Source organism: Tenrec ecaudatus, chromosome 6, assembly GCF_050624435.1.
Source record: "Tenrec ecaudatus isolate mTenEca1 chromosome 6, mTenEca1.hap1, whole genome shotgun sequence".
Taxonomy (NCBI): Eukaryota; Metazoa; Chordata; class Mammalia; order Afrosoricida; family Tenrecidae; genus Tenrec; species Tenrec ecaudatus.
Genome location: NC_134535.1, coordinates 74,910,298 through 75,194,487, shown reverse-complemented (window position 1 = coordinate 75,194,487; position 284,190 = coordinate 74,910,298). Strand labels below are relative to the sequence as shown.

The following is a 284,190-nucleotide window of genomic DNA, read 5'->3' as shown; positions in this document are numbered from 1 at the left end:
CCACTGCGCCACCAGGGCCCCTTAGAATAGCTCAAGCCCACCCCCCACCCCTCACCCCCGTGTTCCCTTTTCTCAGAGGGCCAGCCTCCCGTTGATAAGTGGGCTCTACTCCATTACCCTCCCCCAACCTTGGTGGTCCAGTTGCATCTTGATCTGGGGCTACCACCCTGAGCTCTACCCGCACGCCCACCTCCATGAGCAACCCCGCCTCAGTGCAGAAAAATATCTCCCCAAGTCTTGAACTGCCTGCCCCTTCACTTCTGTCCCTGGGCCTTCTGGGAGGGGAGGCCTCCAGCTTCCCTGGTCCCTTAGAAATCCAGAGCCATACCAGTGATCGGCAATGGGATAAAAGTCAACCACTTGGGGCTGGCTCCCTGTGCTTACCCTGTGGGTTAGAAGCGACATAGGACACAGGACGATACTTCTTTCCCAAGACACCACCACACACCCACCTTCCTGTGTCTGCTGCACCATCATGCTCACACAGTGACGGGAGGTGGGCGGGAAGTCTGCACCAACCAGCTCATGAATGCAACTTGAAAGATTTCACACAGCAAAAGGGGCCAGGGAGGGGGGGAACATACATAAATTAAAACAGAAAGAAGTACGTGCCCCTCCCTCCATTCTCTTTCTTCAGCTAAGGGCTGGTTCAGCCCCTCCACAGAAACCCAGCCGCTTCCCTCGCTTCCTTCTCTACAGGGCTTGGGTCTTCAGTTCGGTGGCTTCCCCTGGGCCCTCTGGTTGTCCACTGGGGTCGCTGGGCCTGGCTCCCTTGAGGATAGAGAGCCTCTCAGAAACACTCTTGAGCCGAGGGAAGAGGAGGAAGTCATAGATGAGGGTGCCCAGGCCTGCTCCAATGATTGGGCCCACCCAGTACACCTGGAGGAGGAGGAAAGGAAGGGGACAAAGGCTGGGGAAGGGCCAAAGGCAAGGCCACCCTTTTCCAGCCTCTCAGTGAACAACAGATCTCCTGGCCTTGGCATGTAAAACTGGGCACGGTGTGAATAAAAATTAGTGCATCTTATTTTGCGTGTGTGTTTGCTTTTTGCAGTGCTAGGCTCTTACTGCCTCTACCTCAAAAACTCATCCATTTTTTTTCTGATTCATCCGATCATTCCTTTACCCCGGACCTTCTTAGCACATGGATAGCCTGCCTGTTATTCCCAATTTGTACTCATTTATATATTGCTTTGAAATTTTTTGGAATTCTTTTTCTTTTAAAATTATTTCCAAATGTTCAGTTTGCATACAGGGCCCATGTGTATTATGGAAGACTTACTGCACACCAGAGTCTATGCAGAGTGTTTCACACACACACAAGGTCCAGATGAAACTCTCATAAGACTCCACTGGATGTGAAAGAAGCTTAAGGCTCAGAGTAGGTGAGTTACTTGCCCCGGGTCACACAGCAGGCTAGCAAAGTGCTAGAACTGGCCTGAGACTCAGAGCCAGGTGCGCTCTCAACACACGCTCTTCTCCGAGGTGAGATGTGTTTGTCATCACGTTCGGTTGTGTGCCTGCCCAGTCCTAGCTTCAGCGCCCAATAGGGACCGCTGAGTGAAAACCCCTGAGTAACCCGAGAAGGAGAAACATGAGCAAGAGCTGCTCTCTGGCAAACGAAGGGATCCTGCTCACAAAGGCACGCCAAGCTCTGAGAGCCCCGTTGGCTGAGAGGCTCGTGGAGCAGCAAACCTGGGACCTGCAGCCCCCCCCCCCACCAGGCTTCAGGGTGCCCCAGCCCCTCACTCACCCAGTGGTTGGTGAAGTTGCGGGTGAGAATGGCAGGAGCAAAGGAGCGGGCAGGGTTCATGCCTGCACCAGTATAATACATCTGCAAAACACACAGTAGGAACTGAGACCTACCCCCACCCCACCCCATCCCATCCCATCCCGTCCCGGTTCCTCTCCCCACAGCCCACACTGCCCCGGAGAACTGGCAGTCGCCAGCAGCCGACGGGGAGGACAACCTGCCTGCCTGGCTCTCCAAGAGCCCTTGTGGCAAGGAGAGGGCATTGATACCTCATCTGAGGATACGGTGAACCGCAGGCAAAGGCCACCACTGCCTGTGGCTTCAACCTTGGAGTCGAAAAGGACTACAGAGAATAGTCACAGATAGCCGACGAGGGCAGGGTGGATTGCTCTGGGCCAATTAATACACAGGCCGGTGGTTAAGGTTCATGGTTGATGGTGGGGGAGGCAAGCAGCACTCTGAAAACTCAGCAAAGCTTTAGGGACCTTGGAATCCTTGAACTGTCTTCTGCTTACCCCGAAGAGGTGGCCCAAAGTGAGGGAGAAGCCGATGGGCAGGGCGGCCGAGCCCTGACGGCCATTCTGCCTGTCGTCGTACGTGGCCAGGATGCAGAGCACGAACTGCAGTGTCAGGAAGGTCTCCACGACAGCGGCCTGGCCCACACTCACTCCAGGATGCAGCTGGGGAAGGATGGGGAAGGGAGGTCATTGGGGGGCCTCAGCCTTCCTCCTCAAGGTCCCCTGCAGGGGGCCCCTCAGGACATCCATTCCTGGAGAGCAAGGATAACCCAATTCCTTTCACAGCGCTGCATCTGGAGCTTCAGGTACCAGAACAGTCCTTCATCCGAGTGGGATCCGCCTGTACCAGCGTACAAGGCTGAAGACATGGAACCCCTCAGGATAAAGTAAGAGAGTCCCCAAGACCCTGCGAGGAGCCCCAAGGAAGGAAAGCTGTCACTGCATTGAGTGTTTTGGTTCTTACTCTGGACGCTGCCCCGCTTCCCTCCTATGTACCATCCCTTGACCCTCCTCACTCCGACACACACACACACACACACACACACACACACCCTAGATGCCCAGGGCAGCAACTGATCTACCCAGCAAACCCCTTCCTTCCCCCCCACCCGCAAGAAGCCAGGGCGCGACGGTTCCCCATCCGCTTGGTGCCGAGTACCGTGGTGAGCGCTAGGTTTCCTCTGACGGCAGGCGGGGTGATGCTGTACAACATGGCAGCCCCGGTCACGGCTCCCAGGAGCTGGGCTACCATATAGCAGAAGGCACGGAGTAGCGACAGCTGAGAGCCCACAAGAAAGGCGAAAGTGACCGCAGGATTGACGTGGGCTCCACTGAGGTGGCCCACAGCCTGCACCAGGGTGGCCAGGGCCAGGCCAAAGGCGATCGCCACCTGCAAGACATGCAGGGGACCCGGGGACCAACGCAGTGAGGCCCCCAAACCAAAGAAGACGTAGAAAAGGGTAGCAAAGAACTCCGCGAAGATGGCCCTCCAGAAGGAGGCTGACCGGAGCTCCCACATGGCGGGGCGTTGGGCACAATGCCTGGGTCTTGACGCTGCCTGGCCCAGCCGGGTGGATAGGCCCCTTTATAGGGACTGCTCAGTCCCTGGGAGGGGCAGGCTGAGGTGGCCGGCCCAGCCTCTTAACCCCTTCACGGATGTGGAGAGCTGGGCCAATCCCACGTCTCTGATAAAGCTGGGGGATTTTCCCTGGCCTCGTTCCGGGCCGGCGCAGGGTGTTAGCAGACCTGAAGAGCCTCGGAAACAGGGGGACCCAGCCAAGGAGATGGACGTTTGCTCTTCAAGAAAAAGTTGGGTCCAAGGTCCTGACTGGCATCTCTGTAAGAACATTCTTCGGCTTTGCTTGGGGGACAGTCCAGCTGAGTTCACTACTGGGGTATGGGACTGCCCTCCTGGGGGGCCTCCAGGCTCCTATGAGTACCAAGGTAAAGGTGGGGGTGGGGGGAAGACGTGGGGTGCACCAGGGAAGTTGCAGAACTGAAGAGCATGCTTTAGTTTCTCTGGGATTAGAGGGCCTTTTCCCATTGGCTAGTTTGGGCTGCAATTTGTAGATCCTGCAGCTCTGGGGCAGAATAGTTCTGCTGTGTCTGCTTTCTCTGTGCACAGGGCTCCCCACCCCCAGGCCGTGCCAATCCCTCCCTTTCCAAGCCCTCTGCCCTGTCTGCTAGATCATAGAGAGAAAGACGGGGGAGAAGCTACCTTCCCTGGATGCACTGAGGGTAGGGTGGGTATACCAGGGAAGGGCAAAGGGGTCAGTAGTTAAACCTCAGAACCAGCTTAGATCTTATCTTTCCTCTCAAGGCCATAGCAGGGCGCAGGGAAAGGAAGGAAACCAAGTCATGGCTGCGGAACGATGAACTGGGAGAGACAACCCACCCAGGCGAGCAGTCGGAAACCCACCAGCTGCTCTGCGGGAGAAAGAGGAGGCTGTCTACTCCCATAAAGATTCAAAGCCTCAGTATCCTATATGAAGTCACCAAGAGTTGGAATACACTCAGCGAGAGAGAGTGGGTTTGTTTGAGTCCTATAGGAGTGTGGTATAAGTCAGAATCAACTCAGTGGTAGTAGGTTTAAAAAAAAAAAAAAAAGCACCTCACTGTCACTGAATCAATTCTGACTCACAAAGTAGAACTGGCCCTTTGGGTTTCTAAGGTTTCTAAATTGTTATGGGAGTAGAAAGCCTCATCTTTCTCCTGCAGAGCGGTGGCTGGGTTCGAACTGCTAACCTTGTGATTAGGAGTACAACATGTAAGCCACTACCTTGTGGTTAGCTGCCCAATATGTAAGCCACAGGGCTCCTTTGCGGTAGATTCAATGTCCCTTAAAGGAGCCCTTATGGTAGACAGTAGAACCCCGGTACCCAACTGCCTCAGAACTCAACATAATTAATTGGCTTTCGACGTGAAAATGTCGAGAAATTTTTGCATCGGAGCTTGACCAAAACATCAGAATCCGACCCAATGCATGTGATTTTTGTAAACAAAAGCAGTAAGTGTTTAGGTCACTCGGTGTTAGTAAAATGTCACTGAAGGCTTAACTTTGAGAGAGAGAGAGAGGAGAGGAGAGGAGAGGAGAGGGGAGGAGAGGGGAGGGGAGTGGAGGGGAGGGGAGGAGAGGGGAGGAGTGAGTCACCTGGAGAGAGATGAGCCTTCAGGGTAATTCCAACTTATAAGCCAGTAAATTTTACCATAACTGTGTTAACTCTCCCCATATTATTTTACAAGTTCTTCACATCTATAGTTCTTAGGAAACAAATCTTCAGAATGTTTTGTATGCTTTCTTAAGGCCATCAGGAGAGAAAATTAGAGAATCTATAGGAAATGGCTTTTTTGGTAATTTCTGAAAAGAATCTCAAATATAAGGATGAACTAGAGGAAATAGCAAAAAGGAAAGGAAGAGGGACAAACTAAACTGCTAACAAACAAACATGAGTCGGGATATGTTCTGGGTACTCCTAGGAATGATGGGCGGGAGGAATGCCCTGCACTTGGAGCAGTTCCTCAAAGGCACCTTCTGTTTCAGAATCTAATTGCCCGATTGTCTGCCCAGCACTGGTCACTTCTCCCTGGCTGACTGTGGTTCTAGTAAGGCCTAGAGGTGACCTTTTCTGGCCTATTTTTGGAGATTTTTCCTATTGTCTTCTCCACTGTCACTGACTTTCCTCTTTCCCTCCCTGACTCTTGAAATGCAAGTTCATGGAGATGACTAGGGAGTAGAAGGATGTGCCTGCTTCTGTGTCAGCCTCTCTGGTTGATAGAAGCTCCAGTGAAGCGGAAGCAGAATAGCTAAAGAAGAGAAGAGAGCTTGGTAGGAGACGCCAGGAAACCAAGACGGGGAGACTAGAGACCCAGGGGTGAGCTGGTGGTCTCAGTACAAGTGCCCTTGGGGAGGCGCTGGTCGGGAGTGCTCTCTGCTGGCACTTGGCTGGTCCAAGATCAAGGAAGCAGACAGTGGAGTCTGCCCGTAGCCTGCATGAGTTGAAGGACCTGCAGTATTATTAACTGTTCCACGCAAGTGAGTTGAACTGAGCCCTTTGTACTGAGCTGGGTGGACTAATTAGCCATAGATTCCTTCTCGCTGTATAAATCTATCCTTTTATATATAATCAAAAGTGTCTTGGCTTTGTTTCTCTAGAGAACCCTGCCTAACACATCTCAATATGTGTATTTCATAAAAGTGGGATCATCTAGTATTTGTACTTTTTAATTTTATTTATTGTTTTTATTAATAAATCATTTTATTGGGGGCTCTTACAGTTCTTATAACAATCCATACATCAATTGTATCAAACACATTTGTACATATGTTGCCATCATCATTTTAAAAACGTTTTCTTGCTGCTTGAGCCTTTGGTATCAGCTCTTTTTTCCCTCCCTCTCCCACCCATCCAGCCTCGTGGACCCCCCGATAAATTACAAGTTATTTTATATCTTGCACTATTCGCAGTCTCCTTTGCCCCCACTGCTGTTGTTCATTCCCCTGGTGGGTGGGGTGGGGGATTCAAACATTTATATCTAATTTCACCCAGCATAGTATTTTTTTAAAACATTTAATTAGGGGCTCATACAACTCTTATCACAATCCATACATATACATACATCAATTGTATAAAGCACATCTGTCCATTCTTTGCCCTAATCATTTTCTTTCTTTTTTTTACATTTTATCAGGGGCCAGCATAGTATTTTTAGGATTCATCCACTCATATCACAGCATGTATCAGAATTTCATTTCTCTTTAGGTCTGAATAGCATCCCACTGCATATGCATGCCACATTTGTTTCAGCAGTGGATGGAGGCTTGAGTTGTTTCCACTTTTTGGTTGTTGTGAATAATGCTGCAATGAACGTTGATATGTGTGTGTGTGTGTGTATTCCATACTTTTAAGTCTCTTGGGTGTATACTGGGAGTGGAATTGCTGGATCATATGCTACATCAAAAATTGAAATATGCATTCATTTGAATTATGGTGTTGGCAAAGAGTGCTGAAAACACCACGCATTGCCAAAAGAAAAAACCAATCTGTCTTGGACGAAGAACAGCCAGCAGGCGCCTTAGAATCTAGGATGCTGAGACCCTGTCTCATGAACTTCTTAGAACTAAGACTGCTGACACCTGCCTCATGAACTCCTTAGAACTGACGACGCTGAGACCCTGCCTTATGAACTCCTCAGAACTGAGGACGCTGAAACCCTGTCTCATGCACTCCTTAGAACTGAGGAGGCTGAGACCCTGTCTCATGAACTCCTTAGAACCAAGGCCGCTGAGACTCTGTCTCATGAACTCCTTAGAACTGAGGAAGGATGCTGAGACCCTGCCTTATGAACTCCTTAGAACTGAGGAAGGATGCTGAGACCCTGTCTCATGAACTCCTTAGGACTGAGGATGCTGAGACCCTGCCTTATGAACTCCTTAGAACTGAGGAAGGACGCTGAGACCCTGTCTCATGAACTCCTTAGAACTAAGGAAGGATGCTGAGACCCTGTCTCATGAACTTTGGACATGTTATCAGGAGACCAGTCCTTTGGAAGGGACATGGTGCTTGGTAAAGTAGATGGAGTGACAGGGGACGACCTTGGACAAGATGAGACTGACGCAGTGGCTGCCCCGGTGGCTCAAACATAAGAACGACGGTGAGGACGGCACGGGAGTGGGCAGTTTTCCCCCCCTTGTACATGGGGTCGCTGGGAATCGGAGGCCATTCGAGGGCACCTGACAACAATATGTTAAAATCCTTATTTTTAGTTATTTAATTTCTTGTTGCGGTTGAGGAATACACAGCAGAACATGCACCAATTCAATCGTTTGCACGTGTCCAGTGCAGTGACGTTGATGAGTCTTCAGGCGCTGCAGCCCTCCTCGCCCTCTTCTTCAGAACTGCCCCTCGCTCTTTAACAGAAACACACTGCTCCTCAAGCTTAGCTTCCCAAGGTACTGATGTCAACTTACTCCGATAGAGACAGACCGTTCTTTAAGAGAGTACAATGTACAAGGAAGACAGTCTTTCCATTTTAAAAATACATAGAGATATTTGGGGTCTAATTTTTAAAGATTACCTCGGGGCAATAATTTCAGGGATTTGTCCAACCACAATGGCTCCCGAAAGTCTGGAGTTCATTTGAATTTGAACTTTTGTTCCTTTTGATCCCAGGTGACAGAGTGGTTATATGTTGGGTTATACTGCAAGTCAGCAGTTCAAAACCACCAGGAGCTCCCTGAAAGAAAGATGAGGCTTTCTACTCCCATGAAGAGTTCAGCCTCAGAAAATCAGGGGCAGTTCTGCCCTGTCCTACAGGGTTGCTATGAATCAGCCTTGACTCTATGGCAGTGAACCAGGGGGGGGGGGAGGGAAGAGTTCTTCCTTTTGGTCAGGATCCCAGGACTACTCCATAGAATCTTTGAGCAAAACATTCAACAGCTATGGACTACTGGGACTTTAGATTCTGTCTTGTTGAGATGCACAACATCCTTCAGAGGCCACACCAGAGGACTCGATGTGGAAGCCCCACTAAGTGAATGAGCTTTATCTCAAATTCGCCTGTAGGAGTTAAGACATTTTAAGAAGATTTGAGACGTATAGATGACTGCTATTCCAAGGTTATGGAATTGTCGCTCATTGGACTTTGGTTCCATCTCTTATTCTGAGGGTGCCCAGTGAACGGTGGCCTAGAACTACCATGTATTCACTATTGTAATGCCCTCCTTGCTTTCTTATGGCGTGTATTAGTCTGGTAGGCATGGTTAGAATGTGCGTTATTGAAAACTTTGCTCTATCACTAACCCCCATGGTTTGTGTAAATAGTGTCTAGTCACTTAAGCATTTAATCTGTATAAGTCGACATTTCATGCATCGTGTACTGCAGCCTGAAGCCAGCTATACTTGTATAATTTCCTTTTCTCAACAGTGTTTTAAATTCTATAGCACTGGATAAATGACTGCCAATAGAATTACCTTATGCCCTAGGAGGATGATGTTTAATGTTCTCATTATAAAATGATAATGTGTATAAACATAAACTAGAATCTCAACTAATAAAAAAAATAATGCAGGCTGACTTCAACCAACTTGAAGTAAAAACTTTGAAAACAAAACAAAAAGTGAACTAGGGAGGGACATATATAAAGCATTGGATTTTGGGCTCACACTTAATTCTAGCCCCAATCTAAGAAAAATTAATTCTTATGCCATGGTCCTGCTTAATGCTTACCCTCATGAAGAGATCACTAAAGATTATCTCAGTCTGTAGCAAAGCATGGTGAAGAAATCAGATGGTGCCCGGCTATGAGGGAAAAACCCATCTGGGATCTTAAAGGCTTGTCTTCAAACCAGCAGCCAACTAAGTGAGGAAGAAGCACACCAGCCTGTGTGACCCAAGGATTGTAAATAATTAAATACACATGAAGTGGTGTCAGAGCTAAAACTGTGAACACCCAGTTTTCAGAAAGCTACGGATGACAGTGGAAGTCCGCTGACCTCAGCCCGGGGGTGTGGACAGCCTTGCTGTCAGAGAGAGCACGTGGTCGATTATGGCTGATGCAGTTGGATTAAAATGTAATGCCTTATCACTTGATCTCCCCTTTGGCCCATGTGGAGGAGCCCTGGTGGTGTAATGGTTACATGCGGGGCTGCCATCCCCATGGTCGGCAGTTCCAAACCACCAGCAGCTCCTTAGGAGAAAGACCGGCTTTTTACTCCTGTGAACAGTTGCAGTCTGGGAAACCCACGGGCCGACATGAGTCAGCAAGCACTCCAAGGCGAAGAGGTTTTTATGTTGTTTCGTTTTACCCATTTTAAAGTTGTTCCAGTCGTGACTACTTTGTTTTCTTTTTGAGTCTTTTCTATGTGGGTCTACCCATTGTTGTTAGCTTGCTTGCTCCTGTTTGTTTGTTTTTTAATTTTCTGTATATGAAATCCAGGGTAGGTGGATTGATCGAGAGTAAGTGGATTGTTAAGGGAATGGCGGGGAAGTTAGGGGAAATGGGGAGCTAAGAGCAACGCATATGAGAAGAAAATGTTCTGAAACATTGTGGTGATGACTTTCAACCTTATGAATGTGACTGAACAATTAAATGTCATTATATGGGAAGTGTATGCCAATTAAATGATTGTGAAAACAACCAACCAAATAAGCAAATTCTTCCGACTGGAGGCAATTAATCATGCATTCTACTTCCTCTGACTCCTGACTCTCTCCTTCATCTCCTTAGTTGCTCCAGCGGCTAACATTGGTACCTTGGATGGTTGTTAGCCTGGAAGACCGCAGCACTGTGCAGTGAACCGGGAGGTGGGAAGAAACAATGAATGACCAGAGGTAAATTAAGTGGGGTGTCCCATAAGACCATGGCCCTAAACCTACAAACCAAGTTGTTGTAATTATTGCACGGCAGTTGCCCAGTCAACCTTAGAGAGGATGCAACTTATTGGCATCGATTACATTGATTGGCTGTGCAATCTTCAGCCTTAATCAATGTAAATTTTCCATCACCGCAAACAAACTCAGTGTCCCACAGTAACTAATGGGCCTCCCAACCCTTTCTCTCCTCCTCTGGGCCCTGGGAGCCACTGAGGCACATCAGTCTCGGTACACCTGCCTGTCCTTTTGACGGACCAGGGCTGATCAGCCTTGGAGCTGTGTTCCTGGGACCCAGTGGTCCTGAATGTATTCTGCCATTTGATAGAGAGGGTCTCTTCTTCACTCCCAGAGACGCTGCTCCTAGAGAGGGTAACCCACAGTCAGTCTACAAAGCTCAGGAACCCTCCAGGCAGAGGCATGTCTTCTTTCAATTCTCCACAGCAGGCCCCACGAGACCACCACAGCCACCTTTGGGGGTGTCCACAACCAACTCCCCACCTTCCCAAAGCGGCTCCTCAGCCAGCTCAGCTCGCCAGGACCTAAGGGACCACCCAGGTTGGAGTTCCATCAAAATACCTGCTCGGCTAATTTTACAGGGTTGTGTGAGGCTCAAGTAAGATATGTCCAAGCAATGCAAGCATTGAGTTAGCCACCTTAAGTCAAAATATAAATGGATTGATGCATGAATCGGTCAGAAACACACATCATGTATTATTATTAAGTATTGAATAGCCTCTCCAGCAATTCCAATGTGGGTGAACGGAGACATGGTCCTGAGGGGCTGGGTGACCCTTTCTCTCTGCTTCCACCATCTGGCATCTCTATTCTTGCCCCACACTCAGAATGCCTGGTCAGCATGGAGCTCAGCGACATTGTGGGCAGTTTCAGCAAGACAAAGGCTCCAAGGGATCACAAGCCAGCCCAGCAGTCCCTGCCCCCCCCCCGCCCCCCTCTCTCCCGCCCTGTTAATGCTTTGCTGACTCCTGACAAAATGCCCAACAATCACTGAGCTCTGAGTGCCTCACCCCTTGCCCAGGCCTAGTTAAGGACTCCAGCTAGCCCTGGGGCAGAGCAGGGTCCTCCCACATTAGAAACTGGACACTCCGAAACATCAAGTAACAAAGGGGCTGGCTCATCCTGCTCTAGCTGTCATCTCATGTCCTGATATTCCCCAAGCTTCACCTGCAGTGAATTCCGACTTCCTCTAGTCTAGACCCTCTCCTTGGATGACCTCATGTATGTCCTCCTCCCCCTTGAACTTCAGAGACATTTACACCTGGTTACAATGACCTCATTCAGTTAGCAACCTACAAGTGGGCTTCGGCTCCTGCCCCTCTCCTCTGTCTCCCATTTTGTCAGTCACCATTGTCCCACCAATTCCAACCCTTGGATCCCTACGACCACACACTGTCTGACGGAGTGGCTTCTCCTCATGTCTGTCTTTGTTTTTAGTCTCACTCCCTCTGGAGCACTCTCTCTATCCAAGTATCTATTACTGGTCATGTCCCTGTTTAAGAGCCTTCACGGGCTCCTGAATCCCTGAAAGACTAAGCTCCCCACCCCGCATCCTTCCTCATCTAGTCTCAACTCCTCCTTGTCTGCTCTCTTTACTCAACGCGAGACTAATAGGACACTTCCTGCGGTACCTCAAACATCCCGTTCAGTTTAATTATCCAGCGATTCCGCCTCAGCGGTTCCCTCTGCCTACAATGTCATTTCCCCCCTCTTGCCTTAATAGATTAAAAGTCTATGAAGAATGGTTTATGGGCATAGTCAGAGTTGACTTGGTTTGTAGCAACGACAGGTAAATAATCTGAATGAACAGAGTGAGTTAATGCGATGGACAGTCTGTGAGCATGAAATAATACAAGCGATGACAGGCAAGTCGTACATGTGACAAGGGACCCCAAGCAAGTCAACCAAGTAACCGGGTGAGAGATGTATGCTTGCTGCAAGCCCCACAGGCAGGATGGCATGGAGAAATCCTGCAGAAACAATTCTGGAACCTTCTCATTATTACCAAAATATTAAGTCCTGACAGCAGGACCTTTCTAAAGGAAATCTCCAGGCACTATGCTCCCAAGCTTCAAAGGCCTAGAAACCAAGCTTCCCAGCGTTCGATGGGACGGAAAGGCTTGGCCAGGCTGACCCCTGGTGGAATGATTGTGCCACTGCACAGCAAGCAGGTAGACAGAAGGTAGGCAAAAACCCAAGTATATTCTGTATGCAAAGGGGGATACAGGGGGGTGGGGGGACATAGGATAGAAAATAATCCCTTTTATTAAGAATTCACAACCTAATGGAGAGATGCATAGCTGTTGATGCTTCCTATTTAAACGTTCCCTCGGAGACTCCTTAGAAGGCTGATGCAGTAGTCCAAGAGGGAAATAAGGTGCTGGGACTGCGTTACAATCAGATGTGGGAGATGAACGAGACAGAGTCAAGAGTCAGGTTTCTGGCCTGGACAACTGGCTGGACCCGGGTTACAGCTCACCAGGTCAGGGAATATAGGAGGAAGTGTGTGGAGGAAGACGAAGAAGTTAGCTTCGGGAATGTTGGGTTTGAGGTGACTAGGGGATAGCTAAGTAGAATGTCTAATAAGCTGTTGGACATACAGATCGACCTGGAACCCAGGAGAGAAATATGACCTCAGAGGATTAGAGTTCTTCTCCAACAGGTGATGGTGGTTTCACCAGAGTAGAGAAGGTACTTTTCAAGCAAAATGAATACCATTTCACGCAGAGGAATACTGCTTCTCAGGCAGAGTTAAGAAAGAGCATGGTTCACAGGTGATTAGAAGTCAGGCGGCAAGGTAAGGGAGGCAGATGAGACCTCCTTTCTCTCACCTGAAGGTTTCAGTACACACAGTTCCCTCACCTGCTTAATCACCTCTGCTTTTATGCCACGAGCAATTCCGGGAACTCTCTCCCCAACACTCCCCCATAGGCTGCATTAGGGGCGTCTCCTCTGCTTCCTACGCATCCTGTAATCCCTCCCATCATCTCTCTTATTGGAACCGCCAAGATTCTCATCCATCCCGCAGCTACACCTCATACGCAGGAATTGTTTTATGAGAAAGAACAAACAAGGTAGGCAGCAGCCAAATCACGTAAACCCTACTGGCCGTGACTTCATCCTGGAAGACACGCAGGCACATTAACTGTATAATCAGATTTACTATTTAGAAAACTCACTGGTGGGATTAGAATAAAAAACCACTAGCATGGGATTCAAAATTGGCAGATGGAAGTTAGACCAGTTTAGAAGCCACATTACAAGAAAAACCCAAAGAAGGCCACATCCAATTGGAATGGTGGCTAGGACTTTGAGAGGGGGAAATAATTTTGTTCTATTTTTTTTAGGAGGGTAAACATTACAGCTACCCCATCCCCCAGAAGTCTACGCAACTTTCCAAGACTTCTGGGAGAGTTGTCTGATTTTTTAACAGCTTTATCTAATAAGGTATTTAATGATTAGACATCTAGGCTTGGTAAAGTGGAGGGGCAGCAAAGAGGAAGGCCATCGACTGCGACGAGGAACTCCAACATTGCAAAGATAGAGAGCACAGTGCAGGACAGAGGGCAGAGCGGTGTTTCCGTGGGTTGTGCACTGGGTGGCTATGAATCAGAACCGACTTGATCACACCGAAGAACAGACACCCAAGTCCTGAAAAGTTCTCTGTACTTCTGGGCGTCCTAGAGATATACCCGCAAACCAACTCCTTTAGTACCTCAGGAATGCCCCCTTGTTTCTGAAGGACCTTACTTACTCTGAAAGAGCATACAGGTCCACCAGCTAGAGTTATACACTGCCGTGTTATAAACTCTGAAACCCAAGGGGGCAGTTCTATCTTGTCCTATTCCACTCTGGCAGTGGGCTTGGTTTGTACTTACTTTAAAGCAACCTGTGGTGGAAGTTTAAACTTGCTTCCCCTTCTCCAACACCTGTATCTCTAAAGTTTTGTATATTCCATGGTACTTGTTCTGTATTGCTGTATAATCTTCAAAGACGTAGCAGTACATTCTCCCATCACAGGGAGTATAAACAATAAACAAAAATTTTGCTCTGTAATAGTGGCAGTCATTTCTCTATAGCACTGCCCACTGACAATCGACAGCAAAATCGACATTTACTGCACTTATTATAAACAACTGCCACTTACCCAGTAGCTCTACTTGTCAAATTGTAAACTAGAGAATTCTCATCGCACTTTGACTAAGGCCTGGACATTCTAGTGGACCTGAAAGTGGTTTGTCCGAAGTCGTACGATGGAGCTAAACTCTAATTCGGCAATCTAATCCCAAACCCAATACTTCCGCTTCCGCGCAGACGCTGGACGCGCGGCTCAGCTCCGGGGGCGGGGCTGAGCTCCGGGGGCGGGGCTGAGCTCCCGGGGCGGGGCTGAGCTCCCGGGGCGGGGCTGAGCTCCCGGGGCGGGGCTGAGCTCCCGGGGCGGGGCTGAGCTCCCGGGGCGGGGCTGAGCTCCCGGGGCGGGGCTGAGCTCCCGGGGCGGGGCTGAGCTCGTGCGTCATCACGCTGCGCGGCCGCCGCCGCGACCACGTGCGCGCGCTCGGGCCGAGCCGATGGCGGGGTCTAGGGGCAGGGGGCGTGCCCGGCTCAGCCTCGGTGCAAGATGGCGCTGCCCTTCGCACGTCCATTGCTGCTCCGCCGCTGGGGGGCCAGCCGGCTGCGGACCGCCGCGGACGCCCCGAGAGGTACGGTGATCCCTCTGCGTCCTCTTGCTCCGGAGCGCGCGGGGTCCGCCTGGTGCTTCCTGAGCAGGCCCGGGAAGCAGTGTCGGCCGCCGGCTCCACGCCCCTTCCCGTCGCCGTCGGTCCCGCTAATCCCACTGGGAAGCCATTCAGTTCCATGAACTAGCGGCCCTTCCTCAATGGGAGCCTCAGCCTTTGAGGCTGCGGGCGCACGCGCACATTCACGCTCCCCCCACCCCTCCCGCAAGCAGCACCCCCGCTGCGACGCTCGCTTATTCTAACCCCGCTTCTCTGGAGACCGGCTGCTTCACGTCGTTGTGTACCGACAACTTGAGGACTGGGGCTCCTGTCACCATGCAGTCTCTCTGCTCTGCCCACAGGCATCCATTTCAAAATGGAAGAGAAAACCGCCCACAGCAGCCTCGCACTCTTCAAAGGCGATACGGGTGTCAAGTATGGTCTGGTGGGATTGGAGCCCACCAAGGTGGCCCTGAATATGGAGCGCTTCCGAGAGTGGGCAGTGGTGCTGGCGGACACTGCGGTCACCAGCGGCAGGCACTACTGGGAAGTGACGGTGAAGCGCTCCCAGCAATTCCGGATAGGCGTGGCAGACGTGGACATCTCCCGCGACAGCTGCATCGGTGTTGACGATCATTCCTGGGTGTTCACCTATGCCCAGCGCAAGTGGCACAGCATGTGGGTCAAGGAGAAAACCCCGATTGAGGGCATCGGCCAGCCAGAGGTGGTGGGGCTGCTGCTGGACTACGAAGCCCAGAAGCTGAGCCTGGTTGATGTCAGCCGAGTTGCCGTGGTTCACACGCTGCAGTCGGCCTTCCGCGGTCCTGTAGTACCTGCCTTTGCCCTCTGGGATGGAGAGCTGCTGACCCACTCAGGGCTGGAGGTGCCTGAGGGGCTTTAGTCTGTGTGCTACTGACGCCCCTAATCATGTTCTCGGCCAGTCTTGTGTTGAGGTGTCTAAGCTTTGCCCCCCAAAGCCTTTACTTTCCAATTCACATTGGGTCCTGTGCAATGTCTTGGCCACCTTTCTACCCGGCCCTGAACGTGAGGCCTAAGCCACACTCGTCCCCCTGCTGCCCCCTAGTTACACCAGTGTCCTGGGTCAGCATGTCGAGCCTTCTCTGAAGACTTGCTGTCCCTGTACACAGACCTGACTGAATGGATTCTGTTCTGGGCAAGTCTTTAAGCTTTATTTGAATTTAATCCCTTTGATGCCTCTCCCTCTCTTGCCTGTGTGTAACTTCAGCTTGATCTTGGAGCGCTACCGACTGGCTCCAGAGTAAAGCCTTCCTACCTCTGGCTGGAGGAGTGGTTCGTCGATTTGGCCTTTCTCTTCAGCCCATGCAGAATCTGGGCTCTGCTCCCTCAGTAAATGCTGGAGAACTCAGCCCTCACCCAATACCTCAGTGCCACAGCCTCTCAGTCCCTCTCAGCTGCAGCTCCCCACCCTGAGTGCATTCGCCTGAATCTGCACGCCTGTGACACTTGGCCAGCCCCTTCTAGTCTTTGTGCCAGTTACAATCATGACCAGAGAGGAAGAAGAGAACGCTTGGGAAAGATCTAGAGGGGTCGTGCTGGACAGCGTTGGTTCCTGAGGTGGTCTCTCTCCCTTTCTGCCACCGTTGGAACTTCTCTGGAGGGTGGCCTGAGGTTTCGAACAACCCATGGCTGGGCCTGCTCAAACCCAAGCCTCACTTGGTTACCAGATTGCACTTAACCTATAGCAGTGTCTGGGGTCAGGGAAAAAAAAACAAGTGGGGTGAATGAATGTTTATAGGAACTGTGTATTGTTGGGGCCCTGTCTGACCTGGAGGCGCTTTTTTTTTTTTTTACCCGAGAATGGTGATCAAGTTGGATACCCTTTGGGGAGGTGGTCTGGGCTTAACAAAACGAGTGATTTGTGTAATTAAAGTTTATTTGAGCACAAAATACTTTCTCTGTCTATAAAATTGTTGTTAGCGGTAGCAGCATATCCTGGCTAATGGGGTACAGAGGCCCTCCCCTCCCTTCCCCACTGGGGACAGATGCATGTGGCACGGTTCGAGCCCTCCCACGGGGTGTCTCTCGGGCTTGGTACCTTCTGAGAGGGCACGGGGACCCAGGGGAAGCTGGGAGGGTTTTAAGTGGGCCAAGTCATACAGCTGGGTCTCCCAGCAGACCTTGTGGGTGGGTGGCCCTCTTGCCACTGTCCACTGAGGCCCCTTTTCTGCACACTGTCTGCCAAGGGGATGGGGTAATTTGACTCTCACAGAAAGCACTGGCTTAAGTCACCAAATTGACTGTCTTGGTTTCCACAGAAGCAGTGGTTGTGGTTATGGGTTTAAGCAAGTAGCGCCCGGGCTCACACCATGCTCTCCAAGTTCTCTTTGGACAGGGCCTCCGCTGCCGCCTCGGACCGCGTCTCGGATGGTGTGTAGGAGTCCTGGTAATCCTGAAGCATCTTGACCACCTCCAGGTGGTGGAACTGCACAGCGTCATCCAGGGGGATATTGCCCCACCTGAGCGGAACGAAGACCACCATCAGTCAGAGAAGACACTGGGAGTGCAAGGGTTGGGGACAGGTGAGGTGGCTGGCGGACAGTGTCAAGCTGTCCCCTTCAGTGTACGCCTACTCACCTGTCCTTGACAAAAGGATTCACTTTACAGGCCTCAATCAAGAACTTCACCACTTCGATGTGACCTGGGAATGCAGACGGGACATGAGAGGGCACGGCTCGGGCACTCTGGAGTTGACACGTGTGCAGACCTAGAAGCTGGGGACTGTCTCACGGGGGAGGAAGAGGCCTCTGCTCATCTTGCTCCTGCACCACGCAGCAGCAGTGTGGCTGTGAGCTAATGGGCATCGGGACAGAACTCGTTGCTGCCTCTCCGTGAGGACGTGGAACGTGAGTGCCGGTGGTAGAAGAGGAGGCCGTGTAGCTAAAGGCGCCTAGACGACGACGTAGTCCTCTGGGGAGCGTGGTGGCACACTTGCTAGAAGCCCAGCTGCTCACCGAGACAGCAGCCTGCGGCGGCTGCTGCTGCAGAAACTTGCAGTTTTTGACGCCCTAATGGCCCCATTCTACCCGGTCCCGTAGGCTCGTAGAATCTACTTGTTAGGGTCTTACTAGCGGGCATCCCTCCCATTTACCCCCTTGGTTACCTTCAGCTGCAGCCACGTGCAGGGCTGTGCGGGAGTCATAATCTTTCTGCTCCATGTCCATGGCTGACAGGGCAAACCTAAGGGCAGTGGAAACAGTTGGTGGGATGCAGATCAGCCCAGCTGGGGTGCAGTCTGGCATGGGTTCCAGAACAAGTAAAACAGTTAAGTTCAGGCAAAGAGCTGCAGGCCCTTGTTGCCCCTTCCCTAGAATGGCGAGGGTCGTAACTCTGGAAACAAACGTTGCTGTCATCCCACGGTAGGCGCCCAGTACGCATTTGTGGGTGTTGGGTCATTTCAGGTAGGGACCCTACCTGCTACGTCTCAGCTGTTCGAGCCTAGGTTAATAATGACTGGCTGACAGTAAGTTCTAACACAGCAAAGAATCCCTGATGGTACAGTGGTTACTCATTGGGCTGGAGTTCCCGTGGTCGGCAGTTTGACACCACAGGAGAAGGACTGGGCTCTCCACTCCTGTAAGCCCTTACAGTCTTGGAAACCCACACGGTGTCACTGTGAGCCAGCGTGGACTCGATGGCAGTGAGTTTGGTTTTTTTCCTTGACCACACATGGCAAGACACTGTCCTTTAAAAGAATTTCACATGAAATGCAAGCTCCATGCATCTGGCTGATGTCCAAGCTAAAGACAACTACGGCCCTCGGGCGCGACTAGTCAGCTGCTGAGACGACTCCTCCCTGCCCTGGGCCGTGGGCATTTGCCCTTGTCAACCCCAACTCAACAAATCCTTCTTCACCACCACCTTCATTTGTTGCATGCAACTCTGAAGTCCGTGAACAGGCACCGAGCTTGGTTTTGCACTCACTAAGGCTAAATCAGGACCACAGGCACCGGCTGCAACTTACCCCACGAACTCTTAAAGACCCAATTAGAACGGATCTCATTTGTAACCCGGGGACTAGGTTTTGCTGTCTGCCTCCTAATGAGCTCCGTGGCCAGGGCTGTTTTACTGTTAGTTTGGTCACAGCAGAAGTACCTTCGCAGAGCCGAGACATCTCCACTATAGGCCGCAAATAGCAGGTTCACCACCGTCTTGTTCTGAAACAGACCATGCGCACCTGAGAGCACCTGCCACTTGGATCCCAGCTCTGCCTGACCCTCCCCCCTCCCCCCGCCCCTCCCCGCTGCTCAGCCAGGACAGTTCTCATCGCAAGCCCTCCCAGGGCTCTCCTACCCGGACTTCCCCTCCCTCGCGCCGCGGGTCTAGCTTGCGAGCGCAGTGCCTCAGGTTGTCGTAGTTGTGGAAGTTGAAGAGCGACACCAGCCTCTAGAATTGTAAGCCAGACGTCTCGCTCAGTTACCCTGGCACTCAGCCCCCGAGTGTACTCAATCCCTCCTCTCTGCAAATCACCTGACCTGGCAGAAGCTGATGCCTCTCTGGCTGTTCCCCAGCTTGTCCAGCGGTGGTGACAGGCACATCATTCCCATGACGTTGGGTACCACCAGCAGGATGGCCCCTGACACAGCTGATTTGGCTGGCAGACCCACCTGCGGGGCAGGGGAGGCTGAGGGGGCACTCGGAATCTGGGTGGCCCAAATGATTGCATGGGGAAGGCCGCCATCTCTCTCCCTTGACCTTTTGGCTGGTCACCGCCTGCTCTCCTGTCTCCTACCCCTAGTCGTGGCCCGTGTAACGCAGTGACTCAGTCTGGAAATCGTACTAGCTGGCCTGGAAGCCCTGCTTTAGCTCGTAGTCTGGCAGGAGGAGATACGCTACAGACGAGAGTAATTACAGCTGGTAGTAAAAGCACGGGAAGAAAAGGGGCGCTGGGATGCAGACAGGCCTCATGTGAACAGGGTGGTGCTGGGCTCTGAAAGAGGGCAACGCAAGAGTGGTCCCAGGGTCGAAACACCCGTTAATTCAGGTTTGAGGAATGGGACATGTGACAAACTCCCCGAGGGATTCGAGTCTAATTGCCTGGCTCAAACGTGCTTCAGAGATTGAGTGTCCTCGCTTCTTGGCCCTGGGCTTGTGGGAATGGGGGACAGGGCCAGAAACACTCACATGGAAGGCAAACTGGCCAGAGAAGTCGTACATGCCGCAGGAGTGCATGAGGCTGAGGGTGTTGCGCACCGCTTCCGCGCTCAGCACACTCTCCCCGGTGATGGGGCAGATCCCTCCGTTGGCCAGGGTGGCTGCCATGACACTGCCGGACTCACAGGTCACCTCCACGGCGCACAGCTGCGGAGATGAGAGCGAGGCAGCAGTGTCACCTGACCTCCACACTCTCAGGGTGTGTGTGTGTGTACGCGCTGTCACTTGACGCTGCTATTGCAAAGGGCACCCGTGCCATAGGGAGCTGCAGGGTCTGCTTACCTGGAAGTAGAGGTCCAGGGCAGCCATCATGTCCTCCCCCTTAGGAAAGCACTGCCAAGTGGGAAGGACAGAGCATTGCTCCCCTGAGCTCGGCCCCTTTCACACGGCCTGCGTTGTTTCTGCTCCGTCCCCACCACCACCTGCAGCCCCTTACCTTCTTTTCTTTGAGATAATAGCCGATGGCGTAGTTCCGGTCCCCTGTCTCCTTCTCCGACTGGAATCTGAAGCAAGCACCCAACTTAGTACTTGAAATTTTGGGGGATGGGGAATGAGGAGAAGGGGGAAAACACCTTTCCTAAGGGGGAGAGGTCACTATCCCAGGGCCAGGCTAACACAGGCCCTTTCTGCATTCTGATAGGCAGCCGGGAGGAATCTTCCAAGCTGGGCAAACACTGGGCATAGTGAAGCAAAGAGGCCAAACGACCCAGGGAAACTTATGGGCTTGGAGACTCTTGGCCCAGAAGGGGCTGCCTTTTAAGGGACACGGCGTGACTATCATGTAATGAAAGGGCCTAGAGGAACCCTGGGATTGATTAGGTTCTCCCTCTCAGCAGCTTCCCCGCTCCCCTCTCAAACTGCACACAGGCCTTCAAGCCCACTCTGATCAGAGCCTCACGTGGCATTGCTGAAGCCCATGTGTTCATAGCCAGCCATCTTGTTCAGATACTGCAACACCTGGAAACGACAAAGCGGCACAGGGGCTCCCACATGCTCGACGCCCCCGACCTGCACATACCCGGTTAACCGACCGGCCCTCTGATAGTCTCTGTCCTTGTCCCAGAGGGCAGGGCATGAGGAGGCTGCCCTCAGGCCACTAGATTCCCCCCCTTCCCCACCCACTAAGCTTCCAGGATGGGCTGGTATTGGTGGGGTCAGAGGCAGCAGCCGCTGGACAGAGCAGTCCCCCAGGAAGAAGCACACCCAGGCACTGAGGACAACAAGGGGACTTACAAAGTCAAACTTCTCCGCCTTGTTACTGTCCATCTGCAGAGAGACACACAGGAGAAGGGCGTGAGGACCTGGCCGGGAGGATGACCAGAGGGGAGGGCAGCAGGACTTCTGAGAGACCAGGTTGCTACTGCTACAGTCCCTGTTTTTGCAAGATGCCTTTTTTTTTTGCATATGACAATTTATTTTTGTTTTTTATTTTACTTATTATTTTTAATCATTTCATTGGGGGCTCTTATAGCTCATATAATATTCCCTATATCAATTGTATCAAGCACAGTTGTACTTATGTTGCCAGCATCATTTTCTAAACATTTACTTTCTAGTTGAAGCCTGGATATCAGCTCCTCTTCCCCCACCCTACCCCTACCCTTGTGACCCCTTGATAAATTATTATTTTCATATCTTACACTGGGGTCTCCCTTCAACCACGTTTCTGCTGCTCATCCCAGGGGTGTGTGTGTGTGTTATATTATGATCATTGCGATCAGTTCCCCCTTCCTCTTCTCCCCTCACCTTACCCCTATCCTCCTGATCTCTGCAACTTCCATTTCTGCTCCTGAGGGGTGGATCTGACCTGGAGTCTGTGTGTCGTGAGCTCTTATCTGTAGTGTACATGCTCTGGTCTAGCCAGAATCGAAAGGCAAGACTGGGGTCATGACGGGGTGGTGAGGAAGCTTCAAAGAACTAGGGGAATATTGTGTTTCGTCAGTGCTTTACTGCGCCCTGGTTGACTCATCCGTTCCCTGTGACCCTTCTGTGAGGGGTTGTCCTATTGTCTACAGATGGGTTTTGATTCTCTGCTCTGACCCCCTTTGTTCTGAACAATATGCTTTTAGTTTGTTTGTTTTGGGTCTTCTGGCGCCTGTTACCTGATCCTGTTGACGCCTCATGATCGCACAGGCTGGTGTGCTTCTTCCATGTGGGCTTTGTTGCTTCTCAGCTAGATGACTGCTTGTTCACCTTCAAGTCTTTAAGACCCCAGACGCTATATCTTTTGATAGCTGGGCACCATCAGCTTTCTTCACCACATTTGCTTATGCGCCCATTTGTCTTCGGCGATCGTGTTGGGAAGGTGAGCACCACAGAATGCCAGGTCATTAGAACAAAGTGTTCTTGCATTGAGGGACAGTTTGAGCAGAGGCCCAAAGTCCGTCCACTACCTCAATGTAGTGCCATACACGGAGATTTTTTTATTCATACCTATCTGGTTACTTTCTAACCCAAACCTTTTAAATTTATTGTCAAGTAACGAGGGTGCAGATACGAGCCTCCCTGGCACCACCCAGCCTTTTCATCAACATTTGTTTGCTTTGTGAAATAATTTGTTCCATTTCCATTTCATACGCAACAAAATGTGCACAGGCCCTTCTCTGCCACGACTCTCAAGGCCAAAACACTTGTGAGGTTTACCTTCACTTTCTTTTCTTTCTTTTTTATTAAAAGAGCATTTTATTAGGCGCTCTAACAACAATCCACACATCAATTGTATCCAGCGTATCTGTACATACGGTGCCATCATCATCTTCTAAACATTTACTTTCTATTTGAGCCCTGGGTATCAGCTCCTCTTTCTTCCCTCCCTCCCCCATCCTCACTTTCATGCTCAATTCCAATCCTCCCTCTCCATTTTCCTCGGGTCCCAGACCAGTTCCCACCTTATCCATGACCCTCACCAAGTGCCATCCCATTCTGTATGCTGCGCTAGGGTTTTCCTCTATATCCCAGACTCCCAACCCCAAGGCTAGAGTAGGTGTCAAAATGGAATGAAGTTGTGTCAAAATACTCTAATTACACTCACAACGGAAACAGCTAAAGAGGAAAGTCCAGTAACAGGCCTGCTTAGGTGGGGAGGGGATGAGGCAGGTCCCAGAGACAGGGCTGAAGATAGAGCCGCCACAGAGCAAAAGGGAGTCAGTCTCAGTGTGATCTCCCCCACCTCACCCAGCCCCGCCCCCCAGCCCAGCCTCCTCGCTGCCTGCCTGCCTGCGTCAACAAGAGTCAACACCACAGGGACTCAGACACAACCAGACACCTGAGTCTGGGGGAGGTTCCTGACACCACCTTCCCCAGAAGGGGCTGTGATTGGTGACAGTGCTACTGCCCACGCTGGCTGCTCGCTGGCTCTTGCTCAACCCCGGAGACCCACAGCTGATGAGCCAGCCCCACACTCTCGCTCAAGGCCACTCACAGTTCCAGGTGACGTGAATAGCTGCCCTGGCCTGGCCATTCACCCTTCTCTGCATGTGTCCCTCACCCAGAGGTGGCCAATCAGCACCTGGCAGTGCTGTCCTCCCCCAGTATCGGACATTTGGCACTGGGTCCTAGGCAGGGGTCAAGATCTGCTGACTTCTCTCTCTAAGGCCAGGAGGCTCTGGGCTCCTGACTGATGGGCGGAGAGGCAGGGAAGTGTGTGTGTGTGTGTGTGTGTGTGTGTGTGTGTGTGTGTGTGTGTGTGTTGGCAGGTGGGGGCGTATGTATGGTATGGTGTGGTGTGTGTGATGTGGTGTGGTTGATGTGGTGGTGTGTTGTGTAAGGCATAGGGTGGGGTGGGGTGGATAGAATGATGCTCCTTCTACCAACTCTCTCAGTGTAATACTTAGGACCCTGTCATGTTCTCCCACAACTCCCGTGACCCCCAAAGAAACCTTGGCCCACACCCGTCTCCCTGCAGAGCTGAGCAGATATGGCACAGGGGCAAGGGAGCTTAGAGAACAGTGCCTTTCAGAAGGCTAGGGTAGCACTGACCTTGATCAGGGAGCTCACCACAATGGCACCGGCATTGACCATGGGGTTATGGGGGATTCCTGGGGAAATACAAACACCCAACTTTATCGACCACTTGGCAAAATCTCCTGGTTAGCCTGTCCACTCTGCAGGTTCAACAAGAAAGACTTCCATGCTCAGGAAGAAAGACTGACCATAAAGGGGAAACAAGGCCCCAAAGCAAAGGGGCAAGCTAAGCCAGGCATGCGGGGTGGGGGCGGGGGAAGGGGTTTGAGCTCGGGGTGGGGGGTGGGGGCGCTCACCTTCCTCATTGAGGGAGAGCTTGTTGTAGCGCAGGCCACTGGGCTCCTTGCCCACGAACTTGTGCACGTAGTCGGTGCCCAGGGTGCTTACGGAAATGGCGTAGGTGAGGGGCTTCACACAGGACTGCAGGCAGAAGGGAATCTTGGTGTGGCCCACGGAGTGCCTATGGGCAGACAAGTACCAGGGAAGGGGTCAGCCTTTGGCGGGCTCCTGTGCCCGGCCTCCCCCTCCTCTCACCAGCAGCTCACCGCTGACCGTCCACAGTACACAGGGAGGCACCCCAAAGCTCTGGGTTCGACTTGGCCAGCTGAGGGATGTAGGCAGCCACCTGGGCAGGAGCAGGAGAGAGAAGAGACTGAACGGAGAGATGGATGTGGAGAGGGAAAACAAGACTGAGGCTCAGCATTGGTTCAAGGAAAAAAGTGACCTTCTGGCTCCTGTAGGGCAGTGAGTCCCCCTCCGGCCTGTGGATCACTGGGGCCCCCTAAGCCTCACATTCTAGAAGGCATGTTCTTCTGTGGCCACAATCCTTTAGGGCAGTGGTTCTTAACCTTCCTAATGCTGCGACCCTTTCATACAGTTCCTCAGGTGTGACCCCCCCAACCATAACATTATTTTCTGTGCTACTTCATCACTGTCATTTTGCTACTGTTATGAATTGGTGACCCCTGTGAAAGGGTCGTTCAACCCCCAAAGGGGTCACGGCCCACAGGTTTGAGAACTGCTGCTCTAGGGGTGGTGGTCAGGCCCTGACAAAAGGCTAATAATGCAGGAGTGAGCTCCCTCCTTTCTGTTCTTAGGCTTAATCACCCAAGAGGTCTCTGTTAATTCTATTGATTACCTGTATCAGTTGTCCCCATAAAACCCCTAGTCCCTTGTGTGCTCTAGAAGTCAGACAGGGCCCCAGAAATACCTAAAGCCCTTGTCCCTATTTTCAGAGGTTCTGCTTTCTGTCCCCCTTTGGAATACCAGCCCCAGGACAAGTCTGTGAAGCAAGGCAAGTCTGGCCCAGAGCCCTTGCCCCACTCCCCTGCCCCCAAGTCCCCTGGCCCTCACTTTGCCTCCAGTGAGCTCTTTGGCATCTTCAAAGATGCGATCCACATGGCCCGTGAAGTCCTCAAAATCAGGAATGACAAACTTCTTTCGGAATGCCTGGGTCAGGAGCACAATGTTGCTGCTCACACACCTGGATCCCAGACATGATTGGGTTAGGGGGTGCCGGACTCGCTCTGGAGCCAGGGCAGTTGGGAATCAAGAAGGTTGTGGGTGGTCATCAGGTTTGGGGCCAGTCACTGTGACCTTCAATAAGTCACTCTCTCTCTGGGTCTTAGTTGCCTCATCTCTGAAATGTAGGCTGGTAGTGACAGGACAAAACAACCTGTGGTCAAGTATTAAGAGAAAAATAGCAGCCTATTTATATTCTAGCACATCACATTTATATGGAAGAAAAATCTTACATTGTATGCACATCTGTAGATAGATAGATTTATTTATATCTATTCATGTTTGTATATCAAGACACAGGACTTTCTCTGGAAGATGCCCACTGCTCTGTTAACGTTTACATACAGGGAAGTGAACTGAGAGGAGGTCAGGAGGGCAACAGGACATATAGGTCTCGATGCACATTCCTGCATGACTTACGTAGTGGAAAGTAATACAGTAACCCCCGGGGCCCCTCCCTGCTCTTAGACTGAGTGCACAGCACAGTGTTGAGAGCAGGGCCCCTCATCCTGGGGCCCTCACTTTCGGAAGAGGTCTCGGTCCAAGAGGCCACCGCTGCTGGACTCGCGCACCATGCGGCGCATCTGGCTCATGCAGTCCCGGAGTCGGGGGTCTGAGGTCTGCAGGCCAGTGGCCTTCAGTGCCTGAGGGAAAAGAAGAGGCCCAGTAAGACCACCTCCAAGCACGGTCATCGTTGCCCAATCATCTTTCCGAGTGGTACCCAGTTTGCTCAACTCAACCTACTATCAGGAAGAGCACGTGGTGGAACAAATAGCGAGTGGGATCAATGGGCTTAGAGACGAAGAAAGCAGGGAATGGAGCAGCTTTGAAAGCTAACAAGGGATTCCTGTCCTTTCTCAGTCTGACCGGGAACCCCTTTGAGTCACAGCCCTAAGTCAGAAAGACAGGTTGAGGTCAGAAGGTTCAGTCTTCCCACTGTGGGACAGGGCTGGCACTGTCTCAGAGGCAGAGGCAGAGATTGATTCTCACCTCTTGTTCCCTGTTCTCACTGAGCAACCCGTCACGGAGACCCCCAAGGAACAGAGTGGGTGGAGAGTGACTTACAGTAGTGAACTTGTGGATAGGGATCCGCTCTTGTCCCTCAGCAATCGTGTAGAAGAGCAGGTCACCCAGGCGGGACAGCATGCCACTCTCTGCCGCATCGCTATTAGGGGGCAGAGATAGGAGAGAGGGCAGAAGCCTGAGGACTGCTCCCTGCACTTCTTCCTGGGACGCGGGCAATTTTGGGTTAGGGGGGGTGTCCTCGCTGTACATTTCCTTCCTGAACCACCTGATTCGTCCCTATAATTCCACCTTTCCATCGCTCCTGATAAGTCTTAAACCTTACTGTCCAACATTCGTGGACTTTTATTTTCAGCTGCCTTCTAGACCTCACTGCTCCAGTTGTCCTCCAGTCACCTCCAAGCCAATATATCCAAACCTGAGGTCATCTTGTCTCCGCTCCTCCTCTTGTACATCTGTGGGACCAGCATCACCACCTACCTGGGTGCTGGGCTGGAAGCACGGCACCATTTCCACAGCCCGTGTTCAGCTGGCTGCCAAGATTGGGCAAATCTTATCTCGACAAGGTCCCGCAAATGCACCTGCTGGTCTCCTTTCACCCCGCCAGCACCGTGGAGAGGAAAGAGTCAGTGGTCTTTCAATACAAGAAAATTTAAAAACCAAACTCACTGCCGTCCACAGGGACCCTATATAGGACGGAGCGGAACTGCCCCTGTGTGTTTCTGAGACTAACTCTTCACAGGAGCGGAAAGCCCGTCTTTCTCCTGAGCAGCTGGTGGTTTCAAACTGCCGACCTTGGGAAGCGCGGCGCAGTGAGGAGCCCCTACCCAGCCAGGACTCCTCTGAAGGGCGGGTCAATGAATGTTGCTGAACCTGCTTTGATACAGAATCATATAGATCTGCTTCATATGGACGATGTGAGGCTTCACAGAGTTACCAACCTGTGTCCGTCTGAAGGCCTGGTGCACAGTAGGTACTCAGGAAATTGTGTTGCTTTGACGCCAGCTCCTCGTCATTGGTTAACGAACTGTTACTACACCTCAGTCCATTTTCCATCAGGTTCCCATTGTCTTCCTAACTCCCAAACATGACTTCCCAACTAAAGGCTCTTCAGGCCTCCAGGGTAAAGTAAGAACTTTTCCTGGATATGGTTTCAAGGCTCCTTGAAGCCTGGCACCAGCATTCCGTCCCTAGTTCTCCCTGGGTCCCTACCTCCAATTGTGCCAAGAAGAGATGGCTCCCCATCTAACCCAGGCCCTTTCGGGATTGCTGGTCCTGGCTTGACCGACAGACCTTCTTCTCCCTCAGACGACAAAGTCCTCTTCGTCCATCTTTCAAGGTCTCCGGATGAAAGACCTCCGACTCCGTGACAGCATCTCGACCTCCAGGTTTTGCTTACAGTACTGGTAAAGCGCAGCATCTTGCCACAAGTATCCTCCCCGCTCCACTGTTAGGGTCTTTGTATTTACACACACCAGTATTTGTCTTCCTATCATCCAGCAAAGTTCTCAGTACGCCTACAACTGCAGCTGCTAAAGATCGCTTTGTCTTCAGAAGTTCTATGAAGACAGTAATTGATTTCCATTCCCCACCAAAAAATGACCGAATCCGCTGCCACTACGTGGGAGTGGCTTCTGACCCTACATCGGGCTTCCAGACTGTGACTCTTTATAGGAGCAGATAAGCCTCCTCTTTCTCCCATGGGACGGCTGATGGGTTTGAACCTCCAGCCGTGTGGGTCGCAGCTCAGGGCTTGCCCACAATGTCACTAGGGCTCATTAGGAATAGGTGTTGAAGGGTTATTTGTCAGATAATTTCCAAACATGACAGCTGGTTGAAACACTTGAAGGCCTTTTGACCCGGAAATGTCACATCCAGGAATCTATCCTAGGTATAGTCTCACCTGTAACAAAGTAGCATATTTATAGTTACTATTGCATTGTTTGTAGTTGCAAAGGGCTGGAAATAATGTGAATGTGCATCAATATGGAAATGATTGGGTAAATTACAGAATAGTCACTTAATGGGAAATTATGCAATGTAAAACAAGAATGAACCTGCTTCCTCAATTACAGAATAATTGAGGAAGCTCGCTAATGTAATATTAATTAATTGATATAAATAATTACTTATTAGTTTAAAATCAGAAAAGGTGTGAGTCAGAGGCACAGCCTTTCACCAGGCTTATTCAGTGTGCATGAGCACATCGTCTGAGAAGCTGGGTTGTGCGAAGGAGCATGAGCATCAGGCTCATAAACAACACCGTCCGGAAAGCCAGGAGGATTTGAAGCACTTCTTGATGAAGATCAAAGACTACAGCCATCAGTGTGGATCACAACCCAATGTAAAAAAACAAAACAAAACAAAAGAGGACGGCCCTGAATCTGCAGCTCAGGGAGAGGAGCATGTCTGACCAGAGCACACAGGAGCAAATGAAAGGGGAGGGGGAGAGAGTGGAGCACATCTTGGCCCACCAGTTGACAGGAAAACACTCCTAAAGGTCAACAAAGAGACTGTGAACTATGTACAGGCTTTTCTTTCTTTCTATTTTTTTGGTCATTGGTGGTTTTTGTTGTTGTCGTTGTTTTGTTTTCTTTTGTCACTTTGTCTTGCTCCGTCTTGGTTTTGGGTGCATATTATTATCTCTGCAGCTCTATCTAGATGGGATAGGTGGGATAAACAATCTGGAGGAGAAAACAACTGGACGATGGTTCTGGGACATGGGAGAGGGGGAGGTGGGGGAAAGGAAATGGTGTTAACCAACCCAGGGACAAGGGAACAACAAGTGATCCAAAATCAGTGGTGAGGAGGGGTAAGAGTTCTGGTAGGGCATGATCAAGGGCAATGTAACCAAGAGTAATTACTGAAATCCAAATGAAGGCTGAGCATGATAGTGGGACAAGAGGAAAGTAAAAGGAAATAGAGGAAAGAACTAGGAGGCAAAGGGCATTTATAGAGGTCTAAATACAGGCAAATATAGTTATATATGAGGATGGGGAAATATATTTATAGGTTTAGTATTAAGGTAGCAGATGGATATTGGGCCTCCACTCAAGTACTCCCTCGATGCAAGAATACTTCGTTCTATTAAACTGTCATTTCATGATGCTCACCTTCCTGACATGATCTCTGAATACAAAGGGGGTGCACAAGCAAATGTGATGAAGAAAGCTGATGGTGCCCGGCTATCAAAAGATATACCGTCTGGGGTCTTAAAAGCTTGAAAGTAAATAAGCGGCCATCTAGCTCAGAAGCAACAAAGCCCACATGGAAGAAGCACACCAGCCTGTGTGATCACGAGGTGTTGATAGGATCAGGTACCAGGCATCAAAGAACAAAATATCATATCATTGTGAATGATGGGGAGTACAGATTGGGGACCCAAGGCCCATCTGTAGGCAACTGTACATCCACTTACAGAAGGGTCAAGGGGAGGAGGTGACCCAGTCAGGGTGCAATGTACCAATGATGAATCATACAACTTTCCTCTAGTTCTTAAATGCTTCCTCCCCATGCCCCCAATATCATGATCCCAATTCTACCTTAGAAATCTGGCTAGACCAGAGGATGTACATTGGTACAGATGGGAACTGGAAACACAGGGAATCCAGGACAGATTAAACCCCTCCGGACCAGTGGTGAGAGTAGTGTTACTGAGAGGGTGGAAGATAGGTAGGGTAGAAAGGGGAAACTGATTACACGGATCTATATATAACCTCCTCCCTGGGGGATGGACAACAGAAAAGTGGGTGAAGGGAGGCATCAGACAGTGTAAGACATGACAAACTAATAATAATTTATAAATTATTAAGGATTCATGAGGGAGGGGGAGGGAAAGGAAAAAATGAGGAGCTGATACCAAGGGCTCAAGTAGAAAGCAAATGTTTTAAGACTGATGAGGGCAACAACTGTACAAATGTACGTGACATACAATAGATGTATATATGGATTGTGATGCAAGTTGTAAGAGCCCCCAATAAAATGATTTTTTAAAAAAAGAAAAGAAAAATCCTCACAACTGGACCATCATGATAAATGGAGAAAAGCTCTAAGTGGTCAAGGATTTCACTTTACTTGGATCCACAATCAACACCAATGGACACAGCAGTCCGGAAATCAAATGACAGATCGCATTAGACAACGCTGCTGCCCAAACCTCTTTAAAGTGTTAAAGAGCGCAGATGTCACGTTGAGGTCTGAGGTTTCCCAGCCCTCCCAGCACGTGCCGGCTGGACCTTGCATAAGGAAGGCTGCAGAGGAGTCGATGCACTTGAACTGTGCGTGGTGGTGAAAACGACTGGAAGTACCATGGACTTCCAGAACAACCAACTCCATCTCGAAAGCAGTCGAGTCCGAATGGTCCTTAGAAGCAAGGACATTATACTTGGTAAAGTGGAGGGTTAGTGGAGAAGAGGAAGACCATCGATTATGTGGGTTGACACCGTGGCTGAAGCAAGGGGCTGAAACAGAATAACCACGCAAGGATGGCAGCGGACCAAGCAGTGTTTGGTTGGAGTATCCACAGGGTCACTAGGAGTCAGATCTGACTCGACAGCACTTCACAAAATTATGTTTAAAAGGGGAAAAATGTGTGTTTGCTAATTCAAACATACCAAAAAAATATTTCTGGAAGGCTATATACGAAAATAATATGGTCACACTGAGACTAGTTGCCGATGGGGAGGAGAGGAGCCATGTATGACAGGAAAGGGGGAGAGGAGAGAAATCTCTCTGAGGGAAACCTGGAGAAGGAAAGTTCTCAGGCACATTTTGAAGACAGGTTTTGTACCTGAGAGATGAAGCAATATAAAGAAAACAAAGCTAGCTCACTGACTGTCTCACATGCCTTAAAAAACTTACACACCCGTTGACCCTGAGATCTAGATTGATTTATGATTGATATATAATGTTAAGGGGGATGGGGGAGCAAGGCATAGGACCTAGGCAAAGGATGGGGCAAGGCTCCCTGAAAACACCACCACTTGACTTCACTGGAGGAGGTGTGTGCATGGGAACCAGAGACATAGCTGGCTCATCCCCTGGAAGTGGGTGAGGGAGTCTGTCTTAGTTATCCAGAGTTGTTATGACAGAAATACCACAAGTGGTAACTTAAAAAAGAAAAACAGAAAAATTTGCTTTCAATGTTTTATCTTAGATAAGTTTTATTTACTTTTGATCATACATTTTAAATTGGTGAGAGCTTATATTACAGATCATCAACCTTGTATTCACAGTTTAAATCATCAATCAAATCCTCTAATAGTTTATCTTTCACCCATTCCTCGACTTCTTTTCTCCCTCTGTGGACTTCCCCTGTTTCACCCTAGGTAACACTAACACTCATTGTGTTACCTTTCTTCCCTTACCTACCCTTCTCTCCCCGCCCCCACCTCCCGGCCAGGGCAGACTCTTCCTGGACAGCTATCTTCTCCTTTTGTCTGCTGTTAGGGAAGTTTTCATTCAGGATTTCTTATACATTTTCTCTGTGGGGTTGTGTTTGCTTCTTCCTGTTCTGCAGTCCTCAAGAAACATAAGCTGTTCCTCATGATAGTGTCCCGCAAAATCCTTAGGCTTTCTTCCTTTGCTCTTTTTGTGGATTGTTCCTCTTGAAGGGTGGAGTCAGAGTTTTGCCTTTAAGCTCACTATATCCATTTCTTCAATTCTATTACTTTGTTCTTTTATTAGTTATTGTTTTCTATTCTGTTCTTTTAAAGTGTTGTGTGCTTCTAGCATCTTAGTAGTCATCTCCTGGATCTCTGATGCAATATTTGTAGTTTTTCTGTCCCATCCATGGTTATCTTAAACTCTTTTTCTACCATTGACAGTAGCTGAATAGCAATCTTCTGAGTTATTTTTAGGGTCATTTCAGAGCCTTTTCTTCAGAAAATTTCTTTGGATCTGGGTGCTTTTCACTTGCGGGTGCCCGTCTGTGTGTCGATGGAAAGTGACTGTCTCCGAGGCACTGTCCTGCAACTCTCAGGGTTGGAAGGGTGGCTGGTCAGGGTGGGGGGTCGTCTCTGTGCTTGAGTGCCAGAAAGGAGCAACAGGGACCACTACATTGAAGGAGGCAGAAGGGAGAATGAAGTGGAAAGGGAGTGGGTGGGGTGGAATCATGATGTGGAAAGGGAGGGGGGGTTGAAAAAAAAGAAATTTGAAGGAGGAAAAAAAAAAAGCACAGGGCCTGGGTTGGACAAGTGGCTAACTTTAACAAAGAGAAGTTTGAAAAAAAAAACAAAGAGAAGTTTGTTATCTGGTAGTTTAGGAGGGAGTTCAAATTCAGAAAAAGCTTTCTCTTTCTGTTCAATCTGGGGGAAGGTTCTTGTGTCCATTCAATTTGGGTGAACCTGGTGTCCCTTGGAGATCTATCTCATCAGCATCAATCTGCCCCTTCGGTCTCGGAGGGTCTCAGTGCAGGGACCATGGGTCCAAGGACACGCTTCTCCCCTGGCTCTTCTTTCTGGGTGGCACTGAGGTCTCTGTCTTCTTTTATCTTCCAGGATAAGCAGTGCTGCAGACCACACCCCAGGGAAACCCCTCTTACAGCAGCGTTGCATCCCACCCTAATTCCCAACCAGCTGATAGGCTGATGATGCATATCTCATCATGAAGGAGGGTGACTGCAATGGAGTCACTGAGACACGCTGCCCAACCGCGCCCAGGACTGTGTATGGGTGTGTAGGTGTGCCCACAATTCAATCTGACAGATGAAACGTTTGCTCTATCCCACCACTATTTCTAGCGCCCATGGGGATGAATTCTGAGGAAGTCCGGGTAGATGTAGAACAGGAAGCAGAGGGCTTATCTTTTAAAGCGTTATCTCCCGGGGAGAATTGTTCATGATCAGTCATAGCTCCTTGGTCTGTCAGGGCAGGGACTACAGTGGGGGTGAGGGAGTACTCGTGACTCTCTGGCTATTGTAATTAGGAAGCGCATGTCTTTCAGAGTGTCTGTCTGATAGATGTTGATAACATGGAGACGGCCCAGGTCCAGTTCCCGCTATCCTGGGTCAAGGGCTATTGGGCAGTGTGTGTTGGCGTTCTGGGGAGGACAAGATTCTTTGCTCAGTCTGTGCGCATCTGAGAAAAGGTTCCGCCATCCGGAGTCGTGAGAGAGGTCTGGCCTCTCAAGAAAGATGCGCCCAAGAGAAACGCAGCGTTTAAATGAGAACCACCGGCGCAGACAACGGTTCTGATCGGCTCTGGCTGGGGAAGTTTGCTTCTGAAGATTTTTACCCCCGACCTCGGATAGCCTCCCAATTCAACAACCAATGGGAAGACCCTGCTCTGCAGACTGGGGAGTCGTGACTACGCACACACCCAACACATACGCAAAGGACACACGCACGTACCCGCGCACCAGTAACACGCGCGTCACACAGGACACGCCGGGGACACGCAGAAACACAGACATACCAACCCGTCCCAAAGTACACTTGGACCGGAGGCGGCTCTAGGCACACCCATTCTCTAAAATGCACACGGGGACCCAGGGCGAAGCGGAGCGTGAGGATGGGGGCGCGGGGCGGGGGGTGTCACAGCCCCCCGCCGCGCCGACAAGTGCACCCAGCACCGTGCCGCGCGCCCTGCGTCCCGGTGAAGTACGCACCTCGGACAGGCACCCAGCCGGGCATCCGCCTGCCCAAACGCCCTCCCGGGCGCACGGCGCGTCACCGCCGGAGCGCGGCGGACCCAGAGCCCCAAATCTACGGGAAGAGGCATCGCAGGCTAGCGAGCGAGGAGCGGTGAGAGAGCAACGGGGCGTCCTGGGCGGCGGGCGCCACGGAGAGCCACCGCGGGAGCGGGAGTGGGAGCGAGCCTGGCCCCGGCCCCTCGTCCCCAGCCTTACGGATCCGGCTGCTGCGGCTGGTGGCCGTGCGGCGTCTCCCTGCCCTGCGCTGCGGCCTCGTGGAGGTGGTGCCGGGCGCCCCCGCCGAGAAGGGGACTTCGGCTCGGGTGCCGCCAGCCTCCCCGCGGGCAGTGAGTGCCAGCCCGGCTCTGGGCATTCAGCAGAGCCTTCAGAGCGCGCATCCCGCGCCGCGCGCCGCCCGCTCGGCCCGAGTGCCCAGCGCGTCCGAGCGCCGCGCAGGAGGCGGAGCGGGCGGGGCCAGGCAGGTGGGGGGAGCTTCGCGACGGGAAACCGAGCGTGGGAGACGGAGGGAGGGCCCCGGGGTGCGGGCAGGAGGAGGGGCCGGGGCCTTTAAAGCTGGGGCCCCGGCTAGGCGCCACACTCCCCTCCGACTGGGGCCCGGCTGGGGGCGTGTGCCAGCGATGGAACTGTGCTGCAGGGGGCTGGCGGGCGGGGAGAGGTGTCGGAGCCAGGATGGGCAAGGTCCAAGTCCAATCAATGAGGAGGCCAAAAACCTTGGGGGCGGGGAAAGGGCGGGCTATGCAATCCGCGCAACGCGCTGGCCAGGGGCTCCGTGCGGGCTCTGCCTCCCCGCGCGCAGCCCCCTGAGCTGCCTGCACCAGGAGGGAAAGGCCAGGCCGAGCTGCTGCGAGGCTCCGGGAGCCGAGCGCGAGGGCTGGGGAAGACGCAGCGGAGGAGAGGAATGGCTCCAGCATTGGACGGGCAGAACCGACCCTCGGTAAGCTACCGAAAGGCAGGACTCGACATTGGTGGACGGTCCTGGTCCGCGAGGAGTCCAGATACTGGGAAATGCCCTACCAGAGATCACACACCACACACACACACACACACACACACACACACACACACACACACACACACACACACACACCAAGCACTTTAGTTGGCCTAGATGGTTACTGTGCTTAGGGTCTAGTGCACGAGAATATTGTGAAGTGCGCCCCAAATTTCTGGTGTACATTTTTACTGTTGACCCTGAGTTCCTTGGAAGCAGAAAAGAGGTGGTGTCCCAAAAGGCTTTTGAAAACCAAGCGTATGAAGGAAATTTTATGATTTGCAATTAGGAGAGCATTTGTATTTCCACAGCATTGAGCACAGCATCTGTATTTAGTAGGGATTCCTTATATAAAAATAGCTATTCTTGAATGTCCACCTTATGCCAAATGCTGAGGTTCTCTTTCCCACGTACCAGAGTCCAACAAAGTACTCATAATTCCCATTTCGAAGTGAAAAAAACTAAGACTTAGAAATGAGAAATTTAAAAAATTTTATTGGCATGTAATTCAATAGTTCGATCACATCAAGAATAATTGTGAAATCATCACCACAGTCCGTTTTAGAACATTCTCTTCATTCTTGCCCTCATGGTTACTAGCTCCCCATTTCCTCCCAGCTTCCCCTGCCATTCCTCCAAGGAACTATTAATCCAGTTACTGTCTCTACAGATTGATAGATCCTGGATTGCATTGACAGAAAAACACTAAATAAAAACTAACAATAACAAAGTGCAACAAATTAAAAACTTCAATGGGTATCAGAAAATATTAAAACCTAGAACAAATGGGAATGGATTATAAGGGAGAGCAAATGACAGGGTGCTAAATTTTAACCTGACTGTATCTGCAACAATCCACTTCCCAGGGCATTCTGTATGATAGCGATGTTATTCACATTATTGGCTCATGGTCAGAGGGGTTTAATCCACACGTATTTACCTGACCCAACTTCAAAATGGGTCAAAGGGGAGATCAAGTAATAAGATACTACATTTTTACCTAACTGCAGCTGCCTTAATTAACTTTACAATACTCTCTGATAACAGGGCTGTTCATATCTCTCAGCTATGATCAGACTTAATCCATGTGACACCCTCCAAATGGATTTTGGGCTTCCATTGTCATCCATAGTCTTCTACAAATCAGGTGCTCACAATCTTAACTCTCATACCATTCCCTCCTTTAGATTTGGATGATAATATTCACAATCCTTGGATCATATAGGCTGATGTGCAATTTTGGTACTACTACACATTATCACTTTGTTTCTTTTCCCTTTTTAGATAAAAATAAGCATAAAGAGTGTGTAAGTCTGGGTATGTTAGAGAAACAAATCCACAGAAACTCATATGTATAAGAGAGAGTTTTATATAAAGGGTAAGTGTACATGAAGAAAGCATCCTAACCCAGTGCTGCCCAAGCCCATCGGTCCAACATTAGCCCATATGCCCTACACCAATCTAAAAAGTCCTCCTCCATCTCACAAAACACATGCAATGATGCCGACTGCAGGAGGAAAGCCAAATCAGTGAACATGTAAACATCTCAGCGCTGGCAGGGGTCTCCACACAGCTGCTCCAGCATTCAGGACTGCATCCAGGTAGGTCCATGTGCCTTCTCCTCCAGGTTGTCTTGCAGGAAGTGAACCTTGCCACCTGAAGCAGGGAGGTGGCTAAGGCAGCTGCACCCTGCATCAGAAAGCAAGAGACCCAAGAACTGGAAAGGTGAGAGACTCACTGAGCCACTTATCTCTCCACCCTTCAATTGATCCCACATGTGTTTATTGGTCAGGTTGGCACAATAAACCTTAACTATCTCAAAGGATAATTGTGGGGAAATAAATATCATATTAAAACCTTACTCTGGAGTGTTCTGTAGAAAGGTAATTTTCCTTTATTTTGGTTAGGGCTGGAAGGTTTATTTGGCTTGGAACTCAATGGAGTGAACTCTTTTTTGTTTTTTCCAGGAGATTTCAATCTGTGTTAGTCCGGGTAGACTATAGAAACAAATCTAGGGAGACTCATATGTGTATAAGAAAGAGCTTTATATATAAGAGCAATTGAATATTGAGAAATCATCCCAGCCCAGTCCAGATCAAGTCCATAAGTCTGATATTTGTCCATATGTCCAATACCAATCTATAAAGTTCTCTTCAGACTCACAAAACAAATGCAATGACACCAAATGTAGGGAGATCACAGGCCAGTGGGTGGGAGTCTTGTGGATCCAGTGGCGGTGTGAGCATCTCAACGTTGGCATAGGTCACCATGTGGCTCCAGGGCTCTAACATAGCACCATGCATCTTGTCCACAGGAATGTCTTGCAGGGAGTGAGCATGTGTACCTGCCTCCAGTGAGCTATTTATCTCCATAGTGCCTCCAAATGAGGTCATCAAGCTGTGACCTGATTGACAGGCTAAACTCCACCCCTTCACTTTTTTTTGTTTTAATCATTTTATTGGGGGCTCGTATAAAGCTTACTACAATCCATACATCCATCCATTGTGTCAAGCACATTTGTACATTTGTTGCCATCATCATTCTCAAAACATTTGCTTTCTACTTGAGCCCTAGGCATCATTTCAACACCCCTTCATGCTTAAGGGACAACAGATTATGTAACCAAACAACAGATTATGTAAATACCACCCAACCAGTTGAGATTTACCCCCTGTTATTGAGAATTGACATTTTCACCCCAGAATCTACATTTTACCCAGGGACCCATAGGAATTGTCAGAGCATTTGGTTCAGTATAACTGGAATGGAAATCCAAATTCTCAGCAAGGAGTCCAACCAGATGAACCAATTGGGAACCCTATGAAAGAAAGATAAAATTAGGCTGTTACCTATGGACCTAATCTAATTCTAGGACTACAGTTTGCCTAAAGGAGATGGTGGCTGGTGGGCTACCTAGTATTAAACTGCTAACCACAAAGTCATTGGTTCCAATCTACCTGCCCCTCCTCAGGAGAAAGATGAGGCTGTATGCTCATGTCAAGATTTACAACCTTGGAAACCCACAGAGACAGTCTACTCCGCCCTAAAGGATCTCTATGAGACTCAATTGACTTGATGACTGAGTGACTTCTAAGAAAATTCTGGGCCTTAATATTTAGTATAAACTCAATCCAGCTTTAGGTTTTATATGTCACAGGCTAATCTGAAATGTTTCACAGGGATGTTATAATTTCTCTGAAACTTTTTGAGTTGTTTAAGAGAAAGATACCAATGTGCTGGGGAATTTCTAAACCGTATTGAGTCGGTGGATTCCCATCCTGGTGGTACAAAATTTATACACATTCAGCTGCTAACAAACTATAGTTGGTTTTGGACCCTACAATAACTTATTTTTTAACCCCGAAACTAATTACTTCCTAATTTCTCACCCTCTGTCCCTTGAATTCTCTTTAATCAAAGTAAAAAATAAGTCCCTCTTGGAGAGCAAATGCCTTGAGAATGATTGGGGCAGGGAATGTATGGATGTGCTTTATACAATTGATGTATGTATATGTATGGATTGTGGTAAGAGTTGTATGAGTCCCTAATAAAATGTAAAAGAAGAAAAAAAAATAAGTCCCTCATTCTTTTTCCCTGTACTTAATCTGCTAATAAGAACAAGTTGGGCAGTCAGGACAATCTACATGTTAAAGCTGAAGTTCTTTGCAAAGAGAACCAACCCCATTTGCACTTTGACCTTTGGCTGATTCTGCTTCCAGGATAAGATTGTTGTCCTTGCATGGAGATGGAGCATGAAGTAGTGACTTCGGAGGCTCACAGGTTTGTGTATAGTATAGCCAAGAATGGGGAGCTTGTCACCGCAGGTGCTCAAAGTTTGTAAGGTCAGGTCCTTTTTGTTTGTTTCTGGTTTTAAAAAGACCCATCTGGTTACATCTGTGCTAAACTATTTCCAACAATAGACAGCTAGAAATAGTTTTCTTTCCCTTAATAAAAATGTTTTGTTAGGGAAAGAAAGCTCTGCCACGTATCCCTAACAGTGGATTTTTAGGTGAGTCTCTGAATTAGTGATTGCAAATGTCTTTTTTTCCAACAACATAAATGGTTGACTAAATATATAAATCTTGCGGGATGGAATTCACATGAATCAAATCTACCACATTGGTGGAAAGAGATGGTGGAGAGACTTAATATCATCAGGCAGAACACGACCAGGGCTAACTGAAATAGACCTTCAATTGCTCATTTGCAAGTTCACATTGAAGCTGAATAAAATTGAAACAAATCCATGACAACCAAAATATGATCTTGAGTATATGCCGCCTGAATTCAGAGACCATATCAAGAACAGATTTGATGCACTGAGCACTAACAAAGACCAGAGGAGTTGTGGAATGGCATGAAAGACATCACACACGAAAAAACAAAAAGTTCATTGAGCAAAAGGAATAATGAGATGATGAGGGGACGTCTTCTGACCTGCTCCAGCTACACAAGAGGGAAGGAAAATCAGACTCAACAGCATTGCCCAAGGCTGACTCCTGTGAGGTTAAGGTCAACCCTGCAGCCAAACTCCAACCTTCCTTACCGGTCTGACACCAACTCTCCCACAGCACTCTACTTTTCATCTGGGTTCTATAACTCACTCTAATGGCCACCCAAAGCTCACAGAGTAAATTCTTGATTGCAGAGTTTATAGAGAATCAAATAGCAAGGTTACGATCCAGGTGAGAAATGCTCAGGAAATAATTGTTCAGTCAGGATAGTTTCTTTTTTTCTGTTCCTGCAGGCAGGCCTCTGCCTAAACCTCAGCCTCTGACCTGGTCTCTGCCCTCATGGACAATATTACAAACCTTTTTTAGAACTGCCAATAAATGCCCAAGGGGCATGCTATTCTATAAATCTCAATCCCAGCCCCATGGTCAACAAACACAGCCTTCCCAATTAAGTGCCCAGAGGCACCCTTACCCCACATGCCAGTCTCCTGCCCCAAAGCACTCAGCTCTACTTGCTTGATGGGCCGGGAAGTCCACTGCTCTGTTCTTGCTTCTGCTCTTTCTGCTCTGTTGCTCCTCTGGTGTGAAAACTATATTCGGGATCAAAGAGGTTCCCCCCCAGCGACCAAAAGACACGCTTCATGCTGGGCTCTTGTCTCTCACCGGTAGTGAAATCCCTCACTTCCTACTTCTGAGATGTCTTGTTTCATACCCAGCAATTACAATGAACTCTGTTAACAGTTATCTACAGTTGAATCCTATCAGTGTCTTCCCCCATTTTCTCTTCTCTATGAAGGGGTACCCCCCAAAATCAAACAAATGAACCAGAAAAGCTCAGCTGATGTGAAAGGGATAGTGGATTTGGAGTTTTCCACCAGGTCAAACTATTAATCAAGCTTTCTATTTAGAAGTTATGAAAAGAAAAAGGCCTGACTAGTGGCAGTTGGGGGACTGGTTTTGCCACCACTACAATGCACCTGCTCATACAGTCATCTCATAGGCAGTTTGGGGCTAAAAAACAGCATGCTGAGCACATCCTGGCCCACCAAGCCTTGATGATGAGATTCCCGCTCAGAGCAGCCAATTCATGGAGGGGACCATGTGGCCGGCTCCACTATGAGACACGCCATCCCTCACTGACCCATGGCCCTACAGGGGATGGCACTGGAGACACTGTGGGAATTGCACCATCCACCACACGGAGGCAAAACATTAAGGACGTGGAACAGAACAGCAAGGGGAACAGAGCAAGGGAATACCAAAAATAGACTTTGGGGCCGGGGCTGCGCACCCTCATCAGACTCAACCGGAAAACACTCCTAAAGGCCAACAAACAGTCCTTGAACTAACTACAAGCTTTCTTCTTTGTTGTTGTGTTGTTGTTGTTTTTGTCATTGGCTTTTTGTTGTTGCTGTTGTTGTTTTCTTTTGTTGCTTGGTTTTGCTCTGTCTTGTCTTTGTGCATGTTATTATTTCCGCAGGTCTGTCTAAATAAATAGGCTGGATGAATAATCTGGAGGAGAAAGCAATGGGACCAACAGTTCCGGGGAGACACGGGAGAGGAGGAGGTGTGGGGAAAGGAAGTGGTGTTAACAAACCCAGGGACAAAGGAACAACGAGTGATCCAAATCAGTGGTGAGGAGAGTGTCAGAGGCTTGGTAGGGTGTGATCATGGGTAATGTTACCAAGAGGAATAACTGTAACCCAAATGAAGACTGCACATGATAACAGGACGAGAGGAAAGTCAAAGGAAAAGAGCTGGGAGGCAAAGGGCATTTATAGAGGTGTAAATAAAGGCATGTACATAGGTAAATATATATAAAAGGATGAGGAAATAGGTTATGTGCATATATTTATAGGTTTAAGTATTAAAGTATCAGGTTTAGTATTAAGGTAGCAGATGGACTTGGGCCTCCACTCAAGTACTCTCAATGCAAGAATATTTTGTTCTATTAAATTGGCATTTCATGATGCTCACCTTCCCAACACAATAGCTGAAGACAAAGCGGGTGCATAAGCAAATGTGGTGAAGAAAGCTGATGGAGCCCAGCTATCAAAATATATAAGGTTTTAAAGACTTGAAAGTAAACAAGCGGCCATCTAGCTCAGAAGCAAGAAAAAGCCACGTGGAAGAAGCACACCAGTCTGTGATCACAAGGTGCTGAAGGAATCAGTTATCAGGCATCAGAGAACAAAAAATCATATCATTGTGTGCTTGCCTACCAGATATGATCACTGAAGACAAATGGGTGCATAAGCAAATGTGGTGAAGAAAGCTGATGATGCCCAGCTATCAAAAGATATAGTCTGGGGTCTTAAAGACTTGAAGGTAAACAAGCGGCCATCTAGCTCAGAAGCAACAAAGCCCACATGGAAGAAGCACACCAGCCCGTGTGATCACGAGGTGTCAAAAGGATGAGGTATCAGGCATCAAAGAACAAAAAATTATATCATTGTGAATTAGGGGGAGTGGGGAGTGGGGACCCAAAGCCCATCTGTAAGCAACTTATAGAAGGGTCTCAGGGAGAAAAGTCGCAAGGAGGAGACAAGCTATTCAGGATGTGATGTAGCAATGATGAAACATGGAACTTTCCTCTAGTTCCTAAATGCTTCTTCCCCACCCACTATCATGATCCCAATTCTACCTTACAAATCTGGCTAGACCAGAGGATGGACACTGATACAGATAGGAATGGGAAACACAGGGAATCCAGGGCAGATGATCCCTTTAGAACCAGTGGTGTGCATGGCGATACTGGGAGGGTGGATTGGAAAGGGGGAACAGATTACAAGGATGTACATATTATCTCCTCCCTGGGGCACATACAACAAAACAGTGGGTGAAGGGAGACATCAGACAGTGCAAGATATGACAAAGTAATTATTTATAAATTATCAAGGGTTCATGGGGGGGATGGGGAGGGAGGGGAAAATGAGCTGATGCCAGGGGCTTAGGTGGAGAGCAAATGTTTTGAGAATGATGAGGGGAATGAATGTACAAATGTGCTTGACACAATTGATGTATGTATGGATTGTGATAAGAGTTATATGAGCCCCCATGTACCTTACTCACCTGACCTTGCTCCATATGACTTATTTTTGTTTCCTCAAATGAAGAGGGACATGAAAGGACAGAGATTTGATGACCATAGATGAGGTAAAGAAAAACAACAAGAGAGGTGCTGTCAGCCATCCAAACAGATGGGTTTGAAAACTGTTTCCAAGAATGGAACCGCAGACTTGACAAATGTACTATTAAGTGTCCTGGAGAGTACTTTGAAGGTGGTAGGTTGTTTTGTTAAAAACAAAAAACACAGCTTTGGAAAAGAAATAACTGTTTTTTGCCGGGAGACCCCTCGTAACGCATCAGGAAAATGTTGTTTGGTGGGAATAGCAAAGGCTACAACTAGAGGAGTCATATTAAATAATTCACTGTGTTGCGGTCATTAAAGAAAGAAAATGTTGGAATGGATGGCAAGCGAACCTCTGAAACTCACTCCAGATTGCAGAGCTGCTAAAGCAGAAGGAAGAAATGATGACGTGAAAGAACTAAACAGAAGATTTCAAGGAGTGGCTTGAAAAGACAGTATTATAACAAAATGTGCAAAGACTTGCAGTTGGAATAGAAAAAGGGAAGACCATGCTCAGTATTCCTTCAGCTGAAAAGGACTGAGGGAAAAATTCCAGTCATGAGTTGTAATATTAATGAGCAAATTATTGTCAGGAAACATCAAAGGAATACAGAAGAAATATATAGAGCGTCACGATATCAAAAAGAACTAGCTGACATCCAACCATTTCGGTAGGTAGACTATGCTCAAGAGCTGGTGGTACTGAAGAAAGTTCACGCTCCACCGAACATGAAATTCAAGGCTCCAAGAATTGATGCACTATCAGTTGAGTTATCTTAACAAACAGATGCATCACTTGTCTATGCCAAGAAATTTGGAGGACAGCGACCTGGACAACTCACTGTAAGAGGTCCATATTTGTGCCCATTCAAAAGAAAGGTGATCCAACGGAATATGGAAACGATCCCATGATATCATTAATATCACACACAAGATCTGCTTAAGATGATTTTTAAAATGGTGGCAGAAGTATCTCAGAAAAGGCACCGCCAGAAATTCAAACCAAATTCAGAAAAGTACGTGGGATTGTGATAAGAATTGTATGAACCCCCAATAAAATGATTTAAAAAGAAAAGTACATGGATTGAGAGATGCTTGCTAATGTCAGATAGAGTTTGGCTGAAAGCACAGAATGCCAGAAAGATGGCTACTTCTGTCCTATTGACTGTGTCAAGGCATTTGACTGTGTGAGTCATAATAACTGATGGGCAACACAGGGAAGAAAAGGAATTCCAGGGCATGAATTGTGCTCATGTAGAACTTGCACATTAAAAAAAAAAGAACATAAGCCAAAAGGCAGGTATTTGAACAGAGCAATACGATACTGTGTGGTTTAAAATCAGAAAAGGTGTACATCAGGGATATATATATCATATGTTTTAACAGTTTTATTGGCACATAATTTGCATAGCGTACACTTCAATCATTCACTAATATCAAGGAGAATTGTGCAATCACGACCATATAACTTTTAGAACATTCCCTGCCCTGACCCTGCCAGCCAGGGTTATATATTCCACCACACTTATTCAATCTATGTGCTGAGAAAATAAGCTGAGAGGCGGAGCTATGTGAAGGAGAATGGCATCAGGATTGGAGGAAAACTTATTAACTATCTGTGATGTGTGCCTTGCTTACTGAGAGCCAAGAGGACTTGAAGCACTTAGTAGTGAAGATCAAAGACTACAGCCTTCAATAGAGGTAACAAAAGCCTTTACAGCTATGTCAGTTACCAATAGCAGGATAAGTGAGGAAAGGACAGAAGTTGTCAAAGACTTCATTTTACTTGGCTCCACAGCCAACGCTGATGGAGGCTGCAGACAAGAACTCAAACACTGTCGTGCTCCCCTGGGCAGCACAGATACTCACATTGGAACGGCACAGAGAAGAGGCCCCTGCGCAAGAACTCAAACCCTGTCGGGTTGCACTGGGCAGACCCACTGCAAAAGATCTCTCAAAGTGTTCCAAAGCAAAGAGGTCCCTTTTGAAGACTAAGGTTGCCCCTGACTCCGTCCAGAGTATTTTCAATGGCCTCAGACCCATTGTTCAGCTGGCGAAAACTGGACCACGAATAAGGGAGACCAAAGAAGAGTCAGTGCCTCTGACATATTGTTTTGGTAAATGTGCAGTCTGCCTTGGCTTGGCAGAAGAATGCAGTCTGTGCTGTAAGAACAGTCAGAATGTTCCTTAGAAATGGGGATGGTGAGTCTGTCCCACATTCTTTGGGCATGTTCTCAGGAGGGATCAGCCCAGGGGAAGGACAACCTGCTTTGTTAAAGGCTTAGTGAGGAAGAGGAAAGGCCTTCGCGGAGATGGATTGGCATAGTGACTGCAGCAATATGCTCAAACAGCAACGATTGGGAGGTGAAACCAGACTAGAAGTGTTTCCTTCGGTTGCACATCGGGCCACTGTGAGCTGAAACCAACTCGCTAGCCCCTCACAACCAGCTGGCTGTGCCAGAGGGTTTTGGTTTCTGCGGTGGGGCTAGAGAGGGAGGGGGTGGTGGTGTTTGATTTTAATTATTTTGAGTCCTTAACTAAGAAAAGATGCCTCTTCTGTGGGATGAAATTGGAACGTTGATGTTTGTGTTTAGAGACTGTTCATTTGTTAAGACTCACTGGTTCCATTGATTCCAATCTTTAATTGTGACAGTTACAGTTAATTAATCCAAGTGAGAGGTTATTTCACCTAAAAAGTTATTTCCCTCCACTGTTTTTGCTTTTTGTAACTAATGAATAGTAACAATGTTAAAATCTTGTGGGGTTTGAGGAGGTGGGGATTCTCTTAAAGACAACAGGAAGAGCATAATCAATGACACTGAACTGTACATGTAGACGTTGTCGAATCGGAGAACGTTGTGTTGTGTATACTTTTCCATAATTAAATAATCACATGAATGACAATGAGTTCGAGGAAGAAAACAACGTTCTAGAATTGGTTGTGATGTTGATTGGACTTTTCTTGATATAATTGAATCGTGTGACGTGGATGAAGTGTAAATAAAACTGTTAAAAAATAAAAGACTAGAAACAATTATTTTAAAGACATATTTACTGAATTGAAACACCCCATAAGCTATACTCTCTCACCGTCTTACCTGACTTGAAATGTTTTTCATCCCCTTCGGTATTAGAAACTGTTGATGGTCTGAGGCCGCCACTTTAGGTTCTGGACGTCACCTCCGAAGCGGGAGCTGTCATACCCCCTTGTCTCACCATTGCCATCAATAAAGACTTCGAGCCATGCTAAAAAAAAAACAAACTGTTGGAGTTCTCTAAACTTTTATACACAGTTTTTAAAAATTTATTAAACATTTTTTTCTTTTTATATATACAGTTTTAGACAAAATAATTTTAACTACTAATTAGATTTGAGATTTTCAGGGCTAAGTAAACTTACTGTTATTTTTAAAATTTCAATCAAGTTCATTTAATTAGATGGAAAATTGAAGTAAAAAGCATAAAGATATGCAAATTTGTGATCTATGACAATTATTAATTCAATTCTTGCTTTGTAAAATTTATTAAATATAGAAAATGGGAAAGGGTAATATTACATATACATTTTCTGTGAGAGTTATTAAGAATCATTGTGTTAAACAGGGTTCTCTAGAGAGACAAAACCAGATTGCTAATAATTTTATATATATATTTATACAGATAGCTATATAACACAAGAAATGAACAGTTAAATTATATACAGATAGATATATAATACAAGAAATGAACAGCTAAATTATAAAGCAGTACAACTGGCTCAGTGCAACTCACTCCCATGAGAGAGTTGTGAGACACTGGCAGTCCTTCAAGTCTTGAGAGCCATCAGATAGTCATCTATAGAGAGATTCAGGCTATACGGGCACAGGCAGCAAACAGCAAGGCAGGTCACCAGCAGTCAATCCCTAGCTCAAGAGATGTACATTCCAATTGTGTGGCGAAGCAGGTCTTGAAGGAATCTCAAATTACAGCGACACAGTCCACAGCCTAGGTGTCCCACAGGTAGTGCGCCCTGTAAATTGAGGCACAGAACAAGCAAGGCAGCCGCACACTGGTCCAATGATTAAAGAGTGAGAGACAAGAAAGGCAAAGCTCACTGAGGCATTTATCTTTCCGCCCTTCAATTAATCTCACAGAAACACACAACTTTCCTCTAGTTCTCTAATGTTTCCTCCCCACCACTATCAGGACCCCAATTCTATCTTGCAAATCTGGCTAGACCAGAGCATGTACATGGGTACAGGTAAGAGCTGGAAACACAGGGAACCCAGGACAGATAAACCTCTCAGGACCAATATTGAGAGTAGCGATTCCAGGAGGGTAAGGGAAAGATGGGGTGGAGAAAGAGGGAACCGATCACAATGATCTACATTAACCTCCCAGGGGGATAGAAAACAGAAAAGTGAGTGAAGGGAGATATCAATCAGTGTAAGACATGAAAAAAATTTAAATTATCAAGGGTTCATGAGGGAAGGAGGGTTAGAGCTCAAGGAGAAAGAAAATGTTTTGAAAATGATGATGGCAACAAATGTACAAAGGTGCTTGACACGATGGATGGATGTATGGATTGTGATAAGAGATGTACGAGCCCCCAATAAAATAATTTTAAAAAAAGAATTATTTAGCATAGAAACTCAGGCAGGGGGAAATAGGCCATAAAAATCAGCTCTAAAACCATTTTCTTTTACAATTTTACTTATTTTCACAATTAAGAAGAAACAAAAGAGCTATGATAGTAGTGAATTTACTTTCCTGCTCCTGTCTCCCAATTATCCAGTGTCCCTCCCCAGAGATAAGAAGTGCTACTGGTTTTATATTCTTCCAAATATATTTTATTTGGCTAAGCAATTATATTTCTTTTCCTGTTTTTTACAAATGGTAAAAGTACTGCTTTGTACTTTGCTTTTAAAAAATTATATATCTTAGAGAATCTTCCAAATTAGTACATGGAAGGTACTTCCTTTTATGGCTATGTAGCATTTCGTTGTCTCCGTGTATCAGTATTATTTTAAAAGCCCCTTACTGGTTTCCATCTTTTGCTGTTACTAGCATGACCACATTTCCTGGTTTGCCTGGGACATTCTCAGTTTACGCCAATTGTTCTGGATTAAGCATTAATAGTGCCTTCTTGTTCCAAAACGATCCCAATTTGGATAGTACATTTTACAGTTACTTTAGTTATTATAAAGGATCCCTGGTGGCATAGTGGTTACTTGTTGGGCTGCTAACTGCAAGATCAGTAATTCAAAAACACCAGCTGCAAGGGACCAGACTTCATCCTGGTGCTCCAAGATGTGACTGCAACATATTGGCATGAAGCAGGGAACCAATAGAGAGGTCTGAGAGGCCGGCCCCAATCCCAACTATGTTTACAGAACCCCTCCCTGCATAAGAATTCCCTTCAGAGGAGAGCACTGAAGCTAGAGCTCAGGGAGAGGGACATGTCTGATCAGAGCACACAGGAGCAAATGAAGGGAGAGGAAGAGAAAAAAGAGAGAGAGGAACACATCCTGGCCCACCAAGTCCTGAAGATGATATTCCCGCTCAGAGTAGCCAAAGCACAGTGAATCGACATCCCTTGCTGACCCATAGAGTTACTGGGGACAACACTGGAGACACAGTGCGGAATTGCACCTGATCTGACCCAAACACACTGAGGCGAACCCCTCAGGGGAACAGAGCAAGGAAGTCCTGAGGGAATACCAAAAATAGACTTTGGGGCCAGGGCGTGGCACCCCATCAGATTCAACCGAAAAATACTCCTAAAGGTCAACAAACAGATCCTTGAACCATGTACAGGTTTTTCTTTGTTTGTTGTTGCTATTGTTTTGTTGCTTTGTTTTATCTGTCTTATTTTTTGTGCACATTATTATCTCTGCAGGTCTATTTGGATAAGATAGGTGGGATAAACAAGCTGGAGGAGAAAACAACAGGACTGATGGTTCAGGGGGACATGAGAGGGGGGAGGAAGTGGGCATTAACAACCCCAGGGACATGAGAATAATAAGTGATCCAAAATCGATGGTGAGGAGGGTGTAGGAAGCCTGGTAAGGCTTGATTAAGGGCAATGTAACTGAAGGGAATTACTGAAACCCAAATAAAGGCTGAACATGATAGTGGGACAAGAAGAAAGTAAAAGGAAATAGAGGAAAGAACTAGGAGGCAAAGGACATTTATACAGGGCTAAATATAGGCATGTGCATATGTAAATCTATATATGATGATGGGGAAATAGATCTATGTGCATATATTTATAGGTTTAGTATTAAGGTAGCAGATGGACATTGGGCTTCCACTCAAGTACTCCCTCAATGCAAGAACACTTTGTTCTATGAAACTGGCATTCCATGATGCTCACCTTCCCAACATGGTCACTGAAGACAAAGCGGGTGCATAAGTAAATGTGGTAAAGAAAGCTAATGGTGCCTGACTATCAAAAGATATAGCATTTGGGGTCTTAAAGGCTTGAAGGTAAACAAGTGGCCAGTGAGCTGAGAAGCAACAAAGCCCACATGGAAGTAGCACACCAGCCTGTGTGATCATGACGTGTGGAAGGGATGAGGTATCAGGCATCAAAGAACAAAAAATCATATCATTGTGAATGAGGGGGAGTGTGGACCCAAAGTCCATCTGTAGGCAACTGGACATCGCTTTACAGAAGGTTCTTGGGGAGGAGGCAAGAGAGTCAGGGTGCAGTGTAGCAACGATGAAAAACACAACTTTCCTCTAGTTCCTTTTTTGGTGCCATCTCTGTTTTGTTTGTTTTTAATCATTTTATTGGGGACTCATACAACTCTTATCACAATCTATACATCAATTGTATAAAGTACATTCGTTACCCTCATCATTCTCAAAACATTTGCTCTCTACCTAAGCCCCTGGCATCAGCTCATTTTTTCCCCTCCCTCCCCACTCACCTCTCCCTCAAGAACCCTTGATAATTTATAAATTATTATTTTGTCATCTCTTACACTGTCCAACGTCTCCCTTCACCCACTTTTCTGTTGTCCGCCCTCCAGGGAGGAGGTTGTATGTAGATTCTGGTAATCGGTTCCCCCTTTCCACCCCACCCTTCCTCCACTCCTCTAGTTCTTCAGTGCTTCCTCCCCCCAACTCTCATGATCCCAATTCTACCTTACAAATCTGGCCAGACCAGAGCATGTACACTGGTACAGATAATAACTGGAAACATAGGAAATCCAGGACAGATAAACCCCTCCGAACCAATAATGAGATTAGCCATACAAGGAGGGGAAGGGGAAGGTGGGGAAGAAAGGGGGAACCAACTATAGGGATCTACATGTGACCTCCTCCCTGGGGGACGGACAACAGAAGAGTGGGTGAGGGGAGAAGTCGGACAGGGCAAGATATGACAAAATAATAATGTATAAATTATCAAGGGTTCATGAGGGAGAGAATAGCGGGGAGGGAGGGGAAAAATGAGCTGATGCCAGGGGCTTAGGTGGAGAGCAAATGCTTTGAGAATGATGAGGATAACGAATGTACAGATGTCCTCGACACAATTGATGTCTGTATGGATTGTGAGAAGAGTTATATGAGCCCCTAATAAAATGATAAAAAAAATCTTACCTTTGTTCTGTTAAATTTTTCCTGAGTATTAATTTTTTGTCCTGTTATGAGATGCTATCATTTCAGACTTTGTTAGTAGTGTATAGGAATATAATTTTTTTTCGAAACCATTTTATTGGGAGTTAATGCAGATAAGTCATCCATAGCTCACTCACATCGAGCAGGTTGGCGCAATCGCTGGCACGGTCAGTTTCAAAACACTCTCTTCCTTCCTTTTCCCCCTCTTTCCTTCCGAACTCCACGACCCCCTCCCTTGTACCCGCCCCACCACCCACTGGACTCCCCACCCCACCCCTAGCCCCTATTCTACTTGCTGTCTTTATAGGCTCATCCATCCTGGGGTAATTGATTTTTAAAAACATTTTATTAGGGACTCTTACAACTCTTATCATAATCCATACATATATACATACATCAATTGTGTAAAGCACATCTGTACATTCTTTGCCCTCATCATTCTCAAAGCATTTGCTCTCCACTGAAGCCCTTTGCATCAGGTCCTCTTTTTCCCGGTTAATTGGTTTTTATAGGTTGATTTGCACTCTGTGACCTTGCTAAGCTCATGATTAAGTTCTAGTAGTTGTATTGTGAGTTCCTTAGGGTTTTCTAAACTGACACATCACCCTACTTGTAAATAAACACAGCTCTACTTCTTCCTTTCCAACTTTTTATTGTGAATTAGGTGAAGATTTACAGAGTATACCATAGCCGAACATTCAACATTTCATGCGGGTTCTGATTCAACTCATCTACCACCACCCCCTCACTGTGCCGTGGCTTATCCCACCTCCTCCCTCTGGCTTTCTTCCTTCCAACCCTCTGAACGTGGTGTCCTTGGCTAAATACTTCCCTTTTGATTTTAAATATCTGATTATTCTAACATCGCGGGGGATTCAGTTCCAGACCATAGTGGACACAGGCCATCGTCCCGGGAGCTGACCAGAAAACCTCGCCTCTTCAATGCCTACTTGGAGGCGTCTAAGTGCTCTGGCTTGTTTTCCTTTAGAGCACACCCTACAACCTCCAGCACAAAGCTGCATAGAATGGTGAGAGGGGCCTCTGTCTTCTTCCTGACTTTTGGGTGAGAGAATTCAGTGTTTCACCATTAAGTAAGATGCGAGTGCACACGCCCTTTATAGAGTTGTGGAAATTCTCTTCTATTGCTAGTTGAGAAATGTTTATCTTGAATGAGTTTTCGATTTTGTCAAATGCTTGTTCTGCATCTGTTAGGATAACGATGTGGATTTTATCCCTTGTTCTATTAACACTGCATGTTGTATTACTTGATTTTCCATTACTTGTGTTTTTCGAATAATTCTTACTTGGTCATGATATATAAACGTTTATATGCTACTGAATTCAGTTGCTAATATTTTGTTATGGATTTTTACAACTAAATTCATTAGGGATATTAGTATATAGTTTTCTTGTGATGCTCAATCATTTCTTAACCGAGTTATTTTAGCAACTTTTGTAATCACTTTCTAAATCAACTATTTAATTAAATATTATAAAGTTATACTATTTTATTCTTTATTTCTTAGATTCTTCTGTGAAAGAATTAATTAATGAAAGAAATTAGTTATCTTTCATCAATTATTTGGTTATTATGAAATATATTTCACAAAGAAAAGGCAGATTAGGTCTTTGATTTGTTTCCTTTATTTGTTAGTTTTCTGAACAATAAATTGGCCGCCTAATCCCCTGAAATGTGATGAATTAGGGTCTTTAAAAACTGAGTATTGATAAGAGTTGTATGAGCCCCAATAAATTGTTTTTAAAAAAATTGAGTATTAATTTTATGTGTTCCCATTCTTTGCAATGATTATTCTTTTGGATACTCAAATTATCCCACCTTTGGACAGAGCGTGCCCTCCACTTGACTCTTGAATCCTTTTACATTTTTCTATAATTTATGATATATTTTGACATTTTTAATACTATTGCACAACTCAATGTTGAAATCCTTAGGATGCCCTGGACACTGCAACAGCTGCCTTCTTGGGGTCAGGGTTACTCCTTCACGGAATCCACGCCTGCTTCTGCGGGAGACAAGGTTTAGGTGCCTCATTCGACCAGTACGGAGGAGGTCAGCTGAGAAAGGTACATGGGCAACAAAGGCATGCTGTTTTTTGTTTCAAACTGGCACCCTGAGATGGCTGCATGAGCGGGTGCATAGTCATGGTGGCAAAACTGTTCCCCGACTGCCAAAAATCAGGTCTTTTTTGTTGCGCACAGTTGCGCAATCTTTTCAGAACCTCTAAATAGAAAGCTTGTTTAACAGTCTGACCTGGAAGAACAAACTCCAAATGCACTATCACCCTCACATCACAAAAACAACTGAGCATCGCTTTTTAGAGGGGTACCCCCTTGTATAATTTACATAGCATATAGTTCAATATTTCAATCATAGTAGAAAAGAGTTATGCGATTCTCACCCCAATAAATGTTAGGACACTTTCTTCTTTTTTGCACTCATTGTTGTTCGTTTCCCCTTTCTCTCCCCTGCCATGCCCTTCAAGACCCCACTGCCATCAAGTCCCTACTGGCTCAAAGCAACGCTGTAAGACGGGGTAGAACTGTTTGTGTAGTTTCCAAGACTTTTTATGGGAGTAGAAAGCCTCATCTTAGTTCCTCAGAGCAGCTAGTGCTGAGTTTGTGGTTAGCAGCCCTATGCATAAAACCACTCCACCACCAGGGCTGCGTTGCACTGAGTAGTATTTATATATTCACTGGTGGTAGCGATACCACAGCTGCATTCTTCGGGCACCAGATCACATGATGTTGACTTGTCCCATCACTCGCAGTATCTCAGGCCACTCATCTTTCTCCTGCAGAGGAGCTGGTGGCTCTGAACTGCTGACCTTGTGGTTGGCAGCCCAGCATGTAACCACTACCCCACTGCCATGCTCCAGGAAACTATTCATGCAGTGCCTGTCTCTGTAGAGCTACTTACCCTGCATAAGAGACTTATACAGCAAAACAGAAGAAGTCAAACCAACCAAACAACTACAATGGCAAAATAAAAGAGGAAAAATTCCATTTTAAAGAAAGCAGCAAGCTACGAGAGACAGGAACAAATAGAAAAGGGTCATAAGGAAGATCCAGTGACAAGGTGTCACATTTTAACCCCGCTACATCTGCAGTAAAGGAGCCGACCATTCACATCCCAGTCCTTAATCCGAGGGGTTTCACTGGCGGCTCAATCGTGGGGACCCTGCAAATGGACTTTAGGCGGGCAATGCTCTTTTATAGTCGGTATCCAATTTGTCATGATAATCCCTGAGAGACAGGTCAGATTCTGTGCTCTTTTTGTAGGAGAGGAAACGGATGCTTTAAAAGGATGTGAGCTTCCCAATTTAACACAGCAATTAAGTGCAGTACTGAATTTAAGTTTTTAAGTTTCTGACCTACTTATATACAAAATTCTATGCTGTTTCCCCAGGACTTGGCCAAGGGGGCAAGCCCTGTTTTATCCAGGGGATGGCAGTATTTCCCTTAATACTCATTGGGAATTCCCATTCCTAAGGGCTACTGGGACCATCTCTGAGGTTAGGAAGCGATCATTTCCTAAGTGTGTCTAGTTTAAGTTGAACTTGTAGGTAAATTGGCACAAGCTTGTTAAGCCTTGCTTTAATACATGAAAAGGCTTTGAGTTTTCCAATGATTTTAAAACTGCACTTGTAGCAAGGGAGGGTGATTGATATGACTTGATTGTGAGAAAGGTTGATTCAAGGATTTGACCTGCTAACTACAAGGTCGGTGGCTATTCCAAACCCAACAGCTGCTCTGCAGGAGAAAGGTGAAGCTGTCTGTTCTTACAAAGATGTTCAGTATCAATACTCTTGGCCACTCCAAGACTGTGGAAGGGCGGTCACTGCATCTTGGTTGGGACCCCTGGCATAGGGGGTGTCCAATGAAAGGGGACCCAGAACCACCATCTACTTAGCACCCCAATGCTCCCTTTGCTTTAATATAATAGGTTTTAATCTGATAGGCAGGATCTGCCCTTGTAAGAATTGATACAGGGAAATTTCCCCCAGCTCCTTGCTCAGTGTAAACAGCTCCATCAATTAAGAAATCAATCTGAACAAAGCAACGACTCATGGATTGTAGCTCCCAGTTGGACTACACTCGGATGAACTCCTCCTGTCAACAATATCTTAAATTCTATGTCACTGGTTAAATTACTGAGATGTTGTCAATGCAACCTCCATATACCCCAGGGGGGTGATTGACAATGTTCTTTATTGTTTCTTTGTCTGTGTTTTGTTGTTGTTGTTTTTGCCAAAATAAACCAGAGTCGTTCATAACCCACGGACAAGCAGGTGGACTCTTGGCTCCACTTGACTCTAGCCCTAACCCAAGAACAGCTTGTTCTTATAACATGACCCTACTCAGTACTCACCTCCATGAAATGACCACTAAAGATAAAGATGCTACAGCAAAGTGTGATGAAGAAAGCAGATGGTGCCCAGCTATCAACAGAATAGTGTCTGGGATCTTAAAGGCTTGTATTCAAACAAGCAGCCATCTAAGTCCACATCAAAGAAGCACACCAGCCTGTGGGATCCAATGACAATAAGAAAATCCAAATAGGAGGAAGGGAAAAGTACCAGAGCTTAAATTGTGAGCATCCACCTTGTAGAAGGCTGTGGAGGACAGTGGGAGGCCAACATCCATCTGCAGAGTAGCTAGTCGGATCAAGCCTCTGGCAGATCCCTCTGGATGGCGCTACTATGAGACAGAGAGTGCTGTAAACTTGATCATGGCGGGCTGAACCCTGGTGTACCATGATACCTGGTCAGTTGACCACCCTCCTGACTCCACCTGAATTTGCTCTAGGCTCAAATATTTCTAGCTGGTTGCATGACAGAAATTTCTTCTCTGGCTTTTAAAATACTGATGGTGGTCTTTTCTTTATTAAGCTGTATTTGTATTTTTATCATTTTATATCGTGATTTCCTTTGTGCTGTTTAGTTTTGCTCTGATTGTGTCTGCTGGGTTTCCCAGTTTATGAAGCGTGGTAGGAGTGCATGCATAGAGACAATGACTGTTGATCGGGATGTGGAGGAGGGATAGCAAGTGGGGAGGAGAGAGGATTTAGGGAGCAAACAATGAATGCGGGTGGGGGAGGGAGCACCTTAACTGATTGTAATGATGTCTACATGCTTTTAGAAAGTGATTTAACTTTTAAAGTAGACGATATGTGACTATTATATTGAGAAATTTACTTTACAACAAGAAAGCAAACTTGACTAGTGGTCACCCTGGGTGAAGGAGAGCGTTGCAGCTTAGGGGCAGTGAGCTTATGTTAATGGTGGGGGAAGAGTCTGAAAGGGGAGATCAATAATGGCTTGTGCAACATGAAGAGTACAACCAGTGGCTCTAAATTGTACATGCAGGGGTTGAATTGGAGAATGTTTTGTTGTGTATATTTTGCCACAATTAAAAAAAATACAGGAATAAGTGAGCACAAAGAAGAGAAATGCTCTAAAATTGATTATACAATCAGTACAATTGTACACTCATTATAACTCTTAGTGATATAATTGAATTATTAAATTGTGTGATGGATGAGGTGCCAATAAAACTGTTAATATATGAAAAAAGAGAGAGTCAGTCTCAAACCCTATAGAGCAGTCTGACTTTCTTTATCCGCAAGGTTGGAGCGGACTTACTGGCTGGCAAGTGCCTTTGGTTAGTGTTGGTTCAGTAGTTTCAAAAAGAGGGAAATTTTACATCTTATTAAAGGGCAAGTAGGAATTGTCATAAGTGGATGTTTATGTCTGGGGATTTACTGTAATTAAAACAAGTGATAAAAGTTTTACTCTAAAAAAAAAAAATTTTACTCTCTCTGGCAACAGATGGACATTGGGCCTCTCCTCAAGTCCTCAACGCAAGAACACTTTGTTCTAATAACCTGGCATTCTGTGATACTCACCTTCCCAACATGATCACTGAAACCAAAATGGGTGCATTATGCACATTTGCATAAGCAAATATGGTGAAGAAAGCTGATGGTACCCAGCTATTAGAAGATATAGCGTCGGGGGGGAAAAAAGAGGACCTGATGCAAGGGGCTTAAGTGGAGAGCAAATGCCTTGAGAATGATTGGGGCAGGGAATGTATGGATGTGCATTATACAATTGATGTATGTATATGTATGGATTGTGGTAAGAGTTGTTTGAGTCCCTAATAAAATGTAAAAGAAGAAAAGGGAAAAAAATGATTAGGGCAAAGACTGTACAGATGTGCTTTATACAATTGATGTATGTATATGTATGAACTGTGAAAAGAATTGTATCAACCCCAATAAATTGTTAAAAAAAAAAAAAAAGAAGATATAGTGTCTAAGGCAGTGGTTCTCAACCTGTGGGTCGAGACCCCTTTGGGGGTCAAACGACCCTTTCACAGGGGTTGTCCGAATCATAACAGTAGCAAAATGACAGTTATGGAGTAGCAACAAAAATAATTTTATGGTTCGGGGGGTCACCACAATGTGAGGTACTATATTAAAGGGTCGGAGCATTTGGAAGGTTGAGAACCACTGGTCTAGGGTCTTAAAGGCTTGAAGTTAAACAAGCGGCCATCTCTAGCAGGGAAGCAACAAAGTCCACATGGAGGAAGCACACCAGCCTGTGTGATCATGAGGTGTCCAAGGTATCAGGCATCAGAAAACCCAAAAGAAACAATCATATCCATGCGAACAATGGGAATCGGAGTGGAGACCCAAAACCCATCTGTAGACAATTGGACATCGCCTCACAGAAGGTTCACAAGGAAGGGACAAGCCGGCCAGGGTGCAGAGTAGCACCAATGAAACACACAACATTCCTCTAGTTCTCTATCCCCACTATCATGACCCCAGTTCTACGGTCCAAATCTGGCTAGACCGGGGCATATACACTGGTATAGATAAGAGCTCTCGAAGGTGGGGAGAGTGGGGGTGGGTGGGCAGGGAAACTGAGGGGAAGGGAGACAGTGGCTGGTGTAAGCTATTAAAATAATAATTTATAATTAAAAAAAAGAGCTCTCAACACATGGAATCCAGGGCAGATAACCCCTCAGGAACAGTAATGGGAGTACTGAGACCATGAGGGGAGGGGAAGGTGGATGGAGAAGTGGCCCGGTGAGGAACTGATCGCAATGATTGAGGAACAACAGCAATGAACAACAGAAATATGGTTGAAGGGAAACAGTGGAAGGTGCAAGATATGAAAATAATTTGTAATTTATCAAGGGGTCACAAGGGTGGGAGGGTTGGGAGGGAGAGAAAAATGAGGAGTTGATACCAAAGGCTCAAGTAGAAAGAAAATGCTTTGAAAATAATGACGGCAGCACATGTGCAAATGTGCTTGATACAATTGATGTATGGATTTGTTATAAGAGCCCCCAATAAAATGATTTATTTTTAAAAATATTTGATTATATCAGCAAATATTTCACTCCACAGGGAAAGAGGGACCAGACTTCAAGCCAGTGCCCCCAGGTGTGAATGCAACATCCCAGCGTGGAGTAGTGAACCAATGGAGAGGTCTGGGAGGCTGGCCCCAGTACCAAATATTAAGTGGATGCCTGCCCCTCCCCCTAGAAGAATTTGTTTCAAAGGATGACATTGATTCTGCAGCTCCGGGAGAAGGACATATCTGATCAGAGCACACGGGAGCAGATGAAGGGGGAGTAGGAGAGAGTGGAGCACATCCTTGCCCACCAGGCCCTGAGGACGATGACCCCAATTAGAGCAACCAGTCCACAGAGAGGACTGCCCCACTATGAGACATGACGCCCCTCACTGACCCATGGCCCTGCGGGGGACAGCACCGGAGACACAGTGTGGGAATTGCACCAGACCTGATCCCACCACACCGAGGCAAAGCACTGGGGGAGTGCATCAGAACAGCAAGGGAATGGAGCAGCAAGATCCCCAGGGAATGCTGAAGGTGGACTTTGGGGCCAGGGCATGGTGCCCCAACAGATTGGACTGGAAAATACTCCTAAAGGCCAACAAATGATACTTGAACTAACTACAAGTTTTTCTTTCTTGTTGTGTTTTGTTCTTTGTCAGTGGTTTGTTGTTGTTGTTTTGCTGTATATTGTTGTTTGGTTTTGCTCTGTCTTGTTACTGTGCATGTTATTATCTCCGCAGGTCTGTTTAAATAAAATAGGCTGGATGAACAAGCTGGAGGAAAACAATGGGATCCACAGTTCCGGGGTAGGGTGGGGAATGGGATAGGGGGAGGTGGGGGGTAAGGAAGTGGTGTTAAACCCAGGGACAAGGCAATACCAAATTGGTGGTGAGGTGGGTGTAGCAGGCCTGGTAGGGCATGATCAAGGGTAATGTAGAGGAGAGGTATTGCTGAAACCCAGGTGGGGATGGAGCATGATAGTGAGACAGGAGGAAAGTCAAGGGAAATAGAGGAAAGAGCTGGGAGGCAAAGGGCATTTATAGAGGTCTAGACAAAGACATGTACATATGCAAATATATACATGAGGATGGGGAAATATATCTACATGCCTATATTTATAGGTTTAGTATTAAGGTGGCGGAAGGACATTGGGCCTCTACTCAAGCACTCCCTCAATGCAAGAATACTTTCTTCTATTAAATTGGCATTCTGTGATGTTCACCCTCCCGACACAACCGCTGAAGACAAAGCAGGTGAATAAGCAAAGGTGGTGAAGAAAGCTGATGGTGCCCGGCTATCAAAAGATAGAGCGTCTGGGGTCTTAAAGGCTTGAAGATAAACAAGTAGCCATCTAGCTCAGAAGCACCAAAGCCCACATGGAAGAAGCACACCAGCCTGTGGGATCATGAGGTGTTGAGGGGATCAGGTATCAGGCATCATCAGAACAAAAAAATCTTACCATAATGAATGAAGGGTGAAGTGCAGAGTGGAGACCCAAAGCCCATTTGTCAGTCACTGGAGATCCCCTTGCAGAGGGGTCTAGGGGAGGAGATGAGTCGGTTGGGGTGCGATGCAGTGCCGACGAAGAGCACAGCTTTCCTCCAGTTCCTAAATGCTTCCTTCACCACCACCCACCCCCCGCCCACTATCATGATCCAAATTCTAGCTTGCAAGTCTGGATAGAGCAGAGGATGTACACTAGTGGAGATGGGAGCTGGAGGCACAGGGAATCCAGGGCGGATGATCTCTTCAGGACCAGGGGTTTGAGGGGCGATACTGGGAGGGTAGAGGGAGAGTGGGTTGGAAAGGGGGAACTAATTACAAGGATCTACATGTGACCTCCTCCCTGGGGGACGGACAACAGAAAAGGGGGTGAAGGGAGACGTCATCAGACAGGGCAAGATATGACAAAATAATAATTTATAAATTATCAAGGGTTCATGAAGGAGGGGGGAGCGGGGAGGGAGGGAAAAAAAAGAGGACCTGATGCCAGGGGCTTAAGTGGAGAGCAAATGCTTTGAAAATGATGAGGGCAATGAATGTACAGATGTGCTTTACACAATTGCTGTATGTATGGATTGTGATAAGAGTTGTATGAGCCCCTAATAAAGCATTACAAAAATAAATTAAAAGGAAAACAACAAACAAAAAACAGTGCCAGTAAGGCTTATTTGAAGATGAAGAGAATTCCCTAATTAAAAATAAATAAATTAAAAATAGGTTCGATGATCGAAGCCAACTGATTTTTTAAAATTAATGCAAAATATCTTAACCACTACAAGGAAACATAGAGGCAGTCATTGACTGCATAGTATAAGAAGATTTGCATGTGTCATCGTTCTTTCTTAATCTGAGCTTGGATCTCATGAAAGATTCTCGGCTAATTTTTTTTAACTGTATATAGTTTGTTTCTTGATCATCTAAGTTAAATTTGCTCTGAAGAAACAACTGGAAAATTAAATAAAATGGAGGGCTACGTAATTTTATATGTCAACTTGACTAGGCTTTGATATCTAGTTTGTTCAAATACTAGTTCAAATGTCATGAAGAAATAGCTACATGTGAATCAGTCAGTTGGTTCTATGTAATTCGCAATGTGTGCACACCTCATGTAAGCAGTGGAGTCCTTAAGAGTAAAGGGGGCATTCCCTAGGATTACTTGCCTCCAGACAATAAATAGACATTTTTTTCCAGAAAAAAAGGTGAAAACATTATTCTCTTAGTGACGCTCCTATATTATATTTAACTCTTCCACATAGATTATGTGGAAGTGTTCAATAAAATTTCCTAAAGTTGGCACTTACTTCCCATGAGGTCACCGTCGGGAATCAAGAGGTGGGAATTTCAAGCCGAATTAGATAATAAGATAAAGCTCTATGCAAATGACGAATGACGTGCTATGGGAATGTGCACTCACTACAAGGACAGGAGTGTGACATTGTCTAGCACTCTGGGAGCGGTTTCACTCTCCTGTGGGGAGACCCGGGCACATTCCAGATCTCTGGCCTCTTTGGGTCCTCAAATAAGCAATAAAAAGAAACGAAGACATATTTTTAAAGCAGAAGCGCCTAGACATCTGATAGTCCATCACTGTCAACAATACTGCGGAGTGTTCTTTAACGGGCAGCGGCTTCTCAGGGGTACATTTAGCGCTGGAGATAGTCCCTTCACTCATCTGACAAATGCTGTACAATTTCAAACGAGGCAGGTAGCGAGCAATGCTATGTATAAGGTTTTGGCACAGTAAGGCAGAGGGGCACCGCACAGAGGAAGGCCCTGGAGGAGATGGATGGACGTAGTGGCTGCCTGCATGGGCTCAGACACAGGAACGGTGAGGACAGTGCAGGCCTGGGCGGGGTTTGCTTCTGCGGGACATAAAGGTCGCTATGAACTGGAACCAACCTCATGGCACGTGACAACAGCGAATGGTATGGGGGATAGTGCACAATCCTCGTGGTCCTGTCCTGATCAAGCTTGTGATTCTGGCTTTGTACATAATACATGGCTATTTTCAATATATTGCTCACAGTCCAATCTCATATTGAATTAATTAAATCTGAGAATTTCAGGACATGGTACAAATTATCCCCAGAAGACACTGAAGAAATAGAAGAACCAGTTTATCCGGATTCAAGTAAACTGTCTTCCAAATAGCTAGTCAATCTGGTAGGTTCTTGAAGGTCGAATTCGCAGCAGTCATTGGCAACTGTAGTTTTTGTACAAATCCTTCTGCTACTTGCATTGTAAGTGTGTCCCTAGAAATATTGTCCAATGTGCGATTTAACCACGGGAAAGTATTGGGGGTTACTGCAACTTATGATAAAAAAATACTTTGAGGGAAATATTTGAACTTTTACCTCTGGAATTTGCCAATATTTGATGATGTAAACAGATTAACTTGATTAACCTCAAAAGCAAACAAACAAACAGCTCACTGCTACTGAGTCGATTCCGGCTCCTGGTGATCATATTGGCAGAATTGCACCTGTGGCTTCCCAGGGCCGCACCTCTTTCTGGGAGCAGAAAGCCTCCTCGTTCCCGCTCAGAGCAGCTGGTGGCTCAAACTGCTGACAGGATGCTTAGCAGCCCACCATGTCACCATCACGCCACCATGGCTCCATTGACTCAAGAGAAACAGCCGTTTCACTTGGTTCAACCAAATACTTGAATTCACTTGTGGGCCCTACTGGGTCTTTTTCCGTGGGTAGCTGAGGCCCAACACAAATTGAAGTCTCCGGTGCGATGGAGCACGCATCCTGTGGACATAGTTGCTGTTACTGCGTAATCATGCAGCTCATTCTGGTTGTGACTGAATCCAAACCGGTGCTCTCCTTCTACGTTGTCCCAACTTCCTGACCCAGTGAGCTAGACGACGTGGTCCTTGCCTTCCTTCGGTGTCCAGCAAAGGAAAAGTCCCTGACCCTTTCGTTGGGTTAGTCTCTATGCTAATTCTTGGCCCCGCGTGGCGGCTGCTAGAGTATGGGATGACGCCTTCAGGGCTGCCTGTCTTTTCTGTCTCCATTTTCCAATGAAGAAAGTCAAGGAATTGAAAAGGTCAGATCTTCCCCTTCTCCAGGTGTTTCACTAGGAGCCCCACTGTCTTCGTGGGCTGCCCCATGGGAGAGACAGGAGGCGAGGCGCCTGCTCCTGTCAAGATGTGCAGCCTCGGACACCCCCAGGGCAGTTGTCCTCTGTCCTATAGGGTCCACATGAGTCTGTGAGTCGGAATCAACTCAGTGACAGGGAGTTTGGGTTGGTGGGGGTGGGGTGGGGGTGGGGTGGTGTCTTACATCAATTTTGTCATTCCATCATGCATCAGAAGGGGGCAGGGCTAAGCTTGTTCCTTGGTTGATGCAGCTATTTGGTTTCTTGCCTAAGGAAGCTGATTTGCTAAGTGACCTTTTCTCCCACTTCTTCCCGAAGCATAAACTCTTCTCTTTAGCAGCAAATAAATCCAACGTTTTGGAGAGTTTCCATTAACCCATCTTTGGGGCAGAAAGGTAATCAGTGGGAGGAGAGGTAATCCACAGTAAGTATCTAAAGATGGGGGGAAACGGCGTTGTTGACCCTTGTATTTCTTGGTCAGCAATTTTGTACGACATTTCAGAACTTATCTGGCAAACTCGTCAGTGTCCTGGGCGCTCTCAGCATGTGCTGAAACAGCCGGCCTCCAGAGAGGCTCTTGGTCTGGCTGGGGCCCAGCGCCTCTGCAGATAGTCCTGGATTCGGAAGAGCCTCCGGTGGCATCTTGAACATCCAGTTAGTTCATTGTTGGCTAGCCCCCGATCCAGACATTTCTTTAAATATGCTGCTGTTGATTGTGTTTGTCTGTTTCTGGAAGAAATCATAAGTCAGTCTACACTGAATCAGAGGTACAAATGTTTCTTTTCCAAAACTCTCATTTTTGCCCTTCGAAGGAATCTGGTGTGCCGGGTCTGTGAGGGCAAGGTTTGGAGGAGCATGCATGCACGACCTCCCTGATAAATGTAGGCAAGACAGTGAGAAGGATGGACAAAAGAAACCTCCTGGAGGAAAAACGACTCTTCCTTCTCCCATATGCATCCTCCCATCAAGCCTGGAGTTCTAGCAGCTTCCCTGTCTCTCCCACAAAACCCGGTCCCCTTTAAAAGGGCACCCGGCAGAATGAAAGACAGGACTTCCAGTCTTGCTGCCATTCTCTGACGGGATTTCCTTTGGCAAGTTAACTTGCACCTCTGGGTCATTTTATTGGTATGACCCTGAACTTATTAGTCAGACCGCAGAGCCTAGGTTTATTTAATTGGCTTCTTCTTTATCTTTCTCCTATTTAATACTATCTCCGGGAAGAGTGGGGAGACCGCTACATCTCCGGATGTCTGGAAGCTCTGCTTGTCTTTGTAGATCCCGTTCTAGTTCTTAGGACCTGCAGAGAAGTGGGAGGTGGTGCCGGCTGTATCTACTGCTCTTAGGTCCCGTCCCATTTTGTTTTCCCCTTGGAGATGGGATGTTTCATCAATTTCTAGGGCATGGAGAATTATAAAAATATATTTTTATACAAATATTTCCTAAGCAACCAGTTTGTTTGCTTATGGCAGAGGGCAGTGGGGGTGGGGAAGAATGCAATGGGGGTGATCTCTAAAAGTTATCATCCAGTATTTCCCGGCTTTGTCCTTAAACTTGCCTATCCCTGTCTAGTCCCAGTAAAAATCTTTTGACTACAACTAAGATACCAGGCTCTGGAAAACGTCACAGAGTTCTGCGAATCTGGGATACGTGACAGTAAGGTCATACTTGAGATAACATCTGTTTATGGAGTGGTTAGTGTTTTCATCAAATGGCAGCCCCCTCCTGAGGACTTCATAGGCATTGCCTTATTTCACTCTCTGTGCTTTCAGGAAGTACATTCTATCCATGTCTTCCATTTTACACCTGGGCAAAGTAAGGCACAACCTCGGGAAGTCATTTCTCCAGGGTGAATCAGCCTGGGAGTGACAGCACTGGGTCCCATTCCGATTCCAAAGGCTGATGAGCAGGTTTTACTGCCTTCTGCAAAGGTGTGGATCAGAAATGGTGTGTGTGTGTGTGGGGGGGTGAGGGGTGTCGACCTACAGTCACACACATCCGACAGCGGTGTCAAGGCTTGAACTGGATTCTCTCTAAAGCCCAGGGCTTCAACGATTTTCAATTCGGAGAGATCACCGAGCAGCAAGAAGTGCAGCAGGAGAACCCAAGACATTAGGATTTTTAACAAAATTAACGTCGACTGGGAAGCAGGCCTTGCAGAGTAAGGCTTCTGTGCCATCTTGTTTAGACTAAGGGAGGGGACAGCATGCAAGGCCCTGGCACAAAGGACAACTTGGCAGATAAAGAATGCGGTTCTCTGAGAGAACCTTGGTGGTGTGGTGGTTACACTTTGAGCTACTAGCCAGAAGAATGCGGTTCTCTGAGGGCAGAAAAGGACCATTTTTCATAGGTGCAGTATTGCTGAGAGATGTCTGTCTTCTTTTCGCTCTCTGTCTCTGAAATCGCATGGGGCTGCCCTGGTGTTTCCATTCTCAGTTGCAATTCCCACAACGAGAGAGGCTGCTCCCACCCTTCCTGTGTCCCTTGAGCTGACCAGGCACTTCCGGTCCCACTGGAAAGGAAAGTTGGAGATTGGGGGTGGGGTGCCTGTGCATATTTACTCCGCAGAATGTTAGAGCTGTCTGTTCCATGATCCCGGCAAAAAAAAAAAAAAAAAGGCGCCAGGAAAACTGGACCGGAGATGCGGCCTCCATTCTGTGGAGAGTTTGCTGTGGCAAAGTCCACGGGGCTCCTCTAGGTCTCAAGAGATTAGCTGTGGGGGCAGCACGATGGCCTTGTGAGGGGATTCAAAGGCTTCCGGTTCTACAGCGCCTCTCTCCTTGGATGGGTAAGAGGTTACTGGGTACCATTTTTACATTCCCGGTTTCCGGCGCGCTCCTTTTCTTGTCGAGGCTGCTTCCACAAGGACCTTCCTTGAAGCTATTGCAGGTGAGGCCTGTGATTTGTGTTTGGCCCTGGACTCTCCTGACTTGCTGGCTTCTCTAAGAATCTTTCTTTTGCTTTCTCCGGAATCACACACTCTTTAAATGGTCGCTCTCCTTACAGCTCGGAGCCAACTTGAAGCAGAAGGACTTGTGTGGGCATCGGCGTCGGGCACTGGTGAGTTCTTGACATTTTTTCAGCTTCATGGACCTAGAAGACTAGACAATAGTGGAGTAAAAAGTCAGGGTCACTTCACACTGGTAAAACAACAAAGCCAAACCAAAATAAGCCAATACACACACACACACAACCCTATTTGGAACCAAGTTTCATGATTAAGCCCCATCTGGTCATATTTCCCTTACATACGAGGCCATCCCGGAGAGAATCCTAAACAGGAGGGAGACTAGCTCTTTCCAGGCTGCTTTGCTTCTCTCTGCTCTCTGGCACGCTCCTCTGTTCCCCGGGCCTTTAGAGCCCAGTGAAGCCGACTACCCCTTCACACACACACTGCCCCACTAAGGTTTGGGGCGCAGTCCTCCTGGTCCCTTGGAAATCCTGCTGTAGCTGAGCTCTGAGAGAATGTCATCCAACCTTCACGTTCTCTTTCCACGGAAACCAGACTTTGGTGGTCGAGGAAAGGGGGTAGATTTGAAAAGCCAGGTTAGGCTTAGCCCCCAAGACACCTTTCCTGTCCCTCCTCTCATAAACTGCTAAGCTGTCCGAAACAAACCAGACGATATCCTGGGCATTAGGACCCAGTGGAAGTGCCTCGTTCAGACTCCGTGAACTTCTCTCAGTGACGTAAACTAGCAGCCCCGGCTCGGTTTCCAAACCCCCCCCCCCCCACCGTCTCCCCCCTTCCTCCTCCCCCTCCCTGCTCCCTCTCCCCTCTCCCTCTCTTTCTCTTCCCCCTCCCTCTCCCTCTCCCTCGCTCCCGCCCGCTCCCTCCCTCGCTCCGCTCCCGCACATTAAGGAGAAAATGCTGCTGTCGGTGGCTCCCAGGCCCGGGATCCCGACTTTCGGCTGTAACAAGAACAACAAGAAGGTAGGGAAAAGCGCTTTTCGGAATCCGGCGGCTTCCTCTCGGGGATCTGGGAGTGCCCTTGGCTGCAGCGTTCGCCCCTCCGAGGGGCGCCGGGACGCCGCGTCCCGCTCCGCGCCTCTCGCGCTCCGCTCACCTCTTCTGCATCGCCGCTCACCTGGTTTCGGGGTGCCCGGAATTTCCAGCCCGGTCCAGCGAGGCCCCAGGCGGCGAAGGCATGGAGAACAGACCCAGCTTGCCAAGTTCGTACCGCGGTGAAACGAAGTTAGTTGGACTTCCTGCTGATGTGCCGAGGGAGAGGGTGTCATCCCGGCCCCCCTCCAAGGTTATTTGGTTCTTTCGATGAACTGTTTCCATTCTTCCCCACCCCCACCCTCCTTCCTCCCCCAGCCCCCCCACCCCTGTTCCCCACAGCGTTATGGGGTAGCCGACATCTAGTCCGGGAAATCACAACACCCTCAGCTGGTAGACCTCACCCCGCCCCGCCCTCGGGGAAGCCAAGTCTGCTGAGAGGAAGCACCTTGGGGTTCAGCCGGAGCCGGGCTGGTGCCCCAGCTCTGCAGCCGGCCAGGCTCAGCCGGAATGCCCGGAGTCTCGACGACCGACCCAGAGCTGCCAGCGCTGTGCCCCGCGCGCGGGCACCTGGGCGTTCCGGGCAGAGGTGGAGATCATGCCCACATCTGCCAGGGGAAGAGCTTTGGCAGTGCCTTGGCACCTGGGGGCACACAGGGCCAACTAGGGGGAACTTTCTGCGGTAGCAGGAAGACCTTTCACCCCCTCTTTGGACACTGTAGCTGCTCTTTGAAGAAAAGGGGTGCTATGCGCAGATAGTGATGTTTCTGCTCTTCTGATGGGGCGCTGGAGAGGGGAAGGATCCCCGCAGCTTGCTCTGGTCCGGTTTACAGTTTCTTTTAAGCACAGACTCTGGATCAAGGCAGTGGGTAAATGTTCAGACCTCGGCCACTTAACATGTTACTCTTCATTCTGTTCCTGCTTAAGAAATAGGAGTCCATCAGTGTATATATATATAGGCTTCAAAAAGTTCATGAAAAAATTCCCATTTAAAAAAAAAAAATTTCCATTATCTTGCCATTCCGTTTTCCATCAACTTTGGAAGCCCCTCCTTATGTGTGTGTGTGAGTATACACACACGTGTGTATATATGCGTATTTAAGATGGAATATTTCATCTCTTTATTCTCTTCAAATCTTATAGAGCACTGTGTGAAAGTTTTCTTCTTGACGCCCACTCCAACTCTCTCAGGTTACCCAGAACCAAGTAACATTAACTTTTGTATTTCATTATGTCTTTGAAGCTATCAGAAATCTTCTCTCAAAAAAAAAAAAGAAAGAAAATAATCTTCTCTCTTCTCAATTCTTCAGACTCCTTGGAATGGAAGAAATGTTTGACCAGCTTCTAAGTCTATGGGGGACAAGACAAATGGCTGTAGAATTGGAATCAAATCTCCTATCTCTTGACAATAATTTGTAAAGTTAGGGAAGCGATTCAGGAAGCAGTCAGCCAAGGGGTGGGGCGTGCAGTGGATACATAATTGCTAATGCATGTGTCCCGGAGGCTCTGGGTTCTTCCAGGCTAACCTGATGAGTACCGATGCTGTGTAGGTGCGTGCATCACTGTTTGTTGATGTGCCTCCTGCGCATGCAGTATTGATAGACGCATGCAGTATTGATAGACATAGAGCACAACCGCATTGCTCTATGGCGTTTGTTTTTTTACTAAGAGTTACATTGGCATATAATTCACATACTATACCATTCAATGGTTTTAATACATGGTATTAAAAGAGTTGTGCCGTCATTACCAATCATTTTTAGAATATTTCCCTCCTCCTAATACCATTATTATTAGGCCCCCATCGCCCCCCCCAAAACCCCCTCCCATAACTTTAAGGAACTATTAATCCAGCTGCTATCTGCTGGGTTTACCTGCTCTGGGTAGGTCTTCATGAGTTCATTTCTCTGATTTGGGAAGAGTGTCTGAATGCATTTGCTCATGTAAGGCAATCCCAAGGTTACATGAAAGCAACAGCAAGACCAACTTCATTCGTTTTTAATAATAAATGGAAGGCATGCCCACTTAAGAAAAATTGCGCATGACGAAGTATATCCAAGGAGGATGAAGCTAGCCTTCTTTTATGTCCTGTGGCTTCTCACTCCTCAAGAAAAATTACAGGTAGCAGTCTGGTACATGTGTTCTTCCAGACTTTCTTCTGTACCAAGGGCAGTGGCTTCTCTGCTGTCTCTAAGAACTGTTTCTCAGCTAGCACAAGTCTACGGAATAAAATTCCTGCATCTAGCCGAAACATTTTAAAATCTGAAAATAATGGTACAATTAAATTCTCAATTTCCGAGCCAGTACAAATTATAAACCTGCGGTTGGAGATCAGGCATTTTGTACATCATTAGCTTGCTGTTAGTGGTCCTCATCAACTAGCGCTTAAGGTATAAAAAAATTAATTGTTACTGCCCTCTGTTTGAAAAGCTATTTGTATACCAGTCGCGCTTACCACTTGCTTATTCAAAAGCTTATTTGACTTGATTTATTTGACCTTAAAAATAAGCATGGTTTTATTTGGAAACCTATTTGTAGGCGTTGCTGTTCCAGAAAGGTGTTTCCAGGGAACTCAGGCTCGTTGTTCCTTAGTCTTGTTGACTGGTGTTGAAGATAAGCATCCATGCCACACGCAAAATACCTCTCTCAAGAGGTGCTACTGAATCCTCATTCCTTTCTTTGGAATTAAAGAGTCACACAAGGGTGGAAACAAGGGTTTCCAAGGAGTCTGCAAAATAATGGTAGGCTTTTAAAAACCTGCTTCAATGGCTTTCCAATGACTCTTCCCCTTTAAAAAGACTGAAGTAAAAAGATCAAAGTGCTGGAGACCCAACACTTTTTAAAAAAATATCTGAAGGAGTTAAGGCAGTAGAGAGATCAGCATGTATGTGCGATTGAATGAGGAAATGTTTGGGACTGAAGGAATTTCTGACTTGTAAGCGATTAACCACACCCTCGCTGACATCACCACCCTGGCACGTGCTATTATAAGTTAACTCCCTCAGCGTCAACAGCCATTTCCTTTGGACCGAAGGAAAAGGACTCTATGGGGATAACTGGCTTTCTGCTGTGCAGTTTGCACGCATTTCTATTTCCTCAAGATGTTAACATATTAAAGACCCGTGTGGCAGCCGTGAGAGGGGCCATGGAGAAAATCAGACAGGCTGGTGAGTGCTGCCGGATCCTCTCTGGAGAAGCTTGTGTTAACCTGGAGTTTGTAAGGGTTTGCTTTGTGAGAGAGAGGAAAGTGAGAAGCATTACCCTCATTGTTTAGCATCCCAACCGGGGAGAGAGAATTTATTCGTGTGTGTGTGTGTGTGCGCGCGCGCGCGCGCTTACTATATTGCCCTCTAGTTTCTATCAGGTCAAATGTAATAGAACTTTCCAGTCTAACCCCTATTGACCAGCTCTTACTTCTGTCATCAGTAATACAATTAAGTTAGTTGCTTAAGGTTTCCTGGTAATGGCTTTTCGGTTGATCGTGCCTCTTAAATTTCTAGCATGACTACCTTAATTTCAAGTCCTCTGAGCCCTCCCTGCTAACCGAAGGTGGGTGCTTAGAACCAACTCCATAGGGAAAGGCCTACTGATTTGTTTCCATCAAGATGATGGCCTGGAAAACCTGATAAGGCAATTTTACTCTTGCCACATGAGGTGGCTAGGAGTCTCAAATAGACTCCAGGACCACTACCAAGAACACTTCCTTATGCCCTGCCTGCCTTTACTACTATACTACACTTCCCACAAGACCTCCTTGCCTTCTGTCTCTCCAGCCCTTACCCCTTGCCCCAAGTCATGGTACACCTGCTGCGAGAACAAGCTTCCAACAGCAACTTGTACTGAGCACTCCCGCATAAAGACGTCTAATGGCTCTCTAATGGCTCCAGATTTACCTACTGAGCAAAGTCCAAATCCTTAGTCTAATGGCCACGATCTATTTTTCTATCCAACCCTTGTGGGCCTTCCCTCCCTCAACCCTTCCCCGTGATTCACATCCATTCACTCTGCAGTAATGGGGCTGTGTTCCCGTCGTCCCCAGGACATGTCCTTATGTGAATTGTTTACATTTCCTATTCCGTAGGAAACTGCAGCCACACAGGCACAATATAGACAAAGCAGGATGAGGGCGATATATGGATCAGAAGAAGAGAGCAGTGGGAGTTATGGAGTGGGTGTGCAAACCCAAGAGTTGGGTGCTGGGAGAGAGAGGGTGCATGAGAGGGAGAGTGGTGGAGGGAGGGGAAAATGGATGGCTGATGGGCAGATCTATATATATAGAGAGGTAGTCAAAGTTGTGCAGCCATCCTATAATCGATTTTAGAGCATTTTCATCAGCCCAAAGGGAGGGCTTGAAACCACTAACCCTTTCTTCCCATGGACTCTCAAATCCCGCCCTCCCCACCACTGATTGCACAGCTGTGGCAGTTGTAGAAACCACCGTCTTTACGACACTTTCCAGGTGGTGGAGTGCACAATACACGTTGGACTGTCAAACTCAAGTCAGAAGTTTGAAACCACCGGCCGCCCCAACATCCACCCATCCAGTGGGTCAAGCACATGTGTACACTTGTTGCCATCCCCATTCTCAAAACATTTGCTTTCTGCTTGAGCCCTTGGTATCAGCTCCTCATTTTCCCCCTCCCACCCTCCCTGTCTCACGCGCCCTTGATAATTTATCAATTTTTTCCCATGTCTTACACTGACCCATGTCTCCCTTCATCCTCTTCTCTGTTGTTTGTCCCCCAAGGAGGGGGTTATATGTAGATCATTGTAATCAGTTCCTGCTTTATCCCCTACCTTCCCTTCTCATGGTATCACTACTCTCATTATTGGCCCTGAGGGGTTTATCTGTCCTGGATTCCCTGTGTTTCCAGCTCTTATCTGTACCAGTGTACACACTCTGGTCTAGCCAGATTTGTAAGGTAGAATTGGGATCATGATAGTGGGGGGGGAGGAAGCATTAAAGAACTATACTGCACCCTGACTGGCTTGTCTCCTCCCCATGACCATTCTGTAAGAGGATGTCCAGTTGCCTATAGATGGGCTTTGCGTCCCCAATCTGCACTCCCCCTCATTCACAATGATATGATTTTTTGTTCTTTGATGCCTGATCCCTTCTACACCTCGTGATCGCACAGGCTGGTGTACTTCTTCCTTGTGGGCTTTGTTGCTTCTGAGCTAGATGGCAGCTTGTTTATCTTCAAGCCTTTAAGACCCCAGATATTATATCTTTTGATAGCCGGGAACCATCAGCTTTCTTCACCACATTTGCTATGCACACACTTTGTCGTCAGCGGTTGTGTCACGAAGGTGAGCATCCTCCATAGGGTTTTTATTATTTTATTTTTTCCCATAGGGTTTTAATGACTGGGATCACCAGTCCTTTCTTTTGAGGTGCCTCTGGGTACATCTGGTTAATCAATCCCTTAGTCATTTGAGCCATCTAGGGATTTCGTGTGTGTGCGTCATGTACACACCCATACACACACATATTCATGTTTCTCCCGCGCCAGTCCTTTTGGCTGTTGTGCCTCTGTTCCTTTGGAGTGGCTTTCACCCACATTGATGTGACAGCCCAGCATGCGAGGCTCTGGCACTTAGTGTGATTGTGACTTGGAAAAGCTCCTGACCTTTGCCTTTCAAAACTCTACCATTCCTTCAAGTTTAGCTGCAGTGTTACTTCTATAAGGTTTCTCCTAAATCTCTAGCTCTCAGACCCCCAAGTGACCTTTTGATTTTCCCCCTCAAGTCGCCAGGATTTAATACCGGCAGTCCACCACTTACAATGGGGTTCTGTTCCGATAACTCCATCGTAAGTCGGATCTGACACAAGTCGAATACTTCTTTGACAATAGCCTTCTATTAACAGTATTTTTTTAAAGAGGGGGCTTCCAAAAGCTTGTGGGGAATTTCCCTTATTTTTAACTATTTTTTTCAATCGTTTTATTGGGGGCTCGTACAATTCTAATCACAATCCATACATGCATCCATTGTGTCAAGCACATTTGTACATTTGTTGCCATCATCATTCTCTAAACATTTGCTCTCCACATAAGCCCCTGGCATCAGCTCCTCATTTTCCCCCCTCTCTCCCCACTCCCCCTTCCCTCATGAACCTTTGCTAATTTATAAATTATTATTTTTTCATGTCTTACACTATCTGACGTCTCCCTTCACCCACTTTTCTGTTGTCCATACCGTAGGGAGGAGGTTATATGTGGATCCTGGTAATTGGTTCCCTTTACTACTATTTTTAAAACTTTCTTATAGATCCAATTCTTATACATCTTTGGCATTTGAAAACATTACATATAAACTTACAACTATCTTTTAATCCATTCATTAGAATATATATAAATCAAAGCTTTGCTCCTGTGATAAAGAAAAGTCGGACTATGTTGTGAATTGTGATACTTCCGCATGAGGAAGGTTCTGGATTCAGGGGTCCTCAAACTCTTTAAACAGGGAGCCAGTTCACTGTCCCTCAGACCCGTTGGAGGGCTGGACTATAATTAAAAAAAAACTATGAACAAATTCCTATGCACTCTGCACATATCTTATTTTAGAGTAAAAAAACCAACGGAACAAAAACACCTCGCGGGCTAGATAAATGTCCTCGGTGGGCCGCATGTGGCCCGCGGGCCGTAGTTTGAGGACGCCTGATAGACTATCCTCAAGCCTGAGGAGAGTGTTTCCAGCCAGACAGTTTTTCAGAGTTGTGTCCCAATGATCCCTTTCTTTCTTTTGTTCTTCTTTATCTATTGGCCAGCACCATCTCAGCTTTCTGAAATCTCCCATCAATTTTAACAGCACAGTTGGCCTCAGGGCCATCTTTTCAAGCAACTGAAGCATTTGTTTAGAAAAAACAAACATCAGCTAATCCTCTTACTGTAAAACTTTTGGACAACTTCTTCCTCTTCCTCATTTTCCCTTTCTCCTTCAGGATTGCTTTCCTCTTCCAAACGTGCATGGCCCGGACTGCGAGTTCTCCTTCCTGTTGTCCTCGGAGCTGCTCCGCAGCAGCCGGGTCCATTTCTCACGCCGGTGTTCTTGCCCCTGGCTCTTCAATCATGCTGATCAGATGCGGGAGTGTTTTCACATCTTTCAGCCCAGTGTTCCCTATCCCCTGCGTGCGTTTTCCTGTAGCAGCCCCCAGGAGGATGCAATGTTCCCAAAATCCTGGAATATGTTACCACATCTCCATCTGCTGCAGCTCTTGCCTGAGCAAACAGCCTAGGAGCCATATCCCTTGAAGGTAGATCCGTAGACGGAATTTCAGCCGCCCTGTTGGGAGGTAGACACTGATTTTTATATCTTTGATTGAGCTCATCTATCAAAAGATGGTCAAAGGAACTCGTACAGTTATTGTACCAAAGTGAAATAGTCGACATACAACCATGTCCAGAGGTAGCGCGTGACCTGGAACCAACAGCGGAGCTGGAGGAGCAGTGCAGGCTGCACTGCAGGCCTTTGCTGAAAGCAAGGCTCCAGGAATTGACGGAGTCCTGAAATGCGTCAACAAGCTGCTAATGCACTGGAAACATTTACCTGTCTATGCCAAGAAGTTTGGGGGTCAGCTACCTGGCCAACTGACTGGACGAGATCTATTCTCTGGGCCCATTCCAAAAAATGGTAATCCAACAAGAGTATGGACATTCAATGTCGTTAATATTGTTTGCAGTAAAATTTTGCTGAAGGTAAGTCAACAGGGGTTGTAGCAATCCATTGAAAGGGAGATGTCCGAAATCCAAGGCAGCTCCAGACGAGGCCAGTGGCCCAAGAGCGCTCAGAGCCGGCGCAGAGAATACCAGAAACTCAATACCGGTTGGTGCAGAGAATACCAGAAAGGTGTTTACTTGTGTTTTATTATGACCGTGTGTTTCATAACAAACTATGGATAACACTAAAGAGAGTGGGAATTCCAGAACACTTTGTTGTATTCCTGCGGAATCTATATACATGGACCAAGAGGCAGCCGCTCAAAAAGAACAAGAGAATACGATGTTTGTAAAAACCAGAAAGGGTGCGCATCAGGGCTGAATACATTCACTGTACTTGTTCTTTGTATAAACTAAGCAAACCATCCAGGAAACTGGACTATATGAGGAAGATTGAGCATGAGGACTGGAGGAAGGCGGATGTCAGCGGGTCCCATGCAGATGACACGGGTGCGCTCGCTAGTCAAGATCAAGGCTGCAGCCGTCAGTACAGGGGATGCCTCACCAGCAGAGCAGAAGCCTCCCGACGGAATCAGTAAGCAACCCCAGGAGAAGCAGAGAAAAGACTCACGTGGTGAAGGTTTCATTGCGCTTGCAACCCAAGCTCCGGGAAGCAGCAGCCCCTGAATCAAAGGTGTACTGCATTGGGCAACGCTGCGTCAGACCTTTTCAAAGTATTGAAGAGTCATGATGTGTCGTTTTGAGGGCTAATGTTCATCGGACCCTATTTTCAGTTGCCGCCGATGCCTGTGAACGTTGGACAGTGGATATAGGCCCGGGAAGAATACAGGCATTTGAATCCTGGGGCTGGCGAAAAACTGAATGATGGACTGTCAGTAGAACAAGCAAATCTGTCTTGGAAGAAGTACAGCCAGTATGCTCTTAATTTTATGTTATTTTTTTCAGTATGCTCTTTAGAAGTGAGATCTGCGATCCTTATCTCGCATACTCTGGCCCTGTTACCAGGAGACAGGAAAGCCCAGTTCATGGAAAGGACAGCTCGCTGGGTAAAATAGAAGGTCAGCGAAAAAGAGGAAGACTTCACAATGGCCCTGGCAGACCGGTGGTGAGGATAGCACAGGACTGGGCAAAGACTGGGCAGCACCTCCTTCTGTTTATCAGGTTGCCGTGAATTGAATTAGAACCAACCCGCTAACAACAGTGACAGCATCTGAGGACAATGTCCTGGGGCGTTATCAAGTGGCAGCAGAATCTAGATAGGGATTCTCTTTTCAAAGCAGTGGACTTGCACAGCTGGGATGAAACAATTAAAAATTTTTAAATCATTTTATTGGGGTTTCATACCACTCTTATCTCAATCTCTCTCTCTCTCTCTCTCTCTCTCTCTCTCTCTCTCTCTCTCTATATATATATATATATATATATATATATATATATATATATATCCATTGTGTCAAGCACATTTGTTGCCCTCATCATTCTCAAAACATTTGCTTTCCACTTGAGCCCTTGATATGAGCTCCTCATTTTTCCCTCCCTCCCCGTTTCCCCCTCCCTGGGATAAAACAATTTAAAGACCAGTCTTTGACGAATTCTATCATCATCCTCCAGGCCTTGGTAGTATGCATTTTTTCAAATGCCCACTTAGTCGTTGGGTGTGAGGGGAAAACTGTAAAACTTGCACACACATTAGATGAAACTGAGGCACAAGATGTTTGCATAGTTTGTGTGCAAAACTATAAAAGTTGCTCGGCATTTATGTAAAAATTCCCTGTTACGTCTGTCTTAGATCAGTGGGTTAGTCTGGGTGGACTAGAGAACCAAATCCAGGGAGATGCATGTGTGGAAGAGAGAGCTGTAAAAAGAAGGCTTTATGTAAAGGAGCAATTGTACATTAAGAAAACACCCTGTTTGAGAATGATGAGAGGAGTGAATGTGCAAATGTGCTTTACACAATTGATGGATGTATGGATTGTGATAGGAGTTGTATGAGCCCCTAATAAAATAATTTAAAAAAATAAAAAAGAAAACATCCTGGCCCAGTCCAGATCAAGTCCATAAGTCTGATATTAGCCCACACGTCTGCTACCAGTCTATAAACTCCTCTCCAGATTCACGCAGTGCATGCAGGAAGAAAGATCACAGGCCAGTGGGTGGCGAGTCTTGTGGATCCAGTGGTGGTAGAAGCCTCTCAGTGTTGGTAAGGGTCTCCATGTTCCAGGGCTCTAGCGTAGCTCCATGTGTCTTGTCAGCAGAAAGGTGAAGCAGAGAGTCTGTGTGTATCTGGCTGCCAGTGAGCTCTTTATCGCTGTGGTGCCTCCAGATGAGGTCATCAAGCTGTGACCTGATTGACAGGCGAGACCCCACCCCTTTGCAAGTTGACACCAGATTATGTAACTGCCACAACCAACATCTTGTTTTTGCCAATGTGTTTAACACGTGGGGATTTTCAGAATGGTAGTTAAGAAAATTTAGATTTAAAAAAAAAAAGAAAATTTAGATTTAATTTAAATCCAGCAGTATTTCCTTCAGGCAGCAGCGTTGTTCTGCCTTTAAATGCCGGGAGGTCAGGCGTCATTGTCTTTGTAGAGACAGATGGTCTTCGTGAGTTCATTATAACTTGAATGTATCATAAGTCAGAGACCTGTGCTTCATATGCGGCTTTACATAGTTTTTCACTGTATTAAAATCATTTAAGTTATTGCTTTTACTGCTGGAGTATACACTTTAGAGGTAGAGACAGTGTTATTTAGTTTATCCAAAACACCCAATAGATCACCTTAAGCTTACCTAGTAGATACTAGAAAGAAAAATCCTTAATAAATGTCTGATTGAGCTAATGTTAGATGGTAAATCAAGCTTGCACACAGGCAGGTAGCATGGCGCTGTGTACACGGGAACTTCACAAAGTTTGTGGTTCAGTAGAATTAAGAGATAATGGAATTCCCCCACAAGCTTTCTGAAGTTTCATCTTGAAATATCAAGTGAGGTAAGTCTGAATTTAATTCAGCTGAATTGTGGGACTGAGTTAGCTCTCTGACCTTGCATTTTCCTCTCAAAGTAATGATACATGTATTGGATTATTTTAAAGATGACATATGTTTATCAGGTATCAGCATACAAACAGACTGCTATTTCTTTTATTTAAGACAAATGAAAAACTTTCTTGACACCACTTCTCTCTTCAGCTTTTTTTTTTTTCTCTCTTCAGCTTTTTTTTAAACCTTTTTATTGGGGCACTTACAGCTCTTATCACAATCCATACATTGATTGTGTCAAGCACATTTGTACGTATGTTGCCATCATCCTTTTCAAAACATTTTCTTTCTACCTGAGCCCTTGGTATAAGCTCCTCATTTTTTTTCTTTTCCCCTTCACCCTCCCATCCTCAAGAACCTTGATAATTTATAAATTATTATTAATTTGAAAATTATTATTATTTTCATATCTCACACCAACCGCTGTCTCCCTCCCTTCACCCACATTTCTGTTATCCTTCCCCCTACCTTCCCCCTACCCTATGATATCGTTCCTGAGGGATTTATCTGTCCTGGATTCTGTGTGTCGAGAGTTCTTATCTGTACCAGTGTACATGCTGTGGTCTAGCTGGGTTTGTAAGGTAAAATTGGGGTCATGATAGTGTCGGGGGAGGAAGCATTAAAAATAGAGGAATGTTAGATGTTTCATCTTTGCTACACTGCACCCTGACTGGCTTGTCCCTTCCTTGTGCCCCTTCTGTCAGGGGATGTCCAGTTGTTTACACACGAGCTTTGAGTCTCTACTACCCCTCACCCCCCACCCCTGTTTCATTGTTTCATTCACATTGATATGATGGTTTGTTCTGTGTCTTTTGATGCCTGACACCTGATCCTATTGACACCTCATGATCACACAGGCTCCTGTGTTTCTTCCATGTGGGCTTTGTTGCTTCTGAGCTAGATGGCTGCTTGTTTATATTCAAGCCTTTAAGACCCCAGACGCTCTATCTTTTGATAGCTGGGAACTATCAGCTTTCTTCACCACATTCGCTTATGCACCCGTTTTGTCATCAGCAATCGTGTAGGGAAGGTGAGCATCTCAGATTGCCAGGGAAGCTTTCCTTTTCAGAGTAAAATACCTAGAAAGCTTTTTATGTGCTTGCTGTCTCTAATTGCTTTCCTCACGTTCTCATTTCCCTTTATCATCTTTTATATATCATTTAATAATACAAGAGATCACATTTGTTGGTGAAGCATGATAAGCAGAACAACTTTGCAACCACTCAAGAACTAGACTTGTGGTCTATAATGTGCACATACTCATGAGTTTCTCCCTAATTCTAGTCTGGCTTCCTCTTAGAGGTAACCATTATCCTAAGTTTTGTGTTTATCTGTCAGGGGAAGCCAGCCCCTAACACATCATTACGGGTCCGGTAGGCGCAATTGTACAGCGATAATAAGAAAAGATGATAGTAAAGTTATAGAGAGCATGAGAGATAGAAGAGAAATATTGAAATAAATGGAGTCAGACACAATTCATGGTAGTATGCTCACCTCAGCCCCGCTTGGTGGTCCACGAGGAGGGAGAGAGTGATCTTTAATGATAGCCCAGGCTTTTTATATTTTCTGGGGACATGCAAGCCCCCTAATTACAGGTGAGGACATACGTCACAGGAAGGGGCTGTGTTATAGGTTATGCAGCAATGAGAGGGGGTGGTCTAGGGACACACATGCAATGGGCAGAGGAGGGACTGGGGTACACATGTGACGAGATGGGCGGATCCTAGATTTAGGATGGCAACTTAACTTTGGATGTCACAGAGCCAGTTTGGCCTGTTCCCTGGCTCAACTGATAGAGGCCATTACTGGTAGGGTGAGAACGCCTGGTGACAGGCCTCAGGGAGAAATAGTTCATTGTCCCCAGCAGCAGGGAGGAGGCCTACCCTGTAGGCTGGTGACTGACTGCCCTCGGGAGGATGTCTGTAAGCTCTGACCTCCCCCATTTATCATTCTTGCTTTCTTTTAAAACTAGTTTTAAAATTAAACTGAACCGAAAATGTCAAAGAGCAGCTTGAGAAGACAACTATTACAATGAAGTGAGCAAAGGCGTAGAACCAGAAAGGAAGAACACTCTCCCCACAGCTCCAACTGAACGAACTGAAGAAGAGATTCAAGCTTCGAGTTGCAGTCCTGAAAGATTCTACGGGCAAAGTATTGAATGATGCGGGAAGCATCCACACAAGATGGAAGAAGAATACTTAGAGCCACTGTCCCGAACAGTGCTCTCAGAGGCCGTGCCGAGTCTTCCCGTCTCCGCACCTGCCGCGTCGGGATCAGCCAAATGCAGTGAGGTGGAAGTGCTGCCAACCAGATGAGGTTGGACAGCCCAGCACCTGAAGAATTTTTGTTCCTGAAAGTAACGCTGCGGTATTAGTGCCCATAGCACTGAAGCACACGTTCTCCCCCAGCAGATACGCTCGTCGACGCTCCGCCGTTTCGAGAGTAGCCTGTGATCAGGAACGAGTGGTGCTCAAGGAAGAAAGGCAGCGAAGGCACTAGCTGGAAACAAGCTGACGAAAGCTTTCAACCACCTGCGGGAGCACTGGAAGCTCTCTCTGGTCTGTGCCAGGAAACTTGGAAGACAGATACCTGCCTAACCGACCGACAGAGGTCTCTATTTGTACCCCTTCCTAAGAAGGGGATCCAACAGAATGCTCAGATTCTAGAACAGTTCACTGATAACGCATGCAAACTGAAAAGTACATAGAAGAAAATTTTGTCATTTTAACCATTTTTAAAAGCGACGTTCATTCTGTTGACCCTGTTGTACAACCGCTGCCACTGTGTACCTCCACAAGGTTGTCACTGCCCAAGCAGAAACTTAGAGCCGTGTAAGCCATCCTCCCTTCCCCCCAGCCCTTGTTAACAAGCTTTTGACTCTCCGGATTTCACTCAAAACCAAAGCCAAACTCACGGCTGTGCAATGGATACAGACTCATAGTGACCCTAAAAGACAGGGCAGAAGTGTCTCTGTGGGTTTCTGAAACTGTAGCGCTCTCTCTCTCTCATATATATATATATATATATCTGTAACTCTTTACGGAAGGTTCATCTTTCTTCTGAGGAGCAGCTGTGGTTTCCAAGTGCGGATCCCGTGCTGAGTAGCCAGCCCACGGTAACCGCTGCCCGGCCAGGGCTCCTAATCTGGATAAAGTCTAGAAGTGGAGTCACTCCATATGTGTCCTTGTGCGTGCGTAGCTTATTTCATTCTGCACGACGGTCTCAGGCTGCAGCAGAACTAAGGTCATGCTCTTAGGCGAGTCGCCGGTCTCATCCTACCAGGAGCCGCTCGCCCATTCTTCTCTCCTGCAAGCAACTGGGGTGAAGTCCTTGGAGTTGAGAAGCTAGCCTTTCCCCGGAGGAGGGTGCTGCTTCTCCATCGCAGCACCCCGGCTCCTTACGTTAATTGTGACACAGATAAATAAACGTCCTCCTGGAAAAGATGGTCCCGTCCTCTGCCTTTCTAGCTTAACAACAACAACAACAACAACACACTTGCTTCCTTGTCCCCTTACAGTTGCGGCCTTTTCTCCCTTGTGTAATCAATCTCACTTGGAAGAGTCTCTGTTCCTTAACTCCCAGTCTCTTTCTCTTAGTCCTATTGTTCATTTTAAAATCTCATGCATGTTTTTATCAAGGAGGCATGGACCCAATATTTTTTTTCCAAGGTGAATGGACCTAATTTTTTAATCCAACAATTTGACAAGACTTGTAAGCAAAAGGCATAGTGTCCGTGCTTCCTCTGAGGCACATTTGTTGGTTGATCAGGGCCAAGGGTGGCCAGACTTTGTCTCACGTGCTTTGGACGTGTTCTCAGGAGAGACCAGTCCCTGGAGAAGGACAAGCTGCTTGGTAAAGCAGAGGGGCAGCCGGGCTGCAACCGCGGGCTCCCGCCAGGCCGATGGCGAGGCTGGCGCACGCAGCACCGGCAGTGTGCGGTTCGGTTGTACCAGGTCTCTGAGTCAGAACCGAGTCCACGCAGCCTAACCACCACCCCAGCACAAGGAGCCTCCCGGCCCCGGCCCCACCCCTCCCATTTCCACCTCCATTGCCCGGATCAATCACTTCCCATTGTTTCAGATTTTTAAACATCGTATTTACTGATGTATTTCTAATTAACGTGGTTAGATTGTTCTTTCTTGGCTTTCCAATATTAGAAATACACTGACTTTCTTGCATGGAAGATAAGGCTTGCTTTCTCTAATGTCCTGTCTCTCTATGCCCCCTCCGCACCCCAATCCGACCCCCCATTCCTGGTCTAAGGTGCGTCACAATGCTTAGTCAGACCCCGTGGTGGTTTTCTAAATGTGACTCCTAGCTGAGCTGTGTCATGTACTAGGATTATAACTCGTTTCTTCTCCTTTGTTTATTTCCCCTGGAGTTGGTAATGACCTTGTTTTCCCGTTTGGTTTCACACACCCTACAGTTCCAAGCACTTTGCAAAGTTGAGCTTGCGTAAGCTTCCTGCTCACCCTCTGAGGTCAGAGTAATGGCTGTCCTTGCCGGTCAGAGGGCTAAGTCCCATCTCCTGCGTCCCAGCCAGCGCCTCCCAGGGGTCTCCCGCCACCACTTCATGCTCTCCCGCCACCACTTCATGCTGCCTTCCGGCCATCTCACACCCCTCAGACTTGCTGACATGTTTAACTCTTTCAGCACACCCTTGTCGAGAGGCTTACATCTTCTCATGGCTTCATCGTCACTGTGGGGGACGCTGCACAAGTCCAGCCGCCCAGCAGCTGATGGCCACCGCCTGCTCACAGGGACTGGACATTCTCAAACTTAGTTTCTGTGACTAAGTCTTTGGACGCCAAGGGACAGGCCTTTCTGCCTGATCTGAAAACCCTGCTGAAACCGGTTCCGCAGGCCTCGGGCTGGCCACTGGGTCTCCCTTCCAGGAAAGGGAGCATTGCCCCCACTGAAACCTCCTACTCCGTTCTTCGGTTCCCTCTCACTGGGATTCTCCTGTCCCCACCCGCTCTATGAAAACAGCTTAGCATCGTCATCAGGTTCCTTCTAAGCGGACAAATCCAACCAGCAGTTTTTGTTTGCTTTTTGTTTTAAATACTTGTCATCATATGAAACATGTCCGCGGCATTTGCTAGAGTTGACCAGGCCCATTTCTTGAAATGCTGTCTGTCCTTGGCTACTGTGACCCCCCCCCCCCCCCCCGTGCCGCTTACAGGTCCGTGCTGCTTGCTGAGTACTTACAAATTACATAAACCAGACCAAACGGAATCATTTGAGCCTCAGTTTTCTCATCTATGAAAACCAAAATGGAAACCTTGTCTCTCTCATTTCTTGTGTCCTCCAGGGCCTGGAAGGGGACAGATACCCAGTACAGGAAGGTTCCCTTCCCTCCCATGGCCCGAGAAAAGATCAAACAATCGGTCAATTGCTGCTTTCCTGCGTTGACTTTTTCCGTTTTGTTTTCTGAAGTTTAACCTCAATAGTCACTTTGGAGAGGTGAAGCACGGGACATTTCTATGACACGTGTTTGATTTGGGTGTGTTTTCACGTCCTTGTTCTTTTGGGGACATTGTAGGCTGTGCCTTGGCAAGGGCACCCTTTTCTCTTTTCCAGTCTCTTCATGGTATCTCGGGAGCCCCATAGGACAGCCTTACTGTTGAATAGGCTGATAGCTATACTGCTCTCTCACCAAATCAACCGGAAGGGTTAAACCAACCAACACAAGAGCGAGAGATGGACAAGACTATTGATAAAAAGAAATCCCAGAAACGACAACCACTCACAATGTGCACACCTTATCCTGGTTTCAACAAAACAAAGCGACCAAATTGATGGTATCTATGAGGAAATTAGACATTTTCATTCTGCTATCAGTTTGTAAAATCCAGGATATTTTGCGTGTGTTTTGTAGTTCTTTCTGAGTCATAGACCGCAGCATCTCAGGATAAACCTATGTATCTGAGATCTGCTTTGAGTTGCTGGCAGAGTTGGGGAAGAGGGTGGAGCTGCGGGTGACAAGGCTGTCAAAGTGCTAGGAACTCATTTTAGTCTTTGATTGACTCTGGTGTGTGTGTTATTCCATAAAAATCATGAAATGTTTAGAAATCATTCTTATTTAGCATTGCTGGCCTTCTGTGAAGCAGCATTAGATAACGTGTATGTGTTGCCTTTTGAAAAGAGATCAGCAACCTCTGTAGGGCTAGTGATTGCCTCCAGCGACCACCGCATGGGCGGTGGGTGGGTGGACCTGGCAGTGTGCTCCCGGCAAGAGCGCCGTCTGGGCGGCCCTGAGGCGCAGGCCTGCTCCGTCATGAATTGGAGTCCCTCATTGGCACAGGGCGACCACTTCCCACACCCGCCAAGGGTGAGCCTAAGCATGGCAGAGAGGAAGGGCAAGAACGAAGGAAGGAAGGAGAGGACCAGATGGAAAGGTTGGAAGGAAGATGAGCGAAGGCAGGAGAGGAGGCGTGGCAGAGGGCTTACGCCAAGCTCTTACCCCCATGGGAAACATGCTCCCAAGTCTCCCTCCCGAAGCAGGCCTTGATAAGGTGGAGAGGAACTGGAGATGAAGTGCTGTCACCACTATTTCGGAGGAAAGGATCAGAAAAACATGGAGTCAGACCAGCCGACACCAAAGCCTGAGCAAGGTAGAGACCTGGAGAGCGAGACGCAAGTGTGCGTCCACGAACAGAGAGCGGTGGAAGGGGGTCAGCTGCGTCTGTCAAAGGTGGAAAACTTGGGGATGGGGAAGAAGCAGGTGTCCTGTGGCGTCCCAGCTCACACAGCATTCACTGCATGGTGTCGTGCCGTGGTCATACCAGCCTTCGAGGATGAGGGAGCGCCTGTGTGTGGAAGTACTATCATCTTATTAGCCTAGCGCACGAGGGAGGCGTGGGTGAAGTGTATTGGCCAGAAATCAAACTCCCATCCCTCTGGGTGGAAAGCGAGACTTCTCCCACTGGGCTGCCAATGCTGGCTTTTCTTCATGTAGTTCCAGCATGCTGTAGCTCATCTCTAAAGAGCGTGTCTCTGTGGAACTGGGTACTCCGGTCCACACCATCCTCCAGGAGCGGGCTAGAACGTGCCCCTCCTTTTCTGAAGCGCCCCAACCTTGATTTTGATTTAGTGTTTGGCCTTCAGTCCTCTGACAAGTACGCCTCACTTGAGCCCCTTCTCCCAACCTCCTCCTCACCCAAACTTAATTTAGTGACTTTGATGAACTAGACTAACAGCTTCCCAAGGACTTGTTCTGTTCAGGTCTCTGTCTTTTTGAGATTCATGGTATGTTAGACATGAAAAGAGCAGGGCTCCAAAAGGACTTTTCTTTTTAAATAGATAGGAGATGTGTACACTTGGGACAAAACGCAAAAGGCTCAAACAGGTAAAAGTATAACCAGGGGAAGGTGCAGCTCTGTCTTCCAGATTCCTGCCCCCTCCTAGTAACCGTGTCTCATATGCCTTTCCATGCGGATCGATGTCACAGAATTATATATGTGACCTTTCTTGTGATTTGTAAAATGCAGGATAGAATAAGGATTGAACTTTATCTCACACATGGCTGGGTGGTTGCATATATACATACATCTTAGGTTGATCCGGAGGTAGACGGAGCACACATCGTTTATGTATTTAGATTAGGCCCCTTCAGGTGCATAGTGTGGCCAATGCTATTGTTGGGTGAATCAAAGCATTTCCATAATAACCCCAAAGTAAATCTAACCCACCAAACAATGCTGACTCAGAGGGACATCCTGTGGGTTTCTGAGATTCTAACTGTTCATGGGAGTGGAAAGCTCAGTCTTTCTCCCACGGAGCTGCTGCTGCTTCAGAACTGCCAACCATGGTGACCATTACACCGCCAGAACTTCAGTAATGATCGGAGGACCAGTCTGTCTGTGCCTCTGGCCCTTGAGCAAGCCAGGTTCCTGTGTGACCAGTCCGGGCACCCGGAGGAAGAGGGATGTCGCTGTTTCCTGCCTCCCTGTGAGTGTGCGATCTCTTTATTTCTGACCAAAGAGAAATGGCCACATGAAGAGAAATGGGGTCGACGGCTGGGTCGGGTCAAATATACTGTCAATGGGCATTATCCTCTCCGAGGCAGCTGTGCTGTGGAAGAGAGAGAAATGTGCTTCCCGGTCAGTCCCTCTCTAAGCCATGAAGCTCTGCAGGTGCTGCAAGTCTGTTTTGCTTTGCAGTGCCACCCTGGGCCATCCGAAGGGACTGCACACGTTGATGGGGAATGCAACGAGCTGGTAATTCCATTCCCTCCCCGAGCTTTTTGAAGTCTCTGTAGAATCTCCTTATCACCCGGCTGAATGGTGGGAAGGTTTGATAACTGAGAGTAAGACTTTAGTTCTGCCCCACCCACATTCTCCTCCCCAGCTGGCTGTCACGTCAGACTGCCACGCTTGACCTGCAAAGATCAGCGATCCTTTTGCTGTCCTAAGAGGAACTGATCACAATGATCTACATTTAACCCCTTCCGAACGGACAACAGAAAAGTGGGTGAACGGAGACAGTGGTCGGTGTAAGATATGAAAAAATATATATATTAATTGCTGAGGGTTATGAGGGAAGGAGAGTGGGGGAGGGAGGGGAAATGAGGTGATAGCAAGGGCTCAAGTAGAAAGAAAACTTTTGAGAATGACAGTGGCAACATCTATACAAATGCGCTGACACATGGATGGATGGATGGATTGTGATAAGAGCTGTACGAGCCCCAATAACATGATTTTTAAGAAGAAGAAAGACGAGCTGGCGGTAGAACATATCCTTTGGACCCAGGAAGGCTGTGCTGAGAACACCCTAGGCCCAGGACACAGGACTGGCGCTGTGAGAGACCAGCTGCAGAGGCAGGCGCACCGGGAGGCGCAGCACAGCACGTGGGCTGAGCATTCCATGAGTGAGGAAGCCGAAGCCGATACCTGCAGGCAGGATGCTTCCTAGTGGACAGGGGTGTTTCTTGGTACTTACCAGTAATACTGGGGGGAAAAGTTGTGGAAGAATAGAATGAAAAAATAATGGAATTTCTCCGTGAAGTTTTGGAAAGCCCCTTGGATTGATGCTTTTCGAAAGTTTTGTGTTTTATTTTTTTGATAGAGAGTAATAATTGCCAGTTTTATTCCTCTGGAAATGAGATCCAGAGGTAATTTGACATTTACATTTTTAATAGTTTGATCATGATTAAGCGCCCCCAGTACCATTGTAAGCTAGTTGCAAATTATTTGATCAAATCTTATTTTAAAAACTTTAATTATTTTTGTATGACAAAAGTAATGTGTTCCTTAAAAAATACAAATAAGAAGCAGAAAACAAGCGCTCACACCACACAAATAAGCACAGGTAAATTTTTGATGTATGTATGTATGTACACACACACATACAAAGTTTGGGGATTTTAGCCTACGTATGGGAGCTGAGACTAAGTACGCTACTTTGTAATCTGTAGTGTTTTACTTTAAAGTATGAAACGAACATCTTCCCATGCCTATGTCTGACAACTTACCAACTGAAACGCAGACCCGGGAAACATTAAAATACAAACGCCAACGATATGCTGGCAACAAGGTCAACGGACTAAAACAAAATACCACCGGATCATGAAAAGTGAAAATGAAGGTCAAAGATACATCAGAAAAAAATGCTAAGAAAAAGAAAGCAGGGGCCAGATCTTAATTATCAGGTAAAGAAATCAGGGCCTAAAGCGCGTGGGATAAGGGCGGCTTCGCGAATGTTTGTTTCCACTGCATCATCACAACCTTGTTCCTGACTCTTCTTATCGCCTCCCTAGGCCTTTCCATCTCCTCGACTCCTCTTATCATTTCTTCAGGGTGCAAGCACCTGACAGGAGCGTCCTCTGGGAAACTCGGGCCAGGCGGGTGGGCGTCTCCTTGTGCTTCCTGGCTGACACCTTCTTCGCCAGAGGGCTCGGCTCCCCTCCTGCCTCCAGAGGCCCGCCTATGATGGGTGACCTTCCTCGGCCTTTGGCATGTTCTGTGGCTTTCCTTCATTTTCGTCACAAGATGTTTGCATGTTGAGTGTTTTACTACTAACGTCTTTTGGAATCAATTACTCCTGCAAGGAGCCGCAGGATCTTTCTCCCCCTTTCCTCACGATGGTTTGGGCCGCGCCCCAAAGACAACCTGCAGGGGTCCGGGCCACGTCACTGCCGATTTTAGAAAGTCTTCATCTTTCAGTAATTCATTGGGACATGAGGCGTTTTAGTTGTGGGAAGTAGTCTCAGGGCTAGCTAGGACCTTTGGCTTTGGGTCTGCCAGTGAAACGCAGCTTTGTAGAGGCCTGTGGACAATAGTTGACCAAGGCAGGATGGGACGCCTGGATGGGTCATTCCAGGTACCGGGCAGGTGCTCAGGAACAGCACGTTCAGGGTTGGCTGCAGCACTTTGTGGTTCGGCTCTGTGGTGTCATGTGTGGCTCATAGTGACGCCGGGGAACAGTGACAGAGCAAAACTATTGCATTGGCTCAAATCGTGGTCACACGTATCTTTGCCCTTTAGGTTAGCATCCAAGCACTATTTGCTCTCTCAGGGCTCCTTGGTCTGAGGACAAGAATGTGATGCCCGAGTGTGTGTGAGAGGACACCATTGTGGGGAGGCCTTTGACTTCGCAGAAAGCCGCTCGCCTTCTGAACAGCCTCTTTGCAACAGACTCAGAGAACTTGCGCAAAGGAGAGAATGGATGTAATGTTGGAATTGGCCTGATGTTTGGAACTCTCCGACAGGGAGCTGTCAGGTGCCTGCCGGAGCTCGGGCTTTCTCTCAGCATCTCTGAAGGCTCCAGAACTCTGGAGAGGTGCTTTTATGGAAAGTGCAGAGGGACATTTGAGCCTGAGAGGAAGGCAGTAAAATACCGAGCTGCCCTCTCAGGGCCCGGCACCCCAACACCTTCAGGCCTGTTACTCTCGGGCGCCCTCGGAGGCGGACTTCTGTCTCCATCACAGAGCCCGACTTTCTTATTTCGCTCTTCCATCGTTCGAGACCGGAGCCTTCACGAGGGCGTCACCTCTAAGGAGCTGGGACACAGTGTGAACTCGGGCAGAGGGGAGGCGTGGGTCATACGAGGGAGGACAGCAAACAGGACAGAGCGCGGAGGCCCTGGGAGGACGCGACTGACAGGCACAGAGGTAGACGTTCTGTACACAGCCCCACGCTGACGGGTCCACAAGCAGACGCTTAGGTTGGCACACAGGCTAAATGGGTGTGTAGTGGACCCATAAATATATGTATATATAAGTCTCACAAAGAATATTTCGACAGATGCAGTTCCCAATGCTGCAACGGTCTCCAAGAGTAGAGAAGGCCCAACAGAGGCTTCACAGACAGACAGACGCAGGGAAACCAATCACTGGGCCTGCAGGCTCCGCACCAGTACCGTGGTCTGGGCAGCCCCCGGTCCATTGGCAGAACGTCGCCCAGGAAGCCAGTGCTCTGGGCCCACTGCGGTGCGCAGCCGCCCGGTCTTCTCAGCGCATGAGCGTCTGTGGTCTTCCCCGTCCGGAGCAATGGAGCGTGCAGAAAACCAGAGATGCGTGAAAACTGTCCAGGGAACCCGACATGCATCAGCTTCCACGAGGCGAGACCAGAGCTAGATGGTGCCCAGACGTCGCAGCCGACGACTGCTCCCCAAGAGGTCAGGTTAGAAGGTGGGAGAAAAGGGTGGAACAAAAGAGACAAGGCTGGCTGGTCACATAGGGTCTATGACCCGCAACCACCCTTCAGATGTGGAGCTCACCCCGGGGCGCGGTTTTCAGCTAAACGACGGAGAGGCCTGTGAGGGGAACCGTTCTACTAGGCAGGTGCACTTCTTAGGATAATGAACCAGGGCGGTCACCAGGGCAGCACTGGCCCCGGACAAAGCTCCCACGGGGCAGGAAAGGAAGACGGCTGCACGTGGGCAAACGTGGGAAGGAGGAGGGTAAGCGATGGTACATTGTGGGACTGTGGTGGAGGAAATGAAACCACACTGACAAATTATCAGGTAGAAATGGATTGGCTCGGTAAACCTTCACCCAATTCACTATTAAACAAAAACTGAAAATGAAATAGACTTAAGTTCTCCAAAGATTGACGGGACAGTGTTTAAAGGATGGACAGTGAGTCCTGCTGTGCTACCTCATCGGATCCTGTGGGACTCGCCTGACTTAGGCTGTTTCATCACCACCGCCATGTCTTAGGCTAATCATCACTCCTTGTTTTTCAGCTTTAAGGTGTCTGCTGAGTACCAATCCTTTGAGGGATCAAGTTTAAGATTCAGTGTCCCTGCTAGCCCTTCTGAACCCTGCTTAGGCCCCAAATAAACTGAAAGTAGCACAGAGGTGAGCCTGACCCTGGATGTCCCCCATGGTCTGTGCATGCAGAGTTGAGTGGGCTTGGTTGTTTATTCTTCAGGAAATAGTTATTGGATGCCTGCTGTGGGCCAGCCACTATGGACACAAAGAGGAGCAAATTGGACAATTTTCGGCTCTTGTGGGTCTTGGTGTTTTGTTCTGTGCCCATCAACGTGGCTCGGGCCAGTGGGGATCCTTGCACCACAGAAGAAAACACTGCCTGGTCCTCCGGCGTCCTGTCATTCGTCCCTGTGCCTGAGCCCATTGCTGCGGCCACGGTGCCAGTCCATCTCATCAAGGGCCTTCCTCTCCTGCGGCTGCCCTGTACTTTACCAAGCAGGAAGGACACCGCACCAGGGTCTGCTCTCTCCTGGTAACATGTCCCACGTAGAGGAGCACTCTAGCCGTACTTCTTCCAAGACAGATCGGTTGTCCTTTAGCCAGTCCAGGGGATTTTCGGCATTCTTCTTCAGCACCATAATCCAGGTGCATCTACGCTGTCTTCTGTCTTCCCTTTTCAATGTCCAGCTTCCCCAGGTGGATGCAGCTCGGGGCACCGTAGTCCTCACAGGGGCCTCCTTGATTTTTACACGCTCAAGAGGCTTTGTGCTGCAGATTTACCCAGTGGAGTGCGTTGGTTTGTTTGTTTTGTTTTGTTTTTACAATGCATCTTTTGATCTCTCGGCTACTGCTTCCACGAGCATTGATTCTGGATCCAAGCAAGAAGACTTAGCCTCAGCAAAACCACTCTGGGGGTTTATAATCCGCACAGCCGCTCAGAGGGATTTCCCTTCTGATCAGAGAGATCATTCATTTAGGTCCTTTGCTAGGGAGTGTGATTGTATTAACATCCCTCTTTCAACTGTGATATTAACACATTTTTTAATAAATCATTTTATTGGGGCTCATACAACTCTCATCACAATCCATACATACATCAATTGAGTAAAGCACCCTTACACATTCGTTGCCCTCATCATTCTCAAAATTCACCTTCCACTTGGGATCCTGGAATCAGCTCATTTTCCTTTTTTCCCTCCCCCTGATATTAATACATTTCATGGTGCTCACTCACTAAAGACTCCCCTTCCCTGGTGGTGTAGTCAATTACGAGTTAGGGCTAGTGGCCTGAAGGTCAGTAGTTCAAACCCACCAGCTGCCCCACAGGAGAAAAATGAGGCTTTCTGGTCCAGTCAGGATGTATTTACACCTTCAGAAACCCACAGGGCAGGTCTCCTCGGTCCTGTGGGATGGCTGTGAGCTGCTCTTGGCTTTCTAATTAAGGAGTTAGAACGTCCACAGCTGGAGAAACATACAGAGGAATGCAAATGGAGGACCTTGGAGAAACCAGGGTCTTTTAAAAAATGCTTTCATCCTCCAGTAAGACTAGCTCAGTCCCTTGGCCCTCTTTGAAAGCCTAGCAGCATGACAAAACTGACCAGTCACCTCATTAGGGTACCATATACCTTATTTGCATTACTAGCAAACTGTCCAAAGCTCTCCGTAGGCCCTGAGCACTTGGCGTTGAAATTCCGTCCAATTATTAAGGAGCGCTGAAGGAGTAGCGAGTCACGTGTTAGGTAATGCTGCTAACTGTAAGGCCGGCGGTTTGAACCCACCAGGTACTCCACAAGAGACAAGTGAGACTCAGTTCCTGCCAAGATTGCCCGCCTCGGAAGCCCTGTCCTGCTGCTGCCCTTTGGGGTCACAATGAGTAAGAATCGACTCAGAAAGTAAGCAAGAGACCCATTCGTCGGTGGGAGTCACAGGGACCTCGCTACAGAAGGGCCTTCTGACGAGATCCATTGCTTCGCATGCATAATTCCTCCAGGAGGAATATGTGAGTGTTCAGGCCCTTTGCAGCTGACTAGCAGAGCCAGCCCTTTAGCGTTGTGCCTTTGTTTTGTTTTCGTCTTTCTTCTGTTCTGTTTGTTGCAGTTCGAGGTTGGACTCCTTCCTTCCAGGGACCCGGATCTTCCTGACTCTCCAACATCCATGCGCCCGAGGCCTCTGACCCTCTGCTCTTTGTCTCCCCGCAGCCCTATGTGTCACTGGCTCAGCAGATGGCACCGCCTAGTCCAAGCAGCAGTACCCCTAGCTGCAGCAGTGGGAGCAATGGAAATGACCAGCTAAGCCAAACCAACCTGTACATCCGGGGATTGCAACCAGGCACTACTGACCAGGACCTTGTTAAGCTGTGTCAGCCGTAAGTTAGAGGACACCTCGGGAGGCTTCCAGGCGTGGGGCAGAGTCGGCGGCGCTTGCTGCTCGGCAGGGGCGCTTCGTGGGAAATGCGGCCATGCTTTGCTTCGACCTCACTGTGCCAGTAGTCTGAGTTAAAGAAATCCCACCTGCGTGTTAGATTCCTCCAAGGACAGCCTTTGAAAGCAGCCCCCTGGGCGGGTGGCTTTCACGGAAGGTGCGCTCCTCGGTCTTGCATAGAAATACTCAGTTCCACTATGGAGATTTCTTGAGGGTCCCAGGAGCTTGCAAGGGGCACAGAAGAGTGGGACTAGCCAGCTGAATGATCCTGTTTGAGTGTCTCTCTCTCTGGAGATACTCCTGGTAAAGCTGAGGCAGCTGAGGAGAGAATGGAGGAAGGTGAAAGAGGAGAAGAGTAAAGGCAAAAGCAAGAGGCAGGAAAGGAGCCCTTTGCCGAGTGGCTTGCGGAGGCTGTGGGCTGCTGACCGCAAGGTCAGCAGTTCAAAAGCACCCGCTGCTCCGAGGAGAGTGATGAGGCTTTCTACTCCCGTGAAGAGCCACAGCCTGGGAAGGCCAGGGACAGTTCTGCCCTGTCCTACAAGGTCACGGTCAATCGGAATCGACTCGATGGCAGAGCTTTCTGAAAAGGGCAAAGGAGGCCGCCACTCTGAAGCCTTGGGTTCTTCCGGGTGGTTTTAGGTCCAGGTTGTGGCAGAAACCACCCAGTTAGGATCGTTGAAACGGAGCGCGGGAAGGCCCTGCCCCATTTCATTTGGCAAAAAGGCCTGCGTGGTAGGCTCCCTATTTTGGATGATGGTTTAGAGAGGCGTGGGGGTGGTTTGAGGAGACGCAGGAGTTGCGGGAAGAACTGAGTTTGGTCAGTGGCCGGTGGGAGAGCTGGAAAAAGACTGTCGAGGCTCCAGCTTTTCAAACTTTCTGTGGAGGTGTCGCCGCTACACCGAAAACTACCCTTGTGAACACACGCTCACAAGTGCACCTCGCTCTGCGGAAGCTCACCTCCTCCCTCCTCCTCCTCACACAGGTGTCATCAGTGGGTGCGGCCTGGGCGGCACAGAAATAGCATCAGATAGTTCGTAGCCTTCTGTCTGACGGCTCGGCTCGTGTTGCTTGTGGGAGTCGTCCACGTTGGGGACGCGGCCGAAGTGGGTTCGTTCTCATGGTTGTACAGAGTCTCATCACAGGGAAATGCTACAACTGGACAGATGGGCTGTCTCGGGCCTGTGTCTGTTATGAATAAGCGGTGCTGCTCTAGGCTTATTTACTCATTTATCCATCCTGCACATGTTCGTTTCAGGACATACTATAAAACCCTTTGGAGATGGTGTCTTAGAGGTGAGCAATGAAGGAGAAAGTAATGAGGGGGAGGAGGCAGGTCTTGTACGGACCATGTGCTAAGAATTCAGATGAAGCTTAATTGAACTCTTCATCCTTTTTTTTTCAAGGTTCTCATAAACAGGTGTCCCTGCAAATCCAGAAATTACATGCCTGTGTCATTAGAAATTGCACAGCATGCTGAGCAGCTCTAGGCTGGATTTCCCAAGCATGTAAGCCTTCTGGCGGACGATGTGGAGGTCTCCTTGTCTTTGGGTGCATGTGTGTACACCTTTCTGTTGGGTGTATACCTGGGAGTCAGATTGCTGAGTCAGAAGATATACACCTGTAGAAACTTCTAACACATTTTCTGAAGTGGTTCACATTACCAGGCAAGTACGTCTTAGTATCCCAGTAGCTCTAAAGTAGTGGTTCTCAACCTTCCTCATGCCAGGACCCTTTAGTACAGGTCCTCATGTTGTGGTGACCACCCTCCCCCCAACCATAACATTATTTTCATTGCTACTTTATAACTGCCATTTTGCTACTGTGATGAATCAGGCGATCCCTGTGAAAGGGTCCTTCGACCCCCAAAGGGTCACGACCCACAGGTTGAGGACTGCTTCTCTAAAGCCTGGAGAGGCCCAAGATGTGACACACACACAACACCACCCGGATCCAGTGAGGCGTAGCGGGACTGTAAATCCTTTATTCTTCTGGGGGGCCATGTAACTCATGCAAATCATACAGGCTTTTACCAAATCAACCCACCAAAACCAAACCCACTGCCATCCAACTGGCTCCAACCCCTAAAGGCCCCATGGCAGAGCAGACTGCTCCTCGGGTTTCCAGGGCAGTCCGTCCTACTGAAGCAGAGTGCCACATCTCTCTCCTGCCCTGGGGCGGGGGCTCAACTCCGGGGGGGGTTCCACCTGCTAACTTTTTGGGTTGGGCAGCTGAGTGTTTCACCAGCACCCCTTTGCTAACAAACTCAACCTCTCAAATCTAGGTCTATGCAAAAGACCGGCCCTCCCTTACGCCAGCTTCCCGTACAGAAAGGCATGTAAGTGGAACTTAGGGGCTTAGTCTAGGGCTCGTCCGTTTTGAGAGGGTGAGAATGTGGCTTATGAAGGTAGAAGGATATCTATCATCTGTTGGGGTTCGTGGTTTCTGCACCCTGTGCTTTTGATCTCAGACACCATGTGCTACTAAATTCCTCTCCTATCCCAAGGGCAGAGGAGAAATTTAATTCTCCTGCAGGTACTTTCAGACCTTCATATTGCCCTTCGGACCTTTGTCCTATCTCCCACTGTGTCTGAGGGAGGAGCTGGAAGGATGGAAGTCAGGAAGCCTCAGGGGCCTGTGCGGAGGTGGGAGCGGGCTGAGCCCAGCTGGCTGGTGGGTGGGCCCTGTGAGCTGGGAGTCCGGCCTTTCTAGGAAGGGTGTTTCCCATGCGCTGAAGGACTTCCTGTCTTTGTCCCAGCTGTCTCTCCCTGGGCTGCAGGGGAAGACAATGTTGCCGGATCCCCAGCCCCGGTGGGCGGGCAGAGGAGGTGTGCAGTGTGGGACTAGAACTCCGGTTTCTCTTGGAGGGGCTCCTTCCTAGGAAGAAGCTGCAGCTGTTGCCAACGGCAGTGGAAATTCTGAGCTCAAAGTCTCAGGCTGCGCAGACCACAGCAAGCTCCACCCTGGGGCCTTGATCGGGAGCACAGCCTGTGTGTCCTCTGGACTCAGTCCCACTGCTCAGGAGCCCTCCCCCCCACCCCCACCTCCCCGCGCCTATGTTTGGGGAGAATCTAAGTGTGCACCCCTGAAGGGCTAGAATGGCCACATCCCCCTCCCCCCAACACGATGTGCTCTTTTCCAGGCCCCAGGGCAGCCTTTCCCTTGTTCTGCGACCCACTGCGTCAGGGCAGTGAAAGGCCTCAGAGAGACAGATAAATCACTCACAGAGAGAAGGAGGGGTGGAAAAAAATGCTCGTGTGGGGTGCTGGACTCCAGCTCAGCCCCTGCCAACTGCTTTCAGTGAGGCTTGCATTTGATTTGTTAGTGATTTCTGCTTTAGCTCTTTAATATCTTCACTCTTACTGTGGAATGCCGGGACCTTTCTTAACTAGAGGAGCACCTCTAATATCCCTGACTTGTCACACTCCATTAGTCAAGTTTGGGGCACAGTCTGTATAATACTGCTGCCAAAGGGTCATTTTTTTGGGAAGTGGAAAACCATGACTCTCCTACAAATAGAGAATGACCACATGTCCATGATGTAGTTTACTCGTTAGGGAAGAAACCAGGAGGATGGTCACATGGGCTCAAAGGGAATTTTAGACGCTGAGAATTGAATAGGCTTTCAAACCAAAAAGGTTGGATAGATCAAGTGCAGAGCCTGGTCCATATCCTATGGGACAATAGAGCCAATAACCTTTGAGATGATCTTTACTGCTCGCTAACAATAATTTGTGTTTCCACCGGACCCAAATCTTCAAATTAGATTTATATCTTCACAAAGTCTGGCCCCTAATGAATCATAAGTTAAACAAAAAAACATCCTCGTAGATAATGAAATACTTCGTGGATGGACCTTTTAGACAGTGTCCCAGAATGCCACTGAAATGGTAGGCAGCCCCCCATTGCCTTATTAGCAAGCTTCAGATACGGTTTTCTTAGTGCTCTGTACACATCGCTCCCCACCCCCCAGCACACTCACATCTCAGCAATAGGAGGAATGTAGTAGGGCAGCAGAAAGAGCCATTTGTTATAGATTAAACTCAGGAGCCCTGGAAAATAATAACAATGAAAATAGCAGTTAACATTCTCCAACTGCGTTACCGTGTGGCAGACACAAGCGCCTTTCACACTCATCAGCCCACTTCACACTTCAGTAATCACATCTCCATGTTCCAGGTGAGGAGACTCCGGCATGGGGAAGTTAGATGACTTGTCCAAGATCACACTTGCCTTGAAACAATCTGGGATTAAAAGAAAGAAAGAAAATCACACTTAGGTACAAAGTTAAAAATTTGATGTCTATCCAGAGAAGATAGGTGGGATAAACAATCCCAAGGAGAAAACAGGGAGACCAATGGTTTCGGGCGGGAGGACACAGGAGAGGGGGAAATGGGAAGGGAAGGGGGGTGTCAGCCAATCCAGGGGCAAGGGAACAACAAGTGATCTAAAATCAATGGCAAGAAGGGTATAAGATGCTGGTGGGACTTGATCAGGGGCAATGTAGCCGAGAGGAATTACCGAAACCCGAATGAAGGCCAAACATGATAGTGGAACAAGAGGAAAGTAAATAGAGGAAAGAACTAGAGGGAAAGGGGCATTTATAGAGGTCTAAATACAGGCATGTACATGTGTAAACATATTTCTATATAATGCTATGTACATATATTTATATGTTAAGTATTAAGGTAGCAGATGGACATTGGGCCTCTACTCAAGTACTCCCTTAATGCAAGAACACTTTGTTCTAATAACCAGGCATTTCATGATGCTCACCTTCCTGACACAATTGCTGAAGACAAAATGTGTGCATAAGCAAATGTGGTAAGGGGAGCTGATGGTCCCTGACTATCAAAAAATCTAGTGTCTGGGGTCTTAAAGGCTTAAATATAAACAAGCGGCCATCTAGCTCAGAAGCAACAAAGCCCACATGGAAGAAGCACACCAGCCTGTGTGACCACGAGGTGTAGAAGGGACCAGGTATCAGGCATCAAAGACCCAGAACAAAAAATCATTTCAATGTGAATGAGGGAGAAGGTAGACTGGAGACCCAAAGCCCATCTGTAGACAATTGGACATCCCCTCACAGAAGGGTCACAAGAAGAGACGAACCAGTCAGTCAGGGTGCAGTGTAGCACCATTGAAACATACAACTTTCCTGTAGTTCTTTAATGCTCCCCCCACACTATCATGACCCCAATTCTACCTTATAAATCCAGCTAGACCAGAGCATGTGCACTGGAACAGATAAGAGCTCTCAACAGGGAATCCAGGACAGATAAACCCCTCAGCACCAATATTGAGAGTAGCGATACCAGGAGGGGACAGGGAAGGTGTGGGGAGAAGGGGGGGAACTGATCACAGTGATCTATATATAACCCACTCCTAAGGGAACAGACAACAGAAAAGTGGGTGAAAGGAGACATCAGTCAATGTAAGACATGAAAAAAAATCATCAAGGGTTCCTGAAGAAGGGAGGGGAAAAAATGAGGAGCTGATACCAAGGGCTCAAGTAGAAAGCAAATGTTCTGAGAATGACGGGGGCAACAAGTGTACAAATGTGCTCGACACAATGGGATGGACGTATGGATTGTGATAAGAGCTGTAAGAGCCCTCAAGAAAATGATTTTTTTTTTAAGTTAAAAATTTGAACCTAGTTCAAATTGAACCTGGTGGAACCTGGTGGAACCCGGCAGTCAGGAGAGGTTGGGGGTGAGGGAAGGAATTGGGATATCAGAAAAAATGTTGATAGATTTTGTTTCTTTTTCCTTTTAAAAATTGTGGTGAATGTGTCCTCGGCCGACACACAGGCAGGACTTAGGATTTGGGGTGTACTGCGGAGGTGCGTGTTGTGCTTGTGGGGTACCACGGAGTCTGTTCCTACTCGTGGAGACAACAGAACCAGACACACACACACCCCGGGCCTGCACCATCCCCAAAGTCGTTCTTCTCTTTGAGCCCTTCTCCACCAGCTCTACATTGGCTCGTTCCTCAAGCTGGGCTTCTGTTCTTGCTGCCTGTTACCAAATCATTCCAGCACTACTCTCTTAAACTCCCTGGTCTGAGGGTGTTGGCTTGTTTGGATCAGAGGCACAGTGTTTGGTCAAGGGCAGATCAGCACCCTCCAGGGTGAGTGCAGACCTTGGGGAATTCTGCCAGAGCTCTGCCCTCCAACACTAGTGTGCCAGCCCTGGGGTGGGGAAGCTTTAGAGACAGAAGAGCTAATCCTGCCCCTCGCAACCATTTAAAAGTGATTCGAGAGCCCCAAATATGCTTTTACAAGCAAGTGACATCAACATCATCTGAATAACATCCTTGGGGAGTTTTCAATTTCACTTCAGAAACACATGTATGTACTAAAAGAGCCGCAGCTTGCCGACCGAGTCTGGGGGACCCTGGCAGACCCCTTTCCTGAAAAGACAGTGGTCTCTTCTGGGGAGAAGAGAGAGACGTGTGTTGGGCCCCAGCTTCCCTCTTTTCCCAGGGCTTCCCTGCACTTGACAGACACTGCGCTTTTCCCTTTGCTGTAGTGCAGGCTGGGGGCCGCTGACACGGAGCCTTTTCCAGTGGCCCACACTCTCTGGGTCACATACGGGTCACTCTCGCAATCTCACAAGCATTTTCTTTCTGCTTTTAAAAAATCATTTTATTGGGGGCTCATACAACTCTTATCCACACATACATCAATTGTGTAAAGCACATTTGTACATTCATTGCCCTCATCATTCTCAAAACATTTGCTCTCCACGTAAGCACCTGGCATCAGCTCCTCATTTTCCCCCCTCCCTCCCTGCTCCCCACTCCTTCATGAACCCTTGATAATTTATAAATTATTTTGTCATATCTTACACTGTCCAACGTCTCCCTTCACCCACTTTTTTGTTGTCCATCCCCCAGGGAGGAGGTAATATATAGATTCTTATAATAGGTTCCCCCTCTCTACTCCATCTTCCCTCGACCCTCCCAGTATCGCCACTCTCTCCACTGGTCCTGAAGGGGTCATCTGTCCTGGATTCCCTGTGTTTCCAGTTCCTATCTGTACCAGTGTACATCCTCTGATCTAGCCAGATTTGTAAGGTAGAATTGGGATCATGATAGTGGTGGGGGAGGAAGCAATTAGGAACTAGAGGAAAATTGTATGTTTCATTGTTGCTCCACTGCACCCTGACTGGCTCGTCTCCTCCCCAAGACCCCTCTGTAAGGGGATGTCCAGTTGCCTACAGATGGGCTTTGGGTCCCCACCCCACACTCCCCCTAATTCACAATGATATGATTCTTTTTGTTCTGATGATGCCTGATACCTGATCCCTTCGACATCTCGTGATCACACAGGCTGGTGTGCTTCTTCCTTGTGGGCTTCGTTGCTTCTGAGCTAGATGGCTGCTTGTTTACCTGCAAGCCTTTAAGACCCAAGATGCTATATCTTTTGATAGGTGGGCACCATCAGCTTTCTTCACTACATTTGCTTATGCATCCATTTGTCTTCACTGATCATATCAGGAAGGTAAGAATACAATGATATGATTTTTGTTCTTTGATGCCTGATAACTGATCCCTTCAACACCTGCTTTGTCCTCAGCAATTGTGTCGAGAAGGCGAGCATCATAGAATGCAAGTTTAATAGAACCAAGTATTCTTGCATTGAGGGAGTACTTGAGTGGAGGCCCAATGACCTTTGCTACCTTAATGCTAAACCTATAAATATATGCACATAGATCTATTTCCACATCCTCATATATAAATATATTTACATATGTACATGCCTATATTTAGGCCTCTATAAATGCCCTTTGCTCATAGCTCTTTCCTCTATTTCCTTTGACTTTCCTCTTGTCCCACTATCATGCTCAGCCTTCATTTGGGTTTCAGTAATTCCTCTCAGTTACATTACCCTTGATCACACCCGACCAGGCCCTACACCCTCCTCACCACCCATTTGGATCCCTTGTTGTTCCCTTGTCCCTGGATTTGTTAACACCACTTCCTCCCCCCCCTCTCCCCCCCGCTCAAGCATTTTCATAACGCAGTTGCACCCCTAGAAAGTTACAGAAAGGGTGAAACCATAGCTTGTACATCCTGAGAAACCAAAAATTCCATGTGGTCTGCTTTATTGTGATATTTACTGTATCGCAGTGGTCTGGAAATATACGGATGGCCCTATCTAACCTCTGGCTTCCCGTGCTCCAAAGTGGGGCTCAGCCATGCTGCTAGCCTCCCTTTCTTCAGCCTGTCCCGGCACCCATGGTGCCTCCCCCTTCCAGCTGGGTCCCTAGTGCGCTGCAATGGCCACAGGACACTCACGGGCATTACTCACGATCGTGGGGGTCTTCAGGGAAGTGAATGTTGTGTTGTCGGGTGCCAGGGAGTCGGTTCCTCTCAGAGTGACCCCGTGTACAGCAGAAGGCTACATCCCCGGGGGCTGAATCAGCCTCATGATTGTCCTGAGGTTGGTGTTCATTGTCGCAAACACTGTGTCAATCCATCTCATCAGGGGTCTTCCTCTTTTTCGCTGCTACCCTCGCCCCCACCCCCCATACTTTACCAAACCTGATGTCCTTGTCCAGGGACCAGTTTCTCCTGATGACATGGCCACAGTACATGAGATAGAGTGTCGTCGCCACGGAGCATTCTGGCTGGCCTTCTGACACAGATCTGCTGGTTCTTTAGGCAGGGACTTTCGATAATTCTTTGCCAACACCACTGTTCAAGCGCATGCTTGTCATCGGTCTTCCTTATGCACCGTCCAACCTGCACACGCGCGTGAGGCGATGAAAAATACTGTGGCTTAGGTCAGGCACACCTTAGACCTTAAGGTGATATTCTCGCTTTTCCATCCTCAAAAGTTTTGTACAGAAGACCTACCAGTGCAAGACATCTTTTGCTCTTTTTGACTGCTGCTTCCATGAGTGAATCCAAGGAAGACAAAAATCCTTGGTAACATCAATCTTTTCTCCATTTTTCCTGATGTTACCCATCGGTCCAGTTGTGAGGATGTTGGTCTCCTTTACATTGCCCTGTCATCCACACTGAAGGCTGCAGTCCTGGATCTTCATCAGCAAGGGCTGCAAGCCCTCCTCACTTTCAGCCAGCAGTTATGTTACCTGGCTATCGCAGGTTGTTATAAGCCTTCTTCCAAATCTGATGCTGCATCCTCCTCGTAGATTCCAGTTGCTCTGTTGGTGTGTTCAACGTGCAGGTTGAAGAAATATGATGAGAGAATCCGACCCTGGTGCACACTTTTCCGGAATGTTCTTGATTTTCAACCATGTACTATTCCCTTGTTCTGTTCTGCCCAACTGCCTCTTGAGCCGTATACAGGTTCCACATGAGCACAGTGAAATTCTGCAAGAGCTTAGCGTTAATAGGTTGCCACAAATCAGATCAGCAGCGTCAGGATACAGTCAGTAGTCCACAGCAGCGTCTTTCCTCAGCCAATAAGCCAAGTCTCTCTGGTCCTCAGCCTCTCGGGCACCGGGTCCTTTGGCCTCTGCCTCCATGGACCAGGAAACCTGCAGGTGGCTCCACCTCACAGTCCCAGTGTCCGGTGCCGCAGGCCTCCTCGGCCACCTTCACTTCAGAGATCTCAAGCAAGGGCTTCCCAAGGTCACAGTAGCTCTCTCTGCCAGGGATGGCTCTGATACTCTGACTTTGATGGAGGTGTGGCTTTGATCTTTCAGCACACCAAACCCCCCAAGGAAACAAAGGGTGTGACTTGGTTCCCACCCTTGATCAAACTCAAAATAAAACCAACCTCATGGCCTTTGAGTGGATGCGACCCTTAGGGCACAGAAGAATTGAATTTCTGAGAAAGCCGTCTTTCTCCCCTCGTAGTGGCTGGCTGGCGGTTTCAAACTGCTGACTTCTCGGAGGAATGCAGCCCAATGCATAACTACTACATCTTTAAAAAAAAATTTATCTTAAAAAAATCATTTTATTAGGGGCTATCCATACATCAATTGTATCAAGCATATTTGTACATGTTGCCACCCTTATTTTCTAAACATTTACTTTCTATTTGAGCCCTTCGTATCAGCTCTTCTTTTTTCCCTCCCTCCCCTCTTCTCACCCTCCTGAACCCTTGATAAATTATAAATATGTTTATTTTCATATCTTACACCAACCTCCCTCTTCCCACATTTCTGTTGTTCCTCCACAGGGGTGGTAGTGGGGGTGTTATACATCAGTCATTTCAATGGGTCAGTTCCTCTCCTTCCCCCCTCCCCTCCCCACCTTCCCCCTACCTTCCCAGTATTGCTACTCCCATTCCTGTTCCTGGATTCCAGGCGTCCTGAGCTCTTATATCTTATCATTACTGTGTACATGCTCAGGTCTAGCCTGAAGGAAGAAACAGCACTGGGGTCATGTTAGTGGGGGGTGAGGAAGCCTCAAGGAAACAGGAATATTGTGTGTCTCATTGGTGCTATACTGTGCCCTGGTTGGCTCATCCCTTCCTTGTGACCCTTCTGTGAGGGGGCATTCCATTGTCTAAAGATGAGTTTTGGTTCTCTGCTCCGACCCCTTTGTTCTGCCACTACATCTTGATCGCACTCTAATCTTGTCTATTAGTATAGCTGAGAACTCCCTCCACAATGAGCTTATCGCCCCAGAATTATAATTAAGTCTAGAATTATAATAGCTCACATGAGGAATGATGGTTAGAAAGGCCATATTAATGAGCTACGTCCCAGAACCCAAACCTGCAAGACCGGCCAGATTTGACTCCATTGTAAAGATTAGTTGCCTTCTTTCTTGTAGGCACCCTGGGGGTAGGGGCTTAGGTTTGTAGAATAATGGTGGTCTTTCATCCTAGTTGTGCAGGAACAAATCTCTTAAAGGGAGAAAGGGAAGGGGCTTCTCTAGAAGTCTCAGCCTCTGGGGTCCCCTGAGTCCCCGCCGCAGATTACCACTGGCTTGTTTCTCTCCCTCAGGTACGGCAAGATCGTCTCCACGAAGGCCATCCTGGACAAGACCACCAACAAATGCAAAGGTGAGCGCCCAGCTGTGCCCGCGGCAGGGAGTGAGCTTGGCCTGTCTCTGCCCTGTCCTGCTGGCAGCACCGCCGCCAGAAGAAGCCAAGAAGCCGGGCTGTGCTGCATTGTGCGGCAGCCGCTGGGAAAGAGCCCAGAGCACAACCTCTGGCTTTTCAGGGCCCCACTGGGAGGTGTGGTCGAGGATACTGGTCAACCCCATTGGCTGAATCAAATTCACCTGGTTTAGATGGGCCAATCCAGGTGTAAGGCCTACCTAGGTTACTACCCCTTCCTGGCTGGAAGCTGGAACCTCTGAGCATGCGCAATGGACGCCCCAGTCCCTGTGCTAGCTCCCTAATAGGAGGAAGCATGAGGTGTCCAGGCCTAAAAGAGTAGGGCAGCGGTTCTCAGCCTTCCTAATGCCACAACCCTTTCATACAGTTCCTCCTGTGTGGTGACCCCCAACCATAAAATTATTTTCGTTGCTACTTCATTACTAATTTTTCTACGGTTATAAATCATCATGTAAATATCTGATATGCGGGATGTGTTTTCATTGTTACAAATTGAACATAATTAAGCCATAGTGATTAATCACAAAACAATAAGTAATTATATATTGTGAAATATTTGTTTTCTGATGGTCTTAGGGGACCCCTGTGAAAGGGTCTTTCGACACCCCCCCCCCAGGGGTCATGACTCACAGGTTGAGAACCGCTGGCCTAGTGGATGTTTAGATTCCATGGTGACCGGATAGAGCGGGAAATGGTGTTTCGAAGACTCGAGGGTAGAAGATCGCACGGCGCATCCTGGTCTTGGGGGCATATTTTGGCCCTTGTGCTTCCCAGACTGCAGCGTGGAGATCCCCCAACCCCATCGAGGGTTTCTGGACTCAGGGAAGCCTGTCCATGTAGGGCATCTGAGGCTGCACATCCATATGGGAACAGACAGCCTCCTTTTTCTCCCTAGGAGTGGCTGGTGGATTAGAACCTCTGACCTTGAAGTTAGCAGTCCAGTACTACCAGCTCACTGCCGACCTTCCAGTTAGCAGTCCAGTACTCAAATCCAAATGTGCTTCTGACTCATGGCAACCCCATTGAACAGGATAGACCTGCTCTTGTGAGTTTCCAAGACTGTAGCTCTTTAAGGGAGTAGGGAGCTGCCCAGTCATTTTCCAGCTGTCCGGTGGGTAGGTGATAGTGTTTCCGCTTAGCAACGCAACGCGAATGCCTTCTGTGAGAAGGCAGTGATGTGGTGGGTGATGTATTCTGAGGATGGTTTTCTTGGGGTCTCCGGAAGGAGGGAAAGAACAGTAGGCTGGCTAGGGCAGGTGGCTGGTTCTCTGGCCAGGAGAGGTCGCATTCCCTGCATTCTCAGCATTTCTGGGGTGGGGCTAGAAAAGAAGGGGCTAGTTTCCAAGTCTAGAGCGAGGCCCGTGCATTATGGGACGAGCCTCTTGCCCAAAGCATTGCAGTCTAAAAGGGAAGGGAGGGGAGCTGGGAGGAGGAAAGGTAGGGACTTCACCAGGACCTCATTGCCCTCAGCGTCTTTGCTGAAAAACAACAAACAAATCTCACAGCGTGGGAGGAGCACACAGCTGGTCCCTGAAACTGCTTAGGCATCTGACCTCTGACTCTGTTTCCCGGAAGCTGTGGCCTCCTGCCTTCCTCACCCACCTACACCCCGACCGACCTCCAATACTCCTTTGCCGTTCTTCCAGGCTATGGCTTCGTGGACTTCGACAGCCCCTCAGCAGCCCAGAAGGCTGTCATGGCGCTGAAGGCCAGCGGTGTGCAGGCTCAGATGGCAAAGGTAAGGCCACTCACTCCCTGGGTCTGGGCCTCCAAGGGTTTGCTAAAGACCCCGAGTTCCAGTGCTCAGGAGCCACAAAGCTGATGGGCAGGGCTTGTGCAGTGCTTCTGAAGACACATGGCCACAGCAAGTTGGGCCTGGCCCGGGGGACTGCCAGGAGTGTGTGCAGGGGTGGCTTTCTATAAGCAGGCGACTCCCCTTCCTCCTACAGCTTCTGCTTCTTCACTGCCCTGCCCACCTCCCCTGCCAGTAGGGTGACTGCGCCATGTCTCTGAAGGAGTCTTGGTGCAGTGCAGAGGGCACAGCTTGCTACCTCCCAGCTCTGCCCCTGTCCTGTGGGGGGTGCTGGAGAGGGAGACACCCCTCCCATGTAGGCGATTTGAAAAGGTGTTTCTCTCCCACCACCGCCTCTTCCTCCTCCGCCTCCTCCTGGGTGGGAAGGGTCCCCTGCATCTCCCAGGCCACTGGGTGTCCTGTGTGTAGAGTTGGTAAGGCAGGCCGCCAGCCACTCTGCTCTGGAAGAGCAAAAGGAAACGGAAACCCCACCCGGAGAGAAAGAAAAGCAGAAGCCAAGGGAGGGACGGATTGGGGTTGCTAGCGCAGAGTGGGGGCTCACATTCCTGAAAACAGCCCTGGGAAGCTCCTGCCACCCTCCACGCTGGGCCTGCTGGAAGGAGGTACCCCCTGCCCCCGGGGCGACCCAACAAACAAAGGGCACCTCTGGCTTAGGCAGCCCAGCACGTGGGCCCTTCCCTTCGCTCCCTGCTTCCTGCTCTCCCTCTATTAGGGAGGAATACACATTCCCACTAGGAGGAGTCTGCTGTGGCCGGAAGAGGGGGAGGGGGAGCCACTCAAAACAATCCAGCCCGGAGCCAAGCGGTCCAAGCGGATCCGGATCCGGCCTCTGGGGCCGGCTGCTGAAGGAGGAAGGGGAGCTGCGCTGCTTGGCTCTTAAAGAGACAGTCAAAGCACGCTTGGCCGGCTCCACGCAAGTCGGGGATCTTACAGTCTGCTTTGTCTTCCACCACCAGAGTCAGCAGACAGCCCAGGGTCCTGAGGACCGGGCGCTGCCCTTGTGGCGAAGGCTGGTCTTGGTGGATGGCAGGCCCTTTCTGCTCTCTCTCTTCTTGGGGTGTCACGTTGTGGGGGCGGCAGAGGTAAGTGGGAAGGGCAAGGAGGAGGAGATCTTCACGTTCTCACCTTCTTCCCTTAGCAACAGGAGCAGGACCCCACCAATCTGTACCTCTCCAACCTGCCCCCGTCCATGGACGAGCAAGGACTGGAGGGGATGCTGAAGCCCTTTGGCCAGGTGATCTCCACCCGGATCCTCCGAGACAGCAGTGGGACCAGCAGAGGGGTTGGCTTTGCAAGGTGAGGGGGGCCGTGAGTGGGCAGTGATGTTAGTGAAGAATGTCACTTGGCAGGTCACTGAAAAATCTGTGCCCCCTCCCAAGGGACCACAGGAGTACCCAGAAGTGCCTGTGAATTGGAAGTCCATTGTGTTATAGGTCAAGACACTCAGGAATCCCTTAGCACCACATCCCTGTCCTCTCTCCGGTATTCTCTGTTCCTTTGATCCAGATCCAACCAAGATCATTCCACGTATTTTTACACTTTGTATTAAGAGAACTTTCTCTTTCTGTTACCTCATTTACTCTCTGTGAGGTCATTCTCCGTGTCTCTATTTTACAGTTGGGGAAGATGAAGTCCCCAGTATGAGTGATTTCCCCAAGGTCTCATAGGGATAGAGCTCCAATCCTTGTGGCTTCAAGATTGAAAACCAAGTTCATTGCTATGAAGTCGATTTAGACTCATAGTGGCCTATAGACCAGGATAGGCGTGCCCCTGTTTGTTTACAAGACTGTAAACTCCTTACCGGAGCAGAAAGCCTCATCTTTCTCCCTCGGAGAGGCTGGTGGTTTCAAACTGTTGATCTTGTGGGTTAGCTGCCTGATGCATAACTACTGTGCTACCGGGGCTTCAAGATTAGGGGGACAAAATGGAAAGCTGGCTCTGCCTTTTCAGAAGTTAGGTTTCTTAAGTTCTATAACCAACACTGCCACTAACTGGCTATGTGACCTCAGACCTTCATGCGCTCTGCCTTACTCTGTGAAGTGGAGAAGATTCACATGGACAAGTGGTTTTATAGCTATTCCCTAGAACGGGAGTCCTCCAGGGCGCCCACCGCTCGCTCTCAGGTGATCCGGTAGGGCTTCAGCTCCCTAAGCTCATGTTAGAAGTGGTTCTGCTTTTAAGAATTTTTTTTTTAAGCAGCCTGTTGCTTCTTAAAACTCTTTGGAGAGCTTAAAACCACAGTCTCAGGGGACATCTGGGTCCCCGGGCATAACATGGTCTGTGAAGACCGTGATGCACCTTTTACGTTGGTGAACTTGGGATCTTAAAAGCTTGCAAGCGGCCACCTCAGATGCAACATTCAGTGTCTTCCTGTGTGGAGCAAAGAAGAACGGGGAAGACCCCAGACTGGAGGAAAAATCGGTCCAAAGTGTCCGTGGATGATGTGAACCGTACCCTTCGCTCCCTGGGACCCCAAGAACTAGATGGCGCCTGCCTTCCGTGGCTGACCCCTCTGAAGGGGTCACAAAAGAGGTTCTGGGTAGAACCGAGATGGGGAGAAATGTAGAACAAAATGTAAACGACAGCAAAGACCAGACTTACTAGTCTGACAGAGACTGGAGGAGGCCCCCAAACTGCCGCCCTTGGACACTCTTCACGCCGAGAACTGAGCCTCCCTTTCAAGGAGCACTTGCAGGCTGTCAAGGAACATGCGCGTCAGGGAGCGATGCGCTCTTCACCACAGACAGCCCCTCTGAGACCCAAACCAAAGCTCCGAAGGCAGGAAGGGAAGAATGGATAGAAACAGAACACGGAGAAAGTAGGAAGAGGCCGGCTACAAGGGCGAGTCAAAGGTATCGCTATCGGGATTTCAGCTCAAACATGTATAGGTTTATCCCAAACAAAACGCGTTCCAGCCTGGCTCTGCGATCGGTGGATGGCTGCAGACAAGCTCTCTCAGCAATGCCCTGGTCTTGGTCTTAGTAGAGAGCCTTCGACAGAGGTCAAACCAAAGCAGGGCCTCCCAAGAGGGTCTGCCTGGCCAGTTAAGGTTGGGGTAGAGAGGTCAGCTCAGAAGAAGGTCATGGTGACTGCTTCTGGAGGTTCTAAAGAAGTCGTTTTGATAGGTCTTTTCAAGGGCCATGGGGCAGTCCTGGGATCTTATGGTGAGGAAGTTTGAAGAACGGACGCTTCATTGGTGAGAGAAAGGCCAGGGAATTTGTGCTGAGGAATTGTGCTCCTTCGTGATGGTCCACTTGCTCCTTCTTCAGGATGGCAAAGTACCCTGTAGGAGGATACCCTACAGCCCTGAACTTGCACTTGTGACCCCCCCCCCAAACCCAATGGCCATTTAAAAGGAACAAGGTTTGAATTTCCATCCTCATCCCCCCCAACCCCCAAGGATGCCCAAACTGTCCTTTTGATGTGGTCTCAGTGGAGGAGCACCGAGTCCATCGGAGAAAGGTCACAGAGATAGAAGCACCACTTCTTCGGAAGTGTATGGACCTAGCTAGACAATTGTCTCTCTCTTTGGGAGACTATTCTTCTGTTCCATAATTGCTATGATTTTATAGCAATACTTTCCCCGTTTATTCTATTACATTGTGGGGTTTGCAACCGCTATCAGGAAACAAAATCTGTAAAAATTATTGAATGGAAAATGAATTTGCTGTGTGAACTTAACTCTCAAACCACAATAAAAGGTCTTTTGAGAAATCCACAACAGTTTGGAAACTACGAGGCTAAGGGACTGAAGGTTGGTCTTTCTTTTATGGAATTTCCTGTGGCTCCAGCATGCCCTCTCTCTAGCACACTCAGACTTGAGGGAAATCAAGAGCCTCTCTCCATGGCCAACTCAATCTTGGCAGCACCACCTGCTGGCAATTCCAGGTATAACTAAAGGGAGTTCTAGGCTTGTGGCCTTTTTTAAAAAAATTATTTAAATCATTTTATTGGGGCTCATACAACTCTTATCACAATCCACACACACATCAGTTGTGTAAAGCACACTTATACATTCGTTTCCCTCATCATTCTCAAAATTTGCCTTCCACTTAGGTTCCTAGAATCAGCTCATTTTCCTTTTTTCCCTCTGCCTCCCTCCCCGCTACCCCCTCCCTCATGAACCCTTAATAATTTATAAATTATTATTTTATCTTATCTTACACTGCCCGGCATCTCCCTTCACCCACTTTCCTGTTTCCCTTCCCCCAGAGAGGAGGTTATATGTAGTATCCCGAGATCGGTTCCCCCTTCGTACCCCACCTTCCCTCCCGATATCACCACTCTCACCGTTGGTCCTGAGGGGTTCATCCATCCTAGATTCCCTGTGTTACCAGATCCCAACTGTACCGCTGTGCATCCTCTGGTCTAACCAGGTTTGCAAGGTAGAATTGGGATCATGATAGTTGGGTGGAAGAAGCATTTAAGAACTAGAGGAAGGTTGTGAGTTTCATTGTTACTACACTGAACCCTGAGTGACTCATCTCCTCCCCACTACCCCTCTGCAAGGGATGTTCAGTTGTTTAAAGATGGGCATTGGGTCCCCATCATGCACTCCCCTCATTCATGATTATATGATTCCTCCCCCCACCCCCGCCTTTGTTGTTTGAAACCTGGTTCCCTCGGCCCTTCATGATCACACATGTTGGTGTGCTGCTTCCATGTGGGCTTTGTTGCTTCTGGGCTAGATGGCCGCTTGTTTGCTTTCAAGCCTTTAAGTCCCCGACGCTATATCTCTCAATAGCCGGGCACAATCAGCCTTCTTCACCACACTTACTTATGCACACATTCATCTTCAGTGTTTATGTGGGGAAGGTGATCACACAATGATGGTTTTTGTACTTTGGTGTCTGCTACCTGATCCCTTCAACACATGTTCACTCAGGCTTGTGTGCTTAATCTCTGGGCTTTGTTGCTCCCGAGCTAGATGGCTGCTTGTTTGCCTTCAAGCCTTTAAGACCCCAGACACTAAGTCTTTTTGATAGCCGGGCACCATCAGCTTTCTTCACCACGTTTGCTTACACACACGTCTGTCTTCAGTGATCATGTAGGGAAGGTGTGTATCATGGAATGACCGTTTAGTTGAGCAAGGTGCTATTGTATTGAGGATGTGCACGCGAGGAGGCCCAATGTCCACCTGCTATACCACTACTGAACCTATAAATATATGCACATAGGTCTATTTCTCCCATGATCATACATATATTTACATACGTACATGTCTGTATTTAGGCTTCTCTGTATGCCCTTTGCCTCCTACTCCTTTCCTCTATTTCCTTTCGCTTTCCTCCTGTCCCACTACCATGTGCAGCCTTCATTCTGGTTTCAATAATTCCTCTCAGTTACCTTGACCTTGGCCACTCATCTTTTTTTCCTCCTTGCTCCCATCCCCTTCAGGGTTCAAACAAAAGAAAAGCCCAACTTCCTGCCATGACTCTGATTCATAACACCCCTTAAGGCAGCCGTTCCCAAACTTTCCCAATGTACTACACACTCAGTCATCTCAGTCGTATTTCTTACAACACCCTAAACCAAAAGAAACACCTAATGGCTCAATTTATGAAGCAATTAAATGGCCCCAACAGCCAAATAGGTATCTATGCCTTCACTTTGTGGTTATTTGCATAAGCGGTATGCAAACATTGAAAGAGAAAACATTTTTATTTCAGTCTTCAATTAGCCCTACTTAGCTAATGAGATCTGTGTGCTGAGACATTGCACGTCTCAGACCTGGAAATCGCCACCTCCTTGCCTATCACACATTGATTTTCCGATGGTCTCTATCATCATAGAAACCACTGAGAACCCAGCTTAGCAAAGAGATGACGGTGTCTGTGGGAATGTGGGCGGGCCTTGCAGTCCACACACTGGCCCAGATGCTGCTGCTGCTGCTTCTGCTGTACACGGAGCTCTCTTCCCGGCCTCTGTGCGCCACCAGAGGTGGCTCGGGATGCCTGGGGCAGAGTTTGAGACCTGTGGCTTTAAAGACTTTTCAAAAACTATGAAATGTCCTGTATGCTCCTACATCAATATTCAAAAATATTTTCCCCCACACATATATGCCTGCAAGTGGTTTAATTACCAGTGAATATTGACATGTAAAAGGAAAACGGTTACATTGTTTTAAAATACGTCCAGGTGCCATCTAAACATCACAGTTAAAAAAATCACAGTTCAATCGCTTCTCGGCCTTTTGGCTAAGATCAAGTGTAGTAAAAAAAATCACAGTTTAGTGTACAAAATTATCCATTAAAAAAAGTACACAGGCAATTCCATTTTTAACACTCATAAATCTTAACATTCTTACAGCATTTTCCTCCTTTTTATTTCATATTTCTACTCCACTGCCTTACAGAATTGTATTTTAGAGTAAAAGATATTTACAGTTGAAAGTCTTTTATGGATTACATCCTGTTATTCTTCTCTGCAACAAAAATATACATATAAGTTAACTTTTTTCTGGTGACCACAGGTACTAATTATTGAGTGTCATGAACAATTTATCTTTACAATTATTAGTTTGTAGCTGCCCAAAACAACATAAATATATTGGAACATGGATATGAAATTATTTCCCATAAAGTACATTTTATCCAGGGAGGAGTGGGGAGGGAGGGGGAAAATGAGCAGCAGACATGAAGGGCTCAAGTAGAAGGCAAATGTTTTGAGAATGATGAGGGTAACAAATGTACAAATGTTCTTGACACAATGGATGGATGTGTGGATTGTGATAAGAATTGTACGCGTCCCCAATAAAATGATATTAAAAAAAGAAGAAGTACATTTTGTCGGAAATGCTTTTCCCGTGACAGAGATGAGTCTTGCTTTGTTTCTGTTCGTAATGAGGTCACGTGGCCTCCATGACTGTGCTCTTCGCTCGAAGCGGACAAGGCTTCATTCGCAGTTGTTCGGGGTCTTGTTCGCTTGCTGAGAAACCCTGTGCACTTCAGTAAGGAGAGGGAAGAGCAGTCATCTTGTGAAGCCAGAATTCTTTGAGCTCCTTCTGAATGAGATGCCAAGAACTGGGGTGATCGATCCTAGAAATTGATGTTTAACGTGTCAGTTGGCAGCTTGCTGAAACCCTTCGACTTAGTTGGGAGCCAAGCATGAGAAGGATGGGGACCTGGTCATCAATGCCTCCGGCCGAGCTCGGGGCTGGGCAAGAAGTCCTTGACACTGGCAATCACAAGCTCTTCCTGAGGCAGATCAGTTTCAGGAACAATTTTTAAGAAGCAGTTGAGGTTCTGGAAAAAGCTCTCACCACTCCCCAGACCTGCTCTCCTTTTGGAAAGACGGGAAGGGGGATGAGCGGTACAGTGGCGGGCAGCTGCGCTGAGAGAGCCGACATAGGGTATCCCCACCCGGCTCCAGCCCCGAGGCCTTTGTAAAGTTGTCCCTTGGCTAGGAATGGCTCTTCCTTATAATGGCTATTAGTTCAGGAAGTCTGGTGATACTGACTGCTAACATAGGAAGAAGCAAAGATGTAGCACCACCAACCCATCGCCGTGGAGTTGACCCTGATTCACAGGGGCCCTCGGTAGGGGTGTCTCAGGCTGTGCATCTTCACGGAAGCAGATAGCCTCTTCTCCCCTGGAACAGCGAGTGAGTGGGCTTCAACCACCAACCTTGGGGTTAGGGTCTCATGCTTGTCTGAGAGTGCCCCCAGATGACATAGGCCTTTATCATTTCCCAAACACATTTGTGACTTTACCTCATTCTGTCTGTACAGCCCCCCATGGTAAGGTGGAATACCATTATCAGCAAAGATGAAGTAAGAAATGGGCCCAAGGGTTTTGTGAGTGGCTTGGCTCAGAGTTCGTGGGCGAACTGGCGACCCGAGCTCCATCTTACTCTGCCCCGCAGCACGCCTTCTCCTCACAAGAGGCTTCCACCCCGCAGTTCCCGCCGCTGTTCTCTCTCCCTCTCTCTCTCCCTCTGGGCCAGGAACCTTCCTGCACTGCCGGCTTCCTCCCGCAGAGTCACGAAGCCCCAGTCATCCTGTCAGTAGCTCAGCAGACCTTGATGATCGTAACCAGAAACAAGCCAGGGATCTTGGCAAGTTCTTAGCTTGTGTCATTTTGTCAGAGAAAGGGAACAGTTTCCATAAGGAATTTTGTAATAATAATAAAAGTAGATGGGATTATAAATGATTACAATATCTGTAAGAGCTCTCTCAATAAAATGATTTTTGAAAACGGCATGGCCACAGCCACCATGTCTTGTGATTACACAGATGTGCCAGGCACAACACCAGGCCCCGCCACCAGAATCTCCTTCGGAGCATTGGTTATTCCAAAGCCCTCCGTTATTCCTTTGGGAACCCCTCCAGGCACCAGTGGACAGACCTGTAGAAGCTGGAGTGCCTTTTGAGTTTACATTGCAGGAGCTCTGTGCTTGTTTCTAGCCGCCGCCTCTGGAGCATCCGGGGGCTGGGAACTCAGCGCTTTCCTGAGAAGCCGGAGCCTAACCCTTCTTGTGCTCCTTAGGATGGAGTCCACAGAGAAGTGTGAAGCCATCATCACGCACTTTAATGGAAAATATATTAAGACACCCCCTGGAGTACCAGGTGAGGCATCTGGGGTCAGGCTGCAAGGGCCACAGGTTGATACTTCCAGTGAAGGTTCTGGAGGAATCTTGCATGAGTGTGAGGAGGCTAAGTGACGGGGGGAGTCAGCTGTCCCGTCTCTTCTTTCTCCCGGCAGCCCCATCCGATCCCTTGCTTTGCAAGTTTGCTGATGGTGGGCCAAAGAAACGACAGAGCCAAGGAAAATTTGTGCAGAACGGACGGGCCTGGCCCAGGAATGGAGACCTGGTAAGAGCACGCCGGAGGAGGCAGGAGCATGAAAGACTGACCGTGGAAATGCAAATGACCACGGCCTGACTTCTTTGGGGAGCCAAGGTGGCAAACTGGAAAGCTAGCGTTTCTAACTGAGGGATGTCGACAGCATGGGGTGCGTTTCCGGAGCTGGGGTGGGGGGTGTCTTGTGTGGGGCTTTGTGGACCTTTCTTGCACAACAATAAGAACTGGAGACCAGCTCGTGTGGGGCTTGCCCAGACTGCTCAGCCTTGACAGGCAGGCTTGCCGCCTGCCCTCACTCAAAAATTCTTTCTTTCTAGAGTGCTATGGCCTTGACCTATGACCCCACCACAGCTCTTCAGAATGGGTAAGTGTGTTTTATCATCCAGCCATCCGAAACTGTCTCCTGGCTAGGAATGGCTCTTCCTTCAAATGGCTGTGAGTTCAGGAAGTCTGGTGAGACTGACTGCTAACACAGGAAGAAGCAAAGATGCAGCACCACCAACCCACCGCCCAGGCTCTTGGGCATTTTTATCTTTATTTAATTTTCTTGTCGTGAAAATAAAGAGCAAAACGTGCTCCCATTCCACAATTTCCAGACAGAAGTGTGGGTGACACTGGTGGCGTGGCATCTCTGCACGGTGTCCACATTCCTGCAGTTTCTGCCCTGCCTGCTCCTCCGCCTTCTCCGCGCTGCTTTCCAGTCGCCCTGGGCCCTTTGGTCTGGTGTAGGTTTTTGTTTTTTTTAAATAAAATACTTGAGTATTTAATAATATACTCAAGGGTACCAATTTAGGGAGTTTAATGGTGATTTCAGAGGTGGAAGATCATCTTTTTATGCAAATAATGATCATGTTTTCTGCTTTTGCTAATTGTAAGCCCCCACCCCCCATGCATTATTTCCCCAAGTGCCCTTCATCCATCTTTTTACATGTCGATGAGTTTCTTTTTTTCGGAATGCCCATGGCTTGAATGTCCGCCCTTCACCTTGGTGTCCGTGGACGTGGGTTGGTTCCCAGCAGCTGCTCTCCCCAGCGTGCCCTTGAGTTTCCAAGCAGCCTTCTCCTGGCCAAATTTCCAACACTCTAGGAAGAAATCTTTTTTTTTCTTCTCTGCCACCAGGTCAGCTGGCCCCAGCCCCAAAGGGGTGCTGGTCTGTGTTCCCTGGGCCAGAAATGCCACTCAGTTTACATTCTGATTCTGACCTCTGCCACAGTGGCCCACTGCAGTGGCTGTGGGGGGTGGTGGGGGGCAGGTGAGTGTCCAAAGAGCCAGAGGATCGGCTCTCCTTCACTGTGGCAGCCGGGTCCCAGTTAGTGAGCACCTCCCTCCACACAGTCCTGCCGCCCCGACTTCCTATGGGGCAGGTCCCAGGCCCCCAGCCAGCGGGGACCAGTCCCTGCCTTGGCTCTCCAGCTTTATATACTACACCACCCTGCCCTCCACCTGTCCGGTCTGGGTACACTGGGTGCAGGGTGACCACAAGGAACCCCACCGCCTCAGACTGGCCAGAAGCAAAACCAGATTCAGCTGGTTGTCCGGTTCCTGGGATATTCCCAAACTTGGCCGTCACTGTGACGTCTTGATCCTGGCTTATCCCTTTATTGTACAACTATGATCATCAAAAACGTTTTCAGGCTATTTGAATGAGAGTGAATGGGGCAGAGCGTCACTATGGGAGCTATCACGAGACATGAGTGGTGACTCTATTTTTTTTTTTAAGACTTTGAAGTTCCAGCTACATTTCCCTCCCTTTTTATCAGGATTCAGCTCCTGTCACCCTGATCAGAACATCCCGTGCGGGTCGGAAGGCCCCATCTAGTTTTTCTGGCCTCTGGGTGGAGGAGGCTCATGTAATCGGTCACTGCTCTGCGTCTTGGGTTCCCAGACACATAAAGACCAGTAATAGATGGTCGCTCACAAGCTTTTAAGAGCCCAAAGCACTACTCGTCCCTGTAGTGGCAGAGCTCGCGGGGGAGAGATGTACCTTGGTCCTTGGCTCCTCCTCGAGAGAAGGAATTCATGCGGAAGCCTGGTTGGTGATCCCAGTGAGTGTATAGAGAATGGAAGCAGCTTCAGGTCCTAAGTAAGTGGAACTCAAGCCAGACACAGTCCGCGGCACATTTACAGGACTGCAGCCCAGCTGTGCTGCATCGAGAGACAAAACCTTTGGCTTTTCAGGGCCCCGTTTGGAGGTGGGGCCGACAATACTGGTCGGCCCCATTGGCTGAATCAAATTCACCTGGCTTAGATGGGTCAATCCAGGTGTAAGGCCCACCTAGGTTACCACCCCTTCCTGGCCAGAAGCTGGAACCTCTGAGCATGCGCAGTGGACTCCCCAGTCCCTGTGCTAGCTCCCTAACAGTAAGTAGTTAGGAACAAAACGCTAAGAACTCTGTTACACCAATTAACCAGATCCCCATAAAGCCATCACCCTAAACCCTTCCATCCAAGATACCTATCCCACGAGGTGACAATCATATCAGCATCTGTAGCCCACTGCCCCTTTCTTTGGTTGATGTTTTAAATGCAAGTTGGAATAATTGATTTTTAAATGCGAGGTGGAATAGTTGGTTGGAAGGGGCTGTGCCTGTCAGTCATGGCCCCGGCCTGTGGTTTCCTGTGATTTCTTATCGATTCAAATTCCTCCTGCCAGGTTTTACCCAAGCCCCTATAACATCACTCCCAACAGGATGCTTGCTCAGTCCGCACTGGCCCCGTACCTCCCATCTCCCGTGTCTTCGTATCAGGTATGCGCAGGCCTCCCCCCAAAATGGTGCATCAGGGGAAGGAACAGAAAGCTGGGAGGTACACCCTCGTGGTGTTTTTCTTTCATTCTAACACACGACACTCAAGTGGTGCAGCTATTCCCACGACGTCCTTCTCCATCTTGTGCCCCCCCTACCCCACTCCCACCCCATTCCCGGTTAACATAGAAGGGCTTTCAAAATGTCGATGGAAAATGGAATGGAAAGAAAAGATAATGGTTGAAGCCCCCCCCCCTCCCCTGTGAACTCACTGCCCCTTCAGTTTTCTGTCTAACGGGTCAGGTGTCTGTTGTTCAGGTGGATCCCACGTGAACCCACGACCATCAGGTTGGTCCCCCTGATAAAGCCCCACTGTAGGAGGAGATTAAAAAGAGCACACGGCAGACAGTATCTACTAGTAAAACAAAACTATTGTTTGATTTGAAGAAGATGCCAATGGGTACTTTTTGTTTCGAGCTTAAAGATAAATTTCAGTGGAATATTTTCAGCAGCTCCTCAGTCTCCCTGGTTGTAGACTTTCTGGATTCTCTGTAAATTTTTAATTCTGTCCTACCAACCTGCCACACACACGTACACTCCAACCCCGCTCTCCACCCTGCCCAACTTTGATCAGGATTCTTCTAGGGAATCTTTAATCAAAATGTTCAGTAATGGTGACTAGACATCATACTGTTCTTCTGGCAAAAACCCATTTCTAAATATGGTGACACGCTGAGGTTCTGAGGACATGAATCGTTAGAGGATATGATTTAATAGGACCATCTTTTCTTTATCATCTAATAATAAATACCAGTACTTACTGCTCTTGTCTATCCCAGCGATCTCTTTCTGTCCCTATTCCAATAATATGTTGACATGATCACAGTGGCCTAATACTATGTTTTAATATCTCCTAAGATAAACCTTCATCACTCTTTCTAGTTTGCTATTCTGAAGCGTCTATTTCTCTTATAAAGTTTAGAATTACAATAAGTCTCTCCCTCTCTCATATATGTAAATTTATTTAAGAGAATTGGCTTTTTTAAAACTATGGCCTTTTCACTCAAGTTATGGAATTTACATGTTTTCCAATTTTATTTTATGTTCTTCAATAAAACTTCAGTTTGCTTTCTTTCTTTGCTTGATAAACATATTCCTAAGTGCTTCATTATTTTTATAAGCAAATCTAGTTGTTTATTTCTGGACTGAAAGAACATGATTGATTTACGTTTGTTCATCTTGTACACAAGGAACCCATGTGGCATAGTGGCTTATGCACTGGCTTGCCAGCAAGGCCAACAGTTCGAGCCCACCGGCCACTCCAAGGGAGAAAGGTGCAGTGTCTGCTCCTAGTTTCAGAAAAACCCAACAGGGGAATTCTACTCCGTCTTATAAGGGTCTCTGTGAGTGAAAATGGATTCACTGGCAATGGATTTGGTTTTGGTTTGGTTTATCTTGTATACATGTAACAATGAGTCCTCTTATTACTACTATATTTTCTTCAGTCGTTTACCCTTTCTAGGCATAGTTACTTTTATGGCCAAATAATATTCCATTACATAACTGGACCATGTTTATTCATTATCAGCCAAAGACATGGGTTGCATGGGAACTCTCTGACTTTCTAAAACCAAAAACCCAAACTCCCTGCCATGGAGTCGGTCAGTGCTGACACATTGTGGCTCCTGGCGGGTTCCGAGACTGTCACTGTGTCCAGGAGTAGAAAGCCCGGTCTTTCTCCCTCAGAGCTGCTGCTGGTGTCAAACTGCCGACCATGCGGGCCACAGCCAAACTTGTAACCGCTGTGGCCACCAGCGCACCTAGCAACTACCAAAGCAGTTGCCCGCGTGGCCACGCCATTTTGAAGTGCAGGAGCTCCTGAATTTGTCCACACCACTTGGCCTCCGTCTTTTTCCTTTCTCTTCCCTAGTTGTTCCAGGTGGTGTGAAGCGGTCTCTCACTTGGGTTGTGTCATCATTTGCACCCCCTCGTGACTAACAGTGTTGAACCGCCTTCCCGTGTTGCGTATATTTGCATATATTTGAGAATTGTCTATTCACATCCTTCGTTCATTTCCTAATAGGATTACTTAAGTGAGTTGTAGCGCGGCTAAAAAATGTTTAGGCAGTTTTTTAAAGAATTGTTTGTAAGCAGCCATTTATTTATTCTGAATGTTTCTTTTCCAAGTGGGGGAACTCAGACTTTGCGAGGCGTGGGGCGGGTTTCCTGAACTTTATCATGTCTCTGGGCTTACCGTTTGTGTTTGCTGTGCTTGCCTTAGAGGCTGACTCAGACTTCTCCGCTACAACTACCTAACGCGTCTTGGATGCACCAGCAGCCGTACCTCATGCAGCCCTCGGTGAGTGGTCGCAGGGCGCAAAAGCCAGAGACAATCTGACTTAAAGGGAAACGACGGGATTTGATGACAGGAGATGTGGGTGTGAGTTTTGGCCCAGTCCCTCGTGCATCCCAGCTGCATGGCCTTAACACCCGACCTGTGACCTTCTTGTTTTTAGACCAGCGTCCCTCCAGCCTGAGGCACCAAGTGCTTAGTCTGAGCAGGGCTGGGTTGCAGCCCACCTGTCCAGTCTGCCCCAGGATTTATAAATATCCTTCTTCAGGGGTCCTGCCTGGTAACCACTCGTCAGTCCCTGCTTTCAGCAACTCCACAGGCCAGCTAACCCTACCCTTTGTCTCTGCCTCAAGGGTTCAGTTCTGACAGCAGGCATGGACCACCCCCTTTCTCTGCCCCCTGCCTCCATGATGGGACCTCTCACCCAGCAACTGGGCCACCTCTCCCTCAGCAGTGCAGGCACGGTAAGGCGGGAGGTTTGTCAGCCTCTAAGCCCGGCAGAAGGAGAACCAGAAGGAGGACCGGTGCGCAATGCTCACTCTGCGTGGTGTTGGGGATCATTGCAGTGCAGGGGCGGGCGCGCTGGGGAGCTAGACTCACAAAAGGAAAACCCACGACTGAACTGATTCCTGGACCACAGCCTAGTTTATCCTGGACGTGACCCATATTTCCTAGAAACTCTTATCAAAATTGTAAGAACAGGAATAGATGGAGCAGATCACGATTTGGGGCCTGTGCCTTCCAGGAGGGGGAAAAGTCGGGAGAGAGGAAGGGAGTCAGTCAAGCTGGTCCGTGTCTTAGAGAGAGAGGGGGGGGGAAGGGGGGGGGAGAGAAAACCCACTTCTTCTAGGATGGCCTGGAGTGCTTTTAAAGAGCCAATATCTGACCAGTTAAATCAGGATCTCAGAGGGCGTTAGACAGCCCTCAGGCTTTTTGTTTTTCTTTGAAAGCTCCCAGCCCTCACTGCTCTGACACTGTTGGTGTTTCTCCTTCTAGTACCTGCCCGCGGCTGCCGCTCTGCAAGGAGGGTACATCTCCCAGTACACCCCTGTGCCTTCGTCCAGTGTCTCCGTGGAGGTAAGCGCCTGCTCGCTCGCTCATCCCTTTGGACTGCAGCTAGGAAGAGGAGTAGGTCTGTCCCCACCCACGAAGCCAAGCGCTTCCTCTCACGACCAGCTGACTGTTCCCACGGTGCTGGGAGCTGGAGGTGTGCCCAGAAAGCCGGGTCTGTGCCCTGAAGGAGGCCCGCCCTGTTCACCAATATGCACACACCTGTTTGTTTTAGGTCAGCGGTTCTCAACCTGTGGGTCACGACCCCTTTGGGTGGGGGTTGTCTAACCACCTTCTCCCAGGGGTCGCCTGATTCATCACAGTAACAAAATGACAGTGCTGAAGTAACAACAAAAATATTTTTATGGTTGGGGTCCCCACCCCATGAGGAACTGCATGAAAGGACGGGGCGTGAGGAAGGTGGAGAACCACTGTGTTAGGACACTTGGTGCCACTCGAGGTGTTGGGGGCGTTGGGGGTGAGGGAGGGCGGAGAGGTTGGGGAGGACAATTGTCGTGGGGTGGGAGGAGGTGCGGGAAGGAATCTCTGTCTCGGGGTCACTGTCTGTCCTGCTTTGGCTGGGGTGCAGGAGAGCAGCGGGCAGCAGGCGCAGGTGACGGTGGACACGCCCTCAGACCTCGGACTCTACTCTTTCCACAAGTAACGCTGGGTAAGAAGGACACGCCGACGGGCTCTCCTGTCCGTCACTCTCCCCGACCCTGCTGGCTCCTTGGGAGTCCGCTGCCCTCTCGGCTGACTAGACACCAGTGCTTGGGATGCTGATTTTCCCAGACTCCAGAAGGTTCACCAGGAATGCAGACCACGGCCCCCAACTAACGCTTCACCATCATTCCCCCAAGAAAGGCCTGGGCCTGAGGGAAAAAACCCCAACATCTTTATCTACGCGCCTGCCCTCTGCGACATCCAAGAAACAACACTTCCCTTCCTTTCTGTTGGCAAGGAAAGTTTTCAGTTTTGTTCTGTTTTCTCATTGTTAACCGCCATGAACACTTGCCCTAGCCCAGAGCAGGGTGGTGGGCGGTGGCTGAAACCTTGGCCGGCTGTCGGAACAGCATATTTTAATGTATGAGGAGTCCCGGGGAGGAGGGGGGCTTTAGAAGCAATGACCTGTCGTTTAAGAAGAAGCCAGGAAGGTGTGATGCAGCCCCGGAGCAGGGGTGCTGTGAGCCCCCGGGGCTGCGCACGGCTGATGGCCTTTGCTTTGCGCTGTGTGTCTGCGTGAGAAACCGCTATCGGCACAGCGGTAGCAGGTGGCCTGGAAGGCGCGGGGCTCCCGGCTGCCCGTTCGTGCTTGCCCGCCGCCGCACGTGCCCCTCTTCCCTCTCATCCACACTGTTGTGTTTCTCTTCCATACGGCAGAGCCTGCCTACTTTGCCTTTGACAGGTTTTCATTTTGTGGATTTCTTTTTCTTTTTTGAAATACATTTCCTACGGACTTTTGGGGGCTGGGCAAGGCACAAAGTGGAACACTACACGGGCCAGGAGAATGGCTTGGCCTCCTCCGGGAGAGAAGAGGGGCCGTTAGCCTCAGGAAGCAGAAATGCCCCCTAGGCCCTTGAGAGAGACAATCCCACAGCCCGGGGAAGCCAGCCCTACCTTTGAGTCAAACTCAGATGAAGACTAGGCCTCCCCCGAGAATGGATCGCGTGGTGACTTCAGCTGTACCTCTTCAGGAGGACCTGCCTTTCTGCCGCCTGGAGGCCCTTTCTTCTTCCTGCCCTGGCTTCCACAGCTGCTCTCTTCCCCACTCCCCATGGCCCTACCCAGAGCCGGTGCAGCTGTGACCTGGCTGAAGCCACGCGGTGGGGCTGGGGGAGCAGCACTTCCCCCTGGAAACCAGTGAATCTTGGCTGGAAGGAACGGAGCCCCTTCGAGGACATTTGGCCACATCTGGAGACCTTGTTGCTTGTTAGGCCTGCAGGGTAACCCCCGCATCTCGGGAGCAGAGACCAGAGATATTGCTTGCATTCTCAGTCAGTGCGGCGCGCGCGGTCACGACACAGAATGAGCTGCCCACAACATCAGCCTCGCCCAGGTTGAGAAAACCTGATAGAGACAATGTGGTCCCTACCCCCTACGTGGCAAACCGCCCCCTCTGGACACACAGTGCCTTTTGACACATGCAGTTCACTGCTGGGACACAACAGGGGCCTTGAGTTCTCCAAGGATTTGGCCCTTGGTACCTCTGCACCTAAGAGCTTTTGCCCTTGTTGTGCATGCCGGTGTCACCTGGGGCATGCGGTGTGTGTGTGCCGTGCAGCTCTCTCTGTCCAGTGGGACCAGCCTTGCCCTGGCTTGTTTGGGCTCCTTTCCCAGGGAGAAATCATTTTCCTTCTATGGAAGGACAACAGGGAGACAGGCTGGGAAAGGACAGTAAATCCTATTCCATGGTCAGGAGTCCTGGGGGGGGGGGGGGGGGAATCTCCATCTTGCTCCCAGACCAGACTCCATGCACATGGAGACAGATGGTAGGCGGCCTTTGCCCTGCTTTTGGGAAATACACACTTGGACCTGTCTTCTCCCAGGCGCCCCCTCATCCACTCGAACGGGATTGCTGCCCTCTTCACATCAGGGAAGCCCTGACAGAGCAGTTGTTAGCACTTGACCACTAACCTTCAAGGTCAGCAGCTTGAATCTGTCAGCTGTTGCTGGGAGAAAGATCTGGCACCCTTGCCGCCATGGAGATTTACAGCCTTGGAGACCCTGTGAGGCCGCGCAAGTCTGCTCTAAGGTCAGAGTCAGAATTGACATCGCGGCCACAGGTTGGGTTTAGTGATCACTTGCCGTCAGGACAGACAGCAGAGGAAACCGGAGAAGAGGTGTCCGTTAGGCCCAAGGGAGGTGGCACAAGTGGGAGAGCTGCAGAGCTACACCCCACCCAGAATTGAATCCCAAAGCTCCCTCCCCCCCAGATGGATCCTTTGTACATCCTGAAGGGTCAGGACCGTGGTTAGGATATAAAGTGTAAAAGACAAAATGTCACTATTAAGTTTCCCATGGGTGCTTCCAACCTCAGGAAGGGCTCTTCCAATGCTAAAAAAGAAACCCGGTAACTTAGAAGGCTTTGGTTGGGAAGACGGCTCTGGCCCTCAGTCAAGAAAAGCACACCATACCTGCTTTCTTGTGTGTCCTTTAAGACAGAGAGCGAATTCAGAATCCCGTTCATTTGCGAGACTGGGGGAGCCTGCTTTGCTGGGTTTAGGGCAGTGCAGGCTTTGTGTATGTAGACACCCCTGTTGTTACTGCAGCTCCCCTTTGCCTGCTGCACAGAACTCCCGAATCTGCCTACGTTCCCTGTATTTAAAAAAAATCCTTAAAATGGCCATGATCTTTGAAAAGCTACTATGTGTTTTTCTCCTGTGGATCTTGTTTGTTGGATTCTACTGTTTCTGGCTTGGGCCAGTGAAGTGATGGGCAATCTGGTTACTTCTGTAGTGAGTGGCTAACAGCACTGAAGAATCTTTTGGTGTTCTGGCCTACACTATCCCCTCAGTTCCGGTCTTGGACACTCATAAGGGGCCCTTTTACCTGGTCCTATAGGGTCACTTAGGAGTCAGCATCGATTCGATAGCAGACTTTGGGTTTGGAGTTAGTAATTAATTTCTAACGGATTGAAGAGAGGCGGGAGAAGGAAGGAGGGACACTGTAACCATGATGTTGTCTGTTGGTGGGGATGGTGGTAGGGACAGAGAATTCCACAATTGTAAGGGAGTCCGTCGTCCGGCTCACTAGCCTGGGATGGGGTCTTCAAATGGTTTCTCTTAGGGCTGTGAGTCCATTGTTAGTGTCTTTCACCTCGTGTGTTCTCTGAATCCTGTCTTTGTGGAGCCCACTCCTCTCTCCACCCTTCATCTTTCAACTTATTCCAGATGCTCCTAGTATTCTCCAAATACGTTGGTGATGTTTTCCCTTTCAGACAAATGGAATATTGCCAACCATCTCAGCTGGTGTGACCTTTCCTTACCATGCTCAGACACTGCAGGTCTCATCTCAGGGGAGTTGCTGCTGCTCCCCTCAGCTGGGCTAACATCTGAGAGAGCAGAGGTTCAGGAGGCTCATTCTGCATGGGAAGGATTACGGGGAGAGTGTTTCTAATGTTTTAAACCAAAGAATTGGAAGGGCTTCCCAGACGAGGAAGCCAGGTGGCTCTGGAGAGGAACAGCTCTTCAGTGATAGGGAGGACATTCCGAGCTCTGAGGGTGAAGACCAGACTCCACTACTTCGAATATTCCTGCGTGGGGCCACCTCAGTCTGCTTCCAGCTGACGGCAGCACTCGCAAGTTCATTTCTGGCTGTTCCAGTGTGTATCCATTGGGGCTTTGGTCTACTTGCGGGTTGCATTTTGCCCATAAAGGTAGGCGACAAGAGGCTCTACGATGTTGCAGGGATCTCAAGGCTACTAGGAAATACCGCTGCTCACCTCCCTGTGCCCCACCCCAGATAATGGGGGCATTGCGCTCAGGAGGGGCCACTTTGCCTTCATCTCCCATCAGAGGGCAATAACGTGGGAGGATGGTGGTCAGGTCTAACTCAATTTCCCCCCAGTTCTCTGAGGTCCAACTTTAGCAGGCTTCAAAGAGTGGGATTATGATGAAAAGCCAGGCAGTGAGGGCCAGATTCTAAATCTGGCTCCCTGATCCCAGTGTTTCCAGCATCCCTTACAAAAACCAACCACTCCACCCATTTATGCTACCAGCACTGCAGGTCCTTCCCAGCATTAGCGAACAGATCTCTGAAGCTCACTCCCCCCGCTCTCCCCAGAGAGGGTCTTCCTTCAGCATCGAAGGCCACTGAAGAGTTCTAGCCACCTGCTCTGTGCTGGATTTTCCTGCCCTTCCCTCCACTGGTCCTGACTGCCAATGAAAAGGCCAGGCACCTCTCATCCGCTCTCCTGGGTTTTGCCCTGGCTTGTCCACATCTGTTCTGAATAAACCTTCATTCTCCACGTACATCCCCAAACTCTGTCCTTGTTACACATCTACCTCACAATGTCACAGTTCACAAGGGATCAAGCACCTGGTTTAAGGCTATCTTTCTGTTCTCAGATTAGGAAGCCAGGGGCTTGAGTTCACTATCAAATGTAAAAATCCTTGGTTATTGTCCATTTCCGGAACGTCGGGATTTTTAGCTCACTGATTCCCCTTTCTCCAAGAGGTCCTGCTGTGGCACGCCACGGGTGTAGACTGGATTCTCACTGGTGTTGGGCAGTTGCCTGTAGGAACACTGACATCGGAGGAACAGAGCTCAGAACTTAAGGGGAGAAGACTTGGCCAGCCATAGAGCTGAGGTGGTCACCAAGCACCATCTGGAAGGTGGGAGCTGGCCGGCGCGCAATGCAGTTACCACTCGAGTGCCCAGTGCAGACTGTTTAAGACCAAACGTCCCGGCTGCAGGCTGGTGAGACCAGAGTTCGACTGACTAGACACTCCCTCCCATTAAATGGTGTCTCCCCATTCTCCGACACCTCGCTTTTGGCTTTTTAGGGTGGGTGAATGCCCTCACCACCTATGGCAGGTGTGGTCTTTAATTTATACTCACATTTTGTACATTTCTTTATTCAGAGGTTTCTAGTTTTATACTCTTTCCATTTTCTATACCAATGCCACCTCTTCCAAATGCTCCTTTTCTGGCCCTTGATTTCCCCATCCTGTTCCTAAAATGCAGTAGTATTACATTTTTATCTATTTCAACTATTGTTTTGAAATAAAACACAAACGTCTATTTCCTGGTGTCTTATCCATCGGTGGGAGGTGGGATGTGGGGACAGGACCATGTCTGCTTCCAATGTGTCACAATGGAACTGGGCACAGGCGGTGCCACTTTGCTCCATTTCTAGGCAGGAGCAACAAGAACCCGTCACACCCATGCTGGCACCGGGGCTCCTCCTGACCGCTGCGTGCCCAGGGACACGGCTCCACCCACCCACCCCCGCCTCTCATGCTAACTGGCTCGCCTGGTGCCATGTGTGAGAGCCCGTGTTGGTGGGGAGATAAACACACTAACCGGCTCGCCTGGTGCCGTGTGTGAGAGCCCGTGTTGGCGGGGAGATAAACACAGAGTCTTCGGATCTCTATCAAACGTGGTTTATTCAACTGACAAGCACTTTTCTACAGCTGCACTTGTGGAACATCACATGGCAAAAACAGGAGGTTTTTCTCTTTTTTTTTTCTCTAGACTTTTTTTTTCCTTTTTCAACCTTATTAAAAATGAGATTGGTCCTAAAAATATAGAAAGAAATAAATTTAAATTCACAAAAAACTGTACATTATCAAAAAAGTCACTAAAACACCACATTTGGTTATATAAAAAGTCAGTCCCTTCAGTTGTAAAAGGAACATGGGAACTTGGTGGTGGTGTGTGGTTTCTTCCTGTTCCCAGAACGATGGGGGAGGAGTGAGTTTGTTTTCTTCTTTAAACCTGCCTTATCTACCAAAATACTCTCATTTGTTGAGAGAAAAATCCACCTAGCTCAAGGGGCAGTGAAGAGGAGGACAGAAAAGGGAGAAACGGCCCCTTGGATCAAGCCCTACTGACTCCTGTTCCTCACCCCACCGGATCGCCCACCGTCAGCGTGCCTGGTCCCTAGGGGGAGGGGAGCACAGAGCAGGACAACTGCCATTTCCCTCCAAGGAACTCTCCGCCTCTCCTCCAGTAATGCAATTCCTCGAGGCCCTTTCATAGCAGGGAAAACAGCCACGGGAAAGAAGAGGGGCCCCCACCTCCAACAGTTTCAAATATTTAACACAAAGTTTGTTACAGAGCAGTTATTTAGATAAAATATAAATATTTATGCATAATATAAAGTCAATTCAAATATTCTTCAATTCACCTCTTATTTAAAGGAAAAAAAAGATCTCAAATAAAATTAAAAGTTTTGAGGTTTATCTGACAGAAAAGGCGACTTTAGAAAATATGCTATTGGGGGAGAGGGAACGCAAAGGAAGAAGGGGCTGCCCCAGGACCTGCGCTGCCCCCACCCCCCTCAGTGCTGCCACAGTACACGGAATGCTCCCCTCACCTTTCCCCGTCCACCAAGGGAACCTTTCTTGGATGTCTCGGCTCTGCTGGGGCCAGTCAGCAGCCACCTCCCCAGTGCAAGTACCCGTAATCTCTGATGGGAGGGACTATGCTGGGCTGGAATGCAGGGAGCCAAGAGCCCATGGCTATAGCTGGGAGTTAGCAGCTTGCTTCTCACATGTTGGGGGCTTCACCTGGACAGTCACATGTAGGGCAGTGGTGGACCCAGAACCCCTCCTCCCTACTCTCTTGTGCTCCGGGGTGTCTCTGCTGCTGGGGAAGGAGTCCTGGGGTAAGAAGCAGGAAAGGAAAACAACTAAACCCACAGAAGCTCACGGGGTTACGAACAAATCCAGTTCTACCCTCCTCCCGGCCAGAGCTCAAGACTCTAAGCTACTGAGAGAGGAAATTCCTGCTGAAAGATTGCACAGTTTGAAGAGGCTGGAACAGAAATGACCAGAGAGGAGAGACACAGCTTTGCCCCCAGAGAAACTGTTCCTTGTGGTTTCCCAAGAGTGATGGTTTAAAACAAGGAAGGAAGAAGGACTAAAAGCCGACACTTGGAGAAACTTAGTGGATTTCATCCAACAATACAGGACAAGGAACAAGCACGGCACACTCATTCTCTCACACGCACACACACAAACACACCTCTCTCTCTATCTGAAACCAGTCGTTGCTACCTGGCCTCCATCAAACTCAGCAGTAGTTGTCCCTGAGGAGTTCCCAAGAGGGAGGCTTGGGTAAGAAGGAGGCTTACGATGCCACCTCCCGCCTCTCCCCAGCCACTGAGCTTCAGAAAAGGCTGGAAACTCAGCACGGGAGGAGCATCACATTGTCGAGGGGATAAGTTAACAGGCAGGAAGATGGGGACAGAGACAAAGACAGGGACCACTGAACTTTCCTTCCCCCTACTCTAAAGAGGTGCAAAAAAAGATTAAGAGGAAGAGCGAAGGAGAGAGGAACCCGTACACGATAGTTTTACATTATTGGATGAAGAAAACTCTGAAAGATGGGGAGGGAGAGGGGCAGCAATGAGAGAAAGCAGAAGAGGGACTGAACATGGAAGCAGCATGTCCAGGGCCCGGTGTCCGGCTCGACACACTTGGGAGTTTAAGTCCACTTTACTGGCCGTCACTGCGGGTCCGCGCACAGTACAGAGTGTTTCTCGGTTTCACACATTCACTAGAACTATTGCTATTGTTAAATCGCCCCAGGATGCTGGGGCACATAGAGGGAAGAGGGAGGAAGCTGGGAAGAGGAAGCAAGGACATTTTTCCCCCTCCCAATTTTTAATCAGGAAATAAAACAGAAGGGAAAATCTATTTTTTCTTATTTTTTTTTCTTTTTGGTTTCAGTCCAGAAGGACCTCATCTCTGCCCCTCTTATTTGAGGAACAAGAGGAGGAAGGGGGAGGACAAGTGGGGGTAAGAGAAAAAGGGGGGGTATGCTGCCAAGGGTCAGGTCAAAAATCACAGCATATCGGACTCTCGAGTCTGGCCCCAGGGCAGCCTCAGCAGGTAAGAGCGGCAGGTTTTCATGTTGTTTTTGAGGAAGGGGCGAACCCCCACCTCCCCGGCCTCACAGATTGGCCTGTTTTCCCTGATAAAACTCCTCCCAGCGGCTCTCAAAGAAGCGGCGCATGATGTGTCCAGCCTTGCCCACTTCAGAGTCATCCTCGTTGAAGGTCTGGCAGTTGTCGAAGATCAGGAGGGCATCTGCTGCAAACTCCTCAGAGCTGGTATACCTGAGCAGAGGGGAGGCCAAGCTGTGAGTGCTGTAGGCGCTCCAGAGCAGAGGGTGAGGAGGGTTGGCCTGGTTACCTACCCGCCCCGCAGCAGTCGCTCACGCATGGTGGAGAAATCCATGGGGTTTTTGATGATGCGCCGGTACCCACTCACTAACCGTGGGTTTACAGGCTCCAGGAAAGGCCACGCTGCATCATGGGACTCCATCTCCATGAGGATAATCCTACCAGGAAGATGGTCATGACTGGACCACAGGGAATGCAGGACCACACTCCCCCTACACCTACACACACACCACCCAACTCACAAAACGTGAGGCAGGGAACGCAGGACCACCACCCCCAACAAACACACACACACACACACACACACACACACACACACACACACACACACACTTCACTCAACTCACTCGCAAAATGTGAGATCGCTGTGATGGTTCCGCATGGACAGTCGCCGCCGCTTGGAGAGGGACAGGCCCTCTTCTGAATACCGAGGGGCAGCAAGGCCTTCTGGGCCCCGTGATGGCACTCGGCGGCGACGGCCATCACCCTCCACCAAGTCCAACATGCAGCCACTTTTCCGCTTCTGGCCTCGCTTTGGGAAACCAGGCTGCTGAGTGAATTCTCCCTCTGCCTGCTGAGAAAGGGAGAAGCGGGGTGGGGGGAACACAGCACAAGCCAGGCAATCAGAATCCCTCCTGCCCACTTTCCAGAAGAAGCAATTAAGACTACAGCATTTACATGACTTATCCAAAGAAGACACAGAACCCGGGACTCCCAACACCTGGCCTAGAGCACTTTCTCGGAGGACATCGATTGGCTGGATGAGTGAAAGATGGAATGAAGAAGCAAGGCCTCCAATCTCTACTTGGGAGAGGACAGAAGAGGGCCGAAGCCTCACCTGGGCCAGACAGACAGCACAGAACCAGTCTCCTTCCGGGACAGCCTCCATCTTGGGCCGATGGCAGTAAATGTGGCAGCCACGGTCACACCCATCACAAAGCAGAAGAAACTCATCATTGTCACCCTTCCGGCAGACTAGACAGGTCTGGACCAAGATGTGAGGAGGGACAGTGAGACCTCAAGCCTCGGGCTGGCCCCTCATCAGCCTTCCCAAGGCTCTCTTTTCCCCCTTACCACTTTTTTTTTTTAATTTTAACAATTTATTAGGGGCTCATATAATTCTTATCACAGTTCATACATATACATACATCAATTGTATAAAGCACATCCATACATTCCCTGCCCCAATCATTCTCAAGGCATTTGCTCTCCACTTAAGCCCCTTGCATCAGGTAGGTCCTCCTTTTTTTTTCTTTTCCCCTCCCTCCTCCCCCTTACCACTTTGTTGACAGATTTCTCCCAGGCAATGGACCTCTCCAGCTGACCCAAGCACAAACACACTTGGGCTGCACTCCGGCACCGCTCAAGGGTTTGGCGCCAGGCACGAATGCGAGGTGTAATCTCATATGATCTAGAGAATAAAAATGGTGATCTTTGATTGAGAAGCAGAATCCATTAGAGTTATCCCTTCCCTCCAAGACAAAAAGAAACAGAGGGGATTGGGGGTGAGGGGGCAGCAGCGTAGATCACTCACATCTCTGTGGTGGTGCACTGGGGAGCACCATTGGGTGAACTGAGCAGAGCCTTCTCCAGCACCACCTCGTGGGCTGGCCACAGGGGCTCCCGCAGGTACCGCCGCTCCACATTCTGCTCCAGGGTGGCCAATCGCATCACAGCCAGATCCAGAGGGTTGGTAGTTTTCCGCTGGGGTGCCAAGCCTTCCCTGGCCCGCCCTCGCCAGGTGATGTCCTCCTGGGAGTCGGTCAGATGCTCAGCGTAGGCCAAGTCTTCACGGGTAGAGTCTGCGCTGGGACAGGACCAGCCCTGCAAGTGGCAAGGAGGAAAAATCCCTCATTGGAAAGGAGAAAATTTTAAAAGAAATGTCACCCATTTAAGGTTCGGGTAGATCACTTATTAAAGGCAACGATCGATAAACCTGCTAGAGCCCAGGACTCCCCAAGCATACCCTAATCTGCAGATCAGAAAGGATAACCCGCTGTTCCAGCTCCTCAACCCACTGAAGCACAGCCAAGTCCGTCTCATATGTCTTCTCTCTAGAGGACCAGCTCAGCAGCTCTTCTTGAAAGGCAGGTAGCTGACTGGGCTCAAAGATAGGGTCTGGGAAGGTAGTAGGCAAAGAAAAAGGCTCATCAGGCAATGGCTCCATAGTTACATAGCAACAGCTCCACAGTTACATAGCAACGGCTCCACAGTTACCTTGGGGTGAAGTTATCATCTTACCAGCTGAGGGCCGTAGACAAACTTCCTGCAAGAAGTCCCTGTGCTTGCTAAGGTGCTTGTGAAGTGCTTTCTCCCGGATGCCTCGGGGGTGCAGGGCCTTCAGGGTGGCATCCAGCATCTCTAGGTCTCGGATCCACCACCAGCCAGAGTGCATCTCTACAAGCAGAGTAGAGCCGTGTGTGAAACAGTGTGTGTGTGTGTGTGTGTGTGTGTGTGTGTGTGTGCGTGTGTGTGTGCGTGTAATCAGCCCACACTGGATATCATTCCTATTTACACTCTTGCCCTATCCCACTCCAGTCACTCACCAGGGGGCACAGGCTGGGCCGTCAGCTGGGTTAGGTAACGCTGCTCCATTTGTTTGAAGAACTTACTGGGTGGTCTGCCTCTCCGCTTTGGCTGTCCCAATCCTGTGGGGCTCTGTAGCATTTCTCCAGGATCTCCTGCTCGCCTCTTGGGGACTGCCACAGGGAAGGGGGTAGAACAGAACTGCAGTGGAGAACGGGAATTGGCAGCACTGGGTCTAATCACCTACAAATGAGATGAGACATAAGGAGATGAGGATATTTCATGTTTCTAGGACCCTAACAGCCCCACTCCCTTCCCCCAACTTCAGGTAAGAGACTGCAGCCAGGTAATGGGCCTGTTGTAAGATGAGGTTCATGTGCATCACTTTGGCTACTTACTGGCTTGGAGGTGACTGGAAGTTGAGGGGAAGGAGTAGACTGGTCCTCAGAAACTGCAGGGGGTGGTGTTGGAGCAGCATTGCAGGGGATCTGGGATGAGAAGTTAAGCCAGGGAGCCTGAGGGTCAGGGCTGGATTCTGCTTCATCCGGCTCTGGCTCCTCCATGGCCTGTGATGGGGCTGGGTCCAGTTTTCCTGGGCTGCTATCTGGTGTGAGGACGGAGCTGCTCAAGAGGGAGCCATGGCTCTGAGTCTGGCTCAGCCAGGAAAGGAAAGCTGACTGGCTGAGGTCATGCTGGCTCTGACCCAGAGACAGTGGGGAGCCTTCTGGCTCCAGGAACCCATTATGGGACTGGAGGTGGAGTTGGGGTGAAGGCAGGGGTTGGGGCTCAAGGTGGGGTTGGGGTTGGAGCGGAGGCAGAGACTGAGGCTGAGGTTGGGGTTGGGACTGAAATTCAGGATGGAGCTGGGCCTCAGGCTGAGCCTCAGGCTGTTCTGAATCTTGACTCTTGATAGGAGACTTAAGGTGCTTAGGTCGCACAGACCCAGGCTTAGTTTTTCGAGGTCGGCCTCGAGCCCGGACAGGAGAAGCAGCAGGGGTACTGGAGTCAGCTAACTCCTTCTTTACGAGGAGGGTTGAGTTAGGCGCTGAATGGACAGCCATCTTTAAGGAGTTAGGTTCCTGCTTTTCCACATCCTCAGGAACTAGAAAGAGAAGAGTGTCAGACATACACTGATCCAGAGGGAGAGAAGAGGTGTGTATATGAAAACACGGAACATGTACTTTATTGCTTTCTCTCTGTCAACTTCTTTACAGATGCCACTAGGAACAACTTAAACACCCATGAATAGAACCTAGGGAGAAACACTACATCCCAACAAGTCCTAAGCTAAGATTAACTGAGAACCCAACTATAGGTTGAGCACTATTCTGGGAACATTAAACTCATTTCAGTGCTCTCAATTACCCTAAGACGTACACATTTTACTGTTACCTCTTTCCCAGAAGCAGCCACTGAAACATACTTAGTAAATGATCAGACAGGCTGTCAAGTCTTTCACATAAGAGAGCTGGCACTCTTACCCACTAGCCTATACCCAATCTCATGAAACCAAAAGAAAATGAGGAGTGAGGAGAAAAAGAAAAGTAGTTTACTAGGAGCTCACAGGCACACCTACCTAAATTCCCCTCTGTTCCTTCCACAAAGATCCCGGCCAAATATGGAAGCACCCAGTAGCGGCGTCTGTAGCGGTCCTGACCCAAGGAGACAGCCCGAAGCATTTGGGATGAGTGAAGCAGTTTTTTGCGGAAGAAGAACTGGCGCTGTGTGGGCAATGGAAAGGGAAGATGGAAAAAAAGAGAAAAAGGATGGCATCTGGGCCCAACGCAGAATGTGACCAACTTCCAGCTCCCTCTAAACCCATTTTACCTTGCTGAGTTTTTCTATCTGGCGCTCTAGTTCTGGGATGCTGGAGGCTGGGACATCAACCTGAAGAAACAAGTGGGCAATGAGAAACATTGGTAAAAACATGAAAGAGAAACAACTGATTTCTCAACTGCCACTTTCCTCAGTCCCAAGCCCATACCTCTCCATCTCTTCGACCCCTCCGGCCACGGCCAGATGCAATAGTCTCTTCCTCTTCCTCCTCCTCCATGCCACTGGTCTCCTCCATGATGCGAGAACTTCGCCTCCGCCCCAGACCTTCCTCTGGCCCTTGCAACTCTATTTCAGGCCGCCCAGTTCGCTTGGCCAGAGCAGTTTTCAGTCTTGAAACAGGTAAGGAGAAATTAAGAGGAAACCGGTGAGGAACCTGATCCTGCTACTGAAGGGAACACCTAGAATCTAAACCATCGGGGTGGGGGTGGGGAAGGAGGGCTGCACTAAGAAAGGGGTGGAGAACACCGGGTCCCAGGCCTAAGTCCTGGCTATGCTTCCCCCCGCCCCCCTTTGCCACTTCTCTGTCCCATCCTTACCTCCGGAGCCGGCCTTCTACAATCCACTTGTTTTTCCTGTAGCTGGACATACTCTCCAGGGTCTTGTCGATTTCACTGCGGTGGAACAGGGAAGGGGAATGAGGTTTTGAAGTAGAAGGGGCACACGAGGAAGAGGGAGGGAGTCTCAGGGGTGATGGGACCACAGCTGATTAGGGAACTGCGAGCTAGGGCCTAGACTAGATGGATGACAAAGGTCTCCGGGAAGGCAGGGAGATTCAGTTCCCAAGAACTCCAGGATCTCCAGATCAGGGCACTGGACACCCATCCCCCCAACACCTCTGGATGGCTATGTTCCCCCCACCCACAGCCTGGGCTGGCTTTAAAATAGGTGTTACACAGACACACATTGATCCATCTCCACCCCTAGGTCCTCACTTGATGATAAGGGTGGAGCCATTGAGCTCATGCACAAGGAAGGCTAGGACAGCAGCCTTCTGTTGGGGTGGCTGGGCCTGAAAAGGCTGGGTGCGCAGGCTGTCACAGAAGGCTGGCTCCACTCCATATGCCATGAGAAAGCAGCGCAGGATCTCAGACACATTGTCTCTCGTCAGTGGGATCTCCGACACCTTCTCCCCCAAGATCTTTAAGGACTGTTTGAAGGAGAACATAATGGGAATGAGGCGGGAATACAAAAAAGAGAGAACTCAGGAGTTAAGACATGACAAGAATGAAAGTTGCTGAGACAAGATGAAGAGAAAGAAAGGAGAAAAAGAAAATGGACAAAATAAAGAAAAATGAACAAAATTAGCAGAGGGGAGTCAGGAAGAAAGAGGAACAGAACAAACAAGAAAAACAAAATCAGGAAGAAATGGCATCTCCCTTCACTTTAGGGAGTGATTTTCAAGCATTCTTAAAGTGAAAATATAACTGAGACAAAGCATCGGAGGCCAGCCCTTCACACGGCCCTGGGAGAGGGTCTCACCTGACAGTAGGAGGGCAAGCCAGGATCATAGAGTGCAGCCTTCAGGAGCCGCATCAGCAGGTCCTGCACCTCGCCCAAGCTGTCACCTTGACACAACAGTCCCTCCTGCAGGACCCCCAGGCTAGGCACATCTTTAGCAGGATCAAAGCCCAGCACCTTGCCGAAACTGTGCAGAAACTCCACAATGGTCAAGCAGTCGGAAAAGATTCCACTGGGCAGTATCAGACCAGGAATGCGAGTGAAGTCCGGCAGAGGCTGTAGGGATAAAAGTGGCACAGGGTCCTGGCAAATATCCTAGAAATTAACAGTTGGGCGGGCCCATTAGGGTCCCCAGGACGCTGGACCTATCACTCCCCCTTCACTACCTGGTGGTCAGTCAGACACATATCCTCAGTGGGCTTCTTCATCTCCTCCAAGATCATTTGCTGCCTTTGCCGCTCCTCCAAGCGCCTTTGGGTGGCCAGAGTCTTGTCTGCTTTACAGGCGGGCTTAGCTTTGGCCAGTTCCTCCTTTTCCTTCATTTTCACCTTCTCCTTCTTTTCTCTCTTGACTTTTCCCTTCAATTTCTCCTGCTTTGTTTTAACCTTCTCCTTCTCAGCCTGCCCAATCATGGGAAGAAAAAAAAAATCAAAGAAGCCCATAAAGCTACAGTTAAACTATCTTTCACTGGTCCCCAAGCTGTCTCAATCTCAAAGCCCAGAAATGTAATTACAAAAGATGATCTTTAAACTTCAATCCAAAAATACCCCTTGAAGTCTTCTTTTAAAACAAACAGTTTAGCTTAACTAGTAAACAAGGCCTGTCTTTAGTACTGTGCTCTTTTAAAGAATTGTCTGTAGCGGGTCAAAATGGTTTTAGCTAACAAGCTAAATTTAAGTTAAATTTAACAAGTTTAGATCAAGACTCCTGTACAGACACAGAAGCAGTGCAATGTGGAGGGAAAAAAAAAAGAAATTTAACAAGTTTAATGCTAATGAGAGGAATCACTTGGAAAAAATAAGACTGGTTATGCAACCGGAAGGCAATAATCAATCATTGAATTGGACATGCAGAAATTGGTGTTACTGTGCACATTTTCAACAAAAAAAAAATCATTTAAAAATATGGGTGGTGTTTTGTTTTTAAAAGCAGTTTTGGGTAACATATGACATAATCATTTACGAATTAGGAAGGGTTCATGAGGGAGGGGGAAGTGGGGAAGGAGGGGGGAAAAGGAGGAGTCGATATTAAGGGCTCAAGTAAAGGGCAAATGTTTTGAGAATGATGATGGCAACAAATGTACAAATGTGCTTCACACAATGGAAGGACATATAGATTGTGATAAGAATTGTACGAGCCCCCAATAAAATGACTTTTTTTTAATTAAAAAAAAGCAATTTTGGTAAAAAAGTTAGTGGAGTCAAGGTTATACTTGGTGAGTGTTACCTTGGGTTTTTTCTTAGTCTCCTTCTGCTTTACACTCTTGGCCTCTTGTCTCCGTTTGTTTCGGGCCTGTCAACCAAAAGGGAAGTCATTTCTCCCCTCTCTACTTGGATTAGGATTCAAGAGAGGAGAGGTAAGAGATGGGATGAGAGGTTGGCAATGGCTCACTTCTCTATGCTTGGAGACGCTCACATTATTCTCAAACAAGCTCAATTTTTCAAACCAAGGCCAAGCGGCTTCAAGGTATTGAATGTGTGCTGACATACAGTGGCAGATGTAGAGATGCAGCAGACTCTAGGAAAAGTGAGCCACTGTCCTCTCTTCAGCGGCACCCACCTGCCCTTGATTGGGGGTCTGACATTCTCCTCGTTGGATCTTCCGCTTTATCTTCTTTTTAATTTTACTTATTTTTGCTTTATCATCTTCATTTGGTGATTCTGTGAGGCCAAAGAGGAAAAACTGTAAAACAGAAGCCTGGTTCTTGGCTATAAAGGTGGCACAAATGCTTGCCATAAAATTGGCTTCTTAAAGCGCTTCCTTAGAGTTCTCTACCCTGCCCTACAGATTTGCTGCGAGGACTCGGGAGTGGCACCAAGACAGTGGGTTTGTTAATGAAAGTGCAATCTACAAGTCGATTACCAGAAAATGAGCAGATTGCTATTCAAAAATGACAAAGGAGTTATTAAAGGGGCCAGACTAAGAAGTGATCCGCGTTAGAGACTTTGAAAGAAAATGAAAGTAATTTTGGATGAAACAAAACAAAACCCCAGCTTCTCTAAGTCACCTAGTTTGTACTTTCCTTTGTAAAGAAGATGCATAAGTTGCATGTGTGCAGAGTGAGATTAAGAGCAGCACTTGCTCTGGGGGGCACAAAGAACCCAAACGGACTTTTTGGGCCAGAAGCCCAGCTGATGTAAGGTGCCACAATGGCAGCCTTGTAGCTATTTCTCTCCCAGGCAGCAACCCACAGACTGATTGTAAGAGCAGAGTAAGAGACGGCAAGCCAGTGTCAAGCAAGTGAGTGGTCTCCAGAGTCGGAAGCAGTGATTAAGCAAGACTGTACCATACAACATAACTGATGTAATGGAATCGTACACGTGAAAGTGTATGTGTATACATACACACTACCACCAAAAGCACGAAGGAGAAAAAAGTGTGCCTGACAGCAAGAGCCCAGAAAACGGAGACTACACTGACACAGCTTTCATTTATGCTTGGTTCCCATGTCTTGTCCCACAAAAGATCAGAGGTTTTTTTCTTTCAGAAGACTGGGTATTAAAGTATAGGGCATTTTAGAATTAATGATTCTCACATGACAATACTTATTCTTTCATTTCTAATTTAGAAACACTACCATATAACATCTTATGGCAATTCTCTGAAGTAAATGCTTTATGCAGATCGACTAGCCATTTACAAATTCTATTAAAATCTAAGAGGCTTGTGCTAGGCCGTACAAGTCAGCATATAATAAGCGAGATGGGACTCTGAGAAGCCTCACTGCCACCACGACGGAGGTGCAGACCACACCAGGGACACTGTCAGAGGGAATGACACCATGTCTTTCTTCCTAAGATTTTTATGCATTGCTTCACTGTATTTCTTATAAAAATATTCCTGTAATTAGTTACAACAGCAAAAATGAGTTTTCATTAAGCCCAGTTTCTATGTATCAATATACCTACCTACAAGGTTAAGAACTCAAAAACTCGCTGCCATTGAGTCACTGCTGACTCACAGCGCCCCCCTGTGGGTTTGTGAGATTTGAGTGGTTTAGTAACTCGTTAGTAGAAAGCCCAATCTTTCTCCAGCAAAGCTGCTGGTGGCTTCCAACTGCTGACCATGCAGACCAGGGCCCAACGTGTAACCACTACTGGAGCTCCATCTCAAGATGGACAAGGTTAAGACTCTATGCTAGCTAATTTCCTTTTTGAACCTTGTAATGCACTCTGGTCAGATCTGTCACTGTCACCCAGTTACAATGATGTTTTCAAATCATGTGACTTCATCTGCACGGTACAAACATGCTGTTGTGTTTGTTGCTACTGGCAAATGTTCTGGGTGTTTTAGCTACAATATTGTGGTAATTAGTATCTGTGAACCTATATCAGTAACTTTAAAGAATGAAGTAGTAATTAGGGGGAGGGGAGTAGAAAAAAACAAAGCTTCCACTCAGTTAATAACAATGTTAACAAATAATGTAATCCAATTTAGAAAGGTATTACATAACAAATTTTGAATATTCGTATGATCCAAAAAATATTACTTAAGCAATTTACAAATCTATTCAGTGCATATTATACTAGAGTAAAACCAATGGTATTATTAAGGCTTCCATAGGGTCTGGGGCAGGAGGCAGGTCACCAGAGTGAGAGCAGTGATACTATGCGATACTCCAACACAGAGTCAGAAGGCTCCACAGGACCATCCTAATAGTTACTGAAAAACTAGTCCCAAGCCTACTTATCTATCCCACTAAGCCCATGTCAGGTATCTTGAATTCAGATGTAAATTCTGAATCTCCACAAAGGGGATATAGATAATAAGTAAGAATTACATAACCGAAGCCAGTGTGCTAAGCAAGTAGCTTCCAGATTGGTGGGGGCAGGAAAGCCTTCCCTCTCCTCTGGCCTACACCATTAAATCTGGAGCCAGTCTATGGCTCCAATCCTAAGAGCAGCTCAAGGAAGAATCTGGCCAAAAAGAACAACTCCCAAAGTGTTGGCAAGCCAGTGGTGCATCCGAGGGAGGTGATTCAGACTTGTTCTAGCTGGATAGCATCAGTCACGCCCCTGGGAAACCTCGCTGAGGGAGCAGAATGCCAAGAAAAAAGAGAAATTACTGTACCTTGAGCCTCTGCTTTTTTCAGGAGGCGGTTGTCTGTCTTATTCACTAGCTCAGTGATTTTGACCTTGGGGGGCCGACCTCGGCCCCGCTTCACCTTGGTGACCTCCTTGGCCTTGGCCTTCTCAGTGTTTCGAGGTCGGCCCCGTTTGCCAGTAATTGCTTGAATCCTGGATGGGATTTCCTCTGCAGAGAGCTGTACCCACTGCACACCCTAAGGCAACGGAGAAAACTATGTTACAACGGGAGGCCTCCAGGGAGGCCCCCCCAGAACCACTCAATGCTTCAACTTTGCAGCCCCCACCAGAGGAAGCGACAGCTTGTCCACCAACCCCTTTTCTAGTACAAATGCTTAATGAACCCCCTTGGGTCTGCACCTCTGGTGTGTCTCTCTCTTCAAAGAAATCTCCAATAGGCATTCGGGGACTGAAGCTGAAGTGCTCACGACGCACGTTGTGCACTACGTTTCGACTCAGGTACTAGGAGGAGGTAAAATGGCATTAATGAAGGTGTAGCCGCAAGGTATCTTTGGCCAACAGCAGCACGCGCAGAACAGGTCCGAGAGTGGACTGTATCCGTTCTGCTGCCACTGGACTACGAAAGGAGTCTATGCTTCCCTGAAAAAACCCATGGATGCTACTTTACCTTAATCACTTCCGGGAACTGTTTCATCCTCTTCCCACAGGGGCCGTAATACCAGGTCTCCCCCTGCCATCGGTGGCTGCCTTTCTTGATGCGCACCTCTCTCCGCCACCTGCCAGAGAAGCAGACGGGCCCTGCCACCAGGTCACACCCCTACCCACTCCCCATGCAACCCAGGAGCCAAGCCCACTGACCAGATGACCCTCCCGTAACTGTCTCATTAGAGCTGCACATGGTACAAAAAGCGGCAGGAAACCCAAGTTTGGCTAGAAGGCAGGCTCAAGCTTCAGCAAATCCTTCCAGCCTTAAGAGGAAAGCAGGAGCCCAACTGCACAAAGCACAAGCTCAGAAGCCAATCCCAGTGCACCCCACCTCCTGGCCTCCCAATGCCATTCAGAGAAATTATTGGTGAAGAGCATGAAGATGTAAGGGAACACAAGTAAGAGACAGAGCGTGAGGAAGCAAGCAGAAAAGTTAAACTTGCTGCTGATTCCAAGAAATGATCAGTCGGCCAAGGTTTAGGGAGGAACTCTTGTGTTCTGAACAGGAGATCACTTACTTACTCTAAGACTAAACCTTATCTCTGCCTCCAAACTTTAAGCAGTATTCAGACTTGGTGACCACAGTCCCCTCGAGGGATAGGGATGGGTGGGGGAAGACTCCAGGAAGGCAGTTAGTCCTACAAAGCCCTTGGTGTCAGCTGTCATGCTCCTTCTGTACTCCTTCATGTACTCTTCCTGTACTTAGCCCTCCAAAAAGCAGAACATTAAAAAATAAAAATTTCAAATCCCACCTCACTGCTACTATGCCATTCCCCATTCACTGCTATCCCTTCTTCACACAAATAGGATAAGTCACCTAGTTTGGCCATCTGGGTCCTAGGGTCACCAGCTGGGTTTGGAAAAGGTATTAACTAGAGCCCCTTGAGCAAAACTGAGTCATCACACGATGAAGAAAGAAATGGTGAGGGGAGCCAGCTCCTGAGAAAGGAAGAAGAAAAGCCTAGGAATTGCATACCAAGAAACATCATCATTACAGATTAACTGCTCTTTCATACACTCGGCTATTATTCCTCCCCCCTTCGGACAATGAGAGTGGCACCCTTCTTTCTAAAGTCATGCATTCGACGTGTCGTGGCCAACACACATAGCAAACTAGAGCATTTACCCATGCTGGAGGGGAAGGCGAACTTCTTCTGCAGTAGCAATCCGTCTCCTTAGAACTTCACCTTGGGAAGAAGATCAAAGATACACACAAACTCAGAGTTCAGCAAAATCCTACGATACCATGGCAGTGGGGAAGGGCCAAACACAACAAGGCAGACTCTTCCTGGTACCAGCCCACTCACCACTGCCAGCAGTGACTCCGTCTCCAGTGATATCTTCCAGATCAGCAGTGGTCTCAGGGAAGCTGTTCACCTCATTTGTTGGGGAGGCTGTAGGGAAGGCGGCTGCTGGAGAAGCTGCAGGGGATGCTTTTAGGGAGGTCACTGGGGAGGTAGTCAGGGAGACTTCTGAGAAAACTGCTGGGAGGGTTGCTGAGGAAGTTGGAGAGGCTGTTGGAAAAGCAGCTGGGGAAACAACTGGGGAGATTTCTGTGGAGGCTGCTAGAGAGACTTGCGGGGAAATTCCCAGGGCCTCTGTTGGTGATGCTGCTGCAGAGGTTGCTGGGCGTAGGTGAATAGTGGATGGCTGGTCAGAGGCTGTCTGGGTCAGGGGTGGCGGGAAGTCAGAAACCTGAGTCTCCATATCTTCCTGTTCTGTGTCACTACTGTTATTCAGATCAAAGCTGTTATCTAGGAATCAAAGAGACAGGATGGGTGAAGGAGAAATGGTGTCACTCAAAACAAAAGGCTCCACTTAGTCAAAGTGGACTGAACTAAACTAAACAGGGTCACTTCCAGGGCTTGTCTCAAGGGTTAAAAAGAGAAGTCACTTCTGTTTTTCTCTCCAAGCAGTTGTGAAGGTGTCCCTGTGGGGAAGAGTTTCTTGTCTTTCACCTGGTGCCTGGGCAGAGATCAGAGTACAGGCTGTTCCTGGTGATGAACCTGACTTACAGTAACGCCTACATGTCCTTGAATATGATGTACATTTGCCCTCACTTTGATATGCCTGAACAACCCTATTTGCAACCACTCCATCACAATCACAATCAGATGCTACTCCTAGAGCTTTTAAGTAATTGCTAAGCCTTTAATGGCACTACCCAAAAAACCCAAGCTAAACAACAAACCTCAAACCCACTGCCAGTCAATTGCAATCACATAGAACAGAAGAGCTCCTCAGCATGTGCGTCTACATCTTTCAGAAGCAACCATCTTCATCCTCTTCTTTCTCCCATGGAGCAACTGGTGGGTTTGAACCAACTTTCTGGTTGGCAGCCCAACTCAGTGTACCCTAAAGGATCCCTTTCTGACACACAATTATGGCTAAGAAGGATGTATACAAATCCCATACATCATTACGTACCTTGCAGGACGGACTCCCCCAAGACAGGTGGAGAGGTTGGGCTGGCAAAGATTGATGATGAAGTTTGACTATCATCTGCCAGGAGACTGAAGGCAGTGGTATTATTGAGTGAAGGGCAATTAAGGGCAGAGATGACAGAGCTGTCCTCCAGAGGCAGCTTGTCCTCTTCACCCATTAGCTCTGTATCATCTATACCATAGAGTCCTCCACTCACTGGCTCTGTACACGGAGGAGGAAAAAAATGCGGGAAGTATTAAGCAAAATTTAAAAAGCAAGATTCCTTTAGAGAATATTGATTATTCAAAAATATCCTCTTCTAATTCCCATAGTTTGAAGATTTCCCCCAATATTGTAGAAATTTTACAGTTCTCTCCCTGAAAAAATAAAGTCACTATACTAAAAGGATCATTAAAGCTTGAGGTGGAAATGAAGGAAAGGCACTGACCATCACAACATGAACTCACAAATGAATAGTGCAAAACTTCAGTATCATAAAACCGACCTTTCTTATACTTCAGGGGGGTAAGAGTTTAATGGTAAACTGCCCCCTGGCCCCCATGAGTGAGAACCCAAATAGCCCAACTATGTGGTAATAAGTCCCTAACCCAATGAATTATTGTAAGTCAGGGCTCCTGGCCAAAAGGAACATTGGGAGAGAACCTGGGAAAGGAACCAATTCAGCTCAGAGTGCAGCTGGCCCACACAGAGCAGTGGGATGAAACTGGGATCTGCCGCAGGAGTATCTGGAGGTCCCAGTGCCCCAGAGTGCCTGGCACTTTCCCTGGTTTACTCACTCTTGCTGGCAGTCGAGCTGACTACGCTCTGCATGGCTAAGTTGGAGGAACCCAGTCTCCAAGCTCACCTGGTGCTAGAGAGTTGAAGGGCTCCAATGACTCTTCACTGAGGATTGGAGTGTCTTCCAGTTGGTCAGGAAGGTGTGAAGGATCATCTAAGCAGCTCACAGAAGGGTCAGGGACCAGGACAGAGACATCTTGGTGCAATGAGTCCACAGAGGGGATGGAGCCATTGTAGCCACACATCTTCAGTTCTGGGAAATCCAGGAAGAATGTGAAAATCAGTTCATTGAGCTATACTAGTCAGTCCATCTCTGCTTCAGGAATGTTCATTCCATGTTTACTGCTACCAGGTAGAATACTATAGCAGGCAGAGAAGGCAAGAGAGAGTAGGGTCTGAGACTAGAGCCCCTGCATGTTCTCAGAAAAGCCCCCAATCCAGTAGGGAGAGTTGCTAAACAGAGAAGACATTCTGTGATTTGACCAGGTGCTCACTCTTGAAACTGGAATCAATTACAAGCTTTTATGTATTTTGAGGGCAAAAATGAGAAGGACTGGCACCCATATCAGTGCTAACAACAACAAAAAGTAACTACAGGCAGTGGTGCAATCTACCTGGCTCCTTCCCTTTTCACGCACCAGTCACTACCAGGGCTCAGCCTCATTCAGCAGCCAGTCTGACCCTGCCTATCACGCAAAACTGCCTGAGTGTCCACTGCTGATGCCCTGAACCCCACTGGTCTTTTGGAAAAAATTCCTTTTTGATGCAGGGTGTCTGTTGGGACTGTTTCGGGCTCGCCCACCTGCCCTCTCCAGGCCAGCAGCTCTGCATGAGCTTGAAATAATTTGCACTCCCACACTTGAGCTGGTGCTGCTGCCACAAAACACCAGCCACTTGGCTCTGCTAATCACCAACATGCAAATCAGCCTCCAGTGCAGAGAGCTGGAAAGACAAGTTTTCCTCACCTCAAAAATCCACTGTCCCCCATAGTCCCATTTTCCCTTTCCCCACCTGGCTCACAACACCCCAATTATACCTGACTGCTCCTGTTCCAGCTCCAGGCTGCCTACCAAGCCAGTGCCGTTTTCTGCCACCACTGAAGTCAGCTCCTTTTCTCCCGTCTCATCAGGATGGATACCACTGCCTACCTCCTGGGAGGGGGCAAAGGTCTGGGTGCTGGATCCCAACATAGGAGAAGACTGTGGGGAGGTGAAAAAACTAGAGGGTCCATTGGGTATCACCTCAAAATTCTGGTCAGGAAAGGAATCATACAGTTCCTGTGAGTCAAAGTTAAGCCCCATGGGACTCTGGGTACCATTGGCCCAGAACTCTTGGCTCCCAGCCCGAAGGTTAGTGTTGTGACTTGGGGATGAAGGTTGTCGGCTGCCTCCAAGGATGCCGTTCAGTGGATATTGTCCCCCAGAAAACTGGGAGAGAAGGGGTGGGTCCTTGAGGTTGCTGCCAGGATTGGCAGATGGGTATTGTGAATAGTTCCAGAGACAGTCGTAGGCCACGTTGGGGTGATGGAGGTGTGAGGTGCTGGAGTGGGAAGCAGAGTTCAAAATCCCTGAAGTAGTAGTGTGAGATACAGTAGATAAGCCATTAACATTCACATCCCCATTCAAACCTGGAGAGGAGGAAAAGAGAGTTAGTCACAGATAGGTATGCAAGTAACTACCCAGAAGAACCCCAAAGTAACAGCAATGACAACAGAAAGGGAAGGTGAAGGGGAGGATTCCCCATTTGCTATATTTGGCTTTTGAGTCTCCATGGAACACCAAACCCAAATGCTCCTGGATTTAAGTTTAGCAACTGCTGCTGAGGCTACACAGTTAAGGTGCTGGGAGCTAGCTTGGTCTACCCCGGGAGCCACCAGCACAGAGCTGGCTGCTGCTTATGCTCAGAGCTTTTTCTTTTTTAAATAAAGCTGTTCACAGACTTCCTACAGTGACTTGCATTCTTCCCCACTCTTTTTCCTCCAGAGGACTTCTTCCCTGGAGTAGGGGACTGGATTCTCTAGGTCAGGGGTCCTCAAACTTTTAAATCAGGGGACCAATTCACTGTCCCTCAGACCCATTGCAGGGCCGGACTATAGTTAAAAAAAAAAACTAGGAGCAAATTCCTATGCACACTGCACATATCTTATTTTGGAGTAAAAAACAAAACAGGGCAAAAACACCCGGTGGGCCGGATAAACGTCCTCAACAGGCTGCAGTTTGAGGACCCCTGCTCTAGGTCCTCCTTTTCCCAAGTGCCTGTTTGGCCCTGCAGTGGCACCAGAAGGGACAGCCTCCACCTCACTGGCACATGCAGATCTAGCACTTTGTGCTGAGCTAAGAATAGAATTTGCAGGGTGGAGGGAGGGTGGGGTGGAAAGGGGGAACTGATTACAAGGATCTGCATATAACCTCCTCCCTGGGGGACGGACAACAGAATAGTGGGTGAAGGGGGACGTCGGACAGGGAAAGATATGACAAAATAATAATTTATTAATTATCAAGGGTTCATGAGGGATGGGGGAGCAGGGAGGGAGGGGAAAAAAATAAGGAGCTGATGCCAGGGACTTAAGTGAAGAGCAAATGTTTTGAGAATCTTGAGGGCAATGAATGTACAAATGTGCTTGACACAACTGATGTACGTATGGATTGTGATAACAGTTGTATGAGCCCCTGATAAATTGATTTAAAAAAATAGAATTTGCAGTTACCACAACGACAAGATCCCAGCTCAGGAGGCTGGGCTTGGCACCTCCCGGTAGGCACTAGAGGGCAATTTATGGGGTGGGGGGTGGTAGAGATCATAGCTATGATCAGTGCTGCAGCAACCTCTGGATTGGAGAGCAATCAAATTACAAAAACGAAGGAAGCTGTGGGGTGGGGACTTCAATGAAATACAAGTTTCTCTCTCTCTGCAATTCGGCTAGAGATGACAGGAGGGGCAAGTGTCCAGTCTAAGTCTGAGACAGTGATTAGTTGCAGCCCAGACGAGAGGATACTTGTGGGCTTCTCTCTGCTTCTAAGCATAAAATGTCTGAAAACTAGGCAAGATTAGACTAGGTACTTGACACCTGATAAGTCAAATTCAGGAAAAGATCGCATTCTGGCAGCAACACTTGCATGTGGAATTATATAAATGTTTCTTTCCAGGGAACCAGGTAAGTAAGCACTGAAACCCTCCCTTATCCCTGACTTTCTGTCATCAAGGACCCATAGTGGCACAGGTGCTTCCAATATCTGCTCTCTTCTCTAGTGTACAAACCAACTGAACAGCAAACATCCCAATTGTCACTCAAGCCAATCGTAGCCCCAACCTGCAACCTTAGCCCTAACCCATCAACAGAGGCTTCTCCAACCTCTAAAATAGCTTCTTGGATGGCAGGCCCTTTATGTCTTGCTCTTTCGTGGGTCTGACTGGTCTTCAGCAGCAGTATCTGCATTACCACTCTCTGGCAGTAGCCAGGGGACAGGGCTGACAGAAGAGCAGGAGATGAAAATGAAAAAAAAAAAAAAGCATATTTTCCTAACCCCTAAACCTTATGTGGCCTCCATAAACCCCTAGGATTTGTTCTTAGAAGCCTGCAATTTTTCCAGCAGCAAGAGTTCTATGGATTTTCTTCCTCCTTCCCAGAAGGGAAGGAAAAGAGTTGCTGTGGAGAAGCTAGTCCATGTGGAAACCAAAGCTCCTCCCATCCACCTGCTATAAAGGAGTAATGCCCATCCCCTCCCCAGACCATGACCATCACACTCACTTTTCCCTTGCTGGGGGAAGTTCATGGGAGACCCGTTAGTGTAGAGGCCCTCCCCTGAAGGAGAGGGTTTCAGTCCTGAGGCAGCAGATGCAGGGGAAAGGCCAGTAAAATTAAAATGGTCATTTGCCTCCATTTCTGTAGGAGGGAAGAGAGAGATGGGGGAAAAACACTGGCGGTTAAACAAAGTCATGTCATTTGGACTCTTCTCGAAGGAATGTTCCCAGTCCTCCACATTATTTATACTTACCCTTTTCTACCTGATTATGGCGAAAGGAGGGATTGAGAAAAGAGAAGGAGATATCACTAGTTAAGGAATAGTTTCATAGAAATAAATTTTCTAAAGCTAGTCTGGCTTTAAGAGATAAAAATGGGGGTGGGGCAGGGGGAAACACAAGATGTGGACTTGGTCCTCCTGTGTGAACCTCCCCATACCCCAGGTTACTCCTCTGTATCAGATTATTAATGCTGTATTCTAATATCGAACATTCTCTATCCTTTCATTTTTTTCTTTCCCCCTCACAGTAAGGTCAGCGTCCCATTGCTAGGAACCACAGAAAATTCTCTTTAACAGCAAGCCCTGGAGATAGAGATGTCAGCAGAAAAGTACATCTAATCTACACCATGCTTTATTTTGCCATTATATGTCTTGAGCTAAATAGCTAACACATAGCCCTAGACATCGGAAGGATAGAGTGCACTCCAACTAATAAAAGGATTTGGAAAAGAACATATTGCAGAGAAAGTGACCAAGTGGCACAACTCAAATCATCCAACACTTCTACTCATTTATGGGAAATAGCATCGGTTCAAAGAACACAGAGCTCAGAAAAACGTCATCCTTAAATGAGAGGGCATGTAAAAAAATGTAATGTTATAGCTACTATAATACAACCTAAATCTTTGGCTTTGTGGTCTAGATGTAAAGTCTCACGGCGAAAACAGAACTACAGAGAAGATACTCCTGTCTGAAAAGTGTGGTAGTTCTCTGGGTGGTTAAAAAGCTTTCACCTCCCCTTAATATGAAGTAGCATAGGACTAGGAATGACATGTGACCCCCACTGATCTGAATAAATCAAACTTTGCTAGAAGAGGGGGGAACAAGATAAGCAGCAAAAGCTGGAATTCCTGGCAGAGTACAGCATTTCAAACCTAGATATGTGTGCTATACTAGAGCATGCTAACTTGCCTGTCAGAGGCATGACCTGTCTTGATACAGGAAACGCATCCCCTTGCTTTTAAAAAAAAGGAGGCAGAATTCAGAAAGGTTTCTTGATTAATTTTATAAAATCAGGCAATAAGCACACCTAAGTGATATTTTAAATAGCCTTAAAAAAAAGAAACTGTGTTTTGTTGCTTTGAGGGGAGGAAAAAGTCTGTAGGATTGACTTTTTCCCAGGCAGGAATTTTCATTTCACTCTAAGTAGCTGACCTAAACATTAATGAAGAAACTAAACTGGCTTTTCATACAGAAAAGAACTCGGGGTCCCCCCTGATAATCCTATAGTTTATTTGGAGCCACTCAACAGTAAGGATTATAAGGTAAGTGAACATTCTGAAACGAAAGGTCTGGAGGAGGAAGGTTGGTTCCCTGTTATTTACAGTAGGGTCCTTCCAAAGATTATATCCCAGAGACATTCAGTTGTCCCTTTCAGAAGTCCTGGGAATCTGCTCTCATCTGATTCACTCACTCCCGTCCAGTTTTATGTGCAGCCACACCTCCATGGCTGGCTCACTATTACACTGGGTTCCCTGCTTATGTGAACTTAACTATATTCTCCTACTCAATGACAGGCCACAGTTCAGTTTCCCATTCTATGTGAATCCATGAAGAAAGGAATGATCTCTCTGCTGTTCTGGGAAAAAACAGTATTTCCAGTTTCATACACACTAATAAGATCGTTTATGAAAATCTGCCAAGTTGAAGGAAAGGGGTAATTATCTGGTGCCCTGGTCTGCTGATCTGTTTCCCCACCAGCTGCCACTAAAGAGTCATCAGGACCACATCACTTCACTTACAAGATGTTGCCTAGATGTACAAAATACTCTGTACTGTGCGGTGAAGTCAGCACAAGGAAGTGGCTGCAGGTTGGAATCCCAGCTCTATTATTTACTATGTGACCTTGGACAAATTACTTAACCTTGATGAAACTCGGAGTTTTATGATTTGTGAAAATTGTAGTATCCACTTCCTAGAGAGGATTAACTGAGCTAAGGAACACAGTAGTGTGTCACTCAGCAAGCAATATGTTTGTTAGTAGTAGACAGGAGAAGCTACTAAATGTTTCAAAAAGATGATCAGATTAAAAAAGTCTAAGTATAACATAAATTTAAAGACACTACCGGTTATTTCATTTAAAATTTCCCACCCAAGATGCTTTTTACAATAAAAATCTGAAGGTAATTTTGCCCTCATCCAGAGCCAGTAAGGAAAACAATGAAGCAAAATGAGGGTGCCTACCCTTGAATTAATATAGTTTTGGCCCAAATGAAAAAGAAATCCATTTACAACACCGAAAGAGACAGCTCTTCACCCCAGGAAGTACAATCAGACAAGCACCCAGCCCAGTCCCAGTTGTATTTAAATGGATTATTAACATTTAAGAGGCATTGCTCCTTACTTAAGCTTGATGCAGCAGAGCCCAACTACTGGCCAAATAGGGTTTTTCTCAGTCTTAGAGTTATAATGTGAGCCTGTGACAAGGTTTTGCTGTATTCCAAATAAGCTACACCAATATATTCATAAGTCTTATAATTATGAATATTTGGAAGGATACTTCTCAACTCGAGACATACGGTGTTGTCTTCATCCACCATATCCCAATTCAGTGATCTCACACTGGATGACTTTGCCTCTAGCAGTGTTGGCATCTAACAGAAGCCAAGGATGCTAACTCAACACCCTACCATGCACAGGACAGTCTTCACACAGCAAAGAATTGTCCTGCCCGAAGTGTCAATAATGCCCTGGTTGAGAAGCCCTGCTGTACTACAAAACAACGTTCCCATACTCAGAAAGTTCCACAAGATTTCACTACTCTCAGTTCCTGATGCAGCAAGAAAAGATGCCCTTTTTCACTTTCTATGAAAACCCCTCCTAAAGAACAACAACAAAAAAAATCACATTGTATGCTCACCTCCCCCATACAATCGCTGCAGACAAATGGGTGCATAAGCAAATGTGGTGAAGAAAGTTGAGGGTACCCGGCTATCAAAAGATGTAGCGTCTGGGATCTTAAAGGCTTGAAGGTAAACAATGGACTATCTAGTTCAGAAGCAACAAAGCCCACACGGAAGAAGCACACCAGCCTGGTGCAATCACGAGGTGTCGAAGGGATCAGGTATCAGGCATCAAAGAACAAAAAAAAATCCTATTACTGTCAATGAGTGGGGAGTGCTGGGTAGGGACCCAAAGCACACCTGTAGACAACTGGACCTCCCCTTATGGAAGGGTCTCCGGGAGGAGACAGCCAGTCAGGGTGCAGTATAGCAATGATGAAACATACAACTTTCCTCTAGTTCCTAAATGTTTCCTCCCCACGTCCCCAATATCATGATCCTAATTCTAACTTAGAAATCTGGCTAGACCAGAGGATGTACACTGGGTACAGACAGGAACTGGAAACACAGGGAATCCAGGATGGATGATCCCTTCAGGACCAGTGTTGAGAGTGGTGATAATACGAGGGTTGAGGGAGGTTGGGGTAGAAAGGGGGAACTGATTACAAGGATCTACATAAGACCTCCTCACTGGGGGATGGACAAAAGGAAAGTGGGTGAAGGGAGGCATCGAACAGTGTAAGATATGACAAAATAAGAATTTATAAGTTATCAAGGGTTCATGAGGGAGGGGAAAATGAAGAGTTGATGCCAGGGGCTTACATGGAGAGCAAATATTTTGAGAATGATGAGGGTAACGAATGTACAAATGTGCTTTATACAATTGATGTATGTAAGGATTGTGATAAGGTTGTATGAGCCCCCAATAAAATGATTAAGAAAAAAAGAAAACCCCTCCGCTGGCTAAACTGTTTCCCAGAGTTCCAAGGTCTATTTGAGATGCCTTTTCCCCAGCCAGAATAGCCCATTATGACAGCCCCATTAACAAGCTTCCCAGAGAACTACACATCTCAGATGGTCATGGCTATCTGGTGGGGGTAACAGAAATATTGTAAGTGGGTGTCTTGAACAAAATTTTCCCCTCACAGTTTAGGTGGCTAATTAAAAGTCTGAATTCAGTGTACCAGCTCAAGGAGAAAGGTTTCTCTATTAGCTTGGAAGATCCTAGTCTATTCAGCTTCTGCTTCCAGGTTCCTTGGAGACCTCTAAACTTCTTGGCATCTATCTTAGACATCTCTCCTCTGCTGGCTTTTTTCTCTCTTTTACATCTCAAAAGATTGACTCAAAAGACACCCTATACCAATCTGGACTCATTAGCAAAACAAAACCAACTCATTCCCAAATGGAATGATGACAAACACAGAGGTTAGGATTTACAACATACTTTTTTTTTTCATACTTATTTTGAGAAAATAATTTAGTCCCAAACTGAGACTTTCTCTTGCAAGGTGTCCTTTCCCTAGTCCTCTTCTGAGCAGGAGGAAAGTTAGGAGTTGAGCAGGCAGGTGATTAAGACTTCAATTCCAAAATGAAAATTGTAATAAGTTCTACCTCACTCAGTCTTGTAAGAAGCTCATGTGTGATGAATTCTCCTTAAGGGCACAATATCCCTTTAGTCTCTAACAGCTTCTGAATTTTAATTATTCCTTAAAACCAGGGAAAGGGCAAAACACAATAATATTTTACTACACATGATCCAATCCAAGAACATTTTCCACAGCTCTTCAAAGGAGACAGGTGTTTTGTTTGGCAGAACTATATAAATTTCAAGTTGATGTAACCAAGAGCTGTTACAATAGTGTTTCTTCTGACCCAAGTGAAGTAGTAATGCTGATTATCTTGAGTGATGAGACATCTGAAGAGATCCACTATGCAAGAAACATATCGAGGTTATTTGCCCAAGGAAATATGTCAAGAATTTTACACTTTTCCTTATGTCCTAGGATATGAAAACTTGAAAATAATTGCCTCACTTTACACATCTCATCCAAGTTCACACGAGTTACTGGCTAACAAGAAAGGTCAACAGTGGCAAGACACAGTAGGCCTAACAAGCTTTTCTTCTCATGGTAACTCCTGGGTCCAGAATCTTAAGACTACAAGATGACTCAGAGCGTTCTAGAGTTTTGATGGGGTGTGAGGTGAGTCCACAGCTTTGCTTGCATCTCAAGCCCATCACTGTACGCTATTACAGAACTCTCCTGGAGTTCTCAGGGGGGAGAAAGGAGAATGAAAAAAAAAATTCTGAACACAGGACTTTGCACAGAACAGAGAAGTTAACCACTCTCCAATTATAGTATTAGGAGGGAAATGTCTTTTAAGACCTGAGAGTAGTCAAGATAGCAAAGCACCTATTCTAATGAGTTGGTTCTAAAAAAAAGTACAACTTTCAGCACCCTAAATCAAATAATGGGCTTCCCCCCCAAAGGGGCTGAAATCGAAATCACCAAGCAGGAACAATCCCAGTGTCCTCACCCTTTTGTAAATCAGCCACTAATCCCAACACACAAATCCCATTCATACAGAAATCTTCCCCATTCCTCCTCTTCCCCCACCTCTCAGAACATACCCTTCACCCTTCTTCCTGTCACCGACTCACTTCCTCAATGCTCGGCAATTCAGACGCCGTGGTGCTCAAGAATATTCTAACCCAGACCCCAAAAAACTCCTTGGGCCCCCAAACACCCATCTTCTTAGCAGCTCGGTCTGCAGAGGTCATTTGCCCTCATTTGTAACCGAGTAGGTTTGCTGGTGAGTAACGGAGTTTGCTCTCAATGACCTCTACTCTAGCTCAAGGAAGAAAAAAAAACAACAACCAGATAGGAAGCCGGAGATGTTCTGAAGCAAGGATGTGGATCAATGAGTCAACTGCTGCAACTACTTCCCAGTTGACAAATGAAGTTTCCCCTCACTGTCCCCCCCTCCCCCCCAAAAAAAGTCTAGGGAGAGGCATCTCAGACCTCCTAGTGAGCAGGATCCACGCTTGCCCAGGAAGCCTCAGAAAATGAAACCAAATCTGATTAAAATGGACATTTCAAAACAACGAGAGACGCAGCCACAAACGCACAGCTGCCATTTCCCGGCCACTTCCTGCGGGAGGCTGGGGGAGGGGCTGTTTGTGTACAGATGGAGGTGGAAACTATCCCCCCTCTGGCCTGCCCCCCCAAGATGCAAATCCCTCACTCCTAGAAGGCCTACAAAGGAATGACTGCCACTGGCATGGCCTTCCCCGAGAAACGGAGGACACCGAGAAAGGGATGCTGCGCGATCAGCCGTCTGCCAAGGGCACGGGGATCCCCTCGGAAAGGGATTCCTCTTTCTTCTTCCCTTCAGCCGAGCTCCAAATTCGGACATCTCGGCAGCCGCCTTAGCGACCGAGCAGCGAGCGCCCATCCGCGGGGTGGAGGGTTCCCCGGGGCGCATCCCAGCAGGGCCCTCGGGCTCACCGCGCTCGGGCGTGCGCACCCCCCCCCACGGGAGACACCGCAGACCCCAGGAACCCACCAACGCAGCCGAGCTGACCCCCCCGGCACCCCGCACCCTTTCACACGCGGGCAATCCCCGTCCCGAAGCCCAGGAGGCGGAGCCCCTCCCGGGGATTCCACCTCGAGTCCCCGCGGGAGTCATCGCCACCCGCCAGGCGGCTTCTCCGTCACCGCTGCCGCCTCCCCGTCCTCTCGCCGCCGCCGCCGGGAGCCCCCTCACCCCTCAGCTCCCGCCCGGGTCGTCCCACCGAGGTCCTCCAGCCCACCGGCCAGCCCCTCAGCGCCACCCCCGACCCCTGGGTCAGGAACACCCCGGCCGGGGGCTGGGTCCCCCAGTAGATATAAGCCCACAGACAACCCCGTGCTCCCGAGTCGAGGCTCGAGCCGGTTCCGGAGCTCCCGTTCCCTCAGGGAAGCCTCGGAAGAAAGCGGGACTCCCTCCCCTCAGGCCCCCAAGCCATAGACCCCCTCAAACCTGAGGCAGCGCCGTCCAGCCCAACTCGGGGATCGTCTCTCCCCGGGGAATAGGCGGTTCACATGGCCAGGCTCCGGGCAACAGGACGGGAGGGGATACCTCGGGGGAGGGGGTGCGGGGACTGGGAAGGGGGAGGGGGACGCGGCTCAACCGCGGGGCCTGAGCGGAGCCAACATGGCCGGCAGGGGAGGAGGGAGACCGAGCCGGAGGGGGCGGGGAAGCAACGCCACCAGAGCGCCGCCCTCCACAGCCACCTGGTCCTAGCGCCCGCCGGCTTGCCGCACGGCCGCGATCTGGGTCCTAGCGCCGCGGCATAGCCTACATTTCCGATCTTTCCCCCCCGCCCCCTTACCCACTCAGCAGCAGCTCCCCCAGAACCTCCCCCTCATGGAGGGTGGTAGTGCAAAGAGGACCAAAGGATCTTTCTAGGGGCCAGACGTCTGGCCCTCTCCTAACTCAAGGCCTGGGGATGGGGTCTGGAAAAGGTGGGTCAGAGCATTGGGAATGCACCCCAGGGCAAGTATCTGATAGATCACATTACCATGCCATCAGCTTAAATATAGAAGTCAAGCTCCTTCGTTTTTTACTCAACACATATGGGACCACATGAAAATAACAACAGCGCATTCCTGGCTTCCTCTGATGAAAACTGGTCTATGGGATGCTCAAAATTAGTTTTTCCTTCCAGTTTCTTCATTCTCTACACTCAGCAGGGTTCTCACACAATGAAAACGTTCCTTTTAACTTGCTGAATGACCTCTGAGGGCTGCAGATGGAAATTACAATGCTTAATTGAAGCTGCTCAGTGACACACACACCCCTTTCCAAGTGGGTCCCAGGGCCAGGTGACATACCTGCCATTCCTTATGTATACCTCCTGGGCCTGGAAGATAATTTGGGGTGGGGGTGGGGGTGTTACATCCTAGACTGGGAAATAGAAAAGTTGAAATATAAAAGCAGGAAGGTTAGTTAGGTCAAAACAGAGCTGGGGGAAAAGAAGGGAGGTGGGGCAGAGAGCTGAGGTGTTGGGGAAGCCAAGCACTCACCTCTGTCCTGCGAGGGCAGCCTGGCCCTGGCGGGATCACCGTGACATCTGCAGGGTCCTGGACCTTGGAAAGATTCCTGTGCGTGGGAAAAGGAGGTTTGGTTCTGAGACCAGACCAAGATCAAAGTCTGACCGGAACATGGTCAGGTCAGGGAATAATGGGGAAACTGAGCAGCAACTCAGATGTTCCAAATGTCCCCCAAGTCTTAAGAACATTGTCCATTAAAACATATTTTCAATACTTTTCTGATAGGGTTACAGAACTATATGAAATGGAGAATAACAAAAGAGGAAAAACGGAGGCCTGCAGCTTGACTGCCACCTAAAACAGCTAGAACTTCTCACTCAACTCTGCTTGTCAGATGAAGAAATTAAGACCCAGAGAGGTTTAACAACTTGTTCAAGGTCAAAACAGTGGCTAAGATGTGACAAGAAACCAGGTTTCCTTTTCCTGCAGCTCGCCAGACTTTGGCAGGTGTCAGATAATTTGCAGCTGCTTTCTTGTAGGCAGTTCTACGAACAGACAGGAGGTTAGATGGAAGATCTGCTAGGTTAGGTGGGTGGGGAACAAATAACCTTTTCCTCTGGGTGGTGGGGGGGTGTCTGGGAGAAAAAGATCATCAGACTGTAGAGCTGGATGGGCCTGAGAGGCCAGTCATTAGTGTCGATAGGACTTCCCCCTCCACACACAGCAAACGATTTAGGAAAGCCATGACACAAACTGTCCTCAGCAGAGCTCCAACGTGTGGGCCAGAAGAGGGGAAAAAAAGGAAGGAAGGAAGGTTTGCTCCCTCTCTTCTGAGATAAGTAAATTACCAGAGGAAGGAGGAGACATGTAGGGACAAGAACACTTCTCTCTTCCCAATTAAAACAGATTTATAGGTCATCTTAGAGGGGGGAAAAGCTTCCCACAGGCTGCTCACCTCAGTTCCCTGAAAGCACCACTCAGGAAAGCTCTGCGAAAGGATTTCCCCCTCTAGCCCCCAACAGAAAACAAAAAAGCAGGTGGAGAAGGGAGCTCAGGGTGAAAAACTGGTTCCTGAAGGGCAGGAAGAGAAAAGTGGGATCCCATTTTTCTCCCTGCCCTTTCCCAAGGCAAAAGAAGGAGAACCTTCGGACCTCCCACCCCGGAAGATATGGCTGGCCACTCCAAGACTGGGGAGACGGAGGAGGAGCCAGTGCCAGTCAGACGGGTGTAGCCACGCCCCTTCCCCCCTCCACTACACACCCACATAAACCCACGCGTTGGCTCCTCAGCTCAGGAAGAGCCGGTTACTCCTGTGCCCCACAGACGGCTCCCACCCCTTCCGAGCCTCAGGCCTTATCTCCAGGGCAACCCCTAGGACTATCCCAGGCTGGAGCAGGCTGGGAAAAGGATAGGTAGGGTAGGTAAGAGTCACCTGGAATTAAAAAGGAAAAAGGAGTGGGAGCCATTCTTCCATCCCCTTCATCCCTGGGTGGGATGACTCCTGAGTCCTGAAAGAAGGGAAGACCCCTCCTCATTCCATTGAAATAGTAATCTTCCTTGCTGGTTGAAGAACAGACGAGGGTGGGGCAACAATATGCCCAACAGCTGGGTGTTTACATCTTGCCAGAAGCCACCCCAGGCAGCAGCTGTGCTTCTCCCCACATCCAGACAACAGAGGGCAGACTGACCCCATATGTCCCCAAACATTCCACAATCCCATCAGATGTGGCCACTCACCCACCCCATCTCCCTTTAGGAAGCTACTAGAAAGGAGAAAGGGCAAATGGTCAGTTTTTCAGCAACTTCTAAGAAGGGTGCCTAGGGAATAGTCTGAAACTCTCCAAGCCAGGCCAGTGGGTGGATAATGAGAATGGGGAGGGAGAAATTAGCACCTGCTCCCCCTTTCTCACCCTCCCAGTTCCTGCTGCACCACCCTGACTCGGGGGTCAGCTGCCAGGGCCTAGCTCCACTTTGGAGCCAGATGGCTGGGGTTTAGAGGGGGAAGAGAGAAAGGGAAAGAAAAACGGGATTCGTTGGCACCCCTCTACCTACCTCCTTCCTTCCGGACGTCCAGAAAGTACAGGCATCCAGCCTCAAGCACCTCTACTGACCACTTTCCTTCCTCCCAGCGCCACAGGCGTGACTCTGAACCCAAATCTGACACCCGGTCCCCCAGCTCTGGAGTCACAAGTGACACTTAAGGGCGGGGGAGGGCAACTAGACTGGGGAGGAAGCCCCCTCCCCCTTTGGCACAATCACCGCCCCCACTCTAGAGGGCAGAGAGTAGAAGTGCCTTGCCCTGCCCCTGTGGGCTTCCCAGGCTGTAAATCTTTAGGGGAGCAGAAAGACTCCCGTGCCTCCTACGGGGCCACTGGTCGGTTCAAACTGGTAACCTCACCAGCACACCTCCTTTCTCTCACCCCTCTACCCCTGCCCTGCCCTTGAAGTTAATGCTCAGATAAATAGGGTCTGGTAGGGCAACTGTCCTCTCCCCTCCCTACGTTAGTCTCCTTTAGCTCTCTATTTTGGGGAGACTAAACTCCCTAACACATCGAAGGTATCCTAACCTCTCCTCTACCCTCCAAAGAGGTAAGAGCTCCCTCAGATTCAGAACCCTTTCCGAACTCGCTTAGCTGGGCTGCGCCAAATTGATCTTAGAAGGGGTCAGCTAATTTCCTTGAGGGTGGGGCCTCGTTTTGCATCTCAATCAAGAAGGCTGCCTTACTCCCTCCCACCCACTCACTTCCCTGCACCCTTTGAGAATGGGCCCCAGCCCCCCTCCCCCCAACTCTTCCCCCAACAGCCCCTACAAGCCAGAATCACAATATTCTGCAGCGCCCCTCCCCACCGCCCAGACTCTGGGGGCGGAGCATCCTCAGACTGGACCAGCCCACCCCAAGTACAGAGCCTTTCTCAGCGGAGCTCGATTGGAGGGTGCTGTGGTCGGACCCCCCAAAATCTAGGGAGATGGGATGTGGACGACGGGGAAACTGGGATTTAATTGAGCTTGAAAGGCTGCGTGTAGCTGGGGTACGATAGCGACTGTGGTTTACGCAGGCCTCTCTCCCCTCCTGTGCCCCCCCTGCTTACTACGGGGAAGGAGGGGGCTGGGGGTGGCGGTTATTCCCCCTCCCATTGGAGGTTAGAATGGCGTGGGAAAGCGCTGTTCCAGAGGGGAGGAGGCGCAACGCAGACCGCGGGAGGTTTTTCCGGCGCGGGAGCCGCGGGGGAGGGGGAGACCCGGGGCTCGGAATAGGAAGGGTCCGGGGAGAGGATGGCGGAGAGGCGTGAGGAGCGTCGGGATTCCGGGAGCAGCGGCCCGGGGAGAAAGGGGCGGGGGAGGGGGGAGGCAGGGCAGCTCCCGCGGGGGGAGGGTCGGACGCTGAATCCGGAGGCGGCGAGGATCCCGGGGGAGGGGGCCGCGGGGGAGGCCCGCCCGGGAACTCCGGGGCCGGCGGCTGGAGCCGGGCCTCACCTGCAGCAGGGCCGCGGGCGGGCGGGCGGCGGCGGCGGCGCAGGTGGCCGAGGCCGGCGGCGGCGGCGGCGGAGGGGGAGGTGGCGCTTAAAGGGGCCGGAGCGGCCGGGGTGCGGACAGACGCTCTAGGACCGTCGCGGAGGAGCCGCTGGGGGAGGGGAGAGCGGGTGGCGTCTCCTAGGGGCCAGAGCCCGCAAGCATCCCAGATGGAGGCCGAGAAGCGATCCCAGGCGGGGACGGAAACTTCGGCCGAGGCGCGGGGTGGGGACTGGGAGAGCTGGCGGGGTCCTGGCGAGGTCACGGGGGCAGAGCACGGCCTGCGCTCCCGGGACACCTCTTCACAAAGGAAGTCGGCGAGCGCCGCCAGGGCGCACCGAGGTGCCCGAGAGGCAAGGGCCAACCCCAGCCGGCTTGGGGTCACGCACACGGCGTCCTCCTCGGTGAGCAGGCTCCCCGCCTTGCAGCTCCGGGCCCGACCCCTCACCGCTGGGGAACGGCACGGCCTGCGCCCCGCAACGCTGCCCAAGTTTAAAAAGCCTCTGGAATCAGGAAGCCATGAGGGCAAGGACCTCCCTAGTCTTCTCAACCTCGATCCCGCCTCTCCGTGACCTCAGAGACTGGCGTGTGGGGGGCCGCCAATAGCAGCCCTAGTGAGTGAGGGTGATGGGGAACCGTGAGAATCGGCCTTATTCTCGTCCAGTTTTCCCCCAACCACCACCCTCCCTCGGCTGCTGCAACCTCTGGGGCAACAGGAAGCAGCTGCTCAGAGCAGCCCCCACCTGGTGACGGGTCGGGTGGGGGAGGAAGAAAGACGGGCGCTGAGGCCCAGAGAGCAAACTGGGGGAGAGGAAGCACCAAAAGTGAGCTCTGCTGGGGCGGGGGGCAGCTAGAAGTGAGGGCTGTAGACGATTACTTTGCAAGCTGAGAAAGGGAAGCTCCAGAGACCATATTCCTCGGGGGTGGGGAAGTGCCGATCTCAAGCGCAGTCGCAGGATCTAAGTCCTCAAGCCGGCCAGGACTCCAGATCCCAGGGTCAGCACCTGGAATCTAGCTAAAGGCTGTGCCCCGCACGGCCCGGTGTCCCCCCCTTTACTGCCCCCAAGAGCAAAGGTTAGGCCACACCCCTGCTGAGTCAGGCCGGGAGGGAGCGAGACATCCTAGACCTTTCCGGGGGCTGTCCCAATACTCACCCATGTCAGGCTGGCTGGACTCCAGTGTTAGGACCACTCCGCTTCTCGCTGTCCTTGTGCCCCCCTTCACGTGAACGCTGGCGTTAGATCCTCCCAAATTGTGAGCTGGGAACTAGCAAGAATCAAAAAGCCAATGTGTGCTTCCTGCGAACCACAGCCTGAACTGCTGTTGGGTGATGTCCCCGTGTGACAGACTAGGGAGGGGGAGGAGGGAGGGCGGGGCCTTCTCTGGGTTGGAGAGAGGGAGGAGGCGGTGGCGAGGACAGGGCACACCAGGAGAAATATGGAGGAAGGTTACATCTGTGTTGACACTCCAGTGGCAAGGGAGGAGGAAATAAACAGCTGCAGCTGGTGAGAGGGTGAAGGTTCTCCATGAGGACTTAGGGAAAGGGGGAGGGGAGGCGGCGGAAGGATGCCAACAACCTCTAGGACGGTTTCCAGGTCTGCGTCTGGATGACAGAGGAACGCAAAATGCTGACCCACACTCGGGCTTTCTCACCGACCGAGGTCAGGAGGTGCCCCCACCGCGGTAACTCAGCACTTGCCCAAATCCATTATTTTCTGGGCGCAAAATGCCTAGCGCAGACAACTCAGGGGCTCCACCTTCCGTCCAGATCCTGACACGGGAGACTGAAGCCAAGGACGTCATATGCAGACAGGAGGAAGCTTACAGGCCCCTACTCCACCCCTGGCGCCGCTCCCAAGGGCCCTCCCCAACAGCCAGGCCCCAGGGGACTGTGAATTGGGAGTTCTGCTTGTCCCCGCCCTACTGCTACCCAACTGAAACATGAATGCCTCACGAGGTGGAGCTTCCAGTTGCAAACCCCTCCTTCGGACAAAAGCGCCAGTTGATTTGTAAACAGTCATTAGCGGAGAACCACTTCCCAGCAAATGGCCTTCATGGATTTCAAAATGGTGAGATCAGAGCTCTGGCAACTGCCTCCAGGCCTCCCTCCAGAGGGCAGTAAAAGGAGCCTGAGCTCCAGAGCCCACGTCTACTTCAATTCGTAATGACCCTCTAGGTCAGGAGAATACAACCGCCCCATGGGGATTCCAAGGTGATCAATCTTAAGCAGCAGGATGGCGCTTCCTCTCAGAGCCACGGGCGGCTGGAACCACCAGCTTTCAAGTTACTTGTTAAAAGGGTAACCCACAGTACCAAGGACTCCAAACCCTAGTGGCACTCACTGCAACCCACTTTTAAAAAGCGGATTTGGTGATCGCTTTGTGAATACTTCCAACACTGCACCTTTTGGGGGGCTTTATTTCCATTCACTTAGCGCAAACCCAGCTAACCTGAAAGGTAATGACCATGTATCCATCCTTCGCTAACTTTGATGTGGGAATATTAGTGGGAGTTCAGGTTAGGGCATAGCATGACATAACCGGGGGTGGGGGGGAATCATAAACATCTACCAATAAGTCTAGACTTGCCCAAATTCTAAGTGGAAGCACTTTCTGGAGAAATTGAGGTCTCATTAAAATACACGCTCATATGGGAGGTGCTTTTCAAGTTTTACACATGATTGATCTTGGTCACCACCTTCCATAATAAAATCCCTAAATCCCCCATTTCTTCCAAATGTGTCCAACTCTTTGCATATTAACTAGGAATATCTGACAAGAAAATCAAAATTTGCTTTTTAAAGGAAATGCCTTCAACATTTAGTGTTTCCCCCCCAGAAAAGCAGGCAGATGAGGGAAGTACATTTTATTGGAACCCTTAAATATCCTTTAGACAGAACACATCTTCAAACACGGCTCTTGTGTGGCCTGTACAGAAAACCAGCTTTTGGCTTGGGGTTGGAGGGGGGGGAGGGAGAGGGCACCAGGGGTCAGCTGGCTCAAGAATGCTCTTCAGCCAGCTTATCAGCTTTTGCCACAGCCTCCTCAATAGGCCCCACCATGTAGAAGGCCTGCTCCGGGAGATGGTCATACTCACCTAGATGGGAACAAGACAAGACACACACAATTAGAGGCCAAAGCATGTCCATTCCTGCATACGTCTCATCAGTCGCACAGCATCAAAACCCGTAATGAGTTCTCCCCACAAATCAAATCTACAAGGAGCTAAGGAATCGATGAACCCTTTCAGAAGTGATTGTGTTTTCAATAAAATCGATGGGAAAGTTTTTAACATTTAGTATTAACTTTTTTTATATTTACATGTAGGGGGCTTCCAAAAGTTCGCGAAAAAATGGAATTAAAAGGGGAATTCATGGTTATTTCTTGGGATATGGAAGGGGAGGTTGGGGAAAATGGGGAGCTAATAACAGTACAAGACTGAAGAAAATGTTTGAAAACACTTCTTCAAGTGTTAAAAACTTAATTGATGTTAATTACATACCAATACAACGGTTAAAACAGTAAACTATGTTTATTTTTAAAGGGGGAGGGGATTTTTAAAATGCTTGTTAAACCACATCAACTTTTAATTCCACTTATCCAAGGAACTTTCTGATAGCCTCCTCATAGATTTGTTTCCGTTTCCCTGGCCTGAGTTCACAAGCTCACCTGCTAAAATCTGCTGGAACCCTTTGATGGTCTCCTTCAGCGGCACCAGCTTCCCCATGTGGCCAGTGAAGACCTCAGCAACCTGGAATGGCTGAGACAAGAAACGCTGGATTTTCCGTGCCCGGGACACAGTCAACTTGTCTTCCTCAGAAAGTTCATCCATACCTAGGATAGCAATGATATCCTGGAGGGATTTGTAGTCCTATGAGAAAAAAAAAGATGAGAGGCCTGAGTATTCAGTCCTTCAATCTGGGGACACACACAACCTTAAGGGTTAATAGACCACTTTACAGTCCCACTAAGCTATGTAGCAAAGCCTTTTTATGGTAAGCACCTTACCTCAATTCAATAGTTTAAACATGCATATAAGGGGGGTCATGACAATCTCAAGAGCCAGAGGGCCTTTAGCCTGGTACTGTTCGGGAAACTGGATTCCAAAGACTAAGCACGTGACTTTTCCCTAAGCAAACCAGAGCTGTCCCTAGGAAACACCTAGTCTGGCTGAAACACTCATTGCCAATGAGTTGATGCTGCTGACACAGGGAACCGATCATCCAGGGTAGAACTGGCCTATGAGCTCCTGAGACTGGAACTCTTTAAAAGAGTAGAAAAGCAGTCTTTCTCCCAGTAAGTACCACAGCCCTCCAAATTCCCTTAGTCTGATGACTCATCTCAATAGCAATACTTACCTGCAGGATCTTCTGCACCCCACGGGCAACATCATAATGCTCACTGCCAACAATGTTGGGATCCATGATGCGAGAGGTGGAATCGAGAGGATCCACAGCTGGATAGATGCCCAGCTCAGCAATAGCACGAGATAGCACAGTGGTAGCATCCAAATGGGCAAAGGTAGTGGCAGGAGCCGGGTCAGTCAAGTCATCGGCAGGCACGTAGATAGCCTGAAGAGCAGCAAAAAGCAAAGTCATTCCACTTACGCCACCCTACTCTACTTTCTAGTGCTCATCTCCTCCACCCATGCACCTGGCCCCTCTCCAGGCTCTCATGGAAAAATCCTCGTCATTCCTTTTCATCCTACATTTTAGCTCTCCTGTAATGGTACCCACTTTTAGAACTAAAAAAATTATTTAAAGGAAAAATCTTAATTCACTATGAAAAGGAATCATGGTCACTCTAAATTAACCTCATTTAAGCAACATTTTAATAACTGCCTACACATTTGAAAATGTGTAGTGCATTAAGATAGTTGTTTCTATGCAGTTCTAGAATGTCTAGGCTGGAAACCAGTTTTGCAGTCTACGTTTATACCTATACCTTCAATTACTTCAAATGAGTATTTCTTAATCTTATAGATTAGATTGGAGACTTCATGAAACGCTCCCCCCTAGTTAAGGCCCCATTTGAGATGTAAACAACTAGGTTTGTTTGCTCCATCTCTAAACATTTTTACACCTTAGACCTTCATCTATTTACTAGTCTTTACCTGCACAGAGGTGATCGATCCCTTCTTGGTGGTGGTGATTCTTTCCTGCATGGTACCCATATCAGTAGCCAGGGTAGGCTGGTAACCCACAGCAGAAGGGATTCTGCCCAATAAGGCAGACACCTTAGGAAAAAATTAAACAACCTTTTTCATCACCTGCATTATTTCACTGATCAAAAGAGCCAGGTACGCCCAAGCCTTCCACCTTACCTCGGAGCCTGCCTGGGTGAAGCGAAAGATGTTATCGATAAACAGCAGTACATCTTGACCTTCTTGGTCTCTGAAGTATTCCGCCACAGTCAGTCCAGTCAAAGCTACGCGGGCCCGAGCACCAGGTGGTTCATTCATTTGCCCATACACCAGCGCGACCTGCAGCAGTCAAAAACCATGATAGGGCAGTATGGCAGCCTGATGCCCAAGGTACCCAAGAGAAAAACCAGCACCAGGAAGGTTCTTCAAAAGTGTGGCACTTTTTTGCCCTCAGTATCTTTTTCCTATTAGGTGATTCAAAACACAAAAACAATTTCTTCTACATTAGTGAGGGAGAATTCCTTAGGAAATACGTACATTAAGTGAAAAGCACAAAACAGGGCTATCTAAGACAATCCCCCCTCCCAACCTCAGAACCTAAATGTGGCCCCAAATGAACTTGCAAATGATTTGACTGTCTTTCAAAAAGGGAGTTTGGAAATGTAATCTGTCAAAAACCTTTATGAGCATTTATGAATATGGGCACCAGCATTTCCTTTATAGACCTGGGACATAAAACTGGTGGCACATAGTGGACTACACAGGGTCTCTTGACACAACTATGTGTCCAACGGCTGTGTTCACCTTAGAGGTAGTATCCTTCAAGTTGATCACACCAGACTCAATCATTTCATGGTATAAGTCATTGCCCTCCCGGGTCCTCTCACCAACACCGGCAAAAACTGAGTAACCGCCATGGGCTTTGGCGACATTGTTGATTAATTCCATGATCAACACCGTCTTGCCAACTCCAGCACCACCAAAAAGCCCTGAAAGTGAAAAACATATATGTAAGAGACCTGCATTCCCACATAAGCAAATTTCAAACAGACACACACACACAAAAACCCCCCGCATGGTTTTCTCCCTTCTCCCTTCTCAGAAATGGCATCTGGCTTCAGCAAACTCAGAAGAACGAAAGTCAGAAGCTATTCATCAATGAGGGGCAGATCTTAATACCCACCCACAGGAAGATGGTTCTCTCTCACCATGGATATGGAGAAATGTCCCCATCGATAACATACCGATTTTACCACCCTTGGCATAGGGAGCCAGCAGATCCACAACCTTGATACCAGTAACCAGAATTTCCTGCTCAACACTCATCTCCATGAACTCAGGTGCCTCAGCATGAATAGGAGCAAATCTGTAAAGTGGAAGAGGATCAGGTCAGTCTCATTTGCTTTGTGCTAAGCTGATTGCTGACTAGTCACAAAGGTTCCTGAAGTCCATGCCTTCACTCACTTTCCCATGCCCTCTACTTTCAACATGCTAGGCAAGTTGTCATTGGTCTCTAACCTGACCTTCTGCAACCAAGCACACCTCATTCTCAGCAGTATTTCCGCAACTTCCGTGAAAAATTTGTCAGTTTCAGAGACACCCCCCCACCCCCACCCACATACACAACCTAATCCAGTGGCAGTGGCACTAGCACCATCAAACCAGAATTTCTGGCATCCTAAGTTCAGTACTGTGGGATTTTAATAAATGAGTGTCTCAGCAATGTCGGTAGTCCCTGCAGGGAAATTCTGCTTTGCCATGATGTATAATGTACCCAAATGAAAAAAGCAATCTCTTTATGCAGAGCTCCAAGAGTGGGATACTCACTGTTTGGTTTTGATGGGCCCTCTCTCATCAATAGGTTCTCCAATGACATTCATGATTCTGCCTAACGTTTCCGGACCAACAGGAATTTTGATGGGGGCACCAGAGTCCAGAACTTTCTGGCCTCTGACCAAGCCTTCAGTACCATCCATAGCAATGGTCCTTACTGTGCTCTCACCTGTTAAGTGAAGGTATTGATGTTACACACCAGGACAAGGTGGTTTCAGGACATTTAAGTTAGTGTGGTTGGCACAAAAAAAGCAACCAGACTCCTTCTCAGAACCTAAATGTGGCTTCAGCAAATTCAGAAGAACGAAAGTCACTTTGATAAAATCATCACAGAAGGCAGAGAGCCCGGTTCCTAGGATATTTGGGATCCACAAGCTCTTTACCAATCTCAACAAATTCTACTTACCCAAATGCTGAGCCACCTCCAAAACTAGCCTGGTGTCTCGGCCTTGCACTTCCAGGGCGTTTAGGATGGGGGGTAGTCCCTCATCAAACTGGACATCCACCACGGCCCCGATGACCGCCACGATGCGCCCGGTGGCGGTGCCTGCCTTTGGTGAAGGTGAAGTTTGCGCCGCATAATCTCTGCCTAATGAACGGAAGACAGGGGAAGGAGTTAGGGTTTAGGGCAACTAAAGGTCATCAAAAGCCCTGACTTGTGACCAAGAGGTGGCATCGGACTAGATGGAAGGCGTGCCCAAGGGGGAGCCACGCAGGGACCGGGAGAGCGATTCCCATTTGCGTGCACAAAACCCCGTAATTCGAGAGGTCGGGGACCATTTCGTGGGAAGGTCAATACACCTGCCTGCACTATTCGGGCACACGGCGGCCCCCTTCGTGAGCACGGGGCGGAATTGGGTCGCAAAAAACTCTCCAGGGCGTCCTGCTTTTGTTCTCCCGCCATTAAAGGGCTGGGCGCTGCCCCGGGCGCCCTTCTAGCACCGTGGACTCCTTAGGCCGGAGCGACAACAGGCCTCCGGCTCAAGGTCATAGCGCGAAATGAATCCGGCTTCTCCAAGGAGGCACTTACCGGGCTGGAGCGCCGCCGGGGCGGCCCGCAGCAAAAGCTGGGCTTGGGGCAGCGACGCTGAAGGGCTGAGTCCCCGCAAGGCCCCGGAGGCCGAGGCAGCGGCCACACGGCCCACAAGCCCCAACATGGCGGAGTCCGGGTGGCGACTGAGCGCCGCAGCGCGGGCCGCCGCCAACTCCTCTGCGCCGGGGCGAGGCCTGCGCGGCCGCCGGCCTCCCTATTGGAGGACGCTGCTGCCCATCACGCTCAGCGCTGCTTTCATAGGTTGAGAAATTGTCCTCTTCCCGTCCGTTGGCTAATGCTAATGCCAATCTGAAACTCCTTTTTTTTCATTGGATCATATCGAGTTGGGCGCAACCCCTGGAGCCTCGAAGCGTAATTGGACCGTAGGGACGTCCGTCGGGGCGAGTCCTAGACGGAACTACGTGTGGTGAAGGGGCCGAGTTCCTGCTGGGGAGCACGTGGCTACCTTGCGCGTCCTTGGGCTCCCTGGGGCGATTAGGACCTTGAGCTGGGTTATAGGTTCCTGGGGCGGGGAGGGCCGCGGTGGGAGCGCCAGGAGGCACCTCTGAGGGTGACCTTGCCTAATCCAGAGCCTTCTCAGACAAACCACGGTTTTCCTAACAGTACTAGGGTTGAACACTTATGACAGTTTAGCAATTTCAAGACAGGATTTTTATTACTTAAATCTATATAATGAAGAAAAGTAACATAGGCAGCCATTTCGCAGATGCGTGCTAGGCACTGAGGAGACAAAGGTGCTTAAGTCTCAAGACCTTTCACAGCCTTGAACAAAGAATGCAATAAAATGTGATGGTCCCTAGTTAATGTAGTATTGGGGTACTGGCAGAGGGGTAATTTACCTTCAAAACCATCATCTGCTCCACCAGACAAAGGCAATTTCAACTCCCATAAAGAATTAAAGTCTCAGATGATACCAAGGGCTAAAGTAGAAAGAAAATGTTTTTAAAATGATGGCAACATATGTACATATGTGCTTGACGCAATGGATGTATGTATGGATTGTGATAAGATCTGTATGAGCTCCCAATAAGATGATTAAAAAAAAAAAAAAAGGAATTGCCAAAACTTGGAAAGGGAGTGGGGAGGAGAAGGATAAGGAGTGAGGTGTCCCCCGCCCCCTGCCAAGGAAAGATGTGAGAGAGGGAGGGTCCTGAGTCAGCTGGGGAAAGAGGTAGACAGCCAGACCAGGGCCTTTGGGAAAGATGGGAAAGTTGTGTGGATTTATTGTTTATGAAAAGAGCTCCGGAGTCGGGCGGAAAAAAAAAAGAAAAGAGCTGAAAATTGTCCTAAGTGTAGTACTCCACTTAGAAGGAGAAAATTCAGCGTCAGACTGTTTGAAAACAAAGAGGTTGAAATTAGTGGGGGAGGAAGTGCTAAAGATACACAATGAAAGAGAAGACTTGTAGTCTAAGAGAATATAATGACTTCCTGGAAGAATTGGAAGAAATTGTTTCCAACTTGACCAACAATGTGAATTTGGACAACACCAAAATGAAAATGGAGATAGACCAACAGGAGAACAAAGATGTGATTCCGCAAAATAAGCTACAGCTGACTGGGGAACAGGAAGAATTTGAAGGAGCTTTAGAAGTGGAATGACAGGAAAATGAACAAAGAAGACTATACAAAAAGAGCAATTGCTGCAGATGCTAAAAAGGAAGATGAAGCAGGTGTTTTTTAGATGAACTGGAGAGTTTGGACCTCTGCTTTGGCTTCAGCATAAAGATGAATGCATCTACCCAACTGGAAATGCAGTTTAAGAAACCTAACCTATGAAAGTCTGACTTTTCCACAGTCATCAAATTGGACTGACAGACTTCACTAGCACCGATTCAAACACTTGAAAAGCTCTATATGAACGCCAGCCATTGCAGAGTGGTGTGGAGCACAAGATCCTGAGCTTGAGATGTTAGGAAGACTTCCGTGTGGAAACCATGTCTGAGCTGCCTCTCCACAGGACCTTGCTGGAGGCGACATTTCTCTGGCTTGTCACCTGGCGCTACAGGATGTGTTCAGTGGGCTTTTCTGGCAGCCCAGTTAGCCTTTACTTCCTGGTTTACAAGATTTGGACCTTGGAGCAGAACCAGCAGTTAGCAACAGTAAAGCACGTTTATAAAAGTATAGCCCCATGCAGCTGCACAGCCACAGAACTGCAACCGGCAACTATCTAAAAGTATTTCTGAAAATAAAACTTCAGAAATAAACTGTTACAATGGGTGCATATTTGTGTAAAAGACTGATATTTTTACTTACATTCTTCTGAGGGATTAAGGCCATAATCCATCTGATGGAAGATATGGTTAATTTATCTATGTAAGTTTGAGGTGAACTGAGACTTGTAAACTCAAGTTGAAAATAAAATTAGACTTTATAGTTAAAAAAAAAAAAAAGAATTCTAGTCTCAGAAGCCCTCACAGGCACTTCTTCCCAGCCCTGCAGGGTCAATGCGAATCCAAATCAGTGGGATGGCAGTGAGTCTGCTTTGACTTATGAGATTCAGGGGAATGGAAGCAACATGGAGGAGGCTAATCTAAGCTCAAATGTACTGCATCTAGTTGATTCCTGCACATAGTGACCCTATAAGACAGTAGAACTGCCCCCATGGGTTTCCAAGGCAGAAAGCCTCCCGTTTCCCCACAGAGCAGCTAGTGGCTTCCAATCACTGACCTTGTGATTAACCTTGTGCTTAACAGCCCAATGCAAAATCCACTGTGGCACCAGGACTCCGTCCGCTATGAAATGTGAATAGAAATGCACAGGGAAAAGTAGCAAAAGGGAGCGTTTATTCCAAGCACATTTATTTTTTGTGGAATAGCGGGGGGGTTGGAGGTGAAGTAGGGAAAGAGGACAGAAAAGAAATAAGAGTAAAATAAGCAGCAACCAGATCTCAGAGAACCTTCTGTGAGGGTGGGGGCTGGGCAGAGAACACTTCCACTTAGGAGTATAGGTGTTCAATACTTCCGTATACATGTATGGAGAATCAAAATCAATTTGCCATCTTTCTCTGTGCTATTTTCTTGTGTTAAATAAATCAGAACAGGTTGCTTTTAAGAAATAGTTCATCGTAAATCAGGTTTTAACATAGCAAATGAATCATATTTAATTCTCATTAATTGTAGACTGAAACAGAGGAGTAGGATGTCAAAAGTTGTTTGGGTCCACCAATAAAATGATTTAAAAATTTTTTTTAACCTAAAAAAATTATTTTGGGGTAATATGCTATCTTTAGGAAGCCTGGTGGGCTGGTCATGGGAAATTCGGTGTGAAACCTGCACTGGGCCGACAATCGGCCATCCACTGTGATTTTTTGCCAAGCATTTGCTTTTCTTCTAGAATTTGGAATTTTGCTAATTGCCAGCTAGAAAATACCTACATGAACATATCCAAATAAAACCCAAATAACTAAATCTATTGTTTAAGAATCAATTAAAATTCCTAGCAACCCCATAGGACAGACTGGACCTGCCACACAAGGTTTATGGAAGCCAGCTTCCAGACCTTTCTACCGTTGAATGCCTGGTGGGTTTAATCTACCGTTCTTACAGTTAACAGCTGTGGATGTAACCACGGTGAACAAAGGTGCCTACAGGTCCCAATAAGAACTCTACATCCTGAGTCTACAGTGTCAAAAGCATTATATGTATGTTGATTAATGTCATTATTATTATTAGTTCCCCCCCCCAGGAGAGTGTGACCCCTCCTGGGAAGGAAGACACCTGAGGAGAATGAATTCTGCATGTGGATTCCTTCAGTCTATGTTTCTTTTGTGTTTTCTTTTAACATTGTATTGACATTTAATTCACATGTCACATAAACCAATGTGTTCAAATACATCAAAAAGAGTTGTGTAATCAAGCGGCTATCTAGCTCAGAAGCAACAAAGCCCACATGGAAGAAGCACACCAGCCTGTGCGATCATGAGGTGTAGAAGGGATCAGGTATAAGACATCATCAAAAAAAAAAAGAAATCTTACCATAGTGAATGAAGGGGGAAGTGCAGTGGAGACTCAAAGCCCATTTGTCGGCCACTGGAGATCCCCTCACAGAGGGGTCAAAGGGAGGAGATGAGTCAGTCAGAGTGTGATGTAGCACAGATGAAGAATACAGCTTTCCTCCAGTTCCTAAATGCTTCTTCCCCACCACTACCATGATCCGAATTGTACCTTGCAAGTCTGGATAGAGCAGAGGTTGTACACTGGTGCAGACAGAAGCTGGAGGCACAGGGAATCCAGGGTGGATGATACCTTCAGGACCAGGGGTGTGAGGGGCAATATGGGGAGGGTAGAGGGAGAGTGGGTTGGAAAGGGGGAACCGATTACAAGGATCTACATGTGACCTCCTCCCCGGGGGGTGGACAACAGAAAATGGGGTGAAGGGAGACGCTGGACAGGGCAAGATATGACAAAATAATAATTTATAAATTATCAAGGGCTCACGAGGGAGGGGGGACAGGGAGGGAGGGGGAAAAAGAGGACTTGATGCAAAGGGCTTAAGTGGAGAGCAAATGCTTTGAAAATGATGAGGGCAAAGAATGTACAGATGTGCTTTATACAATTGATGTATGTATATGTATGGATTGTGATAAGAGTTGTGTGAGCCCCTAATTTAAAAAAAAGAGTCGTGTAATCATTGTCATAATCAGTTTGAACCACTTTGTTCACTCAGGCATCCTTTGTTATTAGCCTCTCCCCCCACCCCCCCCCCCCCGCCAAACTTCCCTGTTGTTACCCTAAGAACCATGGCACCAGTTGCTGGCTCTGTACTATTGTTGTTGTTTCAGTGGTGGTGGTTGTCAGCTGTGGAGTCAGCTCCAACTCACAGTGACCCTATAGGCAACAGGAAGAAATACTGCCCAGTCCTGTGACATCTTCACAACTGTTACATTTGAGCTCAATGTTGCAGCCACTGCTTCAATCCACCTTTGACAGGCTTCCTCTTTTTTTAAGATCGTCCACTTTTATGAGCTTTTCCCAGGACTATTATCTTCTGCCAACATGTCCAAAGTACATGAGACTAAGTCTTGCCATTCTCACTGCTAAGAAGGATTCTAGTTGTACTTCTACTAAGACAGATTTGTTTCTTCTTCTGACATTCTATGGTAGAAACCCTCAATCTTCGTATTAAAAAACTATGGTTATATGAAGCTATGTTCCCAGATTTTCTCCCGTCAGCCCCCTTTAATCTTGCTTTTGCACGATAATGGAACTATCAAAGGGTCTGAAGAAGGGAAGAGCGGAGGGAACAGTAAATTTGAAGTGTCCATGGTAACCCTGTCTAGGAAGGGAAAAGGAATCCAAGAGAACATAGCAACATCTAAGAAGAAGGCATCAACATCAAACAAAAGGTCATATCATTGTGTGCTTACCTCCCCAATATGATCGCTGAAGACAAATGGATGCATAAGTAAATGTGGTGAAGAAAGCTGATGGTAAAAAAAAAAAAAGAAAGAAAGCTGATGGTATCCGGCTACCAAAAGATATAGTGTCTAGGGTCTTAAAGGCTTGAAGGTAAACAAGTGGCCATCTAGGTCAGAAGCAATAAAGCCCACATGGAAGAAGCACACCAGCCTGCATGATCATGAGGTATCGAAGGGATGAGGTATCAGGCATCAAGAACAAAAAATCATATCATTGTCAATGAGGTGGAGTGTGGAGTGTGCACCCAAAGACCATCTGTAGGCAATTGGACATCCCCTTACAGAAGGGTCGTGGGGAGGAAATGAGCCAACCAGTCAAGGTGCTATGTAGCAATGATGAAACCTACACCTTTCCTCTAGTTCCTAAATGCTTCATCCCTAACCCCCCCCCCCCCACTATCACGATCCCAACTCTACCTTATAAATCTGGCTAGACCAGAGGGTGTGCACTGGTCCAGATAGGAACTGGAAACACAGGGAATCCAGGATAGATGATTCCTTCAGGACCAGTGGTGAGAGTGGCAATACCAGGAGGGTGGAGGGTGGGAGTAGAAAGAAGGAACCGATTACAAGGATCTACATATAACCTTCTCCCTGGGGGACAGACAACAGAAACGTGGGTGAAGAGAGACACCAGACAGTGTAAGATATGACAAATTAATAATTTATAAATTATCGAGGGTCCATGAGGGAGGGGGAAGGAGGAGGGAGGGGGAAATGAGGAGTTGATGCCAGGGACTTTAGTCGAGAGCAAATGTTTTGAGAATGATGAGTGTAATGAATGTACAAATGTGTTTTATACAATTGATTTATGTATGGATTGTAATAAGAGTTGTATGAGCCCCTAATAAAATGATTTTAAAAAGAAAAAAAGCAGGTAGAGAAAAAAATAACCAAAAGAAGACAGAGTAAGAACCAAAAAACATAGTGCTAAGAACAAAGAAAGAGACTGTCAAGGAGAATTTGATCACCAGTACCAATCATAGAGTAAGCAAAACCACCCTAGAAGACAGGGTAGAACTGTACCCAATGGGTGCCAAGGCCGTAAACGGGTTTCAGAAGCAGACCGCTATATCTGCTCCTGTGTTTAGAGGATACTGCTTTAACTGCTGTGACACCATCGTTCCTTATAAAAATCCTATAAAAAAGTGTTAATAAGAAATGGGCATGGTAATTAGGAATTCATTCATGGATAGAACAGGGCCAAACAGTAATATTAGTGACAGAATCAAAATGTCGAGTACCCACTTTTCAGGCATGGCCAATGCTCCACTAAGTTGGGCAGCAAACTAGTTAACAAAACAAACAAACAAGCAGCAAATTATCCCATTTCCATCAATTCACTCCAGACTCCTGGAAACTTACTATGTATCAGAGTAATATGGTGCTTCATTGGGCTTTCTTGCTGTAATTTTTTGGAAGCAGAATGCCAGGCCTTTCTTAAGAAGCACTGCCGGGGCAGTTGCCTTCCAGTCTCCGGAGATCCCGTCTGCCAACACCGGGCGAATGGCCTCCCAAAACCGCGACCCAGCCGCAGCCAGTGTCATAGCCGCCCGGAAAGGAGCCCAGCCCAGCGGGGGCGCAGCCCGGGGTTCCGTGGGCAAGAGGCTACAACAGGAGCTGATGACCCTCATGATGTCTGGCGACAAAGGAATCTCTGCCTTCCCGGAATCAGACAACCTTTTCAAGTGGATAGGGACCATCCACGGAGCAGCTGGTACAGTCTATGAAGACCTGAGGTATAAGCTCTCCCTGGAGTTCCCCAGTGGCTACCCTTACAATGCACCCACAGTGAAGTTCCTCACCCCCTGCTACCACCCCAACGTGGACACTCAGGGTAACATCTGCCTGGACATCCTGAAGGACAAGTGGTCTGCCCTGTATGACGTCAGGACGATTCTCCTCTCCATCCAGAGCCTTCTGGGAGAGCCCAACATCGACAGCCCTTTGAACACACATGCTGCGGAACTCTGGAAAAACCCCACAGCCTTTAAGAAATACCTGCAGGAAACCTACTCAAAGCAAGTCTCCAGCCAAGAGCCCTGACCTTCCCTGTTCTTGCGTTCTCTTCTCTTCTGTAGCTGTCTGTCCTCCCTCCACCCCGCTCCTTGATGTCTGTGTAGAACTCTTATCTCAAACTGTGGTGTCATTTCTGTTGTGTTTGTTTTTTAAATTAAGTCTCCATTTGCACCCTGTGATGATTGTATTAAATAAATAACATTTGGGGTTGGTTCGGGTTTGAAAAAAAAAAAAGAAGCACTGGCGGGTTTGAATCACCAAGCTTTAGGCCAATAGTAGAGCACAAACTGCAAACCATTTGTGTCCCCCAAGATCCTTTTGTGAACAAATTCTTATTGTTCTTATGAGGCCCCATCAGGTTGGATTCACCTCCAAAGACACCCTGTGTCCAACAGAAGGAAACGCCATCCTGTAGCACCTGTACAGCCCTGCCTGGTCTGTCAGCTCTCTATTGTGCACTCACTGCTTCAGTCCCTCTGCAAGGCACTGAACTGGAAGCTGCTCTTTAATTGTTTCCGTTTTTACTTTGAAAGACCCCTTAAGGAGACTAAAAGGAGCCCTGGTGCCATCCTGGGTTAGGCATTGAACTGCTAACTGCAAGGTCAAGGTTGCTCCTTGGGAGAAGATGAGGCTCTCTGCTTGGTAGTGACTAAATGCTACTTAAGAAAGGACTAAGAGGAGGGGGGGGTGGAGCGGGGAGGGAGGGGGAAAAGGAAAAAGAGGACCTGATGCAAAGGGCTTAAGTGGAGAGCAAATGCTTTCAGAATGATTAGGGCAAAGAATGTACAGATGTGCTTTATACAATTGATGTATGTATATGTGTGGGTTGTGATAAGAGTTGTATGAGCCCCTAATAAAATGTAAAAAAAAAAAAAAAAAAGGACTAAGAGGCTGGAGGGAGGGGGAGGAAGCACTAAAACTGATTGTGATTGCACAACTTATTTTAGGGGCATTTTAACCATGAGGGGGGTATTCTAAAATGGATGTGGTGGTGATTGTACCATTCTCCTTGATATGATTGAATGATTGAACTGCTGAAATGTATGATATTTAAATTATGTGCCTAAAAAAGGTTACAAAAGGTATTGAGAACCCCAAAGGGTAGTTTTTTTTGTCCTATAGCAGCACTGGGAGTCAAAAAACGCGCCCAATGGCAGTGGGTGAGTGTAAGCGAAGGAGCCCAAGGAGGAGCCCTGGAGATGCTGTTGAGTGAGCAAGTGCTGGATTACTAACCCTGAGAAGGGTAGTTCAAAACCATCTGCTCTTCCACAGGAGATGAGGCTATTTGTTCCCATAAAGATTTATAATCTTGGAAACTATGTCTAGGGAGGCTATGAGTCAAAATTGACTCAATGGTAGTGGGTCTGGTTTGGGAGTTTTTAGGTGGCTCAGACAGGCGTATAACAGAGAACTTGTCGGCAGCCATCCACTCATCTTGTATTAACGCTGCTTACGAACTGAAAGCCTAGTAGCAATACTCTTTGACTCCTAAGGAATGCTAGTGGTTAGTGGGCCCTGTTAGAAAAATCTACAAACCTAGAAACCCTAGGGCACAGTCCTAGTGTACCCTATAGTATAGAGCAATGGTCCTCAACCTTCCTGATGCTGCAGCGACCCTTTCACACAGTCCCTCATGTTGTGGTGACCCTCAACCATAAAATTATTTTCGTTGCAGCTTCATAACCATAATGTTGCTACTGTTATTAATCAGGGGACCCCTGTGAAAGGGTCATTCAACCCCCAAAGGGGTTGCGACCCACAGGTTGAGAACCCGCTGGTATAGAATCACTATGAGTTGGCATTGATTCAATGGCAGTGGGATTTGGGATGTGATAGCTATAATTTTCTCTTACTCTTTTTTTTGCTACAAAAAATCAGTTGTTTTAAACTGGGATCTTAAGTGGGGCGAGGTCAGACACTTGCAGGTATCTTCCCTGAGGGCAATCAGTTGCCAGCCTGCAGAGGGTCCTGCTCCCTGCTGTTAAGGACAATGGTCAGGCCTGTATTTATTGATTTGGTTCCTGTAGGTGGAGTTTCACACCCTACTGATAATGGTTCCAATGGAGATCCAGAGATCAGGTCAAAGTTAAGCTTCCATCCTAAATCTAGGATCCACCCATCTTGTCATGTGTATACCTCCAATCCCTCCTCTTCCTATTGCGTGTATGTCCCTAGACCACCCCCTCTCATTGCTGTATAACCTATAGTACAACCCCTTCCTGTGAAGTATGTCTTTACCTGTAATTAGTTGGCTTGCACGCCCCCCAAAGGTATATAGGCCTGGGTTAGCCAGAGGCCTTCCCCTCTTTCAGCTCCTCCCTTGACCTCTCCTCCCTTTTGTTTCCCTTTCCCCTTACCCCTCTCTCCAAGTGGACCACCAGGGCTGAGGTGAGCATGCTACTATGAAATGTGTCTGACTCCATTATTGCAATATCTCTCATGCTCTCGATGACTTTAATATCAACCATACAATAGTGTTTACTGAACCCATGATTAGTAGTGGGGGGCTGACTTCCCCCAATTCATACCATAATCTTAAAAAAATACCTAGTCTCCTCTCAATCTACACTGGCCATTCATAAATCAGTTTATAATTTATCTATGTTTTGAAGCATTTGAGACCTAAAAGAAAAAGAATTTTATACTGAAGCTAAGGCACTCCCTTTTGACTTCCTCCAGACTTAAGCACCTCAAAACTTTGATATTGACCAAATCACAGTCTTCTTCAGCATCATACATGTTTACACTTTTTCGACTCCTTTACTGCCAATGTTTGGTCTCAGCAAGCTCTTTCCCCCATCTTCTCAGATCAGATAACCTGTTAAGTTTTTAAGTAACACTGTCTAAAATAAAAGTAAATAAGATTAGCTTGGATTAGGTTGTACGGACTAAGCAATGCCATTTCTTTTAGAGTTCTACATGTTTTGATCCTACTTCATATTTCTTGATTAACATTCAGCTAGCCCTAAGGTAATAATTGTATCTAAAATACAAGAGATGAAGCAACCATATAAACCAAATCTTGTTTTTGCAACAAATTAATTTCAAATGACTGCATTCCATAATTTATGACTGAAAAATTTATCAATTTTGTCCTAAGTGGAAATTGGATTTTCCACCAACTATCTGTTTAGAAGCCCTGGTAGAATAGTGGGTTATGCTTTGGGCTGTTAACCACAAGATCAGCAGTTCAAAACCACTAACTTGTCTGGGAGAAAGAAGAGGCTTTCTGCTCTCCTATAAAGAGTTACAGACTTGGAAATCTACATGGGGCAGTACTATTCCATTCTACATAGGCTGTCTATGAGTTGGAGTCAACTTGATGGCAGTGAGTTTGGTTAGTTTTATATTCTTGGTTAAACTGCTTACCACAAGGTTGGTGGTTCAAAGCCCACCAGCCACTTTGTGGGAAAAAGATGAGATTTCTGTCTCAAAAAACCCTAGATAGGGTTTCTGTGAGTAGAAATCTGAACTCTGTGGCAGGTTTTGTTTGAAATACTTGGAAGAAAACTTGTTAACCTGTGATATACAGATAATACAACCTTGCTTGCTAAAAATCAAAAGGAGATGACACACTAATGAAAATTAGAAAAAAATAGCCTTCTGCATGAATTATACCCCAATAAAAAAAGTCCCCAAATCATTACAACTGATTTAACAACATCATGATAAACAGAAAAAAGGATGGCCATTATCAATAATTTCATTTTATTTGGATTCAGGATCAGTGCCCATGGAAGAAACAGTGAAGAAATCAAAGGACATGTTGCATTGGATTCATCTGCAAAAACAATCTCTGTAAAGTGTTAATACGACCAAATCTATCTTGAGGAAGTACAAACAGAATGATCCTTAGAAGCAAGATGGCAAGACTTCCTCTCATGTACCCTGGACAAGTTATTGGGAGGGAAGAGTCCTTGGAGAAAGACATGGTGCTTCGCAAAGTAGTGGAAGACCTACAAGACAGATTGACACAGCGGTTGCAACAATGGATCAAACATAGCAATGATAAAGATGGTACCTGACAGGCAATGTGTGGCTTTCTTGTTTGGAATGGAACAAACTCCATAGCACAACAGGATCCCTCCTGTTGAGCACCATCCACATTCGTCTTCCACCAGGCTGGTCATTAGTAGAAGGTCTTCTTTGTTTCTAGATTTCTTTTTTTAAATCTTTGCTTTTGGTGAAGGCTTACACAGAAACGTAGGTTCTAATTTGCCAAATTCCAAGCGAATTGTAAACTGGGCGGTGGTGTTCATTAAATTTTTCACAAGGTGTCAATATTTTTTTTTCATTTATGTTTTGGTTAGTCAAATTCCAGTACATGAAAAAAAAGCAAAAGCTTATTAAAAAGACAGGAGAGAAGTATGAGGTGCCGGCCCCAACTACTGGATAGCTGCCCCTCCCCCCAGAAGAATTTATTTCAGAGGAAGCTGCAGCTCAGAGAGAGGGACATGTCTGATCAGAGCACATGGGAGCAGATGAAGGGGGAGGAAGAGAGAGTGGAGCACATCCTGGCCCACCAAGCCTTGAAGATGATATTCCCACTCAGAGCAGCCAATCCACAGAGAGGACCACATGCCCGGGCATGCTGAGACATGATGTCTCTCACTGACCCATAGCCTTACAGGGGACAACACCGGAGACACAGTGTGGGAATTGTGCCTGATCTGATCCAACCACACCGAGGCAAAACACTAAGGTGGTGCAACAGAACAGCAAGGGAACGGAGTGGCGAGGTCCCCAGGGAATGCTGAAGGTGGACTTTGGGCCAGGGCGTGGTGCCCCAACAGACTGGACTGGAAAACACTCCTAAAGGCCAATAAATGATCCTTGAACTAACTACAAGCTTTTCTTTCTTGTTGTGTTTTGTCATTGGTTTGTTGTTTTGTTGTATATTGTTGCTTGGTTTTGCTCTGTCTTGTTTTTGTACATGTAATTATCTCTGCAGGTCTGTCTAAATAAGATAGGTTGGATGAACAATCTGGAGGAGAAAACAACGGGACCGACAGTTCGGGGGGACATGGGATAGGAGGAGGTGGGGGTAAAGGAAGTGGTGTTAACAGACTCAGGGACATGGGAACAGCAAGTGATTCAAATTGGTGGTGAGGAGGGTGTGGGAGGCCTGGTAGGGCGTCATCAAGGGTAATATAACCAAGAGGAATTACTGAAACCTTGACGGGGACTGAGCATGCTAGTTGAACAGGAGGAAAGTCAAGGAAAATAGAGGAAAGAGCTGAGAGGGCAGAACCTGGTGTTGATGGGCACCGTGTTCAGCATCCTGCTGGTCATCATGGTCCTTGTGGCATTTTGTGTCTACAAACCCGCTCAGTGGCGGTGACCGGGAACGGGCAGGCACTCTTCCGAGGACTTGGAAACAGGACGACGGTCCCAGGCTGGCCAGCGGACGAGCAGGACTCAGAACGTCCCCACTCGGAAAGGACCGATGGTCTGGACAGTTGGTAAACTCATGGCTCAGAGAAAGACCAAACAGAAAATGTACTAGCAATGATTCTCCAGCCCCCACACCCCCTCACATTGTAACGCCAGTAACTGCCTGGTCTGCTCGTCCATGCTTGACTATGTATCTGGTTCGACTTGTTAAGAATAAGGCTGGGAGTGCCAGTGTCCAGGTGGAGTGCCCGCAAGAAACTAAACTGGTGCATCTGTCAGACGCACCAGGAAGTACTGATGGCCAACGTGTGCCAAAGGGGATGCAACCATGAGGGCGCCCTGCTTAGGCACCATTGTGTCCCAGTGGGGTAAGAGCTCATTTCTGCCCAACAGGGAATGAACCACAGATGTTCTGCCCCCACTCAGCAGACTTGAAGGCACTGGTTGCAGAGCGGGCTCAATGGTGTCTGGGAGGCCCGGGCCACTGTTCCGTGGGCATTCAAATGGAAATGTGGCCAGCTAACTAACCCCACTGAGAAAGCTCTCCACCCTGGTTCAAACACTGGTCTCCTTTGTTCTAAACACGTTTGTCTAGCTTGGGGCCTAGGGACGGTGAAGGTTTGGGGTCTTGAAGAGACTCCACAGGAGTTCCTGTGAGCCAGAGAGGCAGGGCTCTCCTGCGGCAGTGTGAGGTTGAGTTCCAGGCAGGGTGACAGGAGGGCAGGCGTGTGCGGAATGTGTCTCATCTCGGCTTTGAACGTGCTATTTTACATTGCCCATGCCACCTGTTGAAAAAATTTTGTGCTTACAAAGAGCTTATGGGTATTTATTTTGAAGGTGCTAGGTTGGTTGGTTATTGAATGGAAATAAATGCGTATCTTGCAGTCCATGCCAGCCCCAAGCCCAGTGCTGAGTCGCTTCTGACTCCGAGTGACCCTATTGGAGGGTCAAGGCTGTCGCTCTCTGGGAGCTGGGAACGACTGGCTGCCGGGGTCCAAACAGCTGGCCTTGGAGGTTGAAGCTGAACATTGTCACCACTGGGCCATCAGGACATTCCAACACAGCACTGACTTTTTTTTTTTTAACCTGCTGTTAATGTGAAATAACTGATGTGCGGGACTTTGTTTATACTTTTGATCACATTAAGCCACTGAAATGCGCACTTTTCTGCCCCTTCTGAGCCAACGTCAACAAAAACGAGAAAAAAGCCCTCCCTGCCTGTTAAAAAATAAATAAAATAAATAAATTGGCATTTTTGAAGCTCACCTTCCGGACACAACCGACAAAGCGGGTGAATAAGCAAATGTGGTGAAGAAAGCTGATGGTGCCTGGCTATCAAGATATGGCATCTAGGATCTTAAAGGCAAACAAGCGGCCATCTAGTTCAGAAACACCAAAGCCCAAATGGAAGAAGCACACCAGCCTGTGCGATCACGAAGTATCGAGGGGATCAGGTATCAGGCTTCATCAGAACAAATAATTTTAGGTCTCGGGGGAGGAGCCAGTCAGGGTGCGATATAGCAAAGATGAAAAATACAACTTTCCTCTAGTTCCTAAATGCTTCCCCACTATCATTATCTGAATTCTCCCTTGCAAGTATGGCTAGACCATAGGATGTACACCAGTATAGATAGGAACTGGAAACAAAGGGAATCCAGGGCGGATGATCCCTTCAGGACCAGTGGTATGAGTGGTGGTACTGGGAGGGTGGGTTTGAAAGAGGGAACATGTGACCTCCTCCCTGGGGGACGGACAACAGAAAAGTGGGTGAAGAGAGACGTCCGACAGGTCAAGATATGACAAAATAATTTATAAATAATCTTGAGTTCATGTGGGGGAGGGGGGTAGCGGCGAGGGAAGGGTAAAAATGAGGAGCTGATGCCTGGGGCTTAGGTGGAGAGCAAATGTTTTTGAGAATGATAATGGCAATGAATGTACAAATGTGCTTTACATAATTGATGTTTGTACGGATTGTGAAAAGTTGTATGAGCCCTTAATAAAACAATTTTAAAAAATCAGTTCACATTCAACCATTTCAATAGCATATGATCAGGAAACAATATTAAAGGAGTAAATTTAAGCTACACTAAAAGCATTAACGAAAAATAAGACTCCAGGAATGTTTGACATAACAACTGAAATGTTTGAACAAGCTAATCAAACACTGGAAGCACTCATTTGTCCATGACAAGAAATTAGGAAGACAGCTACCTGCTCAACCAACTGAAAGAGATCCATATTTCTGCGCATTCCAAAGACAGGTGACCCAATAGTGTGGAGATTATCCAATAATAAATAAAATTTTCCATACATATACACACATCAATTGTATAAAGCACATCCATACATTCCCTGCCCCAATCATTCTCAAAGCATTTGCTCTCCACTTAAGCCCTTTGCATCAGGTCCTTTTTTTTTTCCCCTCTCTCCCCTTTCCCCCCTCCCTCATGTGCCCTTGGTAATTTATACCTCGTTATTGTTATTTTGTCATATCTTGCCCTATCCGGAGTCTCCCTTCCCCCCTTCTCTGCTGTCCCTCTCCCAGGGAAGAGGTCACATGTGGATCCTTGTAATCAGTTCCCCCTTTCCAACCCACTAGCCCTCCACTCTCCCAGCATCGCCCCTCACACCCTTGGTCCTGAAGGTATCATCCACCCTGGATTCCCTGTACCTCCAGCCCTCATATGTACCAGTGTACAGCCTCTGTCCTATCCAGCCCTGCAAGGTAGAATTCGGATCATGGTAGTTGGGGGGAGGAAGCATCCAGGATCTGGGGGAAAGCTGTGTTCTTCATCGGTACTACCTCACACCCTAATTAACCCATCTCCTCTCCTAAACCCCTCTATGAGGGGATCTCCATTGGCCGACACTTGGGCCTTGGGTCTCCACTCTGCACTTCCCCTTCATTTAATATGGTATATATATACATATACACATATATACACACACATCTTTTTTTTTTTTTTGCATGATGCCTTATACCTGGTCCCTTGGCACCTCGTGATCACACTGGCCGGTGTACTTCTTCCATGTGGGCTTTTTTGCTTCTGAGCTAGATGGCCGCTTGTTCACCTTCAAGCCTTTAAGACCCCAGACACTATCTCTTTTGATAGCCGGGCACCATCGGCTTTCTTCACCACATTTGCTTATGCACCCATTTGTCTTCAGCGATCCTATCATGGAGGTGTGCAGCCAATGATATAATGATTTTTTGTTCTTTGATGCCTGATAACTGATCCCTTTGGGATCACTCGCTCACTCAGGATGGTGTGTTCTTCCATGTGGACTTTGTTGCTTCTGAGCTAGATGGCCGCTTGTTTATCTTCAAGCCTTTAAGACCCCAGTCTTTATACAATTGATGTATGTATATGTATGGATGGTGATAAGAGTTGTATGGGTCCCTAATAAAATGTAAAAAAAGAGGAGAAAAAAACGATTAGGGCAGGGACTGTACAGATGTGCTTTATACAATTGATGTATGTATATGTATGAACTGTGATAAGAATTGTATGAGCCCCTAATAAAATGTTTTTTAATAAAAAAAATTTTGCTGAATATAAAAATGGCTACAGCAGATTATTGACAGGAAGTTACCAGAAAAAGAGCAAAGATAGAAGTTATCAAGGATTTCATCTTGCTTGAATCCACAATCAATGCTCAAGGAAGCAGCAGCCAAGATATCAAGCCTCTTGCATTTGGGCAAATAGTTGCATAAAGCCTCTTTATGTATTAAGGAGCAAAGATGGCACTTTGCCATAGTATTTTTCTTTGCTTCATATGCATGTTAAAGTTGTACAATGAACAAGGAAGACCCAAGAATAATCGATGCATTTGAACTATGATGTTGGGAAAAATATTGAAAAGTACCATGACCTGCCAGAAGAGCAAACAAATGTCTTGGAAGGACACCTGGAATGCTCCTTAGAAGCAAGGATGGTGAGACTTCATCTCACATAGTTAGAACATGTTGTCAGCAGAGCCCAGTCCCTGGAGAACATTGCTTGGTAGAGGGGCAGTGGATCAGAAAGACCCTTGAGATGGATTGACATACTGCCTGCAGCAATGGGCTCCAGCAAGGAAGTACTGTGGGAATGGTGCAGGACCGCGGTGGCAGTGTTTCATTCTGTTGTGCACAGGATTGCTACGGGTTGGAACAGACTTGATGGTTGTTAACAAGAAATAGTTTTGATTCAAGGTTTCGAGTGTCTCAGGATGACAGTCTCAGCGAGTCCTTTGGTCTCACCTAGTACAGATAGTCTCTTTTAAGAATCTGAGTTTTGTTTTAACCTGTTTTGCCATTCTATCCAGAGCATCTATCGTGACCTCAATCAGAAAGGTTAATAAAACAATTTTTAAAAAGTTATTATCTACATTCTTTTTTAATCTACATTCTTAACAATCATCCTGTACAATTAAACATTTCATGATTATAAATTCATTTCATAATTCTTTAATCTTTTCAAAGCTAACCAGTTTCACATTTCATGTAAGCAGCTAGTTCCCACAGCCATTTTCCAGTGGTATCCAGAGATGTCCTACCTCAGAACTCATTCTAACAATTTTAGAGTGCTTTTGTCCTTTAAAAAATTACACATACACACAAAATTATACAGTAAGTCTAGGCAAGAAGGATTAGAAGTTTTATCACTTTCCCCCAAATTTCATTCCTTTTCCCAGAAATAGCCACTGAAAAACTTGTTTAGCATACATACCATTCAATTTCTACCCATTTCATATGCACATAATGTAAAATTCCAAATTTTAAAAATTCAATGTAAATAACTTGTATTTGTGGGTGTTTTTAAATAAACCATTCTGGTGAACTTTGTTTCATTACGTTTACGTTCAGGGATTTTTGGCATTGATTATGACTGCATATTATGCAGTAGTGTTTTCAAACTTCTTTATCATTTAAGTGACTGTTTCAAGAATGGGGGAAAAAATTCGCAACATCCTTGTGTATCCATTGAGTTGATTAGGACTCATAAGAACCCTATAAAGTTCCAACTCTGTAAATCTTTGCCCGATTAGCTAGCCTCATTTTTCTCCCAGGGAAGTTGACCTTGTGGGTAGGAGTCCAATGCTTACAGCACTACCAGGGCTTCTTGTATATATCATAATATTTTCATAAGTCTGAGAAATAAAATGTACATTTAAATGAGTCCTACCTTCTAAAAGCACCCTTACTAATTTATTAATTTCCCAGTATCCTGGCAAAACTTTTATATAATGAAATTTCATTGATTCAAGTTGCAGTTCCCTAATTGGTACTAGGATGCTATCTTTTCGTGCTTACTGGTCACTAACATTTAAAAGTAAAATGTCTATTCCTTTTATCATTAAAAAATGTGGCTTATGACTGTCCTTCAAATGTGGTTTTCTTCTATTACCTTTTAAAACTTACATAAAATTTTAATAAGGCCAAATTTTTAACACATGTAGTTTTCTATCTTTGGAAGGACACTGCATTATCATCTTAAACTCCACACCCACTACTTGTCAAGTTGACTCCAACCTCACAGTGACACCATAGGGCAGAGACCTGGTTCCACTGGGTTCCTGAGGCTATAAAGCTAAGGAAACAGCCTGGCTCCTTTTTGTCCCACAGAGCAGCTGGGCTGCTAATTGTCCCATGTTTAACCCACTGTACCACCTGAGTCCCTCCCATCATCTAATGCTGGTGGATTTTCAGTGACCAGATCAAGAATCACCCAAATCTGCACTATTCAAATCAATCACCACCAAGTTATATAAGGCTGTTTGAATGTAATAAAAATTTCAGTTTCTCAGGAGTTTAATAGCAATAGTAAGTTAGTGTACGAAGGTAGTATTATATACGGACAAATTAAGACAGTACTGCCACTAGGGTTTAAGTTCAAAAGTGTTCATAAACATCTCTTGTGATCAAAGGATGACTACGGACAAGTTTTCTCTGCAATGAACTTTTTATCCTGATTACCAAAACCAACTCAGTCCACTCAGGCTTTACAGTTAGCAGGCCAATGTATAATCCACCATTAGACTGAATCAACTCACTGCCATCAATTGACTCACAGTGAACCTACAAGGAAGGGTAGAACTGAACTGCCCTGTGGGTTTCTGAAACTGTTTACAGCAGAGAGAAAGCCTCGTTTCTCCTTCAGAGGCTGGTTTTGAACTGTGAACCTTGTGGTTGGCAGCCCAACCACTAAACCATCAGAGCCCCCCCATCTTTTTCTGTCAATTCTGACTTATAGTAGGTTCCAAAGAGATCTACTGGGCCAGTTAAATTCAACAAGGAGGCATCAGCTGTTTTGACAACTGAGTTATGGCCACCCCAAATGCACCCAGATGTCCAAGGACACAGAGCAATCATAGGGACTTATTTTAAGAAAACGGCAAACTGCATTGTCAGAGTAGAGTTTCAGCAAGTCGTACCTATCCCTGCGGCTGCTCATTCTTCCAGGGTAGCAAAGGCTGTCCTCTGAGAATGGAGGCGGCTTATTCCAGTCACTCCACAGCCTAGATCTTCTCCCTTCCCAACACTTCAAGGTGGGAATCAGCATACAAGTCTACATGAATTAACTTTGTTTAACCAAGGTTGTTTGTTTATAGCTGTATTTGATTCTTCCTGATGGACTGATTCCTTCACTGCGTCACTAATCCAGTAGGGTCAATGGAATCATAACCTAGTTTCTAGAGCGGAATCACCTTGAGGGCTGTAAACCAGGTTGAGCTAACTTCTTGCCCTCTGAGATTCAGCTCTGCTCTGGAGTTGTTCCCCAGTTAAGATTGATGCCATGAGAGCCAAGGAACACATTTCTGTTATATTCCAATTTCTTGTGCCTTAGGTGGACCAACTAAAACTGAAAGTTGGGCCCCAAGTACTCTTAATACCTTGTTCTGGTGGCACAATGGTTACAAACCAGGTTACTGAAAGGTGAGCAGGTTCAGCCCCTAGGCCTTTGATTAATGTAAGTTTAAGAATATCTGATTTAACAAATCAGAGGTATAGGGGTGAGAACAAAAAAAGGTAATGGTTGTAAAAGATACCAAGAACCATACTTGTTAGCAGCTTTAACGTTATGATCATGATAGGGCCATAAAATGTTTTGCTGGCATATGGAAATGAGTTAATTGACTGAAAATTTAAGAATTCTGAGAAAGCTCTTCACATGAACAGTTAAATTATCCAGTTTCATAATACAATTGGGTAAGCAATGACACAATTTGGTTATTTTTAGGATTCTCTAGTGTTGTCAAGAATGGGGCCATCTTTAGTGGGCTGTCACAAAGCCCAATTCGACCACTTACAAATGAACCTAATCTGATCACACTAGGGAATTATTACAATATTTTACTCCCCAATCTGCAGATGCACAAACATTATCCATTATATGGATAGTAATTCTGAAATACATTTACTGTATTGACTATTCACATCAAGAGATCAAGGGTTCAGCAGAGATGGGGGAGCGGGGAGAAGGGAAAAATGAACTGATGCCAGGGGCTTGAGCTGAGAGTGAATGTTTTGAGAATGCTGAAGGCAATGAATGTACAAATGTGCTTTACACAATTGATGTATGGATTGCAATAATAGTTGTATGAGCCCCTAGTAAAACGATTAAAAAAGGGATTTAATGGTAAGAGGAAATGCCCTACATGCTTGTGGTAGGGACATTCAACCTTAGTTCTAAATCTGTTTAAACCAGGCACAAAGCTTGCTACCTAAGCAATAAATGAAGTCACTTGTTGACACCAAATGTTTCCAGAAATGGCAAAATCCATTAAGCTATACTTTCTTAATGCTACATGCTTATTAGCTATTTAACGCAGTCCCTAACAAATCTTTCAGGGATGATTCACAATTAATGTTTTGTATTATTTCTCCCTAAACCTAAAAGTATGTATCAGTTACTTTCTTTTGGCATATTTTCAAGATTAAACCTTGGGAGGGAGGAATGAAGTTTACTGCCTCAGAAACTCCGTACAGGATCACCAAGTTAGAACTGACTTTAGGGCATTATGCTTAATCTCTGTAACACATGCCTACAATTGTATTTCCCTTCTGTCAAGTGTGTTTGTCTCGGCCTATCCTGTGAGCTCTGAGCACAGCAATCTCTCAAATACTGAATCTTGGTATCCCCAAAATATCAAACTGCCAGGTCTATAATAGCTTTCTGACATGAAGATATGCTAAAATGCAAGTCATTTTTCTATACAAAAAATACATTTTCTAAAAAAAATTTACCAAAACTAGAGGGAATAAAAGTGCTAAGATGTACAAGGCTCAAAGATTTAGGAGGACAACAGTTTTATTTCAATCAAATCACAACTTTCTTTTCCAACTGCTGCAAAGTGCATCTACAATTTCCCATTACAGATCCACTTTAAAAAGGTGTCCTGTGAACATTACAACAAACCTCTTCTCAAACAGAGGAATACTCCCAAATTCTTCCTCAAAAATATAACTCCATTCCAGTAAATGGTAATACAGGAAATTACAGTAAACCAGACACTTAAAAGGACAGCCAAGAAGTCTTCCAACAGTTTATTAGAAAGAATGTAGATATTAAAAAAAAAATCCCCACTATCATGAACACAAATTGAGGTTTTCAGCCCTGGTACAAGCTGAATTAAAAACAAAATAAAAAATCCAATAGTGTATTAAGATTTTTTCACTTATTTGCCATACTTAACAGTGAAAATACAAATTTGGTCTAAATGTACAGGCTCTCAAGCAACAATGTACAGCCTTCCTTCGTCCTCCATGCTAAGAGATGTAAAAGCTTAAGGGTCAAATAATACCAAATGTATAGGCTTCAAAAACCATCTAGATTATGGCGTTCACTAGGTTTAGCTAAGATACATTTGGAACACTGACAAGCGATCACTTACATACAATGTGAAGTAAATCTCTTGAAAAACAAAACTTTAGTGGAACAATCCTGAAGGTACAACAGAGGAACAGCAGGTTACCAGTTTATGGTGCCAGCCAATTTATTTCAGCCATTTTGACTCAGGTACTAAAATCTAAATTTTAGTTATCTTTCTCTAAGCTGAGAGCTTCCTCTCATATGTCAGTATCTATGTTATGAAGTAAAGGAGACTCAGGTGAAATGTTTTATTTATTACAACTGCTGAATCATTTGCCTAAGACCTCAACAGCTTCACGAAGTCTGGGAAATGTTCATGCATAAGGTTATTGCCTTAGCTGACTTAAAACTGCCCCCATACAATGGTACTTATCAACCCTTAGTGAAGCCTTTAAAAAACAAACAGTTTGGAAAATGGGTTAAGGAAGGCAAATACAGAATCTGCCTTTAGAGCTATCAATCAGGAATTATTTCAATTATGAAATCTTGTAGAAGTTATTTTTCTTTCTCAAAACCTCGGTGACATTTCTTACTCCAGATCTGGCATTTCTGAAAGAATGAAAATAATAAGTATTAAATGTATTCTTTGATGTGAACCACTGCTGCATAAACATATTTTTAACAAACGCACTTACTTTCGTCATCACTGTCTTGTGAGTCCTGCAAGAGGGGATAAAAAAAAGTTACCAAAGTGACTAAACATTCCTGTCAATTGAAAAGTTTACTTTAAAGTTGAAACACTGTACTTTTGATTACCATAGCAAAGGCATATGGTTAAACCAAGTGTGAAGTAATTTATTCACTGGATTTAAGAGCATGGTTTACTTAGGGCGAAAAAATGTAGAGTTGGGGATTTATCTTCCTGTACAAGCTGGTACATGTTTTTGTGAAAATTTAGTCCATCCCTTGAATTTTGAAAGAAACTGTGTCCCTCAAGTCTACCTTCAGTGGGAGGGGAATAAAAAAAGGCTCAGTTGATAACCAGTGGCATGCACATTCACTGTTAAATTAGTTCAAGTAAGCACTTCCCAAAGTGTACTGAACAACTTTCCGGTTGTTGGTAACACAGAATTTAGAGGGGAAAATTTCATGAAAGAGATCTACTATTATTTCTTCTCATATCTGTTTTACATATTATAGTCTCTAATTTAGTCTTCCTATAAAACCAATATAATTTTCTAATCTAAAATGACAAAATCAAATTAACTGCTAAATTAGCTCTTAGCTGGTTGGGTATATGTTATCTTTATACAATGATTCTTTGGAAATCTAGTCCTCTGAAAGTAGGTATACTCATACCTCAGAAAACGGCAAATTTTAAACTCCACCTTTTCTTTTAAGGAAAAACAGTAATGGAGCACGGGGGAAATTAATCTTGAATCTGTAAACCAACTTATAAATACACTGTTTCTTACTATTAAAGTAAACAGAAAAGAATTAATAGACTTACATCATCTGCTCCATCTACTTCTGGTAAATCTACATCCTCATCACCACCCATGTTGTTCATCATCTATTTAAAGTGTAAAAATTAGTTTGAAAATGTTAAATTAAGCCCTACTTTTAGGCTGCATGTTGAGAATACACCTTAAGTTTAGCATAGATTTTCACCAATTAAAAAATAAATCTAAGCATCTTCCGTTTTGGATAAAGGTAGCTTATACATGAAATCATAAATTTACTATTAACACTAAGTTATCATTTAAGGAAGTAAAGACCTACAAAAACCCATTCATCATGATGTAGACATTAAAATATTGAATTGAGAATAGTGGTTATCTCTAACCACTAAGGGAAATAGGATTTTTAAGTGAAAGTTTGTATCTCAAGCCAGACAGCAAGTTTTATGGTTTTAAATATATTGACCATAAATGATTAAAATTAGAAATTAGACTAATTCGTTTTTTTAAAAAGGTCTGAATATGGAACTAAAGACAAAACAAAAAACAGCAATAAATGAAAGTGGTGAAGTCTTGACAATTAACTTAAAAAATGTCAAAAGAAGAAAAGTAAAAGAGGGAAGCATACCTACTGCCTCACCTCTTACCAACATTTAGTACTTAAATAGCATAAAATCTTTCTACTTTGTGCATTAACCATGTATGTAGCTATAGTAACAAACACCATGGTACAAGAGTTAATATTTGCCTGTGACAGTTAAAGTTGGGTGTCACCATAACTTTCGGTGATATGCCAGTTTATGCACAATGCAATTTGGCAGTCATCCTCCACTCTCTTATAACATAATTTTTGTACAACAACCTGGTCTTCAGAACCTAACTTATGTACATGAGGAATGAATGTATACAGCTACAATAATCTAAACAACCTGGTCCTGATATAACAACCTATCCCTCACATCATACGAAAGATAAATTCAAAATACATTGAGGATCTAAATACACAAATAAAACGTTTGTAGCAGTCAGGCTTAGCTTTTCAACAATGGATTATCTAAGATGAAGGGGCCGCCACAGGTTCATGGAAAAATGAAAACTAAAAAATAAAAATCACAAGCTTTATTGTTTATATTAAGTGTGAAGATTAAGCTACTTTTATAGATGATGACAATAGCCATTTAGTTCAGGCCTAGACAGATTTGAAGTATGCAGTGTTTTATCAATATTTTAAAAATAATTTTATTGCCAGCTGATACAACTCTATCACAATCCACACATTCATCAATTGTGTCAAACACAATTGTACATTTGTTGCCATCATCATTCTCAAAATATTTTCTTCTGCTTGAGCCCTTGGTATCAGCTCATTTCATCCCTTGTGCCCCTCCCCCCGTGTTCTATTAACTGAAGAAAAATGAGTTGTCCAACCCAGTCAGGGACAGAGTATGACTAGGCTCATGATTTCACTTGAGAAATAGGACCAGACCTGTTATTGGTCCATTCACAATCAGAAGACACAGAGAGACCAAGTACCCTACATCTGATAAAACCCTCTAGACACAGTTCATTGAGCAACAACTTATTGTTGCCTCAGGCGCTTTTCTTTCCTTGCTAAATAAACTTTGCGCTTTCTGCTTAAAAAAAGAGTTGTCCTTTAAGGATTTTTAAAGTTTATGCAACAAAGGTATCAGAAAATGCCAAATTGGGGTCTTAAAGTGGATGTCAAATTCCTTCCCATCTAAATCCTTGAATTGCTTGAGATGAGAGGTATGAGCAGCATTTTCATTGTGGTGAAGGACTATGGTGGTTTTCTGGAGAGTGGGATGTTTCTATTAACGTTTTGGCTCATTTCCTCAAAACACTCATAATAAAGTTATTGTTGTTTCTAGGCCCTCCAGTTAAGCCAACAAACTAAAGGCCTTGAGCATCTCCAATAAAACTTGCCATGATTAGTCTGCTTTTGTTGACTGGAGTACTTCTGGGGAGCCCTGAATAGCAGAGCGGGTTATGCTAAAAGTAAGGTCAGTTAGAAACCACTACTCCCTTCTTGAAAGGAAAAAGATGGAGTCTTCACTCCCATAAAGATCTAGTCTTGGAAACCCTGTGTTGCAATTGTGTGTGTCTTTAGGATTGCACTGGTAAAGCCACATTTCATCTCAGGATTCTCGATCTAACTTGTTTCACATGTTCAAAGCCTTACTCTTGCCGGCAGCTATGCTGGGTGCAATAAGTTTGATACCCATAGAGCAGAAAGTTTGATGAACTAAGTTTTTAGTCAAAATTGTGTAAGTTGACCCACCTGAAATGTCTAGTATTTGCTATTGTTAATCAATGGTCCTATTCAGTTTAGACCAGGAATGAATTTTGTTGAGCATTGCTAACTATCTTCACTAGTTTTTATTTCTTCTTAGAATGGTTACCCATTTGTAAACTTTTGGCATTATCCCCATAACTTTTGGCAGAGCATTTGTGATTTCAAAATCATCCACCCATACTCCACCATAAACCTGACATTTTTTTCTTCCATTTTAGCAGATTCATGTTGCTCTGAGGCACTTTACAAACTGATGTCTTACCCTTTTGAAAATGCTTCAAATGAATCCTGTTCAGATATGTTATAACAGGTATGTATGAGTTCATTTAGATGTAAACATGTTTTGAAATTCAGGTTTAGTTTTTTTCCTAACAGGCTTTCCCCACAAACTTTTTGAAGAACCTTGTACAAATGTGAAACAACAAAGTTGTTACAAAAAAAAAAAGAAAATACAGCTACCAACTGGTACAGAATCACCAGAAACTACAACAAACTAGTACCTAAAACTTTGGACAATAAAGACAACTAATCAGAGAAAACGGACCAGGGGGAACAAGGGAGAGGGGGAGTGATAGAAAGGGAGTGAGGAGCAAACAATCTCAGGGACAAGGGAAACAACCAGGAAGGTGTAGAATACCTGGCGGGGTTTGATCAAGTGCAATGTAGCTTAGAGGAATTACTGAGAGCTGAATGAAGGTGGGACATGATAGTGGGACAGGAGGAAAGTAAAAAAAAAAAAAAAAAAAAGGCATGCATTATATTTATACATTATCAAGGTAGCAGACAGACATTGGGTCTCTACTCAAGTCCTCCCTCAATGCAAGAACACTTTGTTCTAATAACCTAGCATTCTTTGATGCTCACCTTCCTGACATGATGGTGCAGTGTAGCACCGATGAAACATTGAACATTCCTCTAGGTCTTTAATGCTCCCCTCTCCATCATGACCCCAGTTCTACCTTACAAATCTGGCTAGACTGGAGCATGTACACTGGTACAGATAAACCCCCCCTCAAAAACAATAATGGGAGCAGCAATGCCATGAGGGGAAGCGGAAGTGAGGGGAGAAGGAAGAACTGATTGGAATGATCAACATATAAACCCCACCCGGAGAGGTTGAACAGAAACATGGGTAAAGGGAGACAGAGGTTGGTATAAGATATGAAAGTAATAATTTAAGAGTTGTTAAGATAGCCAAATAAAATGATTATTTTTAATAATAAAGACACCAAATAACAAAATGTGCTAAAAATGGGGTTGGGAGGTACACAGCGGTGGGAAATGAGGAGTTAATACCAAGGGCTCAAGAAGGAAAAGAAAAAAATGTTTTGAAAACAATGATGGCAACATATGTACAAATGTGCTTGACACAATGGATATATGTATGGATTGTGGTAACAGTTGTATGAACACCCAATGATTAAAGACGAATATTTCAAAGAGGACCTTCCAATGACCACACATATGGAAAGATGAACAACCATCCTCAGTCACCAGAACAATAATGTAAATCAAAACTAAAATGAGACACCATTACATGCTCACTAGAAGGACCAAGATCAAAACAAAATAGAAAAAAATTTGTGAGTGAGGATTTGGAGAAACTGGAATGCTTATCAATTACTGGTGGGAGTGCAAAAATGGTATAGCCTTTTTGGAGCTCAGGTAGTGAATCTTAAAAGACACACCAATGTTCATTACAACACTATTCATAATAACCAAAATGTGAAGCCTAAATGCCTACCAATAGATGAATGGATAAACAAGCCATGGTGCATACAAACAATGTAATACTACTCAGCCAGTAAAAGGAATGAAGTCTTGGTACATACTAATCATCAATAGAGCTTGATTATGTTGAGTAAAATAAATGAATTAATGAGACAAAGATTATACGATCTCACTCGTGTAAAACGAACAAAAAGCAAATAAAGAGACCAAAATTTAGTACTGGTTATTAGGAATGGGAAAAAAATGGGAAGGAAAAAAGGCGCATGTGTTATAACAATGATTAGGGATGCAAAGCCAACTATTGTCACTGATATCAATAAATTGTAACCTTGTATAAAAAGCAGAGATACAAGGCAGCTTTAAAAAATTATTGGAAAAACAGAACTGACAGATAATGGAATTCTCCAATATTGAAAAGCCTCCTTGTATATTTAACATACCCTGAGGCACCCCCCCCCAAAAAAAAAGCAGCTACAGAAGCTATATAAGTACACTATCAAACACCCCAAATGATTTGGTTCCTTGGTTTGGAGATTTAGCATTGTGGTTTCATGGGTCATTCCCATAATTTAGCCTAATAACCTGGTTAGTGCTTTTTTCCTACTCTCTAGTTTGCTGTGTAGTTTCTGGGGTCTTAAAAGATTACAGGCTTATCCAGGCTTGGTTAACAATTGGCATAACTATACACAAGAACAACAGAGGAAGGAGAGTCACGAATAGGATGGTATGATTTATGTGGCTAATTACTTCCACAAATAATTTCCTACTTTGTCACGAGACCATAAGCTGAGTGTCTGGTATTACTAGTAAACATTCTGATTAAAGATAACAGAAGAATCCTGATCAAATGAATTTTTAAATTATCATGGGCTCTAGATTTTCTGAAGCCACAAAGTGGATAAAACTCTCGTCATCTTTAAATGAAAAATATTCCTTGAAGTCATCTGGAAACAGAACAATAGTTTCATTTATATAGTTTAAAAAAGTCTGGCTTGAGCATTATGCTCTTTTAAGAACTGTAAGGGATGAAATTGACTCAACTTGAAAAATGAGAAATCTTAAAGAGAGTTTATGTGAAATGAGGGTGGAATAACTCAGAAAAAAGGGGAAAAATTGTACAACTCAAAAGAATGTAATTAATGGCACTGAACTTTTGAAATTGTTGCATAATTTGCAACAAAACAAAATTTAGAAAATGCAAAGGCACAAAACCCATTTTTCAAAGCAGCAAACATTGTGGAAAATCCTCACATAAACTCATAAAAAATTGGGACTAAAGTAGTTGGAATACACATTAAGTACTAATTTCCCACCTTTAGTTGTTTCTAATCATAAAGCAAAAAGTATGCTATCTAGAGAAATAGAGACGACCCAAGATTAAACGAATCAGGAGAACTCACCTTAAAAGTTTCACAGAACTGTACACAGTTTTACAAACAAAAGTCATTGCTATGTATGTTTTTAAAAATACCATTAAATAAATAAATAAAATACCAACGAAATTATTTTAAAGTGTCTTCTGGGGCGTTTTGGTTCATGTAATATGAGTAATCTGGTGAAGAGTTTCTTTAAGCCCAAGAGCTTTGTTGAATATGCCGCTACATTTCTTTGATGAAAAATGTGCTTAAGTCTGTCAAATACCACGAGATACTGAGGATACAATGGTAGTAGAGTTAAAGAGAATCTAGAGCTCTTGGGAAGTTGAAAAAACAAAACAAAAACGAAACAACAAATTGTTGACAGAAAGAGTTAATGTTGTACAGAATAAAGGGAGTCAATGAAGTAGACTGTTCAGTGCTGATTTGCAGAGGTAGCTAAGTGGTCACATATTAACCACTGAGGGTAAGGACTGTAATACCAAACCAAAACATACAAACTCATTGCCACTGAGTTGATTCCAATTCAGGGACCTTAATAGACAGTAAAACTGACCCTGTGGGTTTCCTGAGGCTTTAACTCTTGAAGGGAGTCAAGCATTTATTAAGCCCTACTCTACCTAGAGAACCCCTCTCTGGGGAGCTGTTGTAATATGCATTTAGGAGACTGGATTATTTTTTTCTTATGTTTTCAAACTGAAAATATAACTGGCATAATTGTGTGTCTCATAACACTGTATATGATTCTGTGTTTAAAAGTTTATATTAACTTTACAGGGCCCCAAATTGCAATCCAACTGGCCCAAAAAAGTAATGTTACTGGGAGGGTGGAGGAAGGTGGGGTGGAAAGGGAGAACCGATTATGAGGATCTACATATAACCTCCTCCCTGGGGTACGGACAACAGAAAAGTGGGTGAAGGGAGACATTGACAAAATAGTAATTTATAAATTATCTAGGATGGAGAGCAAATGTTTGAGAATGAGGGCAATGAATGTACAAATGTGCTTTACATAATCGATGTATGTTTGGATTGTGATAAGAGTTGTATGAACCCCCAATAAAATGTTTTTTAAAAAAGTAATGTTATAAAATGGAAATAAAAAATGGCTGTATGGGCATTTTGCATCTATCTAAAAAAACAAAAAACGGAGCATTGTTCAGATTCTTCTTTGGTACCACTACAAAATGGCCCTGTAATACTCCTATTTCGAAAAGGCCAATAGGTGCTTAAAATTAAATGAACTGTATTATTTATTGGGGGTAAAGAATTCATTTCAAAGAACTTACCTCAGAGAAACGGTCAAAATTAGACATGTCTTCATCTGAATCATCTTCCCAGTCTTTCCAATTATTGAAGTCCACACTAAGCCAATTAAGCTATTGACCAATACAAACAATACCTTATGATTTGGTTAATTTGAACATACTGTCATATACATTTAGACAAATCATTTTCAAACAATGTTCATATTCATTATTCGGGCATGAAATTGACACACACACAAAATAGAAACACCAGAGTAAAATAAAATGTCCTAAAGATGAATACAGTTTCATGAACTATCTCCCACAATTGTTATACATCTATACTTGATCTTAGCCCAAAGGCCAAGATGCAATATTATCTAGCTATATATATTGGATTACAATGCAGTATGTTCCTTTTTACTCTGAGTCACTGCCAAAGTTTATCAGCCATATACAAGGATTATTTCTACAAATTAAAAATGATAAAAATTGATACACATTTATGTAGCTCATTAATAAAAGGCATTTTCAATAAAATTCAATTAACCAATCTGCCCCTTTAAATACTAACCAATTTAAAGATCTATGAAAACTAGTCTGGGCTATATAATTTTTTTCTGAGGCACCAAGATATGCTTCCAAATAACTTCTAAGTAATTTATTCAACCTTCTAGTCAAGGTCTCTTGAAAGGGCTGTATCAAGTAGTCACTTTGGTGGTTGGATTAGAACAACACAGGCACTGTAGTACTTACTGTAACTACACAACAAAATAACAACATTCCGTACACCAAACAAATGCACCTTTTATTACTTAAAGATTTTGAATTTTCTAATACTAGAAACCTACCTTTGCTCTTTCTTTTGTTAACCTTGGCCATGACTGCCCGGATTCCCCTTTTCGTAAACAACATAAGATTGATCTGTCCGTTCTTTTATGCTTGGAATCCTAAAAACAAAAGGAAGATCACACCATTTCTCTTCACTAAACAGTTTTGCATACACTTTCTTCGAGTAAGTCAAAATAAGTTTGGGAACGTATGTTCTAAACATCCATAAACTAAGCCTTCAAAAGCATTTCCTTTTTTCCCCTTCTAAAAAGATAACCAAACCTGCCAAAGATGAATATAAATAATAAACCCTAAAGAATTAACTAATTTGGCACAACTAAGATAGAGGGAAAAGGATCACAAAATGCAAATACATCCCTAGTTTTCTTCTAAATTGTTAAAGAGCTACTTTTTACTATTAAAGAGTGTTCAAGGTTTGTAATTTCCTCAGTTTAAATCAGGATTAACGCACCAGGCTACTTACATTTGGATCAATACAGTGAAAAAGATCAATTTCGTTTAAATGTTTAAAATTATCACTTCCTCCAAGACAGCTGTTATAAAAAAAGGAGAAAAAGTAAGTCTCTTCAAATGTGAACATTAATAATAACTTCAGTGAAAAACACAAGCAAGACAAAGTAATTAAGGTGTCCGAAATAAGCTTGATATAAAATAGTAATTTACCTGAATGTAAGTTTGGACTTCTCAAAATTTACATTAACATCTTTACTATCTTCAACACAAAATTCAATAAAGACATAGTCCCTGCGATCGTACCACTTTGCAGAAGCAGGCTGCCTACAATGAGATAGATAAGAGAAAATAAGCTGGAAGGTTAATTAGTTATTAACGGAATATTAACACAATCTACAATGGTTTGCATATATGTAGTACTACATTTTCCTGCTTCATAATTTTGCTTTAAAAATAAAGTTCTCATCTACAACTTATTTCTATTTGAAACAACATCTTACTTTTTGATTTTGACTCAGTTACCCTGTGTGGCACAGCAGAACAGCTCCCGTAGGATTTTCTAGGTAGATCAAATCCACCAGCCACCCAGACTTGTGGGAGAAAAGACCTGGCAGTATCTGCTCCCAGTAAGAGTACAGACTAGAAAACCTGATGAGACAGGTCAATAGGCGGAACTCAACATCATCATCTTTATGGGAGCAAATTGCCAGGTCTTTTCTCTCACAGACCTGCATGAGTTTGATCTAGCAGCTGACTGCTTAAATGCTTTGCAATGAGGGCGACTATAGAAGGATGACCCTTGTGTAACACAAGCCGGTCACCAGAGGATAAAGCACCAGAGTTCTTTACAAGTTGGCAATTGAAGAATTAAGATATGTCCCCTTCCTCCCCTTTATGAGCTTTTATTCACATACAAAAAAAACAGTACCAGGTCATGAGGAATACTTCTTTACAGAAGTTATTTGATATAGATGAAAATGAGGAATTTTTCTTCTTTCAACTTTTAGCAGACTGATCTGACAGTGATCATCAGTGGATGAAGACTTTCACAATGTACTACTACTAAAACTGGGACAAACATACATCTACATCTGATTTTCATGCAGTAGTCCACAGTACTATCCCAGTGATCTATTCTCATTTTAAGTTTAATCTAAACCTAAGCAAACCATCAAAGTCTGTAGAAAATACCAGGAAAAGGAAAAAGCTAATAAAGAAGTAACAAATCTAGGAAAGGAGGAAAAAAACAAGTAGTCTAATGAACTGGTGGGTCACAAGTGTGTCTCCATGTCCCAGAACTAGATGGTGTCCAGTGACTACTACCAACTACTTTGAAAGGGATTACATTAGAAGGTCCGGGCTAGAATGGGAGAAAAATGTGATCGTGGCATTAAAGAGACAAATCATGCTTACTAATGGACAGTTCTCCCGAGACAATGGCTCACAGGCACCCTTTATTATGGTCTAGAACTGAATTCACCCGTGGCTCCATTTCAGCCAAACAAAGAAGTTCTTTAAGGAGAACAAAAATACTGGTGAAGTGTACACACATCAGTGCCATAAGCATTTACCCAAGGACAAAATTCACAATTCACAAGAAAACCTCTGAACAAGAGGAAAACCTAAGAGCAATTTAGCCAACAAGTACAATATATGAATGTGGTTCTGCATCTTAACACATTAAAGACTGGATTTTTTTTAACCAACTTACCCAAGTGGCCAGTTATTTTTTCGGCTGTTAGGTTTTAAACATCTCACATTATGAAACAATATTTTGCAATGTATGCAGGACATTACTTCTATGAACTATAATTGCCATGAAATTATAAACTTGTAAAACTAATCAACATAATCCATATTACTTTGAAAAATTAGGGCTAAGAATTTTTTCATGTCTTTTTGTGTAACGGGAAACCACTTGAGCGATTTAGGTGATGTTTTACATTTCACTGAGGTTTGATCATAAGTGCAAAACAATTCAAACAAATAGTAACTATTTGATTGAACCAAAATGCACTAAAATGCTAAACAAACAAAAAGAACCTGAAGACAATCGAGTTTGATACATTCACTACTGATGTAAACACCTAAACAAATAAGTTAAAATATATGCAAACAGATGGCATCTGAAGACAGCTTGTAGAAATCACGAGTTATCTATCTCGTGATCCATCTGCAATGTGTTAATCCAAATAGATATTAAAGATACTCCTAAAACAACTGTGGTGATCTGGACACAGCACGCACACAAAGGAAAACTTCTAAGCTTTGGAACATACTTTAACTTTAAAAAGTCTATAAAAAAAAGATTCCTTCAAGATGAAAACTGAAGGCTATATATAAAAGATTTGAAGGGGAAAAGGGACAAATATGTCAAAAGCTTGATAGATGGTAAAGCTGAATGATGGGTATATGTAGGAATATAGTACCCTACTGACTTCTATGGATGAAAATAATCCAATTACTCTTGTTTGGTGACATTGTTATTTTGCGATGGTAAACTCTCTTTGAAGCAACCCAGACGAATAAGAATTATTATAGAAGGCAGCGAGTTGTTTATAAAAAGGCAATCCCCCCAAAAAAACCTTCCATTTATAAGGCATAGGAAAATGGAAACAATTATACCGTAGTTATTAAATTAACATTTATTTCAAAATTTCAAAAACTATTGCTTTTAAATGCTAAACATCTACTTGCGCCACTGCTGTATTTATACTGTGAATGTTTCCTATTTTGGGTATGCAAGAATTCATTATAGTATTAATCTTTTGTTTAGGGTTAGAAACAAACATTTTAAAATAACAAAACCATAAAGTTATAAATTAACCTGGTTAGAGAGGACCTTTCTTATGCTTTAAAAAAGGCTACCTGTGTACACACACACAACAGTTTCTTGGTGGTAGTACAAATGGTTAAGCACACACACAACTACTATAGCTCAAAGTTTGGCAGTTCAAACCTACAGATACCTCAGAAATTCCCAAGTCTAAAAACCTATGTGATATTCTATTCTGTACGCACAGGGCCATGAGTCAGCATGGTCGACAGCAACTAACATATAATAAACTAAATGCTACAAAGATAGCTCTTTAGTTTCTATTCAGATTAAGGATGTGATCAGGCAAAATCCATTCTTTCTTCAAATCCATAGCCAACAATCTAAGATTCATCATTTTCCAGACAATAAATCAAATTTAAATGGTAAAAGTCAGGGGTCAGTCCAAACACTAAGAATGATTCTATAAACTTTAAAGGGTAAAAAAAGGGGGGGATGTGAGACAGATTGTGGCCCAAATATTTACTAGCTGACCCTAAACCAAACGATTGTTTTACTGACCCTGATCTAAACCACTAAAATTAGCATTCTAAAGGGCAATGGGAAACATGATTTTTTGAATCAGTAAAAGACACATATTTTAAAAACCCCATTGTATCTCATTTACGAGGTTACATTTCCTTTCTCCAAGCTAATCCATGAAGAGGTGCCAATTAGCTCCCAAACCAATTATGCTGGATTTATCTCTAGTTTTAATGGCAACATTGACAAAGCCTATAACTATACAACTCTAATAATTCTCCTTCACTATTACCTATACTGTACGCGTTGGACTGCTAACTTCAAGGCCAGTAGTTTGAAACTACCAGTCCCTCCACAGCAGACTTTCTACTCCCGTAAGAGTTAGTCTTGGTTTCAGTCCTATTTTGTAGAACATTCTAAGAACCACTCACTTTAAATAAGGGATAATCAGCACAGCTAGATTGCAGAGGAGGGGCTTAAGGGAAATTTCCAGTTATTGCAATTATAACCTTATAATATACATTACATTGAGGTCATATTGAATTAGAAAAGACAAACACCAAGTTTTTTGTTTAAAGGGGAAAGCACTAACAGAAATAAATCCAAAGAATATTGGGCAGAATACAATTTTACAGCGTAACTTCTCCCTAACATCCAAAACCTTGGCCAAAGCCCAACATCTTTACTTTCTTTTTCTGCCAAATTTCCAATCTCCAGAAATTTTCTATAGATCATCATTCTGACCATCAAACACTAAGTGTGAAAAATCTCGGGTTTGTAAATCAGACTTCGGCAAAACAAAATGAACATTCATAAGATGTCTATAAATCTTAGTTAATAATTCATATTTGGGGAGAGTGGAGGGATTGTGTACATAGACACCTTTCATTTTCTATAAAACCATATAGAGTTCTACATTATTCTGGCAAAATTTCTAGCAATCTAATCTTTAATCCCTTTGCCTCATAGCAGTCTTGAGGGTTTTTTCATCTTTAAAAATAAATAAAATCTTACCCCACATTTAAGTATAATAAACCATTGTTAAATACTCAATTTTTATTGTAAACTAGGGAAATAAATAAGTATTTGCCACTTAAGCATTTTATCTCCCTTCTGACCCATTTTAAAGTTGTATCAGTTAAAAAAATACCGTGAAGGGGAAATACATGTGGATTCCCCTGACTACGGACTAGGGCTGTGAACAGTCTATCATGGAGAACAGAGAATGCTTTAGAAAGTAGATTGCTGGCACATCTAATTAGTTAAAATTTAGCGACTGTCATGTGATCTCCTTAAATTTGTTCTAATTTTTAATATTTACTTCTTTCAGTGGTTCCTGGAGGTATGGCAGGGAACTTGAGGGGGTAAGTAGGAGGCTAAAAAGATGAGGACAAAATTGAAAATTATGGGACTGTCTGTGGTGATGATTGTACAACTCTTCTTGATGTGACTGAACAATGGAATTGTACAATGTGAATTATTGTCAACAAAACCTTTGGAAAAAATCTATTGTTAAAAACCCCATTGAGCACAATTTTACTGACACACATCGTCGTCAAGAGCCAGTCAATTCAACATGAACTGGTTAATTAACTAGAAACAAATAAACAAAAAAAGTTTAACTGGTTTAATTTTAACTGAGATGCTCCTTTAGATTAAGAGGGGAAGAGGTAGACTCAGTTAAAGGGGGTATAATTAGAGTCCAGATCGGTAACCAAAGCATAACCAATAAATTAAACATGCCCAAAATAAAGGACTCAAGACAAATCAAATGTATTCTGAAGGCGTATACAGGTTTCTGAAAGTTGAGCATTTAATGAAACCTCTTGTAAGCAGAAATGACAAGTGTAGCAAGAGTTATCATTAATTTATATGGGGAGGAGGGCATGAATTGCTAGACCCATAAAATAACTCATTAAATTTGTCTTTACTTTTTTATTTTGTAAAAGCGGGAATCTTCTTTAGCTTCTTCCATTTAGCTTAAGTCTTTCATAAGACCAAAGTGGTGTAAGGTCAACTGTCCAAAAGCAGAATATTGACTTGGTAATCCTTTTTCACAAGATGTAGCAAATGCTCAAAACAAATACAAATTCAAAGACTGATTTACAGATGACATTATGTCATTCTCAATCCCTGACCACCAATTTAACTCAGGACAGGCAAATCTAACTTGGGTAAACCTCCTTTAGATTTTAGTAATATATTCTCTAATAGCACACAGCCTCACACAATTTGTTAGAATAAAAACTTGAATTAAAAATGTGTTGGAAAATGGCTTACCAAAAAGAATGTAAACAATTTGTGACCTGGGCAGTTGTCCTTTGGGCTCCTGAGGGAGGCTTGGTAACTGAGAGTGGACTCCACGCAGGACAGCGCACACAGAACAGCCTGCTGCCAGTGGTGGTGTGTGCCACAAAGCCACCTCCAGATGAGTGGGGGAACATTCATTCACTCTTTCATTTTCTAAATGGTATTTGGAATTGTTGCTGTGTACTAAGAACATGACCTAAATAAAATCCCAGTTTTTTTTAAAGTGCTGGAAACCTCAGCTTATAACACGAGTATATACGGTAATCCTTTCGAGTTTCATCATGTACCACGATAATGATCATGTCTGAATTAACTCTGAAAACAACTTTTAATTGTTGCTACGGAGTAGTAGAGGGACTCTTGCTCAGGGCGACCCTGTTGCACAGTGAAGTGCTCCATGGTTCTTAAGGCTGTGGTTTGTCTTCTGAGGCATGCCCTCTAGGTAGGTTTGAATGCTAGCCTTTCCACTAGTAATCGAGCATTTAACCATACTCCTAGAGCTTAGAAGTCTTTTAGGTTTAGAAGTAACGTTTCTACAAAGAAAAGCTACCATATATACGCGGGTATAAACTGAGTTTCTCAGCACAGTAAAAAAAATTAAATCATTTTATTGGGGGCTTGTACAACTCATCACAATCCGTACATACATCCACTGTGTCCAGCACATTTGTACATTAGTTTCCCTCATCACTCTCAAAACATTTGCTTTCTACTTGAGCCCTTGGTATCTCAGCACATTGTTAATGCCGTTTTTGTGGTAAAATTAGGTGCCTTGGTTGATATTCAGGTCGGCTTATACTCAAGTATATACAGTACTTAAAAACTAAATTAGAATGTAGAATCATATTGGTAAAGTTATCTTCATGTCAGAAGACATTATCTTTTGGTTGTGTCATGCTTGCAAATATTCTGTGGTTTAAAAATATCTCAAATACAAACAATTAAAATAAAAATGTAAAACTGACAAGAGAGTTGTAGCATACTATCGTAGTTAACCCGTACTCCTGTAGAAATATGAAGTAATTTCAAAAAGCTCAAGGAAACTTTCTGGTGAGTTTCCTCTGCCCATAGATGAGGGATGGGAATAGCCTTGCTATCACACAGAGAATTTTAAAGTTGATTCTGGCAAATAAAGTTAGGTTAAAGTATAATACCTTATCAGTTGATTGCCCTTTTGACCATTTCAAAGTTGTTTCATTTTTTAGTATTTTGTGATTTCTTTTTGATGGAGATTTTTCTGATTTGCTAGTCATTATTGTTGGTTTTGTTTCCTGTGTTTTGCATGACTGACTACAGAAAATCCAGGATAGGTTGATCTAAAGAAAATAAATGGATTAATTGCCTAGGGGCATGGCAGGTATGGATGGGAGGGAGTAGAGTGCTAACGAGTAAGAGAAAATGTTCTGAAATTGATTGTGGTGAGATTGTACAAATCTTTTCCCCCCACACAAATATTATCATCGAACGATTAAATTGCATGGTATGTAAGGTATACGTCAATAAAACTTCTTTAAAAAAAAAAAGGGGGAGGAGAAAAAAAAGAGCTGATACCAAGGTCTCAAGTAGAAAGCAAATGTTTTGAGAATGAGGGCAACAAATGTACAAATGTGGTTGACACAATGTACGTATGTATGAATTGTATTAAGAGTTGTACGAGCCCCCAATAAAATGATAAAAGGTTAGCAAATCTTCTATATCCCAGAGTACCTTTAACAGATATGGCAGAATATGAAACTCCTCAAAACCAAGAGGAAAACACACAGCAGCAGCAAAAAGGAAACTGTTAAAGGTGAGATTTACTAATTTTTGTCATTAAAAAAAATCATTTTATTTGGGGCTCGTACAACTCTTACCACAATCCATACATCCATCCAGTGTCAAGTACATTTGTTGCCCTCATCATTCTCAAAATATTTGCTCTCCACTTAAGCCCTTGGTATAAACTCATTTTCCTCCCACTTCATGAACCCTTGATAATTTATAAATTCTTATTTTGTCATGTCTTACACTATCCGACATCCCCCTTCACCACTTTTCTGTTGTCCGTCCCCCAGGGAGGAGGTTATATGTAGATCCTTATAACTGGGTTCCCCGAAATTTGCTAATTTTGAAAAATAAAGTTTGTCAATTAGTCTACCACTGCCATTAAGAGAATCAACAAATTGATAAATCTACTGTTCAAATTAAGGAGCCAGGAGCATGCTGTGAAAAAAGAAGGCATAGCCCAGGTTCAGACTGAGTGGTTTTTCTTTTTCCTCAAGGTGTAACAGTTTTACTTGTTAGATGAATTTGTGAGTTAAGTGGGGGCAGGTGGCTTTCATTTGTAAATAGTTTATCAGAAAGTCCTGTCTCCAAGTGTAAGAAACCAAACTCTCTCACACAAGAGATGTTTCTTATTATTTTCAGACTTGCTGTATACCAGTTATACTGTAATAGAAAAATTCCTGACAATGTGATCTGAATAAACATGCTGTCCTCTAGTTCCTCCATCATAATGTGCCAACATGAATCAAGACATTGTAGATGAACTTTGCAGGAGAGAATTTTGAACGAAGATGCTATGCAAACTGTTAGTTCAAGGTAATTCAGTTTCAACATTAGATTCCATGTCCTTCTTCATTACATTTCTTTTTTACAAAGCTGATTTTTGGTGGTTGCCCCAATAAAAACACAAATACCTACAAAAATCAATGGGAAACAGGAAATGAGATGGAAGAATCTAATCTGACTTCATGGTTTTAAAGTAATACGGTGGTCAAAAGACATGCATATCCTGTAGTAAGTAGTTGTAAAAGAAAAAATCAGAAAGAAAAAAATCTTTCCACGTATGGGTATTTTTTTTTCAAACAGCTATTGTTAAGGACAATGGCTATGTGGTAAAATTTGCACCTTCCATGCAGGAGGCTGGATGTGATTTCAAACCAGTGTACTTCATTGGCATCCACCACCCACAATTTATCAGTGGAGATATGCATGTTGCTATAATGCTCAGGTTTCTGAGGAACTTCCATACTAAGATGGACTAAAAAGAAAGGTCTGATAACATACTTCCAAAAAATTAGTCAATGAAAACGAATGTACAACTGATCTGGTTGTGCAAAAGCTGAGAGCCAAGGTTATACTGATAGCAGCTTATATGGACTAATCTGTGTCCCTTCAAAAACATGTATATCCAGACGCTAGGGTGAGAGGGTAAAAAAAACCACAAGTACTATCTAGCTAGAAGGCAGACATATCAATTTGGGCAATGGGAAAGGGAATATACAATACACAAGAGATCAGCACAAAAAGGCAAAGACACACATACTTGGAGAAGGGCAAGTTAAAGGCAACAAAAAACTTGCTGCCATTGAGTCAATGATGACTCATAACTCCATGAGGGGTTTTCAGAGACTACAAGTGTTCACTGGAAGAGAAAACCCTTATTTTTCTGTGGAGCCGATGGTGGTTTAGAACTACTCACATGTAGACCACAGTCCAAAGCATAATTACTACACCAAGGATCCTAAAGGCAACAGGTAAGTAATATTACATACACAAACTGGTAATAACAGCAGCAACAATCTGAGTGAATAGACAAAATGCTAACAGGTAGGAAAAGGTGAAAAATATATTCATAAAAAAATGAGCTTTAGAGAATGTTTCCATAGATTTTTGGCATACTTGAGGGACTCAATTCGTGTTTTGTTGAGTCTCAAAAACAGAAAGGCCTGAAGGTTTCCCAATTAATTTCTCATAGGACAGTCAAACTAAGACTCAAGAATCAAAACCCACTACCACTAAGTCAAATCCAATTCAGTGACCCTATATATGATTTCCAGGACTACAAATCTGTATAGGAAAAAGAAAAAAATCTTTATTGGCGCAGAAAGCCTCATCTTTCTCCTTCCTATCTTGAGGACAGAAGCGCACCGCTTATCTAAGATGATTAAGGGAACCTACCTATAGCCATTGACTGGTACATTTTAATTTTAGTTAAATGTATGCAAGAACTGAACCCAGGTTGCAATACATTTTTCATTTACCATTATATATCCATGAATGAAGAGGGTACACATAGGCCAAAGTTATGAAGACAGCCATTGAGTAAATCAGCTTGTGGAAATTAGTCACTGAGCCTGGAACCAGAGACTCAGAAGACATCAAAGGTCACCAAAGACACCCTACTTTGTGACTAAGTGAACAGTCTTAAAATCCTGTGAACGGTCATTTAAAGTGCTACTACTGACCTCTCCTATCTGGAGCAAAGAAGAGTGAAGAAAATTAAGGACTCATAGAAACATCAATCCAAAGATCTAATGACCCAAGAACCCCAGCCTCCACAAACCAGAGATGAGTAGAGCCAGATGGTTCTTGGTTACCACCTACAGTGGAAAGTCCTGGATACAGTGGGGGGAGGGGAAAAATGTTAACCAAAACTTAAATCTTAAAAACAAAAACCCACCAGCTTCCTGTGTGGATAGATCAACAGAATCCCTGAGACTATATCCTTACCCTACAAGCCTGGAACTGAACTCGTCCGTCCGTGTAGTTCAACTTTCAGCCAGAGGCCTTTAAGGTGAATAAAAACAGGGACATAAATGAACTCTGTAGATCAACCAATCATCCAGATGAGGTCAGAAGAGTAGTATTTACCCAGGGAGAAAACTAAGGCAGCAAGAAGGAGATGAGGAAAAATTGGGAAGTGCTATTACATTGTGTGTATTGCCACTAATGTCAAAGGAGGTGAAAAGTGGAGAAGCAAACGTTTTATAAATTCTCACCCAGTCAATAGCACATGGGGGGGGATATCAATTTTCTAAAACAGTTTGAAGATCCTTCATATCTTGAGATAATTTCTAAAAAGACAATAAAGTTGTGATAAAGCCATCCACTTAAAAGATACTGTCATGGTGACACTTGATTAGTAAATCAAAATTTGGTACTGCAAGAGTAGGGTACAGCTCTAACAGCACGAGTTTTAGAACTAATGGACAGAAGTTAGAAGAGTTTTAAGATGTCTAAGAATAGTAGTCTAAGCAACAGTTCCACTCTATTTGGAATGAATTACAGTCTAGTCAACATATAACCACTATGTTACCAGGGCTCCTAGAGCAGCACTAGTTTATCAAGAAGCAGCTAACACCATCAAGTTATTTGGGCAAATTATTAAGTTGTTTGGACCAACTACCAAACAAATTAAACTGCTTAGAAGCATACAGAAGAAAGTAACAAGACATCAAGGGCAACACAAATAAACTTCCATTCCGTTTGTAAAAGAGGTGCAAACAGTTCTTAAATATTACCATCCCCCAAGAACTTTCCTAAAAAAAACAAAACACAACTCTATGACTTTGTAGTACCATTTTTGCACATTTTTCCTTATCAAATATTTTCTCTTCATACAAGTTCAAGGAAAGCCAACATTTATTGCCTCCATTACAGACAAATTTTAGGGCCCTAGCACTCCATTTTTGTAATGGTAGGACACAACATAAGCAGTGTTTAAGATATAATAAAACTGAACTCCAAGACGACATAATTTTTTGATTGGGGCAGGCACATACTTTTTGCCAGAAACTCCAATTTTTAATTCTATTAACACCAGCTCCTTAGTAGACTACTAAGCACGGTGTGAACTGTTTAAGTGGTAGATATTAAATATAAAAAAAAGGTAGTAATGTTTACCTGTGATTTATATCAATTTACTACATAGTATAAGATGTCTACAAAGATCCTTACGTACCTGTGGCACAAAGTATCTACAAAAGCACATTTTACTCGACTCTGGAATGTGACTGGGAGGGCGAGGGGGAAGTAATTTGCTCAAGGTAAGGTTAAAATTGGTATCTTCCTGGAAAATTGAACTGTTCAAAGGTGTACTGAGTAAGTAGATATCAATTTTTAATCATTGCAAATCCACACAGCAAATCAAAAAGCTTGGTATTTCTATAAGCAAGTTAACATTCAACACAATTTTCAATTTAAGAACTCACATGCTATATTTAAAACAAACAAACAAAAAGATGTTACATTTCTAAGGACAAGGTAGAGTCTAAGCCACCCACTCAAGAGCCTAAAATGATAGACCTTTTCAAAAGGATTACAACTGAGGAAATATATTTTCCAAGAGAATTTTAACTTAGCCATGTAATAACTAGATTGCAGTGATTTACCTTGTCTAATTTTCACTGCCTTCTAGTTAAAGTCTAACTGAATATAAAAACAAGGAAGGAAAAAAAAACCTGTTGCCAAGTTACAGTGGTTAAGAAAGCAAAACTGAACAAAGGCCACCATCACTCTTTCCTAACCTATCAAAAAGCTATTTGAAAGAGAAATTAATTGCATTCCACATGGTCATCACAATTTGTTTTAGGAGCTAAAGACTAATCAGTACTATAAGGTAGATTTTAATGTCACAGCCAGTCACTATGTTTCTGGACAACTTACCCACACTTTGGCAAGGTGAAGTTTGGGCAGGCATTTTATGCTGGAGGGCAGGGCTAAAATCTCAAGGTAGAATAGAAACTGAAAATCTCAAGGTAGAATAGAAACTGAGCACCTTTGGAAGTCACTTGATAAAACTTTTGTAATGTAAAACTTAAAAGAATTTTAACTAGGAAATCACCAGGCTTTAATTAGGCTTCCAACTAAAGAAAAGCACAGCCCCAGATACTCAGCACTCAATATAAACTTTTGAAGATCATTTAACTTTTAAACATTAATTTCTTATAGACAACAGGCACCAAATTAAATCCGTAGGAGTAAATGACCCTATTAAAGGTCTCTTCCTACACAACTCATGTGTTTTTTTAATTACAAATTCACTAGTTCAGTAAGACCCCCAGAAAAAAATTAAAAGATGGCAAAGTATTTTAAAGATGATTTATCTGGTTTCTCCAAAACCTTCACTTGATGGGAGGAGCCTTGTAAAGACTGCTTAATCCAATGGGTTATTTTATTATTGATTACTACACTTTCACCTGAGTTTTTAATCTATGTACATAGCCCAAATGCTTATCTATTTTAATGCTATAATACCATTAAAAATGCCATCTTCATGAAAAGCAATGCATTTGGCTACATTAAAAATTGGTGTTACCAAATAGGGAGTAACAGGAAGAATGCAGCATAAAACAGGAAAGCCTAAATTTTGGGCCATTTAATACATGTTGCACTGCACCCAACTAGGCTGGACAAGAGATGTACATTAATTTAGCAGCAAGCTTACTCTACCTCCCAGGAATAACACACTTGGAATAAAAATTTCAAGTGGAAAAGCAAAACTTGTTTTATACGTTTAAATTTCCTATTGGATACCAACATCTGTGTGTGAAAGTCTCCATAACTGTAACATTCTCCCTTACAATAAGTAATATGTCTTTTGAGGGAGGGGGAAGCGGGGAGGGAGGGGAAAAAAAAAAAGAGGACGTGATGCAAAGGGCTTAAGTGGAGAGCAAATGCTTTGAGAATGATTGGGGCAGGGAATGTGCAGATGTGCTTTATACAATTGATGTATGTATATGTATGGATTGTGATAAGTTGTATGAGCCCCTAATAAAATGTAAAAAGAAAAGTAATGTCTTCTTCTTGAAGCTTGTCAGTCCTATCAACTGGCTGCAGTGTATGCCGTATTTATCCATTTATATTTCTGGCCCAATATATTCATCTAATATTAAAATATTTCTGTTACAGTAAAACCTTAAAATTTAACTTTACCAAAGATCATATGTAAAAATATGCTTGATACAATTGATGTATGGATTGTTATGGGTTGTAAAGGCTCCCAATAAAATCTTTTAATTTTATTTTGTGCTCAATATATGAATTTCAGTGTTTGTGGGTGTATAGGGAGGCCAAAATTGTGTCTTTTTAAAAAATTCGGATTGAAAAAAGGTTTCCTTACCATTGTTTGTTCTCCACACCTCACTTTTAGGGGGCAGTTAGCACCCCCAGACACTACAAAACCTGTAGTTCTTAGGTCTGAAAAAGTTAACACTTTTCTTGGCTATGCATGATGTTGGTGCCAGTGCCCCAAAGGCTCGTTTCATTAAAAAAATCAAGTCTTTTCTTGATAAGGAAACGAAGGTAGACAAAGACTCCGAAGTCACCTCCACGTACAGACCCAAGATTCAAATAAGGAGGCAACTATGCACTTGTCCACGCCTTACATAAACTGTGATTGGACTATATACCGCATCTGCAGTTTCATGTGGAACACAAAATGTCCACATGTGTCTTTCGGATCGACACGTGCCAAACTACCTGCTCAATGGTAACTCCTCCTCGCTGCCGGGGGCCCGGCCGGGTTTGGGCAGCCTTCATGCCCTTCGAGACTGGATTTAAGGGGAAACTTGGGAGGGGGCTCATATTCAAGAGATCAAGGCACACGAGGGGGAAGGAAGCTGTGACGTCGGTGTGGCCTCGCTCTAGTTGCCTAGCAGTGACCTGTCGCTCATGGCGGAGGGCCGCGTGCTGCGCTGGGAGAAGGCACCCTCGGTCTCCGCGGAGCACCCACCACAGGTGTACTTGGCCCCAGGCCTGGGCCCGGCGTCGCGGGGCGGGAAAACCGGCCTGCTCAACAAGCCGGGTGGCGGCCCGCGCCTCCGCATGGCCAAAAGCTCACAGACACGGGCCTAACGCTAAGTTACGGGGAGCCCCCGGGTAATCCGGGCCGGCCAACGGGGTAACGTGGTCTCTCCAGCACCGAGAAGCTGAGGGACGGCAGAGGTGCGGAAAGAGGCCATCTGGAGGGAAAATGCCCTCCAGCCGCCAACGGTAACCGGAACCAGGGAGTGGAGTTCCCACCCTCAGGCTGGAGCGACTGGGGCCCGCGGCCGCGGAGGAAGCGAAGGCGGCCCAAGGTGGGTGGCCAGAGGGCCGAGGGCGGCTTCCCGCAGCCCCCAGCGCGGCCTCGGCCTCCCCGGGAGCCGACCTTCCTTCGGCGGTGTCGCACTCACATTGTGAACGGGGCAGGGGGACGGGCGAGCGGGTGGGCGGGCCTCTCCGGCGGCAGCGGCTGGGGAATGGGCTCCTCTCCGGTGGCGAATCCGGGGTTTTCTCCCCGGTCGCGGCCTCCTCTCGCTTTCCTCAGGCGGCGGCGGCGGCGGCGGGCTCGGCCTGGATGCCCAGAATGCACCGCGCGGAGAGAGCGGCTCCTCCGGTCGGAGAGAGGAGGAAAGTGTAGGAAAGGGGCGCGCGGACAGAGAATGAGCGAGCGTGCGTGCGTGCGTGCGAGCGAGCGAGCGTGCGTGCGTGCGTGCGCGCGTGCGAACGAGGGGTGGTGAGACCGGGCGGCGGCTGGTGACGCAGCAAAATACCCGGGCCTTGCCGCCGCGCGTGCGTAGTTTGCGCCTCCAGGCTCCTGCGCGGCTTTCTAGAGATATCTACGGAAAAGGCGGAGCCTCTGGCTCCTTCGCGATCCTTCCCGGCGCCGGCCCCGCCCTTCGCCCCTTCCCCGCGCCGCGCTCGTTCCCGCCTCTCTTTCCTCGCTCCCACCTTGAGGTAGAAAACCGTTGGCCGCCCAACCGCCCGGCCGCGCGCCTTGAGGCAGATCCCGGAGAAACGGCTTCCTCAGCCGTGAGAGGAAGGCCCAGGCGGAGGGTCGCAGAGTCGGGAAACCAGGGAAGCGAAATGGAAATCTGGACGCTTGATGGCGTACTTCATCGCAAAGAGCGATGTGAAAAGGCGCTGCTGCTGCTGGTGGTATTGGGGATAGTTTGGGAAAGGAGCTAACTTAGAAATCGAGGACCTAGGCCTGCTTCGCATTTTTCTGGAAGCCATGCCCAGGGACGGCAGAAATTCGAGGTTTGGGACCCGATTTTTCCCTGCTTTGAGATAAAGCGGGCTGTATGAAGGTGAGACAGGCTAGGCTAGCTTTTGCCGGGTGGGGTGCGGTGGGTGTCAAGCTTCTCCCAACGTGAAGCCTAGGTCTGCACAAATCACCCGGTTAGACTCTACCGGAAGATAGCTAAAAACTAAAAGTTTGCGTAACATCACATAACAGAATTACACACTAGTTAGAATACAAAGGAAGTTCAAGACAAAAACCTTATCTCAGGTCCCATTAGAAAGAAGATCCCTGATCTTTAATACTCCTGCTTCTCTAGGAAGACAAAATGCATAAAAATATACACTGCACTGGCGAAATACACATTCCTCTTATTTTTGGGGGGGCTTACCCTCCCCACACCCTACACACACACAATCATGATCCCATTTCTATCTTGCAAATCCTGCTAGACCGGAGCATATACACTGGTACTGATAAGAGCTCTAGATACAGGGAATCCAGGACAAATACACCCCTCCGGAACAGTAATGGGAATATCAATACCATGAAGGTGGGGGGAGAAAGGGGAAACTGATTGCATGCAGTTCTACCATGACTGCCATGATCCCAGTCAACTGAAAGACTGTCAAGTGTGTCTCCTTGAAGTTGATTTCAACTCAATGACCTGATAGGACACAAGAACAGCCCGCATAGGGTTTCCAAAGCTGTAAATCTTGGGAAGGAGCGAGCAGCAGCTTCTGCTGAGTGACTGGTGGGCTCGAACCACCAACCTTTCAGTTAGCAGCTGAGCATTTAATCTCTAACAGGGTGATGAATGTACAAATGTGCTTTACACAGTTGGTGTGTGTATGGATTGTGATAAGAGTTGTATGAGCCCCTAATAAAACGATTTTAAAAAATCACTGACAGAGCCACAAAAACTGTGCCATAGAGTCGATGGTGACCTGTAATCACTGCCAGGGCACTCCCAAAACAAAACAAAGAAAACCTCACTGCTATAAGATAATTCGGATTCCTGGAAACCCTATATAGTATAGATTTTATTGCTCTGTAGGTTACTAGTCAGTTTTATTTAGCTTAGCAATCTTAGTTGTAATTATTTTTGTGCCTATAACTCCTGGCTTCCCTAAATGCTCCTGGAACCAACTCTACTATTTTACTGATTCTATCAATAAGTTAAATATTTGACTTATATTAATTTATATTTATAGAAGAGTTATAATAGGGTGATAGGATGGGGGAGGGAGGGAATAAAGAGAAACTGATATCAAAGAGCTCAAGTAGGAAGAAAATGATGGCAGCAGATGCACAAGTTTGCTTGATATAATTGAATTATGGATTGTTATAATAGCTGTAAAAGAAAAAATTATATATCTGTAAGAGCCCCCAATAAAATGATCGATAAAATTATAACTCTTCTGCCTTTCCGGCGCTGACGACCGCTCGGTGATCATGCCTCTCGCAAAGGATCTCCTTCACCCCTCTCCCGAAGAGAAGAGAAAACACAAGAAGAAGCGCCTGGTGCAGAGCCCCAATTCCTACTTCATGGATGTCAAATGCCCAGGCTGCTATAAAATCACCACGGTCTTCAGCTATGCACAAACAGTAGTTTTGTGTGTTGGCTGCTCTACTGTCCTCTGTCAGCCTACAGGAGGAAAAGCAAGGCTCACAGAAGGATGCTCCTTCAGACGGAAGCAGCACTAAAAGGCCCGGAGTCGAGATGAGTGGGAAGCCATTCTAATAAACCCATTTTGGATACAAAAAAAAAAATTATAACTCTTCTAAAGGATTAAAAAAAAGTTATGTTTGGGGTTTTTTGAAAAAAAAAATGCGTTGGCATAATTTGCCAGAAATCAATTCAGGACAAACTTGAAGAACAGAGCAGAAAGAGTAAAATGTTTAAAGACGGGCTGAGGAAAATTTAAGCACATCCTTGCTTATTGTTGAACTCATGAATCTGTAAGGTATGATCATTCTGCTGGACTACCGCAAGGATGGTGTGAGCCATATATGACTCTAAGACTAATTTAGAAATGGAAAAATGTTAACCCATTTGGCAATTATTTGGGTCATCACTTCCCAGTCTGACTGCTTGCTCCTTTTCACCCACACAACAACAAGACTTAGATAAAATGTGACGGATGTTATGTTGAGCTCTTCATTTAACTTTTATTTTGGGAGGGCAGAGTCATGTCATTTAGATAGTCTGAAAATTTTTTAAAAATAAAGCCATTTAAACTCACTTGACAGAATGCCTCTTAGTTGAATATGTTTAAACTATTTCATAGTTGGAGACGCTAGAGCCAAATTGTAGATCACTACAGTATTAGCATGTGTGATACTATCACTATTTCTGAGACTGGAATATATAAGATAATAAGAAACTTGTGGGTTGAAATAAAGGGAGATCCCATGTTCATAACAGTACCAGCATTCGAAGTGAATCCTTACGTATTGTATGACTTACAAATGGAAATCATTAACACTGGAAGAGATTGTCAAAAGAAGAAAAAGAAACTAATACAATTAGAAAGATAAGTCACAAGCAAATAATGGTGGCATTGGATTGAATATTAAGGTCGTTTTAAATAATTCACTGAAGCTTTTTGAATAAGAGCAATACTTCGATTTTCTAAAATGATTGATAAAGTACAAAGTGAACTGAAAATGGAGGAACTGAATTTAAGATAGCAAAACTCCAATAAAAAGAAATGCTCATTTTAAACAGTGATACTGTTTATACAACATGAACAACATAAGGTCACTGAATTGCACATGTAAAAAATGTTGAAATGGCAATTTTTAAATGTATTTTACCACAATTGAAAAAATTATGTGGGAAAAACTGCTTTTCACATAATACAAAGTACCTCCTAATTCATGGTAAATTTACTACTTTTGTTATTTTCCTTGTGTCATTCATTTCTTTTTCTTTTTTTGTGTGTCATTCATTTCTAAACGTAAGAGACTTCTAAAAAAAGAGAGAGAGAGAGACTTCTGCTACCACAGCAACAAACCACTAAGAACCTAAATTTTTCTAGGTTTTTCAAATAGACTAGCAAGTTAGTTTCTAATGGGCAAAATCTAAGTTCAGACATGGATTGTTAATAGCATCAGGACTTTGGGCAGAGAAATATGCAGCCTGGATTGGCAGAAACTAGAAAATACTTGGCAAGTATTAAGTGCTATTTCACAATTTTAATCCTAACAATCTGGGACGTAGGTTTCCAAACTTATTTGACCTATCGCAATCCATTTTTAAAAATTACTCCTATACCCCTTGAATTTGACAATTTAAAACATTTTTTATTATAATCCATAATCCAGGATAAAGTATCAAAACACTGCCATCAAGTTGATTTCTGACACATAACCTTATAGGAAAGGGTAGAACTGCCCCCATGGGTTTCCAAGATTATAATTTTTTTTTTAAGGAGACTATAATTCTTTACAGGACTAGAAAAAAAAAAAATCCTCATTCTCCCATGAAACAACTGTTAGTTCTGAACTGCTGACCTTGTGGTTAGCAGCCAAATGTTTAAAGTGTGGATAACTGCTTTTGCAGCCCCCCTGGATCCTTCCAGTATCCTCTTTGGGGTAGTATCACTCATTTTCAAAAGCAAATTTTCAAGGTAGTTTTTAAAATTTGTTAAATGAGCATAGGAGGAACATTTTGTCATTTACAATTCTAGCATTTACTTTTCTCTGAGGATGGTATTTATTTTTCAAAAGCATATTGCCCATGTACAAATGTGCATACACAGCACACAAATGACAAAATATGTTTAAAACTTCTGGCTTAGTGCATGTTTTGTGATATTTCTATAAAATAATCTCAGCCTCATTCCCTCATTCAATAGCCTTAAAATATTGCTTTTGATCATATTTGTATAATGGTTTAAACCATGGTGGTTAAGAAGTTATAGATTAAAAAAGGGTTAGATTTAGTTGTACCCCAGTAGGTGGAAAATTAACAATGACTATACATTTGTTTAAATTGATAATTTTAAACCTGCCACTTCTTTTGCAATTAATCATGCAATATTTATTTCAGAGATTCCTTCATTTATACCACCTAGATAACTTGACCCACTGCTTTGCTTGGTAGCCAGCCTCTTGTCTCTCTCTTCAGCAATGATGAGGTGAATACCTTTCCCTCTGGGAAAAGAAATCCATGGTTTGTTGCCTTCTCCAATAGTGAAAATGCTGGAAAGCCAGGGGGCAAAGCTATTGTCATTGAAGTCTTTCACATGAACCACATCAAAAGAGCCAATGCCTATCTGTATTGGTGATCACACCAACTCTCCCAGGTTAGCACCTCCAGTTACCATACAAATTACCAGTGTGGAGCTTGATGCGTCGGTCATCCTTCTAGTCTCCAGAGCAATCGGAATGCTGGCCTTCCCCTTTGATGAGTGGGAGGAATCAGGACAGCAGATGGGCGAGCATCATGATGCTTTGTGCCTACAGAGATCATTACTTTGCACAAACTGTACTTCGCCCCCTCAGGTATAATACAGCAAAGTGACCCTTGGTGTCATAGACCAGACAGAAATTCTCCCTAGTCTTATCAATGCTGATGACATCCATAGAGCCAGCAGGGTAGGTCCTATCAGTTCAGATCTTATATTATTTGTTTTTGTCATTAATCTTAATGAACTGCATGCAATTTTTTTAACTTCATCTATTTCTTAAAAAATGATCAGCGGGAGACATTCTCTCAGCTTGTACCAGTGGATGGACGAGGAGCAAACAAACACCCCCAAGAGTTTGTCCAGCATCCAATGCTTTGGAGCAGCTGCGCACTTAAGACCACGAACCATGTGTGGGCCTTACCAGGGCTGCCACCCCATCACTTTTGATTCATTCAGAACCTTGAACCTTGAAACCTGTCATTGGAAGAGTAAGCAAAGCAAGCCCTGCATTGGCATAAGTGGCATCTAGTAGCTATCAATATAGGAATCTTGATCCAATCTACATTGACATAGTCTTAGTGGTCTTCTGATTAGCTTTTGATTATACAGGTAAATTAAGTACAACTGATACAAGATCACTCTTCACAAATTAAAAAATCTTGTTAGACCATCTAGAGTGAAACCATGAAGGCATGTTAGATTTGTGTATTTCATTGATGTCTTATTGCCAGAGTTTGATCAATGATCATGAATCACTTGGGTAACATGCTTGTGAACATATAAAAAGACTGCTGCTGCTTCTATATCACAAATTTTGTGATCCTTTTACTAGTACGAGCCTGATAATGATTATAGTGTGTACATTTTTTCAATTTTTAGATCTAAATTTTAGATGTGGGAAACAAAGATTTCTCCCAAATCATCTCCCCCAAATATATGTTAGACTTAGGACACTGCTTGCAGCTAAATGTCAAGTTACTTCCCTGTAGGCAGTCAGCTATGAGACTACTGTCTTGTCCCACCACAGGTAGGCAGGCTCCCTGCTGCTGAGGACAATGGACTACTTATCCCTAAAGGCTTTCAGTTATCCATTTGGTTCCTGTAGGTGGGGTTCACACCCTACTGATAATGGTGCCAGGGAACAGGTCAAACCAGCTCAGTGACATCCAAAGTTAGGCTGCCATCCTGAATCTAGGATCCGCCCATCTTGTCACAAGTGTAACCCCAATCCTTCCTCTTCCTATTGCGTGTATACCCCTGGATCACCCCACTCCCATTGCTGTATTACCTATAGCACAGCCCTTTCCTGTGATGTATGTCTTCACCTGTAATTAGGGGGCTTGCATGTCCCCAAAGAATATAAAAGACTTGGTTAGAATTAAATATCTCTCTCCACGATGGAGCACCAAGTGAGGCCAAGGTGAACATTGCTACCATGAATTGTGTCTGACTCCATTATTTCAATCTCTCTTCTATCTCTCTGTTCTCTATAACTTTACTATAATCTTTACTTATTATCACTGTACAGTTGTGCCTACCGGACCTGTGATGATGTGTTAGGGGGAGGATTCCCCTCGCATTTAGAACCTTTTAGGATCACATCGGGAACTAAACACAAGTCGACGTTACCAACTGCGATAGTTTATTGTGCCAGAAGCAACAACACAGCAGCAAAAAGAGTTCAGTGGTCCCTTTAGCAATGGAGAAAAAAGACTCTTTTCACTGCCATTGAGGAGATGCTGACTCATAGCAACCCTCTTGGACGGTAAAACTGACCCTATACGTTTCTGAGACTAACTCTTTAGTTACACTAGAAAGCCCAGTGTTTCTCCTGCTCTGGCTGGTGGTCTTAAACCACTGACCTTGCAGATCACAGCCTAATGTGTAACCACTACCGCCATAAGGGCTCCCATGGAGAAAGGAAGAGCTGGAGAAAGCGAATCCAGCAAAATGCGCATACCTGGGCCCAAAACAAATCATCTGAGTTGGAGAATGACTTGAAAGAGTGGATGATTTCTTAAAGGGAACAAAAACTGTCTTTGCTGTCACAATTCAGAATTCATTCCCTGAGAATAAGAAACACTAACCAACAACTCCCAGATGATTGGGAGCACAAGATGATAACATTAAGTCCACTGTACAGAAAGAAAGAAAAATATGCTAGCAGCATAAAAAATAAATGCAGATATAGTACACATAGAAAATAATGTAAAGAAGGGAACAACAAGTGGTTCAAATCGGTTGTGAGGAGGGTGCAGGAGGCCTGGTAGGGCGTGATCAAGGGTAATGTAAAAGAGGAATTACTAAAATCCAAATGAAGGCTGAGCATGATAGTGGGACAAGAGGAATGTAAAAGGAAATAGAGGAGCTAGGAGGCAAAGGACATTTACATATGTAAATATATTTATACATGAGGATGTGGAAATAGATCTATGTGCATATATGTATAGGTTTAGTATTAAGGTAGCAGATGGACATTGGGCCTCCACTCAAGTACTCCCTCAATGCAAGAATACTAAAATAAAATAAAAATAATACTGTGTTCTATTAAACTTGCATTCTATGATGCTCACCTTCCCAACACATCGCTGAAGACAAAGCAGGTGCATAAGAAAATGTGAAGTGGGATCAGTTATCCAGAATCAAAGAACAAAAAAATCATATCATTGGATGCACAGCTCCATGATATGATCGTTGAGGACAAATGGGTGCATAAGCAAATGTGGCGAAGGAAGCTGATGGTGCCTGGCTATCAAAAGATATAGCATCTGGGGTCTTAAAGGCTTGAAGGTAAACAAGTGGCCATCTAGCTCAGAAGCACCAAAGCCCACATGGAAGAAGCACACCAGCCTGTGGTGTCGAAGGGATCAGGTATAAGGCATCATCAGAACAAAAAAATCTTACCATAGTGAATGAAGGGGGAAATGCAGAGTGGCAGACTCAAAGCCCATTTATCGACCACTGGAGATCCCCTTGCAGAGGGGTCTAGGGGAGGAGATGAGTCAGTCAAGGTGTGATATAGCACCGATGAAAAATACAACTTTCCTCTAGTTCCTGAATGCTTCCTCCCCCTGCCCCCCCCCATATCATGATCCGAATTCTACCTTGCAAGTTTGGATAGAGCAGAGGTTGTACACTGGTGCATATAGGAGCTGGAGGCACAGGGAATCCAGGGCGGATGATACCTTCAGGAGCAGGAGTGTGAGTGGCGATACTAGGAGGGTAGAGGCAGAGTGGGTTGGAAAGAGGGAACGAACTGATTACATGGATCTACATGTGACCTCCCCCCTGGGGCATAGACAACAGAAAAGGGGGTGAAGGGAGACATCAGACAGGGCAAGATATGACAAAATAATCATTTATAAATTATCAAGGGCTCATGAATGATGAGGAGCGAGGAGGGAGGGGAATAAAAAGAGGACTTGATGCCAAGGGCTTAAGTGGAGAGCAAATGTTTTGAAAATGATAGGGCAATGAATGTACAGATGTGCTTTACATAATTGATGTATGTATGGATTATGATAAGAGTTGTATGAGTCCCTAATAAAACGTTAAAAAAAAAAAGAAAATGTGAAGAAAGCTGATGGTGCTTAGCTATCAAAAGATATAGTGTCTGGGGTCTTAAATGCTTGAAGGTAAACAAGCGGTCATCTAACTCAGAAGCAACAAAGCCCACATGGAAGAAGCACACCAGCCTGTGTGATCACGAAGTGCCAAAGGGATCAGTTATTAGGCATCAAAGAACAAAAAATCATATCATTGTGGGCTCACCTCCCTGATACAATCGTGGAAGACAAATGTGTGCATACACAAATGTCATGAAGAAAGCTGACGGTGCCCAGCTATCAAAAGATATAGCATCTGGGGTCTTAAAGGCTTGCAGGTAAACAAGCAGCCATCTAGCTCAGAAGCAACAAAGCCCACGTGGAAGAAGTACACCAGCCTGTCCGATCATGAGGTGTCGAAGGGATCAGGCATCATCAGAACAAAAAAATCATTGTGAATAAGGGGGAGTGCGGGGTGGAGACCCAAAGCCCATCTGTAAACAATTGGACATCCCCTTACAGAAGGATTATGGGGAGGAGACAAGCCAATCAGGGTTCAGTGTAGCAATGATGAAACATACAACTTTCCTCTAGTTCCTAAATGCTTCTTGCTTCCCCCCAACGATCATGATCCCAATTCTACCATACAAATCTGGCTAGACCAGAGGATGTACACTGGTACAGGTAGGAACTGGAAACGGAATACAGGGTAGTTGATCCTTTCAGGACCAGTGGTGAGAGTGGCGACACTGGGAGGGTGGGTTGGAAAGGGGGAACCGATTACAAAGATCTACATATGACCTCACTGGGGGATGGACAACAGAAAAGTGGGTGAGGGGAGACATCGGACAGTGTAAGACATGACAAAATAATTTATAAAGTGTCGAGGGTTCATGAGAGGGGGGAGCAGGGAGGGAGGGGAAAAATGAGGATGATGCCAGGGGTTTAAGTGGAGAGCAAATGTTTTCAGAACGAGGGCAATGAATGTGCTTTACACAATTGATGTATGTATGGATTGTGATAAGAGTTGTATGAGTCCCTAATAAAATGATTTAAAACAACAAAAGAGAAAGAAAGTAATGTACAGGGCTTGCAAGATTTGCAAAAACTTACAATGTGTGTGCTATTTGTGTAAAAATGTAGTATGTGCCCAGACTCACTAATAGCTAACGAAAAATTTTATGGATTAATAAATTGTTAAAAAATTATTATATATGGTGAAAACAGTTCCATTTTATGAGGTAATTCCTAATAATTTAAGCCTCTGTAGGCTGTTAACTGTGTATTCATAAACAACCGGAGGGAGAAAGTGATGACTATCTTCTGGGTATAGGGAATTTGAAATTTGTCATAAAGCTAAAGGAGACATGGCCCAACTAAATATAAACAACACAGCCACTTAAATTATATTGTCTGATACCATCATTATCTGCCTGCCAGTGGAAACATATCCATCCATCTGGGTTGGTAGTTAATGAAAGGATAAAGAACTATGTGTCTTGTATTGCGATTTTTATGTTCTGAGTCTTTTTTGGTCTCCAAGTGTTGGTGCTATTAGTGCCTCTGGTTGTGGGCTGGCATCATAAAGATCAACTCTTAGAGAAGGAAGAACCCTTTATAAAGCCAATTAACATTTAAAAGCAAGATATATTGAAACCTAGAAAAATTATCTTTGGTCCCAAATACCATGTTATGATATAAAAGGGTAAGCCAGAAAGCATTACAGAAAGTTTTCCTTAAAAAAAGAAAAAAAGAAAGGTCTCTTTCTTATTTATGTATTTTAGAAAGGTCACTTTCATAGCAACCTTTATTAAACATATCAAATTTGAAACTATTATTTCTCAGCATATCCTCCATTTAGGTCTATGCATTTCTGAAGATGGTGTTTGCCTCTTGCTAGCTCTCCACTGAAGAATTCTGCAATCTTCAAACCACATCAAAACAGCAGTTTTAGCATCCCTAAGGGGCTGAAATTGTGTTCCTTTTAAATCAGTGGTTTTCAACCTGTGGGTCACGACCCCTTTGAGGGTCGAGCGACCCTTTCATAGGAGTCGCTCAATTCATAACAGTAGCAAAATTACAGTTATGAAGTAGCAATGAAAATAATTTTATGGTTGGGGGTGGGGGACCACCACAACATGAGGAACTGTATTAAAGGTTCACGGCGTTAGGAAGGCTGAGAATCAATCTTAAATGTTTGTTGAGTTTGGGTGGAAAAGTCTCAAGGGGCAAGATCAGAGTTGTAGAGTCGATGGGATGAGGCTTTCCAGTGAAATTCTCATAGGGCAGCCCTTGCTCCCCTTGAAGAATGAGCAGGAACATTGTCATGATGAAAAAAGAAAAACGAAAAACAATTCATTGGAAAAGAAAAACAATTCCTTGGTGCAGTTTTCCAGGCTTTCTCCTCCTCAGTGCAATTTCGATTTTCTTAAAACTTCATAATAGGTCCCTGTCCCGTCCCGTGGAAACTTCAACATAGATCCTGGAGGAGAGAGTGGGAATTGAGGGGGGGGGGGAACAAGAGGCACGGAGAATGAAGACAAGACAGTATCCTGATCAAGTCTCCTTTAATGAACAGAGTTACAGCTTATATCGGCCAGCAAGGGGGGAAAGAATCTGTCGCACATGCAAATTAGGCTACTTTGGCAACAGGCCAATCAGGGAGTTCAAGGGAGCACGCCCTGCCCGTGAGTCAGTAAAGGCTTACAGTCTTCAACCAGGTACTCTGTGGAGTGGCATGTTTATGCAAATCAGGCGTGGGGGAGGACAATCTTTTACCCAATCAAGGGGATGCAGAACACAGGTGCTTATCTAAAGATCCCCACACCTTGTTTGCTCAAGCTTTACAGCTGCAGCGCTCTGTCATCTAGGCTGGGGTAGAAGAATATCCAGAGCTCAGGCTAATAAATTCCAAGTAATGGCCGGGCCTCATGGCTCTGGACAGGTCCCCGTGATTATCCTCTGTATTTTGAATAAATCAAAATTACTCCTTTGGAATTCCAAAAAAGTCACTATAACTTCTTTTAATCATTTTATTGGGGGCTCTAGCAGCTCACCACAATCCATTGTGTCAAGCACACCTGTACATATGTTGCCATCATTTTCAAGACATTTTCTTTCTACTTGAGCCCTTGTATCAGCTCACTTTCCTGACTCCCCGACCCCACTATAATTTCTTGAGCTGCCTTGAGTGTAACCAGCCTGGGAGATCTCCCCATAAGTCCCTGTTTTGATTGGACCTTTTTTCAAAGGCCCCCTAGTGAGATTAAGACCATTTTATTACTGAAAGAAAATGCCTGTAGCCATCCACTAATTGCCAAGCATATGTAAAAATGGTTTCTTTGGAATATACTTGCATGTGTGAACTGGAACCCTAGAAACAAACCTTGTTTCTTTTTAACTTGCCCTCTATATACCAGGATATAAAACTATAAAGAGAGTCATGTATGGTTTTTTCTTTTTTTCTTGGCATATATTTCACATGTCGTAACTCAATAGCTCAGTTAAATTAAGAGCTGTGTAATCACCACGATCAATTTTAGAACATTCTTTTCTGTATTTTGGTCACTATTTGATTTCTTGATTGCTGCTGTGTTGGTTGTGGGATCCAAGTAAAATGAAGTCATTGACAACTTCATCTTTTCTCCACTTATCATGATAGTGATTATTAGAAAAAAATTTAATATAATGGATGAGATTATGTTGCAATTGTTGGGTAACTGCCACAGGTAAATACTTCATTGTGGGACAACAGAAAAGTGAGTGAAGGAAGATGTCGGACAGTGTAAGATATGACAAAATAATAATTTATAAATTATCAAGGGGTAATGAGGGAGGGGGGTGCAGGGAGGGAGGGGAAAAATGAGGAGCTGATGCCAAGGGCTCAAGTAAGTAGCAAATATTTTGAGAATGATAATGGCAACAAATGTACAAATGTGCTTGATGCAATGGATGTATGTATGGGTTATGATAAGAATTGTACAAGCCCCCAATAAAATGATTTTTAAAAGTACTTCATTATGCTTGATAAATAAGTTAGAAGCTGCCAGGAGAAGATTATGTACACATCAGGCACTGGATTTTGGTGGAATATTAGCACTGCTGTTCCGTTCAACATCATGCAGGATATCTGAGTCTATAATGGGATTGGGGCTGGCGGACTAGTTTCAACGATAAGGGTGCCTTCTTTTGCCCTAAATTTCTGAAATATGTCCTTAAATATTCCTTGCTCTAGGAGGTAAGTGTTATGTAATGCCATTTGGAATGAGAGAAAAGAAAATGTGCTAGAGATAACATTAAACGCTGGTAAATTATGGCCTAGTACCGTGTGCCTGGTTGGTTTTTGGGTGGGACAAAAGGTTTATGTTTGGCTACTGATGGAAAGGTTGGTTGGTGGTTTGAGCTCACTCAATGACTTCATGGAAGAAAGGCCTGGAGATTTGTTAAGATTTGTATAGAGTTAGGTCTGTCTAAATAAGATAGGCTGAATGAATAACCTGGAGGAGAAAACAATGGAACTCTGGTGGGGACTGAGCAAGATAGTGGGACAGGAGGAAAGTCAAGGAAAATAGAGGAAAGAGCTGGGAGGTAAAGGGCATTTATAGAGGTCTAAAGACTTGTACATATGCAAATATATTTATATATGAGGATGGGGAAATAGATCTATTTGCATATATTTATAGGTTTAGTATTAAGGTAGCAGAAGGATATTGGGCCTCCACTCAAGTACTCCCTTAATGCAAGAATACTTTCTTCTATTAAATTGGCATTCTATGATGTTCACCTTCCTGACACAACCACTGAAGACAAAGCGGGTGAATAAGCAAATGTGGTAAAGAAAGCTGATGGAAAAAAAAAAAAGAAAGCTGATGGTGCCTGGCTATCAAAAGATATAGCATCTGGGGTCTTAAAGCCTTGAAGTTAAACAAGCGGCCATCTAGCTTAGAAGCAACAAAGCCCACATGGAAGAAGCACACAAGCCTGTGTGATCACGAAGTTCCAAAGGGATCAGTTATCAGGCATCAAAGAACAAAAAATCATATCATTGGGTGCTCATCTCCATGATAGGATCGCTGAAGACAAATGTGTGTATAAGCAAATGTGGCGAAGAAAGCTGATGGTGACCAGCTATCAAAAGATGCAGTGTTTGGGGTCTTAAAGGCTTGAAGGTAAACAAGCAACCATCTAGCTCAGAAGCACCAAAGCCCACATGGAAGAAGCACACCAGCCTGTGTGATCATGAGGTGTCGGGATCGGGTATAAGGCATCATCAGAACAAAAAATTTTACCATAGTGAATGTGGGGGAGTGCGGAGTGGAGACCCAAAGCCCATTTGTAGGTCACTGGATATCCCCTTAAAGAAGGGTCTCGGGGAGGAACCAGTCAGGGTGTCATGTAGCAACGATAAAAAATACAACTTTCCTCTAGTTTCTAAATGCTTCGCCCCAGCCCCCCACTATCATGATCCCAATTCTCCCTTGCAAGTCTGGCTAGACCAGAGGATGTACACTGGTACAGGTAGGAACTGGAAACACAGGGACTCCAGGGCAGATGATCCCTTCAGGACCAGTGGTGTGAGTGGCGATACTGGGAGGGTGGGTTGGAAAGGGGGAACCGGTTACAAGGATCTACATGTGACCCCTCCCTTGGGGACAGACAACAGAAAAGTGGGTGAAGGGAGTCGTCGGACAGGTCAAGATATGACAAAATAATTTATAAATTATCAAGGCTTCATGAGGGCGTGGGGAGCGGGGAGAGAGGGGACAAATGAGGAGCTGATGCCAGGGGCTTAGGTGGAGAGCAAATGTTTTGAGAATGATGAGGGTAGCGAATGTGCAAGTGTGCTTTACACAATTGATGTATGTGTGAATTGTGATAAGAGTTGTATGAGCCCCTAATAAAATGATTGGGAAAAAAAGGGAAAAAAAGATTTCCCTTAAAGAATTAAGAGAGAACCCACAGACTGGGAGAAAAATTGGTATTGCTATGTTGAACAAGGGACTAAACTCTAAAGTTCATGGAGAACTTCAACACCTGAAAAAGAAAAAGAGAAATGATCGAATTAGAAGATGGCTAGAGATCATGAATAAAAACTTGACTATAGAAGACTTTCAGGTTGCCAATAACTCAGAGATGCAAATCAAAACAATGAGTTATCATTTCTGCCCAGTCCTGAAAAACAGAGGGATGGGGAGAAAACAATGAAGGCTGGCAAAGTAGAAAAAGCTGTGGAGAGACTGGAACCCCCCATACACTGCTGGTGGTCCTGTGAAATAAGGCCGACACTGTGGAAAATGGTATGGTCTTTCTTTGAAAGTTGAAAATAGACATGACTCAGCAATTCCAATACTTGGTATATACGTACCCTAGAGAAATAAGAAACCTAACACGAATAGCTATATGCACACTTGTGTTATTACAGCACTTAACAATAGCAACAACAACAAAAAAGGAAATAATAGAATTTTCATTAGTGGGAGAATGGATAACCAAACTATAGTTCGTACACACAATGGAATACGGAGCAGTGCTAAAGATTAATGATGAATCTGCAAAACACCTCACAGCACAGATGAGCCTAGAGGACATTATGCTGAGTGAAATAAGTCAATCACAAAAGGATAAATATTATTTAAGACCACTATTATACAAAGTGAAGAAAAACATTTCATCCTAAAAAATTCTTTGATGGTTACCTGGGGTGAGAGGGAGAAAGAGGGTAAATTATTAACTATAGGGTAGACCCATACTAACTTAGGTGAACAGGGAAACAAGAAAATAAAAGTATTAAAAATGGTGTTGATTGTGGAAGAAAAGAAATATGAGTAAAGAACTGAGTAAACACCCCTTCTTCCCCTGGATGCTTCTTCTAGCAGAATGGGGCCAGGTCCAGCAGGCTGGGTTACTGGCCAGCTTAGTCCAACTCCCGGGGACAGCGGGGGCTTGTCCCTAAGGTGCTGAAGCAGAGTGAAGAGGACTGGGGAGGATGTAGGGCCACTCTTTCCTCTTGTTCTGTTGTGGAGGTGACAGCCATTCTACGCCCATCCTGGGGCCCTCCTCTGGTTTCCTATTTGCACTTACTTGAATAAAAAATATATATCCTTAAAAAAAAAGAATTGAGTAAAGACATGAACAGACACTAAAGTTTTTCAGTCATTCACCATTGTTGTGTGTCAGAGGAAACCAGCCTTCAACAACCAAAGGGCCAAAAGGTACAAATGTGTGGTGATAATAAAGCTTATAGTGAAGTCATAGCAGATAGGAAAGATAGAGAGCCTTTACTATCTTGCAACATTTATCGGTACCCTTATGACATGCATAGACAATAGTTACATGCGTCACAAGGTGGGTGGGATCTACACGAAGGTCCCTGAGCTCACAGGTGAGGAAACCTAATGCCTGAATTGGGGGAAGTTTCAAGAGGGTTTGGGTGTCATGGCAGAGAGCAAAAGGTTAATGTCTGCTTCTATAGGGAGACAGAATCAACCATGTGTTCGCTGTAAGGCAGCATAGCTGTTAAAGGGAGAATCTGTGGGAATGATATTTAAAGCAGGATAATGTACTTGAACTTTACCCCTAACTTACCAAAGTGGAGGTTTTCCTGTTGTGGAATACCAGCTTTCCAGATTCCCTCTGTTATAAGTTAGGGAATGTAGTCCTAGTCCTATTTCCCTCAATGTTAGTTTCCCACAGTTGGGTTGTTAAATGCCTTCTAGTTGGATCCAACTCATAGCAACTATGTATTTGTGTAAGACAAGGGAGCACTGATTGGATCTGCATCATCCTGATAATTGTTATGCTTGAATCTACTGTACCAATACAGTTTACTGAGAATCTTTCTTGTTTTTCCTGACTTTTCAATTTACCAAGCATGATGTCCTTCTTAAGAGACTGGTTCCTTGTGATAATAAATGGTGTGACAAATGGTTTTTACAAATTTGTAGCAAATGCTCCCTTTCAAGAAACAATCCAACTATACTTTTTTCCAAAACAGATTTGTTTGTTCTTCTGGTAGTCCGTGGTTGCAGTGGTTAGTGGTTAGGTCAAGTAGACACTCCTGGGAAAGGGTAGGGGCGGAGCCCAACCTATCATTTGGGTTGTAGACTGATGACCCCCTCCTTGGGGTTGTAGCCTTTTGAAGAGGGGAGAGAGAGAGAGAGAGAAAGAGAGAGAGAGAGAGAAAAAGAGAGAGAGAGAGAGAGAGAGAGAGAGAAAACAGAGTTGAATCCTCTTTGGTTCTTTTCCTTCTACCAGAGCTGGATCTTGATCTGTCTAGTTCTTTGCTCTCCAATCCCAGAAACATCAGCAAGTTACCAAGGGTGGATTCATTCAGCTGCCTTTGAATTCAGATGACCTCTGCCTCTCCCAGCCTGTGTGCCTGCTGTCTCTGCTTCATCATCCTGCTTTCTGTTCATCAGATTCCACAAGTCAGGAAAAGTCTGATTTGAACCAGACAGGACTTAGCTATTTCTAGATATAAACCTCTTTCTATATACAACACACACAAGCACCAATGATTATAGATTTTACTTCTCTAGCGAGCCCAGCCTAACACAATGATAGGTTCATTATTTTTCAACAACACCATCCATCAAACACATCGGCTCTTCTCCTGTTTTCCATATTCACTGGTCAGCTCTCACACATTTGAGGCTTGGGTCAGGCCCACCTTAGTCTTCAAAGCCTTTGCTTTTTCACACTTCAAAGAGTACGTTTATCAAATGCAATAGAATGTTTGGGTTCTTGACTGCTGCTTCCATGTGTATTGATTGCAGATCCCAGTAAAATAAAAACTTTAACAATTTAATTCTTTTCTCCATTTATCATGATGTTGTTTATTGGTCCAGTTGTGAGGAATTTTGTTTCATTTGCATTTAGACGGTATCTCACTAAAGGACAATTTCTTTTTGACAATGAATGCAATACCACACCTCTTCATTTTGTCATTCCTGGTCTAGTAAACAATATAACCGTTCAATCAAAATGGCCAATATCAGTCCATTTCCGCTCACTCATCCCTAGTGATAGAAATGTTTTTTTATAGTACTTCTCATTCCATTTAGACAGGTTCCAATTTTTTCCAGATGCACATTTGGTATAGTCAGAGCTCTGATTATGAATGGCTATTTATAGCTGTTTCTTCTCATTATGCCACATCAGCAAATGAACCTCTGAAAAATGTTGCTTTCTCCATCATGTTACTGACGACTCCGCTCTCAGTCAGTCAGATTTTGAGCGCTTTTCAACCTGAGGAGCACACCCTCCAGCATTGGGTCAGACGATGTTCCACTGCTGTTCCTGAGATGTTCAGTGGCTAATATTCAACAACGAACTGCCTCTTTCTCCCTCCTAGTCTTTCTTAGTCTGGAAAAATCATCTTTTTAAAAAAATCATCTTAAAAATTAAATCATTTTTATTGGGGCTCTTACAGCTCTTATCACAATCCATACATCCATCCATTGTGTCAAGCACGTTTGTACATATGTTGCTATCATCATGTTCAAATTATTTTCTTTCTACTTGAGCCCTTAGTATCAGCTTATTTTCCCCCTCCCCTCCCTTATGAACCCTTGATAATTTATAAATTATTACTTTTTTTCATGTCTTACATCAACCACTGACTCCCTTCACCACTTGTCTGTTGTCTGTCCCGCAGGGAGAACGCTATATATAGATCCTTGTGATCAGTTCCCCCTTTCTCCTCCCACATTCCCCTTCACCTCCTGGTATCATTACTCTCATTATTGGTCCTGAGGGTTGTTTTTTTTAAATCATTTTATTGGGAGTTTGTACAACTCATATCACAATCCAAACATCCATCCATTGTATGTCAAGCACATTTGTACATTTTTTGCCATCATCATTCTCAAACCATTTGCTTTCTAGTTGAGCCCTTGGTATCAGATGCTCATTTCCCCCCACCCCCTCCCTCATGAACCCATGATAATTTATAAATTATTATTTTGTCATGTATTACACTGTACGACGTCTCCCTTCATCCACTTTTCTGTTGTCTGTCCCCCAGGGATGGGGCTATATGTAGATCTTTGTGATCAGTTCCCCCTTTCTACTCCACCCTCTTGGTGTCACTACTCTCACTACTGGTCCTGAGGAGTTTATCTGTCTTGGATTCCCTGTGTTTCCAGTTCTTATCTGTAACAGTGTACATCCCCTGGTCTAGCCGGATTTGTAAAGTCGAATTGAGATCATGATAGTGAGAGGGAGGAAGTATTAAAGAACTGGAGGAAAGTTGTAGGTTTCATCATTGCTACACTGCACCCTGATTGGCTCATGCCTTCCTTGTGACCCTTCTTTGAGGGTATGTCCAATTGTCTATAGATGGGCTTTGGGTCTGTACTACGCCATATTCTTTGGTCACATAATTATGGTTATTTTTTCTGAGTGGAAAATCTTCAAAAGTCTGGCTACCAGGGGTGACCTTGATGGTACTTTAAATACTGGTGGCATACTTTCCAGCATCACAGAAACACGAAAGTCACTGTGTTTTTCCGGGTATACTAGATAAACAAACTCATGGACACTCATATGTGTATAAGAAAGAGCTTAACATACAAGAAAAATTGAATATTCAGACACATCCTGCCAAGCCCAGATCAAGTCCCTAAGTCTGATATTAGCCCATATGTCTGATACTAATCCATAAAGTTCTCTTCAGACTCATTAAACACATGAAATGACACTGAATGCAAGAAGATCACAGGGCAGTGGGTTGGAAGTTTTGTGGATCCAGTGGCAGCGGTAAGCATCTCAGTGCTGGCAGGGGCCTCCACGTGGCTTCTCCAGCACCCAGGATTGCATCAGGGTAGGTCCATGTTGCTTCTCATAAGGGATGTCTCTCAGGGAGTCAGCCTTGTCAGTAGGGAGTCTCCAAGGGAGTGAGCCAAGAGAGATAGTGTCTCCCGTCTCCAAGGAAGAAATACTGCAATTCCCAGAATCCTCAGGGGGAAGGCCATACCCACAGAGAGGCTTCATTTGCTATACACTGATTGACAGACTAGACTCCACCTCTCAAATTGACAACAGATTATTTAACTACCAGAGTCACCACAGTATGAAAAACAGAGGGAAAAGAAGAACTTACAGAGGAGTTGTGGCATGTTTAGTTACCTATATATTATTTTAGGAACCCTGATGGAGCAATGATTACACGTTGTCCTGTGAGCTGCCTGGTTGGCAGTTCAAAACCACCAGTGGCTCTGCAGGAGAAAGATGGGGCTTTCTATTCATAGAAAGTTACAGTCTCCAAAACTCAGAGAGGCAGTTCCAGCCTGTTCTACAGTCACTATGAGTTAGTATTGATTGATGGCAGTGAGGGCTTGGGGTTTGTTTGTTTTAGGTATATAATTGTAACATCTGTTTTACCAAAGCCAATGGCAATTGCTATTAATAAACAGTATACCCATAAAAAGTCTAATTGGCAAAATTTGTATGATATACTTACAATTATCAAAAATTCCCCTTTTTTATGGTACAACCCAGCTAATTGGCTTAATAACATGTTTAGTGCTTCAGTTCTATCTACTAGTTTGTTGCACAATGCTTGGTGTCTTTAAAGCCTGCAAGTGGTCCTCTAAGACAATTGGTCTTCATTTCCTGAGAAACTGAGGAAGAAGGAAACTCAGGAGTAAGCAAATATGAAGGTGCCTGGCTACCAGTGCTGAATATTTCTTTTCTTTTCTTTTTTTTTTTTTTACATTTTATTAGGGGCTCATACAACTCTTATCACAATCCATACATATAAATACATCAATTGTATAAAGCACATCCATACATTCCCTGCCCCAATCATTCTCAAAGCATTTGCTCTCCACTTAAGCCCTTTGCATCAGGTCCTCTTTTTTTCCCCCTCCCTCCCCACTCCCCCCTCCCTCATGTGCCCTTGGTAATTTATACCTCGTTATTTTGTCATATCTTGCCCTATCCGGAGTCTCCCTTCCCCCCCTTCTCTGCCGTCCCTCTCCCAAGGAGGAGGTCACATGTGAATCCTTGTAATCAGTTCCCCCTTTCCAATCCACTCACCCTCCACTCTCCCAGCATCGCCCCTCACACCCTTGGTCCTGAAGGAATCATCCACCCTGGATTCCCTGTGCCTCCAGCCCTCATATGTACCAGTGCACAACCTCTGCCCTATTCAGCCCTGCAAGGTAGAATTCGGATCATGGTAGTTGGGGGGAGGAAGCATCCAGGATCTGGGGGAAAGCTGTGTTCTTCATCGGTACTACCTCGCACCCTGATTGACCCATCTCCTCTCCTAAACCCCTTTATGAGGGGATCTCCAGTGGCCGACACTTGGGCCTTGGGTCTCCACTCTGCACTTCCCCCTTCACACTCACACACACACACACACACACACACACACACATATACATATACACACATATCTTTTTTTTTTTTGTATGATGCCTTGTACCTCGTCCCTTTGGCATCTTGTGATCGCACTGGCTGGTGTGCTTCTTCCATGTGGGTTTTTTTGCTTCTGAGCTAGATGGCCGCTTGTTTATCTTCAGGCCTTTAAGACCCCAGTCACTATCTCTTTTGATAGCCGGGCACCATCAGCTTTCTTCACCACATTTACTTGTTCACCCACTTTGGCTTCAGCAGTTGCGTCAGGAGAGTGAGCATCATAAAGTTCCAATTTAATAAAATAAAGTATTCATGCATTGAGGGAGTGTTTGAGTAGAGGCCCAAGGTCCTTCCGCCACCTTAATACTTAACCTATAAATATAGACACATAGATCTATTTCCCCATCCTCCTATATATATTTGCATGTACATGTCTTTGTCTAGACCTCCATAAATGCCCTTGGACTCCTAGCTCTTTCCTCCATCTCCCTTGACTTTCCTCCTGCCCTACTACCATGCTTCATCGACACCTGGGCTAGAGTATACCTCTTCTCTACGCAACCTTACCCTTGATCATTCCCCACCAGGCCTGCCACTCCCCACTCTCTACCATTTTGGGTCCCATGTTTTTCCCTTGTCCCTGTGTTTGTTAACACCACTTCCTTATCCCCCCTACCCCCCCACCCCAAGTCCCCCCGGAACTGTCAGTCCCGTTGTTTTTCCTCCAGATAGTTCATCCCGCCTGTCCTATTCAGATAGACCTGTGGAGACACTAACATGCATGAAAACAAGAAAGAGGAAAACAAAGCAACAGTATACAGACAACAAAACAACAAAAACAAACCACTGACAAAGAACAAAACACTTCACAAAAGGAAAGCTTATAATTAGTTCAGGGATCGTTTGCTGGCCCTTAGGAGCGTTTTCCAGTCCAGTCTGTTGGGGCACCACGCCCTGGCCCCAAAGTCCACTTTCAGCATTCCCTGGGGACCTTGCCGCTCCATTCCCTTGCTGTTCCGCTGCACTGCCCCAGTGATTTGCCTCGGTGTGGTGGGATCAGGTCAGGTACAATTCCCACACTGTGTCTCCGGTGCTGTCCCCTGTATTGCCCTTAGTCACTGAGTGGCATCATTTCTCATAGTGGGGCCAGTCATATTGTTCTCTCTGTGGACTGGCTGCTCTACTCAGGAACATCATCCTCACGGCCTGGTGGGCCAGGCTGTGCTCCACTGTCTCCTCCTGCCCCTTCATCTGCTCCGTGTGCTCTGATCAGATATGTCCATCTCCCGGAGCTGCAGAGTCAATGTTGTACTTTGGAACAAGTTCTTTTGGGGGGAGGGGCAGGAAGTGCTGAATATTTCCATCAAAGATTCTATATCAGAATCTTGATAAAAAAGAGGAAAATGAAGAACAGAATCTCAAATGTTCATGTACTCCATGAAGGTTGGATGAACTCCTGAGACCTAGCCTGCTGTAGAGTTTGAACCCTAAATCAAAATTATCCTCTGAAGTCATGTTAAAACTAAACAATAGTCTAGTTTAACCAATTTAGAAAGTATGGGGCACCCCGATCGATGTGGTGCTGTTGCGCTCTCCCAAGCCATACCTAAACCACGCCAGTTTTTTTCTTTAAAAAAGAAAAGTATGGGGTATGAAGACTTTAAAAAATATTTATTTTAATCATTTTATTGGGGGCTCATACAACTCTTATCACAATCCATACATCCATCCATTGTGTAAAGTACATTTTTACATTCATTGCCCTCATCATTATCAAAACATTTGCTCTCCACTTAAGTCCTTGGTATCAGCTCATTCTCCCCTCCCTTCCCACTCCCCCTCCCGCATGAACCCTTGATAATTTATAAATTATTATTTGTCATATCTTACACTGTCCAACGTCTCCCTTCACCCATTTTTCTGTTGTCCATCCCCCAGAGATGAGATTATATGTAGCTCCCTGTTCTGTTCTCCCTTTCCATCCCACCCTCTTGGTATCACCACTCTCACCACTGGTCCTGAAGGGATCATCCATCCTGGATTCCTATGATTGTTAACCTATGAACCTAAACAGGTAACCTATGAATATGTTACTCTGTGTTTCCATTTCCTGTCTGTACAAGTGTATATCTTCTGGTCTAGCCAGATTTGTAAGGTAGAATTGGGATCATGAGAGGGTGAGGGGAGCAGGGGAGGGGAAGGAAGCATTTAGGAACTAGAGGAAAGTTGGATGTTTCATCGTTGCCACACTGAACCCTGGCTGGCTCATCTCCTCCTGTGACCCTTTCATAATGGGATGTCCAGTTGCTTATAGATGGGCTATGGGTCCCCACTGCACAATCCACCCTATTCACAATGATATGTTTTGTTCTTTGATGCTTGATACCTGATCCCTTCGACACCTCATGATTACACAGGCTGGTGTGCTTTCTACATGTGGGCTTTGTTGCTTCTGAGCTAGATGGCCACTTGTTTACCTTCAAGCCTTTAAGACCTCAGACCTATATCTTTTGATAGCTGGGCACATCAGCTTTCTTCACATTTGCTTATGCACTCATTTGTCTTCAGCAATTGTATCGGGAGGTAAGCACACAACAATATATGATTTTTTGTATGTTTATGCCTGATAACTGATTCCTTCGGCACCTTGTGATCACACAGACTGGTGTGCTTCTTCCATGTGGGCTTTGTTGCTTTTTAAAGTATAGGGTTAAAAAAAAGTATGGGGTATGAAGTTTTTAAAAGACTCATCTATATAGGATCAAATTAACCAAAGCAACTTGACAGACTAGATAGAAACCTTAGAACAGCAGTTCTCAACCTGTGGGTTGTGACCACTTTGGGGGTTGAATTACTCTTTTACCAGGGTCACCTGATTCATAACAGGAGCAAAATTACAGTGATGAAGTAGCAACAACACTAATTTTATGGTTGGGGTCACCACAACATGAGGAACTGTCTTAAAGGTTCATGGCATTAGGAAGGTTGAGAACCACTGCCTTCGAGGCTTGTAAATTTGTGTTCATCGGGGAGGAACTAGTCTGTAAATGAGGGTGAGTGGCTGCACAGCTTGAAGAAGTTAATGTTACTGAATTGTGTCATGTGTCGAAATCGATGTCGCTGGGCTTTTCTTCCTTGGAGAAAAGGTAGCAAGTTTCTGCCCAGTGGTTTGCCACAGCAAAGAGAGCCACACACACAAGACATTAAGATAAGACAGTCAGAAAAGACAGTAAGTGTAGCAAAGACTTAATAAGCAAAGTACACGTCACTCGTGAAGCAGGTCACCTCATGACTGGAGGAAGCTGAGATCATCTTGGCTGTATGCTATCAATTCATCCCGTATCTTGTTTTCCTACTGGCCCTTATTCTTCCTTCCCTATTGGTCCTTATTCAAGCATAGTGGTTGGTCTTGTAATCTATGTCATGTGTACCTTATTATCACGGAGTGGTATTAGTCTATGGGTAATCTGGACAAGATCTCTGGAATGGATAATGTCAGGCAATTTGGGATGGGTCATTCAAATCTCTGGTTATTCTTGATATGATCGGTGGAATGGATCAGGTGGGGTTGGGGTGAAGATGGAATGAATCAGGTGGGGTGGGGTGCGACAGAGTCATCCACATATGACTGGCAGAATAGGTCAGGTGAAATAATTCAAGATAGGACTTTCAGATTTGGAAGGTCATCCAGGCCTCTAGCTGACCCTGACAAATTGTTCATGTAGAAACTGTTGAATTGATACATGCTTTACTGTATAAGGTGCCCTGGTGGCATAATGTTTAAAGTGTATTAGTCCAAGCAGACTAGAGAAACAAATTCATTGATACTCATATATGTGCAAGAGAGAAATTTATATCAAGAAGCAATTATGCATCAATAAACAGCCAGCCCAGCCCAGATCAAGTCCTCAAGTTTGACTTTAGCCCATTTATCCTATATTAGCCCAGGAATTCCTCTTCATACTCATGTACTGCAAGCAATGATGCCAAATACAGGAAGATCACAGGCCGGTGGGTGGAAAGTCCTGTGGATCCAATGGCAGTGGATGCATTTCCAGGGCTCTGGATGCCATCAGCGTGACTCCATGTGGCTTGTCAACAGGAATGTGAAGCAGAGAGAGTGCTCCACTTCCAGGGAGGAAAAGAGGAAGTCCCAGAATGCTCATGAGAAGGCCACACCCACAAGGAGGGATCGTCAGACTGTGACCTGATTGACAGGCTAGATTCAACCCTTCATTCATTTGTCAAGTTGACATGAAATTGTGTAACCACCACAGATGGCCAGGGAAAGGTAGATGGTTTGGATCTACCAGTCTTTCCCAGGGAGAAAGATGTGGCAGTCTGCTGCAGTAAAGATTTACAGCCTTGGCGACCCTACAGGGCAGTTCTTCTCTGTCCTTTAGTGTTGCTGTGAGTTGGAATTGACTTGATGGCAGTGGGTTTGGTTTTGGTTTTGGTTGCTGTGTATATTAACAAAACAACATCAATAAAATTAAAGTATACTTAAACTTAGAAAAAAATCATGTTCTACCAGTTGTTAATGTCTTCTGTATGCCTTCTCCTGCTACATCAATCAATCTATCAATCTGTCAATCAAACAAGAAACCCAAACCTACTGCCATGGTGTCGCACCGAGTAGAATTTTCCCTTTGGGTTTCAGAAACTGTAAACTTCTATGGGAGCAGACAGCCTCATCTTTCTCCCTTGGAGCAGCTGGTGGATTAGAACTGCTTATCTGCAGTTAGCAGCCCAAGGGGTATGCCACTATGCCACCAGATTCCTTGTTTTCTCCCTTTTACCAAACAAATGGAAAACAAAATAAACTTTTAAAATTCTTTGAGCTAAGGCAACAAACTTATTTACTTATATATAATTATTGCCACAACACACTACTGAGGTTTTGTGGATTCTCTCACTACAATTGTTGCAAAAATTCCCGAAGAAAGACAACATAGTGGACCTACCAGTCCAATGCACAACATTCCTGAGAGAATTAATGCTGATTTCACTTTTGACCCCACTGAGCTCAGTTTACTATGTAGAAAAGTTCAACTACTTTTATCTGAGTTTCTTAAATCCTAGAGCAAGTCTGAAGTATCTAAGTCCTGATTCTGTCTTCTCGGGACTCCACCTTGGTTTGCCGAAGTAGCCTGGAAACCTCCAACCAGAACAGGCTTGGAGACCCAAAGTCCAAAGTCCCAGTCAGTGCTCGCCCTCCTCCCTCTCACAGCCTCATCGCAGTGGAGTGTCTTAAAACGCTCTTCATTCGCCTCTGCTTGCCTAGGTTACAGAATCAGAGGATGGAGGCGTGTCATTTTATTTCTCACTATTTTCCATTGTTTTAAGTTGTTTACTGTTAGCTTCCCGTCAAGGCAACCCCAACTGATGGCGACTCCTCGCACACAAGCCTGAAGCGCTGTGCCATTCCCGCGTACCTTGCAGATCGCCCTGGTAGGATGCACAGGGTTTATGTTAGAAGCAGGTCATTGGGCCTTTCTTGGCAGTCTCTTCGTTGGGAAGCTCTGCGGAAACCTTTTCAGTTTCCCAGCAACATGGAAGTCGTCACTGGCAGATCCCACTAGTAGTCCTCTGTATTTCTGTGGTAACTTGAATGATTGTAATCGCTGGGTGATGATCCTGGTCCTTCCCTAACTGGAGCATGGGAGAACTGCTTTGCGACCTCAGCATTTACTTTAATGTTAGTTGCTTCTGAGAAGGGAAGGGGCAGCGCAAGCAGCAGCTCTGGGGGGACTGGCAGCAGAGATTTGTGTGAATTTCAGCGACTTGGTCTCCTGGTCCGGCCTTTAGGACTTTCTAAGCACCCCCATTCTCCTGTGACGGCAGCAGGTTACTACCTGTGCGCCTGATTTTTAAGTATCTGGTATTTTTTTCACAGTTCCTGGGATGAGGAAAGATTGGAATGAACTCCCCACTGCTATTCAGCCAATTCTGACTCATAGCCACCCTGCGGAGGGTCGGCCCCTACTGGCACCGGATGATTGGCTGGTTACTCGGAACTGCATGGCTAGCAGGGCAACCCTAACCCCCAGTGGGTTGAATGGGAGGGTGAACACGATTCCTAGAGAACAGAAGTTGTGCTCAATTAAAATAACTCCCGTTTTAAGAGATTTGCTCCTTTCCCAGCATTGTGATTTTTCCCTGGGGAGGCTTTCCTGAACTGCTCGAGCAATATAGAAATTCCCAGAAATGCTCACGAGGGGAATCAAGAGCTCTTATTACCAGTTCCCAAGTGACTCTTAGGGGTTTGTTTCATTGCCAAACGCACGGACTGTTATGAATTGCTAACCACAGTCTCTTCGTTTTTATTTTAAATTGTCCCTTCATCTTTATTTTAAATAGCAAAAATACAAAATCGTTGCACTTCCTGACAACTCTCCACATCAATTGATTCCTTTTCTCTCTACTTTGTGTCCTCTGGGAGCTACTGCTTTCCCAGGAGCTACTGTTTTCCCAGTTGAAGTTACTAAATTTGTCTAAGCAATATTGCCTCTTTAACCCAATGATGGAAAGTAAAAGGGAACGAGGAGAAAAATCTGATTTATGATGATCTCCAAGAATTGGATTAATAAGTCTGTGGGACTGCAAAGGCAATTCTTTAGATAAGGGTCAGGGATTTTTAAAAAAATCAAAAACCAGTGGAGAGAATCTTCAAAACTTAAACTGAAAATATCCCCTGAAATCTTCTTAAACTAAACATATTAAAAATCAATATTAAAATATGAAATATTAAAATCAAATATACCCATTCTGTACTTATGGACAGTTACTTTCCAAAGACCAGGCAATTAAGCGAGAATTGGTGTTGTTCAAAAATGAAGGATGACTACATCATAAAATGGAGGATAACTACATCATTACATGCTGTCAAATGACATGATGTCATAAGCGCCCAGTACGTAATTGCCAAACCACCGAGCGTCATAGCCCAGCCAAGTGGACATGTATCTCTCACAATCACAGCAGTGTTACTCTTGCCTTGTGCCACTGGGTTTTTTTTTTTTACTGCCAGACCTATGCCATTAATGCCAGTTGATAGCAGAATACTGGAAGCACCATGGCCTCCGGAAGAACTAACAAAACTGTCTGAGAAGAAGTAAACCAGATGCTCCCTAACGGGAGGATGGTGATACTTCATCTCGTTCTCTGGGTATGTTCTCAGCAGAGACTGGTCCCTGGAAAAGGAAATTCTGCTTGGTAAAGTAGAGGGCCAGTGAGAAGGGAACATCTGCAATGAGATGGACTGAGCAAGTGGCTGCAACAATAGGAAGATGGTATGGGGGTCTCGGGTTGTTTCCCTCTCTTGTGCACAGGCAGGGTCTCCATGACTAGGAATCATCTTCATGGCAACTAACAACTACAAATGTTTTCACTGCTGCTAATGTGGAATGAGGAGAAAGTGCCAGAGTTTAGTTTAACTATTAAAAGAAAGTCTGCCTTGAGCATTATGCTCTTTTAAGATCTTTCTTTTTTTTTTTTTTTTTTTATTTTTTTTATTTTTTTTTTTTATTTTTTTTTTTAAGATCTTTCTATATGAAAAAAATCTCTCTATGGAATCTAAGTGGCAACAAGGATGCAAAAGATTAAAAAAAATGCAAAAGATCGCGTAATTGGGTGAGAACCTTAACCAAGTGCCATGAAGTCAATTCCAACTCACAGTGACCTTCGAGAACATTGTGGAACTGCTCCTTAGGGTTTCTGAGACAGTAGATCATTACGGGAGCAATCAGTCTGATCTCTCTTCTGAGGGAGAGCTGGTAGGTTTGAACTGCTGTCCTTGTGGTTAGAAAGCCAATGTTAACCAACTGCACTTTGGATAAGAGTCTTTAAAAAAAATCATTTTATTGGGGGCTTTTACAGCTCTTATATCAGCTCCTCTATTTTCCCTTTCCTCTCCCACCCTCCCACACAATTGAACCCTTGTTAAATTACAAATTATTATTTCCATATCTTACACCATCCACTGTCTCCCTTCACCCATGTTTTTGTTATTTGTCCCCCTGGCGGTAGGTGGGGAGGGCAGTGCAGTTATATGTCCATCATTCTGGTCAGTTCCCAATTCCTTCCCCTCCCCCCCCCCCCCTACTCTCAGTAGTTTCCCCCTCCCCTCATGGTATTGCTACTTCCATTACTGTTCCTGAGGGGTTCATCTGTCCTGCATACCATGTGCCAATAGCTCTTATCTGTACCTGTGTACATGCTCCGGTCTAGCTGGATTTGTAAGATAGAACTAGGGTCATGATAGTGGGGGAAAGGAGGCATTAAAGAACTAGAGAAATGTTACATGTTTCATCGGTGCTATACTGTACCCTGGCTGACTCATTCCTTCTTTGTGACCCTTCTGTGAGGAGACATCCAATTGCCCAGAGATGGGCTATGGGTCTCTGCTCTGACCATGTTTGCATTGATGTAATTGATTGTTTTGGGTCTTCTAATACCCGATCCCATTGACACCACATGATCACACAAGCTGGGGTACTTCTCCATGTGGGCTTTGTTGCTTCCCAGTTAAATGGCTGCTTGTTTATCTTGAAGTCTTTAAGACCCCAGGTGCTATATCTTTTAATAGCCAGGCACCTTCAGCTTTCTTCATCACATCTGCTTATGCACCCATTTTGACTTCATCACATCAAATAATCAGAAATCAAATAAATGACATCTGTGGAAAGAGGTGATGGAGAAGCTGAACATTATCAGCCAAAATCGTTAGTGGTCAATTGTTTAATAGATCATCAGTTACTCATGTGTAAGTTCAGGTTGAAGCTTATGAAAATGGAAACAAGTCCATTAGGGTCAAAATAGGAACTTGATTATATCCCACTTGGATTTAGAAAAAATCTCAAGAATAGATTTGAGGTTGCCCTTTCCGCCCGCTCCCCGCTCCCCCCTGAGCGCCGCTCCAGCCGCACCTTGCTCCAGAGCTCCAGGCTCCTGCTAAGCTAGCACCGCCGCTGTCTCCCTTCAGCCATCATGATCATCTACCGGGACCTCATCAGCCATGATGAGATGTTCCCCGACATCTACAAGATCCAGGAGATCGCAGACGGGCTGTGTCTGGAAGTGGAGGGGAAGGTGGTCAGTAGGGCTGAAGGTGCCATCGATGACTCCCTCATTGGGGATAACGCCTCAGCTGAAGGCCCCGATGGTGATGCAGCAGAAAGCACCGTGGTCACTGGTGTTGATATTGTCATGAACCATCACTTGCAGGAAACCAGCTTCACAAAAGAAGCCTACAAGAAGTACATCAAAGACTACATGAAATCAATCAAAGGCAAACTTGAAGAACAGAAACCAGAAAGAATAAAGCCTTTTATGACAGGTGCTGCAGAACAAATGAAGAACATCCTTGCAAATTTCAAAAACTACCAGTTCTTTATTGGTGAGAACATGAATCCAGATGGCATTGTTGCTCTGCTGGACTACCGTGAAGATGGTGTCACCCCACATATGATCTTCTTTAAGGATGGCTTACAGATGGAGAAATGTTAACACAGTGGGCAACTTACGACCGATGCCTCATCCTGACTGGCTGCTGTTCATCCACATGACACCAGGACTTAGACAGACGGAACTGATATAATTTACTTTTGACCTTGATTTATTTGGAGTGGAGGCTTTTTTTTTTTAAGTAAAAAAATGTGTAGGTTGTCTAAAATAAAATGCATTTAAACTAAAAATAAAAAGAATATATTTGAGGCATTGAATAGTCTTTTTCTTTTATTTTTTATAGATGATTATTATTATATTTATCAAAATGCACACATTAGATTTAATAATTTCTATTTTTTTCTTAAAAATTTTTATTAGGGACTCATACAACTCATCACAATCCATACATACATCAATTGTATAAAGCACATCTGTACCTTCTTTGCCCTCATCATTTTCAAAGCATTTGCTCTCCACTTAAGCCCTTGGCATCAAGTGCTCTTTTTTCCCCCTCCCTCCCCGTTTCCTCTTCCCTCATGAGCACTTGATAATTTATAAATTATTTTGTCATATCTTGCCCCGTCCGGCGTCTCCCTTCACCTTCTTTTCTGTTGTCCGTCCCCCAGGGAGGTCACATGTAAATCCTTGTAATCGGTTCCTTCTTTCCAACCTACTCACCCTCTACCCTCCCAGTATCGCCCCTCACACCCCTGGTCCTGAAGGGATCATCCGCCCTGGATTCCCTGTGCCTCCAGCTCCTATCTGCACCAGTGTACATGCTCTGCTCTATCCAGACTTGCAAGGTAGAATTCAGATCATGGTAGTTGGGGGGGGAGGAGGCATTGAATATTAATGACTGAAAATCATAGGAGTTATGAGATGACATCAAGAACATTATACATGAAAAAACAAAAGGTTATTAAAAAGGGGAAAAAAGATCAGAATGTGTATGCTAGAAGAGACTTTGAAACTTGCTCTTGAATGTACAGAAGCTATAGGGAATGAAAACATGCAAAGGCGAAAAGAAAATTTCAAAGGGGAACTTAAGAGTAAGCATCATAATGAAATGTATAAAGACGGGGACACAACATCAAAAGGGAAGAAAACACTCAGCATTGCTCTAGCTGAAAGAATTGAAGAAAAAAATAATTCAAGTCCCTAGTTGGAAAGGATTCTATGGGCAAAGTAAGGAATGATGCAGGAAGCATCAAAAGATGTATGGGAAAAAGAATGATCGATCAGGACCCCAATCAATTTATGTTCAAACATTTCAAGGGATAGCATATGAACAAGAACCAGTAGTATTGAAGGAAGAAGTCCAAGTTGCAGCAATGGAATTGACGAAAAACAAGGCTCCAGGAATTGACAGAACATCAGTGATGTTTCCGGAAATTGGTGCAGCGCTGGTAGCACTCAATTGTCTGCCAACTGACCTGAAGAGATCCATATTTGTGCAAATTCCAGACAGTCGACCAATGGAATGTGGAAATTATCAAATGTCACTAATATTACACACAAGTAGAATTTTACTCAAGGTAATTAAAAAATAGTTGTAGTCATTGACAGGGAGCTGCTAGGAATTCTGCCAGATTTAGAAGGGAGTATGGAATGAGGGAATATCATTGCTGACCTAAGATGGATCTTGACAGAAAGTAGAGAATACCAAAAAGGAAAAAGATTTACATGCAAAGGCTTTCAATGGTATGGATCACTTAATTGTGCTCATGCAGAAACTGTACATAGACCAAGAGACAGTCTTTTGAACTGAACAAGACTATTGGTTTAAAATCAGGAAAGGTGTTTTAGGGTTATATATTTTTTTACCATCCTTTTTCAATCTATATGTTGCACAAATAACTTAAGACGTCGGACTATGTGAAGATTGGGGTATTCGAGTGGGAGAAAGTTTCGTTAACAACTTGCAATATGCACATAGCTTAACTGCTGTTGAAACACGTTCTCTGAAGCATATACTGATGAAGTTCAAAGACTACAGCTTTCAATATGGATTGCAACTCAGAGTAAACAAAACTGGACTAAACACATAATAAGCAGAGAAAAGATGGAAGTTGTCAGTTAACTTTTCTTGGATCCATAATCAACCTTCATGGAAGCAGCAGTAAATAAATGAAGTTTTTTTGTATCGGGAAATTTTTGGCGAGACTTCTTTAAAGTGTTAAAGAGCAAGATCATCAGTTTGAAAACTAAAGTGAATCTGACTGAACCATTGAAAAAAAATCACCTCATATGCATCAATTCTTGTAGCAAACTGATGCACATGATGAATGGTTCTGTGTTGGCAAAGATTAATGCACGCACCATCGACTGCCACACAAACAAATGTCTTGGAAGAGGCCATGCTGCTGCTTAGAAGCGAGCACGGTCAGAGTTCTCCTCCTGGACTTTGGAGCTCTTCGCAAGGCTGGTCTTTGGAAAAGGACACTACACTTGGTAAATCAATGAGAAAGGGAAGAGCCTTAATGATGGTCTGACTCAGTGGCTGCAACCATGGGCTCAAACTTGACGGCTTTGGGAGTGGCAAAGATTTGGGCATGCTGAAACTGAAGATTAACCAAACTTAAGTGTCAGGGAAACCAGCCTGACAGGTATCACGGGCCCGTAGGTGCAATTGGATGGCTATTATATATATAAAGATTATAGTAAAGTCATACAGAATAATCAAGTAAAATAAGTCAGACATTTTATGGTAGCATACTCTTCTGGACGGCCATGATCTCAGCAGCTAGGTTGGCCCAGAGTGTGGGAGGGAGGCAAGAAATTTATTTCTAACCAAGGCTTATATATACTTGGGGGCGTGCAAGTCCCCTGATTACAGGTAATGACATACAACACAGGAAGGGCTAGTACCATAGGCAACACAGCAATGGGGGGGTGGGTGGACAATCTAGGGGTTTACACACAAAAGGAAGAGAAGGGATTAGGGGTACACGTGACAAGATGGACAGATCCTAGATTCAGGATGGCAGCCTAACCTTGGTTGTCCTTGAGCTGGTACGTTGATTTCTTTTGAGCCCTTCTTGGAAAGTAATCCACTGTCCTTACCATCAGAGTTCCCTTGTCCGATGGACCAGACAGTAGTCTACTTGCTGTGGATGGCTATCCTCAAGGAGATAACTTTGACATTTACCATTAGTTGCAGTGTCCTGGGTCTGACATATACCTGGGGGAGACCAGCTGGGGAAAAGCCTCTTTATACCTCACCCTTGAGAATCCAAGAAAATGGCATCAGTAAACTTGGAGACAAATGTAACCATGTGAGTCCACAGGAATTAGTTGACTTTTGTGAGGCCCCTTTAAGTGGAGTGGTTGAGATAAAAGCCAGGCCACAGGGGGCCAGAAAGAGAATGGACAGGGTTTTATCTACTGCTGTAACTAAAATGGAACTGAAAAACAATCTGCAGGAAACTTCTCATTATTCGTTTGCAGAATATGAATTTCTTTGGATATCTAGCTACCTATTAAGACCAATCCATGCATAGAAACGAACCAGGCCATAGTGGTCTCCTCTGAGAACAGGATTAGGGGGTAATCGACACTATTGGCCTTAACTGTTTTGAATTATAGGTGTATTAATCCAGATCAGGCCTGCTACAGGATTGTAACGTCACTGTCAAAATACAGTTCTCTAAACACCGGGAGCAGCAGTCAGGAAGAGTATGAGATGTACGGCTCACTGTCTCCAGCCTTTGCTCTAAGTCCAGAACTGGATGGTGCCTGGCTACCATTAATGAACATTTTTGAGGAAAGGTTCTGCAGATGGCCCCTGATCAAAAGGAGGAAACAACTTCTGGAGCCATGTGGGGTGGCTGAGTCTTGAAACTATTGCTGAGACAATCTTTAAACTGTGAACCAAAATTACCAACTAACGAGGCTTTAAAATTGTGAATAGTTTAGTTTCACTAAGAGGTCTGCCTAGAACACTATTTTCCTAAGGGGTCAAGTTGCTAACTCATGATAGGAACCTTACAGACACCAAGTTAATGAGGGAAAATTCAGAGGGTTTTATGAATGGTTACACCCTTTGAAGAATGCCATCAATCACCAAATTGCATACATACAAACTATTGAATTGGTACGTTCAGCTGTACATATTAATAAAAACTTACACGTCATTGTTCACTTGTTGACCGATCAGTTTGAAATTAACCAGGAAGGAGTGTAACTCCTCCTCAAAAGGTTTATTCTCAACTATCCATTCCATAATACCAGACAATTAATCACAGTGGAAATAGGGGGATATTAGCAGTGAACTTCAGAAGTGCAGCAGGGAAAAATAAGGTTGAAGGCAAAGAGTAAGTAATGGTACCAGGGGAAGTGATGTAGCTATGTCCTTGGGTGAAGATTCCAGTACTGAGGGCAGCACTCGTACTACCTGTCAAGCACCATCACGAAGCAGCAGTTGGTTAAACTCTGTAAAGGGAGGTGTGAGGGAATGGGAGACCCTTTAATACAGTTCATGTTGTGGTACACCCCCAACCATAAAATTATTTTTGTTGCTGTTTCATGACTGTAATCTTGCTCCTGTTATGAACTGGGCGACCCCTGTGAAAGGGGCCTGTGCATCTTCTCAACAGGAACTGAGGTCTGAAAGGTAGTTTTTGTTCTTGCCTCTGCAGCCTTCACACTCTTGTGGGGAAGAGACCACACACCCACTGGGCTCATCCAAGCCATAACTTTATTGATAGAAACAGTACAAATTTCAAACCAAACATAGTTACGCTTCTGAAACACCAAAAAAAAAAAAAAGGGGGGGGGCGTGGTGTGTGTGTCCTTTGTTTTCAGATGGTTACATGGTTAATTCCTGCAAGGGAAAAGAAAAGACAGTCAGAGGCAGTTCAAGGCAAACTGGGAGATTTCAGGCCATCCAAATCTGAGTCAATGTTCAATAGGTTTTGGAATAAAACTGCAGAGCTGGCGATGTTCAGGTGAGCAAATACAGCCATTACTCATGCTCAGGAGGCTATCGTGAGGGCTATTCCGGGTTAAATTCAACAATGTACTAGATTCTCAAAAACGCATCAGAATTGGTCAGGGTAGAAAGTGAAGGAAGACTTAGATGCTTACCATAATAGCATTTACAATATCATTACTGTTGTTCTTCAAGGCCCGGACTGCCTTTGCTCTGGATACATTTGCTTGTGACATGACCAATTCTATGTCCTTAACTTCCACACCTGTTTCATCAACCTAAAAAAGGGGGAAAACAAACAAACCCTCAATAAACTAAAAGGCAGTCTCCCAAAGTTATATGTAGGCAGGCTATAGCCTCTTCAATAAGAACACGAACCTAGTTGTTATTAAAACACCATAGGAGCCCTCCAACATAAATGAAAAGAAAAACATTTTTCAGTTTACCTCTTCCTCTTCACTCTCCTCTTGCACAGTTGGAGTTTGTGTGTTTTCTTGAATGTTCGAGACTGCCTCACCTTGAACTTTGAACTTCTCAGCAGCTGCTAGCTGTGCTTGCTGAGATAAATCCTCAATCTATGGGTCACAGAATACAGATTTCATGTGAGATTCGTCTGTGGTAAACAAAACCACGCCTTTTCCAAACTCAAGGGATCTACTGTATAGCAGAATAGGCTTGCCCTCAACTATGACATATCACTACAGAAAGAGAAGATTAGGGTGGAACCAATTTCCTAATGGGCAGTTTTTGAACAATGTCTGGGGATATTTCGAAACAATAATTGGAGAGTATGATCTGCCCGAACCAAGTATCTGATAAAGCACAGGGCAGGCCTTGAACGAAAATCTAGTGGCCACCAAGGTCAAGAACTCCCAAGAAAACCTGGCTTACCTTGGCTTCCCCAAAAACTATGTAGGTGTCTGAAGCAGGGCTCTTGTAGACATCTGGCTTTGTGATGACAAAGAGGATATTCTTAGATTTCCGGATGGTGACCCTAGTGACCCCTGTGACTTGCCGAAGACCCAGTTTGGACATAGCCTAAAGAACAGAAATAAAACACCAGGCTGTCAACTTGGTTAGCAGCAGTGCCAGGAACAAAATAACCCTATTAAACCAAACCAAAGCCGTTTCCTGGGCTAAGAAAAATTTTTTGTTAACAACAGGGCACTGGATTTCCAGGACTCTTGGGTTCTCTGCCATATAAGTTTTGTTTATTTAATTATGATTCCACCAGGACCAAGAGTTCCACTGTATGTATTCCTTCCCACCCCCTGCTCCACAACAAAGCACCTTACCTTTCGTGCCTTCTTTTCACTCCGACTCTGCTTTGCTTTACTGACTGGTTCCTCATCGATTTCGGCTGCCGCTGCCAACTAAGAAGACAGAGTAGCTATGAGGACCCAAGCCCACACGCAGCATTCTACTTACTAACTTTCACAGTTCCAAATACAGGCAACCTCCAATTGCCCTGTAATAGTATGCAAATTTGTCCCCTCACTCCAAAATGACTGAACCCTAAAAATTCTTTCACAATCACCCTCTCTAGCTGCACGTGTAGATTCTACATCATCCGAAAGGCGTAGTCCAGCGGTTCTCACCCTAGGGGTGGAATGACCCTTTCACAGGGGTGGCCTAAGACCATAGGAAAAGACCTATCTTCATGGTCTTAGGAACTGACACATGGTGACTCTTGTCTGTCTCCAGGCGGGTCCATCCCCATGCAGATATACCTGTATAGGAGTACCCGGCATGAAGACTGTTACCTATGCTACACCATGCTTCAACACATGGAGTAGCATAAATTTCATTTATTTGTCATTAGAAATATTCAATGTGTAAATTACATTCTTTTTGCGATTAATCAGTTTTAATTATGTTCAATTTGTAAAAATGAAAACATACCCCGTATATCAGATGTTTACATAATTCATAACAGTAGCAAAACGACAGTGATGAAGCAGCAATGAAAATAATGTTATGACTGGAGGTCACTAGTCCAATGCTCACCCGACAGTGACACGGGACCTCCTCTTGAGTTACAGTAAGGCTGAATAACAACTGTATGCACTTGTCAACTTAAGGAATGGGTTTCGTTCCCAAACCTGGGGTCTACCTGTACAAACCAGTTTCTCTGTTCAATCCTGGTTCAACGCTTCCCTGACCCCAATGCTCAGACCGGCCAGTAAGACAACACTCACCTGGGCTTGTTGTGTGGTGGCCTGTGTGGAATCCTGCTCCTCAAGCTCTGGTACTGACTCATCACTGTCAGATTCTGTTCCAGATCCTAAGAAGACAAACAACTTTTACCGTTTCATAGTAGAAAGGATGGATCTCACCATAACTTGCCTGTACTAGGTCACGGGTTTATTCTAGACTTCCCAAAGTTCAATGTAAAAATACTCATTTGTGTGAAGCCAGCTTCAGATACCAACTGAATCAAAAACAAGTGTGTACACAGCTATTAAAGACCCAGGCCCAAGAATGATGGGTAATCTCAACACAGTCTAGCAGTTTATATACCATGACTGTTTATTTTTCCTCAGGACATAAGCCATGTAACAAGGATATCTGTCACTCTAAGTTTCACCCAAAGCCCGACCAACCCAGAAAAGTTCTGCACGTTTCCAAGATACAGTTGTGAAGACAATAAAACACACTGTGGAAGCCGGTCAGAAGCAGTTGTGTACACACAGCCAGCCTTATTTTTCAAACCACTCCCCTTTGCAATTGATCTCATCAATGTAGCTTGAAGATTCTCAATGATTCCAGTCTTTTAACTCTTAAGTCAGCTCCCACCATCCCGCCCAGAGAAAAGGCCAATATTTTAAGCTTCTTTCAAATGAAAGAACAAGCATCAACAAGACTACAGAGAGAGAGAGAAAAAGGCACCATTCTGAAGCTAGGAAAACAGGTCTCTCTACATGTTTAAGAAAGGGCGTCCCTGGGCAACTGGTTGTTACTAGGTAAAAAGAAATTCAAATAGACTCAGATACCCCAATAATTTAGCAAATCCCAGGCCCAGGGACAAGGTTAGTGATGAAGTAGAAATTAGAACACATTATAGATCTAGTAGGTCTTGGTTTTCAATGTCAGATCATTTAGGTAAAAAAGATGCCAAGCTCAGGGTTTAGTCTGGTCACTAGTCACAAAGGTAACATATAAGGGACTATTCTGAGGTGATGAAAACCAAGATTTTGTTTTCTAAAGTTTTTGCACGTAAAAGTTATCATTCTATATTCTACACAGGTAAGAGTGGAGGAAGCGGCGCACCCTACAGTTAGTATTGGTGGGCAGCCCCAAGAAGGGGGTGGGCGACACACCATGCACACAGCAAACCAAGGCAAATACCCTTGTTGTTCTTCAGAATGGGCTGCTTGGCAGAGGGGGTTGGGGCAGGGATCCCAGCAGATTTGGGAGTGGGCATGTTGACGAGGACCGGCTGGAAAGGCACTCCCCCAGAGATTGGTTCCGGGGGAATCAGAGGCGGCAGCTCATCCTCATCAGCAGATGCTGGAGGCTTATGGGGTGATTCCAGCACCAGGCCAGGTGAGGACGGCAGAAATTGCTGTTTAGGAAGCAGAGGGGGAACTGGGGAGGGAGCGAGAGGCAGAGAGACTGGTGGGGCGGGTGCTGGAGAGACAGATGCTGATCCAGTTTTAGGAAGGACCGTCTCAAGGGCAGGTGATGCAAGAGGGGTAGAGGTCTTAGATTCAGGAGGAGGAACCAAGGAAACTTTTGGGGCATGTACAGGATCTTTGCCCTTCATGGGGGAAATGAGGGTGGTTTTGGCGGGAGCCTTGGGAGCAGAGACTTCAGTGTCATGCTTAGCTGAGGCATGTGGGCACGATGAAGGGGAAGGAGCAGAACCCTTCTTGGCTGGTAGATCTTTCTGAGTGGGAGCGTTGATAGCTGAGGCACTTTCTGGAGTGGGCGTAATCAAGACTTCTTTGAGAGCTGCAGGGCATTTCTTCGAGGAGAGTCCTTTCGAAGTTTGAGGGGGAATGGCCTCTAAGGGGCAGATGACTGCAGCTGGGGAAGTAGGGAATTCTTTAGGGGATGGGGTTGTTGGGGTCTTTTTGGAAGAGGGAGGAGTCACAGATGGGGGAGTGGGGGCCTTTTGGGAGGATGGGGCTGCTGGAGTCTCTTTGGAAGGAGTCACCACGGGTGGTAGAGTGGGGGCATTTTTGGTGGGTGGAGTTGCTGAGGCTGCCTTGGGGGATGGTGTCCCCGAGCCCCCTTTAGATGTGGAGGGAGGAGTCACAGGTGGAGAAGTGGGAGCCCCCTTTGGGGATGATGCCGCTGGGGCCCCTTTAGATTTAGAAGAGGGAAGAGTTACATGAGGGGGTGCGGGCATATCTTTGGAGGACAGAGTTGTGGGAGGAGAAACCACAGGTGGGGGAGTAGGAACATCTCTGGTAGTCTGAGTTGCTGCAGCCCCTTTGGATTTGGAAGAGGGAGGGGCCACAGGTGGGGGAGCAGGAGCCACTTTGCGGGATGATGCTGCTGGGGCCCCCCCTTTGGGAGGGCTCACAGGAGCAGCAATGGGGGCATCTTTGGGAGAGGGAGGAGTCACAAGAGGGGCAGCGCCTTTGTCTTTGGAAGCTGCTACTGCTGGGGCCCCTTTGGACTTGGAAGAGGGAGGAGTCACAGGAGCAGCAATGGGGGTCTCTTTGGAAGAGGGAGGAGTTACAGGAGGGGCAGCGCCTTTGTCTTTGGAAGCTGCTGCTGCTGGGGCATCTTTGGGAGAGGGAGGAGTCACAGGAGGGGCAGCGCCTTTGTCTTTGGAAGCTGCTGGGGCCCCTTTGGACTTGGAAGAGGAAGGAGCATCTTTGGGGGATAGTGCTGCTGGGGCATCTTTGGGAGAGGGAAGAGTCTCAGGAGAAATGGGGGTCTCTTTGGGAGAGGGAGGAGTCACAGGAGGGGCAGATCCTTTGTCTTTGGAAGCTGCTGCTGCCCCTTTGGACTTGGAAGAGGGAGGAGTCACAGGAGCAGCAATGGGGGCATCTTTGGGAGAGGGAGGAGTCACAGGAGGGGCAGTACCTTTGTCTCTGGAGGCTGCTACTGCTGGGGCCCCTTTGGACTTGGAAGAGGGAGGTGTCACAGATGGAGCAGTGGGGGTTTCCTTGAGAGATGATGCTGTTGGGATCCCTTTGGGAGAAAGAGTTGCTACAAGTGGGGAAGTGGGGTCCTCTGCCCCCTTAGGGGATGGTGCTGCTGGGATCCCTTTGGAAGAAGTGATAGGTGGGGGAATGGGGACATTGATGGATTGAGTTGTTGGGGGACCCCCCTTTGATTTGGAAGTGACAGGTGGGGGAGTAAGGTCATTACCTGTCGACTGAGCTGCTGGGGTCCTTTTGGATTTGGAAGGAGCCACGGGTGGGGGAGTGGGGACATCCTCAGTGGACTGAGCCGCTGGGGTCTTTTTGGATTTGGAAGGAGCCGCGGGTGGGGGAGTGGGGACATCCTCAGTGGACTGAGCCGCTGGGGTCTTTTTGGATTTGGAAGGAGCCGCGGGTGGGGGAGTGGGGACATCCTCAGTGGACTGAGCCGCTGGGGTCTTTTTGGATTTGGAAGGAGCCGCGGGTGGGGGAGTGGGGACATCTTCAGTGGACTGAGCCGCTGGGGTCTTTTTGGATTTCGAAGGGGAAGGAGCCACAGGTAAGGGAGTGGTGACACTGGTGGACTGAGTTGTTAGGGCCCCTTTGGGAGGAAGGACTACAGGTGGAGTGGGGGCCCCTTTGGAAGGAGCCGCGGGCGGGGGAATAAAGAGATCTTTAGTGAACTGAGTTGCTGGGTCCACTGTGGGTTTGTCAGAGGGGAGAGCTGTAGGTGGGGGAGTGGTGGCCTCCTTGGGGGATGCTCCTGCTAGGGCCTTTTTGGCAGACAGTGGAGCCACAGGCGATGGAGTGGGGCTCTTTTTTGAGGAAGGGGTTCCTGGGACCCCTTTGGTAGGAGGAGTAGCCCCAGGTGTGGAAGTGGGAGGCCCTTTAGGGGATGGGTGCTTCTTGGCTTGTAAGCCCTGAGGGCCTTGACAAGATAGACTGACCTCGGGAAGAAGGGAAGCTTCGAGTGGCGACACAGGGGTCGGAAGATTCCCACCCAGAGAAACAGGGACAGGTTCATTTTGAGAAACAGGAGCGAGAGTCAAAGCAGGAGGAGTGGAATCTTTCTTTGTCACATGTCTTTCAGTCTGAGGAGCTGCACTGGTCCTTAAAGTAGATGGGTTGTCAACCAGGTAACTTCCTTTGGAAGACACGGTGACAGGAGCGTCAGAGGCCTCACCTGGCGGCCCTTCAGGAGAGGCTGCAGGCGCCAACGCTAAGGCATAAGAAATACTGTCGACTTTCTTTGCCTCTGAAGGAATCCCAGCTGAGGTAAGAGAGGGAAAGGGCACAGACTTGGGGATTTCAGGGACCAGTGGCAAGGTAACTGGAGAAGCAGAAAAATCCTGGGGGGAGGAAGCCACAGCTGGAGACACAAGACACCCTCCAGCGGATGAAGGAAGCGAAGGTAAAGTAGCAAGAGTGGAAGGACCCTTCTCAGAGGGGTGGCTTCCAGCAAGTGAAGAGATAGCTCCTTCAAGAAAAGGGCTGGCTGCAGACACTGATGTTGATGTACCTTTGGCCGTTCCAAGAGCCACCCCGGTGGGGGTAGCAGAATCTTTCTTACTTGGGAGGCCTGTGGAAGCTACAGTTGGTGGAGAGGGATTTGTCTGGATTACAGATGTTGGAGAGTTAAGAACTCCTGGAGGAAAGGTACCAATGCTGGCTGGCTCAAGTCCTGGCAGAGGCTCTACAAGGCTTTTCTTTGCTAGGGTGGCTTCAGGAGAAAGAGACCTTTCTAGAGAAGATGTACTTTGGGGAGAAGGGGAATCTTTAGGGATTGCCAAGATTGATGGAGGAGAGTCTTTATTAGAGGGATGTCCTGCCTGGGCTGGAGAAACAGGGACTCCTGCAGGAGAGGCAGGTAGAGTCTGGAAATCTTTCTGACTTGGGAGTTTAACTAATATCGAAGTGGGGACACTTCTGGAATCTTCAAAGGCTGACAGAGGAGCTGAGTCTGGTGTCTCCAAACTGCTTATCCCTTGAGAAGGAGGGCTCATAGGCACCTTAACCAATGCGGCTTGCGAAGTTGGGCTCTTACTATTGATGGGACCTGATGAAACTGGTGGAGACAGACCAGTAGTGGCCTCAATAGTACGAGGAACAACAGAAATTATAGAAGGGCCAGTCATCACAAGTGGGGTGGCTCCAACAGATGACACCATTTCTTTTAAGCCCGGACTCCCTGGAGAAGTGAGAGGATCCCGGGTCACCAAAGGCTGCTGCTGGTTAGTGGTGTCAGAAGAGCCTTGAGAAGCCACACTAGTGAGAGCTGAGGTGCCTCTGTCACGATGCAGAAGGGAAGGTGGAGCCAAGGGAAAAGCAGTCCCAGCAGCAGGAACCGTCTCATTTCTCAAAGGAATAGGAGGAATCACAGACCTCTGAGAAGGGTAAGAGACTCCTCCCATGTGGGAGTGACCTGAAGAAATGTTCTCCACTGTAGGATTTGAGGGAGTTATTTGACTTAAAGGTGGAAGAGAGCCCAGAGTAGGCAGGAAAAGTGGGTCACTGGGAGTCACAGTCTTTTGGGACGTGGCCATAGGAGGAACTGGGGCCGAAAAAGATGAGGCAGCAGGGGAAGCAAGGGGCTCCTTTCCGGTTACCAGGTTTTGTGGAGGAGTTAGAGTTGAAGGGGCGGGGTCACCTTGGACCTGAGGGGGAGTGCTAACTAAGGGACTGATGGGTGCCAACTCGGGACAGGCTGCCCATCCACACTGGGAAGAAGCCAAGGGAGCTTCATGGTGGGGTGGACGAGCATCCACCTTACCTGGACAGATGGATGTACCTTTTGGATTAGGGACTACCTGGGAGGGAACTTGACCAGACGAGGCCTTGGGGTCCGAGGGAACCACGGGAGTCGAGACAGATGTTACTGGGACTGACTCAGCTGCAGCAACTGGAGGTGAAGTCAGAGGGTTAGGTGGGAAAGTAGAGCCCTTCTGGCCTGCAGGAGGTGCCAAGGCCACTAGAGCCAGGGGAGCTGAAGGGGAATGGGCGCCTTTCAGAGCTGGAGCTATCATGGGAGAGGCCAGAGCTAAGGCAGCTGGGGAGATGGGAGGCCCTATCAAATCTGGTAGGAATGTTGGGGTACTAGAGGGAGGAGGGGCAGCCCCCAAAGGCAGGGCTATCCCTGAGGACTGGGGAGAAGGAGCTTCAAATGGGGTTGAGGTGAAGGCAATATTAGAAGGCAAAGGGAATGGGGAAGGCTGGTTAGTGGTTGCCAGAGGGCCAGGAGAGGGAAGGGTAGGTTGAGGCTGCCCCAAGGTAGCAGTGACACCCAAAGATGAAGGCAGAGGACGCACAGCTGGAGGATAAAAGCAAACAGGGGTCAAGGAGGAAAGGGAAGGAAAAAACAAAGGTGAGTTATGCAGCCTCAAGTTGGTACCCCATGCCTCACAGGAAACCCTGGAGTCTTACATCTGAGAATGGAAGTGACTACACAGGATTAGACAGGCAGCAACCTTTCCCAAACATAATTCAGGGTCAAGAGAGAACACAATCTTTTCTCATCACCAATGCCACCCCCCGCCCCCAAATAAGCAAACTATTCACAGGTCCAGCCATGGGGTGGGAATAACATGTCTGCCTGCCTTTCCCCAGTGTCCTGTCCCTCCCTCAAGTGGAACTCCATTCTTAGCCACACCTGCCTCTAACAGTAGCTCCGCAGAACAGCTTTTTGTCCACCCACAATCTCTCTCTCTCTCTCACACACACACACACACACACTCTCTCTCTCTCTCTCTGAAGATGGGAATGAAGGCAGTGAGTGGTGAGGAATCCAAGCTGAATGAGAAAATGCAAATCTTCAAAGCCTCAGGGTCCCAACAGGTCAAGGGTCGGGTGGTGAGGTGTTCAGGGCCTTTAAAGAATCTTTTAGGAAGGCGCACTTCAGTTTTCTTTGAAGTGGAACCTCTTCAGGGACACACTGCCATGCTATCACTTCCACCGCCCAGGACCCCTGTGTAGGGTCTCTGGGAAGGTGCAGTTACAGCCCCACCTTTCTTCCCAGAACACGGTGGGTTGAACTACCACCCTTCCTCGTTGTCAAGCAGCCCAATGCCTCGCCCGCAGTGCCACCAGGGCGCCTTCCAGGATCGCTCTCTAAGCAGTACATTGTCGTAGTCTCATTCACCCCTCAAACAATATAAGCAAACAAACCCGCTCACAAACAGGTTAGCCACGACCCTGTATGGAAGACAGAGTAGAACCATGCCCACGGAAGGCAGGCTGGCACCAACAGCCCTGCACTCAGCCACCGCTCCTTATACAACAGGGTCAGAAGCCCTAGCTCGCCAGACCTTTCCAGGCCATGCTGTAAGGGCTGCAGGAAGAGCGCTTAGTCACAGGGTAGGGCCTGAATGAAGGAAACTGTAGCCCAACTGGTCAAACCAGACTGTCGCTCTATTTTGGAAGTAGAAAACAAGCAGGTTCCTCCACCTCGATCTGCATAAATATTTCATTATGCCTAGACCCATATTTAACACCAGACTAAAGCTAAATACAGGGTTTTCGGAACACGGGGAAAGCCTGTGCCTGCCATTGAAGAGTCAACACAGGATTAGATCAATCCCTTGATTAGTGTGAATGACAAAACTCCTAACAAACCCTATAGCAACCAAGTTCACAATTTACAAAGTGTTAAAATTTTCTTGGAGAGCTTCCAAAGAGTATTTTTTTCTTCTGCCTGGGCCTCGAGTTGGGGAAAGGCCCAAATAGATTGCTTTAATATTATAACTCATTTCATGAGCTAGTGTTCTCATTTATTCTGATCAACTAATTATACTGACAGACAAAATCCTGTGTATTTATTACTTGTACACCCTTTAGGGTTATAAGTATTCAGACTACTTAGGAATACATTAACAACATTGTATCGGCATTGCTTCCAAAGTAAACGGTTTTGAGAAAACTCGAAACTAGATCATACAAAATTCATCTCAAGTTCAGCCTTCACTGTTATAAACGAACTTGTTCAATGATTCTTGATTTCTTAGGCCTCACTGAGCGCTGATATGGCAGAATAAAGACCACATACAGTTCGGCCCCCAGTAGGGCCACTGCCTTTTTTAGCAACTGCATTAATCCCTTCAGCTGCTAAAATCAGACAGGTGGGGAGGGTGGACCTTAACACATTCGGCTACAAACTACATATAATCTGCTTCCAAAAGGGGACAAAAACTGCCCTTAAACGAGAAGTGGAATTACTTACAAAAGACAAAGGAGATCGTTAAAATAATAAAAGGCGAGGATGGAAGCTAGAGCGTGAGGATCTTCAAAACTCACTCGGCAGCAAACAGATCACCATTCACATGTCTTTCCCCCCCACCACGGTTCGGGCACAGACATTTCCACAAGAAGTTAACCCCATACCGGGCACCCAGCAACGTCAAAGTGGCGCAGCAGTCAAAGGCAGGGCGGCCTGAGTTCCAGACAGGCTGTCGCTGCAGGGGCTGTCCCCGAGCCTGAGCTACCAAGAACAAATTAAGTGACTTGGGAGGTCAGAAGACACATTTGAGTACTCATGTCATCCAGACCATGTGATGGTGGCACCGTGCCAAGCCCTGCTATCTAAAACCTTGATGCAACTTGCTGCCTGCAACTTCACAGCCGCTCACGTCTCCTGGGCCTGGTGTCATCCAGTTCCAAGTGGTCAGTCACCAAGCCCCTTCCTCGGCCCCCCAGAGCCCCCTTTGAGGCAGTTGGCATAAACCACAAAGCAGCCTAGGGGAACCCTTGGTAGCCTCAAACCTTAGACACTATTTTTATCCCATCCCTCCGGTACAGAGGGGTTAACGTTCTGACCAGCAGCAGTTTAGACGCCTGCCTCCTTCCTCACGTTCCCCGCCAAGGGCCTCTGGGTCACCCTTACAGTGGGGGGGCAGGGGACCTACCTGTCTCAGCCTGGGGCTGGGGCAACTCCTGCTCGGTGGCAGGGACGGTTTCTGTGGCTTCACCGGGCATTTCTGAAGGAAGGGGAGAAAAGGAGGCCTGAGTGCACTGGGACCCGCGCTCAGGGTCAAGGACGGCAGAAAATCTGCAGGGGGGGCTGCGCGGGTGAAGAGGAGCGCGGCGCCTGGAGACGGTCCACCCCCAGATCGTGGGGACGCGGGGCGAATCCGGCCAGGGCCCGGGCCAAACCACCACCGCGCCGGCACCCCGACTCCTCGCCCCTCCTTCCAGCCGATCGCCGCCGGCCTCGGGCCGCCGGGGCTCCCGCTTAGCGACTTTGTGTGTGTGTGTGTGTGCGCGGCTGACATGGAGCCGCAGCACTCGTTTGTTACAGGAAGAACTCGGGACCGGGCTGGAGGTGGTGGCGTTCCCAGGGCTGTGTCCCCTTCCCCTTCGGTTTTCTTGGGGAGCCGCTCCCAACAGAAGCACGCCCTTCCCGCCCCCGGCACCCACCTCCCTAACCCCGGACTCCCCGCGGCCCGTCTGCCTGGCTGCGGCCAGGCCACCAACCACGGCCCCCATTTCGTCCCGGGGCCTCAAGGCCGCCCTTCCCGAGGCCACGGAGGGACCCTGCGGCCCCACCAGGACCCCCGCTTTCCGCCACTTCGTACCCCGGGCGGCTGCGCCCGCCAGAGAGGCGGATGGCGGCGGATAGAGGCGAGCGACGCGGACGGCACTTACCGCACAGGGACGCGGAGCCAAGATGGCGGCGGAAAGAGAGCGGACGAGAGCGTGACCCGCGCCTGCTGCCGAGGGCGGCGCGCGGGGGCGGGGCCGGCGTCCGATTCCGGGTCAGGCCGCCGGCGGCGCTTCCTGCCCGCGGCGCGAAGGTGGCCTGGCGTTGCCTCCGTGCCGCGCCCGTTGGCCGCCCCCCGCCGGGCTGTTCTGAGGTGCCCTCCGTTCGGCGAGAAGGACCCCCTTTTCATACACAACGCCGGCCAGCCGCTCGCAGCGACCCCGCGGGGAGCCTGTCCCTCGTGGTGGGTTGGGATTGCAGACTCTCCGGGGCGAAGCCGGACGCAGCGACGGCGCCAAGCCGCCATCACCCTTTCCACATGGAGAGCCATGATGCGGGCCCCTAACTCCTCACGGCGCGAACCAGCCTCGGTGACACTCGCTGTCCCAGCAACCAACTCGCTAATGGTTGGCTTCACACCAGGAGGCTGAGTGTTACTTGATTTTTGAAATCCACGATTTATAATCTCCAGTTACTGGAATTTTGAATCGCACAATGTGGGGGCATGTCTACGATGTGTTTTCTAAGGCTCTCCACTGACCATAGGTGAAACCAGCCTCTTCATGTCACTGTCTACAGTTTGGCTTGATCATAGCAACATAGGAATTCTTCACCTGATAAATCGAGAATCCCCGCCCAAGAAAAAAACATAGACATACAGTAGGGATTCTTTTTGCCTGGCTTGGGAACTTCTTCCGTTTTCTGGAACTCATTAATTTTAGGGGCTCCCATGCTTTATTCACCAGGAGTCTTGAAAAATAGTCGGCAAAACCAGCGTTTTACAAATGAAAAGGTTGGTGGGCCACGAACCCCACACTCTTAATCCTACAAAAGCTTTCACCAGATTTAAAAAAATTAACATTAAAACATTTCCCTTACATCAGTTGTATCAAGCACATCTGTACACTGTTGCCATCATTCATCTCTGGACATTTACTTTCTATTGAGCCCTTGGTATCAGCTCTTTTGTCCCTCCCCCCTCACCCCAATCCTTGTGACCCCTTGATAAGTTATAAATTATTGTTTTCATATCTTACATGGACTGCTATCTCCCTTTCCCCATGGTTTCTATCGTTCGTCCCCTTAGAGGGGTGTGTGTAGTTGTGTCCATTATTGCAATCAGTTCCCCCTTCCTCTCCACACCTTCCCCCTACCCTCTTGGTATAGCTACTCCCATTCCTGTAATTGTGCACATGCTCCTGTCTAACCCGCAGTGAAAGGCAGTACTGGGGCCATGGTAGTGAGAGGTAAAAGCTGAGACACGGAACATAGGTGGAATTGAGACAAAGAACATGAGGTTAAGAGTGGCTTTATTAGGGCAGGGAAAGAGCTCCCTGGAAGGGAAGGGAGAACACAGAAAGGGACAGGAGCATCTTGAGCTCCTGGACAGGTTCCAAGACCCGAATTAGGTCAGGGATATCTTGCCTGTTGGTGGGGCAGTGGGATATTTATAGGATGTGGATCAGGGAAATATGCAATGAGGTGAAGAAAGCTGATGGTGCTTGTGCTAAGAAGGGAGGCTTCCTGGTGCTGCAGCTGCAGTCTTCCAAGGACTGACTTCCTGGAATGTGGGGGGAGAGGCTGCAAAGTCCAGCTCTGGCATTGAGGCAGGGGTGGGGAGGAGCAGACACAGTTCAGCAGGCTATCCTCTGAGAGCCGGGGAACAGGGCTGCACAGACCAGACCCAGGTCAGACAGGTAGTGGGGTGGTGGTGAGGAAGCCTCAAGGAACCAGAATATTGCGTTTCATCAGTGCTTTTTTGTTACCTGGTTGGCTCATCCCTTCCCTGTGGCCCCTGTGTGAGGGGATGTTTTGTACCTGGGTTACTTAAACCAGCTAAAACGATCTGATTTGTTTTAAAATGATTGTGGATGCCCTTTGAAGCAGTGAAACTTCACAGTACTCTGAACACTACTTTAGAATTTGAGTTTAACCCTAGGGAAGTGAGGATTAAGATGAATGAATTTGGATTGAGATAGTGGTTTACCAGAAACGGGACATTCTGATATTCTTGAGTTGTTGGCTGCAGTAGTGGATTTCAACTCTGACCCCTGTGTCAGAGTACCACCCCGGGGGTTTTCTTGACTTTCTTCTTAGGGAACGAGATCACCAGCTTTCTCCCATGGAGCCCAGGGGTGGGTTTGAAGTGCTAGCCTGGTCAGTAGCTGAGTGCCTAACTGCTAGTACCAGGTGTCATTTTTCACACTCCCACTGCTGTGGAGTGGCTGCAATATTGGGCTCAATCAGTAAATGTGAGGTTGGCACAGCACTCTGGTTCTGTGAGTCAGAAAATGAACAACTGCCATAGAATGGATGGTTTCCTAGGGACCCTACTTAGGGTTTCTTAGGCTGCCGATTTCTATAGGTGCAGACACCTTCATCTTGTGAAACGTCTGGTGCCCTGTTCTTTCAAGAGGCGATATTGTGGCACGATTTAGACCGCGAACGCTGACACCAGATTTCTTCAGCGTCTTTTAACTCTCACCTCTCCCAGTAAGTCCACTTGCTTTCAGAAGAAAGGGACAGTCAATGAACCTTCTAGACAAATACAGGCTTAACTTCATTTTACAACACTGCTTTTATTAAGCTTAGCAGATACTTTTCCCCCCCAAGTCCAAGGTTTGTAGCAAGCGTGTTGAGATTGGCACCATTTCCCCAACAGCATGTACTCACTTCAGGTCTGTCACATGTCGATGATTCTGAGTGCTTCAAACTTTCATGCTACTGCACACTAATCAGCTCTCTGCCCACCGCCAACGAGCGGATTCAGACCAACAGTGACTATTATATGCTATGGCATAAGTAAGACTATAGTATAATGTAAGCATGTTTCTATTTGTAGAGAAACAAACAAAAAGTGGGACTCGCCTTTATTGCAATACTCGCTTTACGGCAGTGGTCCAGGGCAGCGAGTTTGGGTTTCAGTTTATGCCTGTTACACAACTTTAGACCATTTCCTTTTTTTCCCCATCATGCTGACTTAAAACTCTGTTGTAATGTCTCATTATGGAAGTACATGCTGACTTTTTCTTTGCAGTTTGCTATACACGGGGCAAGTTTGCAGACAGAAGTCCTGTTTGTGTATAATCCTAATTGTTTTATTCTGTTGTGCATTGGGTCTTTATGGGTCAGAATGGGCTTGAAGACGCACACCAACCTAATTGTAAAACATCAATGACTTGACAAATTGGAAAAGGGAAATCAAGTCTCTAACCATGCTTCTGTTCTCTTCAAAACCTACACACTGACTCTTTTCCCTGAGCACAACAATGTTCTGTAATTAATTTTACGGGCTGCTACACTAGCTTTTATCCAAGGGCTTTAATGTTAAAGCATTAAAATAGTTTCATGGTTGACTTCGTTCCAAAACCCTAGTGGGAGTTTACAACAACTCTAGTTGAAAGTATAACACTAGGCTTTCCAGTCCATTCTGAGTGCTTTTTTTTTTTGGGGGGGGGGGCAGTCGGAGGGATAAGGAATCTGGAGAGATTTCATGTTTATTTTGCTTTTGAAAGAAACATATTGTATATATTTACATAGGCCATCTCACGAAATGAAATCAACCATAGTATCCTGTTAAACCCTCTACATATGTGGTTACTCCCTCTCTTCCTCCTCCCTTCTCCCTCCTCAATATCCTATCCCTCCTGCTCCGTTTCTACTTCATCCCTAGTACATCGCAGGTTTTAATGGGTCTTTCTGCAGCATCCATCTGATGATCAGACCAGAGTGCTGCTGCTTGAGCTAGTTCTTTGTCTCAACCATGTGCTGCACTGCCTGTGAGCCCAACCAACCCCTCGATCATGTTGCCAGAGCTTGCGGCTTCGAGAGCTGCATCTCAGCACTACATGAGGTTGAGATCCCATTGGGGCCTGCTTCCCTAAGCTCCCCACCTACTGACTGTTGCTGCCCCACCCTGCCCGTCTTGCCTGAGGGTAGACTTTGGACTGGCAGCCTGAGTGAATTGAAGGACCTTCAGTATATTAATTATTCCACAAAAGTGAGTTGAACTGAGGCCTCTGTACTGCTGTGTGGACTAATTAGCTGTTATATTCCCTTTTGCAGTATAAACCTATCCTCTTAAATATTTATAATCATAAGGGTCCTGGTTTGGTTTTTTTAGATAACCCTAACACAGACATCCTGTTTGGTAAAATAGCCAAACAGCGAAAACCCTTGATGAGATGGATTGACACAGTGCTTACAGTCCGGGCTCAAACACGACATCTGTGAAGATGCTGAAGGACCAGACATTGCTTTGTTCTGTTGAGGGTCTGGCTGTGAGGAGTCTGAACTGACTTGAAACACCTAACAACACACAGCTGAATGCCTTTACATGGTCAATGACATTCAACTAAGTGTCTTTCTGGTGCTTCAGCCATCTGATGTCAGCAACATCCCTCATCCACATTCTCGGCCAAGTGCAGTGGACTTTCCAGTGGACTGCTGCAACCATTTTTTTAAGGATCTTCGCCAAACTTTATGGTATTAATGCTATTGTTCAATTATTTCTGCATTCTGTTGGGTCACTTTTCTTTGAAATGGGTACAAGTATTGGTACTGGAGGCTTGAATATCTTCTTCAGCTCTTTTGGGGTGGAATATGCGAAATCTGTTCTATCCTTGTGTGCTTCATTCTAATATTTTACTTTGTCTTTTCCAGCTGCCCTTTGAAATCTGCTCAGGTCTTTTATTTACTTCGTCATTTCTTCTGTTCACTTTAGCTCCTGCACATTCAAAAGTGAGCTTCAGAGCCTCTTCTCACATCCATTTTGCTATTTTTTGCCTTTTAAATGATCTTTTGCTTCTTCATGTACGATGTTCGTGATGTCACCCCACAACTCCTCTGGCCTTTAGGATTCAATGTCACATCGGTTATTGAGATGATCTATAAGTTTAGATGAGATGTACTCAAGGTTAGGATCCCTGGTGGTGTAGTGGATTATGTGTTGGAGTGCTAACCACAGATCAGCAGTTCGAATCCACCAGTGACTTCGTAGGAGAAAGAGTAAGGTTTCTGTTCCTGTGAAGATATATAGCCTCAGAAACTCACAAGATCTCTGTGAGTTAGAAATGACTTGATGGCAACAAGGGATCCAAATGGGTGGTGAGGAGAGTGTAGGAGGCCTCCCGGATGACCATGGTCTTACCAGCCAGGTCTGCGCAGTGTGGGCTGAGGCGAGGTGGGGCAGGGACCCGTCAGTATGCTCAAGGACCCCGTTTATTGCTAAACAAGGGTTATCCCATTCTGAGTTAAGATGGACCAGTAAGTCTTGAGCAATTACCTGCATTCATTTCTAACAGACCCACCTTTTCTAGAACCTGAATACTGAAACTCACTCAGTGCTGTAACGCTTTACAAGCTTCATTTCCTTCCATGGAATGGCTGGTGGTTTCCAACTGCTGACCTTGTGGTCAGCAGCCCAGCACGTAACCATCATGCCACAGAATGCAGAGTGAATAGCTTTTCAAATGCTGAAAAAAATGGACGAGAAGGAAATGCAAAGCATTTCTGTACTGCCTGTTTCCAAATCTGTTTAATGGAGTCCGTGACATAAGTCAAAAGATAAAGACGACGAAAAATTGTGTGAGCAAAATTAAAGGAAAAGCCAAAGAAACCACTGCTCCCGACACAGGAAAGCATTGACTTGAAGGCTTGCTTTTCTTCCTTAGAAGCTGAGTGTCAATCAGAACGACTGCTTTGTTAGATTGCTTGTAAACTGAGGCAAGGGACATCTGATACTTACTCCATAAAACCAAACATGGAAGACATGAAATTTAAAAAGTTGAGTAAATTATAAAAAACCAGCCAGATCCTTTCACAAAGACAGCTGGTTTTATGTTAGTGGAGTTGGTTGGTTATTTTTTTCTAAGCTACTTTTCTTTACATAAAGTAGACCAGTTACTTTCTGAGAGAAGTTAAAAGCTACAAATACCAAAAGTTTTAAAGGACATCATACTAGATTCTAATACTGTTAATCTAATCATTGATCTCTTGAAATGTTGGTAGGCTTAGATATTCTAAGTGGTTAAAAAAAAAGGGGGCAGTGGGAATATGGCCTAATCAATTAAAAATCAGTGAGCAAAATTCACACATGTTAAGCGTCAGATATAATTAACTCAACTGTTTGAAACAAGGACGCAGCCTTCCCTGGCCCAGAAATCTGAAGCTCTATCTAGTGAGCTGCGATGAAAGCATTGGGCATATTTTCCCTCCCTTACTGCTGCTATCTATTGCACTTGGCAGAACGCAGTATCTCTGAAAGGAATACTAGAATTATCTTCGTCAGAGAAGACTTCAAAAAGTTTGTGGATCAACTCCATTATTTTTCCTCTGAACTTTTGGAAGCCCCCTCATAGAATATTTAAGTTTACAAATCTTATTTGAAATGCAACCATTGCTGCTGCTGCTTTTTATTGCTTCTTCTAGGAGCCTGGACATTCTTTTCAACACAATCGCTTCTCAAGACAATGAATTGCTGCTTCAAGGAAGACGCATGAGTGGTTCCGCCATATGTGTTAAGTGGCTCTGAGAAGTAGTGGACCCTTGGATGAAGGTAGAAGACTGTCTGCACCCGTTTTTAGGAGAGTTATCTTCAGAAATCTTTCTGTAAATCTAAAATGGAATAGAAGTTTATCAAAGGACAGTAAAGAACACACAGTCAGCCTTATTGTCACATCCTGACTTGCTTAATGCTTCCACTACATTCATATCATGCAGAAGAACTTGCTTTCACATTTGCTGAAGCCCACATCACAGACCTGCCTTGAGTACTGAACAATGAGATTATAAAGGACTTAATACTGTGAGCTGGCATGACAGCTACAGCAAGGCTTTCTAGGTTCAAAGCCATCACTATTCATTCAATAACATCACAGTTATCATCAAGTTGATTCTGACTCATGTGTGGTAGAGTTGAATTGTGCTCCATAGGGTTGTCATGGTAATGACCTTCCAGCAGCAGATGAACTCAAAGAAGCGCTTACCCATTTGCACCTCAGTAAGCACATAGGATGGAGCTTCAGAATGCTCATGGAAAAGTGGAATTAAAAGAATGTATTTTTCCACAAACTTTTTGAAGCCCATTTGTATTTGAGTGCTAATAGTAGTTAAGCATTATTTACTACTTAAACTATTATACATTTAATTAAAAAAAAATAAAAAAAGTGGACAGAATTTTTGAATTGGAGAGAATTTTCTTAAGGTACTCATCAACTTTTGCTGATTTTTGTCCTCCTGTTGGCTTATACATCTAAGTCCCTCCCATTGAAAGAACTCTTCCTTGGACCTTCCCATCCTAGTTACTGTGCACCACAGGCTTTTATCAGTTCATTACTACAATTAACACTTGAATATCTCTCTGGAACCTTCCTTTCCCCTTGCTTCGGTGCCATTTAAAAAAATTATTTTTTGACATTTTTTCCTATCATTCCATTTATAAGCCTTAGGATGGGTCAGAATTTATACCTTTAACAGATCTTTGATGCTACTGTCTACAATCACCCAACGGGTATCTGGGGCTGTGCTCTCGTCCCTACCTCTCACCAGATGTACCATTGCCAAGTTGATCTTTCAACAAGAAAGCTATAGTTATGGTACTCTTTCTCACAAACTTTTAGGGGCTTTCCTGCTCCAACAGAATTAAGCCCCAACTCCTAAGTCTGGAATTCAAAGCCATCTAATGGTACCATTTGGTGGCCTCCAGAGCAAACAGATCACATTTCTGCCTCGAGGCCTTTGTTCCTGCTAGTGCTTTTAGAATGAACAACCCCTTTCCCATTTTGGACCTTTATTTCATTAAATTTTTGCTTACGGCAATCTGACACTTAAATAAAGGTATGGTACGTTGGCATTGGGAATTAGAATTCTTACAGCATTTAACTTACAAAAGTTCAAATACTACTTGTTTCTGTTGAAGGCTTCTCAGATTCCCTCAGACGGGTACTATATTTTTCTTAGCAGTCTGTACTTCTTTATTTTGTACCAGATTAGTAACTTCTTAAGGCATCGTATGGAGTTAAGTCTTAATATACTCATCTTTGTTTCTATCCCTGATCTTGAATGAATATGTGTTGAACTGAATTAGGGGACCTCAATTTTCATAAACATTACGGATATAAGAAAAATCAGTAATTTGTTTGGGGGGACAGCAGACTAGAGTCCCCTAACAGCTCACTGCTGGATACGTCAAACTACCCCTGCTAATGTCCAAACAGATAGGGGAGAGGCCCATAGGGTCTTACCACTCTTCTTGAGAAGTTCTCCTTTTCGGGATTTATCCAGTTTTTCAAGAAACTGCTCAAAAACTTTCACATAGGGAGCTAGACTGGTCTTCTTATAATCTAAGTTAGGAAGAACATACATTATAGTTAGCATTTTGGCAGCGAGAACAGGCAAACATAATCTTCAAGTTTCTTATAAGAATTTTCTCGAGAGGGAGAAGGGATGGAAAAAAGAGGAGCTGACACCAAGGGTTCAACAGAAAGGCAACATATGTACAAATATGCTTGATACAATTGATGTATGGATTGTTTTAAGAGCTCCCAGTAGAATGATCTTTTAATTAAAAAAAAAAAAAAAAAAGGAATTCCCTGGAAAGTGTTGGCCGATGAAAATGTTGTTGTTGACCCAATAGAAGGCACACTGCCTGGTCCTGCAGCCACAGTGTCAGTCCATTTCCCGGGGGCCTTCCTCTTTTTCACTGACCTACTCCACCAAACAGGAAGTCCTTTCCCAGGGACGGGATGTCCGCAGTACGTGAGACAAAGCCTCATCACCTGGCCTTCTAAGGAGCATTCTGGCTGTCCTTCTTCCAAGACAGATTTGTGTGTTCTTCTGGCCGGCCACGGTGCTTCCACCATTCCTCACCAACACCAGAGTTCAGTGCACCCGTTCTGCAGTCTTCTTTATAAACGGTCCAGCTTGCACACGCACATGAGATTAGAAATATTCTAGTTTGGGTCAGGCACACCTTAGGCCTCAAACTGACACGCTCACTCTTCAGTACTTTAAAGAGGTCTTGTGCAGCAGATTTGCCCAGTGCAGTACTCTAGTTCAGTGGCTCTAAGCCTTCCTAATACCGCGATCCTTTAGTACAGTTCCTCATTTTGTGGTGACCCCACCATAAAATTATTTCATCGGTACTTCATAACTCTAATTTTGCTACTGTTATGAATCAGGCAACCCCTGTGAAAGGGGTCGTGACCCACAGGTTGAGAATCCGCTGTTCTACTTGATCTCTTGACTGCTGCTTCCATGAGCATTAATAGGTATATAACATCAGAAACACATAATATATATTAAGGGCTCAAGTAGAAGGCAAGTGTTTTGAGAATGACGATGGCAACAAATGTACATATGCGTTTGACACATGGATGTATGTATGGATAGTGATAAGAATTGTATGAGCCCCAGGTAAAATGATTTAAAAAAAAGAAACACATAATATACTCTTATAGGCATATGAAAAAAATAAAAAAGCAGGTAAAATTAATTTTAATAAAATATTTTATTTGTAAAACATTACCACTTTAATGCACAGGAAAAAAATTGCAGTGTCTTGTATTCTCTTTTTCTGGGGACACCAAGTCTTTGGAATCGTATGTGTATTTGGAATTTAAAGCACATCTTAATTCAGATGTGTTAACAAACACGTGATCTGCATTTAGAAATGTTTTAAAAAGTAGGTTTACATACCAAAGTTGTTCCAAACGTATTTAAAAACTTTCCAATAGCTGAATTGAGTATCAACTTTAAAATTTAAGTGAATTAAAATAAAAACTTTAGCTTTAATATCTTATTATCTGAAGATGTTAAGGTTGTTGTTTTTAAATAGGGTTTTTTGGTTCTTTTCATTGTTTTCTCAAAATTTCTTTTTCCAGTTTATTGTAATCGTTTCACAAACATTAATAGTGGAATGTACTACATTTAGATATTGTTAGAAGTGGCAAAGAATAAGCAAGAATTGAGCTTGTATTTTGAAAGAAGAGCAACATTTGACCACAAAAGATCAGTCAGAGACCTTAAGTCTGCACTGTCCAGTACAGTAAATAGTTCACTAGCTACATGTGGCTATTTAACAGGAAATGAAAAAAATTCAGTTTCTTGTCAGATGTGGCAGTTAGATTTTATTGCAATTTGTACTATGTCAGCTTGCTTGCTTGCTGGGACTCTGTGGCTGCTTCGCGGGGCGGCTTCTGTGGGCCATGCTACCCAGACAGCTGTTAGTGATTGTAATGACTGGATTCTTGCGACTCTGCATCCATTGGCCTGAGCTCTTCCTGCTTCTCAATTCACCTGTCTGCGTCATAAGCCTGCAGCTATGTAAGAAGTCTCCGGCCAGCATTGGACACATGGACTTAAATTGGACTGGGCTGGGCTATCTTCTAGATATGATGACTTTTTGATATAAAAGCTCTTTCTTATACATAAAAGTTGTATTTCTCTAGATAACCTGCCTAACACATGAGACTAGACACATTTCAAGTGCTCAAAAGTCCCATGTGGTTCACGACTACCATGCTGGACAGTTATATACCATAATGTTTTCGGTATATAACATCTCTATCATCACTGCACGTCCTCTGGATGCTTTTGCCACAGTATGTTGAGTAGTCAAGATTTTACTTCTACTAGCAGCAAGTTACACATTTTCCAGCTCCTTCAAAATCTTGATTCTAGACTTCAATCACAGATAGACTGATTTATAGTAAACCCCTCTGTATACCTTATAGACAACTCACTGGCATGGACTCCAAGTGACCCTGTAAGACAGGGTAGAATGGCCTCTGTGGGGTTTTGATACTGTAGCTCTTTATGGGAGCAGGACTTCTCCTATTTCTCATGGAGCAGCTGGTGGTTTCAAGTGCTCCCTGAGCTGTTAACAGCTCACACATCCCACCAGGGCTTCTCACTGTAGTCAAAGTGAAAACAAAAGGACTGCTAACATAGTAATTAGGAAAGAGTTGTTAAATCTAAGAGATTGTGAACTTGTAACACCACCACTAACTGATAATTTTAGTTTACAGTACAGACACCTGCATTTACAAGTTGATCAGTAATCAACTTTTTACAGTAATCAGTAACCAACAAAACCAGCAAACATTGAGTTGGACTGACTTTATAGCACCTTTTGGCCATGTAATAAAAGAAACACTGCTACATTATTTGTTACAGAGCTAGTTTCAGGATAGACACCAATACATTTTGAGCTGGGCCCAAGGGAAATGAAATAATCACTGGAGTGACAGACAGATATCTATATAAAATTTTTAATTAAAATGAGACTTCAATATCTTAACCTACCTCTGGTTCTATGTTTGCCGTCAGATTCAGCTTCATTTTCCTCTTCATTGGTGGGAATGATATCTAATTCATGACAGATGGAACTAAAAATATCAGAATAGGAGAAACTTAACGTTGCTTTTTAACACCATTATTCAATGTATGAGAGCAACATTAATACAAGACTGTTCTGCCAAAAAAAATCATGGTCAAATAAATTTCGAATAGTTTATTATAGATTTTTGGGAGTTTTCCATGGATATTAAAGATGAGAAACCTTGCAGTAACACAAACTTTTAAGGCAGCAGCTCCTAAATTAATTTGGCCTGAAAACCCTTTTCGTGCTTAAAAAGAACTCCAGCGGAGACTCTTGGTGTTCTGTGGAGCTCACAGGATATGCTGCTTTACTGGGGTCCTCCTGTAACCTCAGAGCAAAGTCTCCACGACTAAACAGACTTTCTACACAACTACTTCTCTGCAAGGGAACTAAACCCAGTCTACTTCAATCCAGAGCAACAATCACCAACAATCTTAATGATTCAGAACGCACCTTATGGTTGGAACGGCAAATGGATCAAACTGATCCACCTTTTGTATATCAATAGGTACAGAAATGCGACCTGCAGAAACCAAAAGTTATAAATTGATGACAGTGGGAAAGAAATCATTAGTCTTGTTTCTATAAGTTATTTTTGGTTAATAAGCTTTTACCTAATATTTTGAAAAGTTAATATGTTACAGCACTTTCACATCAGTTATACCTCTTATTTCTCTTTAAAAGCAACCAAACCAAACAAAAAAAAATAGTGTTAAAGACCCCTATGGCTCTTATTGTTACTTTCACTTCTATTCCTAATATCCTTCCATATTTTAGGTTCAGAACAATCCGATATTTAGTGAGTCCTGAAAATTGAATGAAACAGATGGCACTAATTCTCTACATTAACTTGGCTTCCTTGCTATGATCAAAACACACCAACAGGTTGGGCATCTGTGGAGAGCATTTTGAAAATAACATAGACAAGCCTTAATTACCCTTTTACAATATCCTCATTTTGTACACAATATAAATCCATCACATCTTAAAAATGACATAATGATTCTAAAGGCTGCCAGGTGAGGAAGCAGTAAAATAATGAAGGGAACTGGGAGTGCTTGTTTGCAGAGAGAAACACTGGTCGACACTGTGAGTGGACAGGAATGTGATCAAAATGCACACACTTCGGAGTGACAAGCACCTAAGCCTGGAGTCTGAGAACAAATGAAGTCTTAGGATTAAATATTTAAAATACTATGCTTAAGACCAGAAGAAGCTAAACGCACATCACTGATAGAGGGCTGTGTGAATGTATGTATTGGCTATTACAGTAGGTAAAGGGCTATTATCGTTTATTAAAGGAGACTAGTAGTTGCGAGAGAACTGGGTAGATGCCAAACACTTTCCTAAACTTTCACATTTGATATTTACAATAATATGTTGAGGTAAGTATTGCCATCTCATTAATTTTATAAGGAGAAAACGGAGGAATAGAGAGGCTAACCAATTTGCCTAAGGCACCAAAGTGAGCAAGTGACAGGGCTGGATTGTTTACACAAACGAGGACGACATACTTCTCTATTCTGTTCTCTGGATGGCTGGAGTTAGTTTTTATGAAAATATAGTCACTTTAAAATTTATTTTAAAGCTCATTTCAGTCTGCTGAATCATATTTAAGAGACATGTAAAAGGTTAAAGCTAAACGACGGAGCTCTATTCCTAGCACTGACTGTTTTATGATGGCGACCAAGTCTTCTCGTGTGTACACGAGAACTGTCAAACTTGATTTCTAAGGTCCTCGTTACCTTCATGCATCACATAGCATCAGCTCAAGGGGAACATTTTTATCAGTGGCAACTGGCTTGTCGCTATTTCACAGACTAGGTAAAAAAGAATTCAGTGTAATTCTTTCCCCATCCTATCTCGGCGATGAGATGTATCCACACGTGACAGTACACGAGCTAAAGTCAGAACGACTTTCACTGCTCTCCTGTCCTTACTGTCTTTACAGAGCACCTGTTTTGGGATGAACACTAAAGGGGCTCTTCAGTAAATGATTGATTCCTTTGCTGACGTTGATATCCAGCCGTGGGAAACAGTACTGGAGCATGATCTCCCACTCCGGCCAGTAACCATGGCTTTCATTTTTGCTGGTATTCTGAAAAGAAACGGAAGTCCAGCATGAGGATTAGAAGGAATTTTTGAGGATTTCTTTAAAGGTTAAAAAGTGACTTTCGACTATGTTTAACTTCTTGTGCGAAACAATCAGGAATTGCACTGTTCTGTCTTAATATGCATTTCAGGGTGCTTACCTGATTCTGACTGGCTATTTTCTTCAAGTGTTCCCAACGCTGAAGTGAACTGTGGAATGTTGGGAAGCGCTCTTGAAGTTCACCATGCATCGGTAACGGGTCTTTAAGGAACACACACATTCAAGGCAAGCCAGTGAACAACTGAACTTTCAGTATGCATTACCACAAGAATAGCTAAGGCTTATAAGTACTTAGAAAGAAACTATTAATGTTCTCCAAAGAAAAAATGTTAAACGATGATAGCCACAAAAATATCCTATGTGGAAATATGAGAGAGAATGCGAAAATAAAGTTTAATGTAAAAGCTTCTCAACGAACGTATAAGGGTACTTTACTCAAATGATTGTGATAAGAGTTGTATGAGCCCAATAAAATGATTTATTAAAAAAATAGAAAGCTTCTCTCAGTCTGTGCATAATTTAACAAAACGATTCAGCAACTTTTAAATAGCTGTTAATTCTAGGAGGACCAACTTCCAAAATGAGGAAATTGATTTGGGAAAGGGCTTGACTTTTTATTGGATTCCATTCATGGAAAAATGAAATTAAAATTTGAGAATGGAGATTTTTACAGGCCCTTTCAAAGCCCGTTTGTACAGGAAGGGTGTGTGAAAAAGGTGATGTTTTCAGGGATAAGTATGAGGATATGCAGGCAGAACAAAGGTAACTAGCTCACATGTACATGGTCTTGGGAAAGGATATTTTCAGGAACAAGTGCTAAAACCTTATCCCAGCTTGCTTTATTTTCAAGAATATCTTGACCAATCAAGGCATAGTCTTCAAAGTATTTTCTTATTATGCTTATAGATCTTCTGTAGGAACAGAACTCGGGTTAATGACATTATAAACAGTTAACAACGATATAAAGCAGCCAACCCACAAGAACAATACAAAGGGGCTTCAAAACATTCGTGAAAAAGACCATTATCATTTAATTCTACTTTTCAACGAACTTTTTGACGCCCCTTCATCCATCAGTAAGTAGTACACACGGGAGAGTCTGAGGTTCTACTCAGACAAAGGTAAAGCACTCCGCAGACAGTATTCTTCACATTTGCTGATGCGTTTACATCCCCTTTGCCACAGCTTGTGAGTGAGGCGGGGCAGCTCTTGTTCTCTCCAGGGTACGGAGAAGGAAACGAGGCCCCAGTATTTGACAATGAAGTTCAGAGCAGGCAACAGAGTAGAGGTTCTTGCTCCCAACCCAAAGCTCTTTCCACTCGTCCAGGGAGGTAGTAAGTTCAATGGAAACAGTCTCTGGATTCAGGCAGACCAGGACTAAATCCTGAATTTAACAACGGTTGTTCGGTGCCAAGCAAGTTATATAATCTCCCTGACACTTCATTTTCCTGGACTGTAAATGGAGAGCTCATCACGTTCCCCATAAGGCTGGTAGGAAGACCAATGAGAATATTTACATAATCTCTATCATACATAATACAGTGCAAACAGGCTCTCAATTAACGTGAACTATGATTACTGTAAAGCGAGGCCTCTGCAGTGAAAACTGATAGCAAGGTGCTTCTCAAAGAATGTGTAGGTCGATCTGACACAACTCAGATGGGGTCTTTTCCAACAGACCTGATGAAAGGGTGGATCTTTTCGCTGAGATGAACTTTCTTTTTGACATCTGCACCACCCTGAAAAATAAACCACCAAAATAAGCAACCACCAATAACTTTCTGTCACATGAGCTCCATATAACGTAAAATAATTAAAAATGTATTTAAAGGATTCTATGCAAAAATATTGATTAAATAGTCAAAGTGTGGAAGCATGGACACTATTTTATATAGTCTTAATACCTGTAACTTTGTGCGTTTATTTGACATAATTGCTGGAGGAAAGTCAATGACTCTTCCTTTTGCCACAAACAATGCCTATCACAAAATGTAAGCTACTTAACACGTAGCTGCTACAATATTAGTTGATCTATTACTAAAATGATCTGTTCTGGATATCTGACAAAGGATGTAGATGCTCATGAAGGCGATCTCACCTTTACAAGACTCAAATACTCAACGATTCCAGAACGCACCGCAGAAGACAACTTTCTCACTGATTCATCACAGACCCAACAGTGAACACCTCTCCGTCCAGAATACACCCAGAGACGATGCTTAAATCCAAAGTCCTCTGAGGTAGAAAAGAATAGGTTTTACAACAAACGGACAAAGTCCTGGCTCACACTTAGTGCCCTAATTTCATTTTTTAAAAACCTTTCTTCATGTACTCTCTTTAACCACACTAACCTAGCTGGAGTTTCCTGAATCCCTCACACGCCTGTCCTCGGGTCCTCACCCATCCTGCTCTCTGCTAAGAATTCCTTCATGCCTCACCTGCCCCTCCTCTCTCCCAGGTCAATTGCCGTTTACCTTTAAGGACTTGTTCTCAAAACTAGAACACTCACTGCCAGGGAGTTGATTCTGACTCACAGTGACCCTAGAGCTTTTCTGAGGCTGTATATCTTTAAGTGAGCAAATCGCCTCAGCTTTCTCCCTTGGCACAGCGGGGGGTTTGAGGGTCCACGCTTACCCAACAATGCCACTAGGGCGCTCCAATATTCCTTAAGCCGAAGGACTATGAAAAGAGCTAGTATATTTAAAGTTTAGAAGCATGCCGGGCACAAAATAAACTCCTATGAGTTAGTGATCACGGTCACAGTCACCGTTCAGGGAAGCCTTTTCTGACCCGGTGTGTGCACCCCTGCTGCGCCGCAGGACTACACCACTGTAAGCCTCAATTTTTGAAAAGTGCCTCCTACTTAGACTGAGTGACTCCCCTCATCAGAACAGTACCTGCCAATACTGAGTACCCAGCGCGATAAAGGGCTGATTAAGAAAACAAAAACCTAGACTGGCTTGTTCAACAGCTCTATCTTCTATTTCCCTATGCTATGTTTCAAGGAAACACATTAGAAACGCGCAAGATTAGAAACTGGCATAGAGGAAAACGGATTCTTGCATCCGACGCTGCTGCTACTTGCCCTCCAGTGCTCTGTCGATGATGTGGATGGCCATTGTCATGAGGGTCCAGCACTTAGAACATATGTCTGCAGAACTGGAGCAGAGTTTTCGTTACTCCCCGGCAGCGTTATCACCCGCCCAACCGCAGGGAACAGGAGCTTACCTACAACATCGCCTCACATCGTCATAGTCGGTCATATCAATGTCAAACACCAGCTCTTTCTCCTGAGCCTGGAAGGCGCCCAGCTTCACTGTATTGTGCTGACTGGGCTGCAGACACAAAATACGGATCTGTTTCTACAGGAGCTACCATACTGCTAACTCTATTTTCCACCAGCACAAAGAGAAGCAAAGAAACTCTACAATGGGAAGTCTTTGTCAGTTATTAAGTTCATTAATTTAGACCCCATATGCCAAGTGCTGATGACAGTTTAACTTTTATCTCCTTAAAATAAGGTTTGACAACTACATATCCACCGTAAGCACATGGCTAAGCCAGAAAACATTACTGCTACAGTTGCAGTTCATATAGTGTTTATGTCTCTGAGATTGGTGGATGGCTTTGGACAACTACTCTGGAACACACTTGTCTTGATTTCAGTATATCTTAAAAAAAACAACAAACCAAAAAACCCCAAACCCTTTTGTGTCATCAGAAAAAAAGATTTTGAGGTCAGGGCTGTTTTAAACAAAACTCAAGCGAACCTTTCCCCCAATCATCGGAGAAGCTTTGCAACAAGTCTCTGGGAACGCTGCCCCACGCGGAAGTCTTCAGCTGCACCAGCATCTCAAGGACGGCGGGCAGACCTCAGAGATGAGCCGAGAGAAGGAAGGCCGTCAGCCCTGGCAAAGGAAGGAGACTGTGCCCGACGCCTCGAAACTGATGAAGAATTCCCACGAATCCGATAGCTGTGGACGTTGGGCTCTCACAGGGTTTGGCACTGTCAGTTTTAAGTAAACGCCTTGCCCTTAGCAAGTTTTTGGTTTTACTGGTGCCAGAAGTGTTGTACAGAGATCAGCAAGCTCAAGGGACTGATCTTTTGAAGCAAGATTGACGGTAACGAACACCATTTGATGGAATGAATAACCAGGGATGAGACTTGGATTTACTACTTGAACAAGAAAGCAAGATCTAATCAATTCAGGGCACAGAGGTCACCACAGAAGATTGGGGTGACTGTTTTGGGATTCCAAGAGTAATCTTTAAAAAAAAATCATTTTATTGGGGGCTCCTACAACTCTTATCACAATCCATACATCCATTCATTGTGTCAAGAAGATTTGTTGCCATCACCATTCTCAAAACATTTGTTTTCTACTTGAGCCCTTGGTATCAGCTCGTTTTTTTTACACCCCCTTCCTCACGAACCCTTGACAACTTATAAATTATTTTATAACGTCTTACACTGACCAATGTCTCCCTTTACCTATTTTCTGTTGTCTATCCCCTTTCTCCCCACACCTTCCCCTTACCTTCCTGGTATGGCTACTCTCAATATTGGTCCTGAGGGGTTTATTTGTCCTGGGTTTCCTGTGTTTCCAGCTCTTATCTGTACCATGTACATGCTCTGGTCTAGCCAGATTTGTAAAGTAGAATTGGGGTCATGATGGGGGGGGGGAGCATTAAAAAACTAGAGGAAAGTTGAATGTTTCATTGGTGCTACACTGCACCCTGACTGGCTTGTTTCCTCCTCGTGACCCTTCTGTAAGGGGATGTCCAGTTGCCTACAGATGGGCTTTGGGTCTCCACTATGCATCCCCCCTCATTCACAATATGACTTTTTGTTCTGGGTTTTTGACGCCTGATACCTGATCCTATCGACACCTCGTGATCACACAGGCTGGAGTGTTTCTTTCATGTGGGCTTTGTTGCTTCTGAACTAGATGTCTGCTTGTTTATGTTCAAGTCTTTAAGACCCCAGATGCTAAATCTTTTGATATATCTTCACATTTGCTTATGCACCCGCTTTGTCTTCAGCGCTCATGTTGGGAAGGTGAGTATCCTGGAATGCCAGGTTATTAGAACAAAGTGTTCTTGCGTTAAGGGAGTACTTGAGTAGAGGCCCAATGTCCATCTGCTACCCAAAAGGGTAATCTTGATAGTTTTCAAAGAACACAGGACAATCAGGAACTTACTAAGAATCAATTTTAAGCAATCTGAAAACAGAGTTGGTGAGAAAGACACCAGGAAAGGTGCAAGGAGGAATTGTTTCCCATCACAACAGTGCCCCTGCTCATTCTTGAGTAGCAAGGACGATCCAACAGGAATTTCACTGGGAAACTTTACCACCCTGACCTTGCCTCTCAGACGCCTTTTTGTTCTAAAAACTCAAAGAGCATTTCAAAGGAACACGATTTAGTCCCTGTAGGGTGCCCAAACTGCTGTTTTGACACGGTGTCTATCAAAGAGCCTAGAATTCTTTGGGGGAAGGATCAGAGAGATGGAAACACTGCTTTCAGAAGTGTACAGGGCGCTTGAAAAAGTTTGTGGAAAAATTCCATTATCTTTAAATTGCATTTTCCCATTAACTTTTTGAAGCACCCTTATAGAGACCTAGATGGAGGATGTGTTGAGTAACAACAGTTTGTCAATAACAATATTTTGATACTTCTGTTTAGTTTCTTTGATTTTGTAGCAATACCTTTTGATTTACTCTAGTACTGTTGACAGAAACATTAATATGACTGTGTTATGGTTCCGATCATAAGAAGTACATACAAATAAATCATGCCCCATTACAAAGTGTTTTAGGGACCGTGACTTGTTTACAGAACAGGTTCATGATTGAAATAAAGGCCCCCGTGCTAGTGGAGTTTGGATTCTAGGAGCGAGCTAGAGAAACTGACCTCCGAGATCCCCTGCAAGAAAAGCAGCCATCTAATAAGCTGTGGACACTCTTCTTAAATACGAGCAGCAAATTGTCAGACACACGAAGAAAGCCTCTAATACCAGGGGAAAAACACTCACAGAAAACACAACAAAAAAGTAACTTCGAGAAAACAGGCTGTGTATTAGAAGAAAACTGAAGAACGATCACAAATATTCTCACAGAATAGACTGTATACCAGCTGGGGGTGGGAGGCGCTTAAAAAAGGCTCTTGGAAATGAAAGAAAAGGCAAACAGGAGGAAAACAAAGACAGATACAGAGATGTTCAGACATCAGACTACAGGAATTCTAGAAGAAACATTTTGTGAGGAGCTTCAAAACATTCATGGAAAAGTGGAATACAAAGACAATGGGGTTTCCCCCCAAACTTTCTGAAGTTCCCTCATCCTAAAACTGCAAAAGGAAAATTTCCTGGAATTGGAAGACATGACCGTATGATTGAAAGGGTTCACCAGGTGAACTTGGTGATGCTCATGAATTGAGGTAACACATATGTGAATTCATCCACAGGTGCTAGGCTTCAGGGGAGTTCTCTTGAGTCACCTCTCCGAGCTTCCCTCTCTCCATTGGTACATATTTTCACTTCTCCATCTGTACACACTTCACGTTCCCTGACTGTAAAATGGTTGCCTGGGGAGGGTGTGAAGGCAATTCGTGGAAAAGGGTTGCAAAAAAAAAAAAAAAAAAAGGAAAGGTTTCACCAGGTATCTAGCACAACACACAAGAAAAGGTGCACAACATTGTGCAATTTTAGAGTATTCGGGCTAAAGAGAAAATCCTGAGATCTTTCAGGTCCAACACTGGGAGCAAGAATCAGAGCGGCACAAGTCTTCTTAACAGCAGTCTCAAAAAGTAGAAGACAGAGGATCAATGACTCCCAAACTCAACCACGAGTCGGGTGTAATGGTGGAATTGCAGTGATGTTTTTCAGATCCATAGGTGTCTAAATATTTATCTTCCATATACATTTTCCTTGGAAGCTTCTGGAAGATGTGTTCCATCAAAACAAAGGAGGCAGGAAAGAAGAGAACCTAGGATCTGGGCAACAGGGCCCAACATAGGAACGAGATGAACAGACTCTAGAGTGACGTTAAACGAGATGACAAAACTCTATTTGTTCATCAGTCTAAAGAGTAACCAATGCAGATCAGAGGTCAGAAATCTTCAGGAGAAATTTCCTCAAGATGAAATGGACTACTTGATGTGTCTGAGTACATTGGGACATTAAGGCAATTGCTAATTCTTAATCTAACAAAAAATTATATTAGGTGCATGACAAATTAGGAATGGGGTGATTGTGTGGTGAGGGAAGGTGCTGAGGTGAAAGAAAGCTAAATCCTACTCAGCCAGCCTGGAAAACCAATGAAAATGGAAATATGAAGTTCAGAGAACTATATTACTTAGAGACAGTAACACAAATAAGAATCAGTTGAAAGTGGTGAGATTAAAAATTTTTGTTTTGTTTAAGATGCCTATAGAACTACTTTATTCTGTAAAATAGCATATATAAAACTCACTGCCACTGAGTTGATGCTGACTCACAGTGACTTTCTTTTTTAATTAAAAAAATTTTTTTTGGTGTTTTTCATAGTGATCTTATAGTGCAGGATAGATATGCCCCCTTGGGTTTTCAAGGCTGTAACTATTTACAGGAGTAGAAAGCCCAGTCTTTCTCCTTTGCCGGAGTGGCTGGTGGTTTTAAACTGCTGACTATAACTGATAAATATCACAACACACATACCAAAAATCAAAACAAACCTACTGCCAACAGCTCATGTTGACTCATGGCAGATGTGGGACAGAGTAGAACCGTCCTGAGATTTTTCAAGGCTGTAAGTCTTCATACAGGTGGGCTGCCACATCGTTCTCTTGTGGACTGGCTGATAAGTTTGAACCACCAACCTTCTGGTTAACAGCTGAGGGCTTTACCACTGGACCCTCAAGTGTCCTTGCAAAACACATGCACACACATTAAGATCTACAGATGCCTCTGTCTTGGTGAAAAGAAAAGAGGACACCCCTCTCCCCCTTTCAGTGTTAAGGAGAAGGACGCTAAATGGAATCATGGTCCTTTAGACACTTGTTTTATTCATCAGTAACCTGCTCTGAAGCATTTTTTTTGCTTCCTGCCTTTTTTTTTTTTAAACCTCTTTATTTCTCCTTTTACCCTGCAGGTGGAAGACAAGCCTGGGATTTAAAGTTAGAAAATTTGGCTTCAAGTCCCAGCGCTTTATCTTTTAAAAATTGTTTAACTTTGGGCTAACTAAATGCCCTGGGCCTGTTTTCTCTACTGTAAGAAGATGGAAAGGACAAGTGACACAGCATAGGGAAAAGCTCCATACACAGCTCTCATCCTCTGTGTTATTTTAAGACAGGAATCTTGGCTCATTCATCTGTTGAATTATTAGTGGGCTACCAGCTATTCTAGGCCCATCTAGGATCTGTCAGTGGTAGGCTTTGGAGCAGTGACAGGTTGCAACCTCACTGAGAAAATGCTAGTCGACCAGACTTGAAGCAGGTGAAGGTGATGAGTCAAGCAGCTCTCTGGGAACATGAGTTCCAGGCAGTGGAAACAGCTTGAGTCAGGGCTCAAGTGTGGCTGCAGTGGACTAATGGACAAGGGAGAGAAGGGCTGTTACTCGGAGGGAAATAGGGAGCCGCTTCCGAATGGTTTTGAGCTGAGGAATCAAGAGAAGCTGACTTGTTTTAAGAGGATCACCCCAGCTGCCGGGCTGCGGCGAATAGATTGTAGAGTCTAGAGAGGTTTTATGGTAATGTCAGGTAAGAGAGGATGATGGTAGCAGTGACTGGATTCTAGAGAGCTATCTAGCAGTAGGGCCTAGTGGGATGGAGGTGGGCTGTGAGAGAAAGAGTCGAGAGAGATCCTAATGCTGGAAGGAATACAGCTCTCTTGTCTTCTTTCCCCGAATCCATGTTGATGTCTGCATTCAGTCTTTTGACTCGGTTTTTGACCTAGAAAAGACTGCACCGAGTTAATTCCCAAATGGTTGCCAGTCAGTATCGGCACCTCCAAGAACAACAGCGAGATGAGGATCGAGTCGAAAAAGCAGCAAAGTAAACAAACATTGTGGGTACCCCCTTCACTGGAAAACGCTATGAAAACTTTATACCAAATCCTGGGGGGCACCAACCATGCTTGGTTTAATAACAAAACAAGGAAACACATTACATGACCGTCTCTTACTCTGTGGGAATAGACCGCGCCGATATCAATCTTGTATGGATTCATTTTCTGCATCTCCTTTTCCAGATCACTCTGGTTGTTGAAGGATTGGTATCGAATGTAAATATCATCTTTCAAAGTGAACGAGAATTCACGGTGTTGAAAGTAATTCTTGATCACTGCAAAAGAAGGTTACAATTTAAAGCTATTCTGATGACTTCATTCGACCCAGAGCATTATAACCTTTGAGAAATGATCAGACATTTAGCTAGAATGTCCATAAAGGAACACGCAGGTTCCTCATTTGAAGAGGTGTACCATCACCCCGCTGCACAGGGAAAAAAGGTAAGATGAGGGGGAAGACATGCAGAAATATCTTTTGACAATCCAATGCCACTTCACGTTCCCCTCTGGGCATTCAAAAATGAAACCAGCTGCGCAGATAAACGTACATCTCCTAGAGACCCGCCTCTGCTCCTGATACCGACCTACAGTCTGGGGCTTCGCGCGACGGAAGCCTCCAGAACCCCCTTGCTCGGGCTCCGCGGCAGGTCAAGCGCGCATCTAGAGCGGGCCTGGCCGCGCCGACGCAGCGGCTCCCGCCTCCTGGCTGGGCTCGCAGTCGGTCAGGTCCCCGCAAGAACACCCGCCCCAACCTGGCGGGCCATCCCCCACCCGACTCCTCGCCGCCTCACCTCCGCCATAGTTGAGCCAGCGGTAGTACTGGGCGTAGGGAAAAAGCCTCCGGTAGTACAGTTTAAGCAGCTCGGGCAGCTCGGCAGGGTCAAAAGCGTCCATGGAGCGCGGCATTCGGCCACGGAAGGGGCGCTCCAAGTATTGGCGGGAACCAGCTGGCCGGGGCCCCGTCACTGCGCAGGCGCCCTGGGCCCGCCGCCTGCCGGGGCTGCTGGGAGTTGTAGTTCCAGCTGATGGTCGCCGTCTCGGCGCAGCTGTGCGCGCGCTTCTACCGCCGCTGCCTTCTCTTGGGCAAAGGGGACGATTTCTATTCCTGGAAAGCGAAGCCTTATTGCGTATTGTTTTAGATGAAATCATAAAGATAGCCCATTCTAACTTTCTGAATGGTTAAGAAGTAATGCTTAAAGAGTGTACAGCGATCATTTTAAAAGCGGGTTTGGAAATCAGGTCTGTTAACATACCACGTTCAGTAGCACACCTAGGGGTACTAAAAGGTGAATTGGAGGAAGTGCAGACTCCTGGAGAGATCGGCGGGTATGAACAAAGTCCGTTCGCTATGGAGAAGGCAGGCACGCCCCACCCTGCTGGATAAAAGACCCATCTCATTGCAGCTGTGAGGACCCGTCTCCACGTCTGCAGAGAAGTCTCGTAACGGTGGCTATACAGTATTACCCTAGTCTTGGGCAGATTGTGCTTATTTTAATATTGCCAGAAACCGTGTACAAATGTTGCTGGACTTTCACAGCCCCGATGTATCCTCTTTGGATTTCAGAGCCAGGGGGCTAGACAGGGTGTTCTTCTCCAGAACCAATGGACCCGGGACTGCGGGACCTGGGAGAGCTGGGGTACTGAGTGGCTATTCCAGCTCTTGCCAGGTTTATGCCTCGGACAGGGCACAATCTTACCACTCTCCTGCTGCTCATTTTATTTTATATATACATATCTAAATATTTGTAACTGGCATTTTATTGGTTGTTTTGAGATCAGTACAGAGACACTGTGAACAATTTGTGCATAGTTCTTAATGCATGTACCCAAATCCTAAAATGGCGTGTAGATACAATTCTTTTCTAAATTCGAGTGACTTTAAATCTGGAGGCCAATTTTCCTCAAGAGGTTATCCATCCCAGTATCTTTGAGTGTTGACATGCTGCTGCATCATGAGCCCCACAAATTCACAATATAATGTTACACACACCCAAAATTTCAATCCTGCACAGCACGTAACAAAATTATCCGGAAAACTGGATTCCCATGACCAAAGGAGTTACAGAATACCCACAGTTCTGACAAGAAAGCCATGCTGGTAGAATGGTTCTCAGATACAGTTCCACTGAAAACAACATGGAAACAGAATTTTAATGTTCACATCATATAAATGCATGACAGTGACTCTAAATTGCCATTAAGTATGTTTTGTATTAGGGATACAAAAACTCCCCCCATCCCATGGAACGTTACAGTTACATCAACACCCAAGACAGTACAATCCTTCCACAATTAAACATCCCACTATTTTCTGGTTGTACCCAAAAAACAAAAAACAACCAGTAAATGATTTGATGTTTAAAAAAAACCCAAAACATTTACACTTAAAAAAAAAAAGGAAGAAGTGGGATTGCCTCCTTAAAAATGTTTCTAGAGTTACAAAAAAAACCACTTTAATTTATAAAATAATTGGTAAGTAGTGTTACGTTTAGAATTTGTCTAGCAGGTTTCCTGTTTTTTTTTGTTTTTTTTTTTTCCGGAAAACCCCTAAAAAATTGGTAAAAATATTCCTTGGGATGGTACAAGAAAGGCGACGCAGGGCCCACTGGTAAGACCTGGTAGATAAGCATTAGTCAGACTTGGCTTCTTTTTCTCAGCTTCATCAGTCTGGACTCTCCTGGTTTTTCGTTTCTCCAATTTCAGCAGGAAATTATTCAGTCTGTTTTCCCTTGGTTCCCCTTTTCCCTTCTGCTTGCACTTTTTTTGCCTGAAGATTTATCCTTTCCTGCTACTTTTTTTTGGTTTCCTCTCCACTTTTGCAGGCGTAAGTTTAGCTGGCAATCTTGCCAATCATGCGTCCTTCACCGCTCCTTAGCCCCTTACGCTTGGTCTTTTGTGGGCATTTTGACTGTGGGGGCGGGGATGTGATGGGGTAGGGGTGGGGGGTACTTGCTGGGTCTCTGTG

General features: G+C 45.8%; 12 protein-coding genes, 2 non-coding genes and 4 pseudogenes across 22 annotated transcripts; 7 read left to right on the top strand and 11 right to left on the bottom strand.

Moving 5' to 3' along the window:
• Nucleotides 1–72: 72 nt before the first annotated feature.
• MIP (major intrinsic protein of lens fiber) lies at nucleotides 73–3,286 on the bottom strand. Its single transcript, XM_075552814.1, has 4 exons — nucleotides 2,927–3,286; nucleotides 2,266–2,430; nucleotides 1,751–1,831; nucleotides 73–879 (listed from the first exon to the last, which is right to left on the bottom strand). The coding sequence occupies exons 1-4, from the start codon at nucleotides 3,284–3,286 to the stop codon at nucleotides 694–696; spliced, it is 792 nt and encodes a 263-aa protein (XP_075408929.1). The 3' UTR covers nucleotides 73–693.
• Nucleotides 3,287–14,701: 11,415 nt separating this feature from the next.
• Nucleotides 14,702–16,787, top strand: SPRYD4 (SPRY domain containing 4). The gene is made up of 2 exons (XM_075551463.1): nucleotides 14,702–14,855; nucleotides 15,233–16,787. The coding sequence occupies exons 1-2, from the start codon at nucleotides 14,774–14,776 to the stop codon at nucleotides 15,769–15,771; spliced, it is 621 nt and encodes a 206-aa protein (XP_075407578.1). The 5' UTR covers nucleotides 14,702–14,773; the 3' UTR covers nucleotides 15,772–16,787.
• A 321-nt stretch (nucleotides 16,788–17,108) lies between these two features.
• GLS2 (glutaminase 2) lies at nucleotides 17,109–34,597 on the bottom strand. Its single transcript, XM_075552813.1, has 18 exons — nucleotides 34,416–34,597; nucleotides 26,613–26,712; nucleotides 26,070–26,191; nucleotides 25,380–25,509; nucleotides 24,572–24,651; nucleotides 24,323–24,486; nucleotides 24,042–24,100; nucleotides 21,297–21,329; nucleotides 20,962–21,020; nucleotides 20,500–20,566; nucleotides 20,346–20,396; nucleotides 20,034–20,210; nucleotides 19,385–19,516; nucleotides 19,203–19,295; nucleotides 19,005–19,066; nucleotides 18,013–18,089; nucleotides 17,487–17,550; nucleotides 17,109–17,368 (listed from the first exon to the last, which is right to left on the bottom strand). Exons 1-18 carry the CDS (start codon nucleotides 34,595–34,597, stop codon nucleotides 17,212–17,214), a joined length of 1,809 nt encoding a protein of 602 aa, XP_075408928.1. The 3' UTR covers nucleotides 17,109–17,211.
• A 31,552-nt stretch (nucleotides 34,598–66,149) lies between these two features.
• Nucleotides 66,150–124,456, top strand: RBMS2 (RNA binding motif single stranded interacting protein 2). Of its 2 annotated transcripts, none has more exons than XM_075551461.1 (13): nucleotides 66,150–66,324; nucleotides 91,463–91,629; nucleotides 102,611–102,669; nucleotides 104,373–104,464; nucleotides 105,678–105,835; nucleotides 113,026–113,105; nucleotides 113,242–113,351; nucleotides 113,657–113,703; nucleotides 115,993–116,086; nucleotides 118,365–118,442; nucleotides 118,790–118,900; nucleotides 119,433–119,513; nucleotides 120,076–124,456. In XM_075551461.1, the coding sequence occupies exons 1-13, from the start codon at nucleotides 66,259–66,261 to the stop codon at nucleotides 120,148–120,150; spliced, it is 1,218 nt and encodes a 405-aa protein (XP_075407576.1). In that variant the 5' UTR covers nucleotides 66,150–66,258; the 3' UTR covers nucleotides 120,151–124,456. The 2 variants fall into 2 exon arrangements, with proteins under 2 accessions (XP_075407576.1, XP_075407577.1); XM_075551462.1 differs by lacking the exon at nucleotides 66,150–66,324 and adding an exon at nucleotides 69,424–69,560.
• On the bottom strand, nucleotides 86,769–87,109 carry LOC142450878 (transcription elongation factor A protein-like 8; annotated as a pseudogene).
• LOC142451993 (U2 spliceosomal RNA) lies at nucleotides 110,717–110,790 on the top strand (annotated as a pseudogene).
• Nucleotides 124,457–125,576: 1,120 nt separating the features above from the next.
• BAZ2A (bromodomain adjacent to zinc finger domain 2A) lies at nucleotides 125,577–159,038 on the bottom strand. 6 transcript variants are annotated; one of them, XM_075551456.1, is made up of 30 exons: nucleotides 158,853–159,038; nucleotides 154,221–154,296; nucleotides 146,098–146,232; nucleotides 143,386–143,976; nucleotides 142,417–142,602; nucleotides 141,555–141,773; nucleotides 140,435–140,881; nucleotides 140,254–140,314; nucleotides 139,090–139,198; nucleotides 138,822–138,923; nucleotides 138,448–138,658; nucleotides 135,937–136,037; nucleotides 135,604–135,669; nucleotides 134,544–134,777; nucleotides 134,179–134,433; nucleotides 133,632–133,846; nucleotides 133,236–133,310; nucleotides 132,848–133,028; nucleotides 132,691–132,750; nucleotides 132,440–132,584; nucleotides 131,262–131,965; nucleotides 130,884–131,106; nucleotides 130,579–130,734; nucleotides 130,304–130,455; nucleotides 129,872–130,161; nucleotides 129,616–129,748; nucleotides 129,176–129,322; nucleotides 128,685–128,911; nucleotides 128,352–128,495; nucleotides 125,577–128,271 (listed from the first exon to the last, which is right to left on the bottom strand). In XM_075551456.1, the coding sequence occupies exons 3-30, from the start codon at nucleotides 146,228–146,230 to the stop codon at nucleotides 128,106–128,108; spliced, it is 5,733 nt and encodes a 1,910-aa protein (XP_075407571.1). In that variant the 5' UTR covers nucleotides 146,231–146,232; nucleotides 154,221–154,296; nucleotides 158,853–159,038; the 3' UTR covers nucleotides 125,577–128,105. The 6 variants fall into 6 exon arrangements, with proteins under 6 accessions (XP_075407571.1, XP_075407573.1, XP_075407574.1 ...); XM_075551458.1 differs by lacking the exon at nucleotides 158,853–159,038 and adding an exon at nucleotides 157,663–158,214; XM_075551459.1 differs by lacking the exon at nucleotides 158,853–159,038 and adding an exon at nucleotides 155,143–155,316.
• Nucleotides 159,039–160,548: 1,510 nt separating this feature from the next.
• On the bottom strand, nucleotides 160,549–165,862 carry ATP5F1B (ATP synthase F1 subunit beta). The gene is made up of 10 exons (XM_075551453.1): nucleotides 165,704–165,862; nucleotides 165,080–165,262; nucleotides 164,668–164,842; nucleotides 164,085–164,206; nucleotides 163,645–163,829; nucleotides 163,021–163,179; nucleotides 162,811–162,933; nucleotides 162,056–162,268; nucleotides 161,367–161,568; nucleotides 160,549–160,794 (listed from the first exon to the last, which is right to left on the bottom strand). The coding sequence occupies exons 1-10, from the start codon at nucleotides 165,828–165,830 to the stop codon at nucleotides 160,697–160,699; spliced, it is 1,587 nt and encodes a 528-aa protein (XP_075407568.1). The 5' UTR covers nucleotides 165,831–165,862; the 3' UTR covers nucleotides 160,549–160,696.
• LOC142452142 (small nucleolar RNA SNORD59) lies at nucleotides 163,934–164,004 on the bottom strand. The gene has a single exon (XR_012785183.1). It is a non-coding gene; the product is annotated as a small nucleolar RNA SNORD59 (small nucleolar RNA).
• On the bottom strand, nucleotides 164,936–165,010 carry LOC142452143 (small nucleolar RNA SNORD59). Its single transcript, XR_012785184.1, has one exon. It is a non-coding gene; the product is annotated as a small nucleolar RNA SNORD59 (small nucleolar RNA).
• Nucleotides 165,829–167,768, top strand: LOC142451447 (CDK-activating kinase assembly factor MAT1-like; annotated as a pseudogene).
• Nucleotides 167,769–172,615: 4,847 nt separating this feature from the next.
• Nucleotides 172,616–173,193, top strand: LOC142450877 (ubiquitin-conjugating enzyme E2 C pseudogene; annotated as a pseudogene).
• A 13,877-nt stretch (nucleotides 173,194–187,070) lies between these two features.
• Nucleotides 187,071–211,631, bottom strand: PTGES3 (prostaglandin E synthase 3). Of its 2 annotated transcripts, XM_075551451.1 has the most exons (8): nucleotides 211,332–211,618; nucleotides 196,995–197,108; nucleotides 196,795–196,864; nucleotides 196,331–196,429; nucleotides 195,522–195,611; nucleotides 188,862–188,924; nucleotides 188,047–188,071; nucleotides 187,071–187,960 (listed from the first exon to the last, which is right to left on the bottom strand). In XM_075551451.1, coding segments are annotated over exons 1-8 (483 nt in total). In that variant the 5' UTR covers nucleotides 211,334–211,618; the 3' UTR covers nucleotides 187,071–187,940. The 2 variants fall into 2 exon arrangements, with proteins under 2 accessions (XP_075407566.1, XP_075407567.1); XM_075551452.1 differs by lacking the exon at nucleotides 188,862–188,924 and having other exon boundaries at nucleotides 211,332–211,631.
• Nucleotides 211,632–213,601: 1,970 nt separating this feature from the next.
• LOC142450876 (small ribosomal subunit protein eS27-like) lies at nucleotides 213,602–213,934 on the top strand. The gene has a single exon (XM_075552812.1). It carries the CDS (start codon nucleotides 213,617–213,619, stop codon nucleotides 213,866–213,868), a length of 252 nt encoding a protein of 83 aa, XP_075408927.1. The 5' UTR covers nucleotides 213,602–213,616; the 3' UTR covers nucleotides 213,869–213,934.
• A 27,541-nt stretch (nucleotides 213,935–241,475) lies between these two features.
• Nucleotides 241,476–242,009, top strand: LOC142450875 (translationally-controlled tumor protein-like). The gene has a single exon (XM_075552811.1). The coding sequence runs from the start codon at nucleotides 241,476–241,478 to the stop codon at nucleotides 241,992–241,994; it is 519 nt and encodes a 172-aa protein (XP_075408926.1). The 3' UTR covers nucleotides 241,995–242,009.
• Nucleotides 242,010–246,613: 4,604 nt separating this feature from the next.
• On the bottom strand, nucleotides 246,614–258,690 carry NACA (nascent polypeptide associated complex subunit alpha). Of its 2 annotated transcripts, none has more exons than XM_075551449.1 (8): nucleotides 258,597–258,690; nucleotides 257,858–257,929; nucleotides 249,063–249,148; nucleotides 248,160–248,237; nucleotides 247,756–247,902; nucleotides 247,311–247,439; nucleotides 247,020–247,142; nucleotides 246,614–246,756 (listed from the first exon to the last, which is right to left on the bottom strand). In XM_075551449.1, the coding sequence occupies exons 2-8, from the start codon at nucleotides 257,925–257,927 to the stop codon at nucleotides 246,742–246,744; spliced, it is 648 nt and encodes a 215-aa protein (XP_075407564.1). In that variant the 5' UTR covers nucleotides 257,928–257,929; nucleotides 258,597–258,690; the 3' UTR covers nucleotides 246,614–246,741. The 2 variants fall into 2 exon arrangements, with proteins under 2 accessions (XP_075407564.1, XP_075407565.1); XM_075551450.1 differs by lacking the exon at nucleotides 258,597–258,690 and adding an exon at nucleotides 258,527–258,589.
• On the bottom strand, nucleotides 249,156–255,137 carry LOC142450014 (uncharacterized). Its single transcript, XM_075551448.1, has one exon. It carries the CDS (start codon nucleotides 254,984–254,986, stop codon nucleotides 250,142–250,144), a length of 4,845 nt encoding a protein of 1,614 aa, XP_075407563.1. The 5' UTR covers nucleotides 254,987–255,137; the 3' UTR covers nucleotides 249,156–250,141.
• A 2,570-nt stretch (nucleotides 258,691–261,260) lies between the features above and the next one.
• PRIM1 (DNA primase subunit 1) lies at nucleotides 261,261–282,175 on the bottom strand. The gene is made up of 13 exons (XM_075551447.1): nucleotides 282,017–282,175; nucleotides 281,343–281,500; nucleotides 275,412–275,518; nucleotides 275,269–275,342; nucleotides 274,282–274,418; nucleotides 273,864–273,922; nucleotides 272,985–273,094; nucleotides 272,284–272,375; nucleotides 271,988–272,129; nucleotides 270,485–270,554; nucleotides 269,956–270,038; nucleotides 266,895–266,993; nucleotides 261,261–265,266 (listed from the first exon to the last, which is right to left on the bottom strand). The coding sequence occupies exons 1-13, from the start codon at nucleotides 282,129–282,131 to the stop codon at nucleotides 265,247–265,249; spliced, it is 1,266 nt and encodes a 421-aa protein (XP_075407562.1). The 5' UTR covers nucleotides 282,132–282,175; the 3' UTR covers nucleotides 261,261–265,246.
• Nucleotides 282,176–284,190: the final 2,015 nt, after the last annotated feature.

Excerpts from the sequence above, each read along its gene's own strand:
- PTGES3 (XM_075551451.1), bottom strand. Across the intron at positions 196,430-196,794 it reads TTCACTGTATTGATCCAAAT|GATTCCAAGCATAAAAGAAC; the intron begins GTAAGTAGCCTG and ends TTTTGTTTTTAG. Across the intron at positions 188,072-188,861 it reads AAGTAGATGGAGCAGATGAT|GACTCACAAGACAGTGATGA; the intron begins GTAAGTCTATTA and ends CCCCTCTTGCAG.
- ATP5F1B (XM_075551453.1), bottom strand. The coding sequence starts at position 165,830 with ATGTTGGGGCTTGTGGGCCGTGTGGCCGCTGCCTCGGCCTCCGGGGCC. Across the intron at positions 163,180-163,644 it reads TGAAGGATACTACCTCTAAG|GTCGCGCTGGTGTATGGGCA; the intron begins GTGAACACAGCC and ends TGACTGCTGCAG. Across the intron at positions 162,934-163,020 it reads TCACCCAGGCAGGCTCCGAG|GTGTCTGCCTTATTGGGCAG; the intron begins GTAAGGTGGAAG and ends TTTTTTCCTAAG.
- NACA (XM_075551449.1), bottom strand. The coding sequence starts at position 257,927 with ATGCCCGGTGAAGCCACAGAAACCGTCCCTGCCACCGAGCAGGAGTTG. Across the intron at positions 248,238-249,062 it reads CCACCACACAACAAGCCCAG|TTGGCAGCGGCAGCCGAAAT; the intron begins GTGAGTGTTGTC and ends CTGTCTTCTTAG. Across the intron at positions 247,440-247,755 it reads TAGTTTTTGGGGAAGCCAAG|ATTGAGGATTTATCTCAGCA; the intron begins GTAAGCCAGGTT and ends TGTGACCCATAG.
- SPRYD4 (XM_075551463.1), top strand. The coding sequence starts at position 14,774 with ATGGCGCTGCCCTTCGCACGTCCATTGCTGCTCCGCCGCTGGGGGGCC. Across the intron at positions 14,856-15,232 it reads CGCCGCGGACGCCCCGAGAG|GCATCCATTTCAAAATGGAA; the intron begins GTACGGTGATCC and ends CTCTGCCCACAG.
- LOC142450875 (XM_075552811.1), top strand. The coding sequence starts at position 241,476 with ATGATCATCTACCGGGACCTCATCAGCCATGATGAGATGTTCCCCGAC.
- LOC142450876 (XM_075552812.1), top strand. The coding sequence starts at position 213,617 with ATGCCTCTCGCAAAGGATCTCCTTCACCCCTCTCCCGAAGAGAAGAGA.
- LOC142450014 (XM_075551448.1), bottom strand. The coding sequence starts at position 254,986 with ATGATAGCTCCAGCTCTGAAAGGCGCCCATTCCCCTTCAGCTCCCCTG.
- PRIM1 (XM_075551447.1), bottom strand. The coding sequence starts at position 282,131 with ATGCCGCGCTCCATGGACGCTTTTGACCCTGCCGAGCTGCCCGAGCTG. Across the intron at positions 274,419-275,268 it reads CATCGACAGAGCACTGGAGG|AGGACTTTGGATTTAAGCAT; the intron begins GCAAGTAGCAGC and ends TTTCTACCTCAG. Across the intron at positions 266,994-269,955 it reads CGGCAAACATAGAACCAGAG|ATTATAAGAAGACCAGTCTA; the intron begins GTAGGTTAAGAT and ends TTCCTAACTTAG.
- MIP (XM_075552814.1), bottom strand. The coding sequence starts at position 3,286 with ATGTGGGAGCTCCGGTCAGCCTCCTTCTGGAGGGCCATCTTCGCGGAG. Across the intron at positions 2,431-2,926 it reads GAAACCTAGCGCTCACCACG|CTGCATCCTGGAGTGAGTGT; the intron begins GTACTCGGCACC and ends ATCCTTCCCCAG. Across the intron at positions 880-1,750 it reads GCAACTTCACCAACCACTGG|GTGTACTGGGTGGGCCCAAT; the intron begins GTGAGTGAGGGG and ends CTCCTCCTCCAG.
- RBMS2 (XM_075551461.1), top strand. The coding sequence starts at position 66,259 with ATGCTGCTGTCGGTGGCTCCCAGGCCCGGGATCCCGACTTTCGGCTGT. Across the intron at positions 91,630-102,610 it reads CTTGTTAAGCTGTGTCAGCC|GTACGGCAAGATCGTCTCCA; the intron begins GTAAGTTAGAGG and ends TCTCTCCCTCAG. Across the intron at positions 113,352-113,656 it reads GGCCCAGGAATGGAGACCTG|AGTGCTATGGCCTTGACCTA; the intron begins GTAAGAGCACGC and ends CTTTCTTTCTAG.
- BAZ2A (XM_075551454.1), bottom strand. Across the intron at positions 138,924-139,089 it reads AGTTCCCGGAAGTGATTAAG|TACCTGAGTCGAAACGTAGT; the intron begins GTAAAGTAGCAT and ends ACCTCCTCCTAG. Across the intron at positions 138,659-138,821 it reads AAGAGAGAGACACACCAGAG|GGTGTGCAGTGGGTACAGCT; the intron begins GTGCAGACCCAA and ends CCGTTGCCTTAG.
- GLS2 (XM_075552813.1), bottom strand. The coding sequence starts at position 34,597 with ATGCGCGCTCTGAAGGCTCTGCTGAATGCCCAGAGCCGGGCTGGCACT. Across the intron at positions 21,330-24,041 it reads TGGTGAGCTCCCTGATCAAG|ATGGACAGTAACAAGGCGGA; the intron begins GTCAGTGCTACC and ends GTCTCTCTGCAG. Across the intron at positions 20,397-20,499 it reads ATTATCTCAAAGAAAAGAAG|TGCTTTCCTAAGGGGGAGGA; the intron begins GTAAGGGGCTGC and ends CCCACTTGGCAG.